Source organism: Lynx rufus, unplaced genomic scaffold (genome assembly GCF_022079265.1).
Source record: "Lynx rufus isolate CCGP_SWC_20201006 ecotype Redwood Valley unplaced genomic scaffold, mLynRuf1.p SCAF_10, whole genome shotgun sequence".
Lineage (NCBI taxonomy): Eukaryota > Metazoa > Chordata > Mammalia > Carnivora > Felidae > Lynx > Lynx rufus.
Genome location: NW_025814824.1, coordinates 66,263,387 through 66,551,744, shown reverse-complemented (window position 1 = coordinate 66,551,744; position 288,358 = coordinate 66,263,387). Strand labels below are relative to the sequence as shown.

The following is a 288,358-nucleotide window of genomic DNA, read 5'->3' as shown; positions in this document are numbered from 1 at the left end:
TTTGTAATATATAGTATATACCCTAAATTACCTTTCTAAAATCTAAATCTAAAATCATTTAATCCCAGGGCACCTGGGTGGCTCAGTCAGTTAAGTGACCGACTTTGGCTCAGGTCATGATCTCACGGGTCTTGAGTTCGAAGCCCATGTCGGGCTCTGTGCTGACAGCTCAGAGCCTGGAGCCTGCTTTAGATTCTGTGTTTCCCTCTCTCTCTGCCCCTCCCCCACTCACATTCTGTCTCTGTTTGTCTCTCAAAAAAAAACAACAAATAAACGTAAAATCATTTAATCCCAATAGTTCAGACAAGGGATTATGAAGTTGCAAAGGGGACTAGCCATATTGGGCATGGGTTGAATAATGTTCCCCTAGAATTCATGTCCACCTGGAACCTTTGAATGTGACTTTGTTTGGAAATAGGATCTTTACAGATGTGATTAATTAAATTAAGATAAGGTCCTACAGGATTTTGATTGGCCCCAAATCCAAATACTTGGTGAACACCCACAGAGAAAAAAGCTATGTGACAATGGAGTCAGAGATTGGAGTGATGCACCTGTAAGACAAGGTTGCCAAGGTTTGCCAACAGCTCTCAGGTACTAGGGAGCCAAGCATGGGGGTGGTTTCTCTCTCAGAACCTCCAGAAGGAACCAGCTTTGCCAACATCTTGATTTTGGACTTCTGACTTCCTGAACTATGAGAAAATAAATTACTAGTGTTGCAGGTCACCTCATTTGTAGTTATTTGACATAATGGTACAAAAAAATGAATACACTGGGCCAGAACAAATTTAGTTGTAGGAATAACAATTGGAGTATCTTTTAATCTTGAAATTTTGATTAATTCATTCAACAGAATGTCTTTTTCAGTATAGGAAAGGCAGCAGAACTATAACTTACCCAGTGATATCACATTCTCCTTTTAACAGTGTTAATAGGGTATTCATCGCAGCACTGCTTTTAATAGAAAACACTGAAGAATGTTTCTATTCTTCAATGAAGTGAAGAACTAATGATCTAATTATGAGGAATAGCAAAATCAATTATCATACATCCATACTATAAAATAATCACCAGCTTAAAAACATTCATGCTTTTGAAAAACCCTCTAATGACATGAGAAATTGTTCATTTTGTGTTGAAAATAGGTACAGGAGTTGTTAGGACTCATCAAATTGTACATGTAGGATTTACACATTTCACTGTCTGTGTCATGCACTGAGATCTCGAAAAAAAAACAACAACAAAAACAAACCCAGAACTATAAACATATATTGAACTGTAGTCGATAAATTTACTTTTTGTAGTGGTCTGAGTTGGCAATTCTGAAACTACTTCCTGAATATTTTAGCTTAAGCAAGTGAGTATATATATAGACAATAATGGAAGCCAGTTTTTTCACTGTTGAAGAAAAGTTACAGATGTGAATAGGTGGAAGGTGAGAGTATTCTCTGAAGTGTTGGATTGGTACTGGAGGTATTAATTTGAATTCATGGTTTTTAAATATATATGCTTAACATATATTATGTATAAGTAGAAGGATGTATAAAATTTTAATGATATGGATATGTAAATAATTATAAATAGATATAGATATTTCTTAGCTTTGTCTGCTGAGAGGGCCTAGAAGGAATGACTAAGTAGTAACAATGAGTGCACCTATCACCCAGAAACTGGTTTCTAAATACCACTTTTCACGGGGCACCTGGGTGGCTCAGTTGGTTAAGCATCTGACTTAGGTTCAGGTCATGACCTTGCGGTTCCCAAGTTCAAGCCCAGCATTGGCCTCTGTGCTGACAGCTTGGAGCCTGGAGCCTGTTTCAGATTCTGTGTCTCCCTCTGTCTCTGACCCCCACCCCCAATCACACTGTCTTTCTCTCAAAACTAAATAAGCATTAAAAAACATTAAAAGAAGTAAATACCACTTTCCAATAAAAGGAACTAAGGATCCTTAGAGAAATAGCTAATTCCAGGACTGTGTCAGAGAAGCACAAAATGAATCCAGATCATCTTTGTTTTTTTGTTTTTTTAAATTTTTTTTAATGTTTATTTATTTTTGAGACAGAGAGAGACAGAGCATGAACAGGGGAGGGTCAGAGAGAGAGGGAGACACAGAATCTGAAGCTGGCTCCAGGCTCTGAGCTGTCAGCACAGAGCCTGACGTGGGGCTCGAACTCACAGACCGTGAGATCATGACCTGAGCCGAAGTCGGACGCTTAACCGACTGAGCCACCCAGGCGCCCCCCAGATCATCTTTGTAAAACAAAGTAAGGAACAAAGAGAACTTTCCTACTATTCTTCTTTTCTAATCTTATATTCTAATAAACTTTTGCCTGCTGCTCAAAAAAAAAAAAAAAAGTAAGGTATTTCTTAAAGAATAACAAGAATATATCAAAAGGACACAGAAGCCAACTTGAAGAGCTCCCACTGGCCAAATATGGGATAATTTATGCATCAAAATAAATAGTGATAGTAATGGATTATAACCCATTAATTATAAAATTAAAATCTATGAGCCCATACTTATATCAATCAATAAATAAGTAAATACATAAAAAATAAGAAAGGGGAAGAGTTCTTCTTTCAGTAGAATGCCAACTAACATACAGAAGGAATGATGGAGGTAGAAAATCATTAATGGATACTGAAACCAGTGGGTGAAGGTTTAATGAAGAATGGAATATTTACATATTCAAAGTACCTCCTCATAAATTACTTATTAATTATAAAGAGAAAAATAGTAACATTAGAGTGGAGAAAACTAGTAGGCTCCACTTTATCAAAGTGATCACAGTTAACAAAGTAGTTAACAAACTAGTATCATTTGTCACCTGGTAAGATGCACTGAGAAGGATACAGCATTAGTTTGGTGGTATTCCTGCCAAAACTGCAAAAAATCTGATCAGACAAATCGAAGTCAAAGGACATTGTACAAAATAACTGTTATGTACCCTTCAAAAATATCAAGGTCAAGAAACTCACAAAAAAGGTGAGGAACTATTCTAAATTAAAAGATATTAAAAGTTGTGAGAATTAAATGCACCTAAGATTTGATCTTAGACCAAGAAAAAACAATTTATAAAGGATGTTTGTGGGATAACTAGTGAGATTTGAAAATAGATTGTGTACCATGAATTGTACCAATGTTAAATTTCCTGATTTTGATAGTTGTACTCTGATTATGTAAAAGAATCAATGGGGCCGCCTAGCTGTCTCAGTCAGTAGAGCATGCAACTCTTAATCTCAGGGTTGTGAGTTCAAGCCCCATGCTGGGCATGGAGCCTACTTAAAAAAAAAAAAAATCCATGTCTTTATTCTTCGGAAATACATATTGATGTCTTTGACTTCCTCTCTCGAATGGTTTATACCAAATAATATGTATAAATATGAATACACATATAAAGATAGAATGGTAAAAAGATGAGGTAAAAATGTATTTGTGAATCTGGGTAAAGGGTATATGAAAGTTTTTTACTATTCTTGCAACTTTTCTGTCGGAAACATTTGAAATTATATTAAAATAAAAAGTTATAAAAATATGGTATAACCCTTGTATGATCATAAGTTTGAAAGAGTTAGAACATTAAAATATATTTATTTACATTATTTATATACATCGGAAAAAACTGGAAGGAGATAAAACAAAATATTATCAGTGGTTATTCCCCCACTTAAGTTTTAACGGTTATTATAAATTTAAAAATAATATTTTTAGTAATACCCATCCATGGTTTACATAACTTTGTAACTACTACATGGTTAGTAACTGGTTTCTGACCAACAGAATACAGCCAAAGCAATAGGATGTCATGTCTAAATTTTGTTTATTTCAAGTTTTTATTTAACTCCCAGTTAGTTAATATACAGTGTAATATTAGTTTCAGGTGTACAATATAGTGATTCAACACTTCCATATAACACCCAGTGCAAAATCCATTTTGCATTTATTTTTGTTTATGGTGTAAGAAAGTGGTCCAGTTTCATTCTCTTGCATGTTGCAAATCAATCAATGTGATACACCACATTAATAAAAAAAAGGTTAAGAACCATACAATCCTTTCAATAGATGCAGAAAAAGCATTTGACAAAGTACAACATCCCATCATGATAAAAACCATCAACAAAGTAGGGTTAGAGGGCACATACCTCAACATAACAAAGGCCTTATATGAAAAACCCACAGGTAATATCATAGTCGATAGGGAAAAACTGAGAGCTTTTCCTCGAAGGTCAGGAACAAGACAGGGATGTCCACTCTTACCACTTTTATTTATTTTTTATTTATTTATTTTTTAATGTTTATTTATTCTTGAGAGAGAGACAGAGTGTGAGCAGGGGAGGGGCAGAGAGAGAGAGGGAGACACAGAATCTGAAGCAGACTTTAGGCTTCGAGCTATCAGCACAGAGCCCAACACGAGGCTTGAACTCACTAACTGTGAAATCATGACCTAAGCCGAAGTCAGATGCTTAACTGACTGAGCCACCCAGGCACCCCCACTCTCACCACTTTTATTCAACATAGTGCTAGAAGTCCTGGCCACAGGAATCAGACGACAAAAAGAAATAAAAGGCATCCACATTGTCCAGGAGGAAGCCAAACTTTCACTATTTGCAGATGACACGATACTCTATATAGAAAACCCAAAGACTCCACCAAAAAGTTGCTAGAACTGTTACATGAGTTCAGTAAAGTTGCAGGATACAAAATCAATGTACATAAATTGTTGCATTTCTATACACCAATAATGAAGCAGCAGAAAGAGAAATCAAGGAATCAGTCCCATTTACAATTGCACCAAAGACCATAAGATACTTGGGAATAAGCCTAACCAAAGAGGTGAAAGACCTGTACTTCGAAAACTGTAAAATACTGATGAAAGAAACTGAAGACGACACGAAGAAATGGAAAGACATTCCATGCTCATGGATCAGAAGAACAAATATTGTTAAAATGTTTACACTACCCAAAGCAATCTACACATGCAATTCAATCCTTATCACAATATCAACAGCATTTTTCACAGAGCTAGACAAAACAATTCTAAAATTTATATGGAACCGCAAAAGACCCCAAATAGCCAAAGCAACCTTGAAAAAGAAAAGCAAAGCTGGAGGCATCACAATTCCAGACTCCAAATTATATTACAAAGCTGTAGTGATCAAAACAGTATGGTACTGGCACAAGAATAGACAGATAGATCAATGGAACACAATTGAAAACCCAAAAATGAACCCATAACTATATGGTCAATTTATCTTCGACAAAGCAGGAATGAATATCCAGTGGGAAAAAGACAGTCTCTTCAACAAATAGTATTGGGAAGACTGGACAGCAACATGCAAAATAATAAAATTTCTTATTTACGTCTTCAAAATGTTCTGGCTTCCTACTGCACTAGGAATAATAAAACTTAATGACTTTAAATGCCCATTTATGTCCTCAAAGGGAGGTCATATTTATCACTACATCTAAATAGCTACCTCTGTCTTCCCCATCACTTCCTGCCCCCTTTTCTGTTGGTGCTGTTAGCTCTTTTTAATGGCTCAATGTTGGAAACAATCAAACATTCAGTCTCAAGGAAGGGTTTATATATTCTGATACAGCTATGTTCTGAATTACTAGGCAGCCTACACTCTGGAAAAGCTGTCCTGTGTTATTTTCCCAAGAAGAGCTTGGCTGTCCTGCTTCCTGGCTTGTGATTAAGCCATTAAAACAAATTCCTTTGTATTTCTAGCTTTCTTACCTTTTCTTTCAGGCAGCTGGAGACAGCTAACAGAGCCCAGAGTTCGATTCTCATTACTTCTTTACTAACTAGTTTTATCACTTTAGGCAACTTTCAACTTATTGAAACTCTAGCTGTAGTTTGTCCATCCATAAAGTGGGGAAATAGTAAGCGCCTCGGGTTATTATGAGAATCAAAGACAGGGATGTGTACAAGGCCTCGGGCAAAGCACCTGCTTCACTGTGTGGGTCATGCATCGGTTCTCTCTTATTTACCCTTTTTTCCGTGACGCAGTGACCAGGCAGAACTAGTTGCTTAGTCCTCTGTGTTCTAATGGCTTTTCTTTTTCCTGAAAGAGCTTTTGCAAGGGTGGGTTGAGACTTTTCTTTTTGTAAGTTTCTCTTCCATGGCTAGATTGAGAGCTTTTCCATGAGCACAAATGTGCTGGTTTTGTCTCTGAGTCGCCAGTACCAGGCACAGAGTCTGGGGGAACAGCAGAGCTCAAAAGATACTTATAAAATGCGGAGAATTCCAGTTCTAATGACATTTCTCTTATGAAACCTTTTGATCCTCTAACTAGAAATAATTTTTCTCTCTGGTGGGAATTGAGAGCTCTGATCATATTTTGCCTTGAATCATAGTTATTTGTGAGCATTTTTTTTTCTGTTTGATTTACCCTCCAGCCCTCTCGTGCAGCACCCCAGTCATATGATTGCTGGAACTGCATCTTATTCACCTCTGAAACCGCAATAGTGTCTGGCCCATGCATTCCATCATTTGTTTAAGATACAATTCTTCTTGAGCAAGGATCAAGGGATATGACTCACACACTTAATGTACAATTCAGTTTTTGCCTTTTTTGTATAGGCCTGCTCAGCAAACCACTTCCCCATTGCACAATGAATTGGAGGGTGGGGCTGCTCCCAATGTTAAAATCGGTCAGGGGTTACCAGAAGTCATTCCCCTACCTCTGAATAAAAAACATTAATTCACAACTTGACTTCAAATCCAGGCCTCTCTATTTTACCAAGAATGTCAGGATAAGAAGCCGAATCATTATACATGTGCAAAATGTAAGGCAAACTCTGAGCAAGGCAAGGATTAGAACTGAGGAGAAGATAAAGTAAACTTGGAATGTAATGATTGGATTATAGCTTCTATGGTCACAGAGTTTTTAAAAAGTTGTTGACCTTAGCGATTACACTGCACTACATATAGCTATTTAAGATTAATTGCATTGGCTGGCGTTATATTGTATTAAACTTTCCTTATGCGTATAGGTGGCAGCTGAATGGAGATTTACTCAGGATCCAGTAGCCCCTTACTGAATGTTTCAGCCATTGAACAAATGTTTACTGAGCTTCTGTCATGTGCCAGCTCTAGTCTAGAAATGGCTGATAGGCAGGTAGGAGACAGACCCTGTCTTGGCTCTTTTTTTCCCTTTCTTGCTATTAAGTAATCTAAGTTGACTATTTATCCTGGTCACGAAACTTGTAGAATTGCTATGGGGAATGAAAAGAGTGTTTATAAAGCAGTTCAGATGTTTTGATAAGCACAATGTAAGAACCGTATGTGATTATTCTCCAGCATAATACTAAAGTGTTAAAAAATCAACCATGAAATTGCATTTCTAAGACCCTTTTGCTTTTGACTTTAAGGTTTCTTAATAGTCAAGTCCACTGACTCTCATTTGATAACCGGTTTTTAAAATTAAACTTGTTTGCACCATTTAACAAAGAAATAGTGTTTTGATTCTTCTTAGGATATAAATGCTCCAGTCTGAGTGATGTTTTATGGAATTGTTTTTCTTTAATGTCCATATTTCCTCCTCAGTCTCACAGACATTAGAACCTGAAAGGAACTTAGGTATCATCTAATTCAATGCCGGGCAAACATTTTCATTCTTTTCAAACATTTGAATGTGCTTTTTGTCTGAATACTTGAGGTTCTGGAAAATTTTTGCATACCTAAATGTATTTAATTATTAGTTAATAATATTTAATTTTCTCTTTTTCATTAAAGACATACTGCTGTCAATCAGAGCTTCCAATTAGTATGAGGTAATTAGAATTAGCAATAAGCAGTGTGGTTATTGATACTGGAATCAGATTACCTGGTCTTGATCTTCGTTTCACCACTAAATAGCTGTGCAAATTGCTTAACTCTCTGTGCCTCAGTTTCCTTATCTGTGAAATCATGATAACAGTAGTACATACCTCATAGAGTTGTGAGGATTCCTGCATCATCACAGCCCAAACAAAGAAAAGGGTCCCCTTTGTTATCCTGTCAAACCTCAATCTATATAATATTAGGGTTCTAATAAAATATTAGAAATATTTTAGCTTGTGAATTGCTATTTGAGAATAAACTTATCGTTTAAAGATGAGGAACTTGAAACCCAGAGAAGTGAGTTCCCTGAGGACTCCCAGCTACTCAGGGCCAGAACCTGCACTGGAACCTAGAACTTCCAGACTGTGGGATTGTTTGTTTATCAGCCTAATTAGAAGCCTGTTCATAAAGGTCACAAATGCACCCAGATCACATGGTGTGAAACAGATGTAGGGTCAGGACATTAGAAGCACTTACTGTTCTGGGTTCTGTGCACACTGAATGAATCAAATAATTTATTTATTTATGTTTGTTTGTTTGTTTGTTTTTGAGACAGAAAGAGAAACAGAGCACGAGCAGGGAAAGGGCAGCAAGGAAGACACAGAATCCAAAGCAGGCTCCAGGCTCCCAGCTGTCAGCACAGAGCCCGATGCGGGGCTCTAACTCACAAACCACGAGATCATGACCTGAGCCAAAGTCAGACACTTAACAGACTGAGCCACCCAGGCACTCCTGAGCGCAATAAAATATTTAAATTCCCTGTCATTTGAAATAATAGAAGCCCCTTGACATCTGTGGGGAATAGCTCCAGAATTTGGAGATACCTAATTGTCAATATCAGTGTAGCATCTAGCCTCCTCTAGGGAATGTATTAAAGAATAACTGAGAAATTGAAGTAACCCTGTAAGACCCTTAATAAAGTCTATGCATATTAGAGTAGAGTGACTGATGGTGGGTTTAAAATAAATTCTGCCACAGATAATAACCTTGAAATTATATTATGACATCACTATTGAAACAAAGTAAACCAAGAGCTTACCCAAATTTGCAAAAATTCAGGGATGACGATGATGGGTACCAGTGACCTTTGCTGACCAGTAACGTTCTGATTGATGGAACAATGACTGGAAGTGGCCACACTGCAGGATGGAGTCAGGGCGGACTGCTGCAGAGCTCCTACACTGACTGCAGACTCTGCGCCCTTAGCTAGACTTCCTGAGTGCTAAGTGACCTTCTCAGCCAGTCCTGGCAGTTTCCCAGTCCTGTCGCAAACCAATTACCGTTTCCTACTTGTCAGGAACCTTTTGGGAAGCTTCTGAGGAGTGGAAATTTGAGAATGACAAACCAAGAATGCCAAGGGTTCTTGTATTCAGTGCTGGTGAGGGCTCATTAGTACTCCTATACACTGGTGGGAGGACTGTAAACGGATTCAAACCTTGAAGAGGACAATTTAATATTTCATTATTTTAAGTTCAGAAATTTCCATTTTCTTTAACCAATAAGTCCACATCTGAAAATCGATTTTAAGGGAACAATAGATTCACAGCTGTCTAGCAGCATTATACAACAGCAAAATATAGGAAACGATCTCAATGGCCATCAATAAGAAACAGATTTAAAAATTATTGTATGTTTATGCAGTAGGAAACTAAACAGCCATTACAAAATATATTTTAGGATAAAAGTTATTGATGGGGGAAAATAGGCTATAAAATTGATTCCAAAAATCAGAATACAACTCTCTATATGCACATTATGGTCCCCCCCCCCCTTTTTTTTTAATGTCTTCTGGGGCTCCTGGGTGGCTCAGTTGGTTGAGCATCCGACTCTGGTTTAGGTCATGATCTCACAGTTCGTGAGTTCGAGCCCCTTGTCAGGCCCTGTGCTGACAGCTCAGAGCCTGCAGCCTGCTTCGGATTCTGTTTCTCTCTCTCTCTGCCCCTCCCCCCCCCACCCTCTCTCAATCTCTCTCAAAAATAAATAAACATTAAAAATTTTAAAAACCAAAACCAAAATGTCTTCAGATAGAAGGAAGACAGAAAGGAAATACACCAAATATAAAAAATGGTATATTTTAGAGTTGGGATTACAAGTGATTTTTATTTTTCTGTATATTATATCGTTTCTATACTAAGTGGTACTTTTAAAAATCAACTGGTTTTATTAAATAATACATTCATGTATTTGTGATAATAAATATGGAATGAAAAGAAATCCAGACATGTAGTTCCACTTCATAGAAACAATAGTGTTAACAGTTTCTTGTATATCCTTCCAGAGATTCTACGGTGTGGGCATTGTGTGGGTGGAAGCAGGATGGGAAGGGCAAGTAGTCAGATAGGACTCACGTCAGAAGAAGTATAGCTCTGAAGCGTAAATCCCAATACAGAGTTGGTCTCATCCTGAGGTGAGGTACCAGATACTTTAACCCCTTATCAACCGGTTTTTGGCCAAAAATGAGGGGAACAGAACTTCCCAGGAGAGTCAGCTCCATTAGGTGGAGGGCAATTCCTGTGAGCCATCAGCAGTGAACATTCACAGCAGCTTGGCACAGACGGGTACCAATAAGGCACCAACAGTGTTCACTACACTGACTCAACCATTTCCTAGTTTTATTTGCTTAAAAAAGGTTAATTCATAAATCAATTCATTGTTCTTCCTAGCTATTCACTCTAAAAGTCCTCATTCCTTATCTAATATACATATCTGTGCAGAAAAGTAAGCAAATTTATTGTTTCCTCTAATAAAAATTGGCACAGTATAATCTTTTAGTAAAAGGTGCTTGCTTCCTTTAAAAAATATACTCAACACACAACAAAATAAATAAAATAAATTTAGCAAAAAAAAAAAAGGTTAAATTTAGTTTTAACTTTTGACAAAGAACTAAATATACTTTCATTGTTCTCAAGTACATAGTTTCCTTGGTTGGACTATGTTACTGGATTGTGATTGGTGTTTGTGCTTGGATTTCCACAAATGTCAGTGTTTTCACAGGTCTTCTTTTCCTGAGCTTTCTGAAATACTGGCTTCTAGTTTCGAAATTCTCCCTGCTTTGGGGGCAAGTAGCAAAGCTCCAAATACATACCAGAGGCGATTGATAATTGGAAAAGAATCTAAAGGCTGACTAATCCAAACCTCTAAGTTTATAGGTGTGGACACTGAGGCTCAGAGAAGGGACATGACTTAGCTAAAGCTGCAAATCAAGTTAGAGGTAGAAAACAGAGTTAGGACCCCAGTCACCTGGCTCTCCTTCTGAGCTCTTGAAATGAATGGCTGCTGGCTCCCCCAAAGGAACATTAAGCCACTCAGATGAGTTTAGGTGGAATTCAAATTTCTTGTTTCTTTTTTATAGCCTTGACAGTTACCCCCAGTGACTTCACTCTGGGAAAAAACCAAAACAAAACAAAAAAGACACCTGGGAATTACAATTTTCTGGATGCCCACGACAGTGTGTTCAAGTGTGAAGTGGGGCAAAATGCGGAATGCGTTGGACTTGGATGCTGTGTGGGGAAATTCCTTGACACTTGAGCATTTTGGATTATTCAGGAAATTCCTCAGAGACTTGGCTTCCTCTGTATTGTTGTCCTTGGAACCGCCATGAGGCTAGGGAAAGAAACAGGATTTACACTAATTATTTACAACAACTTCCCAGGGGGACCAGAGTTTGTACTCTGTGGACAGATTCTGAGATCCCAGCCCTTCTGCATCTCCACCTTAAAGAGGCCAGGCTCTGACAGGTTACTCCTAGGAGTAGAGCAGAGGAATTCTCAAGGCAGGGCATCTACATAGAAGGGTAATTACAGTCTTCAGACAGAATAAGGTTATGCTTAATTAACAAAGTTGCTCTGTTCCCAAGGGATGGACATTTGTTCAAGTGTTTTCTATGGATAAAGAGAAAGCAGACATTTCCGAGTTTTAGAGGATGTTTGGAAGTCTTTCTTGGGCCTATAGTTTTAAAACAGGTTGTGTGGCTAAATGCAAATCAGTGAATTCAGCCATGTTGAGCCCTGATCTCCCGTCTGGTGGGGAAGGAGAAAGATGTTGCCATTTCTCTACAGTTTATCAAGTTCTTGGTATGGTAGTGGATACTTTACCTTCATCATCTCATCCAGTCCCCACAATAATTCTGTGAATTAGGTATGAAAATTCTTATTTTACAGACAAGGAAACAAGCACAGAGGGAAGGTGGCTAGCCAAGGCCACAGAATTAGTAAACAAGTCAAAGCTGGGCCATAAAGCCTGAACTACCCACTTTCCTTCCAGGATGGTCAAGATGCTTTTCCTAGTGCTTTCTTCCTTTCCCTTTCAAGTCTGTGGGTAAATCAAAGCAAGCATGTAGTATGGACAAAATGAAATTCCACTTTTGTTGATTTGTTTGTCAAAAGGTGTAAACCCCCCCCCCTTTTATTTTTTTTTTCCTATCCTAGGCAAAATCTGCTGCATCCTTCACATGTCAGCCAAAGGGTATCTCCTTGGGAATTTCTCATTCCCCCATAGGATAGGTTTCTGCCCTCTTAAACCTTCAGATCATTCTGTGTTTGCAAATTTTATATTTGTATTGGGCCTGCTCTGAATTCTTAGGGTCTAGCATCCAACAGAGACTCAACAAATGCTGGCTGCCATGAATTCAGGCTGACCTGAGCAGGGAAATGGCACAGCAAGCACAGTGAGATGGCAAAGTTCTCATAGGATTCAGCTGCTCTGGGAAGCTCCTTCATCCTGCAGCCACCACATTCAAGTGACATATCCATATCTCAATAGAGATATGGCCCAAGGTTAAGGCCCAAGAGGCACTTACCTACTTCCTACACTATTCCTGGTCAGTAAAACTCTGCTCCTCCATGCTCCATGCTGCCTGGGAAGCCTCCAGTCCATAATCCTTCCTCGGTCTCAAGGTTTTGGTTCCCCTTCTCTATAGAGGGCTAGGTTTGGTGCCTGGCACAACACTCCCCATATGCTCTCTGAATAAAATTAAATTAATAGCATTTGCCACTTATTAACCCCTCCTTCTTAAATATATATTATTAAATTTTCTTGCTGGGGTGCCTGGGTGGCTCAGTTGTTAAGCGTCTGACTTCAGCTCAAGTCATGACCTCAAAGCTAGTGAGTTCGAGCCCCACGTTGGGCTCTGTGCTGACGGCTTGGGAGCCTGGAGCCTGCTTCAGATTCTGTTTCTGGCTCTCTCTGCCCCCACTGCCCCTATCAAATATAAATAAACATTTTTTTTTAACGTTTATTTATTTTTGAGACAGAGAGAGACAGAGCATGAACAGGGGTGGGTCAGAGAGAGGGAGACACAGAATCTGAAACAGGCTCCAGGCTCTGAGCTGTCAGCACAGAGCCTGATGCGGGGTTCGAACTCAACAGACTGCGAGATCATGACCTGAGCCGAAGTCGGTCGCTTAACCAACTGAGCCACCCAGGCGCCCCTAAATAAACATTTTTTTAAAATCTTCTTGCTATCTTTAAAATTACCTCATGAGAGTAATTTGACTCCAAACCTCAGGTTTTCCTCACTTGGGAGCAAGGGCCATATCTTACGCACTTTGTAACGTATGTAGTGCTTCATAAAGAGTCTGTACTAGCACTTAGTGACTGGAATGAAAGGCCTTTCCTGTTGATAAAAACCAGCAGCACAAATCACACCCAAGAAGCACCATAAGAGACAATTCAACAGGAAGGGGATCACGAACCATGGCTTAACTGCATCCACTTTTTGTGTATCAACTGATAACCTTTTGGGACCAGTAAACTTTTCACTGATGATTCAAAAAGGAGCATTTCAAATCCCAACAGGACTATAAACTTTATCTGTGAGCTTCAGGTTGGGAAATTGTTTTCCTAAAATATCTTCACCTCACACCAAAATTTTTCCATTCCTTATATTTTGATTTCTTCTTCCTCTTTTACTGATTCATTAAGTCAGTATTTATTGGGGGTCTACTATGTGCCAAGTACAATTCTAGAGACTTCAATCACATTTCCTTCTCAACCTTCACTCATTCATTCATTTGTTCCTCTATTAAGTCACTTATTATTTAACTGTGTATAAGGCATGGAATTTCACTTCTACATTTTTACTGAAATATCTCTGGGATAACTGGGGAAGAACGTGAGTATCTAGGGACAATGTTCCCAACCAGCTCCAAGTACCTGCCCCATTGGGGTGCTGGGTTCTAAAGGCATAGAGCAGAGAGAGGTGAGTTTCAGCCATGCCTTTTACTTGGTGTGAGATGTGGGGAAATCACTTACCCCTTCACAAGCCTCCGCTTTATCCTTTACAAAATGGGGATCGCACCACTTACTGCACAGGGCTGGGGAGGATCAAATGGGAATTCAAGTAAAAGTGTGTAGCAAAGTGCACAGTGCACAGGGGACTCTCACCAGCATGATAGTGTAAGTCCCCAAGCAGCCTTCTTCCTGCCAACACCACAAGGCAGGCAGCTTGCAGAAGCATCTTGACAGTATGGGGCAGCACATGATCTCCCCTGGTCACCTCAGGGAGGCTGTGAGGCAGGGTTACATTCGGGCAAAGAGAGTCCAATTGCGGCCTTTGTCTTTATCAGCCTGAGCAGCATCGCAGTGTTGGGGCACAGGCAGTGACATTCCAATTCTCTGACTGGACACTCAAGGGGAGAAGGGATTCTTGGAAAGAGATGAGGGTGGGCGGGGGGCTGACTGGCTGCTCTGCAGCTTTTTCTGCTTCCCTTGCATTTCCCTTTTGGTAGTTGCCTGTTTCCAAGGCCTCCACAGGAGAGGAGCAGAGCTGTCTTTGTTTTGTGATTCTGAGGCACAGCTGGGGCACCAAGCGAGAGGGTGGGAGGAGTGTGATTCAGTCCCGTGCCCCACCCTGAGTGGTACACTTCTTGCCTCACAGGAAACCCTATGGCTTCCATGCACATGGAGGTGGACAGACTCCCAGATGTGTAGGACTCGGAATGGAGTTTTCAGGAGAAGCAAGACATTCTTGCCCTTGGAAGCTCCCAACTTGTTTTCTAGTTCTGTGCACAGCAGGATGGGTGCTTGCTGTGTTCACTGAATGAATGCAAGAGCCCTCACTTGGGAAAAGTCACAAGAAAGTAATCACTTCACCCATTGCCAGACACAATTGCAGCTTCCCTCTGGGGTGGTCTCGGGTCGAATATGTGTTCGTTTAGTTATAAACTCACCAACAAACAACAAATTCAACAAACCATTGTCAATGCATTCTGGCCTTGCCCTCAATGAGCTAACAACCCAAATATCTTCTAGAAGGAGTGGTCACTTTGTGTAATGGAAACTAGCAATCAAAGGAAAACTCCAATGATGAGAACATCTTGTCTTCCTCATGGCCTGGGCCACTCATCCCGTAGAGCTTGAAGCTCTCATATTCTCCATAGGTCATCAGGATAGGAGGTGGGGGAACCTGATCTTTCTTGATTCCTCTAAAATGAGACATAAAATCTCAACTCTGCTAGTCTCTGTATGATCTCAGAACAACTTGAGTCTCAGTTTGTCCACCTACAAAAGAGAAATAGGTAAAGATAGAATGAATAATTCTAGAATGAATAATTTCTATGAGGGTGCCTTGTAAAATGCACCATACGTGTCAGTTAATAGCACTAGGGCAAAAAAAAAAAAAAAAAAAAAAAAAAAGAACACCCCTTCCCCCCCCCCCCCCATAAACAAGCAAAAAACCTCAAATCAGGGACCATTTGTGGAAACTGTCCTTTATAGACTGAATGACCTTGGGCAAGTTACTTGAACTCATAGCCCCTCAGTTTCCTCTTTCATAAATGTGAGGCTATGTGGCCTCCTTCAAAGGGTTGACACCCTTTGAAATTAAAACAACGCAGTGACAAGCCCAGCACCTTGTCGGGCCTACAAATAGCGCTCAGTAAGTGGTTTTCTCCGGGCATCAGCCCGGGACCTCCCCACGGAGGACTGAGTGACAAGAATTTCCCAAGTCTGCTCATATCCCCCACCCCAGCGACTCCTGCACTGCCCCCTCCCTGCCACTCCCACAGCTCCGTGAAGTGCAGGCTCGGAGAAACTTGGGGGGGAGGGTGGTGTCAGAGCAGACTGTCCAAGCCCGCACCACCCCGGCCGCGCACGCGCGCCTCTTCTGTCGCCCGGAGCAGCGCCTGCTAGTTACCTTTCACCTAGTTCGCCCGGCCAGCCACGCGGGGTAACTCGAGGGCAGACGCCGAGTCGTGTGCGCCTGCGCGCAACTAGCTCCCGGCTCCGGCGGGGCGTCCAGAGCGCTTATTTTTTGGTGGTTTCCGTTCCCCTCTGAAATAAAGGGTGTGTGCTTTGCGGATGTGCCCTAATTTCTGGGTCTGGCGGGACTGGGCACAATCTCAGGCCCGTCGGGGCTACCATGGACCCCTCAGCCGTCACGCCCACACATCCCCTGGTCCCGCACTCCCCATTACTTCTGATTCTCCCGTCCCCCATCGGTTGTCTTCACCTCCCACCCCCCCAGCCCCCCACACACAGCTGGCTCCCGTTCAGCTCTGGTCTCCCCACATCCTCTTCCCCCAAAGGCGGTTAGGAAAGGAGCCCCGGGCTTCCGAAAGGAGCACAAGCTCACGGAAAGCCACGTGGGCGCACAGTTCAAGTTCTTACTTCTGCCCGGGAGGGGCCCCGTCTTAACGACCAGGTTTGCAGAGGAAAGGAGCACATTCTCTATTTTTTTCTCTTCCCAAATGGCTACATTGAAGATCGCCAAGGCTGCAGGGCGTCTCGGGGTTACTGCCGGGCACCGGGCGGGGCGTGCGCCGAGGCGCTGGGGGAGGGAAGGACTTCCGCGCGCTCACAAACCACGCTAGCCCAGACGCTCTCAGCTGTCTGGCGAGGTTTTAAGTGCCAACCGCACAACCCCCAGTGGCGCTTTTCAGGGGTCCTTGTTATCTCTGCTCCAGGGGTCCTACCTCTCTTCACATTCCACCCATTGATGGGGAGGGAACACGGTCTAGGAGAAGAAATAAGAACCAGATGTGTGCAAAATGTACCTCTTCTTTCTTTGGCCTGTCCCGCTTTCTTCCTACTTTGATTCCTACAGTCCTGTAACAACCCAAACCAGTCAAGGCCTGCCTGAATTCATCCAGGTTCTGCCACCGACTGGAGTGATTTGGCTGAAGTCCTTTGCTCTCTTCAGGATCACTGCACCTTCTCCTGTTAGATGTAGGGGTTAGTCTGGATGACCCCCCCTCCCCCCAGTTGTCTCCTCCATTTCATACAGAGCCAAGAGGGAATACTGTTAAAGAGAATTACCATCAAAGTTACAAGGTTGTTCCATGATTGGATATTTTGAGGTTTCCTAGGTTTCTTTGAAAGGTTTTGTAATTGTTTCAAGATATTAGCATTTAAGGTTAAGTATGAAGGTCTTTCCCCAATATACTAATAGGCTTGAGGGCACCCACCCCAAATTATATTTCTTTGACTCTGCCATTGCCCCCAGCACAGTATATAATGCAGCCAGTTGGTGCAGATTTGTTCTTAATGATAAAAGAAAATTTGTGACCAATGAGGATAGGGTTCCAATGCTTTCATTTTAATATGAGTAGATTTCGAAAACTCACAAGCCAATAAGTGTATCCATGAGAAAAAAAAATGTGAACATAGAGAAATCACTTAGAAGGATGTTAATCTGATAAATCCTAAATGAGTCTATACGTTTTAACAGATTAGTATAAAATCCTGCACTTAGTTAAAAAATCTACTGACATACTTTATGAGGGGAATGGAAATAAGGTATCAATAAATGCAGAGCTTCTTTCCATTTCTGTCTTAAAATGGGGAGCTTCTGTCTTATGTAATCTTTATGATGAATCTGTGAGTTAAGTGAGTACAAAATTATGGTTTCCATTTTGCAGAGGAAGAGACTGTAGCTGAGAGAGATTGAACATCTGGAGACACAGCTAACATGTGATTAAACTGAATTCAGGGCTTCTAAGACCAGCCCTTCTGCTTTAGAGGGTGCCTTCCAATAATGTGTGCACGTGCATGTGAACAGGCTTGCGTGGAGATGGAGGGAGATGGAGAAATGCAGAGATCAGATTTGTCTGGTGGTGGGAGAGATGATGAGCATTTATAATCATTAATATTACAGCTAATATTTATTGAATGTCACAGTGTTCCAGGTACTGGGTTAGCACCTTGCATGCGTTAATTCATTTAATTCTCCCAACAACTTTTTAAGATAAATAATATTATTGTCTCTTTTAGAACAGTTGAGGAAACTGGGGCCTAAGAAAGAGTTGAATTGTCCAAGTTCTCACAGGAAGTGGTAAAGCAAGGATTCACCCTAGGACTAACTCCAGAGCTAAAGGAAAATTTTTGTTTTAGGCATTTCTGTTGCCTGAAAACTTGGGATGAATCAGCAATGAAATGTAGGTTGAAGGAGCCAAAGGGACCTCGGGTTGCATTACTAAAAATCCAGGGTAAAGAATGAAGTGGAGAGTCCTGCTTTCCTGTGTGTTTGTCAGATCCCATCTGGAAGTCTGGGCTCAGGTCTGGGCACCATATATGAAGTCCTGGACGTTTAGCATAAGATGGCAGCCAGGAGCACAGCTGGGGGTTGTCCAAGATGAAGGGTCCAGGGAGGAGCTGCATTTGGCTCCTCTGATCTCTGCCATCACCTTGGAACCCTTTAGATTCCCACGGCCTAGCACAACTTATAAGGCAGTGTGGTGCAGTGAAAACAGCAAGGGATTCCAAGCCAGACCTACATGGTCTTGACTCTGCTCATGCCTTCCCAGCTACATGACCATGGGTATATTCCTTAAGTGCTCTGAGCCTTGGTTTTCCCAGTTATAAAAGAGGGAGAGAGACCTACTGTGCAGCATTGCTGTGAGAACTGATTGAGATAATGTACATTTACTAACTATCCTGTCCCTGTTTCCCATCCTCATACGAATGCAGGGCAAGGATGAGTTTAATCTTTGGCCAGTAATTTAATGAAGTCCTTAAAAAGAATAACTTCAAATCTTCAGCAAGGTCTTTGTGTAGCAGAAGTTTGTCCAGGATCTAAGAAAAAGTAGTGGGCTGGAGAGAGCTCATCAGGTTTGTCTGCAGAATGGAACAAGAGGAATTTGGAGTCTGAAGCAATCTGGGAGTGAAAGGTTGAGGAGGAAAGGTAGTAGGGAAAAGGATAAGAGAGGAGGATTAAGGAACCTGGCAGGAAGCCCAATCTGAACATGTAGGCATGGTCAAAGACTATAAAGAACAAGGATGACTGATACCGAATGTAAAATTGATTGGGCTGTTGTAATGTAAACGTTGTCTTTTCCGCAAAGCTTCATTAAAGGTTGCTACACATAAGAATACCTTGGTAAGTTTTGTGTGGATATAATTTCAGTTAAGCATTTGTGGGACACAGTCACATAATTTATTGTAGAACAGCAAAACAATCCCAAACAGAATAATTCTGAAGAAGAATTCGTTTTTAGAGCCTGAGCTAATCAAGAAATGTAAGTTACCCTTGGGAATTGAAAGAACTTTCCGGGTGATTATTAGGTTTTTCTGTAATCCATGGAAAAGAAGATCGAAGCCACTATTATCTGCATATGAAGGATCAGTGTAACTGCAAATGACATCTGAATTTTAGATGTAAAAAACCTAGTGTAGAGCAGATACTTTTACAAGTAGGTAATTTTTAAAATTCATTTTATCTATCCCATGTATAGCTTTTGTGTGCACAAGGAACTATTCAAAGCACTTTAAATATATAGCAGTGTTAATTCTCATTACCATTCCATGTGTACTATTTACCCTATTTAAAGATGCATGCACTGAGTCACAGAGAAGATAAGTAAGTTGCCCAAGGTACCACAGCTAGCAAATGGTGCAGGTTGGATTCAAGTACAGGCAAATCTGTATACTAGCTGGCAAATATACATGTGATTGACATGACTTTGCACTGCCAGGCTGAGGCAAGGCCCTCCCTCTCTTCCATGTATGGGCACAATTGTAAGCTTGTTGACCACTGATGATAGAAAAGCTTCCACCAGACCTGTAAGTTATCAGAGGAAGAGGAAGTGACTTCAAGTCTGGAGGCTTTCTGCTCATGGATGAAGGAACAGGTTTGGTGTGATTAAGAAAGCCTCCCTCTCCCCCGGTTGTTTCCCTTGTGGGAACTTCTCTCAAGGAGATAGCAATTTGCAGTAGGTAATTGCTTTCCTAACTGCTGGCTGAGATGTCTTGAGGGACATAGAAGTAAGAGAGACTTTGAGGAATGGGATACGCAGGATGGCTGGAGGGCAACTTATGGGTCTAAGGCGATATATGAGAGGGTGCTGCAGGTGTGAGCTGCAGAGAAACAGCAAGACACCAAGATTACAGGGTCCCCTGAAGCCCAGGGAAGCTGTAGCTTAGTTGCTGGTGGGGCCACCCTGCTCTGCCTACTCCTAACACCTGCCCTCATTCCAGTCCCCCATGTGACCTCAAGTGGGCCCTTCAGGCCTTTAAGAGATGTTAAGGGCCATAGACTTGGCCTGAAGGGAAAAACATTATTTAAAAAAATTTTTTTTTTAATCTTTATTTATTTTTGAGCGAGAGACAGCATGTGAGCAGGGGAAGAGCAGAGAGAGAGAGAGAGAGAGAGAGAGAGGGAGACACAGAATCCAAAGCAGGCTTCAGGCTCTGAGCTGTCAGCACAGAGCCTGACATGGGGCTCGAACTCACAAACTGTGAGATCATGCCCTGAGCCGAAGTCGGATGCTCAACTGACTGAGCCACCCAGGTGCTCCTAGGGAAAAACATTATTGAAACCTAGAGTGTGCTTGGCAGAGATGTGCCCCCAAAAAAGACCTTTGTGGGAACTGTGGCCATAGATTGACATTTATTGGAGGGGCCAAAGTAAGGTAGTATGGTCATGTAGACCCTGGTGGGGATTCTGCAGTTAATTACTCCTTTAAACCTCAGTGTTCTCAAGTATAAAATGAAAAAAATGAAACTTACTTCACAGAGTTATTTATAAGATAAAATGAGATGGCGTAGGTGAGTATGCTTTGAAGCTATAAATATACTACAGAAATGTTACTTGTATTGCTAAGAAAAGTGGCGCTCATAATCAGTCCACTCCATTTCCAACTAGGTTTTGGTGGTGAAGATCCAGCCTCACCCCCAAAAGAGAAATCTGTAGTCCCTCGTCAAAACAGAAAAGAAGAACACTTCTATTTGTTATTAGTGTGCATCAGCTGGATCACTGTCCTATACTCCATAATTTGTTACACTGAATCTTTCCACAGTGCTGCGAGCCAGAAGAGAGATGAGGTGAGCCAGCTGGCCACTGGGGAAAGTGCTTTCTCCTCTATTAAAGTATCTTCCTCATCCATCAAAGGGTTTACCTGTGATTGGATGCTTTTTTTCATTTGCTCCCCCTTTTCTTCCTCTGGAAAGTGTCTCTGTCCTTTAGTCAGATTGTGAATAATTTCCCAGATACAGACTACCTCCTCTTGAGTCCACCACTCATCCCTTCAGCTCTCCTTTCAGTAATGATGCATTTCCCCTCTCACATTTTGATACCCCTCAGCTCCCAAATAAAGATATTTAATAGCCATTCCCACTCTACAACAAGAAATCAATATACTAAAGGAAAATATAGATTTTGGGGGCGGAACAGAAAGGTTCTAGGAAGCAGAACATCTGTCACCTTAATAAGTTGTGCCAAAGTTTCTCATAAATGAGACAATAAGTTCATTTAGCATTTTCCCTTGATTCCTTTCGCTTCATGAACATTTAAGGCAAAGACCTATGACTGTTTGTTTTATACACATTTGCTATATTCAGAGTTAACACATACATTTATGAGATACACAGGAATTTAAAGATACACAACTCAGAAGCATCAGTCATGAATGCGGCATCATCAGAAGGCAAATTAATTGTAATCAGTGTGTAAAGTCTGTGGGCCTGAGGAGAGAGATTATCTTTTTTTTTTTAACTTAAAGTTGATATGAATGAAGTATATAAACTGATAAACACTCAAAAAAGTTAATATAGGTTATTTTATTCTTTTTAAAAATTTTTTAATGTTTGTTTATTTTTGAGAGAGAGAGAGAGGAGAGAGAGAGAGAGAGAGATACGGAGTGCAAACAGGAGGAGCACAGAGAGAGGGAGACACAGAATCAGAAGCAGGCTTCAGGCTCTGAGCTGTCAGCACAGAGCCTGACGCAGGGCTCAAACTCATGAGCCTTCGAGCTATGAGATCATGACCTGAGCTGAAGTCAGCCGCTCAACCAACTGAGCCACCCAGGCACCCCGTAGGTTATTTCATTGTTTATTTGGTGAGCACTGGCACCTATCACTGCCTCAATTTCCACCTCCCTCTTGCCTACCATCCATAGCCAGATTTAATGATAGCCATAATTATTGAATGTTTGTTGTCCTCTAAGCATCGGGCTTATCATCGTACATAGTTTATCTCATTTAATCCTCATGATATTACCCAATAACAGCAATCAATAAATACTTATTTATCTCAATCTTATTTTCATGAGGAAGTGTAAGCAAGGGGATATTAAGTAATTTGCCCAATATCACCATTTTAATAAGTTAGCAGGGCTGGCAATTGGGCTCAACTTGTCTGGCTCCAAAGCCCGTCTCTGCAACATTTCTTGGAATTTCTTCCCGTATTGCTGACACAAAATCTTCAATTTCCCCCTCCCCTTTCTGGCTTCTGTGGTCCTTGCTCCGAGAAGCTATTTTGTGATATTACTTTCCAGTTGGACAAAACCATTTTTGTAGTCATAATAATGTCATTTACATTATAGGGTCTACTATAAGCCTATCACAGGGCTAGACTCTTGTCACACAATTAAAGTCAGATCCAGTGAACTCCACACCCTCATCCCTTTTTCATTATCATAATGTGTCAGGAAATCAGGAGCAAAAACAGAAAAAAAATTGGACAAAGAATCAAAAGTCCTGGAATTCCTTAGTTGCAAAATTAAAATAACAGCCACTTTCTATTTACTTCACAGAATAATTGTGGGGATTAAATTAGATAACGCATATAATAGCGCTTTGTAAACTGGCCAAATCTTTACAAAGTATTCTTGTAAGCTATGCTAACAACCAGCTGTGTGCCCTTGGCAAGTCAACATTTCTGAACCTCGGCTCATCATCTTCGGTGGGAATCAGAGTTCCTACCACTCAGGGGTGTTGTCAGGATTAAGTGCTGCCTGGTCTACAATGCAGGGTCGTTGAGTCCACATCTCACTGAGAGAGAGAGAGAGAGAGAGAGAGAGAGAGGCAGAGAGAGACAGAGAGTGAGCAAGGGAGGCGCAGAGAGAGAGGGAGACACAGAATCTGAAGCAGGGTCCAGGGTCTGAACTGTCAGCACAGAGCCTGACATGGGGCTCAAATTCACGAGCTGTGAGATCATGACCTGAGCGAAGTTGAACACTTAACCGACTGAGCCGCCCAGGAGTCCCTAATGTGTGTTTCCGAGGCCACGTTCTTTCCATGTTTCTCAATCATCTCTCCTCTTTGTTCTCCTTTGTTGGCAGTGACTTCCCCTCATACACCTGAGTCAAGTCTGACCTGTCTGTGCATGCACTTCCATAGCAGCCCAGCCACCACTTTACCTTGGGCACCCCAGTTTCTGTCCTATGCTGCCAGCCTCCCCACTTTCCAACCTTTTTCTTCTCTGAGATCTTATAACCTGGTGCTGGGGATCACATTGTAATGCAGATTCTGATTCAGTAGGACTGGGTGAGGCCTGAGTTTGTATTCCTAACAGGTTATCAGATGAAGTTGATGCTGCTGGCCCAAAGATGACACTTTGAAAAGCAGAAATCTAGCCTACAGGCCACCCTAGAAATTACCTGACCAGGATGGTTCTGATCCTGTTGGCTTCACAGAAGCTTCCTGGGTCTTTGCAGGTGGGCTTTAGGCTTATAACCCCTTGCCCTCTATGGCAAGAGTCTCCTCCCTCTATCTGACCCTTTTCTCCATGGTGGTGATAGAGCCTCTCCTCCCCATCTTTAGCTGGGTACCTGGCCTGCTGGAATAAAGGCAACATGCCCTAGTCCCTTCCAGCTATGTATGGCCATGGGACTACATTCAGGATGTGAGCACAAGTGGTTTGTAATACTTTGGTGCAGTATCTTTAAAAGGAGGAGATAAGCCTCCCCCTCCCCCTGCCCCCACGTTGGTTCTTTCCTGTTGGTTGCAGTATAGCTATGGTGGCCAAAGTTCAATAGTCACCTTAGGCCATGAGGTTGGCTTGGCATGCCAGGCATGGCAGATTCACAGCATAAGACAAACCTAACTTGTGGAGAGCCATACCTGCCCTGTCCTGACTAACTCCAGACTCTTCCACATGAGCAGGAAATGCAAGTCTTGCTTGTTTACGCCACTGATATTTGGGCTCTCTGTTTCTTACAGTTTAATCCAAATACTTACAACCAAGCTTTGTCAAATTTTACTTGTTTCAGCTGTTATAAATTATTCCACACTGTATGAACAACTCCAAATTAATCTCTGTTCTTTTGCTGATGGATATTTAGGTTTGTTCCAAATTTTGGCTGTTACAAATAATTCTGGAATGAACACTTGTAAATATAGCTCCTTGTGCAAGCTTGGGGGATTTAAAATACACTCTCCATAAAGCTTACCACCTTCATCACAATTACACAAAGCGTTTTGCAGATGTGGTTCCACCTTGAAATCTTACAACTCTGAGAGGCTGCGTGAAAGGGCGGTGACCTCCACAAAACCTTTCTAGCACCAGCTCTTCCAATTGTTCTTGTCATGAATCGACATGTTCTTTCTCTGTACCATCCATTCATGTGTCTCCATAATTCACATTGAAAATAACTAGTATGGTGGATATTGCTAGTTTCTAACTCATAACCATTCAGTCTTTTTTTTTTTTTTAATTACCAGAATGTCAGTGTTATTTGGGATATGCCCAGTTTTACAAAAAAAAATAAACACATTACTATACTCTCTATCTCCCATGCAGCTGATGGGGGACAGGGTGGGGTCACAGTAGGGCACTCTGGCCAGCGAGGCTACATGGAAATCTACAGGGGCAAGTGCTGGGCACTCCTGAAGTCTTGTTTTCTTGATACCTGTGCTGTCCCTTTTCTCCTCCTCTTGCCTTCTTCTCCTCCTTTATTTTATTTTACTTTTATTTACTTTACTTTTATTTAATTAATTAGTTTATTTATTTATTGGTATGAAACTCCGGTGAGAGGCTGGATGTAGAGCCTCCACCATGAACCATGACACTGAGGCCACATGTGGAGTCTGGTGAAGCAAAAAGACGGGGAAACTGAGTACTTGATGGCATCAGGGAACCTCCATACAACCCCAGGTACCAACTTCTAAGGCTTCCAGTTATATAAGAGAAAGAACCTGTATTTGATTAAGCCTTTATAGTCAGGTTTCAGTGCAGTCAAATACAATCCCTAAATGATACTAAAAATTTCACTTCACTTACTTGTGTTTGCCCTTTCTTTTAATCCTTTATGGACTAGAGCTCTTTCCTCCATTACAGCAGGTTCTTAGAGTCTGCTGGACTGAATATAGGTGATGATAGGTGAAAGGTTTTGTCTAATAAAGTAAAATTTGATCTTTAGGGTGGTAAATTCCAGGCAATTTGAGGCCAGTCCAAATCCATTTAATTGAATAATTCAGATTCTCTGCCAGAAGAGAATCTAATTTTTATCTTAATCTGACTGATAGACAATTACTCTGGCTAAGAATGCAAATGAGTTATCACATGTGAAATACAGTAAACATCACCTTTATAAACTTAGTCTTCTGTGTACTTAAGTTTTAAATGGTAAAATAATCCCTAACATTTAAAGTATGATCGAATATAATAATCACTTAATTCCTTCAAAATTAAGGTTCATTTCTGGCGTTGGAAATTCAAATGATATAGAAAGAGGTTTTGATAGATCTGCTGAGATGAGAAACTGTATCATTTTGGATACTGTGCATTAGTTTTCACTGACATTTCATTTGGATTCTATCAGCATCTTCCTGATAAGTGCACATTTATTTTTATGCTTGGCTTCAGTAATGCTGAGCTACCTTGCGGGAGGGCTTCGCAAAAACACTAATGAATATGATTGTTATGCACTTTACAAATGTAAAGTGCTACCAAAATGCACAAAACAATAATATGGCATCATCTAGGCTGAAAATTGCATCTGCTGTTTGATGCAAGTCTAGAAGAGGCATTGAAGAATTACAGAAGAGTCATCTATCTCTGTTCAATGGATAGCCAAAGCTAAAAATCTGGTTTGTTGTGGTAGCACCATGAGAAAACAGACAATTCTAATTTTTCATTTTTCATTGTTACTTTAAAAATATTTATTTATTTTGAGAGAGAGAGAGCACACACACATGAGTGAGTGGGGGAGGGGCAGAGAGAGAGGGAGAGAGAGAATCCCAAGCAGGCTCCATGCTGTCAGCCTAGAGCCCGACATGGGGCTCAATCTCATGAAGCAGGAGATCACGACCTGAGCCAAAATCAAGAGTTGGACACTTTGCCAACTGAGCCACCCGGGCTTAATTGTTACTTTTCAGAGGTGTTTTGGGATAACTTTACCTCTGATTTAAGCAGTAATTCATTTGGAAGTATCAGGTTCATATTTATACAATGAATTATACTGTTATAAATGAATTAATAGTTTAAAATTAGTAATGTTATAGATTATTATTTGTGAAAAATTAAAAAATATTAAAAGTTATCTTAGAACACAGAAATTAGGGCCTGAGCTCCCTCCACATAAGGCATTCTTTGCTTTCCCAGCCACATAGCTCATTCATTAATTCAACAAATATTTAGATGACTCTGTAGGCCAGGCATGGTGACAGGAACTAGGGAGTGGTGTTGTGGACATTAAGTGGTACAACATTTATGAAAACATCCTCTTCACTCTTGGTTGCTATCAAAGAGAACGAAAAACAGAAGGGCCTTGGAGAAATAGAGAAGGCAGTCTAGAATAAGGAGAAGATGGAAATAACACCTGTCTGTTCTGATAAAGGCTTTGAAATAGAAGGTGAGAATTTGGGGGTTGCTCCCGGTAACAGTGGGCAAGTCACCACAGTGCCTTTGGAAGAGAAATGAGGCTGTGGGAAAATACAACTGTAACGCTCAATGGGATGGAGGATTTGGGATAATGAATCAAGGATGAATTTCCAAAGATATGGTTTGAGGACATGTTTTCCCTGGTGATCACTTGCTCTGATCAAGAGGACTTTAAGCTAACCAAGGAGGGGGAGGGGAAAGATGCCTAGATAACCTGTTAAACAAGTTACCATGGAGTAGGAATAGTACTGAGGGAAGAAAAAAGGTGTGGGAGTTGCCCAGTGAATCACATGAGAAAATAATTGGGAAGGGTGTTGGAAACAACACGCAGAGCTTCATATATCTATATGTCAGTGGGCTATGTATAGGTGATAAATAGCATGCATTTGACATGGTAACAGAGGGCAGTAAAGCTCATTGAGCTGTGGTAGTCTGGGAATCAACCCGCTCGATGCCAGTCCCTATTTCATCAGATGAAAGGACTTCTATGATACCGAATGTGAATCACCGAGTAGCTAGTATGGTGCCTCCCACAGGGTAATTATTTGAAATAGAAAACATAGCTATAAAGCCCTTGTAAATTCCTGATCTTCTCTTTACCTCTACTCCCATTTCAGTAAATGCACTATAATCTATCCAGTTTTGCAAGCCTAGAGATCCAGCACCCTCCTACCTTTTCAAAGCAAACACCAAATCTTGTTGACATCCGTGCCATCCACCCATTTCTGTATCTCTCCACTTTACCACACTGCCATCATCTCTGGGTCTATTCCAGTTGTTTCCTAGTGAGTCTCCCCAATTCCATTCTTACTTCCCTCTCACCCATTCCTCATTGTGCAGTCAGGGTCTTTGTTATAAAACAAAATCCGTTCATGTATCCGCCTATGTAAAACCCACCCACTTTCTCATCACTCAGGGTAAAGACCAAGACAACACTTGAACACAGCCTGCCGTGCCCATATGCCCTCCACCATCCTCTCCAGACTCATGTCTGTCCTTGCCAATCAACTTTCAGCTCCCTAACTGTGCCAGGCTCCTTCTTGCCTTAAGATCTTTGAAGACATTACTTTGTTTGTCTGAAAAGCTTTCCTCTGTCACTTTTGCCCTGTTCATTCCTACTTTTTCTTCAGATCTCATTTCCCATATTGATTTTTTTTCTGGGAAAGCCCTCCCTGACCACCTGTGCTCCTAGTACTCATGGCATCCTCTGCTTTTCCTCACAACAGTTTGTAACTAGTTTTCTTAAAAAAAAATATTTCTTTACTGGCTCTCTCTCCTGCTAGACTATAAACAGTACAAGGACAGGGACTATATCTATTTTGCTCACTGGTGTAGCCCTAAAACCTAGCAAAATGCCAAGCAAATGTTGAAATACTCACTATATATTTGATAAATAAATAAAGCATCTATAATCTATATCTGATTTAAAGACTAGATTTAAAAAACCCATTATGGTACAGAATGTTGATATGAAAGAGGCTGTCAGGGGTCGAGGGGGACAAACAGTATATAAGAACTCTGTACTTTCAATTCAGTTTTGCTATAAATCTAAAACTGCTCTAAAAATAGTCTATTAAAAATTAAAAAAACTATTATGGACAATTTCAAATGTATACAAAATTAAAGAGAATATTATAATGGATTACCAGGGACCCACTACCTTAGGTCTTAGTATCATTTGAGTGTTTGGGGTGACTAGTGAAATTACTTCATTTTAAATTGACTTCAGATTTCATGACTGATGTAAGAGTAAAGTGATTTACATTTATATGTCCTGTGGAAATGATAAATGATGATTCCTTTTTAGAAAGCATAATATAAGCTTTCCCATTTTGGACTTTTCAGTCCTTGAAAGATCTTTATGCACTCTGACAGCTATCTGATTTCACTGGAACAGTGGGGCATGCGGTGTTGGCCACTTCGCCATGTCATTTGGACATCAGAATGCACTGGTCCCCTCAAGAGCATTTGAAATCAACATGAAAACCCTAATTCATTTCAATGACCACTCACCCTTATGCTTCAGCACTTTTAGACAAAAGCAAAGACAAATAGCCACTGTGAGCTATCAAAAGAAAAAAAAAAGCTTTGAAAATAGAATGACTAAGATGTTTAACCAAAGGAATACAGTTTCTTGTATGTGTTGGGCTATTGCCCAACCCCCAGGCCTTTGTACTTGCTATCCCTCTCTCCAGATGATACCCCTGGCTTGATCTAGTGAACTCCCCAATATCCTTCAGAACTCAATTTAAGCGACATGTCCCCTGAGAAGCTATTGCTGGTCCTATTCTTATCCCAACATACATGGCCTTCTCTGTATACCAGTGTTGTCCTTTGCTAACCTCTGACCCTCTACTTTACTTTTTCTACTTTACTTTTACTGTCTGTATTTCTAATTGTCTGTAAGCTAGGTGAGAGCAGAACCATTGAAATGTATGGAGAGGCATTATAATATATAAATTAAACAGTGACCTATAAACTTCAGAATTTATGAGACTTGAGTTCAAATTGTGATCCCAGCACTTATCGGCTGTGATGCCTTAGGCAACTTCTTGAACCTGACCCCTGGTTTTGTCACATTTTAAGTGAATATACTAATATCTACATTATAGAGTCATCATAGGAGTTATGAGAAATTATGAGTATAAGGGACTTAGAAGAATGAGTACCTAGGACATAGTTAATGCTCAATAAGATATGTTGAAAAAAAGAAAAAAGAAAAAAGAAAGAAGAAAAGAAAGAAAGAAATAAAGAAAGAAAGAAAGAAAGAGAAAGAAGGAAGGGAGGAAGGAAGGAAGGGAAAGAGAGAAAGGAAGAGAAGTGAATGCCCACACAAAGTGATGGCTGAAAAATCCCCACAACTGTTAATGGATTCTAATCTTGAGGATTGGTCTTCTCTATTTAGCTATGGCCAAATTACAGAGATTTTATCATTTTGAAGTTGAAACGCATACATTGTACTCTGTCTTTTTTTATGTAGAAACACATGCTTTTCGATTCCTTCACGCCATTACCCTGAGGGGGAATGCACTGATCTGCCTTTCCATTTCTCTTTATAAACTGATGGGATTCTCGTCTTTCAACTAACTGGTCTTTTGTATCTTTGGGCTCATTCATTCTTGATGGGCTTCCTATCTTTCATGAATAAGAAAATTATATTTACTGGGCATCTACTAGTACAGAGTATTACAGCTAGCACAGATATGAAACAACATGGTCTTTTCAACTTTGCCTTCCTATCACCCAGGAGTTGGCAACATGAAGCCAGCATGAGGCAAAGGGGTGGATGAGGAGATTCAATACATGTGTCTCATGTACTTGGGCATCTTATTGCTGGAACAGGGTTCAGAATGACAGGTGCTTTTATTTTTCTCAGAAAAGCTCAACTTTAAGCACCTGCTATAAGCCCAGCACTGTGAAAAACACTACAAGGGATACTAAAGGAAGTAAGGCCCAACTCCTGCCCTCAAGGAGCTGACCATTGAGTAGGGCCATTGAGCTAAGTACAAACTAAAGAAAATGCTATAGGAAAAACACAAGGATAGTGCTTGAAGTTTCAAAGGAGGAAAAGCACATACCAGGTTGGAGATGTTGCAAAAGACTTTATTCATTCATCCCTGCATCCATTCAATGAAAAATACTTACTGGATGCCTATTATATGTCAGGCACTAAATTAGCTATTAAGAACAAGAGATAAATGGTCCAATATTCCTAACCTCAAAGGCTTAATGATAAAGTGGGAGGGACAAATATGCAAACAAACTATATCATTCATCAATTCATTGATTTATTCAACAGTTAGTGTCTGTTAAGTCCCAAGTTCAAGGATGAAATAAACATGGTCACTGTGGTAAGAGAATGTATAGTACAGCTCAGGAGAAAATTTCAATACAGTGTGTTAGGTGCCATGATAGGCATGTTAAAAATTGTGAAGTCCCAAGGTGGTTGGCAAAGGGGCAGTTCATTCTTTCTGGGGGCAGGGAAGGCTTCTGACGGGAACAATGGAAGGGATACTAGAGGGTGAAGGACTTTGCCAGGTGGTTGTAGAGAGGAGGAAGGTGGAGTATTTGAGGGAGTCTGTACATGTAACTGGAATAAAGAAGCAAGAACAGAGACATGTTGGGATAGAGGCCGGATTGTGGAGTACAGCTGAAAGAATGGAACGTCAAGGTGCAATGATGCTCAGAGGACCAGGTGAAAAATTGAGCCCAGGAGGGCATCGAGGGAACATTGGGCAAAGACTTGCAATGGGGGAGGTGTCTGAGAGTCTTAAATGATGTGGAGGAACTTGTTAAGAGACCAGGAAGATAAAAGCATTCAACTGGGAGAAAACAGCATTCCTCAGGGAGATGTTCCCTCTTCTGGGATTCTGATACCTATCAGAATAGTGGAGAGCAGAAATTCCAGAAAGAGAAAGAGTTTAAGCCAAGAGTAGAAAGCTCACATACATATATATTGAAGTGTAGTGAAAGCCTGTGGAAATAGCTTTTCCTGCGTTTCTAATCTCAGTTCACTCTATGTGTCTGGCCCTGACTCTGACCATTGCACAAATTAGCAGATCAGGGATGTCCTCCATCTACTCCCTTCTCTCCAAGGGTGGGTCTTGGTTAGGTAGAGTTTTTTTCAAGTTAGGAGACCAAACTTGTGTTTTAAGGCCTCCAGATCAATAGCCACTGCTACATGGCTTGAGGGCCCTGTGACAAAAAGGGCCCTGAGGCTACAATGCAGAAGTGACCACTGGACCCAGCTCTTCCTTCCAGAAGTTCTTCCTTGGCCATACCAAGGCCTTCTGCCCTGTGTTGGGGACTGGGGAGGCCAAAAAGGAACATGCCCATTTTCTTCTTCTGAGTTTGGCACTAACTGAAAACAAAACAAAACAAAACAAAACAAAACAAAACAAAACAAAAACCCAGGAGTCAGACTATTAGAGACATATGGCTGGTGATGACTCTCAATGGCTGGCCCCTCAGCTTTTCCCTGGTTCCAGTTGGTCCCAAAGGTCACAGCAGGAATCAGAGTCCTTAGCTGCAGGCTTTGGAACTAAATCTGAGAGCCATGGCTCCTGGCCTAGTCTCGGGTCACCATGTTCCTAGAATGGGGCTCCATGCCACATAACTGTCTTGCTTGAATTCTGTTTACTCCATTTGGTCTTTCTGGAGATTGAGTTTTCTGCCAGAATCTTCACTCTTAAGGCAGAATCCTTGTTTTAGCCTCCTGTGCTGCCTATTGGGGCTGCTTCCTGCCCCTGACAGTGTGATGCTCCAATATGCTCTTCCCTCTTTCCAGACTCCTTTTTTCTTGATGACTCCTTCCCTGACCATTTGCACTGTCTTCAGCAAATCTCACTGATTTTGGAGCCTCTGCCTTCCCTTTTTGATTTGGCCTGTTTGGTGTCACTAGATACCTGGTTCTGACATCAGGAGGCTGATTTCTTACAACAAGCACACTAGCACTGGCACATATCCACATTAGGGTTGTCGTTTGAAGGAGTCACCTGGGAAGGTTGTATTACCTGCCTAGTCCAGGGATGCTGTTATTGTTCAAGAACATTTCTGGAATTCCTCTGTTGGAATTTCACGGAGTCACAAGGCAAGACAAGACCCTAGTTCCTCACCAGCTCTCAGTTCTGCTTTCCAGTTTGTTTGTGGGAATACTGAGACTCTGGGAGCTTTTGAACCCACTGAGACCGCACATCAAATTATAGGATGAGCTGAAACCTGTTACCATGTGACTCTCCTTCAGTGCCAGGTTGCAAGCCACAGAAGAAGTAATCTCATAACTCTATAGCAGTGATTGTCAATCTTTTTTGAGTCATGGAGTCCTTGAGGAATTTGATAAAAGCTAAAGACATGATCCCTTAGGAAAAGACCCATACACTTAAAACTTTCACATGCTCCAGGATAAAATCCCTGCCCTATGTAAAAAAAAACACCTTCCCCCAAATTTCAAAATGTTTTTATTTTATTTTTTTGAGAAAGAGAGAGAGAGACAGACAGAGAGAGAGTGCCAGGGAGGTGCAGAGAGAGGAGACAGAGGATCTGAAGCATGATCCGCACTGATCAGCGCAGAGCCTGATGCAGGGCTCGAACTCATGAACCCTGAGATCACGACTTGATGAGATAATGACCTGAGCTAAAGTAGGATTCTTAACCGACTGAGCCACTCATGCGACCCTCCCCCCAAATTCAACAGCAATTATTATGCAGCATGATTGTCTTCCTCATCCTCTAGACCTGCATCCAAAATGACTTCAGGCTGTTCCCAAATATCAAATCTCTAAAGGAACGAGATGTTCCAGTGCTGAGGAGGTCCAAAAGAATGTGCTGTAAGCGCAAAAGGCATTTCCACAGAGAGCATTCCAAAGATGTTTGAAGAAAGCCAGGGTCCCTGGAAAGTGCAACTTCTCCAGATGACCACCTAGAAAAGGACAGCATCTGTGTTCCGGTCTTGGTAGGTTCTTAATCAAGCCCTTTCCCTCTCTCTCAGGCAAAGTTCATATGGAGCTTTGGGTATGAGAATTTCCCGTCTGCTGATTCAATGAGGGACAATTACAATTACAAGACTTAGCACATACTATCTCCTCCATGCAGGCTTCAGGAACCTCTCCAGGCAGTACCCGCTTCTTCCTTCCTTCAAACCTTTGTATAAACCTGCATCCCTATTTCCATCTCTACTTCTCCCAGCAGCCTTTGGGTACAGACCTGAAGGGCAGACACTGGATTCATGCATTTCATCATTTGACATTTACTAAGAGGCCATCCGTGTCAAACACTGCAGACACAATGGTGAACAAAACAGTACTGCAGACTCTCAAGAAAGGAAGACAAACAAGAAATCACATAACGAAGTGTGTCTAATGCTATCCTGTAGGAAATACAGGGTGCTTTACAGTCCAACCTGTCTCTTGGGGAAGGACATCTTTTAAACTAAGATGTGATGTATCTGTTTTCAGGGCCCAGCACCAAGTATGTGCTCAATCTTGAACATTTCCCTAGGCAAAGTCCTGCGTGCTTGCTGGAAGTCTCCCTCACTCACTGAGGGCAACTGCTCACTAAGAGTGGCTGTGGTGAGCCCCGGAAAGCCAGCTAGTACCAGGCTCAGCTGGTTACCTCTTTTAGCTTTTTCTGAGACATCTGTGAAGCAGTGGAAAAAGCAGCGGATTTAGAATTCCTATAGGATGCCGTCCTGAGGCTCTGTACCGACTACATTCGTGAGTTCTCTCACTGTCCTTTTGTATCCTGATGCCACCTTGAAGGGCAAAAGAAGCTATGAGAGATGTTCGCAAACTTAAGGACGCAATCTATCTATCCATCTAATCTATCTCCTAGTTGGTCCGGCTTTGCTCCGGAAGAGGAGGGCGGGGTAACTGTAGATTTAAGAAAAGTGACGGCATTGCTTTGTAGGGCTTGTGCCTCGGTCTTTTGCTGCCTCACATGACCTGAATTTGGCAGGGAGGGGGCAGTTTGAATTCCAGGCGGGCTAAAAGGCCTTGGCCGAGAATCTCTAACGGATTTCACAACACAGCAGGGAAAAGCTTCCCATGGAGGACCGGGGGAGGCGGGGGGATGGGAGGGAGAAAGCTGCAATTCTGCAAATTAGAAAAGAGCAGGAGGTGGGAGAGTCCTGAAAGGCGGCATGGGGATAACGAGAACCCCTCCCCTCCCCCAATGGTTATCAGAGAGCTCCACCCATCTCCTAACTAACCACCACGACACCCAAGCAGTATTATCTCAAACTTGCCTCATGCCCTACCTACCTCCCCCCACGGAGCGCCCTAAGAGGCGCGGGTGGAGCTGGGGCCACTTGGCCACCTGCGCATGCGCGGATCTGGTCCTGCCACCAGTTTCTAGACACTCATCAGTGGCGTCCCGATCATGTCCTATTATCTCCCGTTGTACCTCGTGCTCAATCCAAAGCAGCTTCAGAGTGTGTAGGAGGGCAATGGGGTTGGGAAGAAACGAGTCAAGGAGCTTTTGGCCGGGGAACTACAGCTCCCAGGAGAAGCCGCGATGGCCCCGCCCCCTCGCGGGCCGGCCGAGAACCCTCAACGTCTTAAAGCGGCGAGATCTTTTCGTCGCGGGTTTGGCAGGGCGCTGAGCTCGCGACGTCTGTTCCGAGCTGGCCGGTGGGAAAGCGGCAGTGTCTTTCTGTTTTTGCTTGTTTGCACCTGAGCTAGCAAAGAACAAAAAACGAATAAACGATAGTTAAACGAGTTTAGAGGCTTCTCTCAAGCTCAGCAGTTTGCTGCTTCTGCTTCACAAATTCTGAATTGTCCATTTAGCAAATGAGAACCTAAAAAGCAGTTTGTGTGTTAAATTTCTGTACGATGAAATATTTTCCCTGTGATGTTAAATAAAGCAGCTTTATTTTCTTTCCTAGTTTTCAGGTGCCAGTGGCTGATGTTTAGTCTCACTTATTTTCACTAAAGACTTAACACAATAAATAAGAGGGTGGTCTGTTCAAAGAAATCCTGCAGTAAATCATCCTGAAAAAGCAAAAGCTTGTTGACTTGGTAAATTTTCTACTTTAATTTTCTAATCTTTAACTTTTGTCATAAAGCGTCTTTAAAATGTAGCACCCTTGATATCCTGTTTTAAGATGTAGATTTTAAAATCTACTTTTAATTGTAATTTAATCTTTGAGCAGGATGTTGAGGGGTGTGGTTTAAAACTGCTGCTCTTAGCTTCTTGTTAGAGGGAAGCAAAAAGCGATGGTTCTTCTGTGGCAGGAGGAATAGCTATCACGATAGTGCCATTGGGGTCCTAGGTCCTCATGACTATTGTGCGTTTCTGGAAGAGTAGTAACTGTGTTAAGGACTTAAGATTTTATTGGCTTAACACACTAACTGTCAGAACTTCCCTACTCTCTTCCTACCTCAAGTCCTAACCCTGATTTCTTAACAGCTGCTAATATACTACCTCCACTTGCAAACAATGAACTCCTTTTGTTTTTTTTTGCATACAAATACATTTTAAAGGCCTCAGAATCAATTTAGAATTGAAGGTGGAATCGTTTTTGAGTTGGGTTTTTTTGTTTTTGGATGTCTCAGCTTCAGGCTGCTGAGTTTTATGACTATGTATGCATTCAGTCTGTTTAGTGTGGTATTTGTGGATAATATGAAATTAGCCTTCTATGCCAAAAATGAACAAGACATATAATTTCTAATTTGTTCTTTGTGTAGGGAAGTCCAGCAATAAGCATACCGAAAAAAGGTAATAATAGTTGATGTATAGTGATTTAGGGGATGACTACAGCAGCTATTGTGCTCTAAACAAATCCTCCATACATCATAAAACAGTAAATCCGGGAGAAAGTAAGACTGGTGATATTTAGTAATATTTAAATTTTCCCCAAATTCTCACGTGTTCTCTTTATAGTTAAAAACAGAACAAGTTTTCTTGCTATCAACTCTTTTATTAAACATTCAGTTTGGGGGCGCCTGGGTGGCTCAGTTGGTTAAGTGTCTGACTCTTGATCTCAGCTCAGGCTTGATTTCAGGGTCTTGATCTCAGGATTGGGAGTTCAAGCCTTGCATTGGGCTCCATGCTGAGTGTAAAGCCTACCTAAAACAAAAACGAAACAAAAAAAAACCCATTCAGTTTGTCAAATCTTAGCCAGAATAAGAAAGCATAATATACAACACAACATTATTGTGTACAAGACAATTTTGACAGAACCAACAGACAAATTAACACTTTTAAGAGAAGGGAGCTGGAAATAAGTACAATATACAGTAATTAAATTTTTTCCTGTCACCACCAACAAAGGACAAGCATCAGTTTGATACCACTTACATTGGCAACAAAAACATCAAGAACCTAGAATAAATCTAAAAAATAAAAAAAAATTTTTAAAAGATGTGCAGAATTTTAATAGAGGGAAGTATAAAACTTTATTGAAAAACATGAAGAAAACATTTAAATAAATGGATGGATATATCATGTTCATCAGTTGAAGGATTCTATTTAATAAAGCTATCAATTGTCCTCAAATCTATACATGTAATATAACCTGAATAACATTCTCATTGGTGTTTTTAGTGTATGTATATTTACATACTAAATAAATAATTTAGTGTATTTAGAGATTAGGTGTGACCCGACAAGCTTATTCTAAAATTTATGTGAAAGATCAATGGTTCATGAATAACATTAAACAAAATTTTTTATTATTTTTTTTTTGAGAGAGAGACAGAGCATGAGCAGGGGAGGGGCAGAGACACACAGAATCTGAAGAAGGCTCCAGGCTCTGAGCTGTCAGCACAGGGTCCGATGCAGGGCTCGAAAGGACAAACCATGAGATCATGACAATCATGACCTGAGCTGAAGTCAAGACGCTCAACCGACTGAGCTGCCCCATGAATAACATTTTTAAAAGAATAAGTTGGGGAACCTAGTAATAAGATAGCCTGGCGTTACTCTAATGGAAACACAACACAGACTGTGCACTTATGTGAGAGATGATTGGGAGAAGATGGACTGTTTAATAAATGGTGTTTGAAATAATTGGTTAACCACATGGTAAATTAAAAAGGATCTCTAGGGGCGCCTGGGTGGCTCAGTCGGTTAAGCGGCCGACTTCGGCTCAGGTCATGATCTCGCGGTCCGTGAGTTCGAGCCCCGCGTCAGGCTCTGTGCTGACAGCTCAGAGCCTGGAGCCTGTTTCAGATTCTGTGTCTCCCTCTCTCTGACCCTCCCCCGTTCATGCTCTGTCTCTCTCTGTCTCAAAAATAAATAAACGTTAAAAAAAAAAAAAAAGATATCTAAATCTCAACATCCAAAAAAAAAAAAAAAGAATAAAGAAATTCTAGGTTAACTAGAAATTTAATGTGAAAAGCAAGACTTTAAAACTTTTAGATGTTTGGGGCGTCTGGGTGTCTCAGTCCATTTAGTGTCTGATTTCGGCTCAGGTCATGATCTTGCGGTAGGAGGGTTCAAGCCCAACATTGGGCTCTCTGTTGTCAGCATGGAGCCTGCTTCGGATCCTCTATTCCCTCTCTCTATGCCCCTACCCCGCTTGTGTTTGGTTTCTCAAAAATAAATAAAACATTAAAAAGAAACTTTGAGATGTTCTCCTATATATTTTTATGAACTTGGTCTACACAAGGATTTCTTGAACAAACCACATAAAGCCCAAACCATGAAGGAAAAGATAGGTAAATCTGACTACATTAAAAACAAGCAAGAAAGTAGGGGCATCTGGGTGGCTCAGTCACTTAAGTGTTGGACTTCGGCTCAGGTCATGATCTTGCAATTCCTGAGTTTGAGCCCAGTGTTGGGTTCTGTGCTGACAGCTCAGAGCTCGGAGCCTACTTCAGATTCTGTGCCTCCCTCTCTCTCTGCCCCTCCCCCACTCGTGCTCTGTCTCTCAAAAATAAATGAACATTAAAAAAATTTTTTTAAATAAAAAAACAAGGAAGAAAACAAATAAAACTTCGATACCTTAGAAAACACAAATGAAAAGGCAAGGCAAACACAGGGAAACGTTTATAAGTCAGAGGTAAAAGATTAGTATGCAGAACATTTAACTACTACAAATCAATAAAACAAAGACAAATGATACAATCTAATGATACAATAATAATGAGCAAGGATGACTTAGCAATTCCCAGAAGAGAAAAACTGAATGGCTACTGGTGAGGAGATGCTCAACCTCCCTGGAAATCAGGGAAATACTAATTAAAACAGCAGGAAGACATTGTTTCACATTTATCTGATTGGAAAAACTGCCAAGAAAAATAATATCCAGTGTTGTCAAAGATTTTGAGCAACAGAACCTCTCATGTACCGCTAATGTTAGCGTAAGTTGGTTCAGTTTGGAGTATCATGAAAGTCAAGACTATAAAGCAAGACCACTTTGAACATATATTCTAGAAAAAGTCTACATAAGCATATGCATAAGCATAAAGTGACACATTGCAAAATATGTATAGATGATGACAGCCCCAAATAGGAAACAGTGAAAATGTCTCTCAAGAGAAGAATGGAAAACTAAATAAATGCATTCAATTGAATGCTATAAAACAGTGAAATGAATGAATTAGAACTGCATTATCAACATACATAAATCTCAAAAACATAATTTGTGCAAGAAGAGCAAGTTCTGATGTGTGCGATGCCAATACCACTTATATAAAGTTTAGAACACACAAAACCATACTAGTTATTAATTATAGATACGTTTATATGTAGAGAAAATTTAAAAAGATACGTAAGATTAATAAACCCCAAATTCAAGAGGAAGAAAAGAAATAAAATTCAAATAGGTCTGTAAACTTTTCTTTCTTTATTTCTCGAAATTGTCCATTAAAAGAAAAAGAAAAGGGCTGACCGCTGGTGAACTGAAATTACACTTACATTTTCAAATACCTTTCCAAGTTTCCCTTGTAACTCAATCCTGTGAGCCATTGCTTTCTGTAGGATCCCTTGGCATTGAAGGCTAAGGCATGTAGGGATCTCGCTGAGGGCCATCTGTCCAGCTCTCTGGACATAACACAGTTAGATTAGAGAAGATAACATGGTTAGCCACACTGAGGAGTTTGAAGCTCACTGAGAATCCTTACTCTAGGAATGGAACAGAACAGGTGCAGGCTAAAAGCATAGCTCTTTGCTACCGATCTGTGATAGACGCAGATAAAAGCTACAGTTTTAAGCACTGAAAACACCTCATCTCTCTGTAGGCGTCTTCCAATCAAAATAGTCAAATTAATCTGTTGGAATCCCAGATACTAGTGGGATGGCAGCTGAACCAAATTCTTGAATGAGGATCTCTTCACCCCCTCTGCAACTGGCTTTTAGTTTTAGAAAAGGTGCTTTTGAGGGTGGGTGATATGGGTGAAGGTGGTCAAAAGGTACAAACTTCCATCTACAAAATAAACAAGCCCTGGGAGTGTGATGTACAGCATGGTGACTGTAGTTGACAACGCTGTTTCGTATATTTGGAAGTTGCCGCGAGTAGATCTTAAAAGTTCTTATCACAAGAAAAGAAACTTTTTTTATAGTTTTGTCCGGTGATGGATGTTAGCTAGAGTTGTGGTGGTTGTTCTGTAATATACACATTTGTCAAATCATTATGTTGTTCACCTGAGCTAATGCCATGCTATATGCAAGTCATGTCTCAATTTAAGAAATAAAAGGTGGTTTTATGTTAAAGGATTGAAAATCATAAAAAAAAACCCACCTTCAGATTACATATTATATTTTGCTTTACTAAAGATACTTAATTACAAAAATTCAGTTTGGCTGAAAAATTTCAATGGTTGTTCTTATTATTTTGGTAGCACATATTCACTATCTTAATCAGCTATTGAAAAATGTATCCAATTTTTTTTTTTTTTTACCCCTCAGAACAAGAGCAGTTGGAATGAATGCTTCCTAGGACTTCCTGGCTCTTTACCACCTTTACCTTAATCCCTTGAATCACTAGTCCTCCTGGATTCTCAAGTGATGTATGACTTTGGAATGCTTTTCTATTTATCAGCAAACAAAGTTTATTAAATAGTTACCCACGTTTGCATAGTACTCTACTGAGCACCTAATAAATAAGTTTTATACTGTCTCTGTACCATAGAGCTTATAAACCAAAGTAGTACCAGTAGTACAGGCTATTCAGCCTTGCTCTTTGGCCTCAATGGTCAACCTTTTATAACCTCCAGATTATTAGAACTGTTGGAGCCCAGGATTATAGGGTCCCTCACTTACTCCCCAGTCATACAGTGGGCATTCACTACATGCTTTGCTTAAAGGTGGTAGGAAAGAGTTTCTCTGTCTTTAGAGAAAGTTTGCTAAGCTTTTGTCATGGCTTTTTACCTTCTGAGCCTGTTTTAAAAACATGGTTTTCTATGGACAAAAAGCCAGGTATAGCTTATTTCAATAGAGCTGCACCCAGGGAAGGGAAGGTAGTTTGTATTTAGACCACAGTATAGAGCTCCACCAAGCAAGGTTGCTAAGGAAGTACCCAAACCTATTAACACCCACCCACATATAAACTAGAATTCATTTTATGGGGACTTCCCCTGTGCATAATAAAACTGAAAGGCATTCACTCGTATAAGCATGATAAAGTTCTAGTATCACACATACCACTAAGATAGATGGCAATTTACTCAACAGGGATACGATTGATAATCTAATGTGAAGAGTCAGTTTCTACCAAAAAAAAAAAAGGAGAATGATGGTCTTAAAAGTGGGTTTCTGTCTCCCAGCTTGTTACTTTACTTATTTATCATTTCATAGCCCAGGCTGCCTCGCTTGGCCAGCATGACTTTCCAAGACAGTCATTTTAGACTCCCAGGCAAATGAGGAAAGGACTTAGCCTCTTGGACAAGTGATGTGGTGGAGCTTTCTGGTTTGAAAGAATAGGCAGTCAGGCAACTGTCACTGAGAGTCTTGGTGACCTGTGCAGCGAAGTGTAAGGAAGGTGGAGGGGGGTTGTCAGCAAAAGGCTCTGGGTGCCTCATCACCTGTTTAGGGGGCCATGTGAGAATATGATTGGTTTCTCTACTTTTGGTTGGTGGACCATAAAGTATTTTTAATCATCAAATGCTGACTATCCACATGGATAGAGAAGTTATGTTTTGGGGTTCATTCTGCTACTGAGAGGGCTGAGAAATTATTATTATTTTTTATATGAAACTTATTGTCAAATTGGTTTCCATACAACACCCAGTGCTCATCCCAACAGGTGCCCTCCTCAATGCCCATCACCCGCTTTCCCCTCCCCCCACCCCCCATCAACCCTCAGTTTGTTCTCAGCATTTAAGAGTCTCTTATGGTTTGCTTCCTTCTCTCTCTGTAACTTTTTTTTTTTTTTAGAGAGCTGAGAAATTAAATGTGCTTCATAGCATGGTCATTTATGATTTGTAACCACTCTACTCACATGATATCAAGAAGAACTATTTCTTTCTTTCTTTTCCTTCTTTCCGTTTTTCCACTCCTCTCCCTCTTTCTTCCCATTCCTACACCCATCCATCCATCCATCCAAACATCCATCCATCCAAATATCCATCCATCCACCAATGCTTATTGACTACTTTCTGTGTGTCAGGTTGTTTAGACCTACAGCTGTGGTCCAGGAATAGAGAAGGTGGAGGCTTATTCAAGGGCAGGGTGGTGGGGATAGAGTAAGGCAGAGAAGTGAGGGAGATGACAAGACATGACAACCAGTAGGAGGTGAGTGATGATGCAAGAGGAGCCAAGGATAACTCCTGTCTGGAAGCCTCTGCCTTGCTCCCCTACCCCCCATTTTGTGAAGGTCTACAGGTTCTTCCAGGAATCCTGGAACTTGGGTGCCACCTGAAACAAAAAAAAATGTGATATGCACTGTGATCTTTCTATATATATATATTTATAATGCTTGTATATACCTCCCAAGGTTCTGCTGGGCAAGTTTCCACTTGAAAACTATAGTCAACCAATATGCCACCATCCGGTGATTGTATATCCAGTTTACATAATTAAAAGTTATAGGAAGCTTAAATGATTGAACTGTATAAATTTTCTTTTTTTTTTTTTAATTTTTTTTTCAACGTTTTTTTTATTTATTTATTTTTGGGACAGAGAGAGACAGAGCATGAACGGGGGAGGGGCAGAGAGAGAGGGAGACACAGAATCGGAAACAGGCTCCAGGCTCCGAGCCATCCGCCCAGAGCCTGACGCGGGGCTCGAACTCACGGACCGCGAGATCGTGACCTGGCTGAAGTCGGACGCTTAACCGACTGCGCCACCCAGGTGCCCCACTGTATAAATTTTCAAATAAGTTTTTGATCCCCAAAAATCATAGAAGAAAAACTAATGAGATATAGAACATCAGATAGTCCAGGAGACCAACTCTAAGGACAGAGAATACTGATGAAAGAAAGAAGGTATTGGAAATGATACATATAAAAATGCCCTGGGGGTGCCTGGGTGGCCCAGTCTGACCCTTGATTTCAGCTCAGGTCTGAAATAACTCAGGTCTGAAATAGCTCAGGGTTTGAGCCCCGCATCTGGCTCTGTGCTAACAGTGCGGAGCCTGCTTGGGATTCTCTGTCTCCCTCTCTCTGCCCTCCCCTGCTCGTTGACTCTCTCTCAAAATAAATAAATACACTTAAAAAAAAAATGCCCCGGGACAAATCATATAGAAATGCTGAGGGCAAATCATGAACAAACCTGGAAAAGCACACAAGAAATATTTATTACAAAGAGCACTCAGTGCAGGAGTTAAAAATATGCACTACAGATTGTCATAATAGGAAGATTTCTCTGAACCCTCTGTTTGAGGGTGCAATATCACAAGAGCTTTCACAGGGACACAGGCAGAGCCACAAGCTGCAGAGAATATATACAGGAGGACAACTCAGTACAAACATCTCTATGTTGCTGAGTCTAATCACAAACGGCCATATGTTCCTCTCTCAGGAGTCTGATTTTTGAACTCATGAAGTGCATCTAAGAACATAATTGTTAATTTTGCTTGTAGTGAAATGTATGAATGAATAAATGCATTACTACTGATAGTATTAATAGTGGTAGTATTTAATAGTAAAATCTATTAAAATGTGATGACTTGTGTTGGGGCATTGGGGTAGGGGCTCAGTTGGTTGAGTGTCTTGATTTCAGATTCTTGATTTCAGCTCAGGTCCTGTTCTCACCATTTGTGAGTTTGAGCCCCATGTCGGGCTCCCGTACTGACAGTGGGGAGCCTGTTTGGGATTCTTTCTCTCTCCTTCTCTCTCTACTCCTCCCCCACTTGTGCTCTCTCTCTATCTCAAAAATGTATTTAAGAAAACTGTGGTAGCTTGTGGAATTGCAAAGCACCAGAGGAGGACAAGAAAGGGTCCTGGACTGTGGCACACATGTACTAAAGACATTGAAACATGCCAAAGAAAACTGACCTTTCCCCCTGCATGTTCTACTTCCTAATGCAGGCATAGCTCCTAGAGGAATTTTAGAAAGAATTTTGGTAATAAGCATAAAAGCCAAAATCACTGTTCTCTGTAGTGCTAGGAAGGGGGATGGAACTGGAGGGAGTGAAATGTAGATCCCTTATCCCAGGGCAGCGGTCTCCCTCCTACATCACACAGCAAGTTAACATTTAACTTCACTAATTTTTATATATGGCCAAACTCACTTTTTTTTTAGTGTACAGTTCTATGGGTTTTGAAGAATTCATGGAGTAGTACGACCATCACCAAAATTAAGATGCAGTACATTTCCATTACCTCCAAAAGTACCTTGTGCTGCTCTTTGGGGGTCAACCTTCCTCCCCCCTTTAGCCTCTGGGAACCAGTGATCTAGTCTCTGTCCCTTTAGTCCTGCCTTTTCCAGAATGACGTGCAAATGGAATTACAGTAAAACCTTGGATTGCGAGGAACTTGTTCTGTGAATGTTCTGCAAAGACAAGCAAACATTTCTAATAAATTTTTACTTGATAAAGAAGTGATGTCTTGCAATACAAGTAGAATGTGATGCTAAACGTCACATGATCACTATTGAGTACCAATGTTTCTTGAAATTCGCTTTGATATAGAAGTGCTTTGGATTATAAGCGTGTTTCCAGAATGAATTATGCTCGCAAACCAAGGTTTTACTGTATTCGGTAACACAGAAACTTCTAGAAATTTTTATTTATTTTAATTTTTTAAATATTTATTTTATTTATTTCGAGAGGGAGAGAGCACAAGCAGGGAAGAGGCAGAGAGAAAGGGAGAGAGAGAATCCCAAGCAGGCTCCATGCTGTCAGTGTGGAGCCTGGATCTCACCAACTGTGAGATCATGACCTGAGTCAAAATCAAGAGTTGGATGTGAAAATGACAGAGCCACCCAGGTGCCCCAACACAGCAACTTTCGAATCAGGGGATTTTAAACAAAAGCAACCAAACAAAAACAAAAACAAAAAAACAGAGCCATTCCCTGAATATTATAGTTGAGTAAAATTTACTGTGCCTGATTCCTCACGTATTCCTAATGCTTCTCAAAATATTTTTCCTGATTGAAGCAACTTTTGTTTCTCTTTCTCTTGTCCTCATCCTGTATTGCTTAAGAATATGGTGGGGGGGGATTTGCTTTGCAGTTTGTTTCCTGTGTGGTGATAATAATTGAGTTTGACCTTACAGAGGAGACTTGCTTTGGGGTATGTTAATATTTTGCTCTTCTGTCTGGAAGAGCGATAATGTTGTAGTTTCTAAAAATTTTATAAATAAGGTCTGATGTAAAGAGGAGAACTAATTCCATGGAGTTCAATTAGGATTTTCCTGAAAAAGAGCAGACAGGAAGGGTGTGAGAAGCACAGCTAGCCACATAAAAATGAGAAAAACTCTAAGGGCCTTAATTTACGAAGATCAACTTCCTACAAAAAGGAACACAAAATTCCCAAAACGTAAAATTGTGAGGCATGCGGAGGAAAAGCAACGCTTGTGGGTTTGTTTGGATGCACTCACAAGCTTCATGAGGCAGAAGGAGCAGCCCTTACGCGCAGCACAATGCTGTTGCCTTATTCTCCATCACCCTCTCTACCCTTGCTCTTCATGATCCAGAACACATTTCATATAAAAATGAATGCTACAGAGCAAGATTTTACCTTCAATTTCCCTTGGCTATTAATGGCTATTTATTTATTTATTAAAAAAATTGTTTCTAAGTTTATTTATTTTGAGAGAGAGAGAGAGAGAGAGAGAGAATCCCAAGCAGGCTCTGCACTGCCAGAACAGAGCCCGACTTGGGGCTTGAACCCACGAACCGGGCGCAAGATCATGACCTGAGCCGAAAGCAAGATTCGGACACTTAACTGACTGAGCCACCCGGGCTCCCCTATTATTGTTTTTTTTAAAATGGACTTGAGGATGTGGGCTTGTTTTTATTCCATCCCATGAAGTGTGGCATCAATAACACTTCTACAAGGGATAAAGGTGGAGTAAAGTATAGGCTGCTTCCCGCCTTCTCCGTCTTCACTGGTGGTGTTTACTGTGCATCTATACTGGACTAGGATAGTTGCTGTTTGGCTGGAGCTATCTTAGTGCGGTTACCTTCTATTATGTCACCTTGCTCTCCCTACCAATTATCAAATCATTTGTATCAAACCACTGTGTGTGTCTGCTGGCTTGGGCTCTGCCATTGTGCTTATCACCAGATTAGACCTAGGAGCAGTGAAAGGCACCGAGGGAAACACTATACAAACACAATGATGGAGATAGTGGCATGGAGACCCACAGGGGCAACATATGATTAAGATCCTTGTATTTTCTCAACTCTCATGTTGTGATAAAATCCGGGCTCTGGCAAGGCATTAACATATATTTTTATTTGTGAATGCATTATATACAAACTCTTATCTAAAGGTTATGCTTTATTAATAAAAATAAAACAAAATTCAGTTCAGTATGCAAGAAGCCTAACTTTTTAGATAGGAAAAAGTAAATTCATTAAACTGGTGGGTTTGCTGTACAATCCCTGGCATCAGATGGTGAAACAGATGGTTTGTAAGCACATAAGCAAAGAAAACAGCATGAGTTTACTAAGAGCAAGCCATGCTAAACTAACCTTGTTCCCTTTTATGAGAGGTTTGACACTGATAGAAAAGAGAAATTCCTTAAAGTCAGTGTATCTTGACTCCGGTAAGGTTAAAGTGTTTTCTTGAGGACAAGATGGAGAAAACTCACCTGAATGGCAATGTGGTAGATTTGCTGCTAGTTAAACAAGTGGCTAATGAGCCAATGGCAACCTTGAGGAGGTATATAGTGGCGTGTCACAGGACTTTCCATTGTTCCCCAATTTTATCACTAATTTGAATGAAGTTTGTACATGGCTTTACACAAAATGGACTAAGGGATGTGGGCTTGTTTTTTGAGAGTTACTCAATATAATGAATATCAAAATAAAGATTTAAAAAAATTTTTTATTTATTTTTGAGACAGAGAGAGACAAAGCACAAGCAGGGGAGGGCAGAGACAAAGGGAGACACAGAATCTGAAACAGGCTCCAGGGTCTGAGCTGTCGGCACAGAGCCTGATGCGGGGCCTGAACTCATGAGCCGTGAGATCATGACCTGAGCTGAAGTCGGACGCTTAACCAACTGAGTCACCCAAGCACCCCTATAAAGATTTTTTTTTAAGAAGGGGAGGCTCCTAGGTGGCTCAGTCAATTGACTCTTGATTTTGTTTCAGGTCATGGTCCTGGGATCATGGGACTGAGCCACGCGTCTGGCTCTGTGCTAGGTGTGGAGCCTGCTTGGTATTCTCTTTTTCTCTCTCTCTGCCGGTCTCCCCCACTCACACACTCTCTCTAAAAAACAAAAGAAAGATTAAAAAAAAAATTTTTTTTTCCAACGTTTTATTTTTATTTTTGGGACAGAGAGAGACAGAGCATGAACAGGGGAGGGGCAGAGAGAGAAGGAGACACAGAATCGGAAACAGGCTCCAGCCTCCGAGCCATCAGCCCAGAGCCCGACGCGGGGCACGAACCCACGGACCGCGAGATCGTGACCTGGCTGAAGTCGGACGCTTAACCGACTGCACCACCCAGGCGCCCCAAGAAAGATTTTTTTTTAAGAAGAAAAATAAAGCAAACTGAAGCAACACCCCAAACTAATACATGATTTTTAATGAAATCAATGTAAAGTCCTAAGCCTATGTCTAAAAAAATGTACAAGTATATGATGGAGGAGAATTGCCTTCTTGTTAGTTCATGAAAAGAAGACACAGGATATTTTCGTCAATTTCAAATGTAATATGAGCTACCTGTATAACATGGTTGCTGAATAATAGAATAGCATACATATCAGTTGGAAATGCCCATCCTACTCTACTTTCTAATAGACACGCTCATCAGTAGTAGTGTTTCTAAAACCATGTGTCTGGTTTTAGGAAAGACATTAACAAACTGGAGCAGATCCAGAGGCTCTGACTAGGCCATTGAGAGTCTGCAGATGCCATCACGGGAAGAATAGGGGAAAGCAGCAACACGTACTGAATGTGTATACTGTGAGCATCAGAGAGAAAGAGAAAAGGCAGGAGACAAAAAGGAGGATGGAATAAGAATTGGTCAGTTTCCTAGGGGTTTAAAGAGTAAGTAAATGTGTAGGCAGTAGCCCCAGAACACAAGTTATCTAGAGTAAGGAAAGAGTCAAGCAGGGCGTTGTATAGCTGTTGCCTTCTTGCCACATATAAGGGTAAAAGATGTGTGCCTGTGTGCATGTCCATCCACACATGTATGTGTATGTGTGTTTGTATGTATGTCCAGGTAAATAGGTACATAGGAGGTGATCAGAGTGCATCGTCTTAGTCAGTTTGGCTACTATCACAGAATGCCACACACTGTAGCTTAGAAACAGCAGCAACGTATATCTCACAGTTCCAGAGGCTAGAAGATTGTCATCAGAGTGTGCCAGCGTGCTTGGATTCTAGTGAAAACCCACTTCTGAGTTGCAGACTGCCATTTTCTTGTTGTGTTCTCACATGGCAGAAGGAAAGCGAGAGAGCTGCTGTTGTCTCTTTGATAAGGGCGCTAATCCTGTTCAAGAGGGTTCCACCTTTATGACCTAATTCCCTCCCAAAGGCCCCCCCGCCTCCTGCTATCACATTAATGATTAGGATTTCAACATGAATTCTGAGGGGACACAGACATTTAGTCCATAACGGTGTACATTTCTGCTCTCCTTCTTTCACCGTGGCTTGCTCCAGGAGAACCCCATTTGTCCTCAGCCACATTTGCTCATCATTCTGTGTTCACTCTTGTCACTTAGTGCCAGGCCTTGCGGTAGAAATTGGAGATCCAAGGTTGAATAAGTCCAGTTTGTACACACAAAAAAATGAGCATAGTCTAGAGGGGGCAGATGGGCATTGTGGCTGCAAGCTGGCCCGCTGAGAGCCTCAGAAGTGAAGTTGGGAGTGTAGAGTCACTCTGTTATTAGTGAAGTGTCTAAGTGTCAGCTGTACAGACTTTCAGAGCTAGAGGGAATTTTGGACATCTGCTCAGTGCATGGTTTTCAAACAGTGCCTTGTGGAATCGTAGGGCTTTTGCAAATATTTCTTAGGGATTGCTGTGTGAGTGAGAGGAGAGATCAAATCACAAGATGTCTGGGGTCCTCCCTACTCACACTTCAAGCAGAGTGGCATCACATCCATCTATTTTATTTGTTCATCATCCATATCTGAATTAAGTTGAAGAAAGGGTACTGCTACTGCTAAATGTTTAACCATGTCTGAAGCCCAGGTGGGAATGTAGTGACCAGTGGCCAAAAGATATTGTGGTTTTCTTGATGTGATGAAAGAACTGTTTTTGTTCATGTGTTCATAAAGACTATGAAATCTCTTCATTCAGTGATTTCCTGAAATACCAAATAAGCAAAGACCCTATGTGCTTCTAAAATCATCCTAAGATTTTCCCTTAGAAGGTTGGCTTTTTTCATGAGACTTCAAACTCCCTGAGGGCAAGAACTTTGCCCTAGTCGTTTTTTGTTTCTCAGGGGAGTAACAGTGCCTGACACATATGGGCATTTCAAATATTTAGTGAATATATGAAGAAGAAATTAAAATAATGTATTAATTGGACCCAAAACAGATATTTTGACTGATTATGGAAAACAAAATAAAATTCTGAAAAACGTATCCAATTCTCAGTAACCTAATATGCTGAATATATTCATTATACTGCATTAGCAGTAACTATAGCAATCAAATTACATATTGATTGGTATCAGACAAGAGCTGAACATTTGGCTCTGAAGCAGTGTCATTTCTTCCATCTGTGAACACCCAGTCTCTTGTCCCTTCTTAGTGAATTCTGGAATCTAAGTCATAAATAATGATAGAATTCTGCCAAGTATATTTCTCAGAGGAGGCTATGTAACTTCTTTTCTTGTGATGCACTGACTCACTAAAGAGCTACCCTTCTGAATTCCAATTAGCAGTAGTTCTTACTCTTTCTGGTCAGACTTATAGGCAAATCTAAAATCTTCAGAGTTCCTGTAGTCATTGCTGAGGATGGGCTGGTGGCTTTCAGACACGCCTGGAGGCCCTCAGTAGCCAACTGATCTGTGACCGTCTGGCTTGGGTGTGGCCAGACTGACACCTGCACATCGTGGCTCTCCTCAGAGAAGGTGCCTTTTGGGTGTGAGATATAAACATGGAGAGGGTGCTTGTTCCAGTTTTAACACAGGTGTTAACCTATAAAGCTGCTACTGGTACACACACACACACACACACACACACACACACAACTACTGACCTATTCATAGAAAGAGTCTCTAGTAAAGAATGGGAGCCAAGATTTTATGTATAGACCGAGAAGGGGAGGAGTGGTGTTCTTAGAAGGGAGGTGACAGGCCGTAGCTGTAAGTCATCCCAAGAAAACAAAGAAAGGCCCTGAAAAGCTATAGGAGCAGTTAAGGATCCTGCTTTTGATTAGCAATTCATAACTTAAATTTTTTTACTTTTTGCGGCTGCCCCCTTTATCTGGAGTAAATGGAAAGTTTTACAGATTGTTCCTCAGACTCTCATTTGTACATTCTGCGACCATGACTTTATAGGAGGAGATAATTTTCCCCATTCTGAGCAACTGAATTCTATAGCTAAGGACACTGAGACAAACCTTCAGCCAAGTGTAGATTGGGCGTATTGTTTCTTCTCCCATGAATGTGAAATGGTGCAAGAAGCAGAAACTCACTTTTAGCTACGGGATTTATGTCAATAGTACCTGTTTTCCCAAACAAATCCCAAATCTCAAAGATGGTTCCATCTTAGGGGTGAGGGCTAGGCAAAATGGGTAAAGGGGAGAGGGAGGTAATGGCCTCCAATTATGGAAGGACTAAGTTATGGGAATAAAAAGAAAAGCATGAGGAATAGTGATAGTCTAATAGGAATGTAATGGGACAGATGGTAGCTGTACTTGTGGTGAACACAGCACAGTGTATAAAGTTGTCACATAACTAAGTTGTACACCTGAAACTAATGTAACAGAGTGTGTCAACTTTACTACAAAAAAAAAAAAAAAAAAGATGGCTCCATTTCCAGTGAAGCTCATTCTTCCTCTGAACTTGCTTTTCGAAAGCTGGAACTGTATTTTATTCTTTTACCCACATTCAATACACATAGAGGACCTATTATATGCCAGGTTCTGCACATACATTAGTTAATTAGGTACTGTCCTCTTCAAGAATGTACTGGGAAAATGGACAACTGTTTCAAGTATGTATTGCTGCCTAAAAAGCCAACCAAACCTAACACTGAAAACAAAACTAATAATTAATATTGCTTACAAATCTCTGACTTGGGCATGGTTCAGAGCACGAGCTCATCTCTGTTCCATGTCTTCCAGGGAAGTTCAGAGGATGAGGGCTGGAGTCACCTGAAGGCTTGCTCTCTAAGCTATCTGGTGTAGCTCTCTAAGCTATCTTGTTCTCTAAGCTATGCTGGCTGTAGGCTCACATCTTAGCTAGCTAGGGCTGTGGCCACAGCACCTCGTTGTGGCCTATATGTACAGTCTTTCCAGATCTTCACTACCTGATGAAGTTAACTTTAGCATTTAAAGTCTATACCTCTAAGTGCAGGATGTTTTTGCCTTCAACTTGCTTTGAGCTTTGCGATGTTGGCTGAGTTATAGGAGGCCCACATATTTACCAAGACTGGGGGCTACACATGAGTTTCATAATTTTGATGTGTGTTCAAGATACTGTTGGTATGTAGAGCATGGAATAGAAGCATTTGATGCCCTGCTTCTATCTACTTTACCTCCCCATGCTCACTGGCAGCTGCCGTAGACAGTTTCCAGAACATGGTCAGCTTCACATCCCAGCACCTGCTTCTATTTTTCTCTGCCCAAGGGCTTTCTTGGCACCCTGAGGAATCTGTAGAGCCTTCAGCCCAGAAGTGCAAGGACATCAGCATCCCTGGGGCAGGGGGCCATTCTCAGCCAATAAGAGATGGAAGTCAGTGGGCAAATGTTTGAGTCTTCCCAGTAGAATGATTCAGAGCAGAGCTGACTCCGTTTTGCATGACTTGACTTGGCTGACCTTGACAGTGAGTGCCTCCTTAAATTTTGCACCCCGGGTGCCTCATTCTCTCCACAATTATCCTGACTGTGATTCTGAGGCAAGTTCCTCACCGTTTCTGAGAGGGTTCCCAGCAGGACTGGGCCCCAGTAGCTGATGGTTAATAGCTTACTTATTCACCTACCCTTTCCTGATATTTCTTCTCCTGTTCTTGTCTCCCTTTCCCTACTTTCTCACTGGTGCATTCTGGGATTGTCTTTCAAATACAGAACCAATACCCATTTCCTGCTCAGCTTTGACTCTTGAGGGAAATTAAACTTGAGGCAGGTATTGTTGAGAAACGATGTTTTCGCCCCCCCAACCCCACCCATCAGTGATTTCTTTAAGCATATGATCAATTTATGATATGATTCCAATAACTATAAAGATTTATCTTCTCTGAGACAGAGCAGGAACTCAGATGCTTCTGGTGCTCAAGGTTAGGCAATTACTTTCTTCCAAAGACCTCTTTGTACAAGTTCAAACACATATGCATGGGTACTTCTTTTTTGGGTGATTGAGGAAGGCGGTGCTAGATGTTGATCTGGTATCGTGTGTGTGTGTGTGTGTGTGTGTGTGTGTGTGTGTGTGTGTGTGTGTTTTGGTGAAGAGGCATTTGGGGAGGTGTGAGGGGAGATAAGACCATACAAGGCTAGGAAGGCAAAAATTGTCTGGATATTTGCTTCAAACTTTTCCCTTACTTCAGCCTCATGGCTGAGGACTGGTTGTGAGCCTTTGTGGGAATGGTGCCAGAGCAAGTAACAGAATCTGTGTTTTGTGAGAGGCTAGGAAGTCTTGGAGTACACCTGGTCCTGCTTTGGGACCAAAGTGGCCAAAGGCAGCACACAGTGAGAGACATGTGCTTCACACTCTCCTTTCCTGTCCCTGTCCCAGCCCTGCACCCAGAGTGCGGATTCTGCCTCAGAGACTGGTCTGCGGAAATGTGCAGCACTTGGTGGAGAATCAGCAAAGACCCAAGGTGGGGTACTGCAGGTGTACTAACAGAATCTGCATCTTCCATAAGGTGGGCTGTAGGTTGTCCCTGAGCAGAACAAAGCAGAAGACCCGGAGCAGGAACAACTTTTGGGGGGACTTTTGAATGAGCTGGTAGAGGCCCAGAACTGACCAAGTTTGGGAGACTTTGTTCATGTGACCTACTTTGTACTCACACGCAGGTGAAACCTGGCCTCTTCAGCTATGCAACGTTTGCTAGAAGCTTGCTGGCATCCACGTGATTTAGTCAACCTGTGGAACAAAAAGCTTGGGAGTCAATTATCCTGTGCTCTAGCTCTGTCGCTAACAATAACTTTGGCCAGGTCACCTCTGTGCCTCAGTTTCCTTCATAATATAATGACCTCATTGGCAAGATGGAAGCTGGAGGTTCTTTTTAATATTAAGATAACCAGAGTTGTTTCTTAGAGAGTCTTTGTTGGTCACATGGAGACCTAGAGAATGTCCCATCATGGGGCTCCTGCCTTGGAGTTCAGAAGTGGCCCTTGGGCCTGGGATCCTTTCTTCTACAGAGCTCTTGGATAAAATGCCAGGTCATGGACAGACCCTGTGGAATTGAAGAGGACTGTCAGTCACAGCTTTTGCATACTTTTCCACCTTGGGGCTTTATCTTAAATGTTTGAGAGATAACTCCTAAACTGATGTTGTACTGTCCTTTAGCCACCATTCCCTTGAGCTCATTGTAGATCATAAATGTGAGCCTGAAACAGTTTGCCAGACTGGCAGCTAACTGCACCCATTTGTGGTTAGTTTGGAACGAACCTAAAAGTGCCTCTTTGCAGCTGTCTGCTTATCCCCTGCCTGGCCTCCGATTTCTCTCCCGTGCTTTATAACTAACACCTATTTATTACTTTTACTCCCCACAGGGCTGGCAGATTGCTGTTTCAGGGAGTTCAATGGAATGCCTCCAGAGGAGGTGTGGTATCATGGTTTCCCCGATTTCACCAGTGGAAAGCCCATCTTTACAGTATCATAGTCTGGGAGCCGCAGGCCTAAGTCTTCTCCAAGTTAGTGGCTTCTCCTGGATGGCACAGCTGAACTGGCTGTGAACTGTCCATTCACCTCTGATTAGCAGCCAGGCTGGCCAGTGATCACACAAGACCAGTGTGACGATAACAAAATGCTGCTCCGCTCCAGAAGAAATTTTTAAGGAAAAGTATTGTCCCAAGGGTGCCTGGCAGGACTGTCGAAAGAAAACAGAAATGACATGTGGTCTAATCAGAGGGTCAGTGAGAAAACACATGATGAAAAAGAAAGCTTTAAATGCATATTATTAATATATGGATATGCTGATACAATCTAATAACAATAATATCTAATATTTTTTTGAATGTTGACTATTTATCAGCTATGTCCCAAGTACTTCTACATATATTAATTCACTAATCCTTACCACAACCCTGCAGGGCAGGTACTATTATTATCCTTACTTAAAAAATTTTTTTTAACATTTATTTATTTTTGAGAGACAGAGCATGAGCGGGAGAGAGGCAGAGAGAGAGGAAGACACAGAATCTGAAGCAGGCTCCAGGCTCTGTCAGCACGGAGCCCGATGCTGGGCTCGAACCCACAAACCATGAGATCATGACCTGAGTTGAAGTTGGACGCTTAACCAAGTGAGCCACCCAGGTGCCCCTTATTATCCTTACGTTAAAATGAGAAAACCGAGGCACATAGAGTGTAAATAACTTTGTCAAGGTCACTCAGCTACTGAAGGGTCAAGTCTGGGATTTGAAACCAGACTATTTGGTTTCAAAGTGTTCAGCCTTACTCACTCTACTGCTTCAAGAGCAAGGATGTTTCTGTCCACTTGGCAAATGAAGAAAGGAATGCCATTAACTAGAAGTATATTTCAGGCCAAATTAGAAGTGGAGGGGACACCTGAAACTTAAACGGTGCTGTATGTCAATTATATCTCAAAAAAAAAAAAAAAAAAAAACTGAAAGGAAAAAAAGTGGAGGGGCCACAGTGAATCCAAGCCCTCTGGCCTTCTCAGGCCTTCTCAGGCCTTCTCAGGCCTTCCTAAGCCTTCCTCACTAGCCTTCCTCCCATGAATGCTGCCCCCCACACTGAGCAACTTTCCTGGGCTCCAGCCATAACGGGCAACTTTGTCGACACCCGGCTTGATTTGCTCAACTCTCTGTGCTTTTATATACCTATATATGCCCTTTCTGGAAAGTTCTTCTTCCATCTAAGTTTGGAGAAATCCTCAGCTCTTTGGACTCATCTCAAATGTCAACTCCTCCTTGGCACTTTCTCAGGCATTTCAGGCTGGGATGTTGCTCACTTCCTCCATCCCTGGCTTATCCCTTCACTGTAGCTTGTTTTGGGTAATACTGTAATTGCTTTCTCTCTCTCTCTCTTCACTAAGCTGTGAGCTTCTGCAAAGCATGGTAGCATCTAGCACACTGGGTGGCACATAGCTGGTACTCCGTAAAGGTTTACTGCAAAAAAAAAAAAAAAAGGCTAAAGCAAGTGTTACCATCATTAGATTAATTATGGGTGTTCAGAGAATCTGTCTTCAAACTAATGTAAAGGACTTTATTTTGGGCTCTAATTATCCTGGCAATTTTCTCAATCCTTTCACTTATTTTGTCTTGTTTGCATAAATTGTTGCCTCTTTATAAATATTTGACAATTTGACGCTGAGATGTTACTAACATATGAATTAAGCAACCACTCTAATGATGTTGACGATAAAACATAAAGAAGTAACACCCTTATTTTCAGGGTGAGTCATGAGACCTTTCCTTTTCATTCTACAAGGTAAACAGGTGTGCAGGTCGAACCGTAGGAGGATATGTTGTTTCTATCCTGGACATGACACAAGTTTAGAATTTTTGACATGACTAATGAGCATCAGAGCTTCTTTCTTTTTAAATTTAAATCCAAGTTAATTAACATATAGTGCAATAATGGTTTCAGGAGTAGAATTCATCACTTACATATAATACTCCGTGCTCAACCCAATGAATGCCATCCTTAATGCCCATCAACTCACCTCTCCCATCAACCCTCAGTTTGTTCTCTGTATTTAAAAGCCTCTTATGGATTGCCTCCCTCTCTTTTTTTATCTTATTTTTGCTTCCCTTCCCCTATGTTCATCTGTTTTGTTTCTTTTTTTTTTTTTTTTTGAACGTTTATTTATTTTTGGGACAGAGAGAGACAGAGCATGAATGGGGGAGGGGCAGAGAGAGAGGGAGACACAGAATCTGAAACAGGCTCCAGGCTCTGAGCCATCAGCCCAGAGCCCGATGCGGGGCTCGAACTCACGGACCGCGAGATCGTGACCTGGCTGAAGTCGGACGCTTAACCGACTGCGCCACCCAGGCGCCCCTGTTTTGTTTCTTAAATTCCACAGATGAGTGAAATTTTATGATGTTTGTCTTTCTCTGACTGATTTATTTTGCTTAGCATAATACACTCTAGTTCCATCCATGTTGTTACAAATGGCAAGATTTCATTCTTTTTGATTGCTGAGTAATATTCCATTGTGTGTGTGTGTGTGTGTGTGTGTGTGTGTGTGTGTGTGTATATACACACACCGTATCTTCTTTATCCACTCATCAGTTGATGGACATTTGGACTCTTTCCATAATTTGGCTATTGTCAATAGTGCTGCTATAAACATTAGGGTGTATGTTCCCCTTCAAATCAGCATTTTTGTATCCTTTGGATAAATACCTAGTAATGCAATTGCTGGGTTGTAGGGTAGCTCTATTTTTAATTTTTTGAGGAACCTTCATACTGTTTTCCAGAGTGGCTGCACTAGTTTGCATTCCCACCAACAGTGCAAAAATGTTCCCCTTTCTCTGCATCCTTGCCCAACATCTGTTGTTTCCTGAGTTGTTAATTTTAGCCATTCTGACAGGAAACATCAGAGGTTTTTAAACAGAGTCTTTAAACAGGGGATTCATTTGAGAATGATATATAACATATAGACAAACAGTTGATTTTACTAAAGAGTGAAAATTACAAGTGATTACAAGTTCTTCCTTTGCTTGGAATGTATCTCTGCTCTTTCACTGAACAGTTGCTGACCTGTCAGGGATACCTGGCTCAGTGTGGCTGAGGCCCCTCGACTTTTGACTTTTCTCCTCCTTTGTCATGGGGTTTACCTTCTGCTACAATGCATTAATACCCAATCATTTGCTTTGTGCAGAGTCTTAAAGGCTCCTTTCTCCTAGTTTTCCTTTGCTATGTTCTTTTCCCTTGTGTAGTTTACTCTCTTGCATGTTAATTTTTTTCTCTTCTGTGGTTTGTTTCCTTGGTTCTCCCCAACATTTGACCCCCATCTTGGAACCTTCTGCCTCTCCCTTTATCTTTCATTATCACCTTTAGGGACACTTCTGCCCTGTTTACTCACTCCCACTTCTGTTTACTCACTAAAATTGTTCTTTGGGGTGTATGGAGTCTAAATCAGGACTTTTAGTAATTAACTGTTGATTTTTAGAAAGGTCATCTTCTTGCTTTCCGTGAAGAAAGCAATGGGATTATTAGCAATGTGTTGCCAGGGAGATTGTCTCTCCACCTTCCCCAAAGAATGAGAACAATCTCCCTGCCCATGAAACAAATTGGCTTTTTTACCTTAAAGCTCAGCAGAACACTTTACATAATGTTTTGATGTGGTTGTATGAAACTGATCCCTGCTGATAGAGAAATACTTTTTGCAAAAAGTTCCAATTTTCAAACAATGACTATAAGCTGACTGCCCTGACCCTTACCCCATTTCTGAGCCTCTCTTCATTGGGCTGGGTTGCAGGTGGCTGGTAATAATAAAACTGAATGTTTATCAACTTATACAAGTGCTTGAGGAAATTTGATAGACTATTTCTATAATCTTGAAGTGGAGAAGGAATCTGTAAACATCAAAGCTAGAAACCCTAAAGGGAAAGATATATAGATTAACACAGTGGGGAAAAAAGGAGTTGGCAATCTTGGAAAAATATTTGTGACACATGTAACAGTCAAGTTAAAACATTTGGTTTAGCAAGAGTTTAACAAATAAATAAAAAAAAGATAAACACTTGGAATAAAAAGTTCAATGAATGTAAGAAAAGAAGTTCTATTTTGTTAGTAATTAAGGAAAATGTAAATTAAAGCAATAATAAGTTAGGTTGGACATAGTTTAAAGTCTGATAGGACTGTTGATAAAAGGATGGCAAATTAGGCATATTCATTCCAATATATACCTATTGGAAAGGCTAAAGTAAATATTGAAAATACCAAGTGCCGACAAGGGTGTGGGGCAGTTGGAACCCTCATACATTCCATCTGTGAGAATGTGAAATGGAACAGACACTCTGGGAAACAGTATGGCAGTTTTTCCTAAACTTCAACATATGCTTCCCACATGACCTAGCAGTCTGATTCCTGGATATTTATGCTAGAGAAATGAAAACTTATATTCTCCCCCCCCATCCCTGCCCAACTCCACACACACACTATATGTGAATTTTATAGCAGCTTTATTCATAACAGAAAAACTGGGAAAAACTGTCCTTCAATAGATGAATAAACTGTGGCATATCTATGTAATGAAATACTACTTAGCAATTAAAAACCCCCACCAGAACTATTGATACATGCAATAGCTTGGATGAATCTCAAAGCATTATGCTGAGTGACAGAAGTCAATCTCAAAAGTTTCCATACTATGGGACTCCAGTTTTATGATATTTTTGAAAAGACAAAAAATTATAGAGACAGAATACATTAGTGGTTGCCAAGGGTTTAGCTGCTGGGAAAGTGTGCTTATAAAGAAATAGAACAGGGGAGATTTGGGGGAGATGAAACTATTTGGATTATAGTGGTGGTAACACAAATCTATATATGTGTTAAGATTCATAAAACTGTATACCAAAAGAAGAAAAGCACATTTTACTCTATGATAATAAAAAAAATCCTAGGCATCCTCATGCCCCATTCATGAGAATATACATTGGTGCCAACTTTATGGAGGATGATTTAGCCATACATATCAAAATGCAAAGTATGTCTGTTCTGGGGCACCTGGGTGGCTCAGTTGGTTAAGCACCCCACTCTTGATTTCAACTTAGGTCATGATCTCGCTCCCCTGCATCCAGCTGAGCTCGGAGCACAGAGCCTGCTTGGGAGTCTCTCTCTCCTTTTCTCTCTGCCCCCCTGCCCCCCACTCATTCTCTCTCTCTCTCTCTCTCTCTCTCTCTCTCTCTCTCTCTCTCTCCCTCTCTCTTTCTCTCTGTGTGTGTCAAAATAAATAAACTTAAAAAAAATGAAAAGTATGTCTATTCTATTAGCAATCCTACTTTTGCAAAAATATTCTAAGGGACTTTTGGTATGTGTGCAAAGTCAGTACAAGGCTGTTCATGGCTGCATTTTTTATGATTATATGAAAGAGATATTTGGGACAACTGGGTGGCTCAATCAGTTAATCATCTGACTTCAGCTTAGGTCATATGATCTCACTGTTTGTGAGTTTGAGCCCCATATTGGGCTCTGTTCTGACAGCTCAGAGCCTGGAGCCTGCTTCAGATTCTGTGTTTCCCTCTCTGTCTCTACCCCTCCCCCACTTGCTCTCTCTCTCTCTCTCTCTCTCAAAAATAAACATCAAAAAAATTTTTTTTAAAGAGATACAAACTATATGTCTTTAGGGATTTGATTTCAAGTTATGATACATACATACAGTGGGATATCATACATCCATCTAAAATGATGTAAATCTACACTTGTTTACATGGGGAAATGTCCATAATTGATTATATAGTGAAAATAATAGTTTACAAATAGCATATATGGCACAAATCTGTTTTTCAAATGAGAAGTATATGTCCAAATATGTATTTATTCATAGAAAAAATTCTGGAAGAATGTACATAAAGCACACTGACAGAAGTCACTTCTGGGTAGTGGGCTTATAGTGATTCTCACTTTCCTTTTCGTACCTTCTTCATAGTCTTTTAATCTTTATAGCTTTGTTATAGTCTGAACATTTGACTATGAGCATGTATTAGTTTGTCTATTTTATTTTTTTATTTTATTTTATTTTTTTAAAAAATTTTTTTTTTCAACGTTTATTTATTTTTGGGACAGAGAGAGACAGAGCATGAACGGGGGAGGGTCAGAGAGAGAGGGAGACACAGAATCGGAAACAGGCTCCAGGCTCCGAGCCATCAGCCCAGAGCCTGACGCGGGGCTCGAACTCACGGACCGCGAGATCGTGACCTGGCTGAAGTCGGACGCTTAACCGACTGCGCCACCCAGGCGCCCCTAGTTTGTCTATTTTAAAAATTTGTTTTGGTTTCTACAAAATCTCGTGCAAAGTTTGAAGATTTGAGTTTTAGACCATGATAAAATTCTCCCGAGTCAAACAGATGTATTCAAACCTCACATACTACACAGAAATCTATATTGTTTGCACTGTATGCCACATACAATAGATAAAAGAGCATCTAGCTGCATCTTTCTAGGACTTCTGAGACCAGCAATGTTATTTCCACTGTTTAATTTTTCATCCTTCATTATGTGTGATTACCAACACTGTTCCTCATTTTTTAGGGGTTCTCTTCGATGTTCAAGGTATAATCCTTGAAGAAACATAACCTCAAGGTGTATGGTTAAAAGTCAAATAATTCACCTTGTTTAGGGTAGGTATGATTCTATGCATATGGTGATTGAGAGGATAAAATGGAAAGGTTATCTATTCCTAAATTTAGAAATTAGGTCCTGATAGATTGATGGTTGATTTAAATATAACTTCTTGTCAAGCATCTGTTTTTAGAATCAGATTACTATGAGTCTACAGTTTCCTTGAAGCCTCATGGTCTCATATTTCTGTTTGCCTTTGCATCGTTTTCAGAAAATGAAGAGTTTGAAGCTGCAGATTTAATTTTCATTGTTTCATATTTTGTATGACACACAGGCCATTTCTTAGAAATATAAGGCGACAAACAAATTGCAGAAGAAATAATTGCCATTATCTCATTGAATCTTAGGTCATTCAAAACTCTCTCCCACACGCTGAAGATTCATTTGGGAATGCTTTTGTCTCCCCGGCTGCCCACATGCTTTTCTGATTCATCTCTTCTCCAACTTTGCCTTCTTGACCACCCCCAGTGGAGTGCTGTTTTTCATCTTGCTTCATTTGTTTATCTCCGGGGTTTAATTCAACAAACAAAGTGGTTTGGACCAAACTCTGGGCTCTTGTGGGTGTGGATGTGTTCTTTGGTCTCATTTTTAGTTCCAAAAGAAGAATGTTGTTTTTGACCTCTCTGACATTTCCTTGCTGATTTTACTAGGACTTTGATACTAGTAAAGGGTGAGGTTTTTTTCTGAGGAAGTCGTGTTGCTTTTGTTAGCGGTGGTAATGCCTTTTACTGCCTTGTAACTCAAGTTGTGTTCCAGTACAATTGTAAAAGTGTGCCTTAAAAAAACAAATTTAAACTGGCATAAGTAGAAATTCAAGGTTACCATTCTGGAGGAAAGATGCAATTTTTATTACTGATGCAGAAAAGAGGGCTGTATGGTAAAAGGAATTTCAGTCAGATTTAATTGCACCAAGATTTAGGTAATTCACTGCCTACCCCACTCACGTGCTCAGCCACTTCTCCCAACACCCTCTCAAGGTGTACAAGCTACTAGTGTTCCCTCCTCCACCGCCACCACACTCCCCCAAGAACTTTTAGGCCAACTGGCCACAAACTCAGAAATCTACAGGGGCTGGGCAAGTGGTGCAGAAGAATAAGTCTGGCTGTTTAAGAAGACTGATTGGGGGCGCCTGGGTGGCTCAGTTGGTTAAGCATCCAACTTCAGCTCGGGTCATGATCTCATAGTTTGTGGGTTTGAGCTCCTCATGGGACTCTGTGCTGACAGCTCAGAGCCTGGAGCCTGCTTCGGATTCTATGTCTCCTTCTGTTTCTGTCCCTATCCCACTCACGCTTTTTCTCTCAAAAATAAATCAACATTAAAAAAGAAGAAGAAGAAGGAGAAGGAGGAGAAGAAGAAGGAGAAGGAGAAGAAGAAGGATTAGGGGCACTTGGGTGGCTTGGTTGGTTGAGCATCCAACTCTCGATTTTGGCTCAGGTCATGATCTCATAGTTTGTGCGGTTCGTGAGTTCCAGCTCCCTCTTGGACTCTGCTGACAGCATGGATCCTGCTTGGGGTTCTCTGTCTCCCTCTCTCTTTCTCTGCCCCTCCCCTGCTTGAGTGTATGTTGTCTCTCAAAATAAAGAAACATTAAAAAAAAAAGAAGAAGACAGGGTTTAGTGGGGACTTGAGCAAAATGGAAACAGCATGTTTCATCTAGAGAGCATCTCTTTTCAGCATCAGCCAATTGTTGCGATGTGGGAATACACTGCATGTGGTCAGATCTTCCACCTTTTCAATAGAAGCAAGAAATAAAGATTTTTGTGTGACATTTTCAATCTTGTCAACTACTTCAAATAAAACATCAACACAACTTTAGTCCACACCGTGTGTCAGAGGGCTGGCTGTGGCTGTGGGCCACCAGTGTGCACCTTCTGATAACAATGAATGTGTATGAACTTTGGGAGTCCAACAGCAGGGTGCTGATGAAGGCTGTTTCGAAGTCAGGACTGGCACAGACATAATTCCAGCAGTGAATAGGGTACATGGGACTTTGAGGTACCAATCTTCAGTGGTACTGCTGTGTGCTTGTGACAGAGCAATTGGTTGCTAAAAATTACAGCCTGATCTCTTTGAAGCCCCCAGGGCTCTTAGGCAATTCTAGGGAAGGAAATCTCAAGAAGGCGATATTGGAGTCCTGCTAGTAGGCAAGTGGAGATTTGAATAATTAAAGATTAAAAGGAGATATGACCATATTTGAACCCCATGCTGGTGAAGTGGTTTATACTGGTTAAATTTTTTTTTTAATGTTTGTTTATTTTTGAGAGAGAGAGAGGGAGAGAGAGAGTGAGCACAAGCAGAGGAGGGCAGAGAGAGAGGGAGACACAGAATCTGAAGCAGGCTCCAGACTCTGAAATGTCAGCACAGAGCCCTACACAGAACTTGAACTCACGCACCGTGAGATCATGACCTGAGCTGAAGTCAGGTGCTGAACTGACTGAGCTACCCAGGTGCCCCTGGTTTATACTGGTTAATCTAACTGAAAACATCAATTAAAATATCCAAAAGTTAGAATTTTGGAAAGGAGTCACATTTCTGAAGTTATTATTAGGCATTGAGAACAATTACATGGCTGTTTGGGATGATAATTAATAATATTCATAATAATAAATGGTAATAATAATATCGGTTGTCATTTATTGAGTACTTACCATATGCCAGGCACAGTGCAAGTATATTCACATGTACTAACTTATCTAATACAGCAACCTTATAAAGTAGGTTCTACTATTTCCTCCATTTGCTAGATGAGGAAACTGAGGCACAGAGAGGTGAAGTAACATGCCCAAGGACACACAGATATGTTATACCAATAAGGAATGTTCACTTTGCATTGGATCCCTAGGATTGGTTTAAAATGCTGTCACTTTTTTGTTTTAACAGTTTGTAAACCTACTCACCAAAAAGTTCTAGCTGTCTTAACCATTTTCATCTCTCCATATTCCTTTCTGTTCTTCATTACTGTGTATGCATTATTCTAAAATATGTTAGGGTTTACTGTTTCCCTAAGTTATGGTTTGTCTTTCTGCGGTTGTATACTATCTCCCCCCAGTACTTATCTACAAACTTTGCTCTTAATGCCATTTTTATTAACTAAAAAATAGCATATGTTTATCCTAGAAATTTTGTAAAATACAAACATATATGAAAAAATAGCTCCTAAAACCATCATCCGCAGAAAAGAATGGTTCACTTTATGTGGGATTCTTTCCATTCTTTTGTATGTTCATATAGTCAACTATAAGACTATAAATATGTTGCTAATTATTTTTACCAAATATAAATCATATATACACATAATTATAGCTTTGCTTTTTTTAGTTAATGTTTATCATGAGTGGTTTCCCATGGCACTACCTTCAAAAACATTTTTATTTTTTTAAATGACTACATAGAATTGTATCATATGAGTTTACCAGATTTTATTTTTAGAATTTTCATGCTGTTAGATGATTAAATATTTTTAAAATGTTCACTCTTGCAGATAACATAGGGACGAATGTTTTGAACATAAGTCTTTGACCATATTTGTCGATATTTCCTTAGAATAAATTCCTCCCAGTAAAATCAGTAGGTCAAAGCCTCTAAATACATGTTGCTAAGTTGCCTGTCAGAACGTTGGGCCACTTCACATGCCACTAACTCCGTCAGTTTTTAGGATCTTCATTTTTCCATCATTTTCCTCTTAACCTCCAATTTTAATTCTTTAGAGGTCTTAGGACTAGACCTCAATTTAGCCTTTCCCCCCTCATTGTAGTATGTGTCCAGGACTTCCCATGCCCGGCGGTAAGTGGGCAGATGTGGGAGCTTCCTCCTGAGCTCTGCTGGCTGATGGAGTCCATCAAGAGGAAACCAGCTTTAGGGTCAGCTCTGTGGGAAGCCCCAGACCTCTGGGAAGGGAGCCCATCTCCCACTAATTTACAACTTGTGGGTGGTTCTGCACGTGTAGGTTTCTGGGACAAGTAACTAAGAAATGGCTTGGGTTTCACTGGACAGCATCAGTCACCAGAAGTGCTCCCACGGCGTGGTCACTGCACAACATCTGGACAGTCTTTGAGGAGACAAAAACATTTGTTCTGCCTGGATAATTTCAGAGAGGCTATGAAGGCTACTGGGGCAAGGACAGGTCAAACCAATACAAGGCCACCAGGGGGTCAACAGAGGGAAGACCATGTGCTCCTTAAGGAGTCATCCCCAAAATGCTGAAGGGGAAAAAGAGAGGCTTGCCTCTCTAGGGGATTAAGAGAAAAGGGAAATATGGAACATTTTCTAGGATTTCTTTGCTTTTAATGACTTATTCTCTTACTAATATATCAGAGGGAAGGAAAGCTCCTGGCTAAGAAATAAAACAGTCCTTCATCCCAGAAATCATACCAGGAATATGAATTCTTTTTTTTTTTTTTTTTCATTTATTTTTGGGACAGAGAGAGACAGAGCATGAACGGGGGAGGGGCAGAGAGAGAGGGAGACACAGAATCGGAAACAGGCTCCACGGGGGAGGGGCAGAGAGAGAGGGAGACACAGAATCGGAAACAGGCTCCAGGCTCCGAGCCATCAGCCCAGAGCCTGACGCGGGGCTCGAACTCACGGACCGCGAGATCGTGACCTGGCTGAAGTCGGACGCTTAACCGACTGCGCCACCCAGGCGCCCCAGGAATATGAATTCTTAACAGGTGTCAGAAAAGCACACTGAATAAGGAGAGAAGAATGCAGATACATCACTTTGGTTATAATAAATGCTTGATTTCTTTTAATCCCCAGAGTCCAATTTATTTTCTTTCCAAATTTAAGAGCAGTGTCTGCCCTCTGAATCTATTGTTACACTTACTAATGGATGTGAGCTGACTGTATTATTTGCCTATTAATTTGAGTACTTAAAAAATATCTATCTTTAACAATTTTCTCTCCCTCTCTTTCATCTACCATGTGTCCCACACCTTTCCATCCAATGAAGGGTTTTCTATACCCTTTCTCTTCTCTGTCCTTTTGGCCTCCTGCTTGGAGAATCAGCACAACAGAGTTAATAATTTAACCCCATCCATCTCCTCCAATACTACTCTTACACAGGAGGACAGGGGTGCAGATGAGAAGGGTTTCCACACAATGGGAAGCTGCAGAAGCAGAGACAGGGAAAGTTTGTGGAAGGGGAGATGGGTAGAGGTGAGATAGGGATGGGGGATGGAGGAGGAAGAAGGGTCTACAAATAGGCTGCAAAGGCTTTCAGAAGTCATGTTTGCAAAGGTCTTTGTAGGTTTTCTTAAGGAATTTTGAGGGTGTTTTGTTCTTTGTAAGCAATGCAGAACCATAGGAAACTTTGAGGGGAGGGGAAGATATGGTTAGACAGTTTTTATGTTGGTTTGATTGGCTTTCTTTCTCCCCAGGCAAAAATGACTCCATTGTGGTAGGAAAGATAAATAGGAAGGGGAAGAATCTAAAGGCAGGAAAAACAGTTTGGAGGTTACTGCAAAACTGAAGCCTAGTCCTTTGGCTTGGACTTAGTCAGGGGGATGGAGAGGAAGAGACAGATTTAAGAGTTCAGTTGACCTGACTTTGGTGCTTTTTAGAATGACAAGAGAAAGACAGAGAGATGGAAAGTTAAGCAAGTGTGACTATGATTTCCCATAGTCCACGAATGGATGATGACATCATTTAATGACATAAAAAAATGCAGATGGAGAAGGGCGATTTAAAAGCAAGATAGGAAGATTGGTTTGGGATTTACTTGCAGAATGTCCTGTACAGTGTTGTGCTGGTAGGTGTTAACATCTTGCTTTCCAAAAGCAGAAAGGAAAGGAAAGGAAAGAAAAGGAAAGGAAAGGAAAGGAAAGGAAAGGAAAGGAAAGGAAAGGAAAGGAAAAAGAAAGCCCTGATTATATCAGATTTCCCATGGTGTAAATGTTCCCATCATTGGCCGATTTTCAGCCAGTCCCATGGAAGTCACTTATTGCAGAGTTGGGAAGAATATATACAGTCAGCTCTTCTGAGCTGTACTGGGCAGACTTTAGCATGCTGTTGGTCCTGCTGGATACTCTACCAATGCATTAGGGAGCATAGTCCAGGAGCTCAGCAAGGAGATGAGCGCTGGAGAGATGTGGTTTAAGTGAAGCCAAGGGAGTAAAGCATGTTGAAATAAAAAGAGAAAACCAGTATTAGGAGACATCTGTATAAGGAAAGAGGAGTCAGAAGAAGAGCGGTTAAAGAGGCAGGAGAGTCAAAAGAGAACCAGATTCATGAAATACAAGAGAAGAACTAGTGTCAGGAAGGAAGGTGTGGTTAATAGTGTCAAGTACCAGAGATCAGGTAGCCTAAGAACTTAAAGGAGGTCATCAGCATTACCAGTTAAGCAGTCTTTCTGTGTTTGAGACATGTTTTTGTTTTTCTATGTTAAAAATATGTTCTAATGATAAAAAAGAAAACAGATATGCTTCTTCCTTTTTTTTTTAAGGAGATAATTAATGAATTTGGACAGAACACACTCAGTGGTAGAAGTGAGGGGTTACCTGAAATGGGCTGGAGAGTTTGAATAAAAGGGAGGGAGTAGAAATGAAATCTTCCTAGCAGTTTGGCTATTAAAGGAAGGAGAGCTCGAAGGATGGCATATTGGAAGGATGGCTTTTAAAAAGAATTATGTGTCATTGATCAACTAGTAATTCAGAGGAATATATCTGTCTATAATCCAGGCTAACTTGCTGATCCCAGTGACAGGCAGAACAAACATCTTACTCAAGTCCAGAGGCAGTAATGGTTTTGAATTTTGCTTAAGTGTCAATAGGAGTCACATTTATACAGAGGGCATTGCATTGGTCCGATTAAATTGAATTTGTAGATATCCAGAGCCTATGTGATTCATGGTTTACTCCATAGGTAATGGTGGTATTCCTTGTATTTTTTTAAATTTGAATATTGATTGCTTGATAATTTGTTTGTGTCTGTGTATTGGAATGAAACTGACTCAGTTATGAACTGTAGGTCCTTTTATTCCTCCTTAAGTGAAAAAATAATTACCTATATTTTCCCCTTAACTTTGAGGCACCTCTTATTCTCCAGGAATTCTAAAAAAATCCAGCTATTAGGTCTTAATTGTAGTACATTCAGCCTGAAAAGTTGTTTTTAGAATATTTTTTATTCTTCACTGGCTTCTTCTGATACTCTATTTTTTCAGAGCTTCCCAAGGAAACCAAAGAGTGTGCATACCAACCCAAACACATGTGTAGTGAAAATCATTTATATTTTAAACACTGTGTACATGTACATTTATGTAGACCAGTTAATAGATATTAGACATCAAAGCAACATCGAAGCAAAGCCTTTTAGGTAATCCCTAACTCAAAAGTCTCAATAGAGTGATAAAAGTGAGCTTCTCTGTAGCTCCCTGACCTCTAGCAGGGTCTCCAAGGCCACAGCTGCCTGAAGGGCAAGTCTGTAATTAGAAGATGCCAGGGTGATCTCAGAATAGAACTTCAAGCCACCTGGGCGGCATTTACAGAATCAGCTTCTCTGGAGCAACAGCAACAAAGAAGGGCCTTCCTACAATATTTGGAAAGAATCACCTCAGGTGGGGACTTGAGTTTTGATGCTGGTGTTAGCAGGAATCAGAAGAGTTGGAGAAAAGCTCCCTGAAGCATACTGAGGAACAAATCAACCCACAATATTTAAGGGAGAGGATTCACATTTGCAGACTTTGTCAAGGGACACATTCTTTTATACTCTCACTTTTGGAATTCAATATTTTTGTCATATGAACCTATGACACTTGTAAAGTATGGGCTTGATGTCAGCAGACCTACATTCTTGTGTCATCTGGCTAAATCATTTAGCCTCTTTGGGGGCTCGGGATCTTTTATTGGTAGAAATCAACAAGACTAATAAACATGCTTCAACCGTTACAGTGTGTTCATGTATTCATTGCAGGGGTGAGCAGATTCTTGACTCCACAAGTTGTTCTTAGTTAAAAATGATCACGTTTGGTGTTGGAGCCATAGACTGATGTATTTAATTTAAAATCGATGACTGTCTTCTCTCTGAGGCTTTTCTTCTTCTTGGTCTCATCTCCTTTCTCCAGCATCCTATCTTTGTCTTGTGTGGGATTTATTGTCATTCATACCCCAGCAGAACAATCTAAAGTATTACTTTAATAGGGATTCTTTTGGGAACCCTAGCCTTCAAAATTCCAAAAACAATGATTTTGGTGGTGGGATTTTAAGCACAGTGGTAAGTGGGTGGAGGGTGGGGGGTGAGGCAGGAAATGGGCTGTCAGGGAGACCTAACCACTCCCCTGATCATACTTGGAATGGCATCACCTCCTCCAGGAGCTTTCCTTTATATCTAGAGGGTCAGAGAGATTACTTTTAACTCTTTGTGCGACCTGGAGTTTTACAAGTTTGGCATGGGAAAAACCTAATAGGCCATGGCTGGTATCTGAAAATGACATTAATAGTCAGCTAATAATACCCTCTTTGTTTAGAGTGCCATTCTTTCAAGGGAGTCAAATGAACAAAATTCACTTTCAGAAAACCCCTGTGAGGCAGAGAGAGCATACATATTCTCTTTATTTTACAGATGAAGAAATGGAGTCAGAAAGTTGCACATCATGTGCTCAAGCCAAATTTGACCCAGAACCTAGTCTCTTAGCCAGGGTTATCCCTTGAACTAAGGCAAGATGCTCCTGGGCCCTGGGCTTCAGAAGGTGTGGTTCTGGCCCTTCTCAAACTTCAACCCTTCCTAAAGGGTGAGCAGTCCACAGGGTCAAGGTGTCCATGCCACTGGAATTATAAATACCTGGGACCCAAGAATTCCTTGCTATAGGGCCCCTAAGTGTACGTCCAGGGCCTGCGTGGGCCTCCTCACTGGATCTGTTCCTAGTGTTGACAGAACCACTGATGCGTGTACCTGCCCAAGTTGTGGCCTGACTGTAGCATACTGTGGTATAGTGTGGAGGGGGCATGTGCAGCTGAGGTCCACATGCACACACTGAAGGTTCTTCTGGAATATGATAGAGTTGGGGGTGGGGAAGAGAGAAAAAGGGTTTGGGGGTCCCCTGTCCCACTCTACCACATTCTTGACAAAACTCAGATCAAACTGTGAGGAGTTCGAATGTGAACCTACCCTTCCAGGTTGCTTCCAGGTAGGAAACCTTTATTTTATAGTTTGTTGGGTTGAATTATGACTTAAATATGTAGACAAAGTATGTGGACCTCCATTTGTACTTTTGCCTCTGTCCCCCAAATGTTATGGGTGGTCTTGCTTCTGATTGTCAAAGCAGAAGCCAGAGGAGGAAGTTGAACTGGAATGGTTATATAATTTCACACAACTGCGATTCTCTGGCTGCACTTTGCAAATCTGTAGAAACCAAAATACAAGTCCCGTGTATTTATCACTGGGACTCTGACCATTATAATGAAAATAAAAAGGGGACTGGTTCTTTTTTTTTTTTTTTTTTTTTTGTGGCTTCCCACCTCCCCCAGTTTGCGAAAAGAAGGAGCAATAGGCGTTTCATTGGCCCTCCCAGGACCTGGGAGGCACAGGCGGGGAATCCCAAAGGCAATAAATAAGTCGCCTATTGAATACCAAAGTCAGGGTTTGTGGTGGAAAACAAAAACTGCTAATTAGCCAGAGGACTGTCCATCTTCTCCCACACCCCGGGCATTTGAAAGGAAAGGCTAGGGGATGCTGTTCTGAGGGGTTGCAGCCCCCAATCCCTCTGACTGGGTAAAGTAACAAAGGGAAAAAAATGCTGAAAGCAGGAGTTTAGAGGAAGCGATTTCCACTAGTGCTATTTGCCGCTGGGAACGTGGAAGAGACCATCTCTGGCTCAGCCGCAGGCCCCAGGGTTCCTTCTCGTCCTAGGCTGGCAGGCCCGGACGGGGCAGGGGGCGCTCACCCAGGACCTGCTAGGCCCGCAGCAACTCCCAACTCCCGCCCTCGGCCCCCAGGCGTGCAGAGAGCCGCAGGACGTCGCCCGTTTAAGGGGCGGGGCGCGGCTCCACGTGCTTTCTGCTGAGTGACTGAACTACATAAACAGAGGCCGGGGAAGGGGGCGGGGAAGGAGGGAGAGAACAGGCTTTGACCGATAGTAACCCTGGCGCTCAGCGCAGCCGAATCTATAAAAGGAACTAGTCGCGGCAAAACCCCGGTAATTCCGAGGGAGAGTGAGTGGCGCCGGGATCCGCCGAGCCCAGCGGACACCTCTCTCCTCGGGCGCAGGTGGGCAGGGCAGGGGGGGCGCCGCTGGACCGGCGCTGCCAGAACCAATTTTTCGGGGCGCTTTGCTCTTTTTTCCCCCTTTTCCCTTCTCCGGAAGGGTTTTTCAAGGGGTGGGGGAAAAGACGCACACACAAAAGTGGAAAACAGGTAAGAGGTTCTCCCGTGACCTGGGCGTTATTGTTTTGTTTCGGGGCGGAAGAGGCTCTGGGAGGCGCTGAGTTTCGGGGACCAGTCTGAACCCCCACTTCTTGCAACCCAAATGGAGCGGGGGCGGCGTAAATGGAGAGGACGTCCTAGGACAAGCTCTGGCGACCCGAAGACGCGGCGCTACTGCGCACGGGGTTCGCCCGGCGGTGGAGCCGGGGAAGCATCTCCGGGCGTGGAGACCCGGGCGCAGTACCTCGGGCGCAGTGGGATGGAGGGTTCTGGTTGGGCCGGGGGCGCCGCTGCCGGGGCGGAGGGAGCGGGGGTTGGAGAGTAGTCTCAGCACCCAGCGCTTCTCTTTGTTCTGAAGAGCCTGAGCCGGCTGGAAACCTCCGTTTGTGGGTCGGCCGGCGCCCACCGGGACAAATGGCAGCACTGGGTCCCCGCTCCGTTCTTGAAGGAGCTGGTCTGAGCTGGGCTCTGATCTGGGGATCCGCCCCGTGCGCCCCCGGACTGGAGCGGCGCGTTCTTGTTCCCCAAGAACTCGGCTGGGTGGTGTCCCAAACGGGGTCTGTAGCGCTACTGATCAACTTGAGGCCTCGGAGGCTTTGTTTGACCCCGGGGGTCCTGCTTCTGGCCTTCGTTTGCGCACCCCAGCTGGTGTGCCTGGCGCAGCGGGGGGGACGCGGTTTTGTTTTGTTTTTTTTAAACTCGAAAGACTTAGAAGAAGAGCCGGAGGAAACCTGGAGGTGATGTGCCCATTCTCCCCGCCCCCATCCTTCCTGCCCTTTGCAGTTTAGTCTCTCGGGGCTGCCTCAGGCAGGGCACGGATGGGGAAGCTGGGGCGAGATGGTGCCGCGGAATGACCGGGAGTAACCCCGGAGGGCGGTGCAGAACTCCATGCTCCGCCGCGGGGCTGGGCTCCGCGGTGGGGGAGGGTGGGCTGCGCTTGGGCCGCCCGTGGCCTGGGGGCAATGGTGCAGCGCCTCCTGGCCGACTGGCCTGGGAATCAACCCTTTGGCGGGAGGGGGCTCGGGCTTCACAAAGCGTTATGGTTTGCCTGTTCCGACTAAGATCCGGTGAAGACGGGTGGTTGCAGACTGGGAGGAATCCCGGGAGAGCAGGCGAAAAGGCCGTCTGGTTGTTTTTTTATCAGAATGTTTCCCGATTCCCAGACCTTTGTTACCGGAGAAGGTTCTTGGCGTGGGTCGGTTTCATGGTTGTATGTAGGTGTCTCTTTTTCAGCATTTATCTTATAGAAGGAAATAAACAAGGTGTGTGTGTGTGTGTGTGAGGGAGAGAGAGAGAGAGAGAGAGAGAGAGAGAGAGAGAGAGAGAGAGAGAGAAGGAGAGAGAGAGAAGCGTCTGGCACTGGAAGTAATTGGCTCTTGTCTTTTGCAGCATTGATACCGTCAGCTTTTAAAATCCGAGTATTATTTAGTGACAACTCACAAAGTGAATGGGTGGTATATACATTTACATAAAAGAGGACAAATAAGAGGACAAATTTGATATTTTAAAAGTTACTTGGTGATGAAAATAAGCAAGTCACTTTTTAAGGCCCAGTCTCCCTCCCTGTCTCCCCCAAAGGACACCTTACCAAAATTTCCAAGTTCAAAAGCAGTTTTACTGGTTGTTTTAACAATGGTTTGGGACCCAAACCTAAGTTTTGATCTTTCTTTTCAGACAGAGCTTTTCAGACAGTCCCTCATTTCTCATCTCCCCTTTTATTTCAGCCCATTTTTCTCATACCTACCACAAAAATAATGAAGGCTTTCTGTTGTTTGAATCATGCCCTGAAGACACTTCTCCCAAATCAAAGAAAGTGTGAAAGCAATGGAGAATGTTCTGGGGTAGAACCTCTTCAGATAGTATAATAATTTATAAGTACAAAGTTTCCATTGTCAGCCTCTTCCCTAACTGCTCCTATAAAGCAAATAATTCATGATAGAGAGTTTTAAAAAAAACTGTTGGTCACGCAGAGCAGATTGGTATCTACTTGAAAGAAAGCAGTAGGATCAGAGTGACCACGCTTAATGAGTACCACAGTCCATTTAAGAGACAAAGAATTGCTATTCTAGTAAGAGTAATTCCCTTGCAAGGACAAGCCTCATGTTCTAGAACGACATATCTTGATTTTGGAGGTGACACCTGTGAAATGTGTGTCTGCCCTCCTCCTGAGCATTTGAGATCTCAAGTCATAAATATTTCAGTTTACATTGAAATAGAGGCCTCTGATGGACACATCTTTGACTTAGGGCATGTTTACAGTTCATATGAGATAATGGTCAGTCTAGGATTGAAAAAGGGTAATTAGGACTTGGCTGTTTTCAACTTCAGCTGTAGGAAGTCTCAGTGCTTACATTATTAAAAATGAATGAAACTCAGCAACACAGTTTTTTGTTTTCTGTTTTTGTTTTTAATTACCTTCTGTAGGTATTTACCTTATATGGGGAGAAGTTGGAATATTTTTCCATCCAAAAAAAAGTTTTTAGGGATCTATCCTCCCATGAACCAAGTTACTTATGCTATGTTCATAGTGATTGCAAATTGTTAATATCTTTGCTACTTCAATTTTTAGCTCCTGAAGTAATTAAGCGGACATTACTGTAGACTCTTTAATTGTGAACGTTTTGGATATCTAGAAATTACCAGAGACGTGGTTTTTTGTTTCTAAAATACTCTCAAATCCAAATGCATTTTTATTTACTGTCTGGATGTCAAAGAAATAATGCAAGTAAAATGCTCTATATGGCCATTATTCCAGCATCAAAGTTTAAATGATCTTTCTGAAAATTTGTTTTATTTAACTATTCTGGGAGAGGGTCTACATGAAAAACTGAGACCTTCTTCATATCTGCATGTGGGAATCATCGTAAATGCCAGAGTTATTGTAATGTTTATTTCATAGGTGCTATTAAATAGCACCATGTGCCAAGCACTCTTCCAAATGCTTTTCAAATACTAATTGAATCTCTGCAACAAACCTATTTATCATCCCTGTTTTGCAGATTAAGAAAGTGAAGGGTGAACTACCTTGTCTGTCCCTGGCCATACATCTTGCAAGTGGCAAGACTAAGATTTGAACCCAGCCAGTGAACCCCAGAGTACTTTAGATCCCACACTAAGCTTTGAGGTGGTACAATTTCAGCTGCTGTAAGCAGAGGACTCTCTGAGAATGCTCACTGTATTTATGGTACATTCATCTGCTATAGCCCTTATCAGAATCTACAGCCTGTATCATATTTCCCTTGTTGCTGTGAGTGGGCCAGCCAAATTCTCAGCTTAGGATCTTGGTTGCATAGGGATTGCAACACCGTGGAAAGAACAGACAATAACATTAATTCTTTTCTTGGTTTTAAAATGAAAATTTTACTATTGCTTCAGTCAGATATTTGTGAGTAGGTCTACGATGTCAAAATGTTTTCCTGTGTAATACATCTAAAATGGAATGGCAGAGTGTTTGGCTGTAAAAGTATAAGGAACAAAAAGACAAAGGCAAGAGAACTATTAATTTAGCCGTCAGTCTTAACTTTGGTGAATTTTTTTTTTCTGTTGGTTATAAAACAATACAATTTCTGCTTGTACTATCCTTAATTATGTTGTGGACCTTTTGAAATAAGCTATTTCTCTGTTCCTGCCGTTACTGTCTAGGAATCCGATTTAGCCGTTTCGTATGGCATCCTTCTCAGAAAGTAAATACAGTTTCAAAGTCGGCTTTATGAAAGTGAAATAGGATGGGAAACTGGTTTTCCTATTAAATTATTACAGCAAATTAGAAATCAGTTCTTAGAAAACATTTCTACTTAGTTAGAAGCAGTTTCACTTATTGCTCATTTACTGCGTCCTGGATGTTGTTTTAAGCATTTTGCATGATGTTTCAGTTTGTTCTCATGAGAAGCACAGGTTGTGGATACTATTATTATCTTTATTTTACAGATGGGGAGACTGAGATATAGACAGGTTAAGGAGCCTGATCACAGAGTTTGTAAGTAGTGAGGCTGAGGTTGTAACCCCGGGCAGTTTAGTTTCCATGAATTTGCCAATATCAGAGTCAGGACTTTGTCAGGATATCCAAGTTTTGACAAAAGAAATACTAGCAAATGGCAAAGAGTGATTCCTTTTCATTTGGATATTTTTACCTAAAAATAGTTCCCTGGTAGATAACCAGCATAGATGTTGTTAGAGAGGTACATTTAGAAATGTTTTAAACCACAGAATGAAAAGCTCATGTGTAAAATTGTCTTCGGATAGAGCTTTCCGTTACTTTGCATTCCGTTAAGATAATAAACTATATTAAGGCAAAGAGCATTTATGGGAACAGTGAATGGCAGGTGCATCACACATAGTTCCTGGAACACAATAAAGTTTGAAATCCTGTCTTTTTACATTTTGAAAACTCAATTTCAGACCTGATTGGAATGCCATCCCTCTCATGAACTCCTGGATTCACTCCTCCCTGCTAACACTGAGTGACAATTATCCCCTTCTTTTTTACTTCCGTAAGATTAGATTACTGCACTATTCATGTCATGTATTTAATTGTTTTTTTGGTTTTAGTTAACATGTATTTGTATTCCTCTTGAGTGTACGGTTCTCCTCAAGGAGGTCTTTGATTCATTCTCCCAGTCCTTAATTCAACCCCTTTGATATGAAAGGGGTTCAATAAAAGCTGACTTGAACGAATCAAAGAGAATGGGAAACTAATTTTTGTTTGCTATATTCTAAAAAACAAATTATAATGATGGGATAATCACAGAAAAGCCTTAGAAATAGAAATATATGTGAAGTTTTTGTAGTTAGGTTTGTGATAAAGATTGAGAAATTTTTACTCAATTTAGGTCAGCTCACTTTTTGTAGAACAAACAATTGTGATTCCATTCATTTCATTTTTTTAAAGTTTGTTTTGAGAAAAGTGAGAGAGAGTGGGGGAGGGGCAGAGAGAGGGAGAGACAGAATCCCAAGCAATCCCAAGAACCATGAGATCATGACCTGAGCAGAGATCAAGAATAGGACACTTAACTGACTGAGCCAGTCAGGGGCCCAATCAGTTTCATTTCTTTTTGAGGCAGCTGTGATTTGAGAAAATGTTATCATCTATGACCTTTCACTTTAAAGCACTTTGATTTGCACATTAATTAATTTTTTAAAATAAGAATGAGAATTTACTAAGTAATATAGAATTTAAATACTTTTTAAAAAACCAAAACAACCTCGTATGCATAGGATCTGTTCTTTTATTCATTCTGTGTGTGTGTGTGTGTGTGTGTTTGTGTGTGTGTGTGTGTGTATTTGTTTAAAACTCTCCGGCATTTTCTATGCCAAATTCAACTTCCAAGAAGCATTTGGAAGCCAAAACATTTTATCTGGCTAGTCTTGAAGTCCAGATGTTTTATGATAACTGGTATTTAGTATGGGACAGTTCCCAGAAAGAATTTTATATGCATAACCAGTATCAGAGAGGATTTTTTAAACGTTTATTTATTTAAAATTAAAAAAATGTTTTTATTTATTTTTGAGAGACAGAGGCAGAGCATGAGTGGGGGAGGGGTAGAGAAAGAAGGAGACACAGAATCGGAAGCAGGCTGCAGGCGCTGAGCTGTCAGCACAGAGCCTGACATGAGGCTCAAACTCATGAACCTGCAAGATCTTGACTGGAGCCCAAGCCAGAGGCTTAACTGACTTGAGCCACCCACATGCCCCTATGGGGAGAGGATTTTTAATAATCTCAAGTATATGATGAAATCAATGGATTCTCTCTTCAGAAAAAATATACATAGACATGTACACTCCAAGTGTTATGTGTAATTACATGTAATTTTGCATAGAATTATATTGTTTACATATAATTTCAGAAATCATGGCTCTTCAGTGAATTTCTGAAATTATATGTAAAAAATATAATGACTTTGGGCAAATCATTTTACTTTTCCAAGATTTAGGTCCCTGCTTTACAAAATGAAAGAGGAGGAAGTGCATGACTTTTAAAGAGCCCTTCGTGTGTTTACATCCTCCAGCTCTAGCTGTGTATTTAGGAACAGGGTGATTCTTTGATTGGAGCTACTTAGAGATAATATCCTATGGGAAATCTTCAGCATTAGTTTCACAGATTATGTGGTTTCAAGACTAGAGAGGAGACACCCAGGGGGTGCCTAAGAGTATTCCCGATGAGAGTGAAGGTGGCACGGTGAAGGTGATAGGAGAGGAAGGCAGAGGCAAGAAAGCTGTGGAAATTGTCTACTTATCTGCCTTAATGGAGGAAGACGTGAATCATAGAACCAAAAAGGCATTCTCATCTGAAATGCAAAGGAAGGGGGAGTTGGTTCATCTCAATAAACTTCAGTAGAGCAAACATGATTTAGTGAGACGTTGTTCCCATCTCCAACTCACCATTTGGAGAATCTCTCTGAAATAAAATACTCATTTGGACGGTCTATCCTGGACATCTCTCCATTGTGGGTATAGGTTTTGCTTCTGACACTTATCCTGCAGTCCTGTTAAGCCATTATGTGAAAGGAGCACCACTGCCCATCCTAGGATAAGAACTGGACTAACCTTATAAGGATATTCCTAAATATCTTGGAAGACTCTTACTGGGGGTAGGTGGGCAAGACGGCTTTCTGAGGCATTGTCCTGAATTTGTTATCTCAGAGATCACAACAGATTGGGACCAGAAGGAAGAAGGGGGGGCAGAAAAGGAGCAAGGGGTTTCAGGATGGGAAGGGGGGGTGCATGAGAGGAGGAAAGACACTGTGAAGTTGTGTGGGTTTCATATCCCTATTTACACTTGCTTTGCAAAATTCCTGTAAGATGCCAGGTTGGGAATAATTCCTTTTGTCAAGGGTCATACCAAGCTTGTTTTCTTGAAGAAGCAAATCCCCAAGGGGGTGGCAGTTTGAAATCAATTGCATCTGGTGTTTAGATGACCCGAGTTTGACATAAAGGCAACACTGATGGAAGCAACAGCCTTCCTTGGAAAGGCAGAGAGACAGTAAAGACCCAGAGTAATGAGTTTAGATTGACCTGAGGATCCTTCTCTGCTCCCAGGGGCAGGGCTTGGAGGTGGAGGTGTCCGTTGATCTTAACTGGGGTGAGGTGTGATCTCTGGTACCAGGAGAGGGAGGGAAGAGGAAGATAAACTATTAGAAAAATGTGTTAATATAAAAAAATTAAATGTGTTAATGTACAAAAAATACCATTAAACTGAAATTCATTTCTTTGGCAAATATTTTTTCAAATACCACGTAAAGTACTAGCGGCTAAATACATGTCCGAAGACTTGGAGGGTCTGCTGCCATGATGATCATTAGCTTGGCATTCAAGGCTCTTTGAAATAAGACTCTGACCTATCTTGACAGCTTTTTATCCTAGTTTATAAGAGGCATACTTGAAGGAACTAGATTTGTTTTTTCGCCAGTGATTGTTAGCACATAGTATGGCTTAATAACTATTTATTAACTGAATTTCCTTCGATTTTAGGAGCCCCTTCCTGCTCCTCATTGTTGTGGTATCTCACATTCATCCTCTCTGGTTACTTTTGTTTGCAATGCATCCTCTACTCATATTCCTCACTGACTGAAATTTTACCCACTGACGACGGGTAGATGAGAGCACGACGAGGGTTAGGCCTTCCTCCGTGTCACCTCTTGTAATTGTCACCATCACCCTATCTTTGATAGGCAGCACATAAATCATTCAGGTTATTTACATTGACTCACATTTTTGTGAGTGTATTTACAAAATAGAGTGAAAACAAGTCATTTTTTGGGGTGCCTGAGTGGCTCAGTCAGTTGAGCGTCTGACTTCGGCTCAGGTCATGATCTTGCAGTTCACGAGTTCCAGCCCCTCATCGGGCTCTATGCTGACAGCTTGGAGCCTGGAGCCTGCTTCGGATTCTGTGTCGCCCTGTCTTTGCTCCTTCCCAGCTCATGCTCTCTCTCTCTCAAAAATAAATAAATGTTAAAAAAAAAATCGTTTTTCTAAATAGTCTGTCTGTGAAATAAACTTGCTTTCCAAAGGTGCTGGTGGACTCAGAGACTTGTCACTTTATTAAAAGGGGGTATTAGCCAATATTAAAGAAGTGTTGAAGAGCAGGCCAAACAAACTTTCTCTTTAATGTAATAAAATTTTTATAAAGGCCAAAAAAGTGTTGAATGAATTTTTCTCGTGTGATTCAGTTTTTCATACTGCATCTGTCCATCTAGAATTGTCTAAGTGGAATTTAAGTGGCACTTAAATTCACCTTGTGATGAATTCCCACGTTTGGGGAAATATTGATGTATGTCCCATCATGCAGAGATGTCTCTGTATACCTGATGCAGAGAGTGGTTAAATAAGTCGTTCATGGTTCACACGTTTTGCTAATGGCACGATGGCAACCAACAAGGGGGATTCAAGCCCAAGTCTGATACCCAAGCTCCAAGCAGTTTTCCTAGATTCAGATCTTCTACTCCAGCCTCTTTATCATCAAGACTTGTTTTCTGTTCTGAGGCTTAAAGTGATACAGTGGTTTTACCCCACAGGGGTCATTACCTGGAAATTAAAATCTTGGCCCCTCGTGTTTTAATCCAGACTTTTTGCTACTCTACCAGAATTTTGGGTAATATTTACAATGTCCTTTTAGGAGAGAAAAAAATTGTGTCTATACAAGTCTGTCCTTTTCAGCTTAAAATGGACACTGAATCTTTGAAAATCAGACTGGCCTCATTTATTTATTGTCTGTTGGTCCACTTTGAATCTTAAGGAGTTTTTTAACTGTATTTTCTCTCTCTCCAATTAGAATTGCTGCTTGGTTGTAGGTTTGAATAGGAAGGAAATCCCCACAGCAGTCCTGAAGGTCGAGTCTTAACTGGAGTCTGTTTCCTTTATGCAAAAGTACAAAACCCTGTGCTAATTTTGGCCCGTTAAGATTAATTGTGATTCAGGGCAGAGTGGTGTTTTGTTTTGTTTTGTTTTGTTTTGTTTTTTAACTTTAATGATTGTGTTCATTGTAGTAAGGACCTTGGGTTCAAGAAAAAAGAAAGCCTTTGGTCAAGTTATGTTAATTCAGTTGTCTGTTCTGTTGCAGGATTTGCAAATTTAGTGGCATCAGTGCCATTTTCCAGTTTCCAAACCTGGTCACATTTCACATGATCACAGCGTGCCTTTCTCTTCCCCAGAGCAAAGGGAGGGTTGTCTGACAGTTGGTTCCAATGGCCTCCATTAAGAGGATTGCATGTGCCCCTGGTGGCTGCAGAGACCAGCAAGGCACTCTGTCCTTAGGCAGAGCACCAGGTTGGGGACTCTGGTGCTTACCTGATGTAGATATTTAGCACATGGCTGCCTGGGAGATTGGATTGTGCAGATACTTAAATGGCACTGTAAAACCACTGTTAAAAAAAGAAGGCTAGTAGGAGTTGCACCCAATAGTTTAGTTTCTTTTCCTTGAACACTTTTTAATCTGGCATATAAAATGTTGGATTTGTGAAAATCTTAATGACAGCGCTTTCTAGAAGGAATACTTAGAATCATAATAATAATCGGAATAGTAGAGATCTGTTTCCTCTGAGAAGATCCTCCCAAACCTCAAAAAATGGAGTTCATGTTGCCAGTGTTTAAAAAAAGGCCAACATCCTTCAATTTTTGCTTTTCAGAATCACAAGTGTATGGATTTAAACTTGTGATCTTATTCCTCTTTCTTCTTTTAATTAAGCAACCCAGCCAGCAACATGGTTTCTTTTGGTTGTTATAGAGGAGTTCCAGGTGTAAAGTTGGGGGCGGAGCTCAGACCCTGGATCTCTGTGCCGGTCCTGGAAGCCCGACTAAATTTTCACTTACTTAGTTACCTGGTCCTGGCTGGGCCGTAGAAACAGAAGCATCTCAGACATGTGACAGAAGTCCGCACTGCCTCAAGAGCTGGCTGGTGAAAGAAGGTGTTCTGGATAAAGATTGCTGGGGTTTGGTCACATACTCAGTGAGCTAGAATGGGACAAGAGCCTGGGGTTAGATAACTCGTTTTGGCAAATGTAGAGGGAATAGAGTATTGAGATGGAAAAATTTTATTCAGGTATTGCTGTGCTTCATTGAGTGAGTTTTTGATTTGAGCCTATGTGTTTAGAGTTCAAGAGTCTTGACCAATGCTGGCAGTCTTATATTTAGGGTTGAGCCCCTAGGGGAGGTATTCTTGTAGCTGGCATGCTTACAGGGGTTCTAGAGCCTATGTCTGGCAAATTACCCATTCTCCTTTGCCCACATGAAGCCAATGAAAATGAATGTCCTTCCCAGCGAATTAGGGCAGCTTTGAGGACAACCAAATTAAATGCGCTTGAACTTGAGTTTCTTTGAGCACAGCTGGAAATTTTGTCATGCTTCTGGGCTATCTGAACCTCTACTTTCAATGAAACTTCTGATTTGTTACTGTAGAGAGCCTGCTTTAACTATTTTCTCTCATTCCTGGAGTCTGACTTCAGAAGCCTTCATTCCACGAACGTTACAGAGCATAGAGTCTTCCTGGGCACTGGGCTCAATATGGCAGAGAATAAGATGTTGAGACACAGTAGCTTGCTGCACGTAGCTTACAGTTTAGCAGGGACCACCTGATAAGTCAGTAGCCTGGAGAGGATTGTAGGGAGAGCCTGAAAAGATGAAGTGTAAGGCCCAGGTAGCAAACAGGTAGTTGATATAGAGGCTGGAGGAGACGTCACGGTGGAGAGGGAAACTGAGCCAGGTGCTGAAGACTTGGAGGAAGGGAGCAGTGTGCTTGCATAGGGAATAGGAGTTGCCTGCCCAGAGCACGGAGAGAATAGTGTGAGTGAGTGTTGGGGGCTCCCAAAAGAGGATTTCGTGGTAAAACAATTCCAGAAGTGGCACCAGGGTATCAGGGTCACCCCTTTAACATCTTCCACTGAGCTGGGCACTGGGGAGAGCTCCAGTTTGTTCTGGAAAGGCCTTTGGGGAAATAGTACTTTCTGTGGACAAAGAAGAGAGAAGAGAGATTCCTTTAATAAATTGCCCACTTTATGCCCCACCCATGATGAATGCTTCACCCTGTGAAGTCAGCAGCACTAATCATTATAATAGCTACCATTTACTGGACACTTACTTTGTTCCAGGAACTGACTTAATGTTTGTATACATTATTAGTTCTATTTTCTGGAGAGGATACAGGGGCTCAGAGTCCCTAGGGTCCCAGTGTTGGTGAGGAGCAGAGCCAGGCTTCCAAACCAGTTTTCTCTGACTCCAAAACCTCCCTGCTTTCTACTGGGCCAGTTAATTAAAAAAATAAGAGTTAAGGATGTTTAGGAAGAGTTTGCCATACAGTAGCATAAGCCCAAAGGAAGGGGAAGGCGGTGAAAGGATTTGGGTTTGTCCCCAAGTCCTTTGAGCACTTTTATAAAAATAAACCCTTTATGCTAGGAGAAGGTTGGACATCTGAAGATGTTGACCCTTCAGAGATGGGAGCCAAACAAAATGGTTTTTGCTGATACAGTCACTAGACTTTTATCCTAACATTCTCTTGGGAAACCCTCCTGCAGCAACAGGGAACACGGTAGTCAAATTTTTCTGCAAATAAATGATTGATTGCTCATGGAGACTTGCTTGCTTGTGTTTCTGTATAGCTCAGGGTGTTTCTGACTTCAATAGCTCCTTCTTTCCAGGCCCTTCTTATTTTGGTATTATAATGGTAGTTGAAAAAAAATTTTTTTCTATGATAAATAATGTTGACAGATTGATTTCTTTTCAACAGGAAACTTCTTTTTCCTATATGCTAGGTACTCCTACCAGAGAAAAAGCAAATAGTTGTATTGTTTGCCGAAATCCTCCTTTGAAGGTTGCCCTGTGTTTATTTAATGGAAATCAGCAGGGGGAGATGGGCTATCTCTAATATTTTGTTAGAACTTCTCCATAGTTCAATAACAATGAAACAAGAACTTGGGTACGGGACAGATTTGCTTTTGAAAACCATGGCTGTTAGCAGTTTTAGAAGTCCTGAGACTGTATTAGCTGGTAGCAACTGCAATGTTGAGAGTGATGAAACGTATCTTTGGCTGTTCAAATATGATAGAAATAGATTTAAACCTTGTGAGTCTCCTTTAAAATAGAATTGTTGACAGCAGGAAGGATAATGCTTCTCCAGGGCTAGTTACAGATTTGATGGTATTCATGTGTCTCTTCTTTCAGTTTGTATGCGTTCATTTCATAGCCTTCATTTTGAAAATTAGCTATTAGCAAATACTTTTGTCCAGGAAATTGAATCTGTATTCCTCTATAAACTAATTGTTAATAATAAGTAAGTATGATACATTTGGCACTTAAAAAAAAAGTGTCCAAGAGTCACAGATTGCTGGAATTGATGAAATTCATTGGATATATATTTTAAAAATGGGTATGTGATAGAGCCTCTTCTAGGATGATAGACATCTTCTATAATGATAGAATTGCTTCCTTTTACCCTTGACTTTTTACCTTGGAGGATTTCTTACATCTTTTTGTCCTCAAATTTGAGTATTAAAACATTACCATGTAAGTAGGAACACAATCTCAGGGGTTGCTGAATAGCAGACCATGGCCTTTCTGCAGGCCTCTAGGGGCCTAATGGCAGCTAACGGCAGTTTAACTAAATTTGGGAGTCTATAGGATGGTTGGGAAATGTGAGGGGGTGGAATTTAGGGTTAGCAAGGATGGCCTTAAGGATAGAGAGCTTGGGGGCACCTGGAGGCCAGAGAAGTGAAACTCAGACAGTCAAATGAACCCCGGGCTAATAAAGCTCCCCAGGGTCAGCAGGGGAGAAGTCACAGTCCAAATCCCTTCCTCCCACCTCAGCAGCTACGTCCTGTTTTCAGTCCTGGTTTCGGTGAGCCTGTTGCATGCAGCCTGGTTTTCTATCAGTTATCTCATTAGCCTTTTCCCTGAATGGGGCTTCTGATCCAGAGACATATGCTCAGAGATGCAATGAAAGAACAGACCTTTTCCAAAGCAAGTGTGCTCTGTTGGGCTCATGGGTTTCATACCCTAATTTTATAGGACCCTCCACATCTCTTTGGAGACCAGATGCGTAGGTGGGTCTTGCTTTTGTATCAACATCTCATGAATATGCAATCAGTTGAGCTCTAGTGCCAACTCATTTTCAATTCATATGTGGTAGGGTTCAATCCTGCCTTAGATCTACCTGCTGCTTTGTATGTTACTGGCTAGCTGTTTATCGATGTGAGACGTCTAGATACGTTTTATCAGGAGAGATGCTGACAAGCTGTTGTCACAAATTTCAACTTCTGTCTCACTTCTGGTAACCATGTAGACATTTGTCAACAAAGTAGAACGCACACTCTATCTATCTATCTATCTATCTATCTATCTATGTAAAATTTGGAGAACTAGTTGCCCTTAAGACTGCTCTCTGGGAGAAATGAACACTAGTTGCTGACTGCACGTTCTGGGTATATTTGGATAGAACTCAGAAGTGTGTTCAGAAGAACAAACAGAATTGCAGCGGAAAGATGATAGTGGGGAGGGACGTATAACAGTTGTTGGAAAAGTTACTTCTTTAGACATGTGGGGGCCAGCTCTAACTCTAGGGGGTGAGTCTGGTCAAGCCACTTGCTTTTTGAGGGCCTCAGCTTCTCTATAAGGTCGGGACAGGGGTGTAGAGGGAACGGTTCTCCAAAACTGCATCAAACTTTCTGTCAGTAAGACAGTTGACTGGAGTATGGCCTTATGAGGGGACAGCTACTTTGCTGCGGTGAGAAATGGTGGTGGTGTGGTTCCTGCTTGGGGACGGCCCTCGTCTGGCACATGCCCTGGCCGAGGGTTCGACCTGCACCTTAGATGGAAGTTCAGCTCTCTAGGCCTGGCCTCACGTGCCCCCAGTGTTCTTGCCAGAAGGAAAAACACCAACCGACCCTTTGGTGACTGCAGAGACTGAGAGTTCCTGGCAGCAGTGCAAACATGTGCATTTTTCCCCCCTTATTACGCTTCCGTAGGCAGATTTAATGCTTTAGAAGGGTACAAGGCAGTCACGGGAAGTAGTTCCTGTTTTTCTTATGGCTTTGCCAAGTGGGAAATAAACCTTCCTACCTTGTCTTTTTTGCAGGACTTCCTCTGTTTGTCTCCTCCTTTCTTCTTTTTATTTCTCATCTCTCTTTGAAACTTAATGTGAGGTGCACAAGGGCCAAGTGTTTTGGTGAAGAAGGGGCTGGAGGAGCAGCGTGGTGGGTGCTGACTGGGGCTGTATATGTATTTTCCTCTTTGCACCAAGCTTCCTGTAAACCTGTAGTTTTATTCTTATGCCAGCATCACTGAATCTGACATTCTTGGTGTCACTTGGTGACCCTTTTGCAAGTGGCACAGCCCAGTGTCATTTCACTGTCCTAAAGGTGCTTCCTCAGAAAGGAGTTACCCCGTCCCCCAATACTTTCTGTTCCCTTACTCTGCTGTATTTTTCTTCATTACTCCTACCTCCCACTGCCTTAAGCTGCTGCTATTTTCCACCTCCTTCCTAGAAGTTCCACAAGAGCAGGAATTTTGCCTCTTTTGTTCACTTCAGGCTCTCCAGGATCTAGAACAGCATGTAATAGGTACTCAATAAATATTTGTTGTGCTAATGGGGACCCTTGCAGAGTTAAGGCTTCCTTGTTTGTTGAGTGAATATGGAGCGAATATTTTATCCACTATTCACCCTAGTGAATCACACAATAATCAGACTTTACACTGTACAGTTCTCAGGTCCTCCGAGGCATGAATGGACTTGTGGAGCATGTCAACTATTATAATAGAAGGAAAATGATTTGTTGGGGGGGGCTGGGTCAGGTTATTGATGTATAATTTACATACAATTAATTTACCCTTAAAATTTTAAAATTTTTTTAGTATGATTTATTGTCAAATTGGCTTTAATTTACCCCTTTAAAGTGTACAGTTTGATGAGTTTTGATAGATGTATATAGCCACGACCACAATCATGATACAGAAGATCTCCCATCACTCAGTGCTCCTTCTGCAATCTGTTTTCAACCTCCACCCATCACCAGCCTCCACAGATCAAACACGGATCTGAGTTTTGCCCTCATTGCTTCACCTTTTCAGCATGTCATATAAATGGAGTCATAAAGAGGCGGTTTCTTGTGTCTTGCTTATTCCCTTAGCGTAAGGCTTTTGAGATTCATCCATGCTGTTGTACATATCAGTTGTTTGCTCTTTGTTTATTGCTCAGTAGTATTCCATTTTAATTTATCTGTTAGTTGATGGATATTTGGGTTGTTTTCAGTTTTGGCTATTCCCTATAAGACTTCTGTAAGCGTTCACCCACAAGTCTTTGTGCGAACTTATGCCCTCCTATCTTTGGGGTAAATACCTAGCATGAGATGGCTGAGCTGTATCATAAGTCTGTGTGTAACTTTACAAGAAATTGCCAAACTGTTTTACAAAGCGTCTGTTCCATTTTACATTCCCACCAACAGTGTATGAGAGTTCCAGTTGTTCCACAGACTTGCTCGCGCTTTAAAATTTTTAAAAATTGTACTACTTCTAGCAGATGTGTATTTCATTGTGGTCTTAATTTGCATTTCTGTACAACTAATGATGTTGAGCATCTTTGCTTATTTGAGAAGGCTATGCTTTAGCAGTCTGCTATATTCTCTGGATACGAATAATGTTCTAATATTAGTGGCATTTGAGGTGAAAATTTCTTTTTTTTAAAGTTTATTTATTTTGAAAGAGTGAGTGAGCAGGGGAGAGGTAGAGAGACAGGGAGAGAGAATCCCAAGCAGGCTTTGTACTGTCAGCGTGAAGCTGACATGGGGCTCTATCTCATGAACCGTGAGATTATGACCTGAGCCAAAACCAAGAGTCGGTCGCTTAACCAACTGAGCCACCCAGGCACTCCAGAAGTGAAAATTCCTTTAAGAAAGTGGTTAAAAGTTTGAAAGGCCTCTTCCACTAGGTCCATACTATACAAAAGAAGGTTAGGGTGTGGAAACTATGTTAAATGCTGGCAAAGGGTGGTGGTCCGCCTGAGTGACTGATGATGCGACCCAGAGAGAGAGAGAGCACGTAGGACTTGAACATGGAGATTGGCAGAAAGCAGATTCCATGGCTCTACTGACCTTGGTATGGCTCGCTTGGACCTTAGCTAAACCTAGTGTTTGTGGGAAGTAGACCTAGATTTAATTACATTTTCCCGGATGCCCCAGGAGTCGCCTGGGAAAACTCAACAGTCCTTTATGGCCTTGGAGCATGTGGTAGAAGCCTGCTGAACATAGAGCTATCCTCTCTGGGGACAATTTACCGGAATCAGTTAATCAAGCTTGAGAAATCAGTTTACCACAGGCCCGGAAATGCCACCACCCTTACCTTCTGAAACCCTATTTCTCTTGTCCATCTCTTAGTCAATTAATTAAGCAAACATTCCCTGACTGTTTATTGCATGCCAGGTACTAGGGAAAACATCGATGAAGAAAACAGAAGTGGTCCCTGCGGACTCAGAATGAGGGAGAAATACTTCAAGGGAAAAGAGAGGCAGCCCTCCGAGTACCCAGGAGGGGCTCCTAACCCAGGTGTCAGTGCAGGGGAGGTAATTAGGACAGGATCCTGGGCAAGCGGAAGCTACATGGAGACCTAAGGTTGAAGAAGAGTTAGCCAGGCAGACAGTGCTGGGAGAAAGGCTTTTCTGGACAGGGAACATACCAAGAAGTCCTGGCGGTAGGACATTCAGAGCCTGTCAGTAGTTTCTTCTGGGCATGGTTTAGGAGGTGGGGAGCAGTGTGAGAGGGGTGGGAGTCATCAGGGAGACCAGTTAAACTACCACATAGACTGGACTTCCTCCTTAGGGCAGTGGGGAGCTGGCAGAGGGTTCTAAGAGCAGAATGGCACATTTGGATATATGGTTTAATCGAATAATTGCAGCTGCTCCCTGATCAATGGATGGGAGGGGGACAAGACTAGAGGCAGGGAGACCAGTGAAGTGGCTGCTGTGGTCACCCAGGAGTGGGATTGACAGAGTGGCCTATTGACTGGCAGTGATTGTGAAGTAGGACCCTTTCCAGCCAGTAACTGGAAATGTGCATAAGGGCAGAAGCGAGTGTGTGACTGGCTTTGAAACATTGAGAAATCTAGTACATAGTACTGCATTCTTTTTGGTTTTGGTTTGTTTGTCCACTTCCTTGGAAAACCGATGTAGAAATGTCCCTTTGGCTTCAGTTACCTGAGTGGAGGGGTTTGGGCATTGCCAAACCCTTCTTTGTGGACAGAATTGCCCCAGCAACGATCACTGTGTTCTGAAGTGGGAAGAGGGAATTATTCAGGAGGCCAGGGCCATGCCAAGGTGGGTGGGGGTTTGGGGGAAGAAGCCTGCCTGCTTGTACCCGGCAAAGCCAGAGCAGAACCTTCATTGCTGCTCTGGGCTACTTCTTGCTAACAACCTTCTCTGCATGTCTCCTGGAGGGTCACTGGGCTCAGAACCCATGTCTGGAGACCCAGAAACTCTCCTTTCAGGAAAGTACTCTCCAGAAAATCTCTTCCTGCCCTTTCTCATCTCACGAACACTCTATTGAGGTGTGTCTTCTCTTCCTCTGAGATTTTTCACTGAAGTTTAGGGGACTCTGTGCTGTGGTTTGGCTGTGGGGGTCTCTAACATGAGGCTATTCAGGTTTCATCCTTCCTACTTTGCCCTTTCCAGAATCCCACAATGGATTTGCTAGAAATAATGGAATAGAAATGAATGTTTGGACAGGGTAAAACCATTGCTCTGTTAGGAGGTACCGACAGAACAGAGAAAGATAAGTGGGAAGAAGAGCGCTCATTTCTTTGGCACTTACAATGTGCCATGTACTGTGTTGGGAATTCATTTATATTATCTCATTTAATCCTTTGAATATCATGCAAGGTAGGTATTGTCATCTGCATTTTTTGATGAGGAAATTGAAGCTCAGAGAGTATAAAGCCTTGGCCAAGGGCACATAGTTGGGGAGCTGGGGTTGATTCCTATTGGGGCTCTCTCTGCTATGTTAATTGTTTTTAAATTACAATCTTGTATGCTTGCTTTGGCAGCATATATACTAAGATTGGAGTGAAACAGAGATTAGCATGGGCCCTGCACAAGGCTGACATGCAGATTCATGAAGCTTCCATATTAAAAACTAAATAAAATTTAAAAATTAAAATAAATAAATAAATAACTTGTGTTCCAAGCTTCTCATTGTTACCCTGGGGATCTGAAAAGATTCATGTAGCTTCTAAATCAACTAAGTGATTCCTAGAGAGCAGCTTTTGCATGAGAAAAATCTAGCTAATTATTTATTTCAGTATTTCTGGAATGCAAGCCCTATCCTAGGCCACTTACAAAACAATTGGGATGACAGACACGTCTCACAGTGGCATTCTGGCTCTCAGTGCTTGGGAGGTCCGTTGACAGCTTTAAACAACGAATTGCAAACCGATGCAGTGCCAGTATAACTCTTCTTTTTGGGGTGAGAAATTTTGGGGGTCTATGTCCTAGAGGTTTGCTGAGCAAATGATAAAGAAATAGGACCTACAGCTTGAATCTTTCAGAGTAACTCCTGATTTGTTGGATTGTCAATGAATGAATTAAAATACATAGTAGTAGGGTCTTTCCTTCTCAGAAACTGAAAACTCCCTCCACTCTCTTCTTTCTCTAGAGGTTTTAAATGCAAGTCCTCATGAAGTGGGCAGCAAAAGGGTAAAAGGTTGACCTTTGCATTGCAATCTCATTTGGACTCACAGATTTTTTAGTCCAATATTTGGTTTTATATCCACAAGTGGTCACTGCATTAGTTCTTTTTGCCATTTGTTCCTCCCTTGCCTAGTTTCCCACTCCCACCTCTACCTTACTAGGGGCCACAATGATAAACTGAGCTATTTAGAAGTAAAGCTGGTTTCTGGGTTGTGGCAAGAGTTCATGACTATGAAGTGCCAGCAGGACCTAACTTTGACCTGTGTATCCCTCCCTTCTTCCACTTTTCATTTTCTACCCTTTCCCCAACTTTAATTTTAGTCTGACTACTTGGGATTATTCCAGCATTTAATAAATACAGTTGTTGAACGGGCAGCTGGGACACACAGCATGTTGTATCCGCTGCTTATGAGAACCATCCTTTTGCCCAGCAGGGTGAAACAGTCCTCCCGGGAGGTACCTGTGACACCTGATAAGGAGGGGCCAGGCTCTGTGTGCAGGTGCACACAGGTGGAGTAGAGCCAGAGTGTACATATGTCTGGGCAGTGGGAGATTGTTGGTTTCGCAGGTGATGCTCTCCGCCTGCCTCAGCTGACTTGTTTCTCCGTGGGATATTGTTTTCTTTCTACAGACACACAGCACTGGAATTGTCCTCGTCACCTGGGAACCAGGTGTCAATGTTATTTCCTCGGTATTTACTCATAGTCATCTAAAACAACTCCGTGGCTTTCCAGATTGGGAAACTGCTTTATCGATGGTGCCGTTTATCATTTGAAGGGCACAGCTATGTGGCCAGATGAAAATGTGGTCGGTAGCGAATTTCAAGAATTAGCATAAATTACTCCAGGTTCGAAGCAAAATTCATAACGCTGCTACGTTTTATGGGAAGGGAAGCATTTTTCTTAGACAAGTGAGACAGGTGTCTGGGATTCCAGTGTGCCGTTTCCAACCTCAGGGTTTTGACCAACCAAGATTGCTCACTTAAGTCTGTTTTCTTTCATAAGTGCGTTTTTCATTCCCAAATGGTCGCACCAACGGAGCTAAAATGATTAGGTTTATAATGACCAGCTTCCAGGCCGCAGCCAGAAAAACCTCCAGAATCCCTGTTTACAGGAGAAACTCTGAAGCCGCAAGTTGGGGACTCAGGGCTTCCTGAGAGTAATTAGGACACTGATCTGGGTTTTGAGGTCCCAGGTGAGGGGGCTGGTGCAACAGCCCTCATTGGCGTATGGCTTTGCAACAATAACTGATAGCGTTCTCTCCTGCTTTATCTTTCAGTTAATGACCAGCCACAGCGTCCCTGCTGTGAGCTGCTGCTGCTGCCTCCAGAAGCTCCTGAGCCACACACAGGTTGCTGCGGCTGCCGGCTGAGGAAACATGGCTTACTGGCCACAGTTGAGGTTGCTGCTGTGGAAGAACCTCACTTTCAGAAGAAGACAAACAGTAAGCTTGGGTTTCTCTGGGGAGGTTCTCCTCTGCTTTTCTTCATGGTTGTGAGTTGGGGATTGGAGAAGGGAGGAGAGGGAATCCTCTTGGTTTCTTAAAGGGAAAGAATGAATCTGGCCCTGATGAGCACAGGTCCGTGTGGTCCTGATAGAGCCCTACTGCTTATGAGAGAGGGAAGATGTGCGGCCAGGCAGAAATGTCAGCTTTAGTTTGTGCTGGTGGCCAGGCATGAGTTCTGACCCCTGGAATCTGGCACAGAATTGCCTCTGACCATCCCATTCTTTCCTTTTGCTACAGCCTTGGGGCCACCTGGCTGTGAGCACCTGAAGGGCCCTTGTATTTCTGGGAGGTGGGAATGAAGTGAGTTAACAGCCCAGCTCTTAGAGAGACGCTGATCTCTTCGTGTCAGTGTGGACTCTCTCAGCTCTGACTGAAAGCCTCAAGGAATATAAAACTGAGATTTGTTTGATTGCTGTGGAGGGTTCTAAGCCATTCACTTCCCAGTTGGGACACAAATTCTTTGCATATCTTGAGAAGATCATCTTTAATGCTCAGGTGAATGGTGTTTTTACACAGAGGAGGGTAAAGGCTGTGAGGCACGGTGAGCTCCCTGGAGCTCAGACATCAGCTCTTTGCTTGTCTATCTCTGATGAACACTCCTGGACACCCTATGTAGTCTCCTGGGCTTAGCTGCACCCCTCTGTAGTTGGCTTCTAAATCTGTTTCCTGCCCTGCCCTTTCTTCTGAGTTCAGAGCCTGAGTCCCCACTGGGCTATCTTAACTAAGCTTAACATGTCTATAACCAAAATGATCATCTTAGACTCAAAAAGCTGTAAGAGACCTTTGAGAGAATTGAATTAGTGTTTCTCAAACCAGAATAATGCTTGGACATTCTTTAAAAGAACAAAAATGTCAAGATTCCCCTTGTGTTCGCGAAACTTATTCTTTTTCTTTTTTTAATTAAAAACATTTTTTTAAATTTAACTTATTTTTTAAATTTACATCCAAGTTAGCGTATAGTGCAACAATGATTTCAGGAGTGAATTCCTTAATGCCCCTTACCCATTTAGCCCATCCCCCCTTCCACAACCCCTCCAGCAATCCTCTGTTTGTTCTCCATATTTAAGAGTCTCTTATGTTTTGTCCCCTTCCCTGTTTTTATATTATTTTTTGCTTCCCTTCCCTTATGTTCATCTGTTTTGTCTCTTAAAGTCCTCATATGAGTGAAGTCATATGATATTTGTCTTTCTCTGACTCACTGATTTCGCTTAGCATAATACCCTCTAGTTCCATCCATGTAGTTGCAAATGGCAAGATTTCATTCTTTTGGATTGCCGTGTAATACTTCATTGTGTATATATACCACATCTTCTTTATCCATTCATCCATCGATGGACAGTTGGGCTCTTTCCATATTTTGGCTATTGTTGATAGTGCTGCTGTAAACATTGGGGTGCATGTGCTCCTTCGAAACAGCATGCCTGTATCCCTTGGATTAATACCTAGTAGTACAAATGCTGGGTCGTAGGATAGTTCTATTTTTAATTTTTTTGAGGAACCTCCATACTGTTTTCCAGAGTGGCTGCACCAGTTTGCATTCCCACCAGTAGTGCAAAAGAGATCCTCTTTCTCCATGTCCTCGCCAACATCTGTTGTTGCCGAAATTTCTTCTTTTTTGTGATGTTACTTGTGTACATATGTGAAACAAGGTATAAACCTCTGTACTTATAGGCTATTATACAACCATATGACCCATGCATACTTGCAAATTAAATGCAAACAAAATTGTAAAACCAGTACAATTCAAATTAACATCGTTAATGTAGTAAGACAGCTATCATTGTTCAGATGAAACCAGATTATAAGTAGTAAGGTGAATTTGGTAGTGAATGCTGTAGGGCTGATTTTTTGGAGTTTGGACAGTCTACATTGCTGTGCTAACGATTCAGTTCTTCAACTGCTTTTCCAGTGACCTGCATTTGATAATCATTTGGCGTTCATTTGGTCCAATCTCCTCTTTTATAAATTGCGTCCGCATCTGTTCCTTTTTCATTAGTCTGCTACAATTACATCGGTGCCAACACAATCACAAATACAAATGTAAACCTAGGCTTTGAAATCTTGTGCCAGAAGTAGTTATAAAGTGGGCATTCAGAAGATTCAGATTTTTTTTAAAAATTTTTTTCAATGTTTATTTTATTTTTGAGAGAGAGAGACAGACAGAACGTGAGCAGGGGAGAGGCAGAGAGAGAGGGAGACACAGAATCTGAAGCAGACTCCAGGCCCCAAGCTGTCAGCACAGAGCTGGACGCGGGGCTCAAACTCACGAACCGTGAGATCATGACCTGAGCCAAAGTTGGACGCTTAACCGACTGACTGAGCCACCCAGATGCCCCAGGTTCAGATACGTTTATTTGAATTTGTTTAGATGACCATTGAAATGAAAACACAACATGTTTAAAATCCTCACAGAGAACTCCTATTTAATCCCTCATGAATATATGTACTAGTCTGAGAATCACTGATTTATTTTTATGTTATGTTATGTTATGTTATTATTATTTTTTCTGCCTCATGTTACAAGTGGGGACCTAAATCCTAAGGTCACTAGTCAGAGAGTAGAAACTAGAATCTATGTATCCTGTCTGTCTTGATTGATGATAATAGTAATAGTAAAATATAATGTGTTAATTTATAATATAATAAAAGCAAATGCCTAGGATGAGCTTCCATTATTAATTAGATTAATTCTTTAGGACCCCATGAAGTACTGTTATCTCCTTGTGTTGTAGCTGGGGTACTTGAAGTTCAGAGAGAGTCTAAGTAATCTGTCTGAGGTCCATCCACGCTGCTACTCAGGAGTGCATGTAGGTTTCGAGTCTAGATAATCTGACTCCAGAGCTGGTACTCTAAATCGCTGTCAGATTGCTTCTCAGTAGCATCATTATTTTTTGTTTTCAGTCTCAAAAACTTGAAGTTTCTGACCTTTTCCTCACCTTTGCTTCTGTTTCTCATGGCTTTTCCCAGGTATTGCCTGGGAAATTTCAAGTCCTGGTATTTCCAAGTCCTATCTGTTTATCACTTATCCTCACTTCTTAACCATTGTGTGCTCCAGGTCCCCTCCTCTTCTCATCCTGATGGCAGCAGCGCACATGATGGGAAACTGTCTTTGCCATAGCATATCCATTAACCACTGAGTGGTGGAAAGAATTGTTTCATCTTAGCAATGAAAGCAGGGCTCAAGGTAGTCCAGTCCAGACCTCTCATTTCACAGATGAGAACACTGAGACGCAAAGCAGAGGAGGGATTTCCCCAAGCTCAACCAAGGAATCAGGAGCTTGGGGTCTTGGAACAAGACGTGGGATTGGGCCATTCAGACTGGGCCATCCTCTTCTGGTCTTGAGCTTGTCACTTCTGGTTTAGTACTGCTTCTGGATTTAAAAAGAGTTAAGATTAGGGAGATAGGCAGGCTTAGTCAAAGGCAATTTGTAGCCTTCTGGCAGAGTTTTTGCTGGCGGAAGTAAAGATACAGCATCTGACACAAAAGGGCTTTTCTGGATGGTACACCACAAGCCTGCTAGCTTGCCCTTGGTTCCCTTCCTGAGAGCTCAAGGAAATGTATTTTTCTGAAGCTGAAAAAAAAAAAAGGCGGTTTATTGCAGGTTATAGATGCTTAGGTTGTCAGAGCTGGAGAGATCTGGGCTGCCCCTAGTACAGTTGATGGATCTGGGATTCCAGGCTGGGGGGCAGGGGTCCAGAGTGGGTCAGTCACGGAATTAGCACCGGAACCAGTTTCCTGGTGTCCCTACAGGCTTTTTTTTTTTTTTTTCCGGCTGGTTTTGCTTTATCTGCACTAAGGGTTTAATGCCCATGGATCTTAAGTGCTGACTGGTAGCTACTTCCCAATCCACCTGGCTTGGATTTCTGGATGATATTGTTGAGACATGGGGACCTGTCCAGGGTTTTGGTTCCTTTTCGTTAGCTCACATAGTCAGAACCCACTGCCTCCTGGGCAGGGAAAGAAGCTCCATGATTGTTCTTGCCCACAATGTGTGGGGTATCATTGCTTGTTTCCCATTTTCTCAGATTCTAGAAATACACACTTAGCTTCAGAGCCTGGTACCTGGGATATGCTTAATAAGCGGTTACTGAAGGAGTAGTAAATGTATTAAATGGGCCATTAGTTTGCAGGTCTCTAGGAGGCTCCCCTGCTATAGGGGCCTTGTGTTCTGCTGCTGGGAAGAATATGTAAAAACTGGGGGCTGAACAGTACACCCCAGAATAACCCTGTGGAAAGGCAACATTTGCCCTTTCCCTCTCTGTCCTTGTTTGCTAATGAATCCTGGGGACCTCTTTGTGCCCCCATTGTCCCCTCACAACAGCCATCAACCAGGGTTAGCTTTCCGTTGTTTCTGTTGGGCAAAGAATACACCGAGAGTTGCGAAAGTCGAGTGCAAAGCTCAGTTTGGGTCCAAAGTAACGGTTAACTTGTGTGGGTGGCAGTCATTCAGTACAAACAGGGCTTGGGACCGGAAGGGCGAGGGGCTTCAGGGCTCTCAGGATCCTCATCTGGTTTTAGGCTGAGCCAGAGGCCAAGGTCCCATGGAACAGATGGGACACTGTGGCCATCTGGCCTTTCTTTTTTGCTTTTGCTATTAATTTTCTCTATTAGATCTGATTAGTCATGTGCCTGGGAAGATAGGTAATTCTAATTGTCGCAGAGAGTGTAAGTATTTGGACTTTGGTTAACGATAAGGAATAAACTATCAAATAAATAGAAATTAAAACTCCTCATTTAAGAGCCATTAGAAAATTTTCCAGGGTAGATGAAAACTTTCCACATTCCCTCTCCACTTCCAGTTTCAGCTGATACATTTCTTCCTCATCCTTGTTCCTGGCCTGGCAGTGACGGTTCAAATCAGGATAATAATTCTAATTTTTATTTAATTCTAATTCTGTTCTAATTCCAGCTTGGCCACCATATGCCTCAATGGCTAAGGGAAAGTTGTTTCTCTTGAGTTTTAGTTTCGTCTTGTATGGGATGAAGAAAGTTAGAACACGTAGCCATTTATTGTTTCATTGGGATAAATATTGACTGAACATCCACTACATATGGGACAGTGGACCGGGTGTAGTGGTGGAGCAGACAGATGTGATCCTGGCCCTCGCGGAGCTGACAGTTCAGTGAGCGAAGCAGGTATAAAACATATCACAGAAGTAAAAATATAATAACAAACTGTGATAGGTGTTAGGAAGAAAATAAATCAGACAGACTTTGGCACTATGTTAGGTTCTACCAGGCCTTGGAAAGGGACTTAATGTAGAATGGAAAGTTATGACATTTAAGCTGAGAGCCCTGAAGTTCAAGTTGGAGAAGATCAGGAGCTCAGAGATTAGGGGCAGCATCATATTCCAGGTAGAGAGACACGTGGTGTGAAGGCTATGGGCCTAACGCATGTTCCCAAGTCAAGGAACAGAAAAGCCAGTGGCACTGGTGGAGTGAATGAAGACCGGCTGGGGAGATGAGTTGGGGATTGGCAGGGCCAGATCATGCCTGGCCTTGGAGTTGGGGAAGGGCAGTTGAATTTTATTTTATGTCCAGAAGAAGTCCCTGAAGTGGATGGGTCATGATGATGGGAATCAGATCGTGTAGTCCTTGGCCCTGAAGGGACTTGAGTGACTGTAGCCCAAGGAGACCATTGTAATCATTACGTGTGTATGTACGATTTTATGTTCTGTTTTCTTCTTTCATTTGATGTAATTTCGTGTATATCTTCTCTTATTTCCAAATAATCTTCATATTTGCAATAATGATTCTTGATACGTAGCCTGCATTTTCTAGTTTTGAAATACTTTTATATCCATTATCTTCTTAAATTTCAAAGCAATTCTGAGAGGAATGCTTTAAAATATGTGTATCATAGGTAAAGAAATATTATAAATTAGCAAGTTAGTGAGAGGGGGATCTTTTGGCCCCAATCTACCATGGCAGATTGCTGTTAATTTTAAGGTAATTCATCAATACAGCTTTTATTTGATAAGTTCATATCCTATTGCCAACTTTTAATGTTTATTTATTAACTATAAGCCTCCATGTCCTCAACTGTAAAGTAGGGACAATAGCAAATGGGGGTCAGTAGAACTGGGTTCAAGTGCTGGTGCACTCTCTTACCAGGCTACAGGTGATAACTTCTTCAAACCTTAGTTTCATGGTAATGATTCAACCTGTCTCACAGAGTCATTATGAGAATTAAATATTAGAGATGAGATGTATAAAAATCCCTGGTATATAGTAGGTGCTCACCATTGGCTGTAACTGTTAAAAATCTATAGACCATGAGTTCATTTTACCTCCGTGGAACTAGTTGATGTTTTGTGACCATGCCACTGAATAGGGTCACTTCCCACCTGGGCCACTGCTGTGTCAATGTCATGTGGCCTCTATAGTTGGGCAGAACTAGCAGTTAATCTCAATTCTGCCTTTGTCTCTATGACTTACTCTTCCTTTTCCCCTACTTATATATATTTTTGCCACATATAAAATGGGGACATTAATGGTTCCTACATCACAAGGTTGTTTGGAGACATAAATGAGATCATCCATATGTAATGTGCTTACTATGTACTGGACTCTAAATAAATAAATGGTAGCTACTGTTTATCCTAAATATACAGATGGTAGCTTCAGAGCACCAAGGGTGATAACCACTGTTTATCTTACTCATACTCTTCACTTATTTTTGTTTTTGTTTTTTTCTGAGTTCATTATTTTTTGAGTTCATTCACAGTTATGCCATTTTTAAAAAGTTTTATTCCTGTTGATATTTGTGAATGATTTTATTTAGCTATAAGCTGGTAAAACATACAATTTTGTGCTCTGCTTTTTTTCACTTAATATTGTATGTTTAATAGTGTCTGTGTTTCATAGATGTGATGACTGCACAATATATTGTCCAGTAGATGTACCATAATTTAATCATTTCCCATTGCTGTGCAGCTAAGTTGTTTCCAGTATTTTGTAAACGCAATGCTTCAGTGGCTGAATAACTTCATGTGTACAGCTTTTTGATATTTTAAATTTAGTTCTGTAGGGTGAATTTGTAGGAATATTACTTGGTGAAAGGGGATACTCATATTGCTTTTCCAGAGGGCTCAAATTGATTTGTATTTTCATCTGTATTATTTTATAAACGTCAGTTCATTCTCTTACTCAATGAACATTTTTTAGGTCTTTCTAGGTGGCAGGCTTAGTGAGAAGAAAGTGATAGTGGGAGAGAAACTCTTTTTTAAATAGGGTCCCTCCTGTGCCATGTTCTGATGAAGGCACTGAGTACCTGGGGAACTCCAAGGAGGGGCTTTCAACTTTGATGGTAGAAGAGAGTGAATGTCATTTGAAATCTTGGAGATTTCAATGTGTGTTGCTTCTTTGGGATTATTTAGACAAATACTAGGAAGATTAGCCACATCTTCGGTCTTGGAGACCCCACACTGACATGTGCTTTCTTCCAAAAGACTCATTTGTCTTTTCTTTCCCCCTTAGTGTGCTATCAAATAGTGTAAACTATTGTTTATGGATATATGGTAACAGTGGATTTTTGTTCCATTTGAGAAGTAATACATATACATTATGGAAAATTTAGGAAACACAGGATAGTCTTTTATTTTTAAAATGAAAAAAAAATTTATGTTTTTAAACTTTATTTGGAGAGAGAGAGAGAGGGTATGCTAATGTGCACGTGCAGGGGAGGGGCAGAGAGAGAGGGAGAGAAAGAATCCCAAGCAGGCTCCATGCTGTCAGGGCACAGCCTGATGTAGGGCTTGACCCCACAAACCTTGAGATCATGACCCCGAACCATGAGATCATGACCCCAGCTGACATCAAGAGTCGGACATTCAACCAACTGAGCCCCAGCCCCAGCACTGAAAAGTATTTTGAAAAGTCACCCATGTTCTTATCACCCCAAGATAGCCACTGTTATCATCTTTGTATTTCCTTCCAAAAAGAAGATTTAAAAAGAGTTTAGTAGGTAACCATAACAAAGGTCTCTGGAAATTAAAAATGGGTTATTTAAAATACCAAAATCCAACAACAAATGACAGCAGGAACAGAGAGGTTTTATTAATTATGATGTGTTCACAGTATGGAATATCAAAGTGGCCATTAAGATCCATATTTTAAGAGAATATTTTGTGTCATAGAAGACTTCCATTATGATGTTAAATAAAAAAGCAAAATATAAAATTATATATGCTGTATAATGTCAGTTTTGTAGAGAAAAATATTCATGTATACATAGAAATAGCAAAAAATATTAACAGAAAGCCTTTGTTAGCTCAGTTTACTAGGGATTATCTTTGGGAAGTAGGATTAAGGGTGATTTGTGTTTACTTTTTTCTACTTTTCTGGATTTTTTTTTTTGAGAGAGAGAGAGTGAGCGAGTATGAATGGAGTAGGGGTGAAGGGTGAGTAAGAGAGAAAGCATCCCAAGCAGGTTCCATGCCCATCGTGGAGCCCTGTGCTAGGCTTCATCTTATGACCCTGGGATCATGACCTGAGCCAAAATCATGAGTCAGATGCTCAACTGACTGAGCCACCCAGGCACCCCCTCGATTTTTTTAATTTCAAATTTTTCACAATGAAAATATATGTACTTAAAGATCAAGAAAAAAAAATCTGTTTAAAAAAAGAAGGGAGGATTTTAGGACAGTGTTCTCTTGGCTTTATGGCTCTGCAGCCACAGTTGTAATTACTCTTAACCACAAGGCCCTGTGACTCTTCTGGGCTCTTTGGTGTTCATCCTAATTAGAACGTTAGAGTCTAGAAATGAAGGGAATAAAAGAGGTGAGAGTCTTTGCGTGAGCACCCCCGGTTCAGTTGAATCGTGTCTAATGATTTCCATACTGTCCCTAGACTTATTTATCCCCTGGTAACTCACTGAGGCAGGGTTTTCCTTTAGAGACACCATATTGTTTTCACCAGTGGATCATGCTTACTTGTAAGTTTACTGATCTAACCCACTGGAGAAGATGGTACCCAGACCTTGATGGATGGGGAAGAAGAACTTTGCACTTTTCCCAGCTTTCCAGTCCTGGAGGCACCCAGTTCAATATGGAACTCTGTGTGATTTTCCATTGTGCTTTGGAGACCTTTCTCAGCCCAATGGGGGGCAACTTTGTGTGCATACAAAGAAGCAGAGATGGTGTGTTTAGCACAGCAGGCTGCCTGGCTTTCTCCTTTCAACAAATGGTCCTTACCTACCTGACACTGTCCCAGGGCTGGGAATGCAAAGCTGACGGGAGTGTTTGCCTTCAGGGGGTGCTCATATTGTGGTGAGGAGGGGAGTGATAGATGATTTCAGGGGCTGGAGGAAAAGGCTCTGGGAGGAATATGCACTGGTTACTATTACAGGAGAAGGGCTTCTAAGCTCAGTCTGAGATTTTAGTAAAGGAAATGATGCCTGAGTAAGTCTGTCTTGAAGAATGAATAGTAAGTAGTGAACCAGATGAAGCAGGATAGGAAGCATTTTCCTTTCTTGAGGAGAACATAGAGATATGGAGTAATAGGTTACAGCATGAGAACTGTAGACAATTCAGTGTTGTTAAAGCCTGGAGAGTGGTAGGAGAGGCTGGAGATTTGATCAGTTGTTTAATTAACTTTGCTGTGGATTTCCCAAAGCCCAAGAGCATTAGGCACCCATGTTATTTTTTAAATTCACAGCACTCTGTCTTATTTCCCCCCTCAGTGTCAGCTGTTGCTGGAAGTGGCCTGGCCCCTATTTATCTTCCTGATCCTGATCTCTGTTCGGCTGAGCTACCCACCTTATGAACAACATGAATGTAAGTATCTGAGCATCCTGCCTGAGACTCCCCTGGCAAGCAAAATCCAGGTAGTGGACACAGGCTACCTTTGACCTGTCCCAAGATGCTATCTTTAGGAAATACCACACATGATTTGGAACAGAAAAGCTTCTAATTTTTTGATAAGGCGTGAACTCAGGAAACCATTTTCAGTCTTAGCGAATGGTGATAACAGTAATTATAATAATAGCCAACATCTGTTTCATCCATTTTAGATCATGAAAGTAAAATAACCTTACCCATAAGTCGGAAAGTGGTGATTAAAAAAGCCTCCTGGGGCAATGCCTTAACTCAACTGTCATCTGGACCCTGCCAGTTTTTTTCATATGCATTATGTCTTTACTGCACAATTTGCAAATCATGGAAACATATGATTTTAAGCAGCATTTATATAGAACAGCTCAGATTGACTAATATTCTTTTGTGTGATTGTCATAACAACCTTGTATGATAGACTCCTCATTGTTATCTATTGCTTTAATTTCTTGGTAAGTAAATTGAGGCTCCAAGAAGTGCAGGGACTTGCCCAAGGTCACATATCCCATAAGTAACAGGTGAAATTAAGATCAGATCATCAGACTCCCAATCATGTGTTTGGATGGTGGCCTTTAAAACAGTGAGTGTAGAAAATACAGTAATGGCTAAGAACACAAGCTCTAGATGTCAAGTTACTTGGGTTTGAATCCTGGTTTCAATACTAGGCATATCACCTTGGGCAAGTGACTTAGCCTCTCTGTACCTAAGAGAATGACAGCACCTACCCCATGTGGTTGTTGTGTTGTTCTGCAATCACCGTCTTTGTCTCCTGGCTAGGCGTGCTGGATGGACTGACTGCAGAAATGCCCCCGTCTAAAGGGTCAATATTTATGTGGGAGGTTTAACTGGGATCTCTGTTCCATTGCTTCCATGACTTTTCCTACCATTAACCAGCTCCACTCACATCCTGTCAGCTCTACAGGCTTGCAGGATACTGTTCCTCTGGGAAGAGATGGGGTTAGGGTCACCTTTTAATTGTGTTCTTGGTCTGGTCCCATCTGTCTCACAGCACATAATGACTGTTATTTACCTGCTAATTTGCTAGCGCATATTATACCTATTGAAGTTAAAAAAACAAAAACATGAAACCACAAAACCTCAAGAACATTCTACCAAATGTCATTTTTCTGATCTCACCAAAAAAGAAAAGAGCATAAAATGAAATCTACGCTCAATTTGTGGGCCAGGGAGGTAATTCTGCTTTTTCTTTTGGTGCCCTGAAGTTTAGTGAATGAATGCATGTTTGATTTTATTGAATCATTACCCTAAGCTTCACTGAAGTACACATTTTAGGGAAAACTCCGCTTTTTCATCTGCTAGGCTATAATCTCTCAGGAATGATCACAAACAGGCAAGATGGTGTAGTAGAACATCTTGCAGACCATCACGCAGACCTTGGCATCAGACAAATTGGGGTTTGTTTGGATCCTTGCTACACTACTTGCTGAGATTGTGCTCTTGGACAAGTTATGAAATCTTAACCCAGAGCCCTCTGGATGTAGACTATAGATTCTCAGAAATGTGAAGTTCCTATTCTTACAGAAGGCAGGTGAGACTTTAATCCCCCTTTGTGTACTTCTTGCAACCTTACCTCCTGCTCTCACCACCTTCTAGGGACATAGCCAGAAGAACAGAGAGCTCAGATAAAGCTTGCAGAAGTGTCTTTCTCTGGGAATAAAGGATTGGTGTATAACTGTTCCCCATAAATCTTCCCCAATTTGGTCAAGAGCCATTAAGGTCGTAATCACTTCTGTGGGCCCTGGGAGTCCATTATGCTATTTGATTGTCCTCCTGTATATCCAGTGCCAAGTCCCCATCCTGCTTCCCCCCCCCCCACATTGGGGGATACAACCTATAGGAAAGGGTCTTTGCTTTACTCCACAAGGATCAGTCTAAAATAACTTCGCCTTCCATTGCCCTGTGTTGCCTGGACCAACATTACCCTGTCTTTGGTGCCAAGTATCTCCAGGAGGTTAAAGAGGAGAATCCCTTGATTCTTCGAGCGTTTGGTTGGGTTACATAAATTTCACCTGCATGAAGAGCAGCTGACTTAGGCAAGGGACCTTGTTTGGTTTTCCTTGAACTATTAACAGGGAGATAAGGAGGTTAACTGAGTAAATGTTCAACAGGCCAGAGTCCCTGTAGAGGTTGGCCACAGTGATCAGATCTTGTCACATCCTTGCTTTGGATGTTGCCTCTCTGGTTGGACTATGGATGGAAGAAAAAGGAAGAAGGACCCCAATATTGAAATTGCAAAGGGTAGCAAACTCCTGGCTATAGTTTACCTTCTGGGTAGACTTTGTTAGCACATTTGTATGAAAAGAGTAAGATGAGTAAAACAGGATTCCTGCTTTGGAGGATGGTGGTAGCTCTGAGGTGGAGAGGCTGTTCCTGGCTGGACAGTAGCAGAGTGAGTACTATTGTAGGTGCACAACCACAGTGCCTCAGTAATCCTGACAGGCTCACTCATTGAGCCTTTACCCTGTGCCAGGCACTCTGATACATGCTTTGCCTGTAAGAATGCATGCAATACTCACTGCAGCTCTGTGAAGTAGATTGTATTTTTATCAACATTTTACACATCAGGAAACCAAGGTAGGAGTTTGGTAACTTGGCTGAAGTTGCTACTTAGCAAGTTTTGGGGACTAGATGTGAAACCCAGTTAGTCTAACCTCAAAATCTGTAAAGCTACATAGTTCTTCATCACCTAGAGCCACTGTTTTTTTTTTTTTTTATGTTTATTTATTTATTTTTGGAGAGAGAGAGAGATGTGTGTGCATTCAGGGCAGGGACAGAGGGGGAGAGAGAATCCCAAGCACAATCCGAGCTGTCAGTGCAGAACCTGATGTAGGGCTTGATCCCACGACCCTGAAATCATAACCTGAGCCAAAATCAAGAGTTGGACACTTAGCTGACTGAGCTACTCAGGTGCTTTGAGCCATTGTTTTTAATGGCCATTAACTCTTTTAGGATCACAGATAACCCAGAGAATATGATGAAAGCTGGAGCCATGGCCTTTCTGTCCAAACCACACATGCTTGGTTCTCACGTTAAAAGCTCCTGGTTCCAGGGTTCATTTATCTTGATCCTCGTAAGGGGCACCTGTAGCTGACAACCTCACACGATCTGTGCCTTTGACACATGGGACCAGCCCCAGTCTCCCCAGTCATGCTGTTTGTAAGGAGTGCCTCCATAATGAAGGGAAAGAAGAGTGAAGGGGTGACCTATGGGATGGGGCTCAGTGTTTTGATAAGCGACAGAACAGCAATGACAACAAATATAGCTTCACAGATGACATCTGATCCCAAGTCAGCATGGTTATTAGGTGCCTTTGAGGAGCTTGTGAGCTGGCAGAGGAGGAGAAACTGAGATGTTTGGCCAACAGAGGACAGTACCTCAGGAATAAGGGAAGGAACATGGATCGGGATCACGGACATGTGGGTTCCACTCCTAGTCCTGCCCACTGTCTCCTTGAGCATTCTTCACCTGGCACTTCATCTGGCTGTGGTTTCCTTACAGCATGAAGGAACTGGATAGTAAGGTCATTCCCAGGGCCCCTCCACATCTCCGAAAGGTAAGGCAGGAGGTGGAAGGTCGAATAATGATGGCCAAGTGCTTGCTATACATCAGGCACTTTTTGTATATGGTCTTCCTCTACTACTGTCATCACTTCCCCAGGACTGGGGCCTGGAATCCCATTCCCCAGGTGATGTCAAGTAGATTAAGAACTACTATCTGATGCCAAGTTTCTGACTCAGGGTAGGATGTGTCCAGAGGTGGCTGGTCTCTGTGATGTGGGTAATGGGACAGACAGAATTGGGATGAAGCAATGTATGGGTGGAACCAAAAGAGATAAAGGTTCCTATCAAGTCCCGGAATCACTTCAAGAATTAATGTTTCTCTTTGTGTTTTTCCTCTTGATTTCATAGGCCACTTTCCAAACAAAGCCATGCCCTCTGCAGGAACGCTTCCTTGGGTTCAGGGGATTATCTGTAATGCCAATAACCCTTGTTTCCGTTATCCGACTCCTGGTGAGGCCCCTGGAGTTGTTGGAAACTTTAACAAATCCATGTAAGTACTATATCAGGTTTTCTTTCCAAACTTGTCAGTTAATACTTTTTCTTCCTTTCTCAACCTCCAGAGAATTTTGAATGGTTGAATTTGAGTGAAGTTGCTTTTGTAAAGGTTTGAAGAATGAGGGCTGGGAGGATTGCCACCAGGATTTAAGACTATGGGGACCTTACTTTGGTGCATTTTAGGAGTAACAGTATGTAGCTAAGAGTCATGTGGTTGGGGGCCGTATTTCTAGAAACTGGTCAATAAGTAGGGAAGGGGAGACATAGAGTTCTGTCCATTAATTATCCTACTCATTTAGCAAAACTTCCTGTGCATCTTAAATGGCTGCTCTCGGAGCTGGGGGAGGTGGTGCAGAGGTGAGCATGGGAGGGGGCCTGCCCTCAAGGAGCGCATGGCTAAGGATCAGAGAATTTGGTCCTCTGCTTCCAGATCCGCTCTTACTCTGTCACTGCCCTGTCATACTGCAGTGTCCCTATGTCTGCAGGTCTTTTCTCTTCCCCGGGTATGAGCTCCCTGACAGCCAGGATGTTGCTTCCTTTGCTCTTGTATCCCTGGCTCCCGGCTTCAATATTGGACATAGTATGGACTTGATAAGTGTTTGCGAAGTGAGGAAGATTGAAGATTGAAGATTCTTGGAATGCACAGAACTGTGGCATGAGTTGGAGCGGACAAAGGACTTCATGAGATGTATTAGGACAGTTCTGAGGAAGCAGCAGTTGGGGCAGGCAGGGCCACATTACAGTGTTCATGGACCTCAGGCTTTGTAGCTTTCATGGACCCCCTTTTATAACTGTGTTGGTAAAAAAAAATGAATATAATCTAGGTTGAATTCATCATCATATATATTCATTTGAATTTCTGAATTTCATTTTTTATTCTGATTTTAAAAGAAATGAAAAAATTTTGTGGACCCCTAAGAATATTCTGGGCCATAGGCACTGTGTCTACTGTGTCTCATGGATAAGTTGGCCCTTGATGTGTATGTGTGTGTAAGGGAGGGCTTCCTGGAAAGGAGGCACATGGGCTGGGCCTTGCAGGGTGATAAGATTTGGTTGTGTGCACACACGGAAGAGCGTGTAGGGCAAAGGATTGTGCCAGGTGGGCGGGAGCACGGGGTATTCATGGAGCTGGGGTGGGAAGTGGTAGGAGGGGACCGGAGCTGGCCCACAGGAGACCTGGCAGCCAGGCTGGGGCATGCTTTCCTGGCAGGTACTTTCCTCAAGCCAGAGTGGCAGCTGGTCTAACTGGGGCTTTTCTTCTTTTCTTGCACCTCCTACAGTGTGTCTCGCCTGTTCTCAGATGCTCAGCGGCTTCTTTTATACAGTCAGAAAGACACCAGCATGAAGGACATGCACCAAGTTCTAAGGACATTACAGCAGATTGAGAATTACAACTCAAGTAAGCACAAAGCCTTCTGTGTGTTGGTTCATAATTGGAAATTGACCTGCACGGGGGTGAGATGGCAGCCCGGATGGCCTGGCACTTGTTCCTTTTAGCTCTTTCCTGGGGAGCTTTCTTCCTCAGTGGCTGGGCCATAAGACCTCTCTGCAGGAGGTGTTTGAGAAGAAACGAGGCCGACTGTGAATTTGCTGGCCTCCTCCTGGGGACAGAGGAAAAATCCCCAGAGAGGAATGGCATAGGCCCAGCATTAGGACAATTGGGGGGTGCAGGTTGCTGCCAAGTTCATTTTTTTGGGGTTGTGCGTATGGTTGCTGCAAATGGGCACATTTATAGACAGGGAATAATTACATGCGTATAAGAGTGGTTAGAGTTGCAGCTTGGTATGGATAGGTGAAAGTTAAGCCTTTATTTCTAAAAGGGAAATGCAGCTCATCTTCCCCCTGGTCATTCGGTTTAGTCTGATGGGCATTTGAAGTCTGATTTTAAAGAGTGGTCTTTATCTGCGATCTGGTGAGTACCTGGGTAGTTTTTCGCCTGCCACTGAGGAAGTGTCTGAGGAGCAGGTGGTTTGCTGCCTCAGGGATCGGCTGCACGAGTCAGAGTCACGGAGCAGCCTTCCAGGCAGGCAGTGGCCGGCCAAGGGGCTGGGGGGCGGGGTGCGGGGGTAGCGGTCTCCTGAGTGCAGGCAGTCCCGGTATACACAGTCTGTAGACAGTTGCAAAGCAATAATGAAGCCGACCGAGAGTCGGTCTGCTTTCTGTCATCACCCTGTGGTTCTAAACAATGTTGGTCATACGTTATTACTCCCCATCATGGGCCACTTGTTGCCACTGCTCCATCCGAGACAGTACTTTGTACTGAGTTTGGTGTTTTGGGAGGGCTGGGGAGGGTCAGCTTCTGCTGAAAAGCCTCCCAGTTTGTGACCCACTTGGCAAAAGAAGAAATGGTGTAAAGTGCTAGAATTTCAACCAGCTTTGGAGCATTTTCTTGGGAAGACAGAACCGTGCTTTCGCTGGGCAAGAGAAGAGGCAGTGAGCAGTGTGGGAACTGATGACACATGGAGTCGTGTGTGGGTGGCATGGAGCAGGTGTTGCTTCCCCTCAAGAGAGGCGTGGCTGTGCTGAGCCGCCTGGGTCGGCTGCGAGGGGATCCTGGCTGACCACTCTGTGCTGTGTGGCCTGGCCATCCTCTTGCCCTGTAGGCCCCTAACCCTGCACACATGTGTCTGTCCCAGCACCAATCATAGTCACAGCCACCAAAGTCTCAGTCCTTTCTGATCTGGAGGGTCCCTGTCTGGTGGACCAGAGGATAGCTAGGGTTATTTCTCCTGCTACAGAGAGACCGTGTAGGATATATTATTTTGCAGCTTTGTGACTTTGTAAATAAGTCATTTAGGCCCTTTTAGGCCACTCTCCTCCTCTGTAAAATGGGGACAATAGGAGAACTTATCTCGTAGGATTGTTGTGGGGAATAACATGTGATTGCTTGAAAACAGAACCTGGCACATAGAAAACACTTTGTGAATATGAGCTAGCATTATTTTGAAGTGGTGACATCTTGGGCAAACCACTTAAAACCCCTCTGAGCCTTAATTTCTCCAGCTATAAAATAACGGGTAGCTTGCAATGTAAAATGTCAAACCTAACACAGTGTCTGGCACAGTAGTAGATGTGTAATAACTGGGAGCCAGTATTACTCGTAGGTGTCAGTGAGGCATTTCTGAGCACCTGGCCTTCCTCTTATGCCTTTCAATTTCATGGCTGGAGAAACAGACTTACTGATGGGCCTGAGTTGTTAAGCAGAGTTTCAGATCTTAGTGGAAGCTTCATTAGATACAGAACCATTTTTCTTTTTGAGCAGCTGGAGACATGAATTAGGGTGGAGAAGAGAAGACAAACCTATGTCCAAAAAACGTTCTGTGCAAAGCTCTGAAGAGAGAGGGTTTCCTGTGATTTTGATTATATCATGCCAGTGCTTATTACCCATCTCTCCATTCACTGGTCCATTCCTTTTTCTGTGCTGCGGCTACTTAAATTGTTTCCACCTTTCTTTGCCTGTCTTGCATTCCTGACCCGGGCCTCAGAATGGAGGGAAATGCACAGGGATGGCGTTTCTTCCTAGGCGAAATCAGTAACTTTTTGCCAAATTCGAATAGCACTGTAGATTTCAGAGAGAATCCGAGCCTGGGGTATGTCCACGTACATCCTGACCGAGAGCCCTGTGTTTATCTGCACTGAGAGCCCTACTCATAGTATAATGGGCTTAGTTAGCCCTCTTATCCTGCCATTGGTGGGATTGGACAAACCCTTGGTCTGGAGTCTTGCCCTCATCAACCTTCTCTGCTCCACACCTACTTCCTGAATGGGACCTACCTCTCACATGGCAGCTCACTTTGGGTATTGATAGCTCTAATTAGCAGAAAATATTCACTACTCCCACTATACCTTCCAGACAGTGGGGCTAATTCCATTTCCTTTGAAATATTTAAAGACAGCTCTTGTGTTTTTTTTCCCCCCTTTCTTCCTGAAGTCTTTGATTTTTTTTTCTAGGCTAAATGTCCTTCATTCCTCTTCTGGATTGTTTTTTCCTCTCCTATTTCTGCCTCTCCTTTGGTTGTGTTTCAGTGTGTGTATGTCCTCCTTGAAGTTTATCAGAAATCACAGCAGTATTCCAGTGCAGAGTAGAAGGGGATTTTTGCCTCCCCTGTTCTGAGCAACTATATTTCTGTTAATGCAATGTGAGATTGCATTAGACTTTTTGGCATCCACGTCACACTGTTGAGTTCTATTCCATGTGCAATCAACCAAAATTACAGTCTTTTAAATACACAGTATTGCAAATTACTTGTTCTCCATTTCTTAATCATGCTGTTGGTCTTTTGAACCGAGAGGGAAAATAATCTGTCTCTTTTTTATTTTACATTTTTTAATTCCCTATGTCATTTTGTCCTACCCAAACCATTTTAGATTCTGATTTTGCCATGTGTACATTTGCTGCTTCTTACTGTTGCCTGTCATGTAGGAATTTGATAAATAGCTCTCTTTGTTCTCATCCAAGACATTAATAACTATAAACCAAGGCTTGAGGTTTGGATCAGTCCACTGGAGACTAATAGCCCCTTTGGACACTATCGCTCAGGCTCTTACGGATTCACCAGCCTATGGTGTCGTTTGTGCTGGACTCCTGTTTCTGTGATCTAATTGAAGGACTTGTTATTTACTTCAGCTTGTATCTGCTAGATTCATTGAACTATCCACAGATAATTTGTGTTTGTGGGGGTCTCTACTCAGATACTACCTCCTATTCCCATGGTTTCCTGGGCTAGAGAGTGTGATTTTACTTCTACTTATTGGATTAGACCTTAGAGGTCTTTTAGTTCATTTATAGATAAATGGGTTGACTGATTCAATCATTCAGCCAATATTTATTGAACGTAGTATGTACCAACCACTGTTCTAAGTGCTGGGACACAGAGATGTACAAAACAAATATGGCCCCTATTCATATGGAACTTCCAGAAAATAATCTGACTTAGAAGGGGGAGGAACTTTTCCAAGTTTGCATAGCCACCAGAAGGTTAATCTAGGAATGGAACACAGCTAAATGTGTGCTGCTCCATGAAATTCTCTTTCTACAGAATTCTCTTTCTTGTGCTGTTCCAATAATCTTTCAACTGAAAAGGCCTCTAATTTTCAGAATTAAATCATAGACAAGTCTAATTATTCTTGAAACCATCCTAATGAGAAACCCATGTAGGAAGCCTTACAGAGGGTCCCCACCCTGTTTCCTCATCACTGGAACTTGTTGGACATTTTATTATTTTCTTCCTAAACCTATAACCACACAGGGTAAGCAGTGGTTAAATTAATGTTTGGGAGTCCATATGAGGAACATTCATCCTTCCTAAGTCCCTATCATGACTGCAACCCAATGGAAATATAAAAATTGAACAAATTCTCAGGAACTCTAGAAGAAATGACAGATTTATATTCTGTCTCTGTGAGATGCAGACTGGCAAAGATTAGTGTTTCTCTGGATGACTTTTGTGTAGTATCTGAGATTATTTCAATGGCAGACAGATGACAACTTTTAATTTTAACCCATATCAAATTGCAACTTCATGGGGATTATTGCATAGAAGGATGTAAACTAGAGAAAATTAATTTAAAGAATACATAGTTTTATGTGCATATGGTAAAACTTGTGAGAGCAGTTTGTAAATGATGGAAAATTGGAAAATGCTGGTGTAAGAGAAAGAGTTTGGGGCTTTGGATTAAGATTTGTTTGGGGAACAAATTCAGATTCTACCCTTCATTGTCTGTGAATGTTGGGCATATTTAGATTATCTCTGACCCTCCGTTTACCTAGAACATAGAGATTAGTTACCCCAAGGGTCATTGAGCATCAAATCAGATGACATCTGTGGATGGCCAATGGTGGAGGCACAGCACATAGTTGACACACAATAAATCTGATTTGGTTCATTTCCCCTTCTGCTCCTGGCTGACTGTTTGGCTTCACCAATTTGTTCAACCTCTCTGGGCCTCACCTTTCCTTGCCTTGAAATTGGGACTTTGGCAAAACAGCCTGAAAATGTTTCATCTTAGAAACTTGGTCAGTACTTGGATAGGGGGATCACCTGGGAGTACCCAGTGATGTGGACTATTCCCTAGGCTGTAGTTCTTGAGGGCAGGACTGGGCCTTGTTCATGACTCTCCCCCACGTATTAGCACAGTAGCAGACACATGGCAAGCCATCAGTGGACCTTTGGAGAATAAAAGTGAGAGAAAATACCTGCCTTTTCTCCTTCACAGAGTATTTTGAGGGTCAAGTGAGAGTACTTTGAAAAGTGTAAAATCCCAGCACATGTGATTTTCAAGTTGATTCCCTTATGTGAACCCAAGTCAACTGGGCTGTAAATAATAATGACAGAAGTTCTTAAGACAGTTTCGGGTCTCTTTTTTCCACAAGGTTTACCTTCCAGAACTTTACAGGAAGTGCTCCCATGAACCTGGGAGACTGGAAGTAGATTTACTGAGAAGCTAAAGAAGTTTCACTTTCTAGCCCCCTGTCAAGGACTTGGTAGGAGTCTTAGCAATCAAAAACTGTCAAAGTAGGATTTTTAAAAAAATACTATTTTTCATAAAGAGAGTCCCCCCCCCCCCCAAAGTGTGTCAGCTTCAGGCCTCACAAACCTGCATCTGCTCTTGTCAGAGGCTCTTGGGGGGGCAGGAAGAACTGCCACCTTCCTCAACCTCCTCCTTGGTGCCTGCCCTCAGGCTCTGTCACCACTCCAGTCCACCTGCCCCTCTTTGGTGAATCTGGCATGTTCAGATGGGGTGACTAGCACATTGGCCAGAGCCAAGGCCTCCCCAGTGGGGCTGGTGCTACTCAGATCAGGATTGGTCTGGAGAAGATGTTTGCTCTGTTCTGTCTTTACTGCTTATTTCCCTTTGAGCTATTTAAATGCATTGCTTAGACCTACCCACCAGGCTTACTAGCCAGCTTCCTGCTGAACATTTCTGCTCAGGCATCATCTTTGCCCCAATGCCGGAATGTTCTCTATTGACTCTCCTTCATCTTTAGATGGCACCATGAGGCCAGGCTCCTCTTGACTTTGTTCCATATACAGGATCAGGACTTCCTGCTTGGCTGGAAGTTGGGAAATGCACATCCTGGGGCTGAGGTTTCTTGCCCTCCTGAGTGGACCATCCTCACATCCCCTATAAGAAGTTCCCAACTCCTCTATTTTCACAGTTAGCTAGGCTCTTGTCACTGCCATATACCATGGCTTCTCCCTCAGCCTCACCATTGCTCATGCTGCTCCAGGACAATTCCTGTACCTGTGGAGGTACTGTGGAGGTTCTCTCTCTTTATCTGCTATGGCCTGGCCAGATGGACAAGGCTGTGGGTAGGTTCTGTGGTGGCTGGATGCCCCAGTCTCCCCTGCCTAAGGGATTCAGCAACTTCCATCCTTTGCCAAGGTCTTAGCTCTCCAGGTGTCAAGCCCAGTCTCACATTACAGTCACCATAATGCTCTTTAACAGAAAAGCTCAGTAGGTACTCTGTGGGACTTCAGAAGATTATTTTCTGGACCTGCTTCATGAATTAGGCCAGGCCAGTAGGTGGGACAGTTGAGAGATGGCTTTCAAGCTATATGTAGGGCTGGCAAGTTACACATTTCTGTGGATGCCATGTACACCAGAGTCCATGTGAGTGGTACTCCTCTGAGAAGTATGCTCCCTGAAGTTGGGTAGAGCCTACATGGCTCTTTCTATGGCCTGGGGTACCATCTCAGCATCTCCCAGCGCAGGCCTCCTGTGGCCCCCGATTCAGAGACTTCTGCAATGCCTTCTGTCTAGAATGTAGAGCCCTCTGAAGCTTATGAAAACTTTTCCAGGAAAGGACAAGGAAGAACTTTGGGCATTTTGTCACTGGGCTGGAGATGTCCCTTTGGAGGACATGCCGCATCATTGAGATCAAGGGTTGGAAAGAGGAGGGGGGCGGTCAGGGCAGCAATGCATGCATCCCAACATCTTGACTTGTGTCTTTAGCTTCTCCATCCCTTCAGCTAGATTTTTGTATGTCAGTGGCATGGCTATTATTTTCTGTATATTCATGGTACAGATCTGGTTTGTTGGACTTTCTCGTGTGTCTCTATAAGACTTTTGTAAGTCCTGAGGGTTATGCTGGATTTTACTTAAGGAAAAGGGCCATAACTTTCTGACTGTTGGATTTACTGGTAATGCTGAGAACTCACTATGTGGACCTTTGATTCTGCTTTGATCTTTGAAAGTCAAGAAGACATGATCCCCCAGAGGGCAGGGCGGACTTTGGTCACATGGCAAGGTAGTTGGCTGTTGCAGGGAGTTGAGGAAGAAGATATAAAATCATCATTTTATAAAAACCCGCTGGGCAGTATAATTTAGCACTAAGAGAACACTGGGCAGCCAGGCTGACTTGGTCTCCAAATCCTGGCTCTTCTGATTATCTGCTCTGTGACCTTGGATAATCCCATAACAGCTCTGGCTCAGTTTCCTCAAAATGGAGATACGAATCAGCTAATACGGGTAAAGCATTCAGTGCAGTGCTTGGCACCTACGAGTCACCAGGCTTAGACTTTAGTTCACTGCATTTTCACAGCCATCATGTGAGATTAGGAATTTTGTTCCTCGTTATATGCAAGAAGGAGCTGAGGTTCAGAGAGGCTAAGTAACTTACGCAAAGAAGCATATCTGGCAAGGGGAGGAAAGGGGCTGGAACTTCAGTCGTTCATACTCTGCTACTACTGCATCCTAAAGAGAGCAGCCCAGGGGAGCCAGAAACTTTCCCAAGGTCACAGGATATTGAGCATGGATGGGCCTGGATCAACAAGGAGACAAGAGGGCTTCTGAGAGAAGTGTCAGACTTCCTCCACTTCCCGGCTTCATGGGGAACAGGCATGGGTGGAATGTTCCCCAAGGCCCATCTACAAAGAACATCCCGTGACTCACCGTCATTTCTCCTTCCCTGCCTGAACCATTTGGACAGCCACTGAAGTTGAGGCTGCAGCCCCAAACTTTGCTTTCTGTCCCTTTGTGCGCCCCACTCCCCCACCCCCGTGAGTCATGTTGTTGGGACATCTGATGACATATGTTGACACATATGTCATCAGACTGGAAATTCCTTGAAATCTTTGCATGATTGCAATTCACGTTCTGCATGCACTTGTCAAAAGTCCTGATCTGGGGCCTTGGGTTTCATATTTTGAAATCTTTCCAATCTAACACAAGAACGTTTTCCCAGAGCTGTCATGGCCAGGCTGTGTCCCAGAGCCCTGGGCGCTAGTTTCCATCCAGGGTAGCGGCCTGGCCCCAGCAAGGCTGTAATCAGGTGGATACAGTGCTGTACTGCTATGTTGAAATATTACGTGAACTAAATCGAATCAAAGGTCAGCTTTACCAGACAAGAATAGAAAACACAATTACGCTCAATTACAGGACATCGTGTACCCCGTAACGTCAGCCTGCCTTTAAAAAGTTGGATTGTTAGCATCAAGAACAGTATTTCATGTGTCTTGCTTTTCCAGTATATGATTTATTTACCCCGTGGGAGGCAGGTAGCAATTGGGGAGTCCAACGTGCTTCTAGTTAAAAGCTTTCTATTTCTTGCCTTCTCATCACTGTTGTGTTGAGGCACAAAAGGCAATCTTGGAGTGGCACCTTGTCCACCAGATGAAGTTGCACCAAGTCATGATGCCATTTTACATTTTAATAAATTGTTACATTCAAGGCTTACAGTGGCATTAGCGGATTGGTTTTATCATCTCCATTTTATTAACGAGGCAACTGGGGCTCAAAAGGGATAGGTCTGTTGCCTAAGATCACAGAAGAAAGCTGCAAATTGAATCTGGGTCTGTTTGACCCCAAGGCTTAGCATCTTTCCACCGTACCATGCTGCCATGTTGCCTTATTCCAATACCAGGAAGCATGGGTGGCATCATCATCTTTTGATGCCAAAAATGTAGTGAAGTGATTTTAAAGAGTAAAGTGATTCATTGTAATTCCCCATAAAGTAGAAAGAGCCAAAGCTTTTAAGCCAGAGTTGATTGAATTCAGATTTACCACTTCTTTGCTTTGTGATCCTGAGCAGGATCTCAAGGGTCACAAGGGGGCTATTTCCACATTTGATAAACAGGAATACTACATTTCTTGTAAGCTTTATTTAGGGATTCTAGAAAATAACACATACATTGTATCTGATGCTTGGTAAACGCTAATTGCCTTCCTCTGCCTAGAAATCACTACTTTGTCCCTTAATATATTTTATTCATTTTAAAAATAAGGGAAAACTAAGGTATTTACACTATCATATAACAGTTATTCCTTAGTTTATGCATTATATTAACAATTATTCCTTAGTTCAGCTCTGGGAAGGAATCCCTTCTCCGACTCTGTCTCCTCATCTTCCTTTCCTTTCCTGTGTCCCTAGGCCTCTCGGGGTCCTGTGGCCAATTCTGATCCCATACCACGTGGTGTTAGGAGTGTCTGGTCGCATTTTCAGTTGGAGACTGGCCATCAGTGAGGACTTAATGCCTCAAACTCTTTTCTTTCTTCCCAGCTCTTTTTCTCTCCACCCTTCCTATTTGGTTCAGTCTTTCCTGTTTCTGGACTCTGGGCTTCCTCATACTTTTGGCTTCTTTCCTTCTCATTGTTCTTTGCCTTTTCTGGGCACCTTCTTCCACCTTCCCACCTCCTTGGCCTTCACAAAGCATTCTACATGCAGAGTGCTTTCAGCTAATTTCTTGCTTTGTCTAATACTGGCTGCTGGTCTCTTCCTCGCTTTCTCTTCACGTGAAGAGTTCATGTCGGCCAATGTTACCTCCTCGGTTACCTTTCATTTCACATTACCTTCATTTCCTGCTGGGCTTCCAAAGCCAGCCTACTGTGCCCACTGCCTCACTGCATCAGGAGTGCTCCTGGCCAGTGTTAACACATCACCCTTTCCCCCGGGGGCCACAGTCTCTACTAGTTATTTTTCTTTTTTAATGTTTATGTATTTTTGAGAGAGAGAGAGAGAGAGAGGCAGGCAAAGGATCCAAAGTGGGCTCTTTGCGGATGGCAGAGAGCCCGATGTGCGATTCGAACTCCCAAACTGTGAGATCATGGCTTGAGCTAAGTCAGATGCTCAACTGACCGAGCCACCCAGGTGTCCCTCTACTGGTTCCTTGGGGACCTGGTTACCATTCAGGTTCTTATCAGCTGACATCAGTCCTCATTTCAGGGACTGCCAACAGCCCACCCTGCCTGCTTCTCAGGAAGACATGGGTGTGCCGCTGCCTTAGTAGAGGTCTCTCTCCACCCCCTGGTTTCAGTGATGACTGACTGTGGAGTTGCAGAGAGGGCTGGAGGCTCACAAGTCTGCTCATCTGATCCTTTCTCCCTCCCCTCTTGGAAGGCAAGGACAGGGACCATGTCTTTATATAGCATCTCTTTTGTTACAGGCTCCTGCCTTCAAGAGGCACTGAGAAATACTGTTCCTTTGAACCACAGCACTAGTGTTTTGGGTTCAGTAGCCATTTAGTAGTTTGTTGAACTAATGCAAGTTAACCCTACGTGTAAAATACTTTAAGGAATATGTGGTTCCTAAACTTAGAGCACTCCCACTGGTCTCAGGAGAAGACTCTGGCTTCCCCAGTACTTGCCTCAAAGGGTTCAGGGAGCATAACCCTAAATATTCTGGTTTCTCTTGGGACCCCTTCACATAATTGTTGTCCATGACTTTATTGGCATTTATTTTGAACTTGTTTAAAATAACCCAGACTCCTTGTAAAGGTAAACTTCTGTTTATAGAACAGTGGAGGCTCAGAGAGCTTAAGTAACCTCTCCAAGGCCACATGACTGGAAAATTCTGAAACTGAGGTTTGAACCAGGTTGGCCAGACTCTAGAACCTGAAACTCTTTGGATACATCTTGGTATCCCCTCAGCAAGCCCTCACTGTAAGGAGGAAAACTTTTCCTGGGTTGGGAACCCCAGGCCCAGATGCATGGCAGAGAGGTTCTGAAGCTATATATATAAAAACACACACATAACACCCCAAGCTCCCGACGTCCTCTCACCTGCCCTAAGGGATCACCTAGGCAGCGGCCAGTCACCGTGCCTTGCTTCGCTGTCCAGAGCCCCAAAATTCCCAGAGAAGCTCTGGTCTTCCCAGAGAAGGAGGGTCCAGCCATCTCTAGGATGCAGGCAGTAGCAATCCTTGGAGAAGTAGAGACCTAACATCAGGAAAACAAAACAAAACCCTAACAACAAAAAGCACCGGAGTGTGCTTGTTACCAGCCCTTTTGTAGCAAAGAAATTTTCTCAAGGTTTTGTTTATATGGCTGGACAAGCTTCCCACTAGTTAGAATTTGACCTGGTCCCCTCCAGCCCATTGCCCATTTGACAGGGTGAGGGCTGGAGACCCTCCTGGGGTCCTTTTAAGAAGAGTATCTGAGCTTTGGATGCTGACGGATCTCTTTGTGGACTTCTTTTTTTCATTTGCCTCCTCCACCCACTTCTCAAGCAGCTGATTGCTGTGGTTCCTTTTCATGTTGAACAAAAGAGACTACAGGGATCTTGAAACTTGAGCTGGGGACTGGAGGGTACTGACCGAGAGTAACCCCAGCCGGCTCTGCTGAAGGCTTCCCTCCTCCGCCTTCCTGCCCGCCCCGCCTTCCTTGCCCTTCCCGGTCCTCAGCTGCTCTCAGTCAGCCCGGAGAGAAGCAGAAGAAACACATAGTGTCATGAAAGCATCTTGCCGTGTGCGGGGCCTCTCCCCTGGCTGCCATGGAAGTGTTTCCTAAGCTTGGTCAGCGAGGCCTGGCCCAGAGGATTGGCAAGAAACTGAGGATTCTGTTCTGTTCTTCCTCAGCCTACAAACACACACTTCACTTGTTTTGTTCTTTAGACTCCAAACTCCTGAATTGGGTTTTTTGTCTTTGTTTTTGTTTTTGTTTCTTCTTTCTTTTGCCCTGCCTTTTTGCATCTAAAGCAAAGCTCTTGGGAAATGGACAGGCCACTGTTTGCTCCTTCAGGCACAACCAAGGGGGCTGAGTTCAGTGGATGGAGTATTTCAGTTCATATTGGAGGCATTGCAGTAGGAAAGTTCTCCTGGCCTCCGGCTGGGTAGTGACTCTTGGTCTTCTCTGTGGGCAGCAGAGGCTCATGCTGAATTTAGTGACCAGTCTAGCTCTGTGATGACTGTGTTCTGTGACAGCATGTACACCCTCTTAGTTATCTAACTCTTTTCCTCTGAAAGAGTACTTTCACATTCTTGATCTCTGTTTTCGTGACAACCTGTGAATGTTATTAGCTCCATTTTATATCTAAGGAAACTGAGGCCCGCCCAGAGAGATTAAGAAAAGGGGAAAAGTGAAGTTCATGGCTGCACACTGAGGAGAGAGCAAAGCTGGGACTTGAATTCAGATCTTCTGGTGCCTCCCCTGTACTGGGCACTGCTGTGCTTTGAAACAGCAAAGTCCTGGCTCTCAAGGCTCTGGCTCTATTCTTCTGGCAAGAAAGATGGGTGCCCAGACAACTGTAGCTCGGTCTGAGTGCTGCTTGAGGGAAACACAGGAGGCCAACAGAGCACAGAGGACAGCTACCTAATCCAGCTTGAGGTGGGAAAGTCAGGGCAGGCTTCCTGGAGGAGATGACTCATGGGCCAAGTCATAAAAAAAAGGGTAGGGGTTAGCTAGGACAAGGGGAAGAAGGACTGTTTCATACATCTGACTTTCTCCATATTCTTGGCTTCTCCACTCATTTTCTTGCCAACTACAGAATGGAAAAAACTGAGACCAGAGGTACAAAGCCACCTCACTCCTGTCTCCCACTACATGCCTTCCTCCCCTCTCTCCCATTCTACTCCCCAAATCTTAGGTTTTGAGAAATCTCCTCTGTGTTTATCTGCTTGTCGATTTATTTATTCATTGAAAAACATTTATTTAGAACCTATAAGTACATAGCACTATGGCTACAGGGTGTCCTGGCCCCTGCCATGATAAGAGATCTCACTTGCCACAACCTCAAAAGAGATTTTTGGCCCTCTGTCGTTTTCCAGAATTTGGCTTCAGCCACACTCTTCCCCGATGCCTCAAGCACTTGCAGACAAGTCTCATCTTGGTCAAACACTTGCATGAACTGCCTTCCTCTGGCTTTCTCATTTCTCCTTCTGCTTCATTGACATGTCTCTTCATCTCCCTTATCAGCCTTGAAAATTTCTTGAGGGCAAGGACCGTGTCCTTACCTTTTCCCTATACTTCACTAGAGTACACTGGTAAAGTCAGGTGAAAAAAAAAACACCTTTTCAATAATCACAAAATTATTACCATTTATTATTCACTGTTCATGCTTTACCTGTGAATACCTCCAATCCTCATATCTTGGAAAGGTGGTGATAATGTTATCCTTACCTCTTAGGGAAGAAAAGTTGGTCTCAGGAAGGCAAAATGCATTTCTCAAAGGCACAGTCAATCAACAGCAGAGTCCAGCATCAAAATTAGGTTTTTCTGGCCTCACATCCCTGATCTTTCTACCACTCCATTGTTTCTCAGACTCAGCTAGAATTGCCTGGAGAGCTGTATAAAATTCTGATACTTGGGTGTCGGCTCCAAAAGTTCTGAGTAGATGTTGGGGGTTGTAGCCTAGGCATTGGGATTTTTGTAACACTACCTATTTGTTTCTAATCAGAGCCAAAGTTGAGAACCAGTGCACCGTACCACATTGCTTTTCTTTGTCCATACTGGCTGTAGATGGTGGTGGTGGTAGGGTGTGAATCTGAGTCTCCATGTGTGGTACGCATGTGACTGGAATGCGAGTTCTCTGTAGCCAGGGATCTTTGGCCTTCCCTGCTGCTCCCTGACCCAGCGACCTCACCACCCTGTGCACGTGCACTGCCAAGGGTTGTTGACTATTTAATTGGCCTCTTGGTTCTTCTGTCTCATCCAGGGGATTCACTGATAGATCACATCCAGCTGTTGCCATTCGCAGAGCCTGTTGACATAACAGAAGAGTCTTATAAACATACTTGCTGGTCTCAAGAGTGTTGCTCATGACCTAGACCCATTGCAAGTGCAGCCTAGGTCAGCCTCCCACACTTTAGCAACCCTCTTCTGGAGGGAGGAGGCTGTTGTGAAGTTCCCTAGCATAGTGTCCACGTCCTGCTCTGGCTTTTCACACTCAGGAGGAATTTGTGGTTCATGAAGTCAGTGAGGGTCAGCTCATGTGTATACTCTGCTTTATACAGGGCTCAGAGATGTCTTTTTTTTTTTTTTTAACCCCTGTTTTATAAGTAAGGCAGTGGAGACGCAGCTTAGGTGAGATACCCTGGCAAATAAATGGATACAGAGCCCAGGTTTTCTGACCCCCCATTGTGGTGTTTTCCCCATTGTTCCACAATGGTCAGTGTCTGGCTTTTCATGCCAGGCTTCAATTGAAGCTACTAGCTTTCTTACCTTCTTTCTCGTTTATCCCTACCACAGGGGTAAACACCTGGGTGTTACTTTGTGTCACTGGGAATATTAAGATAGGGGTCCTGATTACTCCTGGGGTGTAGCCTGAGAATTGTCCTGATGTCTCTGGGCCCTTCTTGGATCTGCTCAACTGAAAGGAAATCAGTGATGCTACTCAAATACTTTTGGAATCTTCCCAGCCCTAATCCCACCTCCTATTATTTCTTATCCAGCCATCCTATTTTTGTAATGACCAGTAGTTCTTTGCCAGGCTCTGATCTGGGCACAGGGATACAGAAATAAAACACATATTCTGAGGGCACATGGCTGGCTCAGTCAGTAGAGCACATGACTCTTGTGAGTTCGAGCCCTACATTGAGTGTAGAGCTTGCTTAAAAAGCAACAACACATATTCTGTATACCAGTGGAGATAATATGCAAATAAAGCAACATTCCTTAAGGTATGGTCCCCAGACTCCCTACATTAGAAGTACAAGGAATGCTTATTAAAATGGAGATTCTCAGGTCCCACTGTAGATCCATTATTTTAGGATCTCTAGGAATTGGGCCCAAGAAACTGCATTTTAGTATGCTTCCTAAGTGAATCTGAGGTGCTCTGAGGTTTGGCAACTATAGGAATGAGCCCTGTGGTAACAGTATAGTGTCATATGTGATGGGGAGCACCAGGCAGGTGCACCTATGGAAGCAGCAGGCTGGTTGCTGTTTGCAGGAGCACCTGGTCTGAGGAGTGACACTAGCTGGGCAAAGAACAGCCTCTTGAATGTGTCACAAGGAATAAATAGGCGTTAGCTGGTCAGGTGTAACCGGACAGTCATTTCTCTAGAGATGGGAAGATGTGAATCGTGCTTAATTTATCCTTTCTAGAACTCTAAATTATTAAAGTTTGCTTAAGAACAGACCTGGATCTGGCAGCAATGATGAGAGTCTGGTTGAGCTTTTGTGCCCTCCTCCTGCTTTATCTCATGACCTCCTTCAGCAACCAGTATTAAGCTTCACATTGTAGTCCCATTTGCAGATCACACCTCTATTTTGCTTCAGTTAAATGATTGGGTTTGCAAGGTTTGCCCTCTAGAGGTCTGTTAGTGCCTGGGCCTGTGGGCTGCAGTCTGCGAATGAGCATTGCTTAGTCACGTGGTTGTGATGAGCTGGTTTTCTCTTTATTGAAAGAAGTTGGGTTATTAAGAAGGTGGGGCAGAAGGAGAAGTGGACACATGAAACAGGGGAGGGAAAACTGTACCATTTCAGAGTCAGGAGGGTCCCACCAAACATCTGGTTAGAAAACTCTCATTCTGGAGATAAAAAAGCCTGAGTGTCAGAAAGATGATTTCAAGTACCCAAATGATACCACCAGGCACAGCTTCCAACTCCAGGGACTAAACTTGAGGATTTCTCCGGCCAGTGCCTTTTCTGCTTTAATTACCAGACTGTACCTGGAAGGTTTATTATTTAAAAGGATTTTTTATGAAACCCCGTACCAATCCAGTCATGTAGCAGGGTGAATTTTTAAATATATGCTGTGTTTTCCTAAAGCCTGGCAGACCTGGGTTTTGGAGCTCTGTATCATTTGTTCCACAGTTGGAATTAAAATGAGACCACATCTGTCAAAGTGCTTTGATATGCGTAATGCTTCACACCAGCGGCTCTCAAAGTGTGGGGCCCAGACCTGCAGTATCCACATCACCTGGAAGCTCAAGGGAGATGTGAATTCTCTGGCCTCATCCCGGGCTGGCTGAATCAGAAACTCTGGGGGTGGTGTGGGGACCGATAATCTGTTTTAACAAGACCTCAGGTGATTCTGATGCCCACTCAAGTTTAGGAACAACTCTCCTACAAAAGAGAAAATCAGCCCCTGGGGCTTGTGGGACTAAGGCTTTAAATATCTCCGATTTGTAGCTGAGATAGCATTGGGGAGACAGGAGCAGGGGTGTTAGTTTCACAAATTTCAGATGGGTCGGGCGAGATCACCTAAAGGGTTTGGTTTTTTTCCTCGAAAAGCAAGGAAAAGCTATGTGAGTGTGTGGAGCACTGTGGTGCTTTTGAGGCTAGGAGCACACGCTGACTGCGGTTCTACACATCTTCGGAAGACATTCTTTTCATCTCTCCTGTAAAGCAAAGCTCCCTGAACGTCATTTCTCTGTATGCTTAAGCCAGAAACCTGTGGTTATCAATTTGTTTAAAACGAGGCCATTGGGGGGTACCTGGGTGGCTCCGTTGGTTAAGCTTCCAACTCTTGATTTCAGCTCAAGATCTGAAGGTTTGTGAGCTTGAGCCCCGTATCAGGCTCTGTGCTATGTGGAGCCCACTTGGGATTCTCTCTCTCTCTCTCTCTCTCTCTCTCTCTCTCTCTCTCTTTCTCTCTCTCTCTCTGTACATGTGCATGCTCCCTCTCTCCCTCTATCTCTCAATAAACACACAAAAAAAAGAAAGAAAAGAAAAAAGAAAAAAATAGTTAAAAAAAATGAGGCCATCAATATTATTTTTCTCCACCTGCCCCATTGTGCTGACTACTTTTTTTTTAACTTATTAAATGAAAATAAAATACTATTTCTCGGCAGGCTTGAAGCTTCAGGATTTCCTAGTGGACAATGAAACCTTCTCTGGATTCCTGATTTACAACCTCTCTCTGCCAAGGCCTACTGTGGACAAAATGCTGGGGGCTGATGTCAGTCTCCACAAGGTAAGCTGTAAGATTCGGCTTCCTTGGGGGGCTGATGGCAGTTACATTGTTTGAGAGTCCCTGTCTTTGTAATGGTGCTCAAGTTCACCTTCACCAGCTTTCACTTCTCTGCCCAGGCTGGCATTGCCCCACCATCCAGAGAGTGGAATGTGCAGCCTGGTGTCGTGGGCCAGCTGGTTGAGATAAAACTGGTTTCCTGCCTGTCAACTAGCATTTGTTGATAACATCCCCCTAAAGGGGAAAGGAGATGAATTCAAGTTAAGATAAACATTTAAAAAAAATTTTCTTTTACAGTTCTGAGATGGTAATCAGAGTTGAGGAGTATTGATCAGAGCAACTATCTATAAAATCTAAGACAGGAGATTTTAAAAGTTGATGCTTCCTTTAATGATGGACAAAAAAAATCTATAAGGAGAAAATGTTTTTTTTTCCCCTTAATTTGTAAAACCAGGAAGTAATGGTAGTTTATGTAGAATTTTAACCTTAGATTCTCAGACCCCTTCCTTTGGCATAATTGGATATCATACAGCTCCTGGGCTGTGAGTAGCAGACCCTGATTGCATGGCTCTCGATTTTCATAGAAGGTTCTCCAGTGTATTCTCTGGCAGAAAGGGGCACTGCTTCTTTAGCCTGTCTCTTGTCTACACACTAGCTTATATCTTTACAATAAGCAGAAGCATTGGAAATGTTTATGCCTGATTAAAAAAAAAAAAAGCTCTTCGTTTTACGTGATGTAGAATTTTTAAAATTAGAAAAATGTGCTTACTGCTTGCCCTTATAAAACGAGGAAAATATGCCTTGTGTTTACCAGTTGTATGGTCGGGAGATGGGCCAAAGGCAGCAGTCTTGTTAAAACAGTTGCATTTAGCATAATTTGCATTTCCCCCTGCCAGTTTCATCTCTGTCCCATCAGGTCAGTTTAAAATAAGGGGCATCCTACGCATGGAGGTGGTCCTTGCATAGTATTAGAATCTCTCTGTGGTCGGTGCTCTCAAACACCGATACTGAAGGTAGGCTGACCGCAAGGACTACTTAGAGAAAGGAGGAAAACTGAAGTACACTTGCGTGTCTGGCAGTAGGTGAAAACTTACCAGAAACCATGGCAGGCCAAGTGCTCTGTAACATTAGAAGGCTGCATAGGTCTGGAGAGGCTCTTGATCCATCACTCATTCTAGATTGCACTACGAGCAGGTCAAGCTGCATTAATTTAAACAGGAGAGGTAATAATGGAGTAATACAGAGTCTGCATCATCCATCCATTCCACAAATATTTACTGTCTGTAATGTTTCAGCACTGTGGACAAGAAAAGTGAGCAAGAAAACCAAGCCCCTCCTCTTACTGAATTTGCTGTCTAATTGGACAGTAAGGACCATGTATGAAGAAGGGCAGTTTATTGAGGCCCAGAAAAGCTAATTAAGTAAACAAAATACGGCCAAGGGAAGGCTCTCCAGGGGTCTGCTGTAATGAATACTTAAGAGTGACTTAGAATTGGCCTTCAATGAGATGAAAAAGAGGCTCAAGCTTTCTGTTACTCTGTTCTGGGGCAAATCAAATGAAGAGTTCCAAATTCTGAAATTGCTTCAACATAGTTTTTTGGATCAGTGAAATAGCTATACCTACAAATAAATAGTATGAATGCTTTTTTTTTTCATAATTTGGTCCAACCCCAGTTTAAGATCGCATGAGTTCCACAATAATGGGAGTTTTTTTCTCTAATAAAAGTGGTTTCAGGAGTTTGAACTCTCAATTCCTATTTGCTGAATCATGTGTCCCATTTTTGAGACAAAGAGTTGGACTCAGGATTTCCCTTCACAAGGACAAGAGCGTGGGAGATGATGAGTCAAACACAACATTCAGGCTTTAAATTTTCTGTTGGATTGTGCCCTGATACATTCCAAAGTTGGGTAAAGAGATCTGATGCAGTGGACTATTGCAATGGTGTCCATTCTTCAAAGCTATATTGGCCCACCACCTATCCCATCTTCTTAATCCAGTTTCCCTTGACTCTTTTTGCATGAAATGCTTCCAGGTATTTTTGCAAGGCTACCAGTTACATTTGACCAATCTGTGCAGTGGATCAAAATTAGAAGAGGTGATTCAACTTGGTGACCAAGAAGTTTCCACGCTGTGCGGCTTGCCAAGGGAGAAACTGGATGCAGCAGAGCAAGTACTTCGTTCCAACGTGGACATCCTGAAGCCGATCCTGGTGAGTACGCTTGCTGTGTGGAGAAGCTTCAAGCACTAATACTTTTGGAATGTGAACATTTTCCCTGGACAACATAACTTTGTTTTTGTGGAAACATAGCCTGGCTGGGAATTTGAGAGATAATTTAGCTCATTCGTATTCTGTTCTTTCAAACTTCTGGGCTTTTTCCCAAAAGGTAAAAGGGGGAAGAATGAGTTGGGTATGGCTCTGAGTCTAAACCTAAGGTCCCTTGTGCCTGTTTCAATCAGAGAAAACCTATTTTTTATGTTGTGGGTTTTTTTATATTGTAATTTGAGATTATAAGAGTTCATTTGAAGAAAGAGTTCTCCAGATTAAAAACAAAAAAATCTCAGAAATCTTTGGGAAGATGGACATCCATTCTTAAAAAGCATATCAACAAGGAGACACTGAGCTGTCACAGTGGGAAAACCTTAGAATTGGATGGGAGTACCCGTAATCATTAGATTAACCAATGACGGAATTACACTTACAGAAAAAGGAAATTGCAACAAAGTCTGATCAGCCTAGGAAGCAATAGTTCAGAGAAGCAGTCTGAGAGTATACATGTTCATTCTTAATCAAAGAATACAGATGAACCTGAGCATTTTGGCCATCAGAGGGTTGTGTATAGCTCTAGAACTGGTAGATTTCTTTGGTTTTTTGAGAGCTCTTGTGACCTGCCTGTCCAACAACATCATTTAGCATCCAGTGTTCTGATTTCCTACTCACCAGATAGCACTCTGAGTTGTCAGTAGAATCTCTTAATACGAGGGAAAGAGCCTTGGAAGAAGTATGTGCCTGAAAAGAGATGTTCCTCATTATAAAAGCAAGAAATCAGAATCCTCTGGGACTTTGTGCAAGCATGATTTCTTTATAGGGAGATCCATTCTCCTGAGGCTTCTAAGAATGGTTTCTAGACTTTGTGCCTGGATTGTACCCTAGAAAGTGACCTTTAGAAACCTCTCCTGAGGTTTACATGCTAGACCGACTATCAAGAAGTTCTTGCAGCCTTGTTGGGACACCTGGGTGGCTTAGTCAGTTAAGCACCTGACTCTTGGTTTTGGCTCAGGTCATGATCTCACAGTTTGTGAGTTTGAGCCCCACGTGGGGCTCTGTGCTGATGGTGCCAGGCCTGCTCGGGATTCTCTCTTTCCTCTTCTCTCTTTGCCCCTCACCTGCTTGTTCTCTTTGTCTCAATAAATAAACTTAAACATTTTTATTATAAATTAAAAAAAAAATAAAGTTCTTGTATCCTCCTTGACTCTGTGATGCTGTAGCTTCTGCCTGAGTAGGTAGTAAGAAAAATGGGTGAGTTTTAGGTTTTTTTTTTTTTTGTGTGGCAAGGTTGATGGTGAACCAGTTGGTATGAAGGGCGTAGGCCTAATGCTTAAGATCTGTTTTTGTTTGTAAAACATTTTTTTTTAATGTTTTTATTTTTGAAGGAGAGATAGAGCGTGAGCAGGGGAGGAGCAGAGAGAGAGGAAGACATAGAATTTGAAGCAGTCAAGCAGCTCTAAGCTGTCAGCATAGAGCCCGATGTGGGGCTTGAACTCACGAACTGTGAGATCATGACCTGAGCTAAAGTCGGATGCTTAACCTGCTGAGCCACCCAGATGCCCTAAGATATGTTTTTGTTTTATCCCAGTAGTAGTATTTTCTGTTTCAGTTAGAAAAAAATACTGAGTTGCTTTGTTTAATAGTCTGGTACTCTATTGGTTAATGTTTCTATAGTATAATTTCAAATAAGATCTATATTTCTGAATGTGGATGTTTGCAGTCCCAGATGACTGGTCTCCGTGGCTACATTAGCTCATTTGTGCAGACACGTAGCCTGTTGGCACTTGTTGCATTGTGCCAGAAAGGTGGTTATAAATGGTAGACCATTTCCTTGTATAGTTTTGGCTGTTTTGCTTTATTTCAGTACAAGGCAGAAATGTTCACTCAGCCAGAATGATGCACATTTTGGAAATATGGGTGCTTTTAGAAGTCCTAGTAACTTATATTGGTGCCCATTCATCATTCGTTTCTGTTTAATCATTAAACACTTACTGTGTGCACAACCCAGAAAATCCTTCCACTCACACAATGTCTGAATTGGACTCCAAGTAGAATGACAGCACAGCCTTCGTGATCTGACAATCGCCAACTTAGGTTTCAACCGAAAATCCCTCCCTGGTTGGGAGGGTTGGCATGATAGGGTACATGGACATGTGCCATCAACACTGTCAGCTATGTTGCAGCCCATTCTGGTGTAGTTGTGTCTTCTTGATTTATGACTGGGTATTAAGGTCACTGCCATATGCTTTTTGCACATTTCTTATGCCCAGGGAGTATTTCTGGTTCTGCTTCTGCCTGTCTGCTGTTGCTGAAAACTCTGTCTCCATAAAGTCAGAAAATGAGGTTCTTGAATCATAGTGAGTGGTCAAAATTGTTCTGTGGAAAGGTGATTTTGGAGGATACCTTTGGGATAAAATGACTTCTAAACATTTTGAAATGTGACTCTCATTTCTTGAGTTAAACAGGGCCTTAATTAGAGCACTGGAATTGATACTGCATTTACATTAAGCAGACTTTTACTCCTGCCATTTGGTTAACATTTCAGCCACTTTGATGGTAGATGAATGTGACCTGCGACATCATTGCTCATGGGCAGTTAATCACACCAAGAAACACAACAGGAGAAGCAACCAGATGCCAGGACCAGCGTTGGGGGGAGAGAAACTGTGCTGTCAATTTGTGTTTCTGTACCCAAAGCAGATTTTCAGGGAAGACCTGTTTTGAAGCATTTCTCCTCTTATTTTTTTTTGTTGTTTTTTTGTTTTTTGTTGCTATCAGTGGTGGTATGGATGTGTCCCTGTTCTTCAGCCAAGATATTCTTTCTCCTGGGCCTCCTCTGTCTCCTGATGACCTTTGGACAATAGTGTTTAGACAACATGGGGGGGGGGTATGGCAGAGTGGCTGGGGGCATGGGCTTGAGGTCAGCTGCATCTAGGTTCAAACGCGGCCTTAGCAGTTTTACCAGTTGGGTGACCTTCGATAAATTTAGTGTCAGTAAGCCTCAGTTTCCTCTTCTTTTACATACAGATAATCTAGTTTACCCTTTGTTGTGATTATTGGTCGTGCATATGAAGAACATGACAAGGGGTCTGGCATGCATTAGGTGTTCAGTAAATAGAAGTTAATCATCACTAGAACTGTTTTCATGCTGAAGGCAATTGCTGGCGAGATAGAAATTTTCTTCTGTGTTAGGTATCCATCCTAACCAAGCAAAGTAGCTCTGAAGAACATTTCCGTGAAAATTTTTATTCTTTGCCTAGATATTGTCAAGGCTTCTTACCTTCTAGATTCTTATTCAGGAGCATACCTCAATTATTTATACCTTGAATGAAAATGAATACTGGATGTCAGAATTCTATTGCATCCTTAAATTTCTCTGGGATTAATAGTGGTTTCCATTAGGCATTCTTTTAATTTAAAAACCTATTCATTTATTGAACTATGTTGAGTTCATTTTATATGTCAGGTATGTTTTGGGAGCTAGACTCTGCTGAGATCCTCACAAAGATGGCTTCTGATGAGTACAAGGTTAGGTCAATACATGAAATATAATGTCCAGGATACATGCATTTATGGAGGGAGACTTGTGTTCATAGTACTTGTACCATTGAGATAACCTCTAGCAGGGGATTGTAGCCATCTAGCAGTGACTTCTTTTTTTTTTTTTAATTTTTTAATGTTTATTTATTTTTGAGAGAGAGAGAGAGAGAGAGTAGGAGAGGGGCAGAGAGGGAGACACGGAACTCGAAGTAGGCTCCAGGCTCCACGCTGTCAGCAGAGAGCCCGACATGGGGCTCAAACTCATGAACTGCGAGATCATGACCTGAGCTGAAGTCAGATGCTTTACCAACTGAGCCACCCAGGCACCCAGCAGTGACTTCTTTTGTCTCACTGCTCAGCAAGGTGGATTTGGCTGTTCTAGTTGGCTGGGCAGGCGAACTTCCCCTTGCCTTCCTTGTGGGTCCTTCCTGAAGCAGCACGTACCTTACCCAGACAGGAGAAATCTATATGGGGGCTTCTGTCTGCTGTCTTCCAGTAACTTCCAATCTGTTTTGGACTGCAAGAAGGAGCCATATTAGTGGATCAGCAAATTTTGGCCAGAGGGATTTGCTTCTCTTGTCAAGTCCTTGCTGATTGCATTTGTTCTTTTATTGATGTAACAAATAGCCACACACCTAGCAGCTTAAAACAAAATGAATTTATTAGTTCATAATCCTGTAGGCCAGAAGTCTGGGTACAGTGTGGTTCACCTGGGCTACTCCTTATTGTTGCACAAGATTGAAATCAAAGGGTTTACAGAGCTGTATTCCTTTTTCGAGGCTCTGAGGATGCCTCTGCTTCTGAGCTCATTCAGGTTGTTAGCTGAATTCAGTTCCTTGCAGTTGTAGGACTGAGGTCTCTGTTTCCTGGCTGGATGTCAGCTAGAGGTGGGTCTTTGGTCCTAGAGGCTGCCATCATTCCTTCCCATGATTTTCATGTGGCCCCTGTTCCAGCCACAGTGGGTTAAGACCCCCTCATGCTTTAAATTTCTGTATTTTTCTCTGCCACATCTCTCTGCTTCTAGCCAGAGAAAGTTCTCTCACTTTATGGGTTCATGTGATTAGATTGGACTCATCTAGATGATATAGGATAATCTCCCTGTTTTAACCTCTATAACTTTAATTATATCTGTAAAGTATAATTTACCATGTGATCTAACATATTCAGGTGCCTGGGACTAGGATGTGGACTGCTTTGGGGAGGGCACTCATCCTGCCACAGATGTCTTTTAACTGAAAGGTATATTTCATTATGTCTTTGAAGTGCTTCCTCAGTGTTCTCGGCTTTTTATTAACCCCTCGTCAGCTCTGTACATTTTCTTGCCCATATTCTGAGAGAGACTCTAAAGCATAATAAACACTACCCATTAGGGTTTTTAATGCACAAACCAAAGACAGCAGTGACTTTGTGAAGTAGAATGTCTCTGAACAAGATGTAACTTAAAAGACTGTTGTAAGGCACCAAAGCTTCAGCCATGAGCATGGCAGACAAACGCACGTGGAGCTTTTATTCTAGTGGGCACTGGGAACCAACTTTTAGGCTGACATTGGGAATTTGAGGAATACTAAACAGGTCCTAGGTCTGTAGAGTGAGGGCTATCCTCTCATTCCAGCTTCACTAACAAACCCCCAGAAGCTCCCTAACAACAATCTTTGCCAGCATGGAACACTGTAAGCCATGGTGGAAAGAATGTGGCGTTAGATAGGCTTGCCTTCTGGTCTTGGCTCGCCATTGTCTTGGTGATGTGAAAATGGTGTCTGATTCTTGAGTTAGGAAGGAAAAGCATATGGACTTCTCTCCATCTTCGTAGCAACTTGGGTATTGCACAACCATGTAGTTAGATCTTCTTGACCTCTGATGATACCTTTACCCTGGAAGGGAAAGTTCTGTTTCTGTAGAACAAAGAGTTCTGTTCACATGTCTTCTGATGCATGCAGCATATTCTTGCAAAGGCAGAACTCAGTTCATGGGACAAAGGAGGTAAAGTGAGTGGTGCCCTGAGGTCCCTAGAAGACCAGTGATCTCACAGCTGGGCTGTGTATAGATTGAAGGAACAGATGGAGAAGGGGTGAACGAAGTCATTCTTGTCTTGAAAGCTCTTTGTTTAGCGTCTTCTTGATCCTTAGACAAAGGCTTAGAATATAGATGGGGCTTGGCTCATTCCTTTTTGGGGCTGCATACTTGAACTTATCACATCCAGCCCTTAAAGCATTTGTGTGAGTTTTTTTTTTGCAGGAGAAAACAGCTGCTTTTCTTCTCCTGCATAAAACTCAGACGCTTGTGGGAGGTATCAGATTTTGTTTGGCCTTGTTTGATGGTACTGCCCATCAAACAGATGGTACACCTGTTTTCAGTACATGCTTTCATCTGGCAATCAGCTGCAATCCTTACATTTGGTAAATGACATACCTCAAGGATTGACTCTCAAGACTGTGTTTACTTAATTCCTATAGGTAAAGGGGAGCACACAACTAGAGCTAAATTGGTGAATATAGCAGAGTGTTAATAGGACTATTCAACTCTATCTGTATAGACATTTTTGCCTCAGTTATACTATTTTTTCCTTGAAGAGTGCCACTCTTCCTCCCACTCCCCCCCCCCCGCCCCCTGCCTTTGGACCTTAGATTCCTTCTTTTTTTTTTTTTTATTAATTTCTTTAAAATTTAAATCCAAGTTAACATATAATAATGATTCAGGACTAGAATTTAGTTATTCATCACTTCCTGTAACACCCAGTACTCATCGCAACTAGTGCCTCCTTAATGCCCATCACCCATTTAACCCATCCCCCACTCAAAACACCACCAGCAACGCTTGATTTGTTCTCTGTATTTAAAAGTCTCTTATTGTCTGGGCACCTGGGTGGCTCACTTGGTTAAGCGTCCAACTTTGGCTCAGGTCATGATCTCACAGCTTGTGGGTTCGAGCCCCGTGTCAGGCTCTGTTTTTTTTTTTTTTTTTTTTTTTTTTAAATAAAAGTCTCTTACTGTTTGTCTCCCTCTCTGTTTTCATCTTATTTTTCCTTCCTTTCCCCTGTGTTCATCTGTTCTGTTTCTTAAATTCCACATATGAGTAAAATCATCTGATATTTGTCTTTTTCTGACTGACTTATTTCACTTAGCATAATATACTCTATTTCTTAAATAAAGGTTTAGATTTTATTTGGTCCTAAATTCTGTGGTAGTAGATGTATTTAACTGTTAAGAAACCGCAAAAAAGTATTTAATGCATTAAACACATCACATTTAAAACTTAATATTTAAATTGTTGAATTGTTTTTAAAAGATTAGTTCCTCCCTCAGACAGGAGTTTCATAGTTCCCTACTTTGACAAGAAATATTAAAATATTCCTCAAAGGAAAACTTCATTGTCATGTAAATCATTGGAAAGAGATAGGATATCTTCTGGGCAGTGTGGTCTTTGTGCCTGGTATCTGGCTTACTTATTTTCAATTTGAACTAAAACATATTGTCCTAGCCCTGAGTCGGATTTTCTGAATATGGGCAAAGTGAAGTAGAGATTTTTAGCCTACTTTGAGGGAATTTAAGAGAGGTTTGAAATGTCCTAAGGAACCCAAAGTAACATGCATTTGCAGGGGGAAAATAAAATTGTGCATTGTATTGAAAATCTTATTCAAATACATATACACCCACGTTATTTGGTAGTAGAGTCCCTGAAAAATTGGGGGATGAGGATAAGATTTTTATAAACTGAAAAGAGTTTTCAATTAGACTTAATTTCACAGATGTTCTGTCTTCTGTTTCTATTTGGTTGTGACTTCTAATGCATTGATAATATTCTCTCCCAGTCTTTATTTTGTATAGTGATCATCCATAAGCAAACACTTAAATTAATTCATTCAGCAAATATTGAGCCCCAATCTGTGCCATGCACTGGGCCAGGGACACGGTGGTGAGCAAGGTACAGCTTTCTTTGTTTCCCTGCTGCTGGGCAGTGAATGGGACAGGCCAGGAATCCAGCACATGCATCCTCAAAAAGGAAGGCCGCAGAAGCCCAGGAATTGTCACCCTTCGCTGCCAATGTCTGCAGAGCCAGGTTTGGGCTCATCCTGGGGGAGGAAGAGAGTTGATAGACAGTTGTATGGTAGTTTTGTGGGGGGATTACTGTTCTCAGATTCCAGGTGAGGAGGTCGATGTACCACTGGGCATCCTTGAGGGTCCCTTGCCAGCAGGTTTTGGCTGGCCACAGACTGGTTCAGTGTGGAATCTGTGCATGAGAAGAAACTCTCATGCCTTTCCAAATCGGCCAGCCCAATACCAGGGGCTCCTCCTCAAGATTTCACTGGTCACTCTTAAAACACTGCAGATGCCGAACCCTGCAACTTTCCTACCTTCTGAGGAAAGGAAACCAGATCATGACTGTTCTGAGGTGACTGATAAAGTATTGGCAAGCTGCCCAGATCTGCATGACCAGGCTGGACAGAACCCAGACCTCACCTTGTTCAGTGATGGTAGCAGTTTCATCTACGTTCAAAAGGCAGGGTATGCAATGACATGCCTTAATCTGAGCCCTCACCATTTGCAAGGACCAGCGAGTCAACTGACTCCCAGTACGCAGGCCTCAATGGGGCCCTCCTAACCCAGTCTTTGAGGATTAGGAAAGAAGCCTCTGTTAAGTTGGGACCTAAAGAATAAAAGTTAGCCAGGTAAAGAACAGGGAGAAGAAGTTCCAGACAGAAGACATGGTTTGTGTATGAAGAAGGTGGTATTTAGGGGAACTGCACATCACTGAGTAGTTTATAGTGGAGCAGATGGAGCTATGGGAAGCTTGATGGGAGAAGGAATAGTAAGATGAGATTGTGATGGTGACCACAGATGAACTGAGGTAAACTTTGAGGAGCTATATTAGGCCGATGGGCCTCATCCTTAGAGCAAGGGAACCCACCCAAATGTTCCAGAGGGTGGGTGACTTGATGAGGTGAATTTAAATGCCCTTTGAGGCAGGACTCCTACCAGACCATCTCTTGGGCTTTTCTCTTGCTTTTGGCTTTTCTTCCATAGACATTTCCTGGGTGCCAGCTTATTCTGTGCCAGGAACTATGTTGGATGCTGAGTTGAAATAAAACACCAGCTCAGAAATTAAAGTCAAATTGACTTTGCTAGGTTACTGCCTTTTTAATTTCCAGTCTTTTACAATTTAGTTAAGCTAGTAGGATGAAAGACTGTAATGAAATTGTCTGTTAGGCCCAGAAAAGACGGGGGCACAATGGCCTTTGTCATTCTTGGGCCAGCATTCCATAATGTCATGCTTTTAGGCAATGTTGCACTGTTGCGATTAACACATTTTGCAGAAATGGGTGGGAGCCTTCAAGTAATACAATACACACTTGTCTGTTCTTCCTGTAATGATGTTACAGTATTTAGTTATGATCTAAAAATATCTCATAATACATGAATTCTGGTTAGCTTCACACAGGTCATATAGTCCCTGGCTCAAGGTTTTATCTTTGCTCTTACTGTCTTTTTCACTTGCTTCCTGTGGTCAGTGGGGGACCTACAGGAGTTCATAGCCAAGGGAATATTTTTGTTTAGGAAAATAATAGTGGGAATTCAAAACTGTAAATTGTTTACTGGAAGTGTTTGGAAATACCAGTTGGCAAGCTTTGCCTGCCTTTGTCAAGTATTAGCAGGAGACGACAGTTAAGAGTAGGTACAGGCACATGGTTCTCAGGCTTCATTTTGTGGCTTGGTTTTAGGGCATGTTTCCTGGGGTTAATTTTATTTAGGGAATTTAGACATCTTTCACAGCTTGATAGGTAGTCAAGCCAGTTTACACTCTTTATGCTTCTTTAACTCCTGCCCACGCCCCATCCTTTCCTCCTTCTCCCTTTTTTATGTCTCATTTAATTAAAAAGAAAAGTATGAAACAGTTAAAACTCACAAAAAGGCACAGAGAATAGTATAAAGAACACCCCTGTTTCATCATCCATCGTTTGCCTTGCTTGCTTCAGATTCTTTTCAAGAAAGAAAACGTGACAGGTATCCTCGATGCCACATGTGTGTCCCCATCTCTTTCCTCAGAGGTAATCACAATCCTGGAGTTCCACGTTTTTATGCTTGGTACCATGTATATGTTTTTGCATTCTGCTAATAACATTATATGGTATTGGTTTGTAGTGTTCACGTTGTATAAATGTGCATATTGATCTGCGGCTTGTCTTTTTCACTCAGCATTGTTCTTGGGATTTATCAGTATTGATACATGTGGCATCTGATTCATCTTAGCTGTTGCATGGTATTCCCTTTTTATATGTAAATTTTATTTAAAAAATTTTTTTAAATGTTTATTTTTGAGAGAGAGACAGAGTGAGAGTGGGGGAGGGGCAGAGAGAGAGGGAGACACAGAATCCGAAGCAGGCTCCAGGTTCTGAGCCATCAGCACAGAACCCACGGACCACGAGAGCATGAACTGAGCTGGACGCTTAACTGAGCCACCCAGACGCCCCTATACCTAAACTTCAAAAAATCCATTTGTCTATGGCTTAGATTTTTCACATTGTTTATGGTGTCTGTTGGTGCCTACTTTCTGCTTTTAAAAGTTGGAGTCATTTTTGCCACCTTGGTTTGGACTTTTTATATTTTGAGAAGGCCTTCCCACCCCAAGTTCATAAGTACATTTTCTGCTATGTATTTGTAACTTTTCTTTTTTTACTTTTAGCTCTGTAATTTACCAAGAACTTAATTTTATATAGAGGTGTGAGATACAAAATATTAACTTTTCTTACATGAATGACTAGTTCCAGCGACACTAATTGATTAGCCCATCCTTTCTCCATGAATTTGTATTATTAAGTTCACAGATTCTCATCAGTCTGTTCCCTGTATTTACTTTTCCAAACACAGAAAAGTAAAAATGAGTCCTGAGCAAAATACCTGGATGATCTGAGCTTTAAACGATGCTGAATTTGAATGGTATATGTGTGTTCTTTTTTTTTTTAACCCTGTAATGTTAACCCACACTTGTGTACAACTCTACCAATACATCTTCGAAAGTGGGAATTTATTTGTATGGGCAATAGGTTGCCAATACTTACGTTCATGAACACTGAGCATTTAATCTCAACAATTAGTGTAAAAAGAGATCCTAATAACGACGTTGATTGTCCTATTACTTGCGGATGGATTCAGCCAATGCTTCTCTTAGAGACCGAAACCTGGGAACAGTTTAAACCAACCAGAGCTCAGACCACTGACAGCAGCCACATAGTAAGATGCAGTATTGCATTTGTATCTGAATATGTAAAGGTCTGATATCCACGGTAAATGTGATGAAGTCCTTAGATTTAGGTCTGTGGTCCCCTGTGTTGCTCGTGGGTGAAATACGCATGGGTTTTTGCTGAATTGTGTAGCTTTTAAAACAAGAAGAATAAGCCTGCCCCAAAGGTAAGACCTTTAAGTTGAAAAACCTGATGGAAAAATTGTTACCTATGCAAGTTTATGTTCATTCAGGTGAGGAAGACCTAGTCTAAAAACAACATGAACTGCCAATTGATCTGTACCTTCAGGGGAAAGATGACTGCTACCGGTGACAACAAGCCAGTGTTTTAGCTAAGGTTTTAGATACCTGGTCTTTTGCACTTAGTGACTGCCCAGCCACTCGCTTGGTGTGGTGTTCTGGCCTCCTCTGCATTTAGCGCCATTTCTGATCCCATTCAAGTCCAGGTGAACTGACTGGCTTCACCATCCAAAGCAGATAGCATCGTGTTGACCAGACATGGAATGCACAAACAACCACCTTTGTGCAAAGCATGCTGTGAAAAAAAGGCGTGAACATTGTCCAGGGGCCATTGGCATAGTGGTTCTCAAACTTCTATGTGTAAAAAAAGTCCTGAGGCTTCCTGGCTCACATGTCTAGCATCTGAATCAGTAGGTCGCAGAGGGCTGGGAGACTGCATGTTTAACAAGCCGCCTAAGACCACACTGTATCAGCGAAACCTGGTCATTCACAATTCTGTCAAATTCCATTGGTACCATGTAATGCCATATTTCCTTTTTGTAGATTCACTTCTTTTGCTTAAATAGATCTAGTTAGAAAAAAATACTATACCTTTGCTGTAAAGGTAAAATCAGTATCACTATATATAGAAGGTACACATACATGTGCATTAAGATAAATGTGTGTGTGCCTATATGTATGTATATATATATGTAGGTATAGATATACACATATACCTAAACGTAGGTTATGACTTTTCCTTTAGGTTTTTCAATTTAAATGTCAGCTTTGGGGCAATTTTATGTGTGTGTGTGTGTGTGTGTGTGTGTGTGTTTGTGTATATGTGTGATGTAAATAGAATATTTATATTTCATCCACTGAACATTACTTAATATAGTATACATTTCATCTACTTAACATCTTTTGTTTCAGTTTTGCAAACACTGAGAAAAAGGGATTGTAGGGAAGAAAGAAGCATTTCATCTCAAGCCTTCAGGAATTAGGTCTTAGCCTTGCACTGAAGAGTATTAATGTTAGTAATCCTACATTGGGTGTGGCTGATGTGCTTTGAGAGGACAATGGTAGCTCTCTGCTTAGCAGAGGGCGGGCCTCTCAACTGGAGAAACAGTTCTTGGAGAGCTAGCCAGGAAGCGGAAGGGAGGATGTATGCCTTTTCTGGAACTGGAAAACCCTTCGGTTTTGGTAGTAAACTTTTAAGGAAGGGAAGAGAAAGGCAGGGGCGAAATTTCTGAGAATTGTGAGGACGTGCTATGTGCCAGGCACTGCGTAAGACGCTCTGCACATGGCCTGTAATTCAGTGTCCTTGACAGTGCTGAGATACGTGCACATCATGAACTGCACTGCACAGTTGCGGAAACGGGGCATGGGGAATTGGAGTCATTTGCCCGGGGTTCAGTAGCCACCCCAGGTCCCCATAACCAGAGAAGAAGGGGCAGAGTGACAAGAGTCCTCAGAATCTTATTTCCATTCAGACTTTATAAAAGAAATGGGTTAACTACCAAATTTTAAGTTTTGAAAATGTACATTAAATTAACTTGGCATTTTTCTGCTACACAGTCCTGATCATGCCTTATCTTGTGGCCCTCATGGTAAGCACAAAAACACTTCACCTCTTCCGCCTTCCAGTTAAGATCTCTTGGTTTGTAAAAGTTTTCCTTACTGTAGGTTCTGTAGGGTCGACTTTTAAGGTGATAACCTTTAGTTGTGATGTGAACCTCAAGTAAGGAAGTTAAAAAAAAACCCAAAAATGTCCTACTTGTTTTTGCTCATAATTACTTAATGGAAGGACCAATTGTTAACGTAATCTGTGAGTTGCGTCAAAGAGACCTACTTGAGTATAGTGGTGAAGGGCCCATCCGAGGACTGGGAGTCGGGGAAAGCAGACCCTGGTGACCAAGCCATTCTAGGGGAGCTCATGAGTCGGGCTGGACAAATTCTTTCCTAGAACCCTTAGACAGATTTTATCAGAAACACACATTCAGGATTATGCTTGGACATGATGATCGTCATGATTATACGAACTTAATCTTCTGTATTTGGAGTTCTTTTTTTTTTTTTTTTTAATCTTTTTTAAACGTTTTAATTTACTTTTGAGGCAGAGAGAGACAGAGCATGAGCAGGGGAGGGGCAGAGAGAGAGGGAGACACAGAATCCGAAGCAGTCTCCAGGGTCTGAAATGTCAGCACAAAGCCTGATGTGGGACTCAAACTCAAGGACCGTGAGATCATGACCTGAGCCAAAGTCGGATGCTTAACCGACTGAGCCACCCACGCACCCCTGTATTTAGAGTTCTTTTTAGAGGAAACCCTTCCCCAGGCTGCTGTTTCTGAGATCATGATGAACTCCATCTACTTCGGGCTATTTTCCTTGCAGTGTGCGTTATGATTTCACAACATGCCCCTGTAGAAGACAAATAGCAAAAAAGCCCAGCCTCCTCTAGATTAAAGAGGTGTCTGATATTAAAGAAAATGGTGCCTATAGACGCACCAAGGAAAGATGGATTTTCCCTGAAGACTTTTGTTTTTCTACTTAACAAATAAAAATGATGAAACTGGCCCTATATCCTTTTCTTTTTGGAAGCCTAAAAACCCAGAACCTAAATTTTAGGCTCCTCAGCTATTGGAATTCTGGCCTCGGAGTCTGTGCATCACTGTTCTTTCTTCTTTAGCTTAGGCTTGCTGCCCTAACTTACCTTTTCCTTGGGCCCAATTAATTATTTTCTTACATTTGTTGTGAAGCTAGGTGGGCTATAACAGCAATGAAATATACACAGGAGTAAATACAGAGATCTGGCTAAAAGTAGGCATAAAAATAAGCATTCTGTATTAAATTTCCAGTGTTACAAATAGTGCTGACTTGAGCAGAATGGGAGAATTTCTCCTTTCCATGCTTTTGCCAGCTTTCAACTTCAGTTTCTTCCTTTCTTGTGAGCCATTACAAACTTATTTCTTGAAGTCATTCTTCTGTTGTTCATCTTGCAGATTTGGGAATTTATGGTCAAAGTTGAATTGGACGGACACACACACACACACACACACACACACACACACATCCCCAGCATGAGATATTTTTATCGATTGCATATCAACTAGTTTTAAATATATATTTCTACACTACTTAAAAGCATTCATCAAAGCATTAATAATTCTTATCTGAAATAACTTGCAAACCTGCAGTTAGAATAATTTTAGTGTCTTTACTTTGGTTAGGAGCAGGTTTCTTGTGTTTTAAACTCAAGATGGTGAATGGTTTTAATTAACTTTATTTTCAATAGACATTTCAGGTTTACATTTGAACCTAGAAACAAAGTATTTTTTCTCATTGCAGACAGAACTAAACTATACATCTCCTGTCCTGAGCAAGGAACTGACTAAGGCCACAAAAACTTTGCTGGATAGTCTTGGGACTCTGGCCCAAGAGGTAAGTTGTGTCTTTCTAACACCAGGAGGCAGACCATCCACTATGGCTCTTTTCCACCCCGAGTTTGGCGTAGAGGGTCCTTTTGATTTGAGTATCATGTGAAACATAAAAACAATTTTAGAAGCATCAGTGATCTTAAAAATTAACTGGTTTGAGCTCCTTACTTTAGAGATGAAGAAACCAAGATGCAGAGATGTTTCAGAGCTAATTAGTTTGTGGCTAAAGGCCCGATAGCTGGTCTAGAACTTTCTCTCATTGTTATTCTCTGCCCCTAGTTAATGAGTCCTTGGTAAAGAGGATTATTCCCGTCATCATCCATGCGCTGCATTTGTCTTACCAAACGTTTCTCCGTATTTCTTTTCCAATAGTGAGGCCAGTCATTTTATGAACTATGTACCCCTCATTCAGACCTTTCCCTGTAAACACCTGGCCTCTAGATTCACCTTTGGGAATGTCCTTCCTTGACGAACATTAAGTTGAGTTTGCCTTTCGGGTCCACATATTGCCTGACCAATGTGTTAGACCAGTCTTCTATTCACAAGATCAGGAGGCCTGTAGGTACTTGTAAAATCACTTACCCTTCCCTTTGCCTGCCAGCCGGTGTGTGCTTCACCTTAGTGACACCCAACCTTCTTTCAGATTAGACTTGGAGAGGAGGAGCGGGAGCCCAGTGTGTAAGGAGCTGAGCTGAGGGGTGGCGGTCAGAAGCAATCAGGCCTGAATGTCCAGGACATCAGACAGGAATAACCTTCTCAAACTTGGTCCAGCCTTATTTTGAGTTGCTTCTCTAAATCGTTTTTTGGTATTTGTTAAATGTTTTTTGAGTACCAAAATTTAGTTTCCTGAGAATAAAAGTATTGTATGTTCATTGTGGAGAATGCAGGATGTTTGAAAAAACAGATCAAACATGTGTCGACAGTTTGGCATATTGCTTTTAGTTCAGTTTTCTTTTTTCTTTGAATTCTGCTCATGGGTGTCTGACTGAAGAGCCTTGCATTTTGGGTCCCTTTCAGGAGAAGTCCTTTCCAGCCTGCCATTTGTTCTTTTGGTTGTGAATGCTGGTGACCTTTCTGTGGGTGGAGAATCTGGGTCACCTGGTGTTCTTCCAGGAGGCAGAAAGAAAAACAGGAACTGACCTGTAAATCCATAGCCATTTCTCTACGGTCCTGTTGCAGACACTAACCTACACTGTTCCCTCCCGGCCTTCGAGCAAGCAGAGCAGAGACTATGATGTGGGAGGCTGTCTCTAAATTTTACCTTGGGTACAGTGTTTTCTCTTATATCCCAGGTCTGCCTTTTGTCTTGGGTAAGAAAACTAGTGGAAATCGTGATGTTCCCATTGCTGATGAGGCAGAAACTCTCTACCTGAGCAATATATTATTTTTCTTGTCAGCTGCCTTCTTGTGCCCTGCTTGCTCCCTGGTCCAGGTCAAGCAAGGGCCACCCACCCCTCTCAGTGGCAACACCCTCAAGTCCCTGTGATCATGGATTACTTACTGTCTAACTTGATATTTCCCTGGGACAAATGGGAGAGAATAAGTAAATAAATGCACGTGTGTATCTGTTCAGTGTTTGGAAGGGAAGTTGGATGTTTTGACCAAAGCACAACCCTTGAAAGGAAAAGGAAAAGGGAGGTGACAATTTCTGAGGACCTCCCCTGATTCCTACAGTTTCACTCAATTTCCCTGTATCATCTGCATGACAAATAGATCTTACTGTGCCCATTTTACAGATGGCACTGAGGCTCAGGAAAGTTGGACAACTTGCCCAGTCACTTGGTTAGTTAATTGGCAAAAACTGGGATTTGAACTCAGGACTGTTAGACTACAAATTGCACGTTCTTGCTGCTATAGCCTGTTTTTTGTGTGATGAGCTCTGATGGAAACTGGACTAGAGTAGAAAGGATATCCTTCAAAGAAGGAAATCTGCAACAATAGGGCTGGCAATTGGGTAGAAATGGGGACTTTAGGAACTGGATGAGTGAGACCGGGCATGAGCTCCACATCTGAATGACAGGGAAGGTGTGTCTGACAAGATTGGAAAGGCAGGGCAGGGAACCGCATCCCAGTTACCTACCAGGTGCCTGACACTGCTCGATGTCAGGGTCTCAGCAGTGAGCACACTGGCTTTCCTGTTCTCATGGAGCTTGCATGGTGGAAGATAGAAATAAACAGGAAGCATATGATGTGACAGCAGGCGTACTGCAATGAAGAAAAATAAAGCAGGGTCAGAAAGATAGAGGGTGATGAGGTGTTGTTTTAAAGGTGGGGGTCATTAGAGAAGTCCTCTCTGATGAGGTGACACTTGAATGTGAAGAAGTGACCATATGTTGTCCACTCCAAGCAGGAGGGGCCACAGATAACAAACATGTTGATGAAAGGACCTGATTAAGGAACGTATTTAAAGACCCAGGAGGGAGTATGGTGTGGCCAGGACAGAATGAGCAGGTGAGAAGGTGCTCAGAGCTGCGGTCAGAGAAGGAGTGGTGAGCACCTTGCAGGACTGGTAAGGCTGCATTTATGCCAAGCGAGATGAGAAGCTAGTGGAGGGTTTGGAGCAGAGGGTACATGACATGTCTTGGAGTATGAGACTGTTGACATTCTGGCTGTTCTATTGAGAAGAGACTAGGCAGGGGTCAAGGAAAAAGGGGCCATTGCAGTGTCTCGAGAAAGCGATCAGACAGCACTGATTGACTCCACAGGTGATTATCTAACACCATCTTTTGTGGGCTGGAGGATGAATGGCCACCCTTCTCTGTGAGGAGGAGTGCTTCACAGAGGAAGTGTGGAGCCTGAGCTGAGGTGTAGAAGAATGAGTAGGAGTTTCCCCAAGACAGGTGCCCGGAAGAGCCACCAGTTTGGAATAACAGTCATTCTGGTGCCTCTGTCCAAAGATGTGCTGGTTTTATATGGGAAGAAATTTGTTCTTTCTGTTGGGGTATGGTGGACTGGTGGTAGTGAGGCAGCCTGTGAAAAGAGATATGAGTGGTTTTACTTTAATTAAAAAATCTCCGGTGCTGTTCACCTCCCAACAAAAGGAGGTCTGGCTACCTCTGTCTTCCGGTTGATAGACCTCATCCGGGTTATGAAAAGATAAAGTAAGGAAAAGCTGGCCACCTAATTGTGTTCTTGTGGTATATGTCACACGCTCCCTCTTTGGAGGGAGAAATGTTTGTGACCTCTGACCTACTCCTAGAAGTACCTGATTTCCCTCTGGAGGCAGAAGACAAAGTCAGGATCTACAGCATCGAGGACCATGTTCCGCAGAAGAACCAGGAGGCTCTGTGTGGTACAAAACTGGGCCCATGGTATTGGAAGCTAGGCCTTCCACAGGCTGTGGGTGGGGCCCCTCAGCCTCTCCCCTCTGCCCTTTATGGCTCGGTCTTCTGGGTGCTGAGAACTCGTGACATTTCAAGGAAGATTTATTATGGATTTATTGTGAAATGTGTAGAAATGCAAAGTGCTTGATAAATATTTAATGATAAGAACAATTGGGCCGAGAACTTTACAAGGTGCTGGAGAACATTTGTATAAGAGACAAAGTGCTTGGGGTGTAAGTAACAGATGTCGTCCCTGGCTGCTGGGGCATCTGACTCCTCCCGTGCAGGGGCATTTCTTTGCAGGGCCTTCTCTTCTATTTCATGCAATTTACTCCTTTCCACACTCTGTTTAGCTTCATCTTGGTGAGAGGTTGGGCCCTCAGAGAAAAGACTTTTCTAAGGCTGTAAGCTAATGAGACAGGGAGCTGGGATTCAGCCTTGGGTCTCCCACCTTATACTTGTTGTGTTCCCCGACACTTAACTGAGACCAGGATGGGGGATTTGACACATAGTACCTTTTCTGTCAAGGGGCAGAGGCCTCCTCTCTTTCCACAGGGAAGTTTAAGGTGTTTTAGAAATGAGTCCGTGCTGGAGGGCGTGAGCAGTTCCTGATGGATGTATTTAAACACAGGGCTATTCAGGATAAGAATTCTCTTCTACAAACCAGAAGATAATCCAGAGGAAATAAAGCCCATCACCAGGGGTTTCACTGACTTCTAGCTTGTGCTTCTCTATCTTTAATTTGCATACCAGTCACCTGGGCATCTTGTGAAAATGCAGATTTGAATTGTAGTCGGATGGATCTAGATGTGCATTTCAGACAACCTCTCAGATAACTTTGCTGCTGGTCCCCGGACCACCGGTGGAGTTGCAAGATTCTGGCAATCCTATCACAAGACTAAGAGGTCAGGACTGAGATGTTCTGAGATGTGGCTTTGGAGAGGTCAAGAAAATAAGATGTTTCTTTCTCTCTGTTCCCCCAACCCTTGCTACGCCCTTTTCCCTCCCACTTGCCTCCCCCATCCCACCTTCTTCCCTCCCACTTCCCTCCCCCATCCCTGGCACCAGCTGTTCAGCATGAGCAGCTGGAGTGACATGCGGCAGGAGGTGATGTTCCTGACCAGTGTGAACAGCTCCAGCTCCTCCACCCAGATCTACCAGGCTGTGTCCCGCATTGTGTGTGGCCATCCAGAGGGTGGGGGCCTGAAGATCAAGTCCCTCAACTGGTACGAGGACAACAACTACAAAGCCCTCTTTGGAGGCAACGGCACTGAGGAAGATGCTGGCACCTTTTATGACAATTCTACAAGTGAGTGTCTGTGCAGATGGCAGTCCTGGCCCCAGCCCCCACTTAGTTTAGATTCAATCCTGTGTCCCTCCTTCCTCGTGCTTACCCTTATCCTCTGACCCAGTGCTGGATGTTTAGGAGTCTGTTTGCCCACCAGACGGAGCTCCTAGAGGAGTCTTTTCCTTCTCAGTTGACTGTCCTCACTTCTTTGAATGGGGCCTGGCACATCTCAGGTACATAGTGTGTTTATCAAATGCATGAGAGATTGAAAGCCAACCTCCCCAGTTTCCTGGGGGATGGAGGAAGGGAGTTCCCAGAGAAATCAAGGGTCTTCTTTTTCTTTCCCCTCCCTTTCACAGGCATGCTTTGTAATAAAAACTTTAAAATAACAGAATAACAGCCATAAGAGCTAACATTTAGGAAATATTTCCTATGTACTGGGCATTCTATTGAAATTATCTCATTTAACCCTTACAGTAACCCTGCAAGGAACATTGTGTAACCCCACGTTTTATAGGCTCAGAGAGGTTAAGTGACTCAGTCAAAGCCACACCATAGCTAATCCACAAGAGCCCATGTTAAGCCCAGATCTGCCTGGCCCCGTGCTTTTTTCTGGTAGACCACATGGCCTCTGAAAAAGCTGTTAATGGTGGTGTGTGTGTACCATCAACCTCAGGCATTTGGTCTGCTCTTTGTTTTTGCTTCTTAGCTGCACGGTGGTGTTAAAGAACCTTGTAACTCCATATCTCTTTCTCGCACTTGGGCGGTTTTGTGATGATGTGTGTTCTGTGCCTGGTGGCAGCATGGAACCAGTGTTACAGTTTTAGACAGTGACATCCTTTTCCTTGAAAACATGATGCAAGTGAGCTTTTCTCCACTTCCAGCCACAGGTGTTTCTTTCAGACACTGAGTGAGGCAGCTTTTTGTGCATTACTGTAACACAAGAACTTTTTATTCTTCTCTGGAGCAAAGCACTCTAGACATCGCCAGTTGCTTTGCAAGCCTAATGGGATGGCATTATAGGCAATTTTTCTGAAATGCCATCCGCTCCACTCCCTCACTTGCAAGTCAACCCAAGGGAACTTCCATTTGCAAAGCAGATAGAACTGTGAGAAAATCCTTTTTTTTTTTCCTTTTTAAATTACATCCTCTTTGCGGCATGTAGAGGATACTTGGTACCTAAAAGAACTCGGAATGAAATTAAAAAAAAAAAAAATCAAGAATCCTTCTGGATAATCAAGCCCTGCTGTCTATTATAACTTTGGATTTTCCAGTTAGAGGTTTTTATTACATTTATTACATATACTTGTGATGGGACCTATTAAAGGGAAATGTCTTATTTTTGCTTGAAAACTAAAATCTAAATCCAGCTCTCTGTTTTCAATGAAAACAAATTGACAAGGGCTAGCGTAAGAGTATGCATCTAGAGTTATGCAGGTGTGTGCATGGTGAAAACCTGTTTCTAGATCATCTCGGTTGTGAGTTATCCACCATCAGTGTTATAATAGACTCTGATTATTTGTAAGTATTGTCATAGGAGCTCTACAGATAACAACGGTTAATGCTCCCCACATCTCTGCCAAGTACATCATAACTTTATTTTTACAGAGGAGCAAACTGAGGCTCAGGCAAGTGAAGTTATTTGTTACATAGCTATTAAGTGGTGGAGCAGAGATTTGAACCCAGGACTGTCTGGCTAGCTCCAAATCCCTTGTTCCTATAAGTATATGACCATACATATGCATATCTGCCTTTGTCTTCTTCATAGCCCCTTATTGCAATGATTTGATGAAGAATCTGGAGTCCAGTCCTCTTTCCCGCATCATATGGAAAGCTCTAAAGCCTCTGCTTATTGGGAAGATCCTATATACACCTGACACTCCAGCCACAAGGCAGGTGATGGCTGAGGTAAGCTGCCCAGGCCCAGAAGTCCCTCTCCAGAATCCTCCTAGAATTTATGGGCAAAAAAGTGAAGGTGGCTTCAAATGGATTATATCGAGGAAACTCGGGGCTATTCTGGGGTTTCCAAAGAGTGAGAACCCCAAGTGTGACCCAGGCCAGAGCTGACTATGGAGGGCCAGCTCTCCAACCTTGGGTATTTGAATCATAGCTGCAGGCAGATTCTTCTTGGGTGTGGGAAAGACTGGAAATAGTGATGGAGCATCTTGTCAGAGGGCAGCTGCGTATCTCATGGTTCTGCCTCTCCTTTTCTGTTGCCCCTACTTGCTACGTGGCTCCAGGTGAATAAGACCTTTCAGGAACTGGCTGTGTTTCATGATTTGGAAGGCATGTGGGAAGAGCTCAGCCCTAAGATCTGGGCCTTCATGGAGAGTAACCCAGAAATGGACCTTGTTCGGGTGAGTATCCCTCTGGTTCCTGTGTGCCTGCTTGATGCTAGAGAGGTGAGTTTCTGGTCACTTTCCTAGAGGTGACTGAGATGAGAATTCTTATTTTTAACCAGTATAGAGGTATTCAGCATAGCCCAAGCTGCAGGTGATGATGCACAGATAACACTGTCGTATGCATATCAGCATCAATGTGCCTGGTGGTCAAAAATCAGTTTTCCAAGAAGCTGAGCGAGGATTGGTATTGGTGATTGTAGGACCTTGAGGTTTTCATTTCTTCTAAAGCTAACCATGGCATCTTACTTAGCTTTCCTATATCTTGGTGTAGGTCTTGACAGAGGTGTGGGGGCAAAGCCTGGTCTGACCTCTAGACTGGGCTGAGATGCTCGCTCCCAAGGTGTTGTGTGAGTGCAGAACAGGGTTAAGGTGTGGAGGGGAATTGCACTTAGTGCTTCCGAGCCACTTGAAAGGGATAAGTACTCTAGAGACAATTGGATTCAAAAGCAGAGGAGTCTGAGCAAGAGCAGAATGTTTCCTTTGTTTGAGCCTGAGTGCCGCTTAATCACATCATCCCTGTCTTGGGCTGAGTCAGAGAATCATTAGACTATTTCCTATCTCCACCGTGAGGGAGGCCTCTTTTTTTTGTTTCTACTGCCATTAAGAAGCAGGAATGGATTTTACCAGGTTTCTTATCTTGACACCTCATTGATCAGAGGGGCAGCTGAGTTTTAGAGGTGGTACCTACCTGAAAGGTACTCTCCCTTGATGCCCTGGGTGGGGGGACAATACCCAGGCTGCCTTCCAGCGATGGGAAAGCTGGAGTCATCTTTGTTGCTCTAGTGTTGTTACATATTCAGAATTCTTAAATTGGGGCCTTTAAAAACTAAGGGACTGGGATGCCTGGGTGGCTCAGTCGGTTAAGCATCCGACTTCAGCTCAAGTCATGATCTCACAATCCATGAGTTTGAGCCCCGCGTTGGGCTCTGTGCTGACAGCTGGGAGCCTGGAGCCTGCTTCAGATTCTGTGTCTCCCTTTCTCTGACCCTCCCCCATTCATGTTCTCTCTCTGTCTCAAAAATAAATAAACATTAAAAAAAAAAAAACAAACTAAGGGACTTGGGTGAGAAAAAAAAAGAATAATTTGTATGGATCTATGGATTATTGCTGACTCACAGTAACAACTCCTGCTCTTCAAGGATGGATCTCCGTTGGGCTCCAGTCTCTCCTGTAAAAGGGATTACATGATCCAGCCACTCACAGCACCATAGACATAGATGTGGTCTCTCACCTCTTCTTCCTGGTCCTGTCCTTTGAATCCACATTTTTATTTGTTGGATGTCTTTCCTTCTGCGTCTCAGAAATTATGAGGGGCCCTGTTGAAGGGACTCCATGAGTTTTAGTCTGTGGGCAGATGGATGCTTCCCTACTCGATTGATGGATTGATTTAAACGTTTTTTTTTTTTTTAAGATTTTATTTTATTTTTTTACGTAATCTCTATGCATAGTGTGGAGCTTGAACTCACCACCCAATGATGAAGAATCATGTGTTCTACTGACTGAGCCAGCCTGGCATCCCTGATTTTAAAAGTTTTTCATATAAGTATAATATATATTATTAGATGGAGAGTTTGGCATGGATGTTTCAGCAACTCACAGACTCCCAGTTGTGAGAAGACAAAATACTTGTAAACATGGCCATGGCATTCGTCAGGGGTTCTGCTGGGAGAACACAGGATGTACAATAGGAAATGTAGGAACTGTGGATGGGGAGAAGGTCGTGGCGTGTGAATTGGAAGACCTTGTGTGTAAATCCAAGAACTTTTACTTTAAGCTCTGAGGGACTGTGGACAGGTTTTAAGCAGGAGAGACGTAGATACATTAATCTGATGTGATAGGTGGATTGAAGTGTGGAAAGGTGGAAGGCAGAGACCAGAGTGGAGACCATCTAAGTGGGTGGCCAAGGCATGAGCAGGAGGTGAAGCCTGATAGCTGCTTGATTGTGGAGGGGGAAAGATTTCTAGCTGGTGGATGGTGGGTATGTCCAATATACCACTGGGTACTGAGGCCCGGAGTGCAGAGAGGTGGTTAAGCCGCCAACTGAGGGACTCCTCAGCCTGTGGGTGGAAGTTGAAGGAGCCTCCTCATCTCCTTTCTTCTCTCTCTTAAGGAGTGTGTGTCTGACTCCACAAACTTGGGCTGCTCAGTCCTCTGTACCCTCCTCATGTCTGGTATGTGAGGTGGTGCCTGAGGCTTCTGCTTCTTTTGGAGTAGCTCTTGTCTGTCTGTTTTCAGCTTTATTGAAGGATAATTGACAAATAAAAATCATATATATTTAGGCTCTACAGTGTGTTTTGATATAGTAGATGTTGCAAAATGATCATCACAATCAAGCTAATTAATGTATCCTCACCTCACAAAGTAACCACATAGCACATTTCATATACAGTACAATGTTGTTAACCGCCGTCATCCTGCTGTGCACCAGATCTCCAGAACTTACTCATATTGCATAACTGAAACTTTGTACCCTTTGACCTACCCATTTCCTTCTAAGTGTCTTGTCTTCTCAGAACTGGGAGTCTGTGAGTTGCTGAAACATCCATGCCAAACTCTCCATCTAATAATATATATTATACTTACATTAAAAACTTTTTTTTAAATGTTTTTATTTATTTTTGAGACAGAGAGAGACTGAGCATGAGCAGGGGAGGGGCAGAGAGAGAGGGAGACACAGAATCGGAAGCAGGCTCCAGGCTCTGAGCCATCAGCCCAGAGCCCGACGCGGGGCTCGAACTCACGGACCGTGAGATCATGACCTGAGCTGAAGTCAGACGCTTAACTGACTGAGCCACCCAGGCGCCCCCATTGAAAACTTTTTAAATCAGCCCCTGGCAACCACCATTCTACTTTGTGGTAGCTCTTATCTTTCCACTGTTTCCAGCTCTGTCTACATGCACTGTATCACCTCCCATGCCTCCCCCTCCCCGACCCCAGATCTGGAGGCAGGCACTTCTGTTTTGAGTCATAGACGCACTGACACTAAATTGTTCTCCTTTCTGAGCTGCTCTTTGCCTCCTTCATCTCAAGACCCTGCTTCCTCCCTGGCTACCGCCCCTAAGGGTGATCTTAGGTTTCTGGGTCCTCTCAAATACCCTAGAATGGCCATGTGATCAGTGCTCTCACTGGGCATATCTTTCTGGTCTTGCCTCCTGAACCATGTGCTCAGAAGCCACACAGGGCAGGGCAGGCCTCACCCCAAATGCCATGTGTCTTTATTCTGCTCTTACTTGTTCAAATCTCCGAATAAAGTCATGCAGAATTTGTAACGCATACCCCTGTGAACTGTGAGGTAAAAACCTGTATCTATTATGTTAACAAAAATACTTACATATCTTACTGATGACAGTATAAATTTTAATTCCCTATAGGAAAGCAATTTGGAATGAAAACTGGAAGAACCATAAAAAAAGTGCAGGATAGCACTCCATTCCATACACCCTCAGGGATGTATCCTGTGGAAATAATTTTAAAGAAAGAAGTCACTGTATGAGAGGAAGTGTTATTGCTATAATAATTGTTATTGTGAGAAATTAGAAATAGGCTAAATTCTTAGCAGTATGGGAATAGTTAATGAAATTATAGTATATATACTCCATAAAACCGTTAAGTTCCCATTAAAATAATAAATATGAAGCCACATGGGGGGAAAACTTAAACTGTTAGTGAAAGTAAGAGTGACTTAAAAAGTAGCAGTGTTTGGCTCCTTAGAGATTCCATTTCAGTGGATCCAGAGTTTCATCTTCCCTCACAAAGCTGTGACAGTAGTTGTACCCACTCTCCTTTTCCGTGAGCTGAGTTTGGAGCTGACTCATTTTTCTGGATGCACTGTGCAGGCTTCTGCCCCAGCCCTCTGGATCTACTGGTTGAACACCAGATTGGTTTGTCTTTCTCTTCCATGTTGACCCACATGGGAAACCAACCAGCTAGGGAACGAGAAATGGAAGACAGGTCTCTTTTGCATCACCACCCACGCATCCAACAATTTTACTTGGTTCTACAGTGGCAGCCTCCCCCCAGACTAAACAGCACAAGTGCATTTGTCTTATTCAGTCTAGAGATAAGGTCATTATGAAGAGTCATCAGCTTGAGTCTCAAAAGAAGACGACGATATAGTGCAGGGGGAAGATTTGGTAGAATCAGAGTCCGTGTTTCATACCATGGCTTTGCTACCAAAGTAGTTGTGTGAACTTAGGTTAGGGACTTGAACTTCTGAACTTGTTTTCCCATCTGTAAAAATGGGAACTTTTAGACAGATCTTCCTCATGGAGTTGTGTGAGGTAAAGCTTATAAATCTAATATAAAAAATGTACAGAGTAAGTATGATCATTGTTGTTACTGTAGTTGATCTGTTAGGCTAGGCTGGAAACATATGGACACTAGATCCAGACTAGTCTGACTCTGAGTCTCACTTCCATGCCTGTTAGCATTGTGACTCAGCCTTGGTTAAAATCATACTTTCCCCCCACCCCCCTAACCTCCATATTCTCACCTGTAACATGGGAACACTATTTCTACCTTACAGTTTTCTATGAAGATTAAAAAAAAAAAAAAAGACAACATATGTGAAAAGGTTAGGTTTTGTAAATCCTATAAGACTTAGTATCTAGATTTAGTTGGTGTTTATTGCTTGTACTTTCTCATTGGAACGACAGACACTGTTGGACAGCAGAAGCAATGACCACTTTTGGGAACAGCAATTAGATGGCTTAGATTGGACCGCTAAAGACATCCTGGCATTTTTGGCCAAGCACCCAGAGGATGTCCAGTCTGCCAATGGCTCTGTATACACCTGGAGAGAAGCCTTCAATGAGACCAACCAGGCAATTCAGACCATCTCTCGTTTCATGGAGGTGAGGATATGATCCATGGATCATTTGGAAAAGTCTTTGGCTTCTTTCTCTGAGATGGTCCAATGAGGTTTGGATTGGAAGAAAGTTGAGAAATAATGTCTAGTCTTATTTCCAGTAGTATCCCTCAAACCTAATACAGGGCTCGGTGTACAAAAGGCACTCAATAAAAGTTGAATGACTGAACGTGTGAACAAAATAGACCTAACTCTAGCTTTATTCTGTCTCCCTCAAGAGTGTTTTTGTCCATCGTCTTGTAGGTTTTCCGGAGCTTTTGTAGCTCAAAACCTAATGACAAGAAAACATGCCCTTAAAAAGGCATTATTTACTAAATTTATCTAAAATCTAATAGGATAGATTACATTTTAAAAATCTAGTTTTAAAAATTATGTGACTTAATAGGGACAAATAAGGTGTTTTTTGTGAGCGTGTGGCTTTTTGTTTTGTTTTTGTTTTGTGTTTTGTGTTTTTGTTTTTGTTTTGTTTTGGTCTGTTTACTTGGTTAGTTAACGATTCAGAATTGCCAAGAAGACCAAGGAAAATGAGGTATGATCATTGTTTCAACCTCTTTCCCTCCACAAAAATCAATATAAGTAACTAATCTCTAAGTACTTCCAGCATTACTCTTAAATTGCAGCTAAAAAACAAAAGACTCCTTTCTCAATTGAATATTAGAAAATGACTTTGGAGAGGATGAGCACATGGGGATAAAAATGGCTCGCAGTCAGCGTGTCCCTCTTAGGACAGAGTCTGCCTTGGCCACAGTGTATCATCCTGGGCACCAGTGCTCTTATGAAGGCTGTTCCTCTTCCATCAGTGTGTCAACCTGAACAAGCTCGAACCGATAGCAACAGAGGTCCGGCTCATCAACAAGTCCATGGAGCTGCTGGATGAGAGGAAGTTCTGGGCTGGGATTGTGTTCACCGGAATCACTCCTGGCAGTGTTGAGCTGCCCCATCATGTCAAGTACAAGATCCGAATGGACATCGACAATGTGGAGAGGACAAATAAAATCAAAGATGGGTGAGTTCAGTCCTGTCACACCAGCCAGTTTTGGGGATGACAAGAGCAGTTATTATGACTAGAGGCACTTCAGTTTAACTAATAACTTGGTAGAAATTCCCCCCAAAAAACCCTCAAATTGGTGGCATGATTTTGGTGAAAGTGGCACATTCATTGCTAGAGACTTATTTCAAAGGTCATAAAATACCATCTTTTGATTCAGCATTCCCACTCAAGAGAATTAACCCCACGGCATTACATCAAGAGGAAAAAAAAAAGGCTTTAGGTTCCCTGCACTAGCATGATCCATTTTTACAAAAAAGGGCAAATAACTGAGGGTTGATGGGGGTGGGAGGGAGGGGAAGGTAGGTGATGGGCATTGAAGAGGGCATCTTTTGGGATGAGCACTGGGTGTTGTATGGAAACTAATTTGACAATAACTTTCATATAATAAAAAAAAAAGGTCAAATAACCAGTATAAAAGGGAATGACTAAGCAAAATTTGGTATGTCCACTTAATGCAGTGTCAGGTAGCAAACGAAGGGGGAGAAAACCAAACCAACAGGTGGTATGCCCACTCTGATTATATGTGTTTCAGCATAAGTGCACGTGATCGCTAAGACCAGAAAATAAGATGCAAAAATGAAAATAGTGGCTTTGTAATGGTGGCAGGATTGTGAGTGATTGGTTTTTAAAATTTTTTATAATTAATTAATTTATTTTAAAATAGTTATTTATTTTGAGAGTGTGGGTGGGGGAGGGGCAGAGAAGGGGAGAGAGAGAATCCCAAGTAGGCTCCATGCTGTCAGCACAGAGCTGGACACAGGGATCGAGCTCATGAACCCTGAGATCATGACCTGAGCCAAAATCAAGAGTTGTACACTTAATTGACTCAGCCACCCAGGGGCCCCTGGCTTCTTTTGGTGTTATGGTTCTAATGAATATTTGATCACCTGTGGTTTGGTTTTAGGTACTGGGACCCGGGTCCTCGGGCTGACCCCTTTGAGGATATGCGGTACGTCTGGGGGGGCTTTGCCTACTTGCAAGATGTGGTGGAACAGGCAATCATCAGGGTGCTGACTGGCACTGAGAAGAAAACTGGTGTTTATGTGCAGCAGATGCCCTACCCCTGTTATGTCGATGACATGTAAGTTACCATCTTCTTGTAACTGGTTAACTCAATCCCTAGAGAGAGTATATATGCAACATACATACACATATACACAAGCATGTGCATACATACCAAAGGAGATAGGATGCTTTGATTTTATTTGTTTTACATGCGTGCTGATTTGGTCAAGAAAATCTTTTTTGAAATTCAGTGAAGATTTTAGGAAATAAGATGCCAGATGGAGGTAGTTGACTGTTCCAGCCATATCACTGACATGAATATGCACATACTGGTAATCTCCCCCCCCCCCCCCACCTTTTTTTTAATGTTTGTTTATTTTGAGAGAGAGGAGGGGCAGAGAGGAAGGGAGAGAGAGAATCTCAAGCAGGCTCCATGCTGTCAGCACAGAGCCGGGCACAGGGCTCCATCTCACGAACCCGTGAGACGATGACCTGAACCGAAATCCAGAGTCAGACGCCTCACTGACTGAGCCACCCAGGTGCCCCTCCTTCCTTTTTTTATCCATAGTAACCAGTACTTACATATATATTTTTTTATATTAAAATTTTTTTTTTATTTTTGAGAGAGAGACAGAGTATAAGTGGGGGAGGGGCAGAGAGAGGGGGAGACACAGAATCTGAAGCAGGCTCCAGGCTCCGAGCTGTCAGCACAGAGCCTGATGCAGAGCTCGAACCCATGAACCATGAGGTCATGACCTGAGCCGAAGTCAGATGCTTAACCAACTGAACCACCCGGGTGCCCCCAGCACTTACATTTTTTTTTACAACCTTCCCGTTTTGGTTAAAGTTTGCTCAAAGAGCAAATTTAAAGTGTTGTGACAAACACATGCACACAGATACACATTCCCCAAACACAGAAACCGTGATCTAGACCCGTAAAGAGTGACTGCATATAAATTTGTCCACTCCCTCTTTATAAGTGGTGAATCACATTTTGAAACAATCCAAATAAGACTGAACAAGGCCTTTTTTATCTTAGACTTTAGGTAATCTTTTGGTACTTAGTCACTAAGCTGCCAAGACCTCGTGGGAACCGTGCGTTTGGATCTAATGATTTCTTGTAAGAAAGAACAGGCAGAGGTGTAGTTATTGCAGGCATCTGAGATATGTAATGTTTCTTCCAAGTTCTGGAAATTCTCTTATTCTCTGGTGTAACTGTGTAGAGATCAGAGTGCTGAAGGAGTGGGGAGCCTCTTACGTTTGCTGTCTGCTTTGCATTGAGCAACGATTTCCTCATGTGGCTCCCTCTAGCTTTTTCCAAGTCATCCTGAATTATCTTGTATTTTACCTTCAGAAAGATTAGCCAGAGTTTTCCAAAGACCCCCCCCCCCCACACACACACACTGCCCAACCCCTCATCTAAGATTTACTCTAGGAAGGATGTCTTAAGATGAGGACAGGATGGGAGCTTAATGCATTAAGGGCATTTGCCTGTTGTCACATAGCAGATAAGTGCATAAATAGTAAAGCTGGGACTTGAGCCTGGAGTTCCAGGGTCCAAAGTCTGTGTCCCTTTTACGTCACAGTACCGCATTTCCTATTCTAGTTTGGAATTTGAAATATTACTGACAAGAGCTGCCTGGAGTCTGTTTCTACATTATCTGTGATCAAAGTTGTACAAGTCAAAAGCGAGATGACCTTGGAGATACGGAACTTTTGTGAGAGAAGGAGTTGGTTTTTTGTTTCTTCAGTACTTTAAAATAACCTGCATCTCGTAGTTACTTCGTGGCTAAAGCAGACCCCAAAGAAACTCCACTTGGCGGCACTCCGTTGGTTTGTCAGTATATTGAGCTCCTCATGAAGCTTTGATAACCCGTACGTTTCACAGTCTGGAGGGTCTGCCCCTTGTGGGCTCCCTCTCGGGGCTTCCTCCCACACGCAGGCTTGGGGACGCTGGCCTCTGAGCCTGATTCTCACTCCCCGTAATTCTCCTCCTCCCTTCCGTGGGGCCTCTAGCTTCCTGCGGGTGATGAGCCGGTCGATGCCTCTGTTCATGACGCTGGCCTGGATCTACTCCGTGGCTGTGATCATCAAGGGCATCGTGTATGAGAAGGAGGCGCGGCTGAAGGAGACCATGCGCATCATGGGCCTGGACAATGGCATCCTCTGGTTCAGCTGGTTCATCAGCAGCCTCATTCCTCTGCTCGTGAGCGCCGGCCTGCTGGTGGTCATCCTAAAAGTAAGGCTGCCACACCAGCCCCCTGCTGCCAGGGAGCTCCTGCACAGCCAACATCCGCTGTGTGAGGAGAAGAGCCAAGAGTATTTGGGAGGGAAGGGGTCATACGTGTCCATCTTTTGAAATTTCCTCGTTCTATGTTCGGGAAGAGTGAGGCCCAAAAAGGGGCAATGACTTGCCCAGGGGTCAGCGCAGCTGGCTAGCGGCTGAGCAGGGCTAGAACCCAGGGATCTTGCTTCCCAGGTAGGTACACACTTACTGTGCCATGACATCTCCTTGGCAGTGGTTCCTGGCAGCATCTGAGAGCTGTGCATTTCCTTAGGCGTATTGGGTAGTGATTCTGCCAGAATTTTTAAAAACCATAATCTGAGAGATGCATGTTATTGCAGCTTAGGTTTTTCTGGAAACAGAGGCTGAGAGTTTGGTGAATGGGTATTTATTAGGGATCAACATCTATGGGACGGATGGGGAGTATGCAAGATTGAACAGAGAGAGGAGGCATGAAATGCAGTGCAGGACCAGCTCCATGGGCACTCTGGAGCATACACAGCTTGCTGGAATTGTTTCTTTTTTTTTTTAATTTTTTTTTCTTCAACGTTTTTATTTATTTTTGGGACAGAGAGAGACAGAGCATGAACGGGGGAGGGGCAGAGAGAGAGGGAGACACAGAATCAGAAACAGGCTCCAGGCTCCGAGCCATCAGCCCAGAGCCTGACGCGGGGCTCGAACTCACGGACCGCGAGATCGTGACCTGGCTGAAGCCGGACGCTTAACCGACTGCGCCACCCAGGCGCCCCTGGAATTGTTTCTTATTGAGCTGAAATACCCAGCCCCAAGGTGTCCCTCCTGACACCCCACACCCCATACCCAGGCCCCTCAATCAATCATTGGAATGATGTGCCCCAGGGCCAGGCAGCTTTCTGTGGCTGTGACAGACCCAGAGGAGTTGACACCTAGTTGACCGCTGTCTGCTGTGACTGCCAGGCAACATGCTCCCCCTCCAAAGGGACTCTGGGCAGCGGTATTCTGTGCCCACCCCATATATTAATAGGTTTGTATACTAATTTTTTTTTCCTTACAACCATTTGTTTTAAGGATGCATCATGTAAAAATAAATGTTTTCAAAGTAAGGGGAGTGCAAAGGGATAGGAACTAACATTTAGTTGAATATTAGCTACTGTTAGTTACAAATGAGCACTTAGTGATTGCTAAGCACTGTTGAGAGCACATCACCTGTGCTTTCTTATTATACCTTCACTAACGCATTTAACCTGTAAGCAGATGAGGCCAAGGAAAGTTAAGGGCTTCACCAAGGTCACCCAACAGTAGGACAGAGCGGTGCTTTCTAAAATCAACCTCCTCTCATCATCTGATATCTGACTGCAAGGGTGGAGCTCCATGGTGGAGGCAGTGGTCCTGTGGCTGGTGGGTAAGAACTGCTCTGGGACCACATGCTGGCTGGTCCTGCTCAGATACACCCAGATGAACTGGGCAGAGAGAGACTTGAAAGGTCCGGTCCACAAGATTTGGATGATTGTGGGAATGCAGAACCCATGGCAGGTTATCAAGGGGGAATAGTAAGATTTCCTGGCCATTTTCCATGGCTTTTGGAGGGGGAAGTCCTAGAATGCTGTCTCCCACAACTCTTTCTTTGTGCTGAGGGAGAGTCCTAGTCCTTATAAGAGGAGAAACCAGGTAGTGGTATTTCTTGGAGAAACAAAGAACAAAATTGTCCGTTGGGATGGGTCTGACTGAATCTCAGCCCTGGACTCCTCTATTCCTGCCTCTGCTGTGTGGTCTTGGGCTAGTCACCATCCTGCTATTTCGGCCTCAGTTTCCTCATCAGAACAATGGGCAGTGCTGTTCCCCTATGTTATCTCTGAGATGTGTGAGTAAGCCCTGGCTTCTTCCCATAGATGGCGCAAGGATGTGCTTGCTTGTTGGGGCAGCACAGTTTATAGGTCTCTTCTTTCCCAGTTAGGAAACCTGCTGCCCTACAGCGACCCCAGCGTGGTGTTTGTCTTTCTGTCGGTGTTTGCTGTGGTGACCATCCTGCAGTGCTTCCTGATCAGCACACTCTTCTCCAGAGCCAACCTGGCGGCGGCCTGCGGGGGCATCATCTACTTCATGCTCTACCTGCCCTACGTCCTATGCGTGGCGTGGCAAGACTATGTGGGGTTCACGCTCAAGATCTTCGTGGTGAGCAACTACCCTTGGGCAGGAGCTGCAGGCACAGCCGCAGGGTGTTTGTAGTCCAAGGCTGAGAACAGGAGAGGAGTGTGTGTGTATTTGGGGGTGGGGGTCGGTGGGCATGGGGTATAAGATTGCTGAGCCTTCGGGGCATCTTTGGAAGCATAAACTTCTAAAAGTTTTACGCTCCATCATGCATGCATTTCTGAAATGTGTGTGCATAATGAGCAGTTAAAAATAGAATCCTTTTATATGCTGTTAGTGAGCCCACTACCCTCAAGGGATCTGTAGGTGAATACTTCCATATCTTGTAATTGATCCATTTTGCAAATTCAAATTTCTCTGGGTGGAATTTACATTAGAAATAATAGAAAATGAGACACAAGGAGATGGATAAGTGACTTTTGCCTCCTTCTCACAGAGCCTGCTGTCTCCTGTGGCTTTTGGGTTTGGCTGTGAATACTTCGCCCTTTTTGAGGAGCAGGGCATTGGGGTGCAGTGGGACAACCTGTTTGAGAGCCCCATGGAGGAAGATGGCTTCAACCTCACCACGTCAGTCTCCATGATGCTGTTCGACACCTTTATCTATGGAGTGATGACGTGGTACATCGAGGCTGTCTTTCCAGGTACATGGGGCTTCCACACTGCTTTAGCCATCTGCTAGGGAAATGTAATTTCTAGCTGAAGAGCTCCCCTTGTTTGTGCTGGAATTTCTACAGAGCTCAGTGCTCCCTGGAAAGTGGCTAGGGCTTTAGACCCAAGGCAAGCCATCCAAGGAGAAGCAGCTGATGCTGAAAGTATAACTCTTGCTACTGACATAGCTCTCATTTCTCAAGCACTGTGCGCCAGGTGCTGTGCAAAATGTTAGGTATACTTTGGAATTTACTCTCACAAACCTCTTTTGCAAATGAGGGAACTGTGAATCAAAAAAGTACCTTGCCTGGCGACACACAGCTGGTAAGTGTTGGTCCTTGAGGACAAATCTGGTTGGGTAACACTGGGTCAGCTGATCCAGAAGATTCCTCCTTCTAGTGCTGGCCCAGTTCTCTAATTCTGTGTCCCCAGAATTCCCACCAGGAGACGTTCTTGTTGCCTGAGTACTGCTTGTGAATAGTAAGAGATGTTGGCTCTAAGCCCTTACCTGTGATTCAATCAAATGAGCATTCATAAAAATTCATTTTCATACTTCCCTGAATAAATCTCCTTGACCAAGACCTGCCTTGGATACATTTTTATATAGATCAAATTCTGAGAGAGTGAGGTTTAACATTTTCTGGTTCACCTGATTTTCCTCTAAGGGAGTGTATATGAAATGTTTATGACCTGTACCTGGGCTTCCGGCATGGAAGATGCAATTTTGTATCATACAGATCTGGATTCAGAGTCTGAGTTCTTAACTTACTGGCTGAGTGACCTTGGGTAGGCTACTTATCCCTCAGTATCCACATCTGTAAAATGGGGTTGATAACCTATCTCATGGGGTTGTTTGAGGATTCAGAGAGGTGTAGAATGTATGTTACATATAGTAGGTCTCAGCAAATATTAGCTCCCCCTACTGCCACCTCCATCCCAGTCTGTCCCATCTCCAGAAGCTGTGTCAAGGAGGGAGTAGTTCTGGCTGTGATACCTTGGGAATGCTAGCATGTTGCCAAGCATGTGTTACATCTTGTTTTTTATCTTTGCTTTCAGGCCAGTATGGAATACCCAGGCCCTGGTATTTTCCTTGCACCAAATCCTACTGGTTCGGTGAGGAAAGCGATGAGAAGAGTCACCCTGGTTCCAGCCAGAAGGGAATATCAGAAAGTAAGTGCTGCTGACCTGCCTGAGCACCACCCCCACCACCACTCCACCCCCGTGCTGTCAGGGGCAAAGGATGGCTTTTGCCCCTTAGAAAATGTAAAACCACTCTAGGGGTAGAGAAATCACATGCAGTGCATCTTTCCAAATTCTCCCATGCCAGTTGTGTCCAGTGCTGTTGTTGACTTATTGGGGAGTCGCTATCTGGTTCCCTGAGGGACATTGCCTTTGTTTTCTTGGCTTCTAGGAAAGAGGCCCTTGGTCTCTATACTTCCACACATATACCTTCCTCCAACACACACTCTTCATGATAAATTAATAGCTAAGAAGAAGAGGTAAAGACAGCTGTCATTGTGGAACCATAACCTCACTGCCTGCCTTGTCATAGTGATAGATATATGAACCTGTGTAGGCTGACACCAAGTGGCTGCCAGAGCTCAGTCTGTGCTTCTTGATATTCTCACCCCTCATTACCCAGAGCCCTAATCCTCTCCTGGCTCCTGAAGGTAGGTGGAGGTGCCCACAGTTTAGCAAAAACTCTGCCTTCTGGGCTGTTGGCTCAGGTTCTTGGAGAGAAAATATCTTTGTGTTCAGTGTGGCTTCCTAAGTAGTTAGTCAGTCCCTTTTCTGCTGATCTCTTCTTTGCCTTCCCCTAGTTGCCAGTGGAAAAGTCTGACGTTCCTTAGCAAGCACACTAGACAACTTACAACCCGCCTTGCCCACTGTCCCAGCCTCTTCTGCTGTTCCTCCTCTTCTTGCCCAACCTCCTGTCTACACCTAATTCTGAATCAATCACCTAGAACTGCTCACAGTCGCCAGGACATGTCATGCTCTCCCACATCGCCGTGCCTTTGTATGTGCTGTGTCCTCTCATGGATGATCCCTTTCTTTAACTTGCCTGCCCTCTAAATTACTACTCCTTCCTCAAGATCTAGTTTCATACCCCTTCCCCTGTGCAGTTTTTCTAGAGTCCTAGGTGGTCAGTCACTTCCTCTTCTGAGATCGCATGACTCTGAAAAACAAACAAAAAGCCTTTTTATTTAAAATAATTACAGACTCATGGAAGTTGCAAAAAACAGAATGGGGGTGGGAGACAGTTCCCTTGTGCCTTTCATTCAGTTTCCCCCAGTGGTAACACCTTGCATAACTATAGCACAGTATCAGAACCAGGAAACTGACATTGGTACAACTCCTAGATCTTCTTCAGATTGGACCAGTTTTACATGGACTCATTCGTGTGTGTATTTAGTTCTGTGCACTTTGTCACATGCAGATCCATGTAACCACTAGCTCTGTCAAGATGCAGAACTGTTCTGTGAACACAGACCCCCGTCATTCTGCCTTTTGAAAGTCGTAGTCACCTCCACCTCCCTTCCTCCCCGGTCCCTGACACCTGCCGGCCACTAATCTGTTCTTCACTTGTACATTTTATTATTTCTAGAATGTGATCTAAATGGAACCATATAGTATGTAACATTTTGAGATTGACTCTTTGTCACTCAGCATAATTCCCCTGAGATCCATCCAAGTTGTGATGTGTATCAGTAGTTTGTTCCTTTTTATTGCTGTGAAGTGTTGCCCGGTCTGGCTATTGCTCAGTTCCATGGCATTTTTCGATGTGTTTTTTAAACAATTTTTAGCCTTCTATATTTTAGTTTTTTAAGTTTATTTGTGAGAGGTGCACTGTGTATGAGCAGGGGGAGGGACAGAGAGAGAGAGAGAGAGAGAGAGAGAGAGAGAGAGTGAGAATCCCAAGCAGGCTCCGTACTGATGTGGGAGCTTGACGCAGGGCTTAATCCATGAACCGTGAGATCATCATCTGAGTGGAAATGAAGACTTGGATAGTTAACCAACTGAGCTACCCAGGCACCCCAGCCTCGTATATTTTAAATGCTTGTCAAATCTTTTTCTCCCAATAGACTGTGAATTCTCCTTTATCAGTGAATTCCTATCACCAACACTACTGCCCAAATAGACCCTAAATAAATGTTAGTTCCCTGCTTGCCTGAGAAACCAGAACTATTCAAGGACAGTTCTGAAAGACAGGCACATCCCCTCTGTCTTTGTGCTCCACTTGTCGGTATTTTCTGTGAGTTCATTCCCGTCTTCTGCATTCTGACAGTTTGCATGGAGGAGGAACCCACACACCTGAAGCTGGGCGTGTCCATTCAGAACTTGATGAAGGTTTACCGAGATGGCATGAAGGTGGCTGTTGATGGCCTGGCCTTGAATTTCTATGAGGGCCAGATTACCTCCTTCCTGGGCCACAATGGAGCTGGGAAGACCACCACCATGTAAGAAGAGGGTGCGGCTCTCAGAATCAGCCACAGGAAGGTTCTGTAGTGCAGTTAGAAATCCATACGTAAGGACGTTGCACTGGTCACTGGGGCAGAGGTAGAGCACATGAGGAGCTGATGAATGGCTCATATTACTTAATCACAAGAGTGAGTTCCCGGTGCTGATTTTTGCTAGATGTTCTTTCTTAAGAGTAAAACTGCCTGGGAGCCTCTTGATGACCTTTCCCATTGAGTTCTCAGAATTCTGCACTGTTGCTGGAACATGAGGTTGTGACAGCTCTCAGAAAGATTCTCTTGAACCAGTTTGGTTAGAACTCTGAAGCAGGAATGTGGGAAGAAAGATTTGCTATGTTGGAGAGAAGTAGTGATTTCCAGGAGCTCTGTAGCTAAGGAGGTATGGCCAGACAGCTGGCTGTATGACTGCCCTCCCTGGGACCCATAGGGACCTATAAAGACCTTACAGTGGGCAGCCTCAGAAGGGAGCACGGGCCATAAACACCAGAGTTAGCCTCAGTGACTTTCAGTGTGGTCCCTCAACCATTGCTAAGGGTATGTCTTTGGGGATAATGACCTTTTCCTATATGTCGTCGTAGTCTTTTTTTTTTTTTCTTTCTTTTTTTATTAATGCAAAATCAATATATGAACATGGCAGATTATATTTATTTATTTTCATATTTTTAGTTTTTTTAATGTTTATTTTTGAGAGAGAGAGAGAGAGAGCACAAGCAGGGGAGAGAGAGAGAAAGGGGGAGACATAGAATCCAAAGCAAACTCTAGGCTCTAAGCTGACAGTACAGAGCCCAATGCGGGGCTCAAACTCATGAGCTGTGAGATCATGACCTGAGCTTAAGTCAGACACTTAACCGACTGAGCCGCCCAGGCTCAGATAATTTTTAAAAGGCATGCAAAACTCATACTGCCTAACACAAAAATGATTTTTATCTTTGAATAGCTTGTTCTGGTTTGTCCATTTCTCATGGATATGATTTTAGACTTATAAAATATTTGTTTCAAACTGTACTTCCTTTTTCAAAAAATTTTTAAAGGTTATTATATTGAGAGGGGAAGCATGAGTGTGTGCACAAGCAGGGGAGGGGCAGAGGGAAGGAGAGACAGAATCCCAAGCAGGCTCCACACCGTCAGCACAGAGCCCAATGTGGGGCTTGAACTCACGAACTGTGAGATCATGTCCTGAGCTGAGATCTAGAGTTGGATGCTTAACTGACCGTGCCACCTGGGCACCCCTCAAATTGTACTTTCCATTGCAAATTGGAATCTTCATTGAAAAACACTTCTCTTGATAGTGCTGTTTCCAACACATAGGCTCACTCCTAGTTATTCACTAAAGCAAAGACTTCTTTGCTTCGTGCAGGGCAGCTAGGGTCTGTTAGGAAGGAATGGGGGTGTGGGACGGTTGCTACCTCTGCCGTAGCTGTCCTGACTCTGCAGCCTGGCCTGGAGCATTTCAGAGGAGAGGGGTTAACACTGACTTTTGCACTTGGAAATTTGTGTCCTCAGGTCAATCCTGACGGGGTTGTTCCCTCCCACCTCGGGCACTGCCTACATCCTGGGAAAAGACATTCGCTTTGAGATGAGCACCATCCGGCAGAACCTGGGGGTCTGTCCCCAGCACAATGTGCTGTTTGACATGTGAGTACCAGCAGCACTGTGAGAAGGAAGCCCTCTCTGGATGTGTGTGTCCTGAGTCATGGGTGGAGTGGGACTTAAGCATTTTACCTTTTATGAGGGTGGTGGATCTCACCTCCCTGCACTCTGAGACCTGGTTGTCCATTGTTGTAGGAAAAGCTGGAGGTGATTGTTGGGTGGGGGAGGGGTCCCATCAGTCTAGCTGGTGGATGTGGACTTGGGAAATAGTGCTGTCCATTGCTGACATTTTAGAGGGCCAATTAGCCCATCCTCTCTCTCACCACATGCCTCCTCAATGCCAGCTGTGGCTCTAACGCCCAGAACTTAGCAGTACCTCAAGGCCTTTGTCACGATGGCCCAGCATTTCCTGCTCAAGGCTTTGCTTCCATTCACGTTGCCCTGTCTGCAGTTCAGGTCCACAGGGAGCCCTTGTGCTGGAGCAGAGAAAGACCTGAGCTCTGTGACTTTGGGCAAGGACTTCTCCCCTTCTGGGCCCCAATTTCCTCGTACCTAATGCAAGCAGCTCAGGCTCATGTCCTCCACAGGGACCTCCTTTCTTGTGTAGTGTGAGGTCCTTTGAGGTTCAGGAGGGCTGCTCCAGGTGATTGCCAAGCCAGCTTCTTGGTTGATGGGGCTGCAGGGTGGGCCCTTTGAGGACCTGAGATTGAAAGTTGCAGCTGCCTGATGTGTGGTGGGCAGGCCTGCTGAGAATTGGTAGGAAGGGACCTGTCACATGACAGTTTTGGCTTCTTCAGCAGCTTAGGTGTTGCTTACTGTTGTTCTGTCTTGATTCTTCCTATAATTTTTCAGAAGTTTATAAAGTTAGAAAAGGTTTGGGGGCGGTGGAAACATGCCTATTCTGTTCTGGGTCAGGAAGCACTGTATTCTGATGCAGCCTGGGGGGTGCAGATCTGACCTGCCCTCTGTCCCCAGGCTGACTGTGGAAGAACACATCTGGTTCTATGCACGTCTAAAGGGGCTCTCAGAGAAGCATGTGAAAGCAGAGATGGAGCAAATGGCCCTGGATGTTGGTTTGCCTCCCAGTAAACTGAAAAGCAAAACGAGTCAGCTCTCAGGTGATTTCCCCTCCTCCAACAACCTCCCCCACATGCACACACCAGGGAAACAACAGCTGCCCCAGTGTCCCCATAGGGGTGGTGAGTAGGTCATAAATGGGTCCCTGGCTTGTCCCAAGTAGGTGCCTTCATTTGTCCCTCAATACCTCTGCCTTTGCTGTCTGGGGCTAGTTCTGGAACATCTCTCTCTCTCTGTCTCTTAGGTGGAATGAAGAGAAAGCTGTCTGTGGCTTTGGCCTTTGTTGGGGGATCCAAGGTTGTCATTCTGGATGAGCCCACAGCTGGCGTGGACCCTTACTCCCGCAGGGGAATATGGGAGCTACTGCTGAAATATCGACAAGGTAGCCGATGTGTATTTATTTTGAGTTATGGACTGGGAGGGAGGGATGGAGAAACTCTTGAGAAGTATGGCTGGGGCTGTGTCTCATGGCTGTTGTTGCTAGAGCAACAGAATTGCTTCTCAAGGAAAATGTCAGACTTCTTTTCTTTTAAAAATTTTTTTCAGTGTTTATTTTTGAGAGAGAGAGAGAGTGAGCAGGGGAGGGGCAGAGAGAGAGGGAGACACAGAATCCAGAGCAGGCTCCAGGCTCTGAGCTGTGAGCCCAGAGCCCAATGTAGGGCTCGAACTCATGAACTGTGAGATCATGACCTGAGCCGAAATTGGATGCTTAACCGACTGAGCTACCAAGCGCCCTTCAGACTTCTTTTCTTAAAGCTCTGTGCTCACCCATGGTATGTATGTGGAAGTCCTGGTTTACAAGACACTTAAACTTTAGGCTTCCTGATCTAGGGGCCAGAAAGAAAAGTAATGGGGATAACGGGCATGGTCACCAGAGCTACCTCTAGCATAGAACTCAGATGTGTCTATTTTAACTATGTTCTCCTATAGGTTGAGACTGCCGAGAACGGAGGCTGTGTCTTTGTTCATCTCTGTTCCCAACATGGTGCCATATATGTATGTGTTGAAAAAGTAGATGAGCAAATGAGGATCATGGACTCTGGGGCCAGCTCTAGCTGGCCCTGAGAACTTGGAAAAGTCGTTTAACTTGTCTTAGTTTCTTTACCTATCATAACAGCAGTGCCTGCTTCATAGAGGATTAAGTTACTTGAGAATGCATGCAGACCCCTCACACGCTGCCTGACATGTAGCACTTTCCCAAATGAATGTTAATGTTCTTTGTCCTGTGAGGATGCAGAATCTGTGAGGTTGACTGTTCCATCTTCGGGGTCATGGCCACCCAGGCTTCCAGGTCCTTCTGCCTTGGTTACCGCTGCTAAGATTTCTGCAGTTCCAGCTGCTTCAGTCAGTGAGAACCAACAGGCGTCACTAGTCCCACGTCCTTGTGTTTGTGTTTGGCAGGCCGGACCATTATTCTTTCCACACACCACATGGATGAAGCAGACATCCTGGGGGACAGGATTGCCATCATTTCCCATGGGAAGCTGTGCTGTGTGGGCTCCTCCCTGTTTCTCAAGAACCAGCTGGGAACAGGCTACTACCTGACCCTGGTCAAGAAAGATGTGGAATCCTCCCTCAGTTCCTGCAGAAATAGCAGTAGCACTGTGTCATACCTGAAGAAGGTGAGTTGCATTTTCATTGCTGGGCTTGTACTGGGTCCAGGGAGTGTATTCAGGGCTGGTTGGCTGTGAGTGGCTTGTTCAGTTTTACCCCACTCTGCCGCGTGGGGGTCACCATCGCCCTATGCTATGGTCCCTTTGAAGTCACATCATACTTTGTATGTGGAAAGCTCAGGGGGCTTGTGTTCCTGCGGTCCAAACTTGGTTGAATCCCACTTCCTGTTGCCTATGGAGGCACAGTGAGTGATAGGGAAGGTCCTTAGAGGGCTTTATTATATCGAAGGAACAAGACTTGCTGAGAGTGAGGAACCCTATTTCCAGAAAGTCCTGCTGTTGCTGCTTATTACCTCTAGATCTCATTGACCTTCACTTTTAACTTACAAAACAGCAGATATTTATTGAGCACTGATTTCATGCCTGACACTCACCCTAGCAGATTTTGGGCATAAAAGAATATAATGATAATAGTTAATTCTTTGTAGCCTTGTTATCTTACAAACTTTTTTTTTTTTAAACTTCTACCATCTCAAAGTACAGAGCAACTTTCGGAGGGAAGGTATTGTGATTATCACCCCAGGTTAGGTTAAGTGAGGCTTGTAGGGATTGTGGAGTTTATTCAAGGTCATCCAGCAGGTAAATAACAGAGGTGGCACCAGAACCCAATAACCAGGTATGTTTTTTCCTCTGTTCTTCAGTCTATGCCTGAGATTGATTTGATTTATGTGTTGGAACCAGTGGTGCCTAAAACATTTACATCCTAATCTTCAACTCCTGTCCGCTTATTTACCTTTTAACTAGTGCCTGGTTACTCAAAGTGTGGTCTGAGGACTAGCAGCATTGGGATTACTTGGGAGCTTGTTAGAAATGCAGAAATGTGGGCCCAACTCTGACCCACTAAATCAGAATCTGCATTTTAACAAGATCCCCAGGTGACTAAACACAGATTAAAGCCGGAGAAGCACTGGACCAATTAGCCAGGTGAATCCCATGTCTACAAAGGTCAGTAAATGCCTGGCTACAGCATTCATTGGCAGGCCACGGTCCCATGGACAGCTCTGCTTCCTGGCCTCCCATCCACACAGCACATGCATGTCAGACAGTGGCTTCAGAAGCCATGGCTGCCCTGTTCGTTGCTTCCTAAGAGAAGCCTTTCCAGTTCACACACAATAGAGCCTCATGAAAGCCCTCCCTGGCGAAGGTGCTGGTGGCTGTACCTTGCTCGGTCCCTGACCCATTCTCACCTCCTTCTTTGCCATCAGGAGGACAGTGTTTCTCAGAGCAGTTCTGATGCTGGCCTGGGCAGCGACCATGAAAGTGACACGCTGACCATCGGTAAGGATTCTGGGGTTTCTTATTCAGGTGGTGCCTGAGCTTCCCCCAGCTGGGCAGAGTGGAGGCAGAGGAGGAGAGGTGCAGAGGCTGGTGGCGCTGACTCAAGGTTTGCTGCTGGGCTGGGGCTGGGTGGCTGTGGGAGAAGGGTGCAGCTTGGTGGCAGATTGGCTTAATGCTTGCTGGGGAGCCTGGGGCTCGGCCTGGGAGCTGGCAGGGCAGTGTCCCCAAGAAGCTGACATGATTGGGGGTTGGGGGGTTGCCCCCTGGGGAATGGATCTGGCTGGACCCTGGAGACCAGGGATGAGTTGCTGAGGATCACACTATGGGGAGGGATTGGAGCTCAGTAGTGAAGGAGAGCAAAAACTCAGAAGATGGAGAGTAGCCTGCTGTGTTTTCCTTAGGAGGTACATATAGGAGGCCAGTGTCACCAGTAACACATATATGGAGCAGAAGGCTTTACTGTGTCTGTCTATGCCCAGTCCTAACAACTGGCTTTTTCCAGGAAGGTGTCTCCTTCCACGAACTGTTTGATTAGCCCCTTTATTGAGGTAAATGAAGGAGCCTCCTTTAGAAGGTTAGGGAAGGGTGAAGGATCCTTTACCTCTACTCAAGTTTTCCATTGAAGAATCCTAGAGTTGAGGCAACAGACACAAAGCTTTTAACCTCAGAAAGTCTTCTGCGTGCCCACCCATCCACCCTTCCATCCTTCCACCCACCCACCCACCCACCCACAATGTACTGAGAACCTACAGTGTGCCTGGCTTTGGTGATAAAAGGGTGAATAAGACCCAGTCCTCACTCACAGAAACTCTCAGGCCAGAGATGAACATGTGGACTGACTTCAGTATCTGGGACAGGTATCCTGTGTGGGCAGCTAGCTTCTGAGGAGTAGGCGTGGGGAGGCCTCTGAGCCAGCTGAGCTGTCACTGTGCTTTGGTCCCTATAGATGTATCCGCTATCTCCAACCTCATCAGGAAGCATGTGGCTGAGGCCCGGCTAGTGGAAGACATTGGGCATGAGCTGACTTATGTGCTGCCCTATGAAGCTGCAAAAGAGGGGGCCTTTGTGGAACTCTTCCATGAGATTGATGACCGGCTCTCAGACCTGGGCATCTCTAGTTATGGCATCTCAGAGACTACGCTGGAAGAAGTAAGTTAAGTGACTGTCAGAGTAGAGTGGAGCCCATGGTCCCAAGGCTGGACAGGCAGCCTGCCTTTCCCCAGGGGAATAGGATTACCATGAAGCAGGTTATTGCTCCTTTGGGCCATTGATATTGAGCTATTGTTGGCCACAGTTAACTTTTAAATTTGTGGTGTGAGATAACAGGAGACCTTTATTAGGATTGCTCCCTGATGTGGCTGTGTCATAGCCATGCATATAAATAGCCAACATTTATGGAGAATCTCTGTGTGCCTGGTGCTGAACTGGGTGCATTCTTTTTTTTAAATAATTGTAACTTAATTTAATCCTCATAAGTGAAAAAATGGGCACTTGGGGACGCTGACCTGAGCAGCGGGGTTGATTGAGTGTGGGCTGCAAAGCCCATACTTTTTACCATGTAGCAGCGCCTCCCTTGAGAGACAGAACATCATAGACACGGAGGGATACAACATTTTTCTGGCCCAGTGGTCCTCAAGCTTGGCCATGCACCAAAAATCATCTGAGGATATTATTGACAATAAAATTCCATGCCTCAGAGCCAGAGTCTTTGAGTCAGAATTATTACATGCTTCCCAGGCTGTGGTCTATAGTTCAGCATTTAGAAATCGTTGGCTAGTTCACATTCTCTTCTGATACTTGAATCCCTGACTTAATATTTCTAGTGATAGGGAACCCATCATCTTTTGGTCGTTCTGTCTTGGATGACTTATCATGGTGCTAGCTTACTCAGAGATTTGGAGCCATAGACCTGGAAGAGGCCACCTGATGGGCTCCCTGTAGATGCAGAACGAATTTCTTCTGCTGTCGTGTTGTAATGTCATGCCTTTAATTTGAAAAGGATTGTTTGGATTGATAGTTCTGACTACTGAGGAAATGTTCTCCAGTTAAAAATGCCTTCACTCCCAACTGACTGAGAAAGTATTATTATTAAAGAAAGCTTTTACTTTTTGTCTTTAGGGGCTAATAAGCCACTCAATAATGTAATAATTGTGGGGGTGATGGTTGCTCTCATAAAATGGTGTTGAGAATATTCTCACCTCTGTTTTTCAGATATTTCTCAAAGTGGCTGAAGAGAGTGGGGTGGACGCTGAGACTTCAGGTAACCCTCTGGGGGAGCTGTATGCACTCTGGGCAGCACCCTCTGCAGGGTGTCTTGGCTCACCAGTACTGTGCCTTTCCCTTTGACTTGCTTTATCGCATTCTTATTTTCAGTGTATACATCGTGACAGATGAGGAGGGTTAGTTTTGTTAAAAATAAAATGTGGAATCTCTTCGTTTTGCCTTCAGATGGCACCTTGCCAGCAAGACGAAACAGACGGGCCTTTGGGGACAAGCAAAGCTGTCTTCGCCCATTCACTGAAGATGATGTCATTGATCCTAATGATTCTGATGTAGACCCAGGTCTGTTTGGGCAAGATTTGTATCCTGTTGTTGGAAAGTGAATTTCTGTCTTGTGTACTCCAATGTTTCCTTTCGATGGCTTTAAGCTCAGGATGATAGATGCATACAGGGTCCAAAGGGAAGGGGGAAGATGAGAAAAGCCACGTTCCCTTTTCTAGCATTGGGCAACCCATCAGTCCTGAAAGAACCTATCCTCGTTGCTTTCTTCATTTAGTTGGGCTCTTTTTCTCAAGACAAATATAAAAGGATGCTGCTTCAGTCCTCTGAATTCATTTATTTTCTGTGGAGACCTGGCTTCTTGCATACATTAGGTGTTTAATTGTTAAATAAGTATTGTTTGAATGGTTGAAGGATCTCTAATAAGTCATCTTTTAGAGTTAATTGCACCTTAGACTTAGATATTCTGGATGAGTGTGTCCTGTGTGTTTGACTGGGATGGTGAAGGGGAGGCAAGAAGTCAAACAAATACTGTTAAGATGTTAAAGCACCTCAGTTAGGAATCATTAATGTAAGACCTGGATTTTGATACAGTTGTTCAGAGCAGAAACCTTTCTGGCTGTCTCAGTCCTGCTCACATGTGTGTGGCCCTCATGTTCTCCTTGACTTTATGCATTGTCAGTACTTAGATCATTTGAATGTGTCTACCTTTTACCAAAAATATAATGGATGGGAGACAGATCAGCATCGTGTGTTCTCAATTGTGTCAGCCTAAATGCATGGCTGCATAGAATATTCTATGAGAAAGTGAGGATGACTTGGTTCATCTGAATGACTATATGTAAAACAGTTTACATGTGAACACGTATTTTGCATTGTCTCAAGGCACCTTCATTTTCTGTACTCCTCAGACAAGAACTAGAAGGCACAAGCTGTTACTGTTGGACATTTGGAGTCCTAACTTTTCCTCAGACACAGATTTGTCCTGAAAGCCCTTTACTTTTGAGACACTTGTGCTTTCAAACACAAGCCTCCCAGATGGTTGCTGAGGATGTTGGAGGGAGGAGCATGGTGATGTCAAAACTGCCTAAGATAACAGGTGGCCTTCGGTGTTGGCTTCTTACAGAATCCAGAGAGACAGACCTGCTCAGCGGGATGGACGGCAAAGGCTCCTACCAGGTGAAGGGCTGGAAACTCACACAGCAGCAGTTTGTGGCCCTTCTGTGGAAGAGGCTGCTGATTGCCAGACGGAGTCGGAAGGGATTCTTTGCTCAGGTAACAAGAGCCGTTCCAGGCCTGGGACTCTGGCTTCATGGGTGGGCTGCTGGCTCCCTGACCAGTGGAGGCAGGAGAGGGTCATGGTTAGAAGATGGATGCTGGGGCCAGACACTATTTCAGTCCCAGTACTGCTTCTTGGCATTCATGCGTCTGCGGGCATGTTTCTTCTCTGCCTCCATCTAGTCCTCTTTAGAATGAAGATAACATACCTGCAACACAGGGCTGTTATGAGGATTAAAATGAGTACTGCTTAGAATGGGGCCTGACATGGAGTGGTGCTATGTATATGTGTCTGTGAGTTTTACTGTAAAGGATTGTGGGAGAGAGGCAGAGTTCAGAAAAATTGCTGGGCACATTCAGTTTTCATAACCTGAGAAATGATAGGTCCAGATGCACTTGATATATACATTTCTTGGAAACGTGATTTTTCTCTAAAAACTGCAAATTGACAACAAGGTAGCCACAGAGGAAAGAAAAAAAATGGGCAAACAGACTGAGAAGACTCACTACACTATTGTCTGCATGTGAGTGTTGGCATGCTAAGTCACTTGCTCAGAAAGGATGAAATTACCCCACTCTATAAATCAAGAAGTATAAAATCAAGAGATTCTTCCCTATAGACTATGTGGATAATGCAGGAGAGTATGAGTTTGGAGATACAGACCTGGATTTGAATTATGGTTCTGTGACTTACTGGCTGTGTGACCTTGGGCACGTTACTCAGTCTCTCTGGGTTCAACTACCTTGTTCGTTGATTGGTGATGATGATACTACTACTTAGGGCTGTAACAATAATTAGATCATTGTCATGTATTTTCCCATAAAGAAGGATTTAGGTCTTGACGCATTTTGAGGCCATTATATGGTGACAGTGGCTGCTGTTTCCCTTTCAGAGTGGGATCTTACTGGGTCATTTAGTCTTGGTCTGCAGATTACAAGTGAGCACATGAGGCCACAGTGGGAAGTGACTTCACATGGATACGCTAAGAGTAGAGACAGAACAAGGTTTTAGGTCTTCGGACTCCTGGTCCAGGGCTTTTCTCTCAGCCTTTCTCAGAGCTGAGCTGGGCTCCTGGTCCAGTGTGGTCTTTGGTCTTCAGAGGGCAGAGGACAGGACCCTATGTTCTGAGTCACCCTGACATATGACTACTGTTTTCTCTGAAGTTTTTAGCTTGGGGCTTCTGCCAGGTGGCCATAGCCTCTGGCCTTGTGCTGCCAGCTTCCAGAAATGCCTGGAGGGAAGAGGTTTAGTTCTCAGGATCTGCTGCTTCTAACCTGCCATGAGTGCCTTGGTAGAGCTCTGCTATGGGCCCTGTACTGCTCATTTGCATGTTGGCTGGTTTGGGAGGCTAGCTGGACTCTTAGGGGCTTGCCCTGTGCCCTTCTTTCTAACACTTGCCCTTGTTTTGCAATTTCCTTTTCCCCTCTACCCCCTGGTTATAGATTGTCCTGCCAGCTGTGTTTGTCTGCATTGCCCTGGTATTCAGCTTGATCGTGCCACCCTTTGGCAAGTACCCCAGCCTAGAGCTTCAGCCCTGGATGTACAACGAACAGTACACATTTGTCAGGTATGTGCTTGCCTTCTGCGCCCAGGGACAGAAGAGAGCCCAGACAGACCCAGGTGTTTACTGTGCTGAGGGCCAAGGGGAGGTGGACTCAAGAATGTGGATTTTATCAGGTGTCCCAAAGCCCCTGCACAAACTAATATTGGATGCAAAGAACAGCAGCAAATCGAACCTCAAATAATAGACCAGTTCTCTGTTGCCACTTTGGAGCTTGTTTCCTTTTATACTGCTGTCATCAGGAACAGTCCTATATGCTTTATGTAAATAATCTTCCCTTGGAATACATCTGTGATGAAGCTGTCGGGTACTTGGCGTTTCAAAGCTATGTTTGAACTTTGTTGTTTGATCACAGGGCTTCCATACACTGTCACAGCATTACACCCCCACATTCTTGTTTGTGCACAGTACAGTTAATGTGCTCATTAAGTTACAGGTAGTAACTAGTGTGTGCCTTTAATGTTTATTTATTTGTGAGAGACACAGAGACAGAGTACGAGTGGCAGAGGAGCAGAGAGAGAGACAGACACAGAATCTGAAACAGGTGCCAGGCTCTGAGCTTTTCAGCACAGAGCCCAACATGGGGCTCTAACTCATGAACTGCAAGATCATGACCTGAGCCAAAGTCAGATGATTAACTAGCTGAGCCACCCAGGTGCCCCTAGTGTGTGTTCTTTAGACACAAATGCCAGCTACTCTGGAACAATCCAGTGCTTCAAAGAAAAGTACAAAGAAATTTCTCTATTTCCCTAAGCAGAAGTTTTCTTCGGTCTTACACTATTTGTAGACCAAACAAAGGAAACAAAAAAATCCATGAATAGGTGAAACCGTTCCTCCTCCTCTTACTCTGTGTTTCTTGCCTGTTGAGTTCAGGTTTCATGGCTAACTGTGAAAGTATTTTTTGAAAAACTGATCCTTAATGAATTTCTTTGCATTAAAGAAATCCATATGTAAATGTGCATGTACGTATACATGTGTTCATACACACACACACACACACACACACACACACGAAAAACTTCATACATAGAACTAACACAAGCTCTGCTTCAGAGGGCTGTATGTTACCTTGATCTTAAATATTCAGTCCATGTCTTGGGGGCACCTGGGTGGCTCAGTCAGTTAAGCGGCTGACTTTGGCTCAGGTCGTGATCTCACAGCTTGTGAATTCAAGCCCCGCATCAGGCTCTGTGCTGACAGCTCAGAGCCTGGAACCTGCTTTGGCTTCTGTGTCTCCCTCTCTCTGCCCCTCCTCCACTCACACTCTGTCTCTCTCTCTCTCTCTCAAAAAATAAATAAACATTTAAAAAAAATTAAAAAAAAATATTCAGTCCGTGTCAGAGCTCCTTTGGGGTAGGTTCTGCATTGATTCATTTCTGTTTTAAGAGCTTGGCACACAGGAAGTGGCTAGTGAAGTGTCTAATTTAGAAAACCAATTCTACCTTCCAATTCCTGGTTTTAATGTATTGCTAAGCTGGCTGCCTGTCATGTACCCACAGTAATGATGCTCCTGAGGACATGGGCACCCAGGAACTCTTGAATGCCCTCACCAGAAACCCTGGCTTCGGGACCCGATGTATGGAAGGAAACCCAATCCCGTGAGTGCCACTTGAACTATGAGACTCTCCACAGCTGGGTCTTCTTAGGCTTGTCACCTGGTTTGATGTCTAATATATTGCCCTTATCAGCTGTGATAGATGCCACATTGTGTCTAGTGTCATCTGTCTTTCGAACTATTTTTTATTTTTAAAAGGCTCAGAGATATCTAACCAGACCATCTGTAAATAAACATAGCAGACTAGGAGAGTTTTCTAACATCCCACAAAGTAAATCACTGCAGACGTTTATTTACTGCTTTATGGATTAATATTTAATTTAAATAGCACTTCATACTGATAAAATGCTTTTCCCTTCTTCCTTTCTACCAGCTCCTGTACCTAAAAGCAGAGATAGGCTGCCATTATATATAATTTTCAGTGTTGCTTATCAGTTTCTTCACTTTGCCAACCTGAAAAGATGTTATATTGTTGTGTACAAAAATGGACACGTTCTTCTTTTAGAGTTGCATATTTTTGTGCTTTCCTTCGAAATCCATTTTAAGGAAATAGTGTATGAATAAATGCAGTGAAACATCCATGTGTGTCTAAGTGGGTATGAGGGAAGATGTGTGTGGAAGTCTTTGTGCATAAAGACCTTGAAGAGAGTTGAGTTTCCAAGGGAGCCAAACTACGGCCCAGGGAAGTTTGAAGTTCCAGGCTGAGGTCGAATGAGATTCAGGCAGTTACATCACAGACTCTGAGGAATTATGGAGAGTGTGGGAATATGAAGATTGGAGAAAAGCTAATTTGAGTTCCCGGTTTTAAAGGCAAGGTACTGACCTCGCAAGTGACCAGTGAGCACGGTGCTCAGGCATACAAGGTTTCAGAGCAGATTTCTAGATGGAGAGTTACCATGTACTTGCTAGTTCTTACTATTAGATATTTACTAAACATGTGCTGGAATTTAATGCTTAGTGGGTGGTAAGCCCTAGCAGCCAATGTCATCCTAAAGAACAAGATGATTGTGATGGAGAAGGACATGGAAAAAGACATGGAGACATCCTATTTGAAGTCACAAGACTTTTGCCTTTGGACAATCCTGCAAGTTGTATAGGTGAGGTAGGAGAATGAGATGAGATGCTAATAGAGTTGGGTGGATTCCACACACACCTGTGAGCATTGTGGACTCACAGACAGGTGGCAGCCATGGAAGGAGCCGGGTCTGGGCTTAGGGAGCCTGCAGGGACAAAAGAGGTTGGGCCCCTGCCATCAGAGGACGCACAGCCTTGGGGCAGAGCACCACTGAATGTGTGTTAGGGATGGGGTGCAATGGAAGGGGCCCCACTCTGGCAACCTTGACTGAATTCGCATTCTAGGTCTTACCAAAAGGAGGAGAACTGAGGGAAATTTGTGACATTGACTGTGGCATTGAGCTTTGTCTCAGCCAATCATTTTGTGAAGATTTTAGAGTGTGAGCTTCAGGAGGTACTGTGTCTTACTCTGACTTTTGCATCAAGTCACAGTGCTTTAGAGAGAACTAGAGAGCAATACACAAATCTGTTCCTTTGATATTTTTAGTACGTTCAAGCATAACATAAAGAATGTGGCTATGCATTAAATTGTAGAATTTGAAGCTAGGAAGGATACTAGAAATGACTTGTTGCAACATGTCATTGTGTACTTTTATTTTACTAGTGGAGAAGATAAGACCCAAGAGGGCAAGCGTCTTATTGGTGGTCCACAGGGATTCAGAGCTCAAGTCAGGCACAAAGGCCTTGTCTTTTGTCACCCAGGGTGCTTGCAAACAACCTAGCTCTTCATGCACTGAGCACCCTCTCCCCATCCCTCCCCAACCCCAATTCTCTACTCATTTTAAGACATAAAGTGAATCTTTCCATTCTGCACCAGATTTTCAGCACATTGAGCATAACGTGCAGACTCCTTGCCTGACCTGATCATCTGGCACCTGCCTCCCTCCACCCCTCCTCTTCCACTTTCTCCCTCCTAGCTCATCTCGCCCCAGCCACACTGCCTTCCTGCTGTTCCTCAAACATGGAAAGCTCATTTTCTCACTTTCTATTGCCCTTGCTTATAGTGTTCTTTCTTCCCAAATCTTTTCCTGGCTTCTCTTTCTAATCGTGTATGCCTTGGGAGAAGTATCACCGTCTTTGGGAGAAGTAGCCCTGTTTCCCCCCGTTTCCCTCTTATTTTGCTTTATTTTTGGCTAGGTGACATTTGTTTATTGCCAGATTCCTGCACAGGAAAGCAAGCTCCATGCAGGCAGAGAGTTTGTCTTGTTCACCCCAGACTCTCAAATGTGCCGAACAGTGTCTGGCACGTAGATGCTCAGTGAATATTCGTTGAGTGAACACAGGGGCAGGAGACCAAATGCCAGTGGATTGCATTGACTGGAGTTTGGTAGGTGAGCATTTCAGGCTCTTTGTGTTCCATCATCCTTAACTGCAAAGGAAGTTTGCGGCTCACAGGTCTGTGGGGAGATCACACAAATGGTGAGGGGATAGATGCATGTTTGTGGTTGTTATTGATTGATCTGTGCTCCTGAGGCACCAGGAAAGGCCAGGCCCTCTCGGGTGATGCTACCTTTGATGTCTTCCCTCTGCAGAGACATGCCTTGCTCAGTGGGGGAAGAGGAGTGGACCACCGCCCCGGTTCCCCAGACCATCACGAAACTCTTCCAAAGTGGGAACTGGACGATGGAGAACCCCTCACCCGCCTGCCAGTGTAGCAGCGACAAAATCAAGAAGATGCTGCCTGTGTGTCCCCTGGGGGCAGGGGGGCTGCCTCCTCCACAAGTGAGTCAGTCTCAGTGTGACTGAGCAGATGGCGGTGCAGGGTGGGCTGGGGTGCTTCCATTAGGAAGAAGGAATGGATGACCAGTCATGCAGGGGGTTGTCTTTCAGTCTTGATCTTAATTCTGTGGGGACAACAAGCATGTGAGTTTTGAAGGGAAGAAGCTGGTCCATAAGTTTCTAACTTAGCTTAGCTTGTTTCTCTAGTTTGAAAAAAGTCAGCCTAGCTTACTTACCTGTTCGAGTTAAAACCAGAACCCAACGCTCGGGATCAGTGGGCTGTGGAAGACACACTCTGGCTTCTCCCGCTGAGGTAGTGTTGACAGAACATACAGCATGACAGGCCTGGCTTCATCCCCGGTTCTGCCACAGATGAGCTGGTGACCTGGGACAGGCCCCTCAGTGCCTGGACCTGTTTCCCCACCTCTGAATTAGGGAGGCTGGCCCATGAAGCTTCTGTGGGTCTTAAAATTCTGACATTCTCTGAGATTGTGAGTGTGGGGAGCAGTCCTGAGCCTTTTTTCTAAGAACAATTTCAGGAAGAGGCTTGTTTGTGATCTCCCTCTGCTGCTGTATCAGTATCTAGGTTGCAGGGTGAGGACAAGTGATTTCAAATGGGTGTGAGAACTTAAAGGTATCCTGGTTACTTCTCCCTAAAATAACAGCTGATCTATCATCAGTATAACTCCAGTGAACAAGAGAATTCACTGGGCATAGAGTCAATGATACTGCTCCCCTAAATACCTTTGTGACTATACAGAATCATATTCTACTGTCTATTGTTTAGCAGTTCAGAATAATTTCCTGGGAACATGTTAGCTCGGCAGAAGGGAATGGCCAATGCTGAGGGCAGAATGGACTAGGCCTTGGTGTTTGGATGATGGCAACGCCTGGGGTCTGGTCATACTGTGGTCCATGTTTGAGGGACATGTGTCACTGTAGTCTTTGATTTTTTGTTTCTGTTCCAATTGTGGTCCATAAAGACACTTGTGCTTGGTTTTTCTGTGATGACAGAGGAAACAGAACACTGCAGACATCCTTCAGAACCTGACGGGAAGAAACATTTCGGATTATCTTGTGAAGACCTATGTGCAGATCATAGCCAAAAGGTCATTATTTACTAAACCTGGCCCTTCCTGGGTAGGGGAATTATAGGTCTAAAAATAGCAGGCTGAGTGTGTGGGGAAGGGGGGTTGAAGACATCAAATTTTGGCCTGATGTTGGCTTTTGGGAGTTGAGGATATTTTCCTAAGCTAGAAAAGGTAAGTATTATGAACTTTTAGTGTTAGCATCAATGTTAGGGCTGCCCAGGATAATCACAGTGCTGTGCATTAGAAAAGTTCTTGAGATCAAATGTACACTGTTGATTATAGTTAAAAATACTGTATTCTATACTTCCAAGTTATGAAGCAACTAGATCTTAAAAATGTGCTTACCACAAAAACGAGAAAATAGTTACAGGACATGATGGAGGTATTAGCTAACAGCACCGTGGTAATCATATTGTAATACATAGTACGTCAGATCAAATTGTTATACACCTTAAATTTGCACCAGGTTATTTGTCAACAACAAAAAAAAACTGGATTCAAATTTGAATTCTACTTATTATCTGTTTTACTAGGAGCAATCAGTTGTCCTTTACTGTCCTCTTACTATTCTATGGTGCAGATGAAATGACATGATACATATAAAGGGCCTCTCCTGAATGGAATGCATGATAATTTTGGTAATATGTAGTGCTATGAAGTGAGCCCTGGGCCAACTCAATGGTCTGACTTGGCTGTGGAACCTTGAAAGAGCCATGAACGTTCATGGGGCATCACTGCACAGCATTGAGTACTTGATGCCCAGGAAATGTTCATTCTGGTTTCCTTTTGGTTTGTTGAGCCTCTCTATTAGGTATTCTCAGTGACTTTAAATGACAGGGCTGGGGTGTGCTTGAATGATCATCACTGTGAGTTTCCAAGAACGAGGCATAACCTTTCCATGTCCTCCATAGTTAACATATTACCTTGAATTCAGTAAGTTTCAGGGTGCCTATCTGGCTCAGGTGGTATAGAGCATTCGACTCTTGATATCAAGGTCATGAGTTTGAACCCCACTTTGGGTGTAGAGCCTACTTAAAAAGAATTTAAAAACATCTTTTGGTTCAGTCACATCTTTGTAAGGTGGCTTTTGAATTGGTTTAATCCAAAGCATGATTTTCATATAAATAACATGGTTTTAAGATGGGGAGAAAAAGACACGGTGACTGGGGCATCCTTCCGTGGGTACCACCCCGCAACACCAGCCTGATCACCGGATTCTTTGTCTCTGTTTATTTCCTCAGGTAGATAGTAACTTCTTTTGTATCATCAGGAATAGGATCAATGTTTCTTCACACTGATTTTTGGTTTCTTTTTCTTTGGCTTCTGCAGTTTAAAGAACAAGATCTGGGTGAATGAGTTTAGGTAAGTTGATCTCTTCCTGTGCTTGCTTTTATATTTTCTGGACTCCAGTAGTTCAGAAGGATGACTTTGATCCAGGTATCCCAGATCCCAGGAGGCTGGGGTGTGGGGATTACTTGGTGCTCAGCTGCTACTTCAGACGCCTTTGAAAGATTTGGCACTCTGATCCCCTGGAGGATATTCAGAAGTTTCTTAGAGGTCTCCTTGGATTTAACAGGGAAGCACAGTGTTGTGAGGAAATACCTTATGCTGTTGACACATTCCCAAGGGGTACTAGGGACTCCAGGACAATTTTTCAGGCCTCTAGAATGAGACCAAGAAGATCTTGGATGAAATAAGAGGCATCAAAGTTACTTATCTTCACAGTGTTTGAACTCCTTTATCTATGTAGGTTTTGAAGGAACAGGTAGCACTAGGGAAGAAAGGAACAATGCTTGAAGCCATTTTGTACTTACTAGAAAATGAGATAGCTTATATGGCTGCCTCAAAACTTAGCTCCATCACTGCTTCCCACTTTTCCTCTTTGCTTTTTCCCCAAGGGCCAGCACCCACAGACCTCTGCACAGAGCAGATGCAAACTGGGACCCCTAAAGTAGTCTTCGTGCTAGAAAAGAGCCAAGGCCTGTCTATAAGCCCTCCTCCCCAGGCTACTCTGGTCAGTGTCCCTCCTCCAACTCGCCATCTGATTGTCTCGAAACCCAGAACCCTGCCCAGACACCCACGTGCAGGCCTGGGACATCAGGCTGTGAGGCGAACGACCATTCTTAATGTCTCAGACATCTCACTCTGTGTATAATCACATGCAGGTCCTTCCCACTTGTGCGGTAACCATAAGAGTTAAGAGATTGCCAGAATTCATTAGAGGAGGCCAAGATGCAGCTTTCTCCAAGGCCAGCTTCAGTCCTTCTTTGAATAAGCAATTCACCTATGTGAAGCATGCACAAATTCACGGGGTGTCTGCTGCTCAACAATACTGTGTACCATGCTGTATTTTAATGCCAGGATGTTCTTGTAGGTACGGAGGGTTTTCCCTGGGTGCCAGTAATTCTCATTCACTTCCTTCAAGTCAAGAAGTTAATAATGCCATCAAGCAAGTGAAGAAACACTTGAAGCTGGCCAAGGTATGGTATCCATTCTAGGACATGTCAGAAAAATGGGCCTAGAGTTGCTGCTATGTGGGAGTAGTTGACAGGTACATCTAATCACCCAGCCACTTACTGTTTTTAAGATTTTTGAATACAAAGCTGTTGATGGGATTTACTGATCTTGTGCCAGCCAAGAGTAGGGTACACAGTGTATGTTTAATATCTGAAAACATAGATCAAAAAAAATTCAGAGATTTAAAAGCTCTCAGAATAACTTCAGTTCGTGAATTTAGCCAGTCGGCAAATAAACTGGGCTTCAAACATACTTTTCTAAAACAATCACTGGTGAAACAGGAAATGAATTATTTCCTTAAAGTTGGCAGCAGGACCTCTATAAAGCACCCACTTCATTTCTCAGTACTTCTGGTTTCCCATTTTTTTTTTATTAAAATTTTTTTTAAATATTTGTTTATTTTTGAGAGAAAGAACGTGAGTGGGGGAGGGGCCAAGAGAGAGGGAGACACAGAATCCAAAGCAGGCTCCAGGCTCTGAGCTGTCAGCACAGAGCCCAACATAGGGCTCCAACTCATGACTGTGAGATTATGACCTGAGCTGAAGTCGACTGCTTAACTGACTGAACCACCCAGGTTCCCTCCCCGCCACTCCAATTTTTTTTTAATGTTTAGTTTTGAGAGAGAGAGAGAGAGAGAGAGAGAGAGAGAGAGAGAGAGAGAGAGAGAGAGACAAGGCAGGGGAGGGGCAGAGAGAGAGAAGGAGACACAAAGTCTAAAGCAGGCTCCAGGCTGTGGAGCCCAGTGCGGGGCTCAAACCCACAGACCACGAGATTATGAGCCAAGGTTGGATACCTAACTGACTGAGCCACTCAGGCGCCCCTCTGGTTTCCCATTTTTAAATGAGAATTGAGGGGTCAGATGACCTGCATTCCAGAATCATGGGCAGCCACAATAGTCCTAAAGTCGTATCGCCACTTTTGACGCACAGACCCTACATATCCAATACCTCAGCACACTGAGTGTAGTTCTGGGTCTTAGGAGGACTCCAGGGGAACACTTGGGAGAATCCTCACCACTCAGTTAAGTGAGACATCTGCATCTTGGGACTTTGAGTCACCGGGCATCCCTGCAACTCCTTTAAGACTTGTGGTTTGGGGCAGCACGAATGCTTAAGATTTCTGGTCACTTGTTTCTTGGGCGCCAGTTATCCAGTGGCTTCAAATCTCACCTCAGTGAACAAAGCAGTAAAATATTGCTCCTCACATCGTTGTCCCGTTGCCCTTCCCTGTGAACCATCCCAGCTGACGCAAGTTTCTTTTGTTCACAGGACAGTTCTGCAGATCGATTTCTCAGCAGCTTGGGAAGATTCATGACAGGGCTAGACACGAAAAATAACGTCAAGGTAAAGCCCTTTGTTCTAGTAGCTTCTTGATGAACGACTCATAATGTTGACAGGTGTGTTCATGACAGAAAAGAGCTACTAATTTTACCACAGAGGCCATACAGTATAGCAATGAAGAGAATTTGCTTTGCCACCAGACATACCAACCAAGTGAACTATTGTGACCGTGACCAAGTTACCTAACTTATCTAAGCCTCAGTTTACTAATCTAAGAAAGGGAGATCATAATCATGTCTCTCTTAAAACTATGGGGAGGATTGAGTGAGTTAAAGGTATAGGGTCGTTGGCACGGCACCTGGCCATATGATCTGTGCTCCACATACCCTGGCTACTGTGATTACTTTGCCATGTTCACCTGGCCATATGATCTGTGCTCCACATACCCTGGCTACTGTGATTACTTTGCCATGTTCTCAGACTATAATGTTTTATCTTGGTATATGACTGGAATTCCTAAAATTTATGCCCATGTTTTTTTGTATGTGCATCTACCTCTGGAAGAAGGATTTGGAAGCATTACTTTGTACGTGGTGTATTTTATTTTAGGTGTGGTTCAACAACAAGGGCTGGCATGCCATCAGCTCTTTCTTGAATGTCATGAACAATGCCATCCTCCGGGCCAACCTGCAGAAGGGAGAGAACCCCAGCCAGTATGGGATTACTGCTTTCAATCATCCTCTGAATCTCACTAAGCAGCAGCTCTCAGAAGTGGCTCTGTAAGTGTGACTGTGTCTGAATGGGTGGGGTAGGAGGTTGAGAGGGTGTTGGTGGACTCCTGGAGTAGGGGAAGGAAGTGTGAAACTGGTTCTGGAGTATCAGCAGAGGTCACAGTTATATTATTGTATATCTGGATTATTAATTCAGGTTCTGGGTAGAAAATAATCATATGAAGTAGCTGATAGGGATTAAACTGCAGAAGATAAAGGACCCTGATGTCTAAAGACCATTACATTTAGTGAATTTATGTAAACTAAAATTGTCAATAAAATCCTAAAATACTTTATCTCACCATTTACACATTGGTTAATAAAAAATCAGGGTGCCTGGGTGACTCGGTTAAGTGGCCGACTTCAGCTCAGGTCATGATCTCATGGTTTTTGGGTTCAAGCCCTGTGTGGGGCTCTGTGCTGACAGCTCAGAGCCTGGAGCCTGCTTCAGGCTCTGTGTCTCCCTCTCTCTCTCTGCCCCTCTCCTGGTCACGCTCTGTCTCTCAAAATGTGAATAAACATTAAAAAAATAAATTTAAAAAATGGTTTTATTAGTTTTGAAACCACTGTTTTCTAAACTTGGTGAAGCATACTTTTATTAGCTTGTCTTTTTAATTCCTCAGTCAAGTGTGTGTGTGTGTGTGTGTGTGTGTGTGTGTGTGTATGTGTGAATGTGTGAAGTTTAAAGCCAGTATAATATAGTTTAAAGGGCATAGCCTTTGGAATCATACAGATCTATGTTTGAATCTGGTTTCTAAATTTCTAGATGTATGGTGTTAAATGAGGCAATTCATGTAAATTGCCCAAGTCTAGCACTCAGCATTAGATTCTTCCCTGTGTATGGAGCATGGCACAGCTATTTCTGCTGAACTCATATAGAAAATGTATGTCACTAGGATCTTTATACCAACTTTATATATAATTAATATATATAAGAATAGTTTATTTTATACCCTCTTTAATGAGCTTATAATTCTTAAAAAAAGAATCTGAGAATTTTTGTTACATATGCTGCATACTATTGTTTTCAAATTTATTTAAAGCCGGAAATTAACTTATTTGAATAGTTTCACACTAATATTTCTGCTTTATTTAGTTTTCAAGATATAGTAGTCCTATATGTGTGAAAATTTATAACTTAATGCTCTTAAGTGTCAAGAAAGGAAGACCAAAGTGGATGCCATTTGACCATTCTTAGACTTTTTAAAATAATTTCACTATGGTAATGGGTTCTTTTTTGCCTCACTGAAATCACTTTTGCATTTTAATCATCAGAATTTTTTTTTTTTACTTGAAAATAATCATCTTTAACCCTGAATGAAATTCGTTTGGTGAACAGATATTTTTCCCTCAGATCTCCGACACTTGTGTGTTTGTGTGTGTGTGTGTGTGTGTGTGTGTGTGTGTGTGTGCACGTGTATCTCACTTGATTGGGTCCTCAGCTGCATCAATGGCCTCTCATAGCCTCACTGCCTTTTGTTTTCAGGATGACTACATCAGTGGATGTCCTTGTGTCCATCTGTGTCATCTTTGCAATGTCCTTCGTCCCGGCCAGCTTTGTGGTGTTCCTGATCCAAGAGCGGGTCAGCAAAGCAAAACACCTGCAGTTCATCAGTGGAGTGAAGCCTGTCATCTATTGGCTCTCCAATTTTGTGTGGGATATGGTAAGAACTCCAGTCTACTGCTGTTTTATAAATCATTAGGGCTGTGGGTTGGACGAAAGAGCCCCCCGCCCCGGCTTTTCTAAAAGTGTACTAGCTAGTCAAAGATGAATGAAAAAGGAAAAGGCAGAGGCAGTTGTATACTCTCATGACACTAAATATGGCATCAATTACAGAGCTGATCTCCCGCTGAAAAGAAAAATCTGTCCATGCTGCAATTAATACCACTGCCGCTAATTTCCTAACTGACCATTTTTCAAAGTAACATCAAGCTGGAAGACCCTTAGTCAAAACTTCAGTGCCTTTACCTTGTCTGGTAGGTTTTCACCACCAGAATCAGGGTGTTCTTTACCTTGGTAGGAAATCCATCTTTCAGTTGAAAACTCTATACATTTTACCCAGAAGCTTATCCATCCATTTCAAATATATTTTTATGCCAGCTCTAATACATTGCTTCTGTTCAGACCAATATAGAGGACTTAAAAGAATTCTGAACTTCAAATTTTTGTAAAGTGGAGTTGAAGTTTATCTCCCTTGACTTCCATTAATTGTAAGCCACACAGAACAAATTTAATTCTTCTCCCACCGCACAGTCCTTCAGGTATTTAAAGACAGCTTTCATTTAACCCAGGTCTTCCCCATATAAGATGATCTATATGAGAACATACTTTGTAATCTCTAAAGCACTGTACAAACATGAGTAATGATGATGATGTTTGTTTTGATTATACGAAGCCTCTCAGAATTATCACTGTTCTGATATGTTGCCTTTCTATGGCCATGCCCCATGTTGTTAATGTTCCTTTTGAAAAGCCAAGCCGAAAACTAACCTTGTGTTCAGGCTGAGGTCTGAAGGGTTACATATCTAGACAGAGTTGATCTTTATGCCATACTGTCATTACTTAGCTCATGGGTATTGCATGGGGAGGTAGCACTGTCTAGATGGCAACTTGGTAGTGAACTGTAATTTCCATTTCATATAATGATTGGTGAATGGGGTCTCTTTCACTCTATACTAATGCAGTTGATTTTCTGAACCTAAACTTCATATTTATCCCTATTACACTGCATCTTGTTTAGTATCCATTTGGTTTTGTTTTTGTCTTGATCCAGTGATTACTTCATTTGGTAAACACATACTTAAGTGCTCACTATGCGTCTGACTGTGGCAGGCACAGGAGGTTCAGAGATGGAATATCAAGTCTGTGACCTCAGAGCTATCCCTTATCTTCCTGTGTATTATCTGTCCCTTCCTGCTTTAGAGAGACTGAAATTCACTAAAAGCATGTCTTCATCTAAGTTGTTGATAAACATACTGGGAAGAATGGGGCTGAGACAGAGCCCTGCAGTCTGAAGCTCAAATTCTTTTAACAGCCAACAAGCCCACTTCCCCTCCCTGCCTGTACTTTGGTCCGCCAGCTATGAATTCTCATAATTGTCCTGTAGTCAAGTCTTTATATCTGCATTTTAATGCTTGACACACTGTCAGGACAGCCTTGAAAATTATTCTCAGTGTGATGAAACAATTGTGACATTCATGTTATGAGGTAAGTGCTTATAAATAGATTACATGTGAGATTGAACTTGGGCAGACTATAATATAGCATTAACGATGAAGCACACAATCATCTTCGGGAAGAATAATGGAAGCTTATTTGCTGCTGTGAAATTGTAATTACTCTGACTGGGAACCCATTGTTCAGTGTAAGTTTACTGAGCGTGACACCTTGGCTTAGCTGTTGGAAAGACAGAAAGGGCATGCAGTTTATAAAATCAGCCAAGGGTAAAATGCTTGTCAAATGTATTGTCCGATATTTTGATTAATGCTTTATGTGGCTTCATTAATTCAAAGTTATTCTCCCAATATGTTTATCTGCCCTTTCTTGTCCTATGATGGTGAAGACTTGAGATGTGTTGTGTCTCTGACTCAGGGGTGAACCTTATTTCCTTGCTTTTCACTTTTAGTGCAACTATGTGGTCCCTGCCACGCTGGTCATTATCATCTTCATCTGCTTCCAGCAGAAGTCTTACGTGTCCTCTACCAACCTTCCTGTGCTAGCCCTTCTACTTTTGCTGTATGGGTAAGGCACCTGTGGATGGGGGTAAGGCATATAGTGCCCAGTTTCTGAGGGAAGGCAGGGGACACCCAGTGGACATGTGTCTTTGTGCCTCACCAGGTGGTCGATCACACCTCTCATGTACCCAGCCTCCTTCGTGTTCAAGATCCCCAGCACAGCCTACGTGGTCCTCACCAGCGTGAACCTCTTCATTGGGATCAACGGCAGCGTGGCCACTTTTGTGCTGGAGCTATTCACCAACAATGTGAGTCTGCTGAAAGAGCAGCTCTTGTGGGGACGAGCATCTCTGCGAGCCAGAGGACAGCATGGAATAATGATCTAATGCTACTTGTCTGTGGTGTTGACCCCGCTGACCACTCCATCCTTTTTCAGATTCTCTCCCCACCGGGTTTGAATAGCATGTCTTTCTCCTCCTTTTTTTTTTATATTTCTTAGTTTGATCAAACCCTTGAGTTTCCTTTGACAGGTTCTTTTGTACTCCTTTCTGTTTAAGTGTTGCTCTTCCCACTATTTGGTCCTGTGCCATCTTTGCTTTCCACTTGAGATGTTATCTCTGTGTGATGCCATTCATTCCCGAGGCTTTGACCAACCCTCTCTCTCCGTGTCTTACATAGTTATCTCCCGGATCTATGCCTTTAGCCCTCATTGTTCCCTGGAACTCTAGTCTCACGTTTTCACTTGCCTAGCAGATGGCTCCAGTTAGATTATTTCTAGATGCCCCATTCTTGACCTGTCCTAATCATCTTTTCTTTCAAAACCTAGTACTTCTCTTGCCATTCCCGTCCCACTGGATGGCATTCCTATCTACCCAATCACCCCAGCTGGCAGTATTATAGTCATCGTATATGCTTTTGCTTATGTCCCACATTGAACTGTTTACCTTGTCTGGTCTTCTGGTTCCAGATCTCTTTAAGGGCCCTGTCCATTCCTGTTGTTACTGTCTTTGTCCAAACACCTTAACTTAGCATGCAAGGCCTTTAGAGGTGCACAGCTCTTCCTGGCCAAATCTCACCACACCCTTTCCCAAGGCTCTGTAGTTTTAGTTGAGTTCGTTGTTGGCTTTAACCATCCATACTCCTGTAGGCCTGACTTCTTTTATTACAGAGCCTGGTAGTATCTCACTAAGCCTTCAATACTCTGCTCAAATATGAAGCTTTCCTTACCTGCCAAGCGGGAGGTGCTCTCTTTCTCCTGTGCTCCCCAAACCCTCAGTTCATGCCTCCAGTACTACCAGTTATGTAGTAATTTCCTCAGAGTAGAGACTGTTTATTAACCTTGGCCTCCCCTGTGCCCTAACACAGGGCATCCAGCACATGGCAACTTAATTGTTGGCTATTTGGCCACTGGCTTGACGTATACAAGAAGGATTTTTAAAATGCCTACAAAATCCTGAAACTGAAATATTACCCAGACATGAGCAATTTGCTTTTGAAATGCTAAGCCAGTGTTTTATTATGGATTTGCCTCTGATTAAAAATAACTGTTTCCAAACTTTGCTCCTATTTCTATATATTCATAGCATTACTTCAATTTTTTTTTTTTACTTCAGATTTTCTAAAGAAATTTTATTCGGTTATGTATCATCAACTATGGCTGTTACTATTGATTGGTGTCTGAATTCAAAGGTTCAGTTTGACCCCAGTGAATCCAAATTTTTCTAATCTCTCGTATTTTAGACCTTGATATATTTTTAGCCTAAACCACAAATGACATTCATTTGAAGAAATGACATTTCTTTCTTATTTTTTTTATTTTTTATTTTTTTAGAAACTGAATAACATCAATGATATCCTGAAGTCTGTATTCTTGATTTTCCCACATTTTTGCCTGGGACGGGGGCTCATCGACATGGTGAAAAATCAGGCAATGGCTGATGCCCTGGAAAGGTTTGGTGAGCGACAGCAGTGGCTAGAGGGTGCTTTCATGGAGATGACAGTTTTCATGGGCCTTGGGACTCTGGGCTTTGTTTTGGAAAGAGACTGGTGACTGGGCATAGGACTTCCCACCACTCAGAGGGTTCATGACAATGAAGCTGGATGTGGCATGGATCTTTTGATGCAACATTTGTCTGTGCCTCTGATAGCCTTGAGAAAAGTGAGAGGGCAATTTTGGAGGTAAGGAGGTAAGGAAAATACTGGCTTCATCCTGGACCCAGTGCATAAAGCCACTGGTTGGGTTTGTTAGTCACTGGAAAAGGCAAACCACAGTTATAATTGGATACAGTCCAGAGAACCAGAAGGAAGAGTACAAACTTTGGCTCTGACTACTAGGAAAGTCGTGGGTCTGCAGAGTGGCCATCTATTACCTTTTACAAAGTCTATAAAAAGGTAATTTATTGCAGCTTTTTCAATCTCTAGAGTCTTTAAAAATATTTCTCCTGTGGCCACATTACTGTTCTTCATCCACTGGCTCATATAGCTAGATGGGCCATGTTATTTAATGGACATAGAAGAGGGACTATTTTTTCTTTCTTTTCAGTTAACAAGTGCACAGGAGATGTATAAGGAATGTAAGGAGTATTCCCATAAAGCCAGATGATTTAATTAGTTCAATAGGTTACATTATATGCTACTGAAAGGGGCATCTTTTTAAAGCACTCTCCAATCTTCAGTGAAACAGTTTGCTAAAATACCCTTAAAATTACCCTGGATTGTTTGCCTTTTTAAAAGGGATTTGTGGCATGTCTCATTAAAAAGGAAATATAAGATATGAAATTAGAGATCTAATACATGTTAGTTCTGAAATTCTGACTGATTACTGGGTCATAGTATATTTTCCCAAAATGCTACTCTAAATCAGACTTGAAAAGTAATCACTCCCTTACTTGTCATAGACAAGAACCATTGGTGTTTTTGGGAACATAGACAAATTTGAGCCTGAATTTGAGGAAGGGCCATGGTGTTTGGTGCCTCCATTCTGACTGGATCTCTACATTGTGTCTTCAGGGGAGAATCGTTTTGTTTCACCACTGTCTTGGGACTTAGTGGGACGAAACCTCTTCGCCATGGCTGTGGAAGGGGTGGTATTCTTCCTCATCACTGTTCTGATCCAGTACAGATTCTTCATCAGGCCCAGGTGAGCTTTTTCTCAGAACTCATGGAGCACCTGGTTGAGGGTCACAGAGGAACATGGGGAAGCACTAGTCAGTGGTGGTTTCTTTGCATTGATCTCAAGACAATCCAACTGATTTTCCTAATGTGGGTATCCTCTAGCCCACAGCACTGCTGATCTCTACAGAGAGTATATTTTATAGGACTTGCTTAGAAATTGGGTCTTTGTCTTGAAAGATACCTTGAAAGGTTGATTTTTTTTTTTTTCTTAAAAATTTTCCCCCAAGACCTGTAAACGCAAGGCTTCCTCCGTTGAATGATGAGGATGAAGATGTGAAGCGGGAAAGACAGAGAATTCTTGATGGTGGAGGACAGAATGACATCTTGGAAATCAAGGAGCTGACAAAGGTGAGACAGTACAGGCTGTAACAACTTGTCTTCCGTTGTTTTCAGCTTTATATGTTGGAAACGGTCATTTTTGCTGATTTGCTTAATAAAAAGAGCATGCTTCCCCAAATATGTACATCTATACCAAGTTTCTATCTAGTATTTAATTTTATTTAAAATACACTGAGGGGACTTCTTAATGAAAGAAATCCTACTGAGAATATTTTATAATATGAAGTCTTGTTCTCAAGTATATTTGTTTTTCACACACTTTTGTGTTTGTTGTTAAAACATACTAAAATTGTACATCCAGTCAAAGCTGAGGTAGGAAGAATGAATGGCTAATTTTGAGAGTCATAGTCTAAAAAGCTGGTATGTCTCCATATGTCTCAGGAGGAAGGTTTGTTTCAGCCCACGCTAGGTGCCAGAATCCCAACAATTTACTTTTTTATAATATGTACAAACAATATTTACAGTGCTTCAATGATACATTTTTACCCTGCACAGTTTAATTTTTTAAAAATCTATACTATCAAGTAAATGAAAAATTATATTTTAATGACTAATATGTCTTTGGAGAAGGTTGATAGTAGGCACACCTGGGTGGCTCAGTCAGTTAAGTAGCCAACTGTTGATTTCTGCTTAGGTCATGATCTCAAAGGTTCTTGAGATCAAGCCCCATGTTAGGCTCTGCACTGAGAGCAAGCATGGAGCCTGCTTGAGATTCTCTCTGTCCCTCCCTCTCTCTGCCCCTCCCCCACTTGTGTGAGTGTGTGTGTGCACGCGCATGTTCTTTCTCAAAATAAACATAAGGGGTGCCTGGGTGGCTCAGTTGGTTAAGTTTCCGACTTTGGCTCAGGTCATGATCTCATGGTTCATGAGTTTGAGCCCCGCATAGGGCTTTCTGCTGACAGTGCAGAGCCTGCTTGGGATTCTCTCTCTCCCCCTCTCTCTCTGCCCCCCTCCCCCCAGAATAAATAAACATTAAAAAATAATAAAAACAAATAAACATAAAAAGGTTGATATGAAATTAAAAATAAAAAGAAGTTCACTTTTATTTTGAGCTTCAGAGTCCTTCAGAAGCCAGTTGCTACAGAGACAGACCAAGGCTCTTAGCATATCAAATGTGTGACTTAGTTTTACTGATGAGTCTTACTTCATGTGTATTTGGGTTATAATTCCCTCTTCCACAGTTGCTTGGGATAGCTATGATTCACCATGGCTCATGAATGTGTGCACTTTGTCGGTTGCAGATCTACAGAAGAAAGAGGAAGCCTGCTGTTGACAGGATTTGCGTTGGCATTCCTCCTGGCGAGGTAAAGGCACTTTGTCTACACTTTTCTTGTCCTTATTAATTCAAACTGTCTACCCAATCAAACAACATCTGGAAGGGTTAAAAGTGAGTTTTAAAGGCTTCTCTATTCATGTGTATGTGGAGCAATCAGTCATTGAGAAGATGGGGATCCCATTTGTCAAAAGGCTTGGGATAATGTTAGGCAATTTTAGAAAAGAATGCACGTGGGGTGGCTGGGTGGCTCGGTTGGTTAAGCATCCAACTTCAGCTCAGGTCATGATCTCACGGTTAATGAGTTTAAGCCCTGCATGGGGCTCTGTGCTGACAGCTCAGAGCCTGGAGCTTGCTTTGGATTCTGTGTCTCCTTCTCTCTCTGACCCTCCCCTGCTCATGCTTTCGCTCTCTCCCTCTCTCTTGCTCAAGAATAAACATTAATTTTTTTTTTTTTAATTTAAAAAGAAAGCATGCACGTCTCAAATGTGACTTTGTGATCGATTCAAGATGATGATGAAATTGAAATAGATTTTTTTTTAAGTAGGTTTTTTCCTTTATTGTTCATGTTTGTGTTCTTTTCTGCCCTTGAGCCAGATTAGATAGTGAAATGTGACTGGTTGGTTTTCATTACTTTTCTTTTACACATGAGCTTTGGCCTCAACCTCATGATTCAAATAATATTTACAAATATGCTCAATGTGTCTCATTACAAATTATACTTAAATATCTATATACGTTCTTAAAACCAGAAAAAATTTGACTCTTCATCAATATTTAAGAATGATGTTTTAGAATCATGTTATCTAAAAACCCAGTTGAGGTGACTGTTTTATAAGGGTCATTTATATTCAGATTTTTAGTATTTTGCTTATATGGCTTACCCAATATGTTTCAGTGCTTTGGACTTCTGGGAGTTAATGGGGCTGGGAAATCATCAACTTTCAAGATGTTAACTGGAGATACCACGGTTACCAGAGGAGATGCTTTCCTTAACAAAAATAGGTAAGAAAAGACATAGAGTGTATTTTGCCACAAAAACTTTTTTTACTTTATTTAAATAAATATATTTTGATTTTTGGGGATTATAACAGTACTATGTAGTTTATAAAAATGTTGAAATACAGTGAAGTATAAAGAAAAAGATAAAAATCATCAATAATCCCACTACCTAGAGATAACCACTATTTACATTTTTTTTCCAGTCCCCATCTGTTTTTTTTTTTTAAACAGCTTTATTCAGGTATAATTTATATACCATGTAGTTTGCTTTTCCTAAGAGTACAATTAAATGATTTCTAGTCAGTTTGCAAGGTTGTGCACAGATCACCACAATCTAGTTTTAGAACATTCCCATCAGCCCAAATCTGTGTTATATACACATATAAGTGTATTATAAAATTGACATGATACTGTATCTAGGTTTTTTAAAATTAGTTCACTGTTGGGGCGCCTGGGTGGCTCAGTCGGTTAAGCGTCCGACTTCAGCTCAGGTCACGATCTCGTGGTCCCATGAGTTCGAGCCCCGCGTCGGGCTCTGGGCTGATTGCTCAGAGCCTGGAGCCTGCTTCCGATTCTGTGTCTCCCTCTGTCTCTGCCCCTCCCCCATTCATGCTCTGTCTCTCTCTGTCTCAAAAAGAAATAAAACGTTAAAAAAAATTTTTTTTAAATTAGTTTACTGTTAATGAGGGTAGTATGAATATTTCCCAATGGGTTACATATTCTACGATGTAGACTTTACATTATTACATAAAATGCTCCTCTGTACATTTACCTGTAGTTTATTTAATCAATTCCTTATTGCTGGACACTTGGTTTCTGTTTTTCACTATGTAAATATGTCCTTGTAGTCCTCTTGCAATTCCTCAGGCAAAATTCCTACTAGGTGAAAGGGTGTGTACTTGCTAAATTGTCCTCCCTAAAGAGTGTATCAATTATTGAGGCCACATTAAGCCATTCTCTTAGAATGCACAGGTGACTAAGTGATCTTTAAGGGGTACATCTCCACTTCAGAGACCAATTAGGCAATGTTACCCTGAATATTCTAAATATGTGGGGCTCCTCTGGGCTTTTTATATGGAGAGATGCGTTTGAACTTTTCTGACTATGATCCAAAGTAGCAAATACAGTTACCTCTCAACCTAATAAATACACAAAAACACATAAATAGGCATATCTTTTAAAAAAAACTGATCATGACCCACTAAATTTATTTTGTAGCCCACTAATGGATGATGACTCACAATTTGGAAATAATGGATAGGGGGCTACTAGCCCATAAAATTGAAAGGAGCAAGGGACTTAATGTACTCATGGGTCCCCTCTTCTGTCTCATTAACATTTTTAGTAGCAGAGTAAAGGAGGTTTAAGAGAACAGAAATTCTGAAATAGCAGGCCTAAGGCTGCACACCTGCTTCCCCAGGCTTGTTCCTAGTACCAGACTCCTTGGACATAAAGCAATGGCAGCAATAACTGGCCCAAATTAAGGTTTGTCACAGTGACTGGTTGTAAGAACTGGCTTAGGTAGTGCTGCTGTGAGGGCCAGGCCTCATGTCTGTGGACACCTCAGTCATAATTCTGGAAAAAGCTGGCCCTAGGAGTATTAAACAGATCTGCAAAGAGAAATGAATACTGCTGAAAGACCAAAGGCAGACACTATCCAGACGTGGCTGATGTGCGGCCATCAGACTGGATGGGGCCTGAGCTTCTCCCACATCAGGGATTCTTAACCTGAGCTTGGCTTCATGGAGCCCAAAAGCTGCTTCCACCAATAAATGTAAAGTTATGTCTATAGGTACATATTTTTTTTGTCACCAGATTTTCAGAGAGCCTGTGATAAAACAACAACAATAACAACAACAAAAGACCCCAAAAACAAAACCCTTAAAAACTAGAAGGGTGCCTTTCTGGGTAAATAGTGGAACCAGGGGGCCTGGACCATATTGTGGCCGAGTCAATGTATGAACAGCAGAAAGCAGAAGGAGGGAGGTCACACCCAGAGTTGCTGGGCCTCCTCTGGGTCTGAATGGCCATGAAGGAGACTTTGGAGTAACAAAGTACTTCATACATATGACTGGGACACAGAAGTCAGTCTGGGGTCGAGACTTAGTGCTGAGGTCCTGGGATCGTGTGAGTGAGGTTGTTGGTAAAGATAGCACTGCATTTGGAATGGACGTGGGGATCTTGAAATGGGACTGAGCTTGCAGATTGAGGTGTTGGGAGAGCCAGGTGCAAGTGGGCAGGACAGAGGCAGGAACCCTGATTGCCAGTGGGGGCTGGCATCCTTGGGGCGGAAAGATTGTTCCTCAAAGCTAGTGTGCTCTCTGGTTATTTTTGTCATGTACGAGCATACTTTATAGGAACATTAGGCAAGATTACCTAATCAGAATATCTCTAGATGCTTAAAACCTGACCAGTTTTTTTCTTTGCAGTATCTTATCAAACATCCACGAAGTGCATCAGAACATGGGCTATTGCCCTCAGTTTGATGCCATCACGGAGTTACTGACTGGAAGAGAGCACGTGGAGTTCTTTGCCCTCTTGAGAGGAGTCCCAGAGAAAGAAGTTGGGAAGGTACCGTGAGCGCCAGAAAGCCAGCCTGTCCTCTTTGGCATGCTGACAGTAGACCTTATGGCTTTGACTTTCACAAATGACCATTGGCTTTAGGCTCTTCTTACTCATGGATGCAGCAATGTGAAATGCTGGCTCTTGACCCCTACTTGCAGGGTGGGAATCCATGGTGATGGTGGGGCAAGAGTGAGTGGCAGACGCATGCTGGAGGGCAGAGAGGAAGTGCTGTTCCCACCCACACAGATCCCTTCCCCCTGCTTTTGGGCTCCTTGGCACTTGCTAGGTCATGATTACAGAATCTACTCAGTGAAAAGAATTTTCCTAGTCTTTACTCAGTAAAGAAACATGACATATATAAGTATAAGAAAGCATGATAAAATTAACAAAGCAGACAAAAGTCAAAGTGCTTTTCATTACTCTAGGTTGGTGAATGGGCAATTCGAAAACTGGGCCTCGTGAAGTATGGAGAAAAATATGCTGGTAACTATAGTGGAGGCAACAAACGGAAGCTCTCAACAGCCATGGCTTTGATTGGCGGGCCTCCTGTAGTGTTTCTGGTGAGTAGGGCTGTGAATGGAAAACTATTTTGGCCTGAATGGAGAACATCACTTTTTCTAAAGTCCTGTATATCCAGGGATATTGCCTGACTGGCGTGGCTAATGGCAAGCCATTCTTCTTCCAACCAGGAACAGCAAAGAAGCCTTAGAAAACCAGAGGGAAGTTTTTTTGATACACACTGGGGTGGTTTTGCTATGCCCTCACATGCTCCAAAAGAGAGATGCTCCAGAGACCTTATTTCTCTGCTGTGGAGAACCCCGACAGGTGTGACTGAGTCTTGGATATGTGATCTGACCTTTCTCCAGAACATTCTTATCATCTATGTGTTCATCCCCTATAGATGGAAATTATGGTTTCAAGATCCCCAAGGTGGCATCTGGGTCATAGTCCTTACATACAGATAGATGAAAACAGAAGATTAGACTGGACAGTGGCCCATGGCCCTTTTTCTTCTGCATTGAAGTTATTACAGGAGGAAGCCTTGGGTTAAGGCTTTAATGTTATCCAGACTATTTGGATCTGTAGTCTGTTTCTCTAAGACTAGCAAATATAATATAACAGGCTAAGCTGGAGTGAGTTAGAATAAAAAAAGAAGTAAAGTAATTTTACCCAAACCTAATACAGACTTGAATAGAAATTTCAGACAAAAAAGAAGTTTAGTGTATTCTTGCCAGTCATGAAAAGATGATTGAAACTAAATAGGTTTTTCCTTTCCCTTTCTACTCATTTGGAGAAATTTAATTTTATTAAAAAATTCAATGACACATTTATAAGAATGAACTGGTTACAAAAAGTATGCAGTTTATTCTGGTATATAAGGTCTGGTTCTTTGGTCCATCAAGAAATAGCCTAAATTTTAACTTCCCATTCATCTTATTTCAAAGATGCTTCTGCACTTAAATCTACCTTTGATGTGTTTTCCACAAATAATAGGACTTATTTTATTCTGATCACAGGATGAACCTACCACAGGCATGGATCCCAAAGCCCGGAGATTCCTATGGAATTGTGCCTTAAGTATTGTCAAGGAAGGGAGATCAGTAGTGCTTACATCTCATAGGTCAGTAGTGAAGACTTGGCTTGGCATCTGTGTTGTGTAATTTAAAAATTTTCTAAATAGTGGATTTGATCATTGTATAAAAATTAGAAAATACAGAAAGGCAAAGAGAAAAACAGTGAAAATTACCTGAAATTGCCTCACTAGGAGATAACTATCATTAGGCTACATATCTTTGCAGTTTTCTTTTGCAAATTTCTACACACGTGTGTGTGTGTGTGTGTGTGTGTGTGTGTGTGTGTATTTTTACAAGCAAAAATGCAAGCTTGGGGTTCTTAGATACCAGATAGATACTGTTCTTTTTCACTTAATATTTTGTAAACATTATTTCAAGTCAGTACATTTAGATGTGTCATCCTTTCTCATAGCTATGAGTTGACAGTATTCCAATAAGATATGCCCTAAAAAAATTTTATTTAACTATTCCTCTTTTTGTAGACATTTGGACTGTTTGCATTTTTTTTTTTTTTTTTTTACAAGGGTAAACAGTGCGGCAGTAAACTGTGTTATTGCTACATCTTCATGTATTTGGAACAGGATGCAATTATGCCCTAGGACTCTGGGAATCTATTTCTTTCAAATTCCTGAGGTCCTATGACGTCCTGATGGTTAGAGGAGCATCTTTCTAAAACAAAAATCTCTGTGTTCCCACAGTATGGAAGAATGTGAAGCGCTGTGCACTAGGATGGCAATTATGGTGAATGGGAGGTTCCGGTGTCTTGGCAGTGTCCAGCATCTGAAAAATAGGTAACAAAGACCATTTCCTTGGGATGATACCTACTGAGAAAGCTTGCATTCTTTTTGTGAGCATATACGTGGTGGCTCTAAAATAAAGGGAAATAAATGGAACAAAATGGTTTAGTGGAAAAAATGAGGGCTTTGAGGTCCAACAGCGCTGCATTCAAATTCTGTCTTTACCTTTCACTGGTGTGTCTCTTGCACAAATTCCTTCACCTTCCTGAGAGCCTGTATCCTAGGAATATCTACCTTCTGGCCTTGCAAAGCACATGAAATGGGAAATTTTACACATGTCGGGATGGTTAGAGCATAGGCTTTGGAGTCCAACACAAATGAGTCCACATCCTGGGCCCTAGCACTTAGGAGCTCTGTACCAGGGGAAAGTGACTAACCCCCTGGGCTTCAGTTTCTCTGTAGCATCTGCCAGATTTCATATGTCCAGGTGAGGATTCAATGAAATCATGTGTCTAAGGCACTCAGCATGGCACCAGAATAGGTAGTCAATAAATGGTAACTAGTTCCTTCTCTCAGGTACTTATTTCTGGGTCTGTTGTGGATCTTCCTTTCTCATGGCACCAGGTGGGCAGGGTTAAATGTTCTTATGAGAGGTTTCCTGAGGATCTTCCATTTGGTTGTTTGTTTGTTTTTTTTTTTTTTTCTGCTTTCAGGTTTGGAGATGGTTATACAATAGTTGTACGAATAGCAGGGTCCAACCCTGATCTGAAGCCTGTCCAGGAGTTCTTTGGACTTGCCTTTCCAGGAAGTGTTCTCAAAGAGAAGCACCGGAACATGCTCCAATACCAGCTTCCATCCTCATTATCTTCCCTGGCTAGGATATTCAGCATCCTTTCCCAGAGCAAAAAGCGACTCCACATAGAAGACTACTCTGTTTCTCAGACAACACTTGACCAAGTAAGCTTTGAATGTCAAAAATAGACTGACTTTTGAGGGTAAGGATTCCCAATCCCTGTCCCCTACTCCCATTATGGGTCCTAGAGCAGCTTTGACCATCTGAGCTTGAATTTCTGATCTACTAGCTATGCTATTTACTAACTGCTCTGAATGTGAAAAGGGAGATGATTCTACTTTAGAGGGTTATTGTGAGCATAGTAAGAATAATCACAATAACTACCATTTTTTGAGTCCCTACCATAGGCCAGGCCTTTTGCCAGGTGCCTTATCCCATTTAAATTAGATAACATCAGGGGCTCCTTGGTGGCTCATCTTGGGTCAGGTCATGATCTCTTGGTTGTGAGATCGAGCCCCATGTTGGGCTCTGCACTGGGCCTGGAGCCTACTTAAGATTCTCTCTCTCTAGGGGCGCCTGGGTGGCGCAGTCGGTTAAGCGTCCGACTTCCGCCGGGTCACGATCTCGCGGTCCATGCGTTCGAGCCCCGCGTCAGGCTCTGGGCTGATGGCTCAGAGCCTGGAGCCTGTTTCCGATTCTGTGTCTCCCTCTCTCTCTGCCCCTCCCCCGTTCATGCTCGGTCTCTCTCTGTCCCAAAAATAAAAAAAAAATAAACGTTAAAAAAAAAAATTAAAAAAAAAAAAGATTCTCTACCTCTGCTCCTTCTCTTCTCTCTCGTAAATAATGAATAAATGAATAAACGGGTGAATAAATATTGAATGAATACATATTTAGGTTAGGTAACCTCAGGTACCAGATTCTGGCACTTAGTACCTATTTAGTAAATGTTAGTTTTTGTCTCTCTTTCCTTTTTAATCTGGCTTATAAGAGTCAAAATAGATGATTGAACAGTTGGTAATTTGAGGGGCAATAGAAAAGTTTAATTTTTAATTTAAATTTAAATTTGATCCTTTTTTTCAAGTTTCCCCTCTCCCTGACATAGTTTTCTTGTTAATCTATTTATGCAATCTTGTATTCTCCTACCCTACTTTCCACATGGTGAAAATACAACTTGAAAAAAAAAAAAGAACAAGTAGAGAGGTATTTATAAAGGTCCATCTTTCTTTTGACAGGTATTTGTAAACTTCGCCAAGGACCAAAGTGATGATGACCACTTAAAGGACTTGTCATTACACAAAAACCAGACAGTAGTGGATGTTGCAGTTCTCACATCTTTTCTCCAGGATGAGAAAGTGAAAGAAAGTTATGTATGAAGAATACTGTTCATGCAGAGTGACTGAAAGAAAGGAGGAACTAGCTCTCCCTTTGCACCATGTGAAGTGTTCCAAAAGAAAGAGCTGGACGTTTTTGTGGGAAGAAGTAAACTGGATACTGTACTGATACTATCTTCAATGCAATGCAATTCAATGCAATGAAAACAAAATTCCATTACAGGGGCAGTGCCTTTGTAGCCTATGTCTTTTATGGCTCTCAAGTGAAAAAGACTTGAATTTAGTTTATTACCTTATTACCTATGTGAAACTCTAGTATGGAACCCAGTGGACATATGGGTTTGAAATCACACTTTTTTTTGTTCCTTTGTATTCTCACTGGGGTTGCAACAATAATTCATCAAGTAATCATGGCCAGTGATTATTTATCAAAATCAAAAGGCATGTACATCTTCATTCATTAAGCCGTGCCATGCCAGGAGACTGGTTTCCCGGTGACACATCCATTGCTGGCAATGAGTGTGCCAGAGTTACTAGTGCCAAGTTGCGCAGAAAGCCTGAAGGACCATGGTGTGTCATGCACCCTTTTGCGAGAGCTGCTCTGCTTCAGAGTCTATCAGCATCGTAATCAGGTGACAAAATGGTGCCATGTGTGGGAAAGGCCTGCATTGATTCCCTCTTTGATGAGCTGCTGTGGTGGCGGTAACATGCAAGTTGTGGGTGGCTCAAGACAGGTGAGACTTAGTTCCATTCTTATGTTGTCCCTTGCTTGGAGCCATGGGTCTCCGGGGGTCATTTTTCTGGGACTTTTTAAAGAAACTAAGATCCTGGAAAGAAGCCAAGAGCAGCCAAATTGTTGAGGCTGCAAGCTGCTGAGGCCAGGTCATGGGAGTAAAGAGATGACGTGTTCAAACCTAGGGAGGCCTGTGTCCATTTGTCCTGGTTGTCTGTTAACACGGTACATTGCATCTCAAGATCTTCCTGTTTGACAGAAGTGTAGTATTTCTGGCTTTTTAAATTAATCTAGAATATGAAAAGATGGAATTGTATTTTGACAAAAATCTTTGTACTTTTAACGTTATTTGAAATTTTTAATTCTGTCAGTGACTTGTGAATCCTTGGAATGACCTCTTTGTAGAACCCGTGGCATAGAGGAATATGGCCTCACTGCTTCACTATTTCTTATGGAAGCCTGCAGGTGTATCCTCTGACTAGTGCCTAGTGACTAGAAAATAAGGTGATGGTCAAGATCTCATGACAATACTATATTTGAGTTTAAGGTCATCATTTAAAATACTCTTAATCTCAGTTTATTAAGTATTTTTTGAGTGTATATTATAGCTGAATTGAGTATGTATGTATGTATGGATTGGGTGGGGAGAAATTAGGTCTCAGTAGATAATCCCTGTGCCATGTTATTCAGCTAACAGGTTTACAAATAATAGGTTGTTTTGTTGTTGTGGGAGCCCAGTGAAGGAATACTGGGCAGCTTTTTTTTTTTTTTTTTAAATAGCAACAGTGCAAAAGCCAAAAAAGTTTAACTGTCATAAGGGTCTCAAGACTAAATAATGAGTACTTTCACAAAGAAGATCACTAGCTTCAAAACTTGAGTAACGCAACTTGTGCTTAAGGCGTTTAGTACCTTCAAATAATTGGCTTTGAAGATCTTAGACACCCCATTCTGACAATCTCAAAATTTTCATCTCCTCAATCTTGAATCTGTTATGAAAAAAATAAAAACAGCAAATGCCCACACATGGAATATATTTCAGACGTTTCCGACCCAGTCTTTTTTTTAGTCAGTAAACATTTTAAAAAATATTATTTCACTAATGCCTAATGTGATCTGCCTTAAGAGAACAAAAATATGAGGGAAGTACTGTTGGGTGAAGTTCAAGCTGTCTTTCAATGTTATTACTGATTTCTTCTTTTTCTAAAATTTAAATATTAACTCTAAAGGTGTTAAGATTTCAGATCTATTTCAAATCTATTATTTTTTAAAATTTATAGAAAGTTATCACATAACTTGTTTGGAAAAAGAAAATGACTTAGAAATTAATGTCATTATTTTCTAAAATGATAAACAGGTAATGAAGGCCTAGTTCCAGTAACCATTGGCATGATGAGGTGATTATATTTTGTGCTATTTCTAATATTCATAATTTATTTTCTCACTGTTTAATATTTTTAAAAATCAAACTTTTGTTAGTTTTCCCAGTTCACTATTATCATGTTCTAATTCTCTATTAAATCAGTGAATAGCTAGCTCTTGGCTTTAATTACTCTGACTTCAAGGTCACATTGAAAAAAATCAAAAGACACTGTGAACTGTTGTGAAAAAACAAAAAAAAACCATTTCAATATAGATTTTAAAAAGATCTCTTCTGAAACTAGAACAATCTACAGTTACACACTGACTTTGTGGTTACGTTTTAGACTATCCAGATAGTATTTTACATTTTCCTTTGTAAACCTAATCGTAGTAGAAATTTTTTACCAATTCTCTACTCAAGTAAAAATTCTATATATTCCCTGTGGAAATGTAAGTATGTGAGGTTCAAAAATTCTCAAAAGTGTTCAAAGATTGCTGCTTTTGCTTCTTTTGGACAACTTGGAAACTTTATTAACAACTGTGAATGTGAAAAATACAAAAGAAAACAGTAACAAAGCCCTGTATACATTAAACATCCAGCACAGTTCATTGTTAAAAAACAGCCAAACCTCAAACTACTGTATTTCAATCTGTACTGAAAGTGTGTTCATTGTGACTATTATATGTTGCACATCCTTCATTCACTGTAATCATTGATGAAAGGGATTTGTCTGTTTTCTTCTCGTGGTTGTATATATCAGGTAAATTTTCTTCCAAAGAGCCATGTGTCCTATGTAATAATGAACCACTTTGATACGAAGATATTAATTTGTACCCTTATAACAATTTACTAGTCATGATATAGTACTATAGTAAGATGGCTCTAATTCTCTTCAAAATTGTTGCATCCCTTTTATAGAATGTTTATATTTCCATAAGGATTAAGTTTTCTCTCTTCTTATACCCTAGGATGAAGCTATGTTTTTTTTGTGCTTTTTCTTTATCATTGGCCCCTTCATTCCGAGCACTTTATGCTGTCTCTAATGGGATCTATTTTTGCACTGGAATATCTGAGAATTGCAAAACTAGACAAAAGTTTCACAACAGATTTCTAAGTTAAATCATTTTCATTAAAAGGAAAAAAAAGAAAAAAATTTTGTATGTCAATAACTTTATATGAAGTATTAAAAAAACATATTTCTATGTTGTAATGAGTCACGAAATAAAGCTGTGGCAGTTCTGCTGGTCTATGCAAATTTATTTCCATGCATCTGTAGCACCACCTACTGTTAATGCTTATAAAGCCATCAGGAGAGTAAGAAATGTCCGCCTGTAGTAGAAAAGCTATGTAGTAGCCTGTAGTAGAACAGGCTAAATGTCCTGTTGGAAAGAGGGCTGAGGGGACTACTTGGAAATAAAGGGTGTTTGCACTTTCATAATTTGGTTAAGACAGTAAATATTAAGTTTAAGAGGTTTTTAGATAAAAGCTTAATGATTTCGAAGCTATAGAGATCTCTGAAAACACTGTGTAGCTAAACCTGTTTAATAAAAGTCTCACTGCTTTATTTGGTATAGAAGCTACAATGGCTGCCTTCAGTTGTCCTTTGCAGATTCAACTGAAAATACAAGGACAGAGCGTGGCAATTGTCCTGGGCATGTGGCCTGGGGGAGTGCAGAAAAGTGGAAACAGTAGAGGAACATCAGAGGTGCCTTCCTTCTGTAAGAAGTGCTGTGCAATCGCAAGCCAAGGTTATGTAGGCTCTGATGACACACATGGATATAGTTTTAATAGCTCACTAGCAAAATCTCAGAAAAGTCTGCTTATCTCACTAATGTGAAGAACATCTGTCAAACACCCGCTGGTAGGCTGCATGGTGGAGTCATGGCCCTATGTGGGACCTCCTCAGAATGGCTGGGACAACGGGTAGTGAGCGGTCCTTTGCTAACGTGCACATCTGGCTGTGTGCAGAGGAGGGTCTTGGTCAGTTTGTGACGGAGCCTTCTAGACCACTCAGCCTCTGCGTCACAGCTCTGTCTTTCCCTCTTAATGTTCACATTACCACAACTTAAGTGAAATGCTAGAAAACAGTTTCTTTGTGGAAAATGACCACTGAGGGAGAGAAGAAAACTACTGAAAAACTAAAAGGCAAGTAACTTAGATAATGTAAGTTACCCGTGGGTCTTGAGGGAAATCTTCTATATAGAGAAAAGCCTAAATAAACACTTGAAGGTTCAAAAAAACCTTGGAACCTTTAAAATGTTAATGCATATATTACATATGAAAAAGTATAAGAAAATTAGCTACCTTTTTCCAGTGTTTTACTGTGTTGTCAGACAATGTAATCCTCAATTACCTGTCTGCCCTATGGGGTAAGCAATACCGTTTGATATATGGGGGAATTGTGGCTCAGTGGATAAATAACTTGTTTAGACCACTATCAAAATGGCAGTTCTTTCTGGTGAGGTGGTGTATCAGTTAAGATTGCCCTCATAAAATTAGTCTGGAATCGTAATTTAACAAATATTTATTAAACTCTGTTGTGCACCATATACCTTTCTAGGTTCTGGGGATGCAGTGTTGAAGACAGAGTTCCTGCTCTAATGAACTAAAATTTCAGTGGAGAAATTATATTCGCCTTCACGATGGATATGTAGACAAATACAATAAATTCAGACCATAGTAAGTGCTAAGAAGAAAATAAGCCATGGTAATGAGATAACGATGGAGAGGCAGCCATCTGAAGAGTGACATTTAAGCTCATATCTCATAAAATAAGCAGGAGCCAACATTTGAAGGTGGGCAGAGAGAACCTTCCTGGAAGAAGGAACACCTGGTGACAAAGGCCCCAGGTGGAAAAAAACTTGGCAAGTTGGGGAAGGAGGGAGAGAATTCCAATGTCTCCGGACTGGTAGAAGGGGCAGAAACCAGAACCTATAGGGCCTAGCAGGCCATGGCAAGGTATCTGGATTTTATTGTCAAGATCCATGGGGGGGTTGAGGGAGAGAGAGCTATTAAGGTTTGTGAGCCAAACTAAGCAGGTGGTTGTGTTAAAATATGGCTGCTATTTCAGTCTGGTGCTCAGGAACAATGATGGGAAAGAAGGTAAAAATGTGTGAAACATCAGCACAGCACATGTATGGTATTTAAGCCTTGGGACTGACCTATAAAGAAAATGAAGACAGAAAATATTCCTGTGCTCTGAGATCCTTCCCATATTTAGAGAGAAGCCAGCAAAGGAACAGGGACTGGCCAGTGAGGAGGAAAACCTGAGTATGATGCCATATATCGAAGCTCAGAATCCAGTGTTTCAGGAAGGCGAAGGTGGTTAGTTGCGTCCAACACTGCAGAGAAGAGGAGCAAGGTAAAGGCAGAGAAAAAGATAGATTTTGGTAAGACAAGGTCTTTGGTGACCTTCTGAAGAGTCATTTCAGTAGACTGACAAGGGTCAAGTTGAGGGAAGAACAAGAAGTGAAGAGGGTGAATATACATAACTACGGAGAGCTCTGCTTTAATGGGAAGCAGAAAACATGACAACAGCCAGATCACAAAGCTTTTATTTGCATTCCTGTCTGTTAATAGTATAGGCTGCACCTAAACACCATGTCACCTTTCCTTTCAATTTTTTGGTTTTAATCCTTTAGACATTTCTTCTATCAAGAGGCTTATAACACTTGTTTTGTAAATTTCCCTTAAGACAGCTAATTCATGATTTACTATTTTATATTCACAGTATGTTTTAGAAACAACATAGCTCTAAATATTAGACTATCAAGAGAGTTTGAAAGTACCAAACCTAGTTTTAGAATGCAGATGCACTCAACTAAAATGGAAATTAAAGGTGCTTTAAGGAAAACTCTAGCCTATCTGTGGTGGTACTGAAAACTTTCTTTCTGGGACTATTACCATGCTATTTTCTTGATGTAAATTAACATTTACAATAAAGTTGTTAAATTATTACTCTGTCACTACCCTATAGCGACATTATAAAAGCTCTAGAGAAGATAATACAAATACAAAACACAAATAAAACCCTGCAGAATGGATATGTAGGCTTTTATTCAGGCAACCATTCCCATAACCATAAAGATCTCTTTAAAACAGAACTGTCCCAACTATCTTAGTTATCCAAAACGAACAAAAATTAACTATAAATGAACACATTTCGGCACATAAAATAAGTCTTCTGAAGTTTTTTAACACTGAGACCTAATTACATTATATTCCAAGTTAGAGTGACTCATAATTAATGTGAAAACTGTAATTAATAAAAATGACATAGTGACATTACTTGGTCAAAGTAAAGAAACATGTTTGACCTTAGATTCTTAGGAATCCCATGTGATCACAAAATAAACACTACTGGGCAAAAAAGATTTTAAAGTTCAAAAAAACAGACATGATGAAAAGATATTATGTACAAATAATTTAAAAATATCAGCCACAGAAATGTAAAATCATCACTTGAATTTTTTTTAGATGGGATTATGTGGGTGGCTTTTATTTTTTTTAAAGTAACTTTTATTTTAATTTTTAATATGAAATTTATTGTCAAATTGGTTTCCATACAATACCCAGTGCTCATCCCAACAGGTGCCTTCAATACCCATCACTTACCCTCCCCCTCCCTCCCACCCTCCATCACTTGAATTTAAGAAAGTGCTATAAAAGCAGAGTCTGGTTGTCAAAATAGATTACAAGGGATATTCCGAAACAAATGAAAAATCAAAATCCTCAAGTAGTGGCAAGTATTTCTAATGTGTAACAGACACAGAAATGCCAAGGGGAAAATGAACAGAACTATTTCCTGAAGTGGAAAGGAAAAGATGAAGGAGGTAGAGGTGGCTTTAAAAGTGCAGAGACCTAGCAAATTCACTTACCATCTTCCAAATAAAAGAATCTCTTGGGAGAATTTAAGCACCATTAGCAGACACATCTTATAGCAGTTAATGCAATGCTTTGTCTTTCAGTGGAAAACTATTTCAAAGGTGAAAATGACGTAGGAAGCAGAAGCATATTCTGTTGAGACACGAGGTAATTGACACTCTCCCGAACTGCAAAAAAGCATTTCATAAGAAGGCATATAAAGTTATTGACTAAATGAGATTTGTTGTACGAATAATTCATGCCTAGTGAAATAGCTTACCAGCTGCCACAACTCTGGGATCCTCATGAGACTGATGTCTCCCAGCTGCACGACTGTCTGCACTCTCATTCCACCAAAGAACATGAACTGCAGAAATAACCAAAAATAGATTCTAAAGACCATGGCGTTACTACAAATAAGAAATACAAAAAATTAATCAGAAACATTAAGTGTTATTCATGGTGAATATCAAAAAGGTAAAATTAAGTATGTTAGTAAGATTTCGGAGGGGTCAGGGATTTGGGAGAGAAATTGATAAATCAATCAAACTTTTAAAGTTTTATAGTTGAAAAACAGATAGCTGGAGAGAAAAAAAGTAAGTAATAGCACTAAAAGACACAATCAAAGCTCGACCCAAGTTTTATGATGTCCTACTATGTTCTATTTTTATTAAAAAAAAAAAAAGCAAGATTATAACAAAAATGTTCATTCCTAAAAATGTGGATGTTTTAAAAAAATTAAAAGCATAATTTGGGAGTGCCTGGGTAGCTCAGTTGCTTGAGTGTCTGACTCTTGATTTCAGCTTAGGTCATGATCTTACAGTCGTGAGATAGAGCCCCACGTTGGGCTCTGTGCTGAGGGTGGAGTCTGCTTAAGATTCTCCCTCCCTCTTTCTCTCTCACCCTCTACCCCTCTCCCCCACTCCCTTGTGCTCTCTTTCTCTCTCTTTCCCTAAACTAAAATTTAAAAAATGAATAAATAAAAGCATAATTTTAACTAGAGAAAACCTCTATTAATATTTAGTGTATTTCTTTAAAAAGTTAGTAAAATGAAATTAGTAAAATGTATACTATGCTTAGGAATATTTTTAAAAATCAACAGTGTGTATTTTCCATGGTAGTAACCTTAATTTTTAATGGCTCTGTGAATGCCTCCTTGTGACAACTTTTTTTATCCCAATACCTTATTGCTAATTATTTACATTATTCAAAATATTTCAGGATTCTACAGAATACTGAAATTTTTTTATGACTAAATGTAATACACATTAGCTGTACAGATTTCAGAAAATGGAGATAAAAAGGAAGCAGGAATCATTTCTAATCCTACCACCCTAAAATAACCACTTTTCTATTTTGGTGTATCTCTTTCCATATACACATAGGGTCATACCACACTGTTTCCAGTGTTTCCTTATTGTAAGTAATGCGGACATAGACTGAGAGCAGCAGCTACATGTAGGTCTATAATAACAATGTTGAAGACAACTACTACTAACATTTATTGGGTGCTTACTATATGCCAGGCCTCATTGTAAGAGTACTGCATGTATTAACTCATTTAATTTTCACAATACTCTTAGGTTATGATTATTATTTTATTGATGAGCAATGTAAGGCACCATAAGGTTAAGTAACTCATGCTAAGTCACAAAGACAGTGGTGAAGCTGGGATTCAAACCCAGGCAGTCTGGATCTGATTATTTCCTCAATATAAACTCCTAAAATTTAAACTGAGAGAACCAGAGTATTTTATATATAATTCTACATGTATAGTGTACATACTGTAACTGTCCTCCAGAAATTATGTCCTGAGTACTCCGCATATTACTCTTTCTCTGCTGTTCTGAGAATGAATTTAAGATTAAAAACTGGGCACACATGTTTTCAGTAGTTTTTTCTTATAAAAGTTATATATGCCCACTATAAAAAAAATAGACTTAATAAACATTAACATCATCATTAATATCATTTACATCCTTTCAAACTTCCTTCCTATATAACCTAACACACTACACATCTATGCATGTTTCCTAGAATATTGGCAAAAATAATTTAAAAATTAAACCTTTTATCTTTATTGCCAACTTTCGGGAAATGATTAAGACAGTATGAACCCTACACAGTATATGAGTACTTTTCCCTATTTATCAAATACTATATATAAGTATGTCTTTATTAGGTAAAAATGGCATCGGATTATTGTCTTAATCTGTATCTTCTTTAGTAGTCATTTGTAGGTCTACCTTTGCATAAGTCTTCATTTTTCTTTTTGCTTTTGAATTTCACTTAAGGTGCTTTGGGGCATGCAGAAAAATTGAGCCTTTTTGTTTTTATTTTTAATTCTTTTAGAGAGATAGAATGAGCAGGGGAGAGGGGCAGAGAGAGAGAAAATTTTAAGCAAGTTTCATACTCAGCACTGAGCCCAATGCAGGGCTTGATCCCAAGACCCTGGGATCATGACTTGAGCCAAAACCGAGAGTCAGAAGCTCAACCAACTGAGCTACCCAGGTGCCCCTTTTTATTTTTTTAAGTAGGCTTCATTCCCAGTGTGGAGCCCAATGTGGGACTTAAACTTATGGCCCTGAGATCAAGACCTGAGTTGAGATCAAGAGTCAGACACTCAACCAACTGAGACACCCAGGTGCCCCTGAGCCTTTTAAAAATAAAATCATCCACCCCCCAAAAAAAACAATCCAGTGAAGAAATGGGCAAAAGACATGAGTAGACACTTTTCCAAAGAAGACATCCAGATGGCTAAAAGACACATGAAAAAATGCCCAATGTCACTCATCATCAAGGAAATATAAATCAAAACCACAATGGAATACCACCTCATACATATCAGAATGGCTAAAATTAACAACTCTGGCAACAACGGATGTTGGCAACGATATGGAGAATGGGGAACCACTCTACACTGTTGGGAATGCAAACTTGTGCAGCCACTCTGGAATACAGTATTAGGAGGTTCCTCAAAAAATTAAAAATAGAACTACCCTACAACCCAGCAATTGCACTAATAGGTATTTATCTAAAGGATGCAAAAATGATGATTCAAAGGAGCACATGTACCCCAATGTTTATAGCATTACTATTGACAGTAGCCGAAGTATGGAAAGAGCCCAAATGTCCATTGACTGATGAATGGATAAGAATATATGGTGTGTGCGTGTGTGTGTGTGTGTGTGTGTGTGTGTATTTATATTTTCAATGGAATATTACTTGGTGATCAAAAAGAATGAAATCTTGCCACTTGCAACAACGTGGATGGAACTAGAATGTATTATGCTAAGCAAAATAAGTCAGGGAAAGACAAATATTAGATGATTTCACTCATGTGGAATTTAAGATAAAAACAGATGAACATGAGGTAAGGGAAGCAAAAATAATATAAAAACAGAAGGAGACAAACCAAAAGAGACTCCTAAATACAGAGAACAAACAAAGTTGTTGGGTGGGGGGGAAGGGCTAAAGGGGTGAGGGGCATTACGGAAGACACTGGTTGGGATGAGCACTGGGTGTTATATGTAAGTGATGAATCACTAAATTCTATTCTTGAAAAAATAGACATTTTTTTGATTAAAAAATAAAATCAATTTTTTTCTTTTACTGTTTCTTTGTTTTTTGGCTTAGAAATACAGTTCTCATCCATATCATTAAATACATTTATATTTTACTTTAGTAATTCTATGACTTCTTTCTGTCTACACTGAAATCTATAATCCATTTTAAGTCTAGTTTAGTATATGGTGTGAGCTAGACATCTAGTAATTTTCATAATTTTCTCTTCATATATTTTCCAACCAAAATATCTTTTTCTGTGTATTCTGATTATTTTCATAGGATATATTACTAGAAGTTAAATTTCTGGGTAAAGATCAGAAGGTCAGCTTTGAATGTGTTAGGTTTGAGATGTCCATTGGACATTCAAGCGAGGAAGATGAGGAGGCAAATGGATATAATGAGTCTTTCAAATATTTTACTAGCTATTCTTAGTTTTTTATCCTTCCAGATGAACTTTACATACATTTTTAAGAGTTTGCCACAAAACACTCTCTGAAATTCTGACTGTAATAACTTTCAACTTTAAAAGTTAAATGCTCCAAACAGATGTTTCAAAATCAGTTTAGGGGATGCCTGCCTGGCTCAGTGGGAAGAACATGCAATTATTGATCTTGGTGTTGTGAGTTCGAGCCCCAAACTAGGTGTAGAGATTACTTAAGTAAACTTTAAAAATGAATGAATGAATGAATAAATAATTAATACAGGTATGTATATTTATCTGTATGCTATGTATATCTGCACTGAAGTGTTTAAGAGGTCATTTATTTTAAGTTTGTTTATTTTGAGAGAGACGGAGTACATGTGTGCATGAGTGAGTCAGGGAGGGGCAGAGAGAGAGAGAGGGGGAGACAGAATCCCAAGCAGGCTCCACTTAGTGCAGAGCCTGACACAGGGCTCGATTCCACGACCATGAGATCATGACCTGAGCCAGTATCAAGAGTTGTACACTTAACCAACTGAGCCATCCAGGCATATGCATTATTTGTAGCATGTATATATATATCAAATAACATTCTGATCTTACTCCTATGTCATTCACATATATATATGAATGTGTGTAGATACTTACTTGTGTATGTATATATACATATATATATGTGTGTGTATATATATATATACACACACACACACACACACAAATGACCTATATAGACCAAAATACTAACAGCATTATCTCTAAGTAGTGGGAAATGCTTTCCCCGCTTTAGGGTATGTCCATGTATTTAGTATGTGTGAAAATACGTATTACTTTTTCATTCAAGGACAGTCTTCCTACCCAAAGAAACGTTATTTTAAAAAGCCAACAAAAGTAAACTTAGAGGAAAAAAAAGATGAAAGAACAGATATATTCCTGAGGCTCTTTGCAGTTTTTCAGCATTCTGATGTGTCATGGAAAATAGTAATTCAACATTTGAAAAACACTTCATGAAGTGTTAACATTCTAAACAGGATAAAAAACAGGTTTTTTTCAATGTTTAAAATTACAGAAATCCTAAAACTCTGGCAATAAAAATTTAAATATATGCTATAATGAAGAAAAGAGACAAACTGACCCAAGAAATTTAGTAGATCACCAATATACTTTGCAATTTCACAGAAGAAATAGACAACTGTACCTCTGTTGAGTGCTCCATATTCTGTGTGGAAAACTCCGACTAGTTTTGAGTAGCCTAGATCCACATGGGCGTTAAGTGCCCTTCTAAATGCGTCACCCCACAGAGCTGGCCCACCTGGTTTCATCTGAAAAATAACCAGCTCATAGACTCCTAGAATAGGGAGAAAAACAATTATTTTACAAAAGATATTCAGGAAATTTCTAATCAGGTTAGTCTGGTTCAACTGGAAGGCTAATCTGCGTACACAGATTTGGAGGATCACACAACTGTAGACATGAATCGTGGCATTATTTTTCCTTGCTTTTATGTTCAGCAGGTCCTTGTCCAAGTTTAAGGATCAGTTGTTAAGCTTATACAGAAAGACAAAAATGGGGGTACGCCTGGATGGCTCAGTCGGTTAAGCACAGGACTTCAGTTCAGGTCATGATCTCACAGTTGTGAGTTCGAGCCCTGTGTCAGGCTCTGTGCTGACAGCTCAGAGCTTGGAGCCTGCTTTGGATTTTGTGTCTCCCTCTCTTTCTGACCCTCCACCACTTGAGTTCTGTCTCTGTCTCACCCTCTCTCAAAAATAAATAAACATTAAAAAAAAAAAAGACAAAATTGGGAAGATATATTAAGCTATTATCTGAAATACTGTTATCAATTGTCAATAAAATATTGAAAATTTACATTAGGATCAGGTTTCTGAGCTGCCTGAATCTGCACTTTTAGGTAAGAAATGAATTAGAAAAGACTTCTCTGATCTCCTGTATTTCCTCTTCTTTCTAATTTTAAAAGGTAATTTTAAGAGGTAATATTTTTTTGTTTATATAAATTCCCCCTATATGATTCCATTTCTAATAGGAACAAACAATAGATCAGTCTTGTCTGAGTTTTTGAGTGTTAGGAAAAAAATCCAAAACTGAACAAGATGATTTTATTGTTCCTAAATAGCCAGATAAACATCTGAAAAGCATTCTACCTTCTGGTCAGAGGTGAGGTGCAGGTAAAGAAAAAGGAACTAGGGACAAGTAGCTTTGAGAAGAAAAAGGAAAAAAAGTACAAAGTTACTAAAGAGTTATGAACAGCAGAGGAAGAGAACCAAGATTTGACACTGTCCAAGAAGCCACTTAAGTTCATTTAGATAGTGCTGAAAGCCTGTGAGGAGGTCTAGGTGGATTAGGATCCAAACAAGACTTTTCAAATCTCGGATAATCTAAAATATACTACAAAGTTGGGAATAATGGAGGAAATAAAATAAAATTCAATTAGTTAATGCTTTTTAAAAAGCTGACCTTTGTTTAAAACTATGCTAAATATTTCCTTAAGTGAGCAAGAAAGTGAAATCAGCAAGAAGAGAAATCTTTAGTAATTATTTTCAAAATGAGAAAAGGAAAACAAAAATGTTAAACTACAGTAATACAGCTTAACAGTTTAAGTCCCCTAAAAGTCTTATAAGCAAAAATATCCTTAATATTTTAAGATTAACCGTAATTTGTGTGTATATAAAAAAAAAAAAACAAAAAACAACTACGACAAAATTTCATACCTTATCTTTCACTTGCCGGAACATGTTTTCTCTGCTTCCAGCCCCCAACTTTTCAAACTTTACTCCCTATTCAACTTTTTATACTCATACCTCAACTTTAAGGGCATTTCCAAATTGGGGGGAAAAAACCAACTTCATTATTCAATGTTCATTGTTTTAAATTTTTTTTTTTCAACATTTATTTATTTTTGGGACAGAGAGAGACAGAGCATGAACGGGGGAGGGGCAGAGAGAGAGGGAGACACAGAATCGGAAACAGGCTCCAGGCTCTAGGCTCTGAGCCATCAGCCCAGAGCCCGACGCGGGGCTCGAACTCACGGACCGCGAGATCGTGACCTGGCTGAAGTCGGACGCTTAACCGACTGCGCCACCCAGGTGCCCCTCAATGTTCATTGTTTTAATAAGCAACGAGTTAAAATTCATTTTTATCTCTATAATATATTCCTATATAAAACACGGGATTATTTTTCCCTATGGAAGTGTAGTTTTTATAGCTTGAAATCTGTAGTATTTTCTCCATCAAAATTCAAAGTAACTAAGAGGGAAGGACTTACCTTCTTTTGCAGGCTTTTCTAATTTGCACCATGGCACCAGGTAAGTAATCTCAAACTCTTGTTCATCTATGAGAGCCAGATTTGGAATGAGAAATTGTTGCCAATCTTTATTTTTAGCCAGGGCTTTCTGAACTTCAGTTCGGTGAGCAAAATTATCTATGGGAAGAAAAGGAGTAATAAAAGTAAAAATTTATTTAAAATCACCTATACCTTTTTTTTTTTTTGGATTTCATTCAATTCAGCAAATGTTCACTGAGGCCACGTAAGGACACTGTTAAATCACTGGAGATACCAACATAAATAGATATGACATCTGTCCTTAAGTTTCTCATGCTCTAAAAGGGGAGTAGGAATTTAAACAACTAATGATAACATCATATGGTGGGGTTTATAAACTATTCTCTAGTAGGTAGTTGTGTGACTTAGGTTAAGTTATTGAATCTTTCTGTGCCTGTTTCTTACTCTGTGAAATGGGAATAATGATATAGTATCTCCCTCCAGGGTTTCTGTGCAGGTTAAATGAATTACTATATGAAAGGTGCTTTGAGCAGTGTTTGACACCTGGATAGCACTCAATAGATATTAATTATTCTTATTGTTTGAGACATTTAAACTATAGTGCCAGTTTAGAGAAAGACTATTATTCTTTGGTGGTAGTGGTGATGGTGGTGGTGTGTGCTCAGGTCAAGGTACACTCTGTATTAAATTTAACATAAATAAAAGGAATATGTGCTTTTTTAGCATCTTCTTTGAACAGCTTCCAAAGAAATCGTGCTGATTCTCTTTCTTATGATCACCATTCTTTTTACCCAGTATTTATTTCTCTTACGTTTGTTACTCAAATATTTACTAACATTTAGGCCTAGTATTATATTTACTTTTAGGGCCTCAGTAAGACTAATGGTAAGAAGTTTTTCTATGGTTTATGCAGGGCATCTTAAGAGCTTAAGTGAGTTATATCAGGACCTGACTGGTGATTTTTTAAATGGACATGAGTCCACTGGTGGCATATTAAAACACAAATTGTGTTTTAATGGGATTTGTTCTATTACTATATGGAGAACCCCTAAACTATGGCCATGTTAAATACAGAATGAACATTTTTCATATTAAAGTACTTCATGACTATTAACTTTGGACACTGATGATTAAACATTAAGTGAAGTATTGAAATTCTTTGGGTTTCATCAAGTCCTGATGTGGACTTCACAAAGATTAGACACTGGAGTAACACACATTCCGGGGATTCCTGTAACCTGTTCTTCTTTGACTATTAAATTTCAACAATAAGAAGGAATTACTCTCCCATCCTTTATGTTATTAACCTACTTGGTTCTTACAACCCCTGCTATATTTTTTTCATAACTCATCCTTACCATAAGCCATTTATAATTTTTCTGAGAACTAAAGTCTAGTTCACAATTTTATGATTTGAAATATGAGATGCCACACTTTCCCATTTATGGTAACATAAGGATTTGGGCAAAGGGTTGTTAAAGGTGTACCCCTGGGAGGAGGAATTACTGAATTCATTTTTTACTGTTGTTCCCCATTTCAAAAGTTTAATTTAACCTGTGGGTATTTATACTAATCTAGATCCAAGAGCTAAGCATCATGTAACACTTAACAGAACAAAAATCTATACTGAACCCTTAAGCTGGAAAAACCATACCATACTTCCAAATATGAAACACTTTATTCATTTTGCCTCCAAATGCTACACTCCAGGATCCAACCAATTCAGAGTGAGCTGTCCGAAGATGTATGTTTTTCTTAAGGTTTTCCAGAAACTCATTCATCTTTGAGGGCTTAAAGTAATAAGTACGAAATTCATAGAATGTTCCATCATATTGTCTTGGGCCCGTAGCAAAAGATGAGTGCACCTGAAGAAAGATAAGGCAAATTTAAATATTTTGGGAAGGCAGGGTTTATAATACTGTTACAACCAAATCTGAATCTAGAAACAAGGGATACTCATTAGACTCATAATCCATATTTGTACCACTGTTGTCATCTGTCCTTAGACATTTGTTTAGGGAGATGTCAATACAGACAACTACTCTTTTTTTTTTTTCTTCAGACAACTACTCTTAAGTATGCTGAATATATAGCTACTGTTTCTTAGCAGGGATCTACTGTTAGCCACTTTTTCATGAATTTTATCGTAAGAAGGCACTGAAGTCTTAATAAAAGTCCTTTACTCAAGAACTACAATTAGGATTGTAATAAACTTGCAAATGTCTTACCCTATTTAGCCAATATTCTGTTTTCAGTCAATACTATATGTTATGCTACTATATACTACTATAACTATACAGTTATGCAATTAAATAACTATAAAATATGCAGGTGTTATGGAAGGTGAAATGGAAATGTCTTAGCAAAAAACCCTTTTTTAGGTTTTTCTTAAATATAAAAAATGCTATTCAGGTCAAAGTATTTATCACATCTAATGAAGTAGATCCCTGGTAAGGACAGGAATGGACTCTGATGCTAAAGGAAGCTATAATCTATCCATGGATTATATATACATTATACCATACTATAACCGCATTATACTATGGTGGTAGACTGTATGAATGCTATAAAGGAAAAATCAATGAGTTAGAATTGTCTGAATCATTATTAGGTTTAATTATAGATGCAATGTGAAGAAAGGCATTTAATCCATCCAATTATACCAGATTGACGAAAATATCTTTTAAGAACCACTAAGTTCTTTTTGCATTAGTCATATGCTATCTATATAAATTTTTCTTCTAAATTAGTCCTTCAAGTCTAAATGACCTTAGCTAGGACATGCAGAGATTATCTTCCGTATATGTATTTATGTGTATGCATACACATGCACACACATTATGATGGCATTTGCATTTACAAATCTTTCTTACTATAGGTTTGGCTATCATGTACCAATTTTACAAAACTTATTAATAAGAACTATCTATTAAAAGTAGTGGTAAGGGGCGCCTGGGTGGCGCAGTCGGTTAAGCGTCCGACTTCAGCCAGGTCACGATCTCGCGGTCCGTGAGTTCGAGCCCCGCGTCAGGCTCTGGGCTGATGGCTCAGAGCCTGGAGCCTGTTTCTGATTCTGTGTCTCCCTCTCCTTGCCCCTCCCCGTTCATGCTCTGTCTCTGTCCCAAAAATAAATAAACGTTGAAAAAAAAAAAAAAAGTAGTGGTACACGAGTGCCTGGCTGGCTCAGTCAGTAGAGCATGTGACTTTCAATCTTAGGGTCATGAGTTCAAGTCCCACTTTGGGCATGGAGCCTACTTTATAAATAAGTAAATAAAGTAAGTTTTGGTACAGAGTTATGGACTAATTTTGGGCTTTTTTGACTCCCTGATATGCCAAATGAAACTAGTAGGCTTCTTTATCTGACATAATTTAGGTTAAAACACACAATTTTTAAATATATTTTGTGTATAAAGTCATAATTATATACTTGAATTCATTCCATTCATGTCCCCTATGATTTCTGTTCCTATTGCCCAAGTATCTAAGCTTACTTGGAAAGCAAGTATTCCCACCAAAAACAATTGCAGATACTTCTACTTTTGCTGGACATGCTTGTGTCATTTTAATCAAATTTTAATTAAAGAATGTTATGCAAATAAACAACTGACTAGTGTTATAGTTTAAAAAGTAGTATAAATAAAATATATTAGAAAACGGAACCGTTGGGTATTTATAACAATTGCTTTTATGTTATTTTTCAGAGAATTTGTATTTGGAAACAAATATGTGGTCAAAGGCACATAGTTTTATTATTTTTCAAATAAGAAACAATTAGAGAAAAAGCCCAAGGAAAGGTAACAGCAGTGAGGTAAGCGTGTGTGCTTGTGGGGAGGTGATTTTTGTCAAAGGGCAGAAACTACAATTATTAATGGGGTAGGATTCATAAGTGTTCCAGGCTCCCTTATCTTCAGGTTAGGGCTCATTTTCAGCAGCACTTATATTCAATTAAAAGAGAACACTTGGCTCACATCTAATAAAGTCACAGTCCAGAATAAAGTTGTAAGGAATAACTTTTGGCCCTGCCCCAGAAAAGTGTGGATCAGAAGGATAAAGACTATTGCTAATCATGGGTGAATGGGCCATTACTGGTTGTTCTTCAGTCTTCACCAGAAAGTCAGTCTCTAGAGTAGGTTAATTCCCTTCCTATGTACCTTTCGAGAAAGAAATACAAGCCTAAATATCCAAAGGAAAAAAAACACTGTAGACTGACAAATAGGCGGGTTCCCAACAGTTAAGGATGAATCACAAAAATCTGTTGTGCACGTTTCTCATTCAAGGGTAAATGAGGCTGTTACCGTATCTGCTCTGAGGTTCCTACCCCTGCCAGCCTCGGACACGACCCACAGGAAACAGTGGGAGGCTGGGCTGGATGCTCCAAGACCCGCACCCTGGGCCTTCTCTTCCAGGTTCTCTGCAAAAAGCTCGCAGTGTACACTTCGTTTAAACAAGGGAGGTCACTTCGGTCGCCAACTACTAGTTGACCTATTTCTCCTCTACCTTTCCTCGGGGGGAGGGGCGGGGAGGGCGGTGGCTTGTCAAACGATAAATAGAAAAGGCTCGATCAGCAAGCACTGGGCACCGGCCTCAACGTGGCGACCGCAGGGGGCTGGGCGGCAAGAACGAAGCAGCGGGAGCTTCAAGGGTGTCCTCAGGGACGCCTGGCACGTAGGCCAGAAAAATCCCATTCGCGGCTGCTCGCGAATTGGCCTGGAGGCGATACTGCCAGCGGACCCTCCCTGAACTGCGCTTCCATGCTCCCGTGAGTCCTGGGAGTCCTGTGACCCCACTCCCGGTTCTCAGACGTGCAATAGAATAATTTGGGCCCGGGAACCGACTGGGCGCATGCGCGACGCTCGTAAGTCTGGGAGCGCAGCCGGGAAGCGCTTGCGCGGGACCTCGAGCTCCTCGCTGACGTCCCTCCCCTCCCCCAAGGCACGGCTTGGGCACGTCTCCGCGGCCGGTACCTGAGGCGCGAGCGTCCGCGCAGCCAGAGCTCTAGTCAGGCCGCTTCGGAGGACGAGCATGGCGCGGCTGCTAGCGCTGGGAGGGCCAGCCAGCCAGTATTCTGTCTTCGGTTCCTCCTGGTAGGGGTAACCCGCCTGGAAAAGAGCAGCGACCGAGCTACTGGCGGACGCAGGCTGGGGCGGGACTCCGCGGCTGCAGCTCCGCCTCTGGTGCCGGGAGGCGCGGCGGCACCGCCCGGTTGGCTGGCGTCGTCCGTGGGCGTCACGTTCGGGCCCCTGCCCCCTCCGGCCCAACGTTTGTTTCCTCAGACGTTCTCACCCAAACGTCAGAGGGGCTTTAGGATTAGCTGGACGCGGAGAGCGTTCCTGTGCCACCTTTCTGAGCCCATCAGCTAGTCTCCACGCGCGGTTGCGCACAGTTCTTAAAGTTCGTGCGCAGAATGTGAGTGTGTTTGTCCTTTGAGAAGGAAGTATGATGCGTGCATATTATAATGCTGTGCGTTGAAAATCGTGGAGGTTTTTGTCCTTGTTCATTTTTAGTCGGGGTGACTTAAACGTCAAGAGCAGGGAGGCTTCACTTCTCCTCATTAAATGCATGGTGGTTCTCTAATTGCCACCGCAGCATGACCTTGTAAGGCTCTTAATGATTTGAAATTGCATTTTTCAGGAGCTCATTGGAATGGGGGTCCCGAACTAGGTATTCAAAAGCCAGTGGGGGGTGTCTGGGTGGCTCAGTTGGCTAAACGTTGGACTCTGGCTCAGGTCATGATCTTGCAGTTGGTGACTTCGATTCCCACGTTGGGCTCTGTGCTGACAGCTCATAGCCTGGAGCCTGCTTGGGATTGTGCGTCTCCTTCTCTCTTTGCCCCTCACCCGCTCAAGCTCTTTCTCTCTCAATCTCAAAAACAAACATTAAAAAAATTTTTTTTAAGTCAAAGTTAAACATACATAGTTTCAAGTCAAATAGTTTTATAAGTCTTAAAAAGCGAACCAGACCTTGGGTCTTTTCCTCCCTATCCCTGATTATTGGTCCCCAGAATAACTATTCTCAGCATTTTCCAGTTGTTTCTTCTAATGCTTTATTCTCTTTTTCTAAATTACAGGCTTTTTCTAGTGTGTCTTGATATTTTCAGTAGTGTCTGTTGCTTGGAAAAAGAGGATTTAGGTCTCTTATATACCATTCCTTCAAAATAACCTTCCCTTCCCCATCTGACAATGGTTGCATTAAAAGTTGTCACATTATTAATTTACAGATTGTTTACATTTTTATTACTAATTGCATTGCATTAATACACATAATTACACAATGCATAATCAAACACAATTACCCAATAGTTACCTTGTTGCACACATTGAAATAATACTGCTTATACTATCAAGAATAGAGAATTATTGGGGCGCCTGGGTGGCTCAGTCGGTTGGGCGTCCGACTTCGGCTCAGGTCATGATCTCACAGTTTGTGAGTTTGAGCCCCGCATCAGGCTCTGTGCCACCAGCTCCGAGCCTGGAGCCTGCTTTGGATTCTGTGTCTCCCCTTCTCTCTGCCCCTCCCCTGTTCATGCTCACTCTCTCTCTATCTCTTAATAATGAATAAACGTTAAAAAAAAAAAAGAATTATTCCAGGGATATCACCTGTGGTTGTATTGGTTGTGCCTTCTTCAAAGACTTGAATTATCTGTTCAGAGGAGAGAGACTTTTTAAAATACAATTCCAGAGGGGATAAGTGTTTCTGTATGATGGGCATTAGTTTTTAACCAAGTAAGACAAAACAAAGCATCATCTGTGCCTGGACTGGATCTTTACATTTAAATATATTTTCTTAGACTCTGTTCCCCATGGATTAACAATTCATTCACTCATACAGCCCATATTTATTAAATTCTTCCTTTTTTTTCACTATATGAAGTTTATTGTCAAATTGGTTTCCATACAACACCCAGTGCTCATCCCAAAAGGTGCCCTCCTCAATACCCATCACCCACCCTGTGTTTTTTTAGTTATTGTAATGGGTCTTCCTGAATTATTTCAAGTTTTGTTTTCTTTCATTTGATTTGTTTTCTGTCTTGGCACTAGTGTTTTTCCTAAAGTATTTTTGTATTTTTAATTCTTGGCTATCAGCTCATATTTTGCAGTGAGACTACTTTTTTTAATGTTTATTTAGAGGGAGAGAGAGAGAGGGAGGGAGAAAGAAAGTGCAAGCAGGGGAGGGGCAGAGAGACAAGGAGACAGAATCCCAAGCAAGCTCCATGCTTGATCTCACCAACCGTGGGATCATGACCTGAACCGAAATTGAGAGTCAGACGCTTAACCCACTGAGCCACCCAGGTGCCCCAAAAACATTTTTTTTGAAAGCTCTTTGAGCATGAGTGGAGTTTGTCAAATAGCGGGCTTCACTGTAGGGTTTTCTATTATTTCATTGAGGGGAAAAACCCCCATTTGTTACCATCTGTAAATCATTTCTCTTAAATCTAGTCAGTTACCCCTGTGAGGAAACTTGCAGATTCCCATCTGTGAGTTACAAGCCTTACTGCCAGTTTTCTGTGACTGAGAAGGGAGGGAGGCTGGATATCTTAGTATTTGATAGGTAGTCATTCACTTAATTTGTTTATGACTGGTTCTAACCTTGTCAACTGTATCTGGTACTTCTGAATGTGGTTTACGTTTTCAAGAATATATTAAATAGGACAGGCTGAGCTGCTGTAACAAATAGATACCAAATGTATAATGCCTCAGACACAACAATATTTTACTTCTTGTTCCTTAAGAATCTAAAGTGGGTTTTCCTGGTTGGCAGGCAGCTCTTCTGTATATGGTGAATCAAGGAGCCAGACTTCTACACAGTGGTTTTGCCATACATAGAAACTCTATCATCAGCTGCATCTAGCCAGCAGAAAAGTAGAGTGAGCTTCCAAAATGAAAATACTTAACAGATAGTAAAGAGTGATCCATGGTTATAACTTAGGGAAAACATTGGTAAGTGCTGCAAGGTGCCTAAGACAATTTCCTATTCACTCACAGGTTTTAATCATCCTCAAAACCCAGTGAGTTAAACTATATCTCCAAGTGAAGAAGGTAAAGTTCTAAGAGAGAAATAATTTTCTGAGGTTCACTGCTGCTAAGTGGCACATCCAAGATTTAAAGCCAGATTGTAAAACCAGTTCATTTTAACATTTATTTTTAAAATATGTGTGGTAGAAAATAGTGTCCAAGCAGCATTTAAGATGAAATGTTTTTCTGTGACATTTTGTTTAGAAACAAATCTCTGAACTGCCTAGAAGATACATAAAGTATGTTGAAAATTATTGTTGTATATCCTAAACTTCTGACAAGTAGTCCAAAGCTAGATAAATCTGGAATTTTAAGATAGGCTAATGTGATAGAGAGCAGGTGAATAGTTATTTTAGACCGGGTGGAGTAAGGTTGCCTGTCTAAGGAGGTAATATGAAACACGTATCGTACATACAAAAGTAGATGTAAAGTGTCAATACACTTTAGAGAATAATAAATTGAATGCCTGTTACCTGCCACCAAGCTTAAGAAATCAAATATGGCCAGCAATTTAGAAGCCCAATACGGGTTCCTTTCTGGTCACATTCTCCTCCCTGTAACACCTTCCCCAACCTCCTTGCCTCAAGCAGCCAAAACCCAGAATTTTGTGTTAAATATTGCATTCACTTTCTGTGATTTTCAGCTACATTTGTGTATAACTCTAAACAATATATTGCATTGGTTTGCCTGTTTTACAACTTTATAATGGAATTAGGCTGTTTTTGTTATTCTGTCAGTTGACATAAGATTTTTGAAAATCATGTATTTTGATGCAGTCACAGTAATTAATACATTTCTGTACTATATGCTCTTCCATTGTATGGACATATATTTGTCCATTTGATATTATGAACAAAGATGTTTTGAATTTTTTTATATACCTAGATAGTTATAACTAGATAGTTCCTGTTCCCATATGAAAATTTTCTCTAGGCCAGGGATTCTTAACCCTCTTTATGCCATAGAACCTTTTGGAAATCTTGTAGGCCTATGGAACTGTAGTGTCTGAGGGCAGGTCACTCTAAGATGGGCCACGTTATCGTGAAGATTATTTTGAGCTGAAGCCAATCAAGACCCTGCAGGCTCAAGAGAAACTTTGACCCCTCTCTTAAGTACAGTGAAAAATCTAAACTGGGGATCTTTGCCAGAATAAGGGTTATTACTGAGATAAATTTTATCTGAGTGACCCATTTGTATGGCAGAACAAGTATCTAATTACCAAATATCTGCGGTTCTTCTAATTACCCTGTGAATTACATTCTTTCCTCTGCACTTCTCCTTAGTTCAGGATGATATACATACCTCATTTTGCCTGACTATCTTTGCAATTTATGTCTATTTGGATTCCTCATGATGAAATTTTGGGGTGATGGAGGGCGGTTTGTGGGGTCCAGAGCCCACAGCCAAGAAAGAATTCTTGAAGACATCTTCGGTGCAAAAAGGTGATTTTATTATTAAAGCATGGGGACAGGACCCATGGGCAGGAAGAGCTGCACTGCTAGTGTGGACAGTGACTGCTTTATGGAGTCGGGGGAGGTAAAGTCAAGAGGGAGTTTGTTTCCAAAGAGACTGTCAGACGCTAAAGACTTACTGGAGGCCTAGCTATTGTCGAACTAAGGTTGTTTTTCCCAAAGCAAAGGGAGTTTCTACTGGCCATTGATGGGATTGCCTTTTTCTGGTAAACTTGTGGAGAGTCTTATCAATTAAACCATTTTTTTTGTCTTTTCCAGTTTTGGGGTATCCTGCAGTGTCCAAGGAATATCACACATTGTCCCACCTTGGGTGTGGGGCGGGGTGGGGGAGGAGGCGGTGGCGAGTGCTATTAGCTTGCACTTTGCCCTCAGCTTGCCCCACGCTCCCTCATCACTCATACATATGCTTAAATTTGATTTTCTCCTGTTAATCTGTCTCATATTAATTTAATTCTTAGTCCAGCTTAGAAGAGCTCTTGAAGGGTTCTTGCTCCCTGATACAATTATAATGTTTTACATACTTAGCAAATACATAGGTTTACAGAGAAAACAGATTGAGGCAGAATGATCAAAATATGAAACCAAATTCTTTTTTTTTTTTTTTAAGTTTATTTATTTAAGTAATCTCTACACCCAGCATGGGGCCCAAACTCACAACCCTGAAATCAAGAGTTGCATGATCTTCCAACTGAACCAGTCAGGTGCCCCTGAAAGTAAATTCTTGATAAAGAATTTCTTTAAAGAATTTCTTTATCTCTAAAGAATTTCTTTAAAGATTTTCTTTAAAAAAAATTATTTTGAGAGGGAGAAAGAGAGAGAGTGCACCTGCACAAAAAGTGCAGAGAGACAGTGAGAGAGAGAGAGAGAGAGAGAATGAGAGAATCTTAAGCAGGCTTCATACTCAATGCAGAGCCTGATGTGGGGGCTTGATCTCATGAACTGTGAGATCATGACCTGAGGTGAAATCAAGAGTCAGACTAAGCTACCCAGGTGCCCTGACATACTTCTTTATTAAGGTAACAGGATCTATTGTCAGATTTAAAGACTATCATAATTTAAGTAGTGATAAGCATAAAAATTTTTTTATATTTTTACAACACCTCTAAATGGAATTTGACAATATCTATGATATTTATTGGTCACAAAATCACAGGTCCCATTAATAATACTGTGATTTGTTGCCTACATTCATACATAAAGGGAATGCTTATTTTCAGTTAGAAGTTGGTGACAATTGTTAAAAAACAAAATTTAGGGGCACCTGGGTGGCTTAGTTGAGCATCTGACTCTTGATTTGGGCTCAGGTCATGATCTCATAGTTCCTGAGATCGAGTCCCGCTATTGGGCTCTGCTCTGACAGTGCAGAGCCTACCTGGGATTCTCTCTCTCTCTGCCCCTTCCTGCCTGTGCGCTCTCTCTCTCTCTCAAAATAAATACATAAACATTTTTTAAAAAAACACAAAATTCAAGAGAGTAAATTTTGAAGATCCAATTGTCTTTATTAAACAATTAATGAATTGGGCAACATCTCACTCCAGCAAGTAGATATTCCGAGGAGTTGTACAAAATGGAAATTGCTGATAGGAAGGAGGGCGGGGCAAGAAAGTTATAACCAAAGGAAAAGAAAGGATTGTTTAAAGCATGACCATTTTCCCTGGTTGGGGTGGGGGAAGAACAGGGGTTTTTATCATGCAGATTATCTCATCTTCCTTTAGGGGATGGCGGGGCCATGTGACAGACTCAGTGGCATTTATTAGAAAATTCCTGACTGGGGTGCCTGGGTGGCTCAGTCAGTTGTTAAGCGTCAGACTCTTGGTTTCAGCTCAGGTCTTAATCTCATGGTTCCTGAGTTCCACTCTGAGCTGGCAGCGTGGAGCCTGTATAGGATTCTTAACCTCTCCCTCTCCCTCTGCCTCTTTCCCACTCATACTGTCTCTGTATCTCCCAAAATAAATAAATAAGCTTAAAAAAACAAAAGAAAAAAAATTCCTGACTTACAAGTTAAGATTACATTTCGGGGGAAGGTTGATTCTGCAGTTAGATTAGGTATTAACCCTTGGTTTAGTGACTTGGTGCCTTAACCTAAGTGATGCTATTTTGAGATCTGTTTGTTTTTTTTTTTTTAACACAATAAAAATGTAATTTTTTCCCACTCAAGTTACCAGAACCTCTGCATTCTTCCATAGACACTGTGTACCAGAGGTTAGGAACCACTGCATTAGAGTATATATGAAGGAATGGAATTGTTAGGTTATAAGATATGTACATATTCATCTTTACTAAAGAGTGCCAAATTGTCTTATAAATTTGTACCTTTAATTGTAGTGTATGGGTTTTTTTCTGACCAATTTTTTATACTGTCCATTTGGTCTGATGAGTATGAAGATGCATTTTACACCTTACATAACAAATGGTGTTCCTGTGTGGTTTTGTCCAAAGGTCCAGATCTGCAGAAGGAAGCAGAAGATCCAGCAGGAGAGCTGGATCCAGTGTAAACTTTAGATGCTTGTATTTTGGTGACATATGTGGCTAAGTACCTGAGTGCTATATTCCATGGCCACTAGATGGTGGTATAGACTACTTTTCCTTCATTACAGTTTGAAATAGTATGTGCTATTTTTGTTGTCACCTTTGAGTTCCTGTAATTTAAGCTATAGTTATTTAGTGTGGAGATACCTTACAGCCCTTTTTGTGTGTGCATGATACAGGATTATGTATTGGAGGGAAAAAATATAGTAAAGGATATTAAGGAACAAAAATTCAAGTTTATAGTTTGAAGATGTGAAGATGTAATTGGCTTTATTCAACAATTCATGAATTGGGCAGCATCTCTTCAAGTAAGTAGGTGGTTGGAAGTGGTGTACAAAATAGTATCATTTTATAGGCAGAAAGCGGGTGGGGCAAGGAGGTTATTAGCAAAAAAAAAGAAAGGATTGTTTCAGGCCAGGTCATCTTTTGGAGGGAGAGGAATGGCAGGGATCTTATGCAGATTACCTTACTATTGCTGATCAGGAAATTTCAGATTGACTGTTTAAGATCCCATTTCTGGGAAAGGTTAAAACTACAACGAAGTCTTGGTTTGGTGTTATGGGTGCAGATAACTCCATTTTGGGTCTGTTGTTTCTTTTCCAACAAGGCAAATTACTGCCAATGTTTATGTGTTTCTTTTCTTTATTATTATTTATAAAAGTAAATTAGAAGTAAAAAATAACTTCGATTTTCATTCAGTGTTTCTTAAAAGTTTTATACTCATATCAGCGAATATTTGTTAAGCACCTGTTGTGTGTTGAGCATTAAATTTAATGCTATGGAGAAGGAAAATGTCAGACTGGATGCTTTTTCAGCTTGTCAGCATGTCTCGATATTTCTGTGTCAGCCTCTTTGCTACTAGCCTAGTAACTGGAAAGATTTCTGAGCAACTCAGTATTAAATATGGTATGAATTTCTTCAAAGTTGTTTCTATTTAAATTTTTTATTACTAAAACATATGAATGTATGAGTTTAATATATATTATTATATCCGTGTTTAGATATCTTATGTTAATTGGCTTTCTTTAAGTTTTAAGTTTAACTTCTCATTAATGTAATTATTTCTTAAAATAGGTTTTACAAGTCCATTGCTTTGAGTAATCCTTGTGCCTCCCACCTAGAGTGGGGAGAGTGTTATGGGAGAAGTAGTTCTGGAACTTTTGCTACTTAAATATGCTGGCTTTTTGCTTTGCATAAATTGAGACGCTTTCTAGCTTAAAACATTTGTGCACTTAGTTTGTGACATATATTTTTGTGTGTGAAATTCCTCTTTCATTGAAGACCCATTATCCAGTGCTCTCTAGTGTATTTCTTTTCACCTACACAAGTTGTCATAGATACCTACTAGCTGAGTAATTAATTTACTTTTTAATTTGTTTTAGTTTTACTTAACTGTAATTGTTTCTGCAGCATCTTTATAATTTGTTTAATTTATATGTGAGAAATAATTTACATTTCTCTGATTTCTTCTGAATTCAGCATCTTTTCATAATTTCGTAGGCCATATCATTTTCATTTTTGAGGACTCACTTTATTACCGTCATCCAGTTTTCTGTTGTATTGGCCATCTTTATCTTACTGATATGGAGTCTTGCTGAAAAAGCCTGAAAAAGAAGAGCAAGTTGATGTCAAAATTGCCTAAGATAACAGATGACCTTCGGTGCTGGCTTCTTGCAGAATCCAGAGAGACAGACCTGCTCAGTGGGATGGACAGCAAAGGGTCTTACCAGGTGAAGGGCTGGAAACTCACACAGCAGCAGTTTGTGGCCCTTCTGTGGAAGAGGCTGCTGACTACCAGAGGAAGTCGGAGTCGGAAGGGATTCTTTGCTCAGGGGACTCTGGCTTCATGGATGGGCGCTGGCTCCCTGACCAGAGGAAGCAGGAGAAGGTCATGGTTAAGAGAGGATGCTGGGGCCAGACTCTATGTATTTCAATACCAGTTCTGCTTCTTGCCGCTCATGCGTCTGCGGGCAAGTTACTTTGCTGTGCCTCCATCTTGTCATCTTTAGAATGAAGACAATGTACCTACGACACAGGGTTGTTCTAAGCATTAAAATGAATAACTGCTTGGATGACATGATACTGTATGTGGAAAACCCAAAAGACTACACTAAAAAACTGCTAGAACTGATCCATGAATTCAGCAAAGACGCAGGATATAAAATCAATGTACAGAAATTGGTTGCGTTTTTATACACTAATAATGCAGCAGAAAGAGAAATCAAGGAATTGATCCCATTTACAATTGCACCAAAACCCATAAAATACCTAGGAATAAACCGAACCAAAGAGGTGAAAAATCTATACACTGAAAACTGTAGAAAGCTTATAAAAGAAATGAAAGAAGACACACACACACAAAAAAAAACGGAAAAAACATTCCATGCTCATGGATCGGAAGAACAAATATTGTTAAAATGTCAATACTACCCAAAGCAATCTACATATTCAATGCTAACCCTATCAAAATAACACCAGCATTCTTCACAGAGATAGAACAAACAATCCTAAAATTTGTATGGAACCAGAAAAGACCCTGAATAGCCAAAGCAATCCTGAAAAAGAAACCCAAAGCTGGAGGCATCACAATTCTGGACTTCATGCTGTATTACAAAGCTGTAATCCTCAAGACAGTATGGTACTTTCAGAAAAACAGACACACAGATCAATGGAACACAATAGAGAACCCAGAAATGGATGCACAAATGTATGGACAACTAATCTTTGACAAAGCTGGAAATAATATCCAATGGAAAAAAGTCTCTTCAGCAAATGGTGTTGGGAAAACTGGACAGCAGAAGAAAGAACCTGGACCACTTTCTTCCACCATACAAAAACAAAACAAAACAAAATAAAACAAAACAAAACAAAACCTCAAAATGGATGAAAGACCTAAACATAAGACAGGAAGCCATCAAAATTCTAGAGGAGAAAACAGGCAACAACCCCTTTGACTTTGGCCACAGCAACTTCTTACTTGACATGTCTCCAGAGGCAAGGAAACAAAAGCAAAAATTGACTAGTTTCTTCACAGAAAAAGGAAATAAAACTAGATAAAAAGCTTCTTCACAGAAAAAGTAAACAATCAGCAAAACTAAAAGGCAATTGATGGAATGAGAAGATATTTACAAATGACATATCAAATGAAAGGTTAGTATCAAAATCTATAAAGAACTTATCAAACCCAATGCCCCAAACACAAATAATCCAGTGAAGAAATGGGCAAAAGACATAGACACTTTTCCAAAGAAGACATCCAGATGGCTAAGAGACACATGAAAAGATGCTCAACATCACTCATCATCAGGGAAATACAAATCAAAACCACAATGAGATACCACCTCACACCTGTCAGAATTGCTAACATTAGCAACTCAGGCAACAACAAATGTTAGCGAGGATGCAGAAAAAGATGATCTCTTGCGCTGCTGGTGGGAATGCAAACTGGTGCAGCCACTCTGGAAAACAGTATGGAGGTTCCTTGAAAAATTACAACCCAGCAATTGCACTACAAGGTATTTATCCAAAGGATACAGGGGTGCTGTTTCAAAGGGGCACATGCATCCCAATATTTATAGCAGCACTGTCAACAATAACCAAAGTATGAAAAGAGCCCAAATGTCCATCGACTGATGACATCAGTCATATCGACTGGATAACATCAGTCCATATCGACTGGATAAAGAAGATGTGGTATATGTATCTAATACACATGATATATTACTTGGCGATCAAAAAGAATGAAATCTTGCCATTTGCAACAATGTGGATGGAACTAGAGTATATTATGCTAAGCAAAGTAAGTCAGAGAAAGACAAATATATGACTTCACTCATGTGGAATTTAAGATACAAAGCAGATGAACATAAGGGAAGGGAAGCAAAAATAATATAAAAACAGGGAGATAAACCATAAGAGACTCCTAAATACAGAGAACAAACTGAGGGTTGCTGGTGGGGTGTTGGGTGGGGGGATGGGCTAAATGGGCAAGGGACAGTAAGGAAGACACTGGTTGGGATGAGCACTGGGTGTTATATATAAGTGATGAATCACTAAATTCTATTCCTGAAATCATTATTACACTATATGTTAACTAACTTGGATTTAAATTAAAAAAAAAAGGAGTAACTGCTTAGAATGGGGCCTGACATTGAGTAGTGCTGTGTGTGTGTGTCTGGGCAAATTCAGTTTTCATAACTTGAGAAATGATACGTCCAGATGTACTTGATATATGCACTTCTTGGAAACATGATTTTTCTCTAAATTGATTTTTAACTGCAAATTGACAAAAAGGTAGCCACAGAGGAAAGAAAAAAAATGGGCAAACAGACTGAGAAGACTCACTACACTATTGCCTGCATGTGAGTGTTGGCATGCTAAGTTGCTTCCTCAGAAGGGATGAAATTATCCCACTCTATAAAACCAAGAAGTATAAAATCATGAAGTATAACACTAAGAGATTCTTCCCTGTAGACTATGTGGATAATGCAGAAGAGTATGAGTTTGGAGATACAGACCTGGATTTGAATTCTGGTTCTGCTACTTATTGGCTGTGTGACCTTGAGCACGTTACTTAGTCTCTCTGAGTTCAACTGCCTTGTTCGTTGATTGGTGATGATGATACTACTACTTAGGGCTGTAACAATAACTAGATCATTGTCATGTATTTTCCCATAAAGAAGGATTTAGGTCTTGACGCATTTTGAGGCCATTATATGGTGACAGTGGCTGCTTTTTCCCTTTCAGAGTGGGATCTTACTGGGTCATTTAGTCTTGGTCTGCAAATTACAAGTGAGCACATGAGGCCACAGTGGGAAGTGACTTCACATGGATACGCTAAGAGTAGAGACAGAACCAGGTTTTAGGTCTTCGGACTCCTGGTCCAGGGCTTTTCTCTCAGCCTTTCTCAGAGCTGAGCTGGGCTCCTGGTCCAGTGTGGTCTTTGGTCTTCAGAGGGCAGAGGACAGGACCCTATGTTCTGAGTCACCCTGACATATGACTACTGTTTTCTCTGAAGTTTTTAGCTTGGGGCTTCTGCCAGGTGGCCATAGCCTCTGGCCTTGTGCTGCCAGCTTCCAGAAATGCCTGGAGGGAAGAGGTTTAGTTCTCAGGATCTGCTGCTTCTAACCTGCCATGAGTGCCTTGGTAGAGCTCTGCTATGGGCCCTGTACTGCTCATTTGCATGTTGGCTGGTTTGGGAGGCTAGCTGGACTCTTAGGGGCTTGCCCTGTGCCCTTCTTTCTAACACTTGCCCTTGTTTTGCAATTTCCTTTCCCCTCTACCCCCGGGTTATAGATTGTCCTGCCAGCTGTGTTTGTCTGCATTGCCCTGGTGTTCAGCTTGATCGTGCCACCCTTTGGCAAGTACCCCAGCCTGGAGCTTCAGCCCTGGATGTACAACGAACAGTACACATTTGTCAGGTATGTGCTTGCCTTCTGCGCCCAGGGACAGAAGAGAGCCCAGACAGACCCAGGTGTTTACTGTGCTGAGGGCCAAGGGGAGGGCCAAGGGACTCAAGAATGTGGATTTTATCAGGTGTCCCAAAGCCCCTGCACAAACTAATATTGGATGCAAAGAACAGCAGCGAATTCAACCTGAAATAATAGCCCTCTGTTGTCATATTTGAACTTTTCTCCTCTTTATACTACTGTTGTTGCTAGCAACAGTTATATGTATTTTAAGAAAATAATCTGCCCTTCTAAAATCTATGATTAAGTTATAAATGTATTTGGAAGTTTATAGGTAGGTTAAATTTGTAGTTGATTCAAAGTATTTATATACACTGTCAAAGCTTTGTACCTCTAGAAAGTTAATTCTTTGTTTTCTCCACAATAGAATTCTTGTATTTTTAAACTGTTAAGTTGTAGATACTAGCTAGTATTTGTTCTTTAGACAAAAATACCCCTTACTATAACAAATAATCCAGTACTTCAAACAGAAGGATAAAGGAATTTCTTAATCTAGTTAAGTAGAAATTTTCTTTATTCCTATAGGATTTATAGATCTTTAGATGGGTGAGAATATGTCAATGATATTAAAACAAGAGAAGCTTAAAAAAAAAGGTATATATATTAAAAAAAAAAAAGGTATACTAGGTGCTCCTGGGTGGCTCAGTTGGTTAAGCTTCTGACTCTTGATTTTAGCTCAGGTCATGATCTCACAGTGGTGAGATTGAGCCCCACATCTGGTTCTGTGCTGGGGGTGGAGCCTGCTTAAAATTCTCTGTCTTCCTCTCCCACTGCCCCTCCCCCTTGCTGAAAAAATAAGTTATACTCTATATATATACACATATGGTGTAGTATATATATATATATATATATGCTTAAAAGCACATAGTGTATATACAATAGTGTATACACATATAGTGTAGTATATGTACGTTGTGCTAGTTTATATATACGTGTGTGTGTGTGTATAGCATTGTGTGTGTGTACATGTATACATAGTATATATGGTATAGTATGTGTATGTGTGTATATGTGTATGTATGTGTGATAGCTCAGGTTTACTTTATTTTTTCTTTTCTAGGCTCACCTTGTATTGCTCATGGCTGTAGAGCATGAGTTTATTTTGTGTTTATAATCTGTGCCCATTATTGTTTATACTTTTTACTTGTCTATGCAAATATTCAGCCAGTAAAATCTCCCTGACCTTTGTAGAAAATCCTGGTCGTCAATGCCTAATGAATAATTGTGAAAGTACTTTTGAAATACTAATCCCTAATAACTTTGTGAGAGTACTTTTGAAACACTGATCCTTAATAGTTTCTTTACTTCACATTAAAATACATATGTAGGGGGTGCCTGGGTGGCTCAGTCGGTTGAGCGTCCGACTTCAGCTCAGGTCATGATCTCAGGGTTCGTGAGTTCGAGCCCCACATCGGGCTCTGTGCTAACAAACAGCTCAGAGCCTGGAGCCTGCTTTGGATTCTGTGTCTCCCTTTCTTTCTCTCCCCCTCCCCTGCTCATGCTCTGTCTCTCTCTGTCTCTCAAAAATAAATAAATGTTAAAAAAAAATACATATGTAGGAGTGCCTGGGTGGCTCAGTCGGTTGAGCATCTGACTCTTGATCTCAGCTCAGGTCATGATCTCATGGTTCATGAGCTTAAGCCCCGCATTAGGCTCCTCACTGACAGCACAGATCCTGCTTGTGATGCTCTCTCCCTCTCTCTTTGCCCCTCCCCCACTCGTTCTCTCCCTCCCTCTCTCTCTCTCTCTCTCTCTCAAATAAATATACCTAAAAAAATAGAAAGAAGTAAAATGCATGTAAAGGTAGCAGCACCTGCGTGGTGACTGACTCGGTTTCAGCACAGGTCATGATCTTGTGGGCTAGTGAGTTTGAGCCCTGCATCAGGTTCTGCACTGACAGTGGGGAGCCTGTCAGTGGGGAGCCTGTCAGTGCAGAGCCTGCTTGGGATTCTCTCTCCCTCTCCCTCTCTCTCTGCCCCTCCCCTGCTCCTGCTCTCTTTCTAAATAAATAAATAAGTAAAATAAATAAGCTTAAAAAATACATATGCAGGGGCGCCTGGTTGGCTCAGTCGGTTAAGAGTCTGACTTTGGCTCAGGTCATGATCTCACGGTTCATGAGTTAAGCCCGGCGTCCGCCTCTGTACTGACAACTCAGAGGCTGTAGCCTGCTTTGGATTCTGTGTCTCCCTCCCTCTCTGCCCCTCCCCGGCTTTGTGCTCTCTCTTTCTCTCAAAAATAAATAAACACTAAAAAATACATATGCAAATGTGTATTGTATATGTGTGTGTTATATATGTGTACATATATATGTACATACATACACACAACTTTGTACGTAGTTATACAGTCTCCACTCTGGAGTGTTTGTTTATCATCCTGACATCAAATATATGGCTAGTGTCTAGCCATATATATAGTGTTTTATTATTTTTGTGTTAAGAATCTAGCACTCAGAAGTGTGTAATAAAGTATTTACTTTGGGAAACTTTTTTACCTTCCAATTCCTAGTTCTAACGAACTACTGAACTGGCTGCTTCTCATATAGCCACAGTGATGACACTCCTGAGAATGTGGGCATCCAGGAACTCTTGAATGCCCTCACCAAAGATGCTGGATACAGCGTATGGAAGGAAAGCCAATCCTCTGAATGCCATTTTAGATCCTCCTTGGCTGGCTTCTTGTGATTGTCCCCTAGTTTACTCTCTAATATTGCATTTATTAGTTGCATATTACACTGTAACTATCATCATTTGCCCTTCGAATCATTTTTTATCTTAAAAAAGCTAATATACCAACCCAATCAGAACATCTAGGAACAAATATTTGAAGAGTGTTCTAACATCTTACAAACTGAATCATTATAGCTTTTTCTTATTGCTATAGCACATTAATATTTAATTTAATAGAATAATATACTTACTGGTCAAATGCTTTCCCCTCCTCTCCTTTCCACCAACTCCTGTACCTCAGTTTTGCAAAGGGTTTTTCCATTATATATAATTCGTGGTTTTGCTTACCAGCTTTTTCACTTTTTTTTTTTATTAACATTTATTTATTTTTTGAGAGTCAGAGAGAGACAGAGCATGAGCAGGGGAGGTACAGAGAGAGGGAGACACAGAATTGGAAGCAGGTTCCAGGCTCTGAGCTGTCAGCACAGAGCCAGATGCGGGGCTCGAACCCACAAACTGTGAGATCATGACCTGAGCCGAAGTCAGTTGCCCAACCGACTGAGCCACCCAGGGGCCCCTCCAGCTTTTTCACTTTAGCAACCTGAAAAGATGACATATTCACTTTGTGTGATAATACATATTTGCTTCGTTAAAAATTTTTTTTTAATGTTTATTGATTTTTGAGAGAGACAGAGCATGAGCAGGGGAGAGTCAGAGAGGGAGGGAGACACAGAATCCCAAAACAGGTTCCATGCTCTGAGCGGTCAGCACAGAGCACGATGTGGGGCTCAAACTCACAAACCTGAGATCATGACCTGAGCCGAAGTCGGACGTTTAACCAGTTGAGCCACCCAGGTGACTCCCGTATTTTCTTCTTTTAACATACATTTTTCATGACGTGCCTTCAAAACCCTTTTATAAGGCACTGTATAAATAAATTCAGTGAATGACCATATGCCTCTAAGTGTCTAGTGGGGAGGGCAAAGGTACTTTAAGGGATCACTGAGTAAAGACAGTGAGGAGAGGTGAGGAGCTAATGAGAGAGCAATGCTGGTAGAAGTGGGTTCAGTTTTCCAGGCTAGAAAGGCAAAAGAGGCATGACCCTCATTCAAATACTACTGCTTTGATAAAGAACACCATTGATGTGTATTGGAGGCAGTCTGAAGGCAATATCTCTGTACTGACAACTCTTACTGAAATTCAATTTTAAGTTTTTCAAAAAGTGGTAGAACTGAGGAAAATTTGAATGGGACACCTACCAGTGGCATTGAGCTTTGTCTTAGCCAGCCATCTTTTGAGGCTTTAGAGTGTGGACTTCAGGAGGTACTGTGTCTTACTCTGACTTTTGTGTCAAGTCACAGTGCTTTAGAGAGAACTAGAGAGCAATACACAAATCTGTTCCTTTGATATTTTTAGTACGTTCAAGCATAACATAAAGAATGTGGCTATGCATTAAATTGTAGAATTTGAAGCTAGGAAGGATACTAGAAATGACTTGTTACAACATGTCATTTTGTACTTTTATTTTACTAGTGGAGAAGATAAGACCCAAGAGGGCAAGCGTCTTATTGGTGGTCCACAGGGATTCAGAGCTCAAGTCAGGCACAAAGGATTTGTCTTTTGCACCCAGGGTGCTTGCAAACAACCTAGCTCTTCATGCACTGAGCACCCTCTCCCCATCCCTCCCCAACCCCAATTCTCTACTCATTTTAAGACATAAAGTGAATCTTTCCATTCTGCACCAGATTTTCAGCACATTGAGCATAACGTGCAGACTCCTTGCCTGACCTGATCATCTGACACCTGCCTCCCTCCACCCCTCCTCTTCCACTTTCTCCCTCCTAGCTCATCTCGCCCCAGCCACACTGCCTTCCTGCTGTTCCTCAAACATGGAAAGCTCATTTTCTCACTTTCTATTGCCCTTGCTTATAGTGTTCTTTCTTCCCAAATCTTTCTTTTCCTGGCTTCTCTTTCTAATTGTGTATGCCTTGGGAGAAGTATCACCGTCTTTGGGAGAAGTAGCCCTGTTTCCCCCCGTTTCCCTCTTATTTTGTTTTATTTTTGGCTAGGTGACATTTGTTTATTGCCAGATTCCTGCACAGGAAAGCAAGCTCCATGCAGGCAGAGAGTTTGTCTTGTTCACCCCAGACTCTCAAATGTGCCGAACAGTGTCTGGCACGTAGATGCTCAGTGAATATTCTTGAGTGAACACAGGGGCAGGAGACCAAATGCTGGTGGATTTCACTGACTGGAGTTTGGTAGGTGAGCATTTCGGGCCTCTTTGTGTTCCATCATCCTTAACTGCAAAGGAAGTTTGCGGCTCACAGGTCTGTGGGGAGATCACACAAATGGTGAGGGGATAGATGCATGTTTGTGGTTGTTATTGATTGATCTGTGCTCCTGAGGCACCAGGAAAGGCCAGGCCCTCTCGGGTGATGCTACCTTTGATGTCTTCCCTCTGCAGAGACATGCCTTGCTCAGTGGGGGAAGAGGAGTGGACCACCGCCCCGGTTCCCCAGACCATCACGAAACTCTTCCAAAGTGGGAACTGGACGATGGAGAACCCCTCACCCGCCTGCCAGTGTAGCAGCGACAAAATCAAGAAGATGCTGCCTGTGTGTCCCCTGGGGGCAGGGGGGCTGCCTCCTCCACAGGTGAGTCAGTCTCAGTGTGACTGAGCAGATGGCGGTGCAGGGTGGGCTGGGGTGCTTCCATTAGGAAGAAGGAATGGATGACCAGTCATGCAGGGGGTTGTCTTTCAGTCTTGATCTTAATTCTGTGGGGACAACAAGCATGTGAGTTTTGAAGGGAAGAAGCTGGTCCATAAGTTTCTAACTTAGCTTAGCTTGTTTCTCTAGTTTGAAAAAAGTCAGCCTAGCTTACTTACCTGTTCGAGTTAAAACCAGAACCCAACGCTCGGGATCAGTGGGCTGTGGAAGACACACTCTGGCTTCTCCCGCTGAGGTAGTGTTGACAGAACATACAGCATGACAGGCCTGGCTTCATCCCCGGTTCTGCCACAGAGGAGCTGGTGACCTGGGACAGGCCCCTCAGTGCCTGGACCTGTTTCCCCACCTCTGAATTAGGGAGGCTGGCCCATGAAGCTTCTGTGGGTCTTAAAATTCTGACATTCTCTGAGACTGTGAGTGTGGGGAGCAGTCCTGAGCCTTTTTTCTGAGAACAATTTCAGGAAGAGGCTTGTTTGTGATCTCCCTCTGCTGCTGTATCAGTATCTAGGTTGCAGGGTGAGGACAAGTGATTTCAAATGGGTGTTAGAACTTAAAGGTATCCTGGTTACTTCTCCCTAAAATAACAGCTGATCTATCATCAGTATAACTCCAGTGAACAAGAGAATTCACTGGGCATAGAGTCAATGATACTGCTCCCCTAAATACCTTTGTGACTATACAGAATCATATTCTACTGTCTGTTGTTTAGCAGTTCAGAATAATTTCCTGGGAACATGTTAGCTTGGCAGAAGGGAATGGCCAATGCTGAGGGCAGAATGGACTAGGCCTTGGTGTTTGGATGATGGCAGTGCCTGGGCCCTATGGGGAGAGTCTGGCCACACTGTGATCTATTTGAGGGACACGTCTCATTGTTATTCATTTTATTTTTTGTCCCAGTTGTGGTCCATAAAGACACACGTGCTTTGTTTACTTTAAATTTCTAGTTCACTCATGTTATTAAATAAGGCAGTCTTTAAATTTGTTTAATTCAAATATGATTCTTATACCCTAGTTACACTTTTCTCCCAAATCAGATTCCCAGAATGTCATATGGACCCCAGAATAGTTTTTCAGTTTTTACCTTTACATGGACCCAAGAAGGATTGAAGAAATGGTTAAAACCACCTATTTCCTTGTTTTTCAACCCATTTGTTCTGAGTTTTGAAGGAATAAGTGGAACTTGAGAAGAAAAGGAAGAATCCTTAAAGTTCATTCTCATTCATCTCTGGGAAAACGAGATACCTTATATAACTGCCTCAAACCTATGTCACTGCTTCTCACTTTCCCTCTTTTGCCTGTTTTCCAAGATCCAATACCCATAGAACTCAAAGCAGTACAGAATGGGACCCCTAAAGTAGCCTCCATGCCAGGAAGGAGCCATGGCTGGTCTGTCAGGCCTCCCTAACCTGCTCTGGTCAGTGTCCCTCACTCTTCTGTGAGAAATGAGTTTAAGAATTCTCTATGCTTGCACCAATGGGTTAACAGGGCTTAGGGTGGAAAGCAGCCACAGGGCAAAAGTGCCCAAGATTAGTTGTTAAGTAAAACAAAGCTTAGGGTGGAAAGGGTCTGAGAACAGTTAGAGGTGGAAAGCCACTACAGGGCAGAAGACCCAAGTTTAGCTGGTGAAAAGGGTGCCTTGTCAGCTTTGAGGCAGCATGTTCCAGCAATCTTAAACTTTGGAGATAAGAGCTACTTGGCTGTATCTTCCACAGAGAAACACTGTCCATCTGCTGTCTGGCGCCATTATCTCATCATGCTTTAATCTCAACTTCTAACGTCACTTGCCCCCCAAACCCTTTGCGTCTTACACACACAAGTTAATGGCACACAAGTTAATTTTTTGCATGTTTACTTTTTGCATGTATACCATGTACGTAAAACCTTGAGAGCTCAATAAATACAGAGATGAAACCCCTGTTTGGGGCTCTTGTTCTCCCGGAAATTGGCCTCTCTCGTATTCAATTCTATGTCCACTCTCTTGCTGGACAAGAGAGAACTCCAGACTCAAAGTCTGCTACACTGTTCCTTTTGAATCCCCATCTGCTTGCCTTGAGACCCAAATTCAGGCCTGAGTCACCAAGGTTAGAGGAGCATCTGTGAGATAAATAGCCATTTTTTGCTCAATATCTTAGATATCAGCCTATAATCAGGTCAAGGTCCCTTCCCTTTCCCACTGTAGTTTCTGTTAGCCTCCGTGGGCAGGGACCATAGAGTCAAAAGATTGCCAGAATCCATTAGGGTTGGCTGGGATGTAACTTTCACAAAGTCTAAATTTGAATTTCTTTTGAAGAGGAAATATCTAAATATTTAAATAAATATCTAATACCACATGTACATACTCATGTACATACTCAACACTGTCTGTGTTTTAATGTCAGGCTGTTGTTTAGGTATGGTGGGTTTTCCCTGGGTGCCAGTAATTCTCAATCACCTCCTCTAAGTCAAAGGATTCCATTAAACAACTGAAGAAACACTTGCAGCTGGCCAAGGTACTTTATTCATCCCAAGATTTTTCAGAAAAGTGGGCCCAGAGTTGCAGGTACATGGGCGTCATTGGTAGGTCAGTCAGGTCACCTAGCAGCTTCTTGTTTAAGACTTTTGCATACAAAACCATCACTGGTATTTAGTGATCTTGCACCAGCCAAGAATGAGCTACTCAGTGTGTATTTAATACTTGAAAGTGTAGATCCTATATATGGAGCATGGCAATTATTCTTTCTCTTATCTCCTACAGAGTATCAATATAGGTCATTAGGAATTTCATACAAGACCCTGAATCATGGACTTATAGGACCATTCTTATAATCAGAATCTTAGAATTTCTTTTCTTTTTTGTTTTTAGAATTTCTATATCTATTAGATTGATATGCTATACACTGTTGCTTTTACACTTATTTACAGCTGGATTAATTTAACTTATTTGAGTAGTTTCACACTAATATTTTCTCTACTTACTAAGTTTTCAAGCCACATACCTTTGCTCTTATAAGGTCAAGAACAGTGGACAAAAGCTAATGCCATTAGGCCAGTCTCAGACCTCTTTCAGTAGTTTCATTATGGTACTAGACTCTTTTTGTTAAAAAAATTTTTTTAATGTTTTGTTTAAATTTGAGAGAGAGAGAAACAGAATATGAATGGGGAAGGGGCAGAGAGAGAGGGAGACACAGAATTTGAAGCAGGCTCCAGGCTCTGAGCTGTCAGCACAGAGCCTTATGTGGGGCTTCAACCCACTAACTGTGAGATCATGACCTGAGCCAAAGTTGGACACTTAACCAACTGAGCCACTCAGGCGCCCCAGTACTAGACTGTTTTTAACTTAGTGACATGTTTTGTGTTTGTTTTTCAGATTTTTGACTTGAAAACAATCATGCTTAAACTCTGAATAAAATAAATACATTTTATTTAGTGAAGAGATGTTTTTCCCTGGGCTATTCATCAGATGTTTGTGTGTGTGTGTGTGTGTCCTCCTTAATTGTGTCTTCAACTGCATCATTGACTCCTCAGATCTTCACTGACTTTCTCTTTCCAGGAAGAGCATGTCAGCGGACATTCTTTATTTATTTTTGGGACAGAGAGAGACAGAGCATGAACGGGGGAGGCGCAGAGAGAGAGGGAGACACAGAATGGGAAACAGGCTCCAGGCTCCGAGCCATCAGCCCAGAGCCCGACGCGGGGCTCGAACCCACGGACCGCGAGATCGTGACCTGGCTGAAGTCGGACGCCCAACCGACTACGCCACCCAGGCGCCCCATCAGCGGACATTCTTGTGTCCATCTGTGTTGTCTTTGAAATGTTCTTCATCTCAGCCAGTTTTGTTGTGTTCCTGATCCAGGAGCAGATCAGTAAAGGGAAACTCCTGCAGTTCATTAGCAGATTGTAACCTGTCATGTACTGGCTCTCCAATTCTGCATGGGATATGGTAAGAACACCTGTCTGCTGTTGCTTTCTAAATCTCCATCAGGGCTATGGATTGGATAAAAGAGCCTTTGACTTTTCTAAAAGTGTTCTGGCTAATCTGAAGATGAATGAAAAAGGGAAAGGCAGAAGCAGTTGTATATTTTCATGACACAGAGCTGATCTCATGCCACAGAGAAAATCTGTCTACACTGACTGCAACTAACATTACTATCACCTAATTTCCTAGACTTTTCAAAGAAACATTGAGGTAGAAGACTCTTAGTTAAAACTCAAAACCAATGGCTCTGACTTCTGATAGGTTTTAACCTCCAGAGTTAGGTTGTTCTTTGCCTTACTAGGAAACTTATTTGTCCTTTGAATCCTTGAGGACCAGATAAATGAGAGGTGAGTATGCTTCCTGCTTTTCCATTTTCCCTCAGACAGCTAATAATTTACTGTGTTGTATTTGCAATATGTGTTAGAAACATAAATTCATATAGCTGTAACTATAGACTACCAGGAGAGCTTGGAAGTACCAAATCTAGTTTGAGAAGGCTGAAATACTGAAGTAAAATAAAAATGAACATTGTAAGAAAACCCTAGTATATCTGAGACAGTACTGAAGAAATTCTCCTTGTAGAGCTATCATCATGCTATTTATTTGAGGTAAGTTAACATTTAAGTATATTTATTACTGTCTCATTACCTTATAGCAACACAGTAGCTCCAGATCAGAGGATAAAAATATAAAACACAATAAAAAACGATCAGAATGTATCTGTAGGCATTTATTAGGGCAAACATTTCCATAACCATAAATATCTCATTATCACAAATAGATGTCCCAAGTATCTTTGTTAAATTGTGATTCAAAATGAAGTAAAAGTTAGTAAAATAAATTGTAAATGAAGACATTTTCAGCATATAAACCAATGAGTCTTTAAAAATTTTTCATATGAGGACCTATTAACATTATTTTCCACATATGTAATTAATTATTAATGTAAAACAAAATGAATAGAGATGATAATATACTTTTCCATAATAAACAGGTTTAATATTTTTATGAATCCCATTTGGTATTACAAAATAAGTTTTACTGGACAAAAACTTTTAAAATCTCAGAAAAATAGACATGAAAAGGTTGATAATATATATAAATAACTTAAAAATATCATAGGCATGGAAATGTAACATAATCATTTCAATATAAGGAAATGCTATAAAAGTAGAGGGCTGTAAACATAGAGAACAAGAGATATTCTGAAATAAATGAAAAATCAAGATCTTGAAGGAATGACAACTATTTTTAATATACGACAGATACTGAAATGCCAAACGGAAAATGAACAGAACTATTTCCTCAAGAGGTCATGACAATGGACAGAAGCAGCTTTTAAAAATGCAGAGGGCACAGCAAATTAACTTACCACCTCCTTCAAATAAAAATGAAAATCTCTTGGGAGAATTTAAGCACCATTAGCAGACACAACTTATAGCAGTTAATGCAATGCTTTGTATTTCAGAGGAAAATTATTTCAATGGGGAAAATGACGTAGGAATCAGAAGCATATTTTGCTGAGACTCAAGGAAGTTAACACTTTCCCGAACTGGAAAAAAAACATTTATAATGTTGGAAAGTTATAAAGTTAAAAAGTGAATCAAATTTGTTGTACAAATAATTCATGCCTAGTGAAATAGCTTACCAGCTGCCACAACTCTGGGATCCTCATGAGACTGATGTCTCCCAGCTGCACGACTGTCTGCACTCTCATTCCACCAAAGAACATGAACTGCAGAAATAACCAAAAATAGATTCTAAAGACTATAGCATTACTACAATAAATACAGAAAAATTAATCAGAAACATTAAGTCTTATTCTTTAAATCAAAATAGTAAATATCAAAAAGGTAAAACTGAGTATGTTCGTGATAAGATTTCAGAGGGGTCAGTGATTTGGGAGGTAAATTTATAAATTACTTAATCAAACTTTTTATAGATGAAGAAACAGATGGTTGGAGAGAAGAAGTTAGTAAAACCACTAAAGACACAATTAAGTCTAGAACCAAGCCTGTGACTTCCTAATACATTTTAGTTTATTAAAAAAAGCAAGATTATATAAGAATTATATTTACTACTGGAAATTTGGATGATACAAAGAAGAAAATTAAAAGCAGAATTTGAACCACCTAGAGAGAAACTCTATTGCTATTTAGTGCATTTCCTTTAAACAAATGAATAAAATAAAAAATGCATATTTTCCATGGCAGTAATCTTAATTTTTAATGGCTATGTGAATTCCTCCTTATAGATATAACAACTTTTTATCCAAACTTCTTATTATTGACCAATCAGATTAATTCCATTATTTAAATTTTTTGAATTATGGAATGTTTTTGTGCATAATGTTTTACAAATTTTTAATAACTATAATATAGGACATGTTAGCTCTATAGGAAAATGCGGATAAAAAGAGAAAAGAGTAATCATTTCTATACCACCTAGGGAAAAAACCCACTTTTTTGCTGCATCTCTTTCCATATTTATGTATATATGTATCTATTTTTATGGATATATATTATACACACATAAACATACAAATTTATGGTTATATAAATACATGATGAAATGTACTTTTTTCTGGATTATATGTGTTATTACATAAAAAATGTTTTTTTGTAAATAATACTGATACAAACATCATTAGAGTAGCATCTACATGTATATCTGTAATGATAATGCTGATGACAACTCATACCAATATTTATTCATTGTTTACTATGTGCTAGACCTGGTTTTAAGCATTTTGCATGTATTTACTCATTTAGTCTTCATAATAATTTTATATAGTAGATTACTATTATCATCACTTTATGGATGAGGAAACTAAGGCACAATGAGGTTAAGTAACTTACCTAGGGTCACAAAGTTATAAGTGGTGAAGCTGGGATTCAAACCCAGGCAGTCTGGATCTGATTATTTTCTTAATATAAACTCCTAAAATTTAAATTGAGAGAACCAAAGAGTATATCTTATACATACACACTCATAAATATACAGTGTATATATTATACACTGTCCTCCAGAAATGAAGTATTGATTTATACTCAGCATATTACTATTCTCCTAGTACACTAAGAATAAATTTAAGATTAAAAAGTGTGTGTGCACACATATTTTCATTATTTTTTTTCTTATAAAAGTGATACATGTCCATTATAGTAAATTAGAGACTTAAAAGACCTTTAATCTCATCATTTAAATATGACTATATATTTTATGTCCTTTCAAATTCCCTTCTTGTATAACTAAACACACCTACATATCCATGCATATTTCCTTAACATTGGCAAAAACAATTTAAAAAATTAAGACTTTTTGCCCAAGGCAGCCCCAACTTGCCTCTTAACACCGGGACTAAACCCTGCCCACAATAGGCAAAGAGAGCCATTTCAGACAACTGGACTAAAGGCAGATGTGGCTCAGCCACAACAGTAAGGTGCATGCAACACATACAGAAGATACCCTTGAAGGGAAATTGCACCGCAGGGCACTACAGGACCTCTTCTTCATAAGGCCACTACTTGCAAAAGCAGGAGATGTAGCTTACTTTCCTAACACACAGAAACAGACACAGAGAGTTAGACAAAATGAAGGCATAGAAGAATATGTCTCAAATGAAAGAAGAGGACAAACTCACAGCAAGAGAGCTAAATGAAACAGATAAGCAATATGCCTGATAGAGAATTTAAAGTAATGATCATAAATATACTCACTGGACTTGAGAAAAGAGTAGAGGATCTCCGTGAAACCCTCAAAAAAGAGAGAGAAAATACAAAAAAGAACCAGTGAAAGATGAAGAACTCAATAAGTGAAATTAAAAATACACTAGAGGGAATAAATAGTAGATTAGAGGAAGCAGAAGAATGGATCAGTGATCTAAAAGACAGTAATGGAAAGCAATCAAGCTAAACAGGAGAAAGAAAAAAGATTAACAAAAATGCGAGAATAGGTTAAGGAACTCAGCAATACCATCAAGTGTAATAACATTAACATTATAGGGATCCCAGAAGAAGAGAGATAAAAGGGGTAACACATTTATTTGAAGAACTAATAGCTGAAAACTTCCTAAATCTGGAGAGGGAAACAAATCTAGAGTCCTAACGCACAGAGAGCCCCCAACAATATCAACCCAAGGAGGTCCACACCAAGACACACAGTAATTAAAATGGCAAAGAAGTACTGATAGAGAGAAAAATGTAAAAGCATCAAAGGAAAAGAAAATAGTTACATATGAGAGAAACTCCATAAGGCTACCAGCTGATTTTTCAGCAGAAACTTTGCAGGCTAGAAAGGAGTGGCATGATATATTCAAAGTGCTGAAAGGAAAAAAACTGAAACCGAGAATACTCTATGTAGCAAGGCCATCATTCAGAATAGGAGAGATAAAGAGTTTCTCAGATAAACAAAAATTAAAGGAGTTCATCAACCACTAAACCAGGCTTACAAGAAATATTAAAGGGGATTCTTTAAGTGGAAAAGAAAAACCAAAAGCAGGAGTAAGAAAATGAGGAAAGGAAGAAATTTCACAGGTGCATATAAACATAATAAAAGTAGACTAATCACTTATAAAACAGTACGGAGGTTAAAACACAAAGCAGTAAAATCAAGTATATCTATAAAAATCAGTCAAGAGATTAATAAAGGGATGTAAAGTATGACATCATATACCTAAAACATAGAGGGGAGGGGAGTAAAAATTTAGTGTTTTTAGAATGGGTTCAAACTTAAGGGACCATCACCTTAATATAGACTGTTATATGCATAAATGTATATATAAACCTAATGGTGACCACAAATAAAAAAACTGGTAATATGCAAAAAATATACAGAAAGGAATCCAGGTATATTACTTTTTTTTTTTTTTAATTTTTTTTTTCAACGTTTTTATTTATTTTTGGGACAGAGAGAGACAGAGCATGAACGGGGGAGGGGCAGAGAGAGAGGGAGACACAGAATCGGAAACAGGCTCCAGGCTCCGAGCCATCAGCCCAGAGCCCAACGCGGGGCTCGAACTCACAGACCGCGAGATCGTGACCTGGCTGAAGTCGGACGCTTAACCGACTGCGCCACCCAGGCACCCCCAGGTATATTACTAAAGAAAGCCATCAAACCACAAAAGAAGAGAGCAAGAGAAGAAAGGGACAGAGAATACCACCACAGAACAAGTAACAAAATGGCAATAAGTACAGACCTGTCAATAATTACTTTGAATGTAAATGGATGAAATGCTCCAATCAGGGTAACTGAATGGATAAAAGGGGAAGATATTTATATGCTGTTTACAGAGATTCATTTCAGACCAAAAGACACATGCAGATTGAAAGTGAAGAGATGGGAAAACATTTATCATGCAGATGAAAAGAAAACTGGGATAGCAATACTTGTATCAGGCAACACTGGAAGACATAAAGAAGAACATAATCATAAAGGGAACAATCCAACAAGAAGATATAAAACTTGTAAATACTTATGCAAATTACATGGGATTACCCAAATACATAAAGCAGCTATTAACAAACATAAAGGAAATAATCAGCAGTAATTCAATAATAGTAAAGGACTTTAACACCCCACTTACATCAATAGATCACCCAAAGAGAAAATCAACATGTTAACAGTGGCTTTGAATGACACATTGGACCAGATTAACAGATACATTCAGAACCCCCATCCTAAAAACAGTGGGATACACATTCTTTCAAGTGCACATGAAACATTCTCTGGAAGAGATCATACGTTAGGCCACAAAACAAGTCTCAACAAATTAAAAAAAAAATACTAAAGTCATACCACGCATCTTTCCCAACACAACACTAAGAAACTAGAAATCACAAGAAAAAATATGTAAAAATCACAAACACATGGAGGTTAAATAACATGCTACCAAACAATGAATGGGTCAACCAAGAAATCAAAGTGGAAGTAAAAAAATACATGGAGGCAAATGAAGATGAAAACACAACAGTCCAAAATCTTTGGGATGTAGCAAAAGCTGTTCTAGGAGGGAAGTTTATAGTAATACAGGTCTACTCAAGAAGCAAGGAAAATGTCAAACTCCTGAACCTTACACCTAAAAGAGCTAGAAGAAAAAGAACAAACAAAACCCCCAAACAGTAGAAGTAAATACTAAAAATTAGAGCAGAAATAAATGAAATAGAACCACAAAAACAATAGAACTGATCAATGAAACCCAGAGCTAGTTCTTTGAAGAGAACAACAAATTTGATAAACTTTTACCCAGACTGTTCAAAAACAGAGAGAGAGAGAGAGAGAGAGATAGAGGATCAAATAAACAAAATCAGAAATGAAAGGGGAGAGATAACCACCAAAAACACAGAAATAGAAAGGGTTAGTCAGAAAATATTATGAAAAATTATATGCTAACAAACTGGGCAAGACTTCCCAAAAATGATTCAGGAAGAAACAAAATTTAAAGACTGTACAAGCAATGTAATTGAATCACTAATCAAAAAACTCCCAACAAACAGAAGTCCAGGACCAGATGGCTACACAGGTGAATTCTACTAAACATTTAAAGAAGAGTTAATGCCTATTATTCTCAAACTATTCCAAAAAGTAGAAGAGGAAAGAAAGCTTCCAAATTCATTCTATGAAGCCAGCATTACCCTGACACCAAAACTAGACAGACACTACAAAAAAGAGAACTATAGGCCAATATCTCTGATGAACATAGATGCAAAGATCTGTAACAAAATATGAGCAAACTGAATCCAACAATATATAAAGAAATCATTTACATTCATCAAGTAGGATTTATTCCTGAGATGCAAGCGTAGTTCAATATTTGCAAAGCAATCAACATGATACATCACATCAATAATGGAAAGGATAAAAACCATATGATCATTTCAGCAGATCTAGAAAATGCATTTGACAAGGACAACATCCATTCATGATAAAAACCCTCCTTAAAAAGTAGGTGTAGAGGGGCGCCTGGGTGGCGCAGTCGGTTAAGCGTCCGACTTCAGCCAGGTCACGATCTCGCGGTCTGTGAGTTCGAGCCCCGCGTTGGGCTCTGGGCTGATGGCTCGGAGCCTGGAGCCTGTTTCCGATTCTGTGTCTCCCTCTCTCTCTGCCCCTCGCCCGTTCATGCTCTGTCTCTCTCTGTCCCAAAAATAAATAAAAACGTTGAAAAAGTAGGTGTAGAGAGAACATACCTCAACATAATAGAGGCCATATATGAAAAACCCACAGCTAACATCATACTCGATGAAAAACAGAGCTTTTCCACTATGGTCAGGAACAAGACAAGAATGTCCACCAATTTTATTCAACATAGTACTGGAAGTCCTAGCTACAGCAATCAGACAAGGAAAAGAAATGGAAAGCATCTAAATTGGTAAAGAAGAAGCAAAACTTTCACTATTTGCAGATGACATGGTACTATATATAGAAAACCCTAAAGACTCCACCAAAAACTACTGGAACTGAAAAATGAATTAAGTAAAGTTGCAGGATACAAAAATCAATATACAGAAATCCATTTCATTTCTACACATAAAAAAGTAGCAAAAAGAGAAATTAAGAAAAATATCCCATTTACAATTGCATCAAAAATAAAATACGTAGAATAAACTTAACCAAGGAGGTGAAAGACCTGTACTGTGAAAACTATAAAACACCAATGAAAGAAGCTGAAGATTATACAAACAAATGGAAGGATATTCCATGCTTATGGATTGGGAGAACCAATATTGTTAAAACATCCATACTACCCAAAGCAATCTGCAGATTTAATGCAATCCTATAAAAATACCAATAGCATTTTTCACAGAACTAGAACAAATAATCCTAAAGTTTGTATGGAACCACAAAAAATCCTGAATAGCAAAAGTAATCTTGAAAAAAAAGAACAAAACTGGAGGCATCATAATCCCAGATTTACTAGAAATCTGTAGTAATCAAAACAGTATGGTACTGGCACAAAAACAGAAAATAGATCTATAGATCAGTGGAACAGAATACAGAGCCTAGAAATAAACCCACGATTATACTGTCAATTAATCTTTGACAAAAGAGGCAAAAAAAAAAAAAAAAAGACTTTTTAACAAATGGTATTGTGAAAACTGGATACCTACATACAAAGAATGAAACTGGACGACTTTGTTTCACTATACACAAAAATAAACTCAAAATGGATTAAAGACCTAAATATGAGACCTGATACCATAAAAGTCCCAGGGGAAAACACAGGCAGTAGTTTCTTTGACATTAGCCATAGCAACATCTTTCTTGATATGTCTCCTAGAGCAAGAGAAACAGCAAAAATAAACTATTGGGACTACATCAAAATAAAAGCTTTTAAATAGCAAAGGAAACCATCATCAATACTAAATACAACCTACTGAATGGAAGAATATATTTGCAAATGAAAAATCTGATAAAAGGTTAATATCCAAAATCTGTAAAGAACGTATACAACTCAATACCCAAAAAACAAATAATCCAATTTATTTTTTTTTTAAATTTTTTTTTCCAACATTTATTTATTTTTAAGACAGAGAGAGACAGAGCATGAACGGGGGAGGGGCAGAGAGAGAGGGAGACACAGAATCGGAAACAGGCTCCAGGCTCTGAGCCATCAGCCCAGAGCCTGACGCGGGGCTCGAACTCCCGGACCGCGAGATCGTGACCTGGCTGAAGTCGGACGCTTAACCGACTGCGCCACCCAGGCGCCCCCAAATAATCCAATTTAAAAATGGGTAGAAGATATGAATAGACATTTCTCCAAAGAAGACACCCAGATGGCCAATGGACACATGAAAAGATGCTCAACATCATTCATCATCAGGGAAAAGCAAATCAAAACTACAATGAGATACCACCTCACATCTGTTAGAATGGCTAAAATCAAAAACAAAAGAAACAACAAGTGTTGGCAAGGATGTGGAGAAAAAGGAACCATCATGGACCATTTGTAGGAATGCATATTGGTGCAGCCACTGTGGAAACAGTATGAAGGTTCCTCAAAAAATTAAAAATAGAATTACCATAGGATACAGTACTTCCACTACTGGGTATTTACCCAAAGAATATGAAAGCATGAATTTGAAAAGGTTTATGCACCCCATGTTTATTGCAGCATAAATTACATAGTCAAGATATGGAAGCAGCAGACCAAGTGTCCATTGATAGATGAATGGATAAAGAAGATGTGGTATGTATATACAATGGAATATTACTCAGCCATAAAAGGAATGAGATCTTGTCATTTGCAAACATATGGATGGATCTAGAGGGTATAATGCTATGTGAAATAAGTTAATCAGAGAAAAACAAATACCACATGATTTCACTCATAGTGGAATTTAAGAAAAAAAATGAACAAAGAAAAAAAGTGATGAAAAACAAATTCCTAAATATAGAGAACAAACTGGTGGTTGCCAGAGAGAAGGTGGGTAGAGAGATGGGTGAAACAGGTGAAGTGGATTAAGAGTACACTTATCATGATGAGTTCTGAGTAACGCACAGGATTGTTGAATCACTATATTATACACCTGAAACTAATATAACACTGTATGTTACTTATACTGAAATAAAAAAAATAATGTCAAAGAACCAAGCCTTTTTATTTATGTTGCCAGGTTTTTTTGAGGGAAGATGAAGTAGTTACAAATCCTACAAGTAAAACTCATTTTTTTCTGACCTAGGTTATACTCTACCTGTATAATGTATCTTTATTAGGTAAAAACTGGCATCTTATGAGGTGCCTAGGTAGCTCAGTTGGTTAAGTATCCGACTTCTGCTCAGGTTATGGTCTCACGGTTCATGGGTTTGAGCCCCACATTGGGCTCTGTGCTGACAGCTCGGAGCCTGGAGTCTACTTCACATTCTGTGTCTCCCTTTCTCTCTGCCCCTCCCCTGCTCATGCTCTGTCTCTTTCTCTCTCTCTCTCTCTCTCTCTCAAAAATAAACATTAAAAAAGAATTAAAGCATCTTATTTTGTTTTAATCTGCATCTTTAATATACTTTTAGGAGTCATCTGTGTCTACCTTTGCAGAATATTTATTTTTTGCTCTTGGATTTCACTTAAGGTGTTTTGGGAGGAACTAAGTTTGAGCTTTGTATAATAAAATCATCAATTTATTCTTTTTTTCCTTCATAGTTTCTTCATTTGCTTTTTGGCTTAGAAATACTGTTTGTATACATGTCATTAAATAAATTTATCTATATTTTGTTTTATTAGTTGTATGAATTCATCAGTTTACCACAAGAAAACTCTCTGAAATTCTGACTGGAATATCTTTTGACTTTAAACATTAAATATCCCAAATAGACATTTTATTAAATAAATTAATAAATCATTTACTTATATCTTATATATACTATAACTATATCTAAGTAGTGGAAATGGGTAATTTTTTTTCTTTGGGCTTGTCTATGTTTTTAATATTTATAATGACTACATAGTACTTTTTCACCCAGAAATAATCTCTACCCCAAGTAATGTTATTTAAAAAAAATCACAAAAAGCAGACTTTCAGTTATAAGATATTAAATAAGTTTTGGGGATGTAATACACAACATGATGACTACAGGTAACACTTCTGTATTGTATATTTGAAAGCTGATAATAGAGTATATCTTAAAAGTTGTCATCAGAAGGAAAAACAATTTGTAACTGAGGTGATGGATGTTAACTAAACATACTGTGGTGACCATTTCACAATATATACAGATAACAGATCATTAAACTTGTAACATGTTATATCAATTATATCTCAATAAAACTGGGAAAAAAGGAAAAATCATTAAAAGTACATTCAGAGGAAAATAACATAACAGAAATAGGTAACTTTTTCAGGTTCCTTTCAATTTTTAAAATTTTATCATTTTGATGTATCAGGGAAAAGAGCAGTTCTGTATTTGAAAAAAAAAACTTTATAAGGTGAATAACATTCCAAATAAATGTAAAACAGGTTTGCTCAACCCTCAAATTTACAAAAAGCTAAAAACTGGGCAATAAAAAATGAAATATAGTCCACAATGAGAACAGAGACAAATTGACCAAAGGAACTTAATGTGGATCACCAATATATTTTGCAATTTCATGGAAGAAATGGACAACTGTACCTCTGTTGAGTACTCCATATTCTGCATGGAACACTCCAACTAGTTTTGTGTAGCCTCGATTGACATGCGTATGAACTGCCCTTTTAAATGGGTCACCCCACAGAGCTGGCCCACCAGGTTTCATCTGAAATGTAGCTAGTTCATAGACTCCTAGAATAGGGAGAAAAATAATTATTTTATAGAACATATTCAAGAAATTTCTAATCATGTTTAGTTTGGTTCCAGTGCAAGGATAACTACACAAATAGATTTTGAGGATCATACCCATATACATGTTCATGTAGACATAATTTATTAATAATTTGCATTGTTTTTCTTTGCTTTTATGTTTAGTCAGTCTTGGTCCCACTTAAAGGGTCAGTCGTTAAACTTAGTATACAGAACAAACCAAAATGGATGGACTCTACAGGTAAGGTATTATCTAAGCTATTTTTAATCTACAGAAATTGTCAATAAAAGTGAAAACTTATAATGGAATAGGATATTTCTAGTTGTCTAAGTCTGTACTTTATAAAGTAAATGAAAAAGGAAGTATTTCTAGTCTCTTATAGTTCCATTTTTCTTTCCAATTTTCACTACTTTTCTCTTTATATAAGTTCCCCTTATAGGATTCCTTTTCTAACAGGAGCAGCAAGCAAGTAATGAGCCTGAAGTGATTGTCTTAGAATTCTGAGGAAAAAAAATAATTCTAAAGGAGATGGTTTTACTATTCCCAAATATCCAGGTAAATACTTGAAAAGCATTTTACCTTCTTGATGGAAATATAGACTGTGTGAAGGGAAGGAAACCAGGGGACAAGTAGATTTGAGAAGTAAAAGAAAAACATGCAAAAGTTCCTGAAGAATTATGAATAACATAGAGGAAAAGAACCAAACAAGATCTGATACTTTCTGAGAAGCCAACCAGTTCATTCAGTTAGTGCTGGGCTGAGGGGGAGCTAAAAGGCTAAGTTTCTAAATAAGAGTTTTCAAATCTTTTGTAATCTAAAATGCATTGCAAAGTTAGGAATAATGGGGGAAATAAAATAACATTTAAATTAGTTTATGCTTTTGCTAATCTGACCTTTGTTTAAAACTGGATTGAGGTAATAATTTCTTTAAGTCAGCAAGAAGTGAAATCAGCAAGAAGACAAATCTTTAGGAATTATTTTCAAACTGAGAAATAAGAAAGAGGAAGACATAAAAGTTAGACTACAGTAATGCAGCTTGGCAATTTCAGTTAATTCATTCCCCTAGTCCATTTTATAAACAAACATGTACTTAGATTAGTTGTAATCTATGGAAAAATACTTTTATATTTAAAAAATTACATTATTTAAAAATTATGACAAAGTATCACATACTATCCCTTACCTACCCATAGATGTGTTCCCTGCTCCCTAGGCCCAACTTCTCAACCTTTAGTGACCATGTCAACTTTTTCTATAATACAGCTAAGCTTTAAGAATCAATAAGATACCAATATGGAAAAAGACTTCATTATTTTAATGCTTATTTTTAAAATGATAAGCTAAGAGCACCAATTTATTTTTATCTGAACAATCACATATATTCCTATATTAAACAAAGTATTAACTTCATTTCTTTTCCAGTAGAACTTGAGTTTTTATAGTTTAAAATCTAATATTTTCTCCATCAGAATTCAAAGTGACAAAAAGGGGAGGACTTACCTTCTTTTGGAGGCTTTTCTAATTTGCACCATGGCACCAGATACGTAATCTCACTCTCTTGTTTATCAATAAGAGCCAAATTTGGAATGAGGTATTGTTCTTGCCATTCCTTATCTTTGGCCAATGCTTTCCGAACTTCAGTTCGATGAGCAAAATTATCTACGGGGAAAAAAAGGAGAAAGAAAAACAAAAATTACTGATTTAAATCACCTGTGCTGTTTCTGGGTTTCATTCAGTTCACCAAGTGTTCATTAAAGCTACATAAGGATACTGTATTTTCACTTGAGATGCATATAGATGTGGCATTTGTCCCCAAGGTGCTCATGGTCTGGGAGTAGAAATGTAAACAACTAATGATAATATCATACATTGGGCTTAGCCTCTTACTGCTTAGGAGGTATTTGTGTGACTTAGGTTATTAAATCTTTCTGTGCCTGTGTTTTACTCTGTAAAATAGGGATAATGATTTGGATCTCCCTCTAGGGGTAAGATTAAATGAATTAGTACGTGAAAGGACCTTACAACAGCGTTTGGCACCGAGTCAGAACTCAATATACATTAACTGTTCTTATTAATTTAATGAGGCATTTAAATTATAGTGGTAGATTCGAAAAAGAGTATATTTCTGTGATGGTGGTGGTGGTGGTAATGGGTATTAGGTCAAGATACACCTTGAATTAAATTTAACATAAATGAAATTAAGATGTACTTTGACAGCTGCTGCTTTGAATCAACAGCTTCCAAAGAAATAGTGCTATTTTCTGTCATCCATCCTTTTTACTCAGTGCCATTATATGGGCCTAGTACTATATTTACCTAACAAAGCCTCATAAGACTAATGGTAAAAGTAATTTTCTATGGTTTATGCTGTGGATAAGGAATAACATCTATCTTAGAGCTTAAGTAAGTATTATCAGGACTTTACTAGTTGTTGTTGCTTTTTTTTAATGGGACACAATTCAACTGGTGGTACATTAAAGCATAAATTTTTAATGGGGTTTGTTTTACAATTGGGAAAACCCCTAAACTATGGCCATATTTAGGAAGAACACTTTTCATATGAAAGTATTTTATGACCATTAACTTTGGACACTAATAACCAAAATACTAAATGAAATTACTAAAAGTTTTTGGATATCATGATGTACTAGTGGAGTTCAGAAAGATTAGGCAATGGAGTAACAAACATTCCGGGGTTTCCAGTAACCATACTCCTTCCTCTATTAGACCAGGGGTAGATCAGCTTCAGTATGGGAAGAACTCTCTCTAATTCCTTTTCCTTTACCTCCATAGAGGAGTATAAGGACAGTAAATTTCTTGAAACTCTGGGGTGCAGAAATAAAACAAAAGGGTCTGAAACATAGCGATTTATTATATCTTACAGATGAGTGAGGGCTTCAAAGTTTCCTATTAACTTCTATTTCCCTAAAGCCCCTAGACATTTGAATGATTTCTGTTAAAACACTATCCAGCTATAGCTTCAATAATAATAATAAAAACAATCCTACTTTCCTTTTATGATCTCAACTGCTTGGGTTCTTACAGTCATTGCTGTAAATTTTTCATAAACCATCTTTACAATAAGCTATTCTTAACTTTTCCTAAGAATTAAAGCGTGGTTCATAATTTAATGACTTGAAATCTGAGATGCCATTTTCTCAATATCACATTCCCATATGCTATTAAAAGGTTCTAGCAGTGGGCTATTGGAGGTATACCAGTGGGAGGTGAAATCACTGAATTTATTTTTTGGTACTGCTATTTATAAGTTTTACTTCACCTGTATTTACGGTACTACAGATCCAAGAACTAAGTCTCATGTAACATCTAACAGAATGAAAATCTGTACTGAATACTTAAGCTGATGACTCATACCATACTTCCAAATATGAAACACTTTATTCATTGTTCCTCCAAATTCTACACTCCAGTATCCAACCAGTTCAGAGTGAGCTGTCCGAAGATGAATGTTTTTCTTAGTATTTTCCAGGAACTGATTCATCTTTGAGGGCTTAAGATAATAGGTACGAAATTCATAGAATGTTCCATCATATTGTCTGGGGCCTGTAGCAAGAGATGAGCAAACCTGAAGAAAAATAAGGCAAACTTAAATAAATTGGGAAGGTAGGGTTTATAATATTGTATTACAACCAAACCTAAGTCTGGAAACAAGGGACATTCAGTAGACACAATCTACACTCCTGTTGTCCTCTCTCCATAGACTTGTTTAGAGAAGTTATCAGTAAAGAAAACAACTTTTAAGAAAAAATATAATTTATTGTCAAATTGGTTTCTATATAAGAAAACTACTATTAAGTATTCCAAATATATAGCTACTATTTCCTTTACCTCTAGGTACTTTTTCATGAGAAGTTTCTCCTAAGAAGCCCCTGGGGCAATTTCTTTACCCCCAAACTACAACTAGGATCCTGGTAAGTTTTGCAAATAGTTTATTATCCCTTATTTAGCAAATACTCCATCTTTAGTCAATAGTATATGTATGTGTTAGAGTTACACATTTAAAACAATTTTATAAAATATACAGGTATTGTGACTGGCACAATGGGAATGTATTTACTAGCAGAAAATTCATTTTTTTTAGGTTCTTAAAACAATGGAAATTTCTGGTCAGGTCAAAGTATTTCCTAAATCCAATGAAGTAAACCACTGGTCCAAAAATAGGGCAGGAATTTAATTGTATTAGGAAACTATGAACTATTCAATTACATTGTAATATAGTGATAGAATGTGTAAATGCTAGAAAAAGGAAAAAAATTGATGAGTCACAATTATGTGAGTCCTTATGTTTTTAGTTTCAGATGCAATCTGAAGAAGGTTATTTACCCCACCCAGTTATACTATGTTGTTGGAAATACTTTTTAAGAGCCATTGATTCCTTTTGTAATATTCATATACTATGTAAATTTCTGATTTGGTTCTCTGAGTGAACCAAACTTTCAGTGGGAAATGCTTTGCCAGAAATTATCCCTGTGTATAGGTATGTGTGTATATGTATACACACACACACACACACACACACACACATTTATGCATATTAACACAGATATACTCATACAGAATTCCAGTTTACAAATCCATCTTACCTAAGTTCGGTTAGCATGTGCATGCTTCCTGAAGCTGATTATACCAGAATAATCTATCACAACAGTTTTGATATGTACAAAGCTGTGGCTGAATTTTGGGCTTATGCTGACCAGCTGGTACAACAATCAAAAGCAGTAGGCTTCTTACTCTGACATGTGTGTGTGTGTGTGTGTATATATATATATCTGTATATATATATATCTGTATATATACATATCTGTATTACCATAAATACAGGTGAAGTAAAACTTATATATACACATATATATATGTGTGTACATATACATTTACATATATGTGTGTGTATATATATGTTTGTATATATATGTGTGTATACACACACATATATGTAAATGTATATGTACACACATATATATATGTGTATATATGTTTTACTTCACCTGTATTTATGGTAATACAGATATGTATATATGTATACATATTTGTATAATTGTATACAAATATATTTGTATACAAATATGGGTACAAAGCATATGTATATGTATACAAAGCACATATATGTATATATATTTACAAAACACAATAGTGTTATGTATTTTGCTGCTGTATTGTGTATAAGGCTGACTTGAGCTCATCCCATTCATGTCTATGATGAGTTATAATCTTATTGTCTGACTGGGATGCCATCAAAAACAATTGCAGTTGCTCCTATGTTTAGCTGACATTCTTTTTGTCCCATTTTACCACTCTAATAACAAAATACTATGCAAATGAAAACTGCCTAATATTTATCACTTAAAAATATAAATAAAATATAAATATATCAAAATGGGTCAATGGGGTACTTGTGACAATTGCTTTTAAGTTGTTTTTCAGGGAATTTGTATGCGTAGAAGAAAATAAGTGATCACAGGCACATATTTTTATTGTCTTTTGCAAAAGAGTACAATAGGAAAGCTCAGGGAGAAGTTAACAGCAATGAAGCAATGAGAGGGGTGTGTATGGGAAGGGGTGAGGTGATTTTTGTTGAGGGACACTAGAACAGTACAACCAGAACACAAGGCCACTATGCTAAGGAAGGAAACATGAGTGCTCTAGGCTCCCTTGTCTCCAAATAAGGACTCATTTTCAGCAGCACTGATTTCCAATTCACTTAGAACAATTGGTCGACATCTAAAAAAAAAAATCACATTCCAGAATAAAGTTGTAAGGAATAACTAACTGTTGGCCCTGCCCCAGAAGAGTGAGAATCAGGTTAAAGACTATTGCTAATCTTAGGTGGATGGGCCATTATTGGTTCCTCTTCAGCCTTCACCAGGAAGTCAGTCTCTAGAGTAGGTTAATCCCCATCCCATCCTACTCCTTTGAGAAAGGAGTACAAACTTAAATATCAAAAGGAAAAAAATCTGCAGATTGACAGAATAGGCCAGTTCCCGACAGTTAAGGCTGAATCACCAAAATCTATTGTGCATGTTTCTCATCCAATGTTACGACGTTTGTTCTGAGGTTCCTCGCCCTGCCTGCCTTGGACACCACCCACACGACACAGTGGGAGGCTGGGCTGGATGCTCCACCACCCGCACCCTGGGCCTCCTTTTCAAGTTCTCCGCAAAACGCTAGTTAAGTTGTGTACATTTCGAAGAGGCCAATTCTAACACCAGCCACAGGTTGACCTATTTCTCCTCTACCTTCTGTCTGGAGGGGGCGGTGGCTTGTCAAACGACAAATAAATAGGAAAGGCTCGATCAGCAAGCACCGGGCACGGGCCCCAACGTGGGGAACGCAGGGGGCTGGGCAGCAAAAATGCAGCAGCCAGAGCTTCAGGAGTGTCCTCAGCACTTAGGCCAGAAAAATCCTGTTCGCGGCTGCTCACGAGTTGGCCTGTAGACCACACTGGCCAGCGGACCTTCCCAGAGCCGCGCCCCTTCCTCTCGCGCGTCCTGGGATACCCCGCCTCCGGGGTCTGGAACTGACACCAGAACTTCCGCGGCAGCACCACGCTTTCAATCTGCATAGAGAACCAGCTGGGCGCATGCGCAGCACTCGCAAGTCTGGTCACGGGAGCGCTTGCGCGGGACCTCGAGCTCCTCGCTGACGTCCCTCCCCTCCCCCAAGGCACGGCTTGGGCACGTCTCCGCGGCCGGTACCTGAGGCGCGAGCGTCCGCGCAGCCAGAGCTCTAGTCAGGCCGCTTCGGAGGACGAGCATGGCGCGGCTGCGAGCGCTGGGAGGGCCAGCCAGCCAGTATTCTGTCTTCGGTTCCTCCTGGTAGGGCTAACCCGCCTGGAAAAGAGCAGCGACCGAGCTACTGGCGGACGCAGGCTGGGGCGGGACTCCGCGGCTGCAGCTCCGCCTCTGGTGCCGGGAGGCGCGGCGGCACCGCCCGATTGGCTGGCGTCGTCCGTGGGCGTCACGTTCGGGCCCCTGCCCCCTCCGGCCCAACGTTTGTTTCCTCAGACGTTCTCACCCAAACGTCAGAGGGGCTTTAGGATTAGCTGGACGCGGAGAGCGTTCCTGTGCCACCTTTCTGAGCCCATCAGCTAGTCTCCACGCGCGGTTGCGCACAGTTCTTAAAGTTCGTGCGCAGAATGTGAGTGTGTTTGTCCTTTGAGAAGGAAGTATGATGCGTGCATATTATAATGCTGTGCGTTGAAAATCGTGGAGGTTTTTGTCCTTGTTCATTTTTAGTCGGGGTGACTTAAACGTCAAGAGCAGGGAGGCTTCATTTCTCCTCATTAAATGCATGGTGGTTCTCTAATTGCTACCGCAGCATGACCTTGTAAGGCTCTTAATGATTTGAAATTGCATTTCCCAGGAGCTCAGAAGAATGAGGGCACCGAAACAAACGTGAAAAAGTAAACTGTTCAAAACTAGATAATTCTGTAAGCCTTAAAACTAAAACAGCTGACCTCTGATCTAGTTTAGTCAGTAGACCCTTTCTCTGGTTTTGGTTACCAAAATAACACCAGCATTTCAAGTTGTTTTTTCTAATGCCCGTTTCTATATTTTTAAATAATAGGCATATTCTGCTGTTTCTTGAGTTTTTCAGTTACAGAAAGTATCTGTTGACTTACTTTTATGCAAGAAGAGGATTTAAGTCTCTTATGTACCACTCCGTCTAAATAATACTCTTCCCAGCGTCTAATGATGCTTACATTAAAAACAGTTAATTGTTACATTAATTTACATTATGTTTAATGTTAAAATTCTTGTTAATTACATTATTGCAAACACTGTCATTACTTATTAGGTCTAGGGAATTAATGGTGCCTTGTGAAGTGACTTTTCAATGATCTATTCAGAGATAGAGGAAAGTAGACTTTTAAAAATTATAATTCCAGGGGGGATGAGTCTGTTTTTCTGGATGATGGACATCCATTTCTAACTAATGTAGACCAAAAAACCCCATCATCTGTACCCAGACTGGATCTGTAATGTTTAAATTGATTTTCTTAGACTTAATGCCCCCTGGAATTAACAGTTCATTCACTCATTCAACACATATTTATTACATTTCTTTTATGTTTAAGGAACATTTCCAGAAACTGGTGTCCAGAGTTCAACCTTTTAGAACTGAAAGGTTACGGGAAGCAAACAAATGAAGAGAAAATATATCAGAGGTTAATAAATACTGTGAGGAAGAACAATATAACATGGAGAACAGAAAGTGCTGGAGGGAGGTAGCAGAGACTGTTAGCCATTTATCATCCACCCTCTTTTTAAAAAATTAGCAGTGGAACCCACACAGCTTGGTGCAGTCATGTGACTAAGTCCTGGCTAGTGTGATGTGTTAGCAGATTTATGACCTGTTGTAAGAGATCTTAAAGCAGTATAGGAAGGGTGGTTCCCAACTTTGTCTCATATTTCGGCATGCTGGAATGTGGATGTAGGGGGATAAGCTGTGAGGTAGAAGCCACTGCTGGAGAGGGAACAAGAGGGAAGAAGCCTGGGTTCTGACACCATGGAACACCATGCTAGGAGCCCTGGACCACCTGTCTCTGTTGGGACTTCCTTTATAAGATAAATCATCTTCTAGTTTAAGCTACTGTTATCTGGCTTAAACCTGTAACTGTCATCAGTAGGAGGGTGACTATTTTATTTTTCTTTCTCTTTCCTTTGTCTTGTTTTCCTTATGCTTATCACCAATCACCAAATTCTTTGCCAAAAGTATACATTGTTTCTCAATGTGATGAAACCTCTTAATCAGCTTATCAGTTTCATCTAATAGAGTTTCTTTTGGGAGTTCTTTGTTCTCCTGCTCCAGTGTGGGCTAATTGTTTGCTAAAATGACCTGATTGTACTTCTGGGATCTCCTTTCAATGATAATCTGGGGAGTATCATTTGCCTTGTGTTGCACCTCCTGTTTCCAAGATCTTTTTTCTTTTTTTTACTCCTAATTTTAGGAGAAGGTACATGGGAATTAAACTTTTGAGAACTTCACCTCTAAAAATGTCCTTATTTTATCAATCCTCTTAACTGATAGTTTGGATATAAAATTCTACATTGGAAATAATTTTTCCTCATATATTTTTTTAATGTATTTATTTTTGAGACAGAGAGAGACAGAGCATGAGCAGGGGAGGGGCAGAGAGAGAGGGAGACAGAATCTGAAGCAGGCTCCAGGCTCTGAGCTGTCAGCACAGAGCCCGATGCGGGGCTTGAACTCACGGACCGTGAGATCATGACCTGAGCCGAAGTTGGAAGCCTAACCGACTGAACCACCCAGGCGCCCCTGATTTTTCCTCATATTTTTAAAGGTAATCCTTCCTTGCATTATACTTTCTAGTAAGAAATTGTCACTCTGATTCCTGATTTTTTGGTATGTGACTTGTTTCTCCATGGAAGGTTTTATATTTTTCTCATTTTCCCTGATATTCTGAAATTTCACCATAGGGTGCCTTGGAATAAGTTTTTTCATCCATTATTTCAGTAGAGTCTCTCAATTGGAAAATGTTTAAATTACAAAAAATTCATTGTTTCACGACCCATGTCCATCAGCATATATTTGGATTGAGACAAAAATTTAGAGCTATATGAGTATGGGTAGGTTTTGTCAAGTAATGGGCTTTACTGGGGGTGCCTGGGTGGTGGCTCAGTCAATTAAGCAAGCAGCTCTTGGTTTTGGTTCAGGTCATTATCTCACTGGTCGTGGGTTCAAGCCCCGCATCGGGCTCTGTGCCAGCAGTGTGGACCCTGCTGGGGGTTCTCCCTCTCCCTCTCTTCCTCTCCCCCACTTGCTCTCTATCTCTCAAAATAAATAAAAATAAACTTTAGAAACAATTTTTTTTTTAAGTAATGGGTTTTACTGTAACGTGATCTGACTGGACCTTGAGTCAACCTCCCTCACCTCAACTGTTATTATCTGTAAGTTATTTCTCTTGTCTAGTGAGTTTCCCTTGCAAGGAAACTCAGTGTCTCATCTGTGAGGTATCATCCTTGTTGTCAGGTTCCTGAAGCTGAGGAGAGAAGGAGGCCAGAGATGCAATATTTGGTAGTATTTTTCAAGAGTATATTAAATAGTGTAGGCTAATTTGCTTTTACAAATTGACACCAAAAGTGTATTATGACTCAGACATTACAGGATTTTATTTTTTATAAGAATCTGAAGTGAGTTTTCCTAGTAGGCAGGCAGCTCTTCTATACATGATAAATTAAGGACACAGAGTTCTTCCACTTTTTGGCTTTGCCATCCCCTAGAGCCTTACTGTTAATTGCTCATAGCCAACAGAAAGATAGAACTTCCAAGTAGAATTTCTGAAAGGAAAATGCTTACAAGATGGGAGTAAAATTCACAGCTACAACTTAGAGATAGATAAATATTGTTAAATGATATTAGGCACCTAAAACAGTCTCTTATTCAGTTTATCATAGGTTTTAATTATTCTCAAAATGCTGTAAGTTAAGCTTTATCTCAGTTTATAAATGAGAAAGGTCAGACTCTGAGAGATTAAATAATTTCCCCAGGTTCACTGCTGCTAAGTGGCCCAGCCAAGGTTTAAAGGCAGATTGTAAAACAAGTTCAGTCTACCATTTATTTATTTAAAAATTTTTAATGTTTGTTTATTTTTGAAAGAGAGAGAGAGAGAGAGGGAGCAGGGTGGGACAGAGAGAGAGGGAGACACAGAATCGGAAGCAGGCTCCAGGCTCTGAGCTGTCAGCACAGAGCCCAACGTGGGGCTTGAAACCACAAACCATGACATCATGACCTGAGCTGAAGTTGGATGCTCAACCAACTGAGCCACCCAGGTGTCCTGATTTAATTTTCTTTTTTCTTTTTTCTTTATATAGACGTGTGTGTGTGTGTGTGTGTGTGTGTGTGTGTGTGTGTGTGTATAAAATTTTATTTCATCATGCTAAGTGTACTATTTAATCTCCATCACCTGTTTTACCCATCTCCTTACCCACGTACCCTCTGGCCACCATCAGTTTGTTCTCTACAGTTAAGAGTCTGTTTCTTGGTTTCTCTCTCTCTTTTTGCTTTGCTCATTTGTTTCTTAAATTCCACAGTGAGATTATATGGTATTTGTCTTTGACGGGAAGATTTCATTCTTTTTTATGACTCAGTAATATTCCATTGTGTGTGTGCGTGTGTGTGTGTGTGTATGTGTGTGTACACACATACACATACACACAGGTATATATATACACATACATACATGTACACACACACACACACAGCAGACCATATGTTTATCGATTCATTTGTTGATGGACACTTGGGCTGCTTCCATAATTTGACTATTGTAAATAATGCTTCAGTAAATATAGGGTGCATGTATCCCTTTGAATTAGTGTTTTTGTATATTTGGGGGTAAATACCCAGTAGTGTGATTGCTGGATTGTAGGGTAGTTCAATTTTTATCTTTCTGTGGAAACTCCATACTGTTTTGCACAGTGGCTGTGCCAGTTTGCATTCCCACCAATAGTGCACAATGGTTCCTTTTTCTCCATGTCCTTGCCAAAACTTATTTCTTTTGTTTTTGATTTTAGCCATTATGACTGGTGTGAGGTGACACCTCATTGTGGTTTTGATTTGCATTTCCCTGATGATGAGTGATGTTAAGCATCTTTTCATGTGTCTGTTGGCCATCTGGTTGTCTTCTTTGGAGAATCATCTGTTCGTGTCTTCTACCCCTTTTTTTAAAAATTGGATTATTTGTTTTGGGGTGCTGAGTTGTATAGGTTCTTTATATGTTTTGGATACTAACCTTTTATTGGATATGTCATTTGCAGATATCTTCTCACATTCATTAGGTTGTCTTTTAGTTTTGTTGATTGTTTCTTTCACTGCGCAGAAGCTTTTTATTTTGATATAGTCCCAGTAGTTATTTTTGCTTTTGTTTCTCTTACCTTAGGGAATCTATCTAGAAAAATGTTGGTATGGCCAATGTCAGAGAAATTATTGCTTGTGCTCTCTTCAAGGTTTTTTATGGTTTCCTGTTTCACATTTAGGTCTTTAATAAGTTTATTTTTTTCTATGGTGAAAGAAAGTGGTCTAGTTTCATTCTTTTGCATGTAGCTGTCCAGTGTTCCCAACACCATTTGTTGAAGAGACTGTCTTTTTCCCATTGTATGTTTTTTCCTCCTTTGTGCAGGATTAATTGGCCATATACTTGTGGGTTTATTTCTGTGTTTATATTCTATTCCATTTATCTATGTGTCTGTTTTTATGCCAATACCATACCTTTTAAATTACTACTGCTTGAAATCTGGAATTGTGCTAACTTCAGTTTTGTTTTTGGTTTTCAAGATTGCTTTGGATATTCAGGTCTTTTGTGGTTCCATAGAAATCTTAGAATTATTTATTCTAGTTCTATAAAAAATTTTATTAGTATTTTGATGGGGATTGCATTAAATATGTAGATTGCTTTGGGTAGCATACACATTTTAACAATATTTCTTCAAGCATAAGAGACTCTTAAAAACTGAGAACAAACTGAGGGTTGATGGGGGGTGGGAGGGAGGGGAGGGTGGGTGATGGGTATTGAGGAGGGCACCTTTTGGGATGAGCGCTGGGTGTTGTTGAAACCAAATTGTTGAAACCAATTTGACAATAAATTTCATATACTGAAAAAAAATAATATTTGTTCTTCCAACCCATGAGCATGGAATGTCATTACATTTCCTTGTGTCATCCTGAATTTCTTTCATCAATGTTTTATAGTTTTCAGAGTACAAGTCTTTCACCTCATGGTTATGTTTATTCCCAGATATTTTACTGTTTTTGGTGCAATTCTAAATGGGACTGTTTTCTTAATTTCACTTTCTGCTGCTTCATTTTTAGTGTATAGGGATGCAATAGATTTCTGTACATTGATTTTGTATCCTGTGACTTTACTGTATTCATTTATCAGTTCTAATGGTTTTTGATGGAGTTTTTAGGGTTTTCTATTTTTTATATCATGTTATCTGCAAAGAGTAAGAGTTTTACTTCTTCATTACTAATTTGGATAACTTTTATTTGTTTTAGTTGTCCAGTTGCTGTGTCTGGGATTTCCAATTCTGTGTTGAATAAAAGTGATGAGAGTGGACATCCTTGTCTTGTTCCTGATCTTAGAAAAGCTCTCTGCTGTTCCCTATTAAGGATTATGTCAGCTGTGAGTTTTTAATATATGGCCATTATTAGGTTGAGATTTGTTCCCTCTAAACCTACTTTGTTGAGGGTTTTTGTCATGAATAGATGTTATACTTTGTCAAATGTTTTTTATACATCTATTGAAATGCTCATATGGTTTTTATCCTTTCTCTTAATTTATGTGACATACTACTTTCATTGTTTTCCAAGTATTGAACCATCCACCCTTGCATCCTGGAATACATCTCACTTGATCATGGTGTATGATTATTTTAATGTAGTGTTGGATTCAGTTTGCTAATATTTTGTTGAGGATTTTTGCATCTATAGTCAGGATAATTTTTTTTAATGTTTATTTCTTTTTGAGAGAGAGAGAACGAGCAGGGGAGGGGTAGAGAGAGAGAGAGAGAGAGAGAGAGAGACAGAATCTAAGCAGTATCTGAAGCAGGATCCGAAGCAGGATCCAGGCTCTGAGCTGTCAGCACAGAACCCAATGCAGGGCTCAAACTCACAAATGGTGAGATCATGACCTGAGCTGAAGCTGGATGCTTAACCGACTGAGCCACCCAGGCGCCCCCATAGTCATGATAAATATTGACAGTAGTATTCTTTGTTTGGTGTCTTTATCCAGTTTTGGTACCAGGGTGATACTGGTCTCATAGAATGAATTCAGAGATTTTCCTTCCTCTTCTCTCCTCCTCCTTTTTTTTTTAAGTTTACTTATATATTTTGGGAGAGAGAGAGAATGAGCTGGGGAGGGACAGAGAGAGAGAGAGAGGGAGACAGAGTATCCGAAGCAGGCTCTGTGCTGACAGCAGAGAGCCTGTTCTGGGGTTCGAACTCATGAGCCGTGAGATCATGACGGACGCTCAACTGACTGAGCCACCCAGGTGCCCCTTTTTCCTCTTCTATTTTTTGGATTAGTTTGAGAAGAATCAGCATTAACTCCTTGAAATATTTGGTAGAATTTTCCTGTGAAGTAGTCTGGTCCTGGACTTTTGTTTTTTGGGAGTTTTTCTGGTTGCTGATTCAATTTCTTTGCTGGTAATTGGTCTGCTCACATTTTCTATTTCTTCTTTAGTTTTGTTAGGTTGTATGTTTGTAGGAATATCCATTTCTTCTAAGTTGTCCAATTTGTTATCATATAGATTTTCATAATATTCTCTTTCAATTTTATTTCTGTGGTGTTGGTTGTTATTTCTCTTCTTTCATTGGTGATTTTATTTATTTGGGTTTTCTCTCTCTCTTTTTCATGTGTCTGGCTAGGGGTTTATCAGTTTTATTGGCCTTTTCAAAGAACTAGCTCTTGATTTCATCAATCTGTTCTATTGTGTTTTTTTTGTTGTTGTTGTTGTTTCTATATCATTTATTTCTACTCTAATCTTCATTATTTCCTTCCTTTTGCTGGGTTTGAGTTTTTTTTTTTTTTCTGCTCCTTTAGGTGTAAGCTTATGTTGTTCATTTGTGATTTTTCTTGCTTTTTGAGTTAAGCCTCTTTTGCTATAAACTTCCATTAGAAACACTTTTACTACATCCCAAAGATTTTGGATTGTTGTGTTTTCATTTTTATTTGTTTCCCTGTAATTTTGATTTCTTCTTTGATTTCTTGGTTGACTCATTCATTTATTGTTTAGTAGCATGTTATTTAACCTCCATGTATTTGTGCTCTTTCCAGATTTTTTTCTTGTGATTGATTTCTTGATTCATAGCATTGTTATCAGATAAGATTCATGGTATGACTTTGATTTTTTTTGAGTTTGTTGAGACTACCATTTATTTTTAAAAGATCTGTGATCTGTAAGGTAGTTTTAGATTTGGAATGGAAAATAGCCTCTAAACAGCATTTAAAATATAATATTTTTCTGTGACTATTTTTTTACATATCCCTAAAATGCCTGAAAAATATATAGGTTAAGCATTTTGAACATTATTAGATATACTAAACTTCTGATAAAAAGTTCAAAGGACAGGTAGTTCAAACATAGAGGAGTCCAACCAGAATAACTGGATTTTTAAAATAGGCTAATGTGATATAGGGCAACTACTTAGTTATTTAGATTGGATGGACAGACATGACATAAGGAGGTAACATGAAGCCTTTAACATAGGTACACAAGTGTATTTCATGTATGTGTACACTTTAAAAAAATAATAAAATGAACATCTGTGCCCCTGCCACCAAGCTCAGGGGATAAAATATTTATAGTAACCTAGAAGCTCATTACATGTTCTTTCATGGTACCATTTTCCCTATAACACCCTCCCTGATCTCCCTGAAGTAACTATGATCTTGAATTTTGTGTTAATCATTACACTGATTTTCTTTAAAGTTTACGTTTGTAAATAAGACTATACAATGTATTGTTTTGGTTGGTCTATTTTAGAAATTTCTTTAAATGGAATCAGATTATTTTTATTATTTTGTTACATAATTCTTAGATTTAACTTTAGGCTTTTGAAAATCACCCATGTTAATATAGTTGTAGTAATTTATTTCTCCTGTATACTATTCTATACCTTAATTTATTTGTCCATTTGACTATATGGGCAAAGCTGTTTGACTCTGTGGATGTCTCCTGGTTCCAATGAAAGTATTTCTTCAAGGCAGACATTCTAAGCCTTTTTTGTGTTTTAAAACCCTTTGGAAATCTTGTGAGTCTATGGTCTCCAGATGTTTTTAAAGGTATAACAAATGAATAGGGTTACAAAGAAATTGCAAAGAAGCGTGCAAAGAAAACAAATTGAACTAGAGTCATTAAGATATTATACACTTGAAAATTGTTGAGAGAGTAGATTTGAAAAGTTCTCAGGGCACCTGGGTGATTCAGTCAGTTGAGCGTCTGACTCGGGATTTTGGCTCAGGTCACGATTTCATGGTTCTTGAGTTTGACTCCTGCATTGGGCTCCACACTGACAGTGCAGCCTGCTTGGGATTCTGTCTCCCTCTTGTTCTGCCCTTTCCCTGATCACAATGTGTCTCTCTCCCAAAATAAATAAACTTAAAAAAAAAAGTTCTCAACACACACATACCTACAAAGGTAATCATGTGAGGTGATGAATATGTTAACCTTACTGTGGTAATCATTTTGCAGTATATATGTACATTAAACCATCTCATTGTAACCTTAAACTTATACAATATTATATGTCAATTATATGTCAAAAATCTGGAAAACATAAAAGCAAATCTTCAAAAAGAAATAGACATACTTGTTTATTAGGATACTAAATTGCAAGGTCTTTCAGTATATATGAGATATAACTTTGAATTAACGATAAGCATATAAGAAATTTTGATCTGTTAATGTAATTGGTAATATCTATGATTTTTATTGGTTACAAAGTCTCCAGTCTTGCTAATAATATTGTGATTTGTTGCCTACATTTCATATTCAAAGGAAATGCTTATTTTCAGTTAGAAGTAGGTGGTATTAAATGTGTAATTTTTTTTCATTCAAGTTACCAGACCCTGTGAATTCTATACCTAGAACCCTTGGGGATCTGTGTACTGGAAATTATGAACCACTGTTCTAGTTTATATACCTAGGAGTGGAATTGTCATAAGGTATGAACATGTTTATTTTTACTAAACAGTACAAGACAAACTCTTTTACAAGTTTATACCATAATCGCAGCATATGAGTTTTTTTCTGACCAATTTTTTAATTATTGCCCATTTGTTTTAATGAATGTAACCAATAGGAATCAGTTAAAGGGTGGAGGAAATTATATGAGGTGGGCAAAGGCAACAATCCACATGATGGTGTTCCTGCGTGATTTTGTCCAAAGGTCAGGTTCATGCAGATCTGCAGTAGGAAACAGGAGAAGTGGATCCAGTGCTGTCTCAACTGAGTAGGAGGGCAGTAGCTCTGCATGTAGACTCCATGCTTTTATTGTGGGGACATTCCTGGGTAAGTACTTTTCTTAGTACCGTTATATTCTGAGGCCACTAGATGGTGGTATAGACTACTTTTTCTTCATTAAATTCTCAAATTGTGCCATTTTTCTTGTAATTTTTGAGTTTTGTAACTTAAACTATAGATATTTAGAGTGGAGTTAGTTTACAATTCTTTTTTTTTAAATATAGGATTATGTACTGGAGAGGAAAACTTTAGTAAAGATGAATTACTATCATAACTTTTATTAATTGCTTTATTATTAATATAAGTAAATGGTAATAAAATATTAACTCAGGTTTCAAAATGTTTCTTAACAAGTATCCTGCTCATATCAGTGAATATTATTAAACACCTCTTGTGTGTTGAACGTTAGATTGGATGCTCTGGGGAAGGAAAAAGACTGGATGCCTCTTCTTCAGCTTGTCGACATGTCTTGATATTTCTGTATTAGCCTTGTTGCTGCTAGTCTTCTTAGTATAAGTTGCAGGAAAGATTTGTGAACAGCTTAATATTAAATATAGTATGAATTTATTTAATGTTTCTGTTGATAAATTATTTTTATTACTAAAACACATAAAATGAGTTAAGTATACATTCTATTATATCTTTTGTAGATATATTAATTGGCTTTCTTTATGTTTTGCATTTGAAAGTGAATTCTAGTACTGAAGACATTTTAAAACCTCTTATTAATAAATGCAGTTATTTCCTAAAATAGGCTTTGCAAGTCTATTGCTTTGAATAATCTTTGTGCCTCACAACTGTAGTTGGGGAGAAATGTTATGAGGGAAGTATTTATGGACTTTTACTGAATGTTTTTTATTTTTATTACTAAATATGGCTGGTTTATTTCCTCAGTATAACTTGAAGCACCTTTTAGCATTATGGAATCGGGGTAATTAGTTTATGGCAGATCTTTTTTCAAGAAGTTCCTCTTCCAAGTGAACACCCATTATCCAGTGCTCACCAATGTATTTATCTTCACCTCCACAAGTTGTCATAGATATTTACTAGCTGAGTAATTAATTTGCTTTTTGATCTGTTTTGGCTTTACTTGAGTATCATTGATTGTTTTTGCAGAATCTTTACAATTTTTTGTTTGTTTATTGTCAATATTGTATTAAGGGCTGCAGGATTAATTGCAAGGGTCTTGTAGGCTGTGTCCAAACACTGGGGGCTTGTTTTCTCTTCTGTCACTTGTTAGGTCCTTCAGGATGTTGTTGAGGATTTTCCCAAACTCACTTTGTGATCTAACTTCAAATGTCCCTCTATCTCTTGTGAAGGTTGACAATCATATAGTTTATGGGAAATCAGGTCTATTCAGATTAAAATCCCCTCTACAAAATATCCCAAGTTGACTTCTCAAGATACCTTAATAGTGCACCCGGAAACAAGCTTACTGTTCAAGATGGTTTTCTTCTTATATAAGGACACCGGGGCACTTGGGTGGTTCAGTCTATTGAGCGTCTGACTCTTGGTTTTGGCTCAGGTCATGATCTCATGGTTTGGGCTCAGGTCATGATCTCGTGGTTTGTGAGTTTGAGCCCAGCAACGGTCTCTGTACTGACATCCTGGAGCCTGCGTGGGATTCTCTCTCTCTTTCTCTCTCTCTCTCTCTCTGACCCTCCCCTGCTTGTGCTGTCTTTCTCTCTCTCAGAAGAAGTAAACTTAAAAAAAGGTGTTTTTTTTTTAAAGACACTATTGAAAAATACAGTTCCCAATTTTCCTATTTGCTTGGAGTCATCTGAAGCCCCCACTCAGGACAAAATAAAAACCGAAAATAGTGAAAAGTCATAATAATTTTATAGGCTGCCTCAGTATAATTTCTGTCTCATTGTATTTTTCTAGTTAACAATTGGTCCTGAGCATGTAAGTATTTTGGAATGAGATATGTTGGTAGATTCATGTTACTAGAGCCTCCTTTATGAGACTCTAATGGGAGCTAGGGCCTCATTTGATTATTTAATCCTCATTCCTATTTAGCTGATCTTTTCATTTTTAAAGAGGTTTTAGTAAATATTTACTTAAAAAATCAAGTCAAATACCCCATTCGTATCCCTCTTTCAGAGAATGTCAGTGATAACTTTTTCCCAAATAAGAGAGTATCAGATTCTAATGAGTCAGATGTCATATAGGAGCTGTCATGTGTGTTTTGTCTTCTATTGAACTCGTTATTACTCTCTTTCATTTCATTTTGTGACATTGGTATTTTCATTTTACAGATTAAGACAAAAGCAGCAAAAAGAAGCTTAAAGAAGCTGCTAAAGGCTAACAAAATGATCAGTTTAGAGGCGGTTCATTTTACTTGCTCTCCTGTAACCCTATGTTATAGTATGCTATGACTTAGTTGTTCTTTCATACATTAATATTTGGATGTTTCAGTATGTCCATGTTTAAATTATGCTTCAGTGAGTAGCTCTGTAAATATCTCCTTGGGCATATATCCATAAGTGGAATTAATGAATCAACTTCACACTTTTTGTAGTATCAATATATACTCCCAGTGGCAGTGAATGTGATTTCTTCTTTTTTCATATTCTTTTTTAAAAAATTAATAATTATTTTAATTTTTATCATTATTCTTTTTTATTTTTTATTTTGTTCATGTTTATTTATTTTTGAGAGAGACAGAGACAGAATGTGAGTGGGTTAGGGGCAGAGAGAGAGGGAGACACAGAATCCGAAGCAGGCTGCAGACTCTGAGCTGTCAGCACAGAGCCCAATGTGGGGCTCGAATTCACGAGCTGTGAGATCATGACCTGAGCCGAAGTCGGACGCTCAACCGACTGAGCCACCCAGGCGCCCCTCGTTATTATTTTTTAGGTAGACTCCATGCCTAATGTGGGGCATGAACTCATGATCCTGAGATCAAGTCACATGCTCTACCAACCAAGCCAGCCAGGAGCCCCTTCTTTCTTCATGTTCTTAATTTTTATAGAAGTTTAATATTTGCTTATCTTTTAGCTGAGAGGTGTCATTGATTTAATTTATATTTCTCTGATTTCATGTGTGTTGAAGATTTTTTCATAACTTTATACGTTGTTTCACTTACTTTTTCTTAGAGGTCGCTGTTTATACCCTTTGCCCAATTTTCTGTTTTTTTTTTTTTTTTTTCTTATTAATGTGATAGCTTTTTAAAAAATATTCTGGTTACTAACCTTTTTTTTTGGTTGGATTTGTTACTGATACAGTCTTCCATTTGTGCTATTATTTAAACCTTTTAATGATGCATTTTTGCCATATAGAATTAAAAATTCTAATTTTGAATTACTAATCCTTTGTTTTATGCCTTTGTTTATTTTTTTAAGTTTATTTATTTTGAGAATGAGAGAGAGAGAGAGAGAGAGAGAGAGTGAGCATGAGCCTGAGTGGGGAGGGGCAGAGAGAGAGAGAGAGAGAGAGAGAGAGAGAATCCTAAGCAGGCTCCATGCTGTCAGTACAGATCCCCATGTGGGGCTTGAACTCATGAACTGTGAGATCATGACCTGAGCTGAAACTAAGAGTCGATGCTTACCCGACTGGGCCACCCAGGTGCCCCATCCTTTATTTATTTATTTATTTTGCTCATTTGAGTTACACTTTTCCTATCCCTGTATATAAAGACATTCTCCTATATTTTCCTCTAGATGTTTTACAGTTTTGCTTTTGGTGTTCAATCTATCTAAAATTTATTTTGGTAACAGAATGAGGTGGAGGTTTAATTATTTTTTCAATATTAATAGTCCATTACCAAAGCATAATTTAAAATACTTCATCCATTCCTTACTTACTTGTAATACCAACTGATATCAAGTATCATTTATTGGATATAAATTTTTGTATATGCCCAGGCTATTTCTGAATTCTCTACTCTATTTCATTAATATATTTATCTTTGTTTGAACCAGAATTATGTTATCTGAATTGCTCTAGCTTTATCATCCATCTTGACATTTGGTACAGTAAATATGAGATTTCTTATTTTAACATTGTCTTGGCTACTCTTGGTCTTTACTATTCAATTTGAATTTTGGGTTAACCTTCAGAAATTTTTAAACAATTCCAATTTCACTTTGATTGACATTTACACTAAGTTTTTAGAGAAATTTGGGATGAATTAACATATTATTCTTGAATTTCCTAACATGAACAAAATATAGCTCCCCAATTTGTGGGAAATGTTCTATGTGCTTTAGTCAAGATTTATATTTTTCTTCCAAAATTACTTATCCAGCTTTTATAGATTTATCTCTGGGCACTTTATACTTTTGTTGGTGTTGTAAGATGCTTTTAAAGTGCATTTTCTAAACAGGAGCACCTGTGTGGCTCAGTACAGTAAGCAACTGACTCTTGATTTCGTCTCAGGTCTTGATCTCACGGTTCATGAATTCAAGCCTTACATCTGACTCTGTGCTGGTAGTGTGGAGCCTGCTTGGGATTTTGTCTCCCTCTCTTTTTGCCTCCCCCGGTCTCTCTCTCTCTCTCCAAATATATACAAATAAAACTTAAAAAAAATAAAGTGCATTTTCTAAACAGCTGTAACTGCTATAAAAAACTTGAATTTTATAAATTAATTGTGTGTTTAGTAGCCTTGTATAGACTCAGTTTAAATTTAAGGCTTTTTTATAGTTTTTTCTCACTTCCTATGTAAACCTTATTTTCGGACAGTTTTGCATTAAAGCTAATCAAGACCCTGAGGGCTCAAACTTTTGTCCCTCTCTTAACTACCTAGAAGAATCTAAATTGGGAGTCTTTCTCAAAATAAGAATTATTACTGGAGATTAATTTTATATGAGTGACTCGTGTATGGTAGGGCAAACATCTAATTACCAAACATCTGCCCTTTTTTTTTTTTTTTTTTTGTAAAAAGTAACTATTATCATTATTATGGAGAAACATTCAATGATGCATGGCTGTTATTATCACTATATTATTATTTTTTTATTTATTTTTTAAATTTAGTTTTTTAATTTACATCCAAGTTAGCATATAGTGAAACAATGATTTCAGGAGTAGATTCCTTAATGCCCCTTACCCATTTAGCCCATCCCCCCTCCCACAACCCCTTCAGTAACCCTCTGTTTGTTCTCCATATTTAAGAGTCTCTTATGTTTTGTCCCTCTCCCTGTTTTTATATTATTTTTGCTTCCCTTCCCTTACGTTCATCTGTTTTGCATCTTAAAGTCCTCATATAAGTGAAGTTATATGATATTTGTCTTTCTCTGACTAATTTTGCTTAGCATAGTACCCTCTAGTTCCATCCATGTAGTTACAAATGCCAAGATTTCATTTTTTTTGATTGCCAAGTAATACTCCATTGTATATGTACATATACCATATCTTCTTTATCCATTCATCCATCGATGGACATTTGGGCTCTTTCCATACTTTGGAAAGTTGTTGATCGTGATGCTATAAACAATGGGGTGCATGGGCCCCTTTGAAACAGCATACTTGTATCCCTTGGATAAATACTTAGTAGTGCAATTGCTGGGTCGTAGGGTAGTTCTATTTTTAATTTTTTGAGGAACATCCATATTGTTTTCCAGAGTGGCTGCCCCAGCTTGCGATCCCACCAGCAGTGCAAAAGAGATCCTCTTTCTCCACATCCTCGCCAAGATCTGTTGTTGCCTGAGTTGTTAATGTTAGCCATTCTGACAGGTGTAAGGTGGTATCTCAGTGTGGTTTTGATTTGTGTTTCCCTGATGATGAGTGATGTTGAGCATTTTTTCATGTGTCGGTTGGCCATCTGGATGTCTTCTTTGGAGAAGTGGCTATTCATGTCTTTTGCCCATTTCTTCACTGGATTATTTGTTTTTTGGGTGTTGAGTTTGATAAGTTCTTCATAGATTTTGGATACTAACCTTTTATCTGATATGTTGTTTGCAAATATCTTCTCCCATTCCATTGGTTGCCTTTTAGTTTTGCTTATTGTTTCCTTCACTGTGCAGAAGATTTTTATTTTGATGAGGTCCCAATAGTTCATTTTTGCTTTTGTTTCCCTTGCCTCCTGAGACGTGTTGAGTAAGAAATTGTTGTGGCCAAGATCAAAGAGGTTTTTGCCTGCTTTCTCCTTGAGGATTTTGATGGCTTCCTGTCTTACATTTAGGTCTTTCATCCATTTTGAGTTTATTTTTGTGTATGGTGTAAGAAAGTGGTCCAGGTTCATTCTTCTGCATGTTGTTGTCCAATTTTCCCAGCACCATTTGCTGAAGAGACTCTCTATTCCATTGGATATTCTGTCCTGCTTTTTCAGAGGTTAGTTGGCCATACATTTGTGGGTCCATTTCTGGGTTTTCTATTCTGTTGCATTGATCTGAGTGTCTGTTTTTGTGCCAGTACCATACTGTCTTGATGATTACAGCTTTGTAGTATAGGTTGAAGTCCGAGATTGTGATGCCTCCTGCTTTGGTTTTCTTTTTCAAGATTGCTTTGGCTATTCAGGGTCTTTTCTGGTTCCATACAAATTTTAGGATTGTTTGTTCTAGCTCTGTGAAGAATGCTGGTGTTTTTTTTGATAGGGGTTGCATTGAATATGTAGATGGCTTTGGGTAGTATCGACATTTTAACAATATTTGTTCTTCCTTTCCAGGAGCATGGAATCTTTTTCCATTTTTTTGTGTCTTCTTCAATTTCTTTCATAAGCTTTCTACAGTTTTCAATGTATAGATTTTTCACCTCTTTGGTTCGGTTTATTCCTAGGTATTTTATGGGTTTTGGCGCAATTGTAAATGGGATCGATTCCTTGATTTCTCTTTCTGTTGCTTCATTATTGGTGTATAGGAATGCAACTGATTTCTGTGCATTGATTTTATATCCTGCAACTTTGCTGAATTCATGGATCAGTTCTAGCAGTTTTTTGGTGGAATCTTTTAGGTTTTCCGTATAGAGTATCATGTCATCTGTGAAGAGTGAAAGTTTGACCTCCTGTGGGCCAATTTGGATGCCTTCTACTTCTTTGTGTTGTCTGATTGCTGAAGCTAAGACTTCCAATACTATGTTGAATAACAGTGGCGAGAGTGGACATCCCTATCTTGTTCCCGACCTTAGGGGGAACAAGAGAGTTTTGTTCAAGAGAGTTTTTATCAAGAAAGGATGCTGTATTTTGTCAAATGCTTTCTCTGCATCTATTGAGAGGATCATGTGGTTCTTGTTCTTTCTTTTATTGATGTGATGAATCACATTGATTGTTTTGAGGATATTGAACCAGTCCTGCATCCCAGGTTTAAATCCCACTTGGTTGTGGTGAATAATTTTTTTAATGTATTGTTGGGTCTGGTTGGCTAATATCTTATTGAGGATTTTTGCATCCAAACATCTGCCCTTCTTACTGCTCTGTAAATTTCCCTCTTCCCTTTGAAGCTCCAGGCCCCTATCCCATTCCCTAGGATGGTGTATATACCTAATTTTATTTTTCTGTCTTTGAACCTCTCATATGTGGAGCTCCTATAGGTATGAAATTAAATTTGATTTTCTTATGTTAATCTGTCTCATGTCAGTTTAATTCTCAGACCAGCTGGAAGAATATTAGGGTTGAGGAAGAATTTTCCTCCCACACTTCTCTCCTTTCCCCCCCTAATTTCCTCTCTTCCTATTTTCTCTTTCCTTTTTCTTTTTATTTTTCACTTTCCTTTCCTTCTTTCTTTTCTCTCTCTTCTCTTTTTCCTCTTTCTACTTCTCCCTACCCCCTTCGTCTCCCTTCTCTTCTTCCTCTTCTCTTTCTCTCTCTCTCTCTCTGTATTTGCTGTGTAGGATTTTTGTGCAGTGTCGAGTTTGTTTGGAACTTTAAAGGAAAAAGGGAACTGTTAGTTACAAGTCTTTGATAAATACCGTTTATCAAGTTAAAGAAGTTTTCTTCTGTTTCTAGTTTGATAAAGTTAAATATGAATGGGGGTGCCTGGGTGGCTTAGTTGGTTAAGCATGTGACTTCAACTCAGGTCATGATCTCACAGATTGTGGGTTTGAGCACTGCATCAGACTCTGTTGACAGCTTAGAGCCTGGAGCCTGCTTCAGATTCTGTGTGTCCCTCTCTCTACTCCCCCACTCGCTCTCTGTCTCTCAAAAATGAATAAATGTTAAGAAAAATTATAAATGCCTGTTGAATTTGATCACAAGCTTTTCTTGCATTTAATAAAATAATTATTTGTTTTTATCCTTTAATTGATATTGTGGTGAATTACATTAAAATATCTTTGAGTGTTAAAACATCCTTGCATCTCTGAGATAATCCCTACCTGGGTGTTTAGTATTATTATTTTGTAGTTTATCATATTCTGTTTGCTAGTATTTTATTGATAATTTTTCTATTTACATGTATTAAGTGAGATTGGTTCATAATTTTTTTCTGTCTTATACGGTCCTTGTTCATCTTTGGTTTCAGTGTTTTATCAAGCTTATAAAAAGAACTGGAGGACCTTGCAACCCCTTTTTTATATTTTACAAAACAATTTGTGTATGGTAGGGGTTACCTATTCTTAGAAAATGTATTAGAAGTATCCAGCAAAATTGGGCTTGGAAAAATCTGTTACTACTGATTCAGTCTTCACCTATCTTTAGATTTTTCCATTTCCTCTTTTTATAACTCTTTGAATTGGATTCCTAGTGTATTAATTTTTCAATCTTTCTTATTTTCCAATTTATTTAAGACTGTAAATCCCTTCATCTCACCAATTTTGGTAATCATATTATCATAAAGTTATAAATATATTGAAATTTCAATCATGACTTTTTTTGATCTATCAATTATTTAAAAGTATGTTTCAAATTTTCCACTTTTAAAAGACATTTTTGGGGTTTCTCTTTTTGATATTGATTTATTTAATTTTATTTCATATCATCTTTTCTCCTTTTTTTTTTTTTTTTAAATTTTTTTTTTCAATGTTTATTTATTTTTGGGACAGAGAGAGACAGAGCATGAATGGGGGAGGGGCAGAGAGAGAGGGAGACACAGAATCAGAAACAGGCTCCAGGCTCTGAGCCATCAGCCCAGAGCCTGACGTGGGGCTCGAACTCACGGACCGCGAGATCGTGACCTGGCTGAAGTCGGACGCTTAACCGACTGCGCCACCCAGGCGCCCCTCATCTTTTCTCCTTTCATCTCATTTCCAGTTAACATACAGTGTTATATTACTTTCATGTGTACAATACAATGAGTCAACAATTCCATACAATACCATACATACATCACGACCAATGCAGTCCTTAATCCCCATCACCTATTTCATCCATCTCTCACCCACCTCCCCTCTGACAACCATCAGTTTGTCTTTATAGTTAAGAGTCTGTTTCTTGGTTTGTCTCTCTCTCTCTCTCTCACTTTTTAAAAATTTTGCTTATTTGTTTTAAGTTCCACATATGAGTGAGATCATATGGTATTTGTAGTTCTCTGACAGACTTATTTTGCTTAGCATTATACTGTCTAACTTTATCCATGTCAATCATTGTAAATGGCAAGATTTCATTCTTTTTTATGGCTCAATAATATTCCGTTATGTATGTGTATATATATGTAAGTATGTGTATATGTATATATGTAGTATGTGTATATATATCATATATGTATATAATATGTACCTATAATTCTATGATAAACATAGTGTATATGTATCCGTTTGAATTAGTGTTTTTGTATTTGGAGGGTTATATACCCAGTAGTGTGATTACTGGATTATAGGGTAGTTCAATTTTTAATTCTTTGAGGAACCTCTGTACTGTTTTCCAGAGTGACTACACCAGTTTGCATTCCCAGCAACAGTGCACAATGGTTCCTTTCTCTCTACATCCTTGCCAACACTTGTTGTTTCTTGTGTTTTTGATTTTAGCCATTCTGACCAGTGTGAGGTGATACCTCATTGTGATTTTTATTTGCATTTCCCTGATGATGAGTGATGTTGAGTGTCTTTTCATTTGTCTGTTGGCCATCTGGATGTCTTCTTTGGAGAAATATCTATTTATGTCTTCTACCCATTTTTAAATTGGATAACTTGTTTTTTGGATGTTGAGTTATATAGGTTCTTTATATATTTTGGATACTAACCCTTTATTGGATATGTCATTTGCAAGTATCTTCTCCCATTCAGTAGGTTGTCTTTTCATTTTGTTGATGGTTTTCTTCACTGTGCAGAAGCTTTTCATTTTGATGTAGTCCCAATATTTATTGTTGCTTTTGTTTCCCTTATCTCAGGATATCTATCTAGCAAGATATTGTTACAGCCAGTGTCAAAGAAATTACTGCCTAAGCTCTCTTCTAGAATTTTTTTGGTTTCCCATCTCACATATAGATCTTTAATGTATTTTGAGTTTATTTTTGTGTATGGTGTAAAAAAAGTGGTCCAGTTTCAGTGTTTTGCATGTAGCTGTCCAGTTTCCCAATGCCATTTTTTGAAGAAACTGTCTTTTACCCACTGCATATTAATTGTCTGATTTTTGTTGAGACTTGGATCTTTTTCATTCTTTTTTTTTTTAACGTTTATTTATTTTTGAGGCAGAGAGAGACAGAGCATGAACAGGGGAGGGTCAGAGAGAGAGAGAGACACAGAATTGGAAATAGGCTCCAGGCTCTGAGCTGTCAGCACAGAGCCTGACGCAGGGCTCGAACTCATGGACCGTGAGATCATGACCTGAGCCGAAGTCGGCGGCTTAACCGACTGAGCCACCCAGGCGCCCCGACTTGCATCTTTTTCTAATCATCAAGAGCTCTATAAGCATTTTATTATATTTTATTATATATTCTCTACTGTTTGAATGCAGAGTGGTAGACATACATGTTTGATTGCCATAATTTTTTAAAGTGTTTGTTTAACTTAACATAATCTCTACTTAGTAGCTTTACAATCCTCCTGAATAATACCAAGGACCTTAAACTATTGATCTCTTATTTCTTTTTTTTTTAATTTTAATGTTTATTTTTGAGAGAGAGAGAGAGAGAGAGAGCGAGCATGAGCAGGGGAGGGACAGGCAGAGAGAGAGGACACAGAGTCCGCAGCAGGCTCCAGGCTCTGAGCAGTCAGCACAGAGCCCAATGCTGGGCCCAAACTCACAAACCGCGAGATCATGACCTGAGCTGAAGTCGGATGCTCAGCCGACGGAGCCACCCAGTTGCCCCTCTTATTTCTAATTCTTCTGTTATCTTCCATATTTTTTATGTCTAAGATTTCACTTTCGCCTTGTTTTTAAGACCCCCAGTTGCAAGTGCTGTCTCTTGCTCTCTTTCCTTCTCTCTTACTATCTTTTATAGTGACAGTTTATTCACTCACATATTTATCAATGTATTTATTTGCTGTTTTTTCATTCCATTCTTTTCATCTAGGAAAAATTTCTTTCTTATCTGAAAGGGAAAGGGGAAAAATCTCTTAGTTTTTTCTAAAACTGTATTTTTGCCTCTTGAAAGTTAGTTTAATTTGGTACACAATTCTATATTTTCAGTTACTTTGTTTGAACAATTTGAAGATTTATTTCATTGACTTTGGGCCTCTATTCTCACTGATGTCATTTTTAGTCTATTCTTAACTTTGAAGCATTTGAGAAAAGTAAATGTTTTGTGATGTTAAGATATAATAAGATCATTATTAAGAACAGACTGTTTCATTTTAGAATAACTTTAATACGTATTCTTTGTGGAAAGCATCATGGCATTCTTAGACCAACTTTATGGTTCCTTTCAGGCACTCATTTTACCATTATATTATGCTTAATTGTAAACATGCTTATACCTTTATTATATATTAATTTTAAAAGTGATTTCCTTTCTAGTAAATGTCACACATTTTTAAAATACTAAGTTCAAAACCACTTTTTATAAGTATTAGATTTTGAATTTTAAGTGCACCTGCTGAGTAATATTGTAAAAATCTAAACTATTACACAAAGGAACAAAAGAACAGAGAGGAAGATATCTTGTGCAGCATCTATACAGAGAACCTTATTCTGGGAATATAATTTTCCTTTTTATACTGGAAAAAGAAAGAAGCACATTTTGGTTTTCCTAATTTGACATCTTAGAGAAGAAACTTACGGCAAGTGATAATGTCATACCTACTGAAACATAATGGGTTTTATACACTCTATACATCACAGTTATTCTTAGGACTTCTAATGATTTCACCATTATAGTAAGACAAGTAGTTTTAAAATGTAAAATTTCCTAAGCTAGTTTAAACCTAAGAAATAAGTACTCCCTTAAAATCTATTTTGCCTTGTGCCTTTATATAATTATTTTGGTATTTGTCTCTTTTTCACTGGACGTTTTCAATGTTTTTGGTTTATGTCTCTGAATTTTAATCTGCTGTATGAAAACTTAAGGGCATTAAACCCAAAGATACCTAATTCACAAGCATTTGTTTCTTTATGAAGACATACTTTCATACTGAACCAAGATCAGTATGATACATAGTGCTTATAATTGTTCTGGCTGATTTGCTTCAATAGTTTCTTTCATTTGTTTGGTCACTGACTTGTGCACTTACACTATCTTTCAAAATGCTATGAAATTTAAACATTTGTTGAGAAGCATAACATTTATTTTCAGTAGTCCTTGTACCACTAATACCAATAGCATTTATTACATCGAGTAATGTCTCATTTTCCATTATTAAATAATGTTATGCATTACAACATACACATTAACATTTATATTCAGTAGTTACCAGAATCATTATTATAATACAACCACTATTAATGTATGTTATCTTTAACATATAGTGCCTCACATTTATAATCATTGTTTGTCTCACATGTGGTATGAATATGAACAGTGTAGAAAAGAAATAGTCATTGTTTGAATGAACTTCAACTTCTTAATTAAAAAAAAAAATGCCCTGGGAAATGTGAGTGATTATGTAACTTGATCACTTTAAGAATAGCAATGTTATATATAGGTGATTATCATGTGAATATATAGGAATGGCATTTAAAACTTTATGGTCTTAATCATATTGAAAAGGTGGAATTGCAGAATAAATGGTGTAGAAAGAACTAAATTTCTTTTGCTAAGGTCTATGTAATCTGACATTCCTGGGGAATTAGTAGTCTCCTAAGAAATAGCCAAAAACACATGAAGGAATATGGCAATACCACATCATGCCCAAAATGTTTGCTGTTTGCTTTTTCCTAATTACCTTAGAGGTTGATTCTGGTAAATCTTCTGGTATATATTTTTTCTTTCCTTTCTTTTTCTTTCTCCTTGCATCCATCCCCCAGGAATAGCAACTGAAATCCTGATAAGACTTCAGTATAGGAAATTAAATTTCACAGGGACCATTAAAATTTATTTTTAATTTCTCTCTTGGAATAGTTGTAAGTAACCTGTTAAAAAGTTTTGCCTTTTTAAAGTAGTGGAAATTTTCCCTAAATTAATTTTAAGGGACTTTATAATGACAGTATTTTTTTTATCCAGTTTCTACCCTTCCCTCATTCATTGATACATTTACTCAACAGCTATATTCTGACAGACTTTGTATAATTTTTTTGAACATTGAATTATGAAAAATTTCAAAGCAAAACTGAAATAATTTTACTTTGAACATCATACATTTACTAACTAGATTTTACCACCAACATTTCATTAGATTTGCTTATATCTATGTGTCTATTTGTCTATTCCTCCATTAAATCCATTTCATTTTTGGGTGTATTTCAAAATAAACTGAAGACACCTACCCTTTTCTCTAAATACTTCAGCACGTGTATCATTAGCTAGAGTTTACAACTATATTTGTTCACAGTTCTCTCTTAATTTAAAATTTACATACATTAAAATCACAAATCTTAACATAATATTCATAGTTTTAACAAATGCACACCTATGTCACTCAAATTCCTATCAAGGCATAGAATATAAACATAACCTTAGAAAAGTTCCCTCATGCCCTGACCCAGTAGATACTTGCTTTAATCCCCTGACCACACAGACGGCCACTGTTCTGATTTTAAAAATACCACTGATTAATTTTTATCTGTTTTAGAACTTCAGTATGTACTTTTCTAAAAATAACACTCAGGCTGCTGTGCAGAGAATAGATTGTAGGAGAACAAAAGTAGAACAGGGATGTGATTTGGAAAGCCATAGTATCTTAGGTGAGATGATGGTAGTTTGAACTAGAGTGCTAACAATAGATTTGGTCAGATTCAGAGTAAATTTTATAGAGTTGGTAGGATTTGGTGGTGAATTGTATGTGGGTGTATGGCATTGCTGGTGCCTGAGATGGAGAAGATGAAGAGAAATAGTTTGGGGATCGGGAAAGTCAAGGTTTCTGTCTTGGAAAGAAATTCCTATTGTATTAGATCTCAGGACATATATAGGAGTCACTGTTCTGTAAATCAGTATCTTTTAATTTTTGTCATTGTCAAGCTATAAGCTCAATAAACTAAGTAAGAGATTATATGTATGTATAACGGTTACATAGACTTTGCTTGATGTGTTACAGTCAAACTTCTGATGCCTAAAATGAACAAAACCATACATGACAGAGGGAATATTATTTTAACCAGGATTATTGCTAGCTGTATGTATCACATGTAACAGTCATACTGCCCGTATTGTATGAAAAAATTGTTTTAAAAACTAATAGACTTTATGCAAAAAGCAAATTCCAAAGTACTTAATCTATTGATTAAAGACCACTCTGTTAATATTTGTAGGATTATTAAGACAAATAATTCACAGGTTCTGCTTTTAATGACCTTTCAATAAAACAACCAATATATTGTGTACATAATCAAAGGGAATACATCTCCGCATGATAAATACCCCAAAGTTTAAGTAGATTGCTATAGGAATTTAACTTGGTGGAAGAAGAAGTGGAGTCTTGTTAGCATGATAATAAAAGGCTTTCAGTCAGAGGAGACTTTTTTTGTCTTTGAATTTTTATAGATAGGTTAAGATGAGGGCAATTTTAGATGGAGAGAATGGCATCAGCAAAGGTGCAGAGGCAGCAGTCATGAGGATTAGCTAGGCAATGGCAAATCAGCTTGTTCACATTCATCATAAGATGGTGATCACACATTCACTCGTTCATGAATCTATAAATGTCAAATAAATGCCTCTTCCTCTAGTCACCAAGGCCCTAAAATAAATATTGCTTGTATCTTGCCCTCAGGGAACCCAAAGTCTATTAGAAGAGACTGACGTGTATGGGAAAGGCTAAGGGGAGTGTGTCTCTTATTCACTGCATGGTATTAGCCAAGCACTGAATAAGGCTTTTTTTTTTTTTTTTTCTTATTCAATACTCATAAAACCTTCCACTGTTTAGGGACTGAAGTCTACATTTTTATGTCAGGACAAGTGGAGACTCTGATACAATTTATAATCTTAGTAAATTGGAGAATTGGGAGTTTGTAATAGCCCTGGATTTGTTTTGTTTTGTTTTGTTTTGTTTTATTTTTTAACTGTGTCACATCAAATAAATAAAATACACTGTAACAAGAAGTTTAATAGATGTGCATTTAAAAATGGAAGAGGAAGGGGAAGAAACAGTTTCTTCCTGGAGAAGCTGATGAAGTGGAGAAAAAGTGATGTTTGTGAAATGTGATGAAAATAAGAGGTGACATAAGTAGTACAAAAATTCTTGAGAATTTTAACAATGGTTTCCACAAAACTTAGACCCCGGTTTCTTCTCACAAAACCCATCATTTCTCCAAACCCCTTGCCCTTGGAAGAGAGACTCCATCTTACTTGAAAGAGGCTATTGTGATCAAGGAAGGGTGAGATGGGGGGAAAGACAGGGAGAAAACAGCAGGAAGACTGGATATTGGGAAATGAGAGAAGGAGATACTCCAGAGCAGTTGTGGGCTGTAATGCAAATGGAGATTTTGCTGTGGTATTGCAGGTTTTTAAGAAACTCAAATGGGGGTGGGGTGCATCTGGGTGGCTCAGTCAGTCAAGCATCAGACTTCAGCTCAGTTCATGATCTCACAGTCAGTGAGTTTGAGCCCAGTGTTGGGCTCTGTGCTGACAGCTCAGAGCCTGGATCCTGCTTCAAATTCTGTGTCTCCCTCTCTCTCTGTCCTTCCCCCACTTGCATTCTGTTTTTTTTTCTCTCTCTCTCAAAAATAAATGAGCATGTTAAAAAATTTAAAAAATCATAAAAACAAACTGAAAGAGGGGATGTTAAGAGTACTTTTGATTGTTGGATTCTGTTTCTTTGTAAAGAATGTACTATATGGATTCCAGTTCCGTAAGGGCTATAATAAGCTTCTAATACTATTAATAAGGCAGGTAATGGGTTGAATTCTTTCCTTCTTTGGCTTTTTATTGAAAGTGTCTGGGGTGCCTGGGTGATATCCAACTTCGGCACAGGGCATGATCTCATTGTTCATGATTTCAAGCCCCGTGTCAGGCTCTGTGCTGACAGCTCAGAGCCTGGAGCCTGCTTCAGATTCTGTGTCTTCCTCTCTCTGCCCCTCCCGTACTCATACTCTGTCTCTCAAAAATAAATAAACATTAAAGAAAATAAAAAAAAGAGTATATTGGTATATTTTCACAGACAGAACATATCACTCAAGGTGCTTGTTTATTGGACTTTAGTGTTTCTAAATTATTGTTGGTGAGGAAGCACTGGTTTTTAAAAACTTCCTGAAATTCTTTACTATAGCTCTAAGAGTGGAAGCTGCAATCTGCTTTTGGAAGCTCACACTCCATTTTGAGCAAGACCATGCTGAGGAGTGCTTTGAGTTAGGTATCCATTCATTTTTATTGAGAGAGGTGCTGATTCTTATGGAAGAAGGAAATGAATAGACACTGTCAATGTTGTATCAGGACAGAAGCTAAAGAGGAAAATGGACATTAGAGGGCCCATGTAAAGGGGGATGGCTAGTAGATACCAAGAACAGTAGTATTTAATACTGATTTATTTTCCTTAGTGATATTAGTCCCTTTTTTGTTATATTCAAGCCTAAATAAAGGTGTTAAACATTGTGGTCTTTTGAATGTGGATATTTAGGAGACTTATGTTTATTCTTTGTGGGCAAAATATACTGTTGAGAGCTTGACACAGAGACATGTAAGATTACCAGGGAAGAATGATAGAAAAATTTATTTTATTTGTTGATTTTTTTAATGTTTATTTGTTTTTGAGAGAGTGCAAGTAGAGGAGGGGCAGAGAGAGAGAGAGAGAGAGAGAGAGGGGCACAGAGGATCAAAAGCGGGCTCTTTGTTGACAGCAGCAAGCCCAATACAGGACTTGAAATCATGAACTGTGAGATCATGACTTGAGCCAAGGTTGGACACCCAACAAACTGAGACACCCAGGTACCCCTAGAAAAGTTTAGAATAGTCTGGCATAAAATCGAAACCAGAAACTAAGAAAATGGAAATAGTCCTCAGAGATAATTGGGGAGGTGACTGGAATGTCTGTAGGCACACAAAATAGAAATTAGATTACTTAGTTGTTAAAGGAAGGAGAGCCCCTGAAGGCTGGAGAACTTGGGGCCACTTAGGTAATATATTCTCATGTATTTTACCTCAAAAATATAAGTGGAGAAGTGGGTACAAAGAAATATTTTAGTTGGGACTATATAATTGTTAAGTGATGGAAATCCAACTCATAAGTTTTTTATAAAAAGGTAATTTATTGATTCATGTAACTAAAAAGAATTTTTGTGAACTGACTTTAGACACAGCTGGATCAAGGAGTTAAAATAGCAGGATCACACACACTCTTCCTCCTTCTGTCAACACCTCTTTGCCTCTCAGATAGGGTCCCTGAACTTATTGATAAAGATTGGCTCCAGGCTTGCATTTTATCAGTTTAAAAACCTTAGCAGTAAGAGTGCCTCTTTTCTTAGTCTGAGACAGCATTCTTAGGTTGAGTTTGATTAGCCTGGCAGAACTCATCTCCTATACTGAATGAATGAATCACTGTAACCAGAGGGATTTGCTTTAATTGCCTGGCCCTTTGTTTCCAATGGTACCACTGTTTTCAGAGATCAGCCCCCTCCAGCACACATGGACTCAGAGGGAGGCACTGTTGAATGTCAAAAGAAAAGGTACATTCTTTTACCAGAAGAGGGGATACTAGACAACAAAACAATAGATGTTCAGTTTAAACTGAGAAAGGAGACCAGGAAAACAGAATGAAAGTAGAGTAACAAAACAGATGGAGAAGGGGAAAGGAAAAGAAGGAGGAAATGGGGAAGAGAAGAGAGATAAAAACATGGAAGAGAGAGAAGAAAGCAGAGAAGAGGGAGATTTATCTTGAGGAAAAGCCATGTGCCCTGTATGGAACCAAATGGCAGAGCTACATACAACTAGAAACTGCAGACTAGACATTATTCAGAAGGCTTACATGAGACTTCTGTGTTGAAAAGAATATAAGTCCTATATTTGGACTTACTAGGAGATAAGTTCTCTTAATACTGGGTTCTCTGACTTCCTCTGTGAACACAAAAGATCTGATCCGGTCTCAACATGGAGGGTATCACATGCCTCAAGACCTCTTATATTTTCCATAGATGCAGGTGTCTGCTCAAGACTTTCTTCACAGCCTCTTTCACCTCTTTATTCCTCAAGCTGTAGATGATGGGATTCAACATCGGGGTTACCACTCCATAAGACAGTCCAATGATTTCATCAGATGCTTTTGTGTCCTTTGACTTGGGCTTCATGTACATAAAAAGGGCTGAACCATAGAACAGGATAACCACAGTCAGGTGGGCAGAACAGGTAGAAAAAGCTTTCTTTCTCCCTTCAGCAGAATTAATTCTCAGGATGGAAGAGAGGATAAAAACATAGGAAATGAGAATTAACAGCAGAGGAATCACCAGTAAAACAATATTTGCCACTGTCATGATAAGCACATTGATGGAGATATCTGAACATATGAGTTTAAGAAGAGCCAGGATCTCACAGGTAATATGATCAATGACATTATTCCCACAGAAAGGTAATACCATTGTCAGGACTGTTTGCACTAAGGAGTTTAGGCAGCCTATGATCCAGGACCAAGCAGCCATGTGCACATAAAGCACCCTGTTCATGATGATGGGGTACCTCAGTGGGTTGCAGATGGCCACATACCTATCATAGGCCATCACAGCCAGGAGGATACACTCAGTGGAGCCCAACCCAAGGGAGACAACCATCTGCAGAGCACAGCCAATGAAGGAGATAGATTTTCTCTCAGACTTAAATATGACAAGCATCGGGGGAATGGATGATGATGTGTAGCAGATGTCCAAGAATGAGAGGTTCCCAAGGAAGAAGTACATGGGGGTGTGGAGGCGAGAATCAAATGTGCTGATGACAATGAGGAGGCTATTTCCCAGCAGAATTATCACATACATGATGAGGCAGAGCACAAACAGAAAAAGCTGGAGCTCTGGGTATTTGGAAAGTCCCACCATAAAGAATTTGGTCACGGTTGAATCATTCCCCATCTTCATGTATCCATGTCACGTTCAGGGTTTAGAA

The 288,358-nt window shown here is 40.9% G+C and overlaps 4 protein-coding genes and 1 non-coding gene across 9 annotated transcripts; 2 read left to right on the top strand and 3 right to left on the bottom strand.

Annotated features, from left to right (window-relative positions):
* The first annotated feature begins 70,632 nt into the window (after positions 1-70,632).
* On the top strand, positions 70,633-206,093 carry ABCA1 (ATP binding cassette subfamily A member 1). Of its 3 annotated transcripts, XR_006959960.1 has the most exons (51): positions 70,633-70,852; positions 90,792-90,956; positions 100,703-100,796; positions 104,783-104,924; positions 106,210-106,328; positions 122,878-122,999; positions 125,030-125,206; positions 139,607-139,699; positions 144,087-144,327; positions 146,075-146,214; positions 146,547-146,663; positions 151,364-151,561; positions 152,376-152,581; positions 153,531-153,707; positions 155,648-155,870; positions 157,845-158,066; positions 158,479-158,683; positions 159,747-159,860; positions 161,977-162,148; positions 163,670-163,801; positions 164,732-164,874; positions 165,078-165,215; positions 166,235-166,455; positions 167,812-167,890; positions 168,731-168,933; positions 169,996-170,044; positions 170,233-170,346; positions 171,410-171,558; positions 173,005-173,129; positions 174,623-174,721; positions 177,285-177,474; positions 178,486-178,580; positions 179,892-179,924; positions 180,937-181,042; positions 182,348-182,422; positions 182,969-183,138; positions 184,616-184,793; positions 186,756-186,871; positions 186,968-187,112; positions 188,636-188,759; positions 189,814-189,943; positions 190,206-190,326; positions 191,559-191,621; positions 192,489-192,595; positions 195,022-195,163; positions 195,583-195,717; positions 196,675-196,778; positions 197,430-197,522; positions 198,182-198,425; positions 199,494-200,326; positions 204,246-206,093. XR_006959960.1 is itself a non-coding variant. In XM_047067351.1 (50 exons), the coding sequence occupies exons 2-50, from the start codon at positions 90,891-90,893 to the stop codon at positions 199,632-199,634; spliced, it is 6,792 nt and encodes a 2,263-aa protein (XP_046923307.1). In that variant the 5' UTR covers positions 70,633-70,852; positions 90,792-90,890; the 3' UTR covers positions 199,635-202,940. The 3 variants fall into 3 exon arrangements, 2 of the variants coding, with proteins under 2 accessions (XP_046923307.1, XP_046923314.1); XM_047067351.1 differs by lacking the exon at positions 204,246-206,093 and having other exon boundaries at positions 199,494-202,940; XM_047067358.1 differs by lacking the exons at positions 167,812-167,890; positions 204,246-206,093 and adding an exon at positions 167,712-167,784 and having other exon boundaries at positions 199,494-202,940.
* Positions 88,855-88,958, top strand: LOC124505278 (U6 spliceosomal RNA). Its single transcript, XR_006960605.1, has one exon. It is a non-coding gene; the product is annotated as a U6 spliceosomal RNA (small nuclear RNA).
* A 221-nt stretch (positions 206,094-206,314) lies between the features above and the next one.
* On the bottom strand, positions 206,315-218,970 carry LOC124502621 (protein NipSnap homolog 3A-like). Its single transcript, XM_047067340.1, has 6 exons — positions 218,796-218,970; positions 215,486-215,696; positions 213,814-213,969; positions 211,732-211,881; positions 206,829-206,915; positions 206,315-206,736 (listed from the first exon to the last, which is right to left on the bottom strand). The coding sequence occupies exons 1-6, from the start codon at positions 218,853-218,855 to the stop codon at positions 206,660-206,662; spliced, it is 741 nt and encodes a 246-aa protein (XP_046923296.1). The 5' UTR covers positions 218,856-218,970; the 3' UTR covers positions 206,315-206,659.
* A 17,706-nt stretch (positions 218,971-236,676) lies between these two features.
* On the bottom strand, positions 236,677-258,809 carry LOC124502592 (protein NipSnap homolog 3A). Of its 3 annotated transcripts, none has more exons than XM_047067315.1 (6): positions 258,648-258,809; positions 255,310-255,520; positions 253,435-253,593; positions 251,766-251,915; positions 242,314-242,400; positions 236,677-236,757 (listed from the first exon to the last, which is right to left on the bottom strand). In XM_047067315.1, exons 1-6 carry the CDS (start codon positions 258,705-258,707, stop codon positions 236,696-236,698), a joined length of 729 nt encoding a protein of 242 aa, XP_046923271.1. In that variant the 5' UTR covers positions 258,708-258,809; the 3' UTR covers positions 236,677-236,695. The 3 variants fall into 3 exon arrangements, with proteins under 3 accessions (XP_046923271.1, XP_046923263.1, XP_046923278.1); XM_047067307.1 differs by lacking the exon at positions 236,677-236,757 and adding an exon at positions 241,571-242,217; XM_047067322.1 differs by lacking the exon at positions 236,677-236,757 and adding an exon at positions 243,524-243,605 and having other exon boundaries at positions 242,316-242,400.
* Positions 258,810-287,385: 28,576 nt separating this feature from the next.
* Positions 287,386-288,330, bottom strand: LOC124526380 (olfactory receptor 13D1). Its single transcript, XM_047099361.1, has one exon. It carries the CDS (start codon positions 288,328-288,330, stop codon positions 287,386-287,388), a length of 945 nt encoding a protein of 314 aa, XP_046955317.1.
* Between the last annotated feature and the right edge of the window lie 28 nt (positions 288,331-288,358).

What these genes read in the sequence shown, in the direction of transcription:
- ABCA1 (XM_047067351.1), top strand. Translation starts at nt 90,891, where the DNA reads ATGGCTTACTGGCCACAGTTGAGGTTGCTGCTGTGGAAGAACCTCACT. An exon ending in TGCTGGTGGTCATCCTAAAA is followed by an intron (nt 155,871 to 157,844) that starts GTAAGGCTGCCA and finishes CTTCTTTCCCAG; the next exon opens with TTAGGAAACCTGCTGCCCTA. An exon ending in GGGGGCTGCCTCCTCCACAA is followed by an intron (nt 177,475 to 178,485) that starts GTGAGTCAGTCT and finishes CTGTGATGACAG; the next exon opens with AGGAAACAGAACACTGCAGA.
- LOC124502621 (XM_047067340.1), bottom strand. Translation starts at nt 218,855, where the DNA reads ATGCTCGTCCTCCGAAGCGGCCTGACTAGAGCTCTGGCTGCGCGGACG. An exon ending in CGCGGACGCTCGCGCCTCAG is followed by an intron (nt 215,697 to 218,795) that starts GTACCGGCCGCG and finishes ATCTTTCTTCAG; the next exon opens with GTGCACTCATCTTTTGCTAC. An exon ending in TCCCAGAGTTGTGGCAGCTG is followed by an intron (nt 206,737 to 206,828) that starts GTAAGCTATTTC and finishes GCTTTTTTGCAG; the next exon opens with TTCGGGAGAGTGTCAATTAC.
- LOC124502592 (XM_047067307.1), bottom strand. Translation starts at nt 258,707, where the DNA reads ATGCTCGTCCTCCGAAGCGGCCTGACTAGAGCTCTGGCTGCGCGGACG. An exon ending in GTTTCATATTTGGAAGTATG is followed by an intron (nt 253,594 to 255,309) that starts GTATGAGTCATC and finishes TTTTCCCCGTAG; the next exon opens with ATAATTTTGCTCATCGAACT. An exon ending in AGAAAAGCCTCCAAAAGAAG is followed by an intron (nt 251,916 to 253,434) that starts GTAAGTCCTCCC and finishes TCCCTATTCTAG; the next exon opens with GAGTCTATGAACTAGCTACA.
- LOC124526380 (XM_047099361.1), bottom strand. Translation starts at nt 288,330, where the DNA reads ATGAAGATGGGGAATGATTCAACCGTGACCAAATTCTTTATGGTGGGA.